At 53.6% G+C, this 274,564-nt stretch overlaps 17 protein-coding genes, 1 long non-coding RNA gene and 1 other non-coding gene across 75 annotated transcripts; 7 read left to right on the forward strand and 12 right to left on the reverse strand.

Annotated features, from left to right (window-relative positions):
- The first annotated feature begins 1,346 nt into the window (after nt 1-1,346).
- On the forward strand, nt 1,347-39,935 carry LOC120762893 (zinc finger protein 501-like). The gene is made up of 4 exons (XM_040085759.2): nt 1,347-1,470; nt 4,598-4,676; nt 4,862-6,032; nt 39,052-39,935. The coding sequence occupies exons 2-4, from the start codon at nt 4,655-4,657 to the stop codon at nt 39,068-39,070; spliced, it is 1,212 nt and encodes a 403-aa protein (XP_039941693.2). The 5' UTR covers nt 1,347-1,470; nt 4,598-4,654; the 3' UTR covers nt 39,071-39,935.
- Nucleotides 39,936-58,529: 18,594 nt separating this feature from the next.
- On the reverse strand, nt 58,530-72,672 carry LOC120762814 (copine-5-like). 17 transcript variants are annotated; one of them, XM_058423464.1, is made up of 21 exons: nt 72,548-72,672; nt 71,236-71,276; nt 70,613-70,659; nt 69,225-69,328; nt 68,918-68,957; nt 68,758-68,834; nt 67,799-67,858; nt 67,651-67,714; nt 67,308-67,411; nt 67,006-67,110; nt 65,979-66,020; nt 65,596-65,671; nt 64,798-64,851; nt 64,659-64,720; nt 63,870-63,933; nt 62,999-63,166; nt 62,087-62,214; nt 61,917-61,937; nt 61,166-61,223; nt 60,862-60,935; nt 58,530-58,648 (listed from the first exon to the last, which is right to left on the reverse strand). In XM_058423464.1, exons 1-21 carry the CDS (start codon nt 72,625-72,627, stop codon nt 58,585-58,587), a joined length of 1,533 nt encoding a protein of 510 aa, XP_058279447.1. In that variant the 5' UTR covers nt 72,628-72,672; the 3' UTR covers nt 58,530-58,584. The 17 variants fall into 17 exon arrangements, 16 of the variants coding, with proteins under 16 accessions (XP_058279447.1, XP_039941543.2, XP_039941537.2 ...); XM_040085609.2 differs by lacking the exon at nt 58,530-58,648 and adding an exon at nt 58,655-59,374 and having other exon boundaries at nt 62,999-63,180; nt 63,870-63,916; XM_040085603.2 differs by lacking the exon at nt 58,530-58,648 and adding an exon at nt 58,655-59,374 and having other exon boundaries at nt 61,917-62,019; nt 62,999-63,180; nt 63,870-63,916.
- Nucleotides 72,673-74,267: 1,595 nt separating this feature from the next.
- On the reverse strand, nt 74,268-77,116 carry PPIL1 (peptidylprolyl isomerase like 1). Of its 2 annotated transcripts, XM_040085525.2 has the most exons (5): nt 77,001-77,081; nt 75,881-75,947; nt 75,641-75,795; nt 75,493-75,561; nt 74,268-74,551 (listed from the first exon to the last, which is right to left on the reverse strand). In XM_040085525.2, coding segments are annotated over exons 2-5 (447 nt in total). In that variant the 5' UTR covers nt 75,883-75,947; nt 77,001-77,081; the 3' UTR covers nt 74,268-74,330. The 2 variants fall into 2 exon arrangements, with proteins under 2 accessions (XP_039941459.1, XP_039941458.1); XM_040085524.2 differs by lacking the exon at nt 75,881-75,947 and having other exon boundaries at nt 77,001-77,116.
- Nucleotides 77,117-77,286: 170 nt separating this feature from the next.
- On the forward strand, nt 77,287-80,677 carry PSRC1 (proline and serine rich coiled-coil 1). 3 transcript variants are annotated; one of them, XM_040085443.1, is made up of 7 exons: nt 77,287-77,346; nt 78,598-78,635; nt 78,720-78,777; nt 79,204-79,555; nt 79,731-79,887; nt 79,968-80,138; nt 80,226-80,677. In XM_040085443.1, exons 2-7 carry the CDS (start codon nt 78,620-78,622, stop codon nt 80,333-80,335), a joined length of 864 nt encoding a protein of 287 aa, XP_039941377.1. In that variant the 5' UTR covers nt 77,287-77,346; nt 78,598-78,619; the 3' UTR covers nt 80,336-80,677. The 3 variants fall into 3 exon arrangements, with proteins under 3 accessions (XP_039941377.1, XP_039941378.1, XP_039941379.1); XM_040085444.1 differs by having other exon boundaries at nt 77,294-77,341; XM_040085445.1 differs by lacking the exon at nt 77,287-77,346 and adding an exon at nt 77,386-77,440.
- A 174-nt stretch (nt 80,678-80,851) lies between these two features.
- On the reverse strand, nt 80,852-111,523 carry CELSR2 (cadherin EGF LAG seven-pass G-type receptor 2). Of its 3 annotated transcripts, XM_040085439.2 has the most exons (35): nt 107,791-111,523; nt 105,166-105,813; nt 104,472-104,694; nt 103,891-104,006; nt 103,393-103,481; nt 102,600-102,757; nt 101,991-102,154; nt 100,946-101,071; nt 100,326-100,492; nt 99,490-99,675; nt 99,271-99,384; nt 97,466-97,640; nt 96,491-96,632; nt 96,009-96,129; nt 95,677-95,860; nt 94,796-94,897; nt 93,938-94,032; nt 93,649-93,858; nt 92,808-92,991; nt 91,714-91,857; nt 90,999-91,215; nt 90,445-90,630; nt 89,488-89,614; nt 88,272-88,472; nt 87,597-87,771; nt 86,464-86,576; nt 86,316-86,392; nt 85,359-85,485; nt 84,724-84,840; nt 84,511-84,641; nt 83,930-84,018; nt 83,696-83,839; nt 82,939-83,145; nt 82,640-82,865; nt 80,852-81,451 (listed from the first exon to the last, which is right to left on the reverse strand). In XM_040085439.2, exons 1-35 carry the CDS (start codon nt 111,521-111,523, stop codon nt 81,424-81,426), a joined length of 9,246 nt encoding a protein of 3,081 aa, XP_039941373.1. In that variant the 3' UTR covers nt 80,852-81,423. The 3 variants fall into 3 exon arrangements, with proteins under 3 accessions (XP_039941373.1, XP_039941375.1, XP_039941374.1); XM_040085441.2 differs by having other exon boundaries at nt 83,696-84,018; nt 87,597-87,738; nt 107,791-111,239; XM_040085440.2 differs by having other exon boundaries at nt 80,852-81,229; nt 83,696-84,018; nt 107,791-111,239.
- Nucleotides 111,524-112,843: 1,320 nt separating this feature from the next.
- SARS1 (seryl-tRNA synthetase 1) lies at nt 112,844-120,729 on the reverse strand. Its single transcript, XM_040085805.1, is given in 12 exon segments — nt 112,844-113,205; nt 113,207-113,292; nt 113,368-113,497; nt 113,584-113,741; nt 114,617-114,746; nt 115,471-115,692; nt 116,423-116,578; nt 116,865-117,008; nt 117,463-117,621; nt 118,152-118,232; nt 118,398-118,468; nt 120,541-120,729. Coding segments are annotated over 12 exon segments (1,542 nt in total). The 5' UTR covers nt 120,677-120,729; the 3' UTR covers nt 112,844-113,136.
- A 798-nt stretch (nt 120,730-121,527) lies between these two features.
- ELAPOR1 (endosome-lysosome associated apoptosis and autophagy regulator 1) lies at nt 121,528-133,953 on the reverse strand. Its single transcript, XM_040085709.1, is given in 24 exon segments — nt 121,528-121,854; nt 122,117-122,282; nt 122,364-122,542; nt 122,610-122,748; nt 123,304-123,405; nt 123,481-123,577; nt 124,220-124,385; nt 125,173-125,346; nt 125,911-126,165; nt 126,267-126,404; nt 126,480-126,585; nt 126,675-126,765; nt 126,848-126,976; nt 127,576-127,753; nt 127,826-127,914; nt 128,241-128,306; nt 128,309-128,336; nt 128,339-128,394; nt 128,472-128,577; nt 128,810-128,890; nt 129,423-129,570; nt 130,624-130,816; nt 131,695-131,815; nt 133,803-133,953. Coding segments are annotated over 24 exon segments (2,976 nt in total). The 5' UTR covers nt 133,902-133,953; the 3' UTR covers nt 121,528-121,785.
- Nucleotides 133,954-136,028: 2,075 nt separating this feature from the next.
- On the reverse strand, nt 136,029-136,338 carry LOC120762987 (small Cajal body-specific RNA 2). The gene has a single exon (XR_005704003.1). It is a non-coding gene; the product is annotated as a small Cajal body-specific RNA 2 (non-coding RNA).
- A 419-nt stretch (nt 136,339-136,757) lies between these two features.
- TMEM167B (transmembrane protein 167B) lies at nt 136,758-138,589 on the reverse strand. Of its 3 annotated transcripts, XR_005703972.1 has the most exons (4): nt 138,407-138,491; nt 137,767-137,898; nt 137,250-137,429; nt 136,758-137,141 (listed from the first exon to the last, which is right to left on the reverse strand). XR_005703972.1 is itself a non-coding variant. In XM_040085572.1 (3 exons), the coding sequence occupies exons 1-3, from the start codon at nt 138,489-138,491 to the stop codon at nt 137,347-137,349; spliced, it is 225 nt and encodes a 74-aa protein (XP_039941506.1). In that variant the 5' UTR covers nt 138,492-138,589; the 3' UTR covers nt 136,758-137,346. The 3 variants fall into 3 exon arrangements, 2 of the variants coding, with proteins under 2 accessions (XP_039941506.1, XP_039941505.1); XM_040085572.1 differs by having other exon boundaries at nt 136,758-137,429; nt 138,482-138,589; XM_040085571.1 differs by having other exon boundaries at nt 136,758-137,429.
- A 5,849-nt stretch (nt 138,590-144,438) lies between these two features.
- Nucleotides 144,439-151,165, forward strand: INAVA (innate immunity activator). The gene is made up of 7 exons (XM_058423516.1): nt 144,439-144,484; nt 145,169-145,314; nt 145,393-145,512; nt 146,112-146,316; nt 147,662-148,061; nt 148,889-149,453; nt 150,597-151,165. The coding sequence occupies exons 1-7, from the start codon at nt 144,439-144,441 to the stop codon at nt 150,687-150,689; spliced, it is 1,575 nt and encodes a 524-aa protein (XP_058279499.1). The 3' UTR covers nt 150,690-151,165.
- Nucleotides 151,166-151,825: 660 nt separating this feature from the next.
- SHISA4 (shisa family member 4) lies at nt 151,826-156,074 on the forward strand. The gene is made up of 5 exons (XM_040085530.1): nt 151,826-151,969; nt 152,954-153,125; nt 154,240-154,373; nt 155,399-155,581; nt 155,672-156,074. The coding sequence occupies exons 1-5, from the start codon at nt 151,897-151,899 to the stop codon at nt 155,716-155,718; spliced, it is 609 nt and encodes a 202-aa protein (XP_039941464.1). The 5' UTR covers nt 151,826-151,896; the 3' UTR covers nt 155,719-156,074.
- A 560-nt stretch (nt 156,075-156,634) lies between these two features.
- LOC120762886 (myb-related transcription factor, partner of profilin-like) lies at nt 156,635-159,626 on the reverse strand. The gene is made up of 2 exons (XM_040085743.2): nt 159,164-159,626; nt 156,635-157,289 (listed from the first exon to the last, which is right to left on the reverse strand). Exons 1-2 carry the CDS (start codon nt 159,624-159,626, stop codon nt 156,775-156,777), a joined length of 978 nt encoding a protein of 325 aa, XP_039941677.1. The 3' UTR covers nt 156,635-156,774.
- A 1,218-nt stretch (nt 159,627-160,844) lies between these two features.
- Nucleotides 160,845-186,367, reverse strand: LMOD1 (leiomodin 1). Of its 3 annotated transcripts, none has more exons than XM_040085742.2 (4): nt 186,200-186,367; nt 179,667-179,848; nt 162,793-164,379; nt 160,945-161,690 (listed from the first exon to the last, which is right to left on the reverse strand). In XM_040085742.2, the coding sequence occupies exons 2-4, from the start codon at nt 179,841-179,843 to the stop codon at nt 161,664-161,666; spliced, it is 1,791 nt and encodes a 596-aa protein (XP_039941676.1). In that variant the 5' UTR covers nt 179,844-179,848; nt 186,200-186,367; the 3' UTR covers nt 160,945-161,663. The 3 variants fall into 3 exon arrangements, with proteins under 3 accessions (XP_039941674.1, XP_039941676.1, XP_039941675.1); XM_040085741.2 differs by lacking the exon at nt 186,200-186,367 and adding an exon at nt 180,499-182,512; XM_040085740.2 differs by lacking the exon at nt 186,200-186,367 and having other exon boundaries at nt 160,845-161,690; nt 179,667-182,512.
- Nucleotides 186,368-186,453: 86 nt separating this feature from the next.
- On the forward strand, nt 186,454-196,383 carry TIMM17A (translocase of inner mitochondrial membrane 17A). The gene is made up of 6 exons (XM_040085419.2): nt 186,454-186,547; nt 190,929-191,028; nt 192,463-192,526; nt 193,290-193,418; nt 193,963-194,073; nt 196,049-196,383. The coding sequence occupies exons 1-6, from the start codon at nt 186,522-186,524 to the stop codon at nt 196,117-196,119; spliced, it is 501 nt and encodes a 166-aa protein (XP_039941353.1). The 5' UTR covers nt 186,454-186,521; the 3' UTR covers nt 196,120-196,383.
- An 875-nt stretch (nt 196,384-197,258) lies between these two features.
- Nucleotides 197,259-203,749, reverse strand: ADIPOR1 (adiponectin receptor 1). The gene is made up of 7 exons (XM_040085417.1): nt 203,538-203,749; nt 202,797-202,913; nt 201,945-202,116; nt 200,810-200,996; nt 199,670-199,857; nt 198,303-198,496; nt 197,259-198,009 (listed from the first exon to the last, which is right to left on the reverse strand). Exons 1-7 carry the CDS (start codon nt 203,685-203,687, stop codon nt 197,881-197,883), a joined length of 1,137 nt encoding a protein of 378 aa, XP_039941351.1. The 5' UTR covers nt 203,688-203,749; the 3' UTR covers nt 197,259-197,880.
- A 546-nt stretch (nt 203,750-204,295) lies between these two features.
- On the reverse strand, nt 204,296-214,788 carry UBE2T (ubiquitin conjugating enzyme E2 T). 21 transcript variants are annotated; one of them, XM_040085855.2, is made up of 8 exons: nt 214,681-214,788; nt 213,510-213,685; nt 212,952-213,021; nt 212,156-212,261; nt 211,427-211,525; nt 210,978-211,058; nt 208,074-208,201; nt 204,296-206,791 (listed from the first exon to the last, which is right to left on the reverse strand). In XM_040085855.2, the coding sequence occupies exons 2-8, from the start codon at nt 213,643-213,645 to the stop codon at nt 206,668-206,670; spliced, it is 744 nt and encodes a 247-aa protein (XP_039941789.1). In that variant the 5' UTR covers nt 213,646-213,685; nt 214,681-214,788; the 3' UTR covers nt 204,296-206,667. The 21 variants fall into 21 exon arrangements, with proteins under 21 accessions (XP_039941789.1, XP_039941792.1, XP_039941800.1 ...); XM_040085858.2 differs by having other exon boundaries at nt 213,510-213,657; nt 214,681-214,768; XM_040085866.2 differs by having other exon boundaries at nt 213,540-213,657; nt 214,681-214,757.
- A 769-nt stretch (nt 214,789-215,557) lies between these two features.
- LOC120762876 (cryptochrome-1-like) lies at nt 215,558-229,987 on the forward strand. Of its 8 annotated transcripts, XM_058423476.1 has the most exons (13): nt 215,558-215,569; nt 215,681-215,862; nt 216,847-216,971; nt 219,510-219,970; nt 220,885-221,001; nt 223,021-223,168; nt 223,419-223,559; nt 224,680-224,850; nt 225,381-225,521; nt 225,974-226,125; nt 227,223-227,320; nt 227,783-227,893; nt 229,555-229,987. In XM_058423476.1, exons 4-13 carry the CDS (start codon nt 219,558-219,560, stop codon nt 229,644-229,646), a joined length of 1,584 nt encoding a protein of 527 aa, XP_058279459.1. In that variant the 5' UTR covers nt 215,558-215,569; nt 215,681-215,862; nt 216,847-216,971; nt 219,510-219,557; the 3' UTR covers nt 229,647-229,987. The 8 variants fall into 8 exon arrangements, with proteins under 8 accessions (XP_058279459.1, XP_039941661.1, XP_039941662.1 ...); XM_040085727.1 differs by lacking the exon at nt 215,558-215,569 and having other exon boundaries at nt 215,628-215,862; XM_040085728.2 differs by lacking the exon at nt 215,558-215,569 and having other exon boundaries at nt 215,628-215,862; nt 216,850-216,971.
- Nucleotides 229,988-249,503: 19,516 nt separating this feature from the next.
- Nucleotides 249,504-251,720, reverse strand: LOC120762890 (uncharacterized). 2 transcript variants are annotated; one of them, XR_005703988.2, is made up of 3 exons: nt 251,536-251,720; nt 251,178-251,265; nt 249,504-249,998 (listed from the first exon to the last, which is right to left on the reverse strand). It is a non-coding gene; the product is annotated as an uncharacterized LOC120762890 (long non-coding RNA). The 2 variants fall into 2 exon arrangements; XR_005703987.2 differs by having other exon boundaries at nt 251,512-251,720.
- Nucleotides 251,721-251,867: 147 nt separating this feature from the next.
- On the forward strand, nt 251,868-263,630 carry LRIF1 (ligand dependent nuclear receptor interacting factor 1). Of its 4 annotated transcripts, none has more exons than XM_040085824.2 (5): nt 251,902-251,937; nt 255,539-255,603; nt 257,677-259,192; nt 260,591-260,866; nt 262,439-263,630. In XM_040085824.2, exons 3-5 carry the CDS (start codon nt 257,690-257,692, stop codon nt 262,904-262,906), a joined length of 2,247 nt encoding a protein of 748 aa, XP_039941758.1. In that variant the 5' UTR covers nt 251,902-251,937; nt 255,539-255,603; nt 257,677-257,689; the 3' UTR covers nt 262,907-263,630. The 4 variants fall into 4 exon arrangements, with proteins under 4 accessions (XP_039941755.1, XP_039941756.1, XP_039941758.1 ...); XM_040085823.2 differs by having other exon boundaries at nt 251,932-251,986; XM_040085821.1 differs by lacking the exon at nt 255,539-255,603 and having other exon boundaries at nt 251,868-251,937.
- Nucleotides 263,631-274,564: the final 10,934 nt, after the last annotated feature.

Consider the following 274,564-nt stretch of genomic DNA (forward strand, 5'->3'; position numbering starts at 1 on the left):
CGTGGCCCCGGCAGAGCTCGGAGCGCCCGGCCCGGGAAGCCCAACCCCCACCGCGGGGGGACCCGCATCCCCTCGCCCCCCAACGGGGCTCTGCCGACACCGGGACACCCCAAAAACACCTCCCGGGGACGCCCCGATGTCCCCCCGAGGGGCATCTGCGGCTCAGCTTTGGAGCCCTGCAAGCTCCAAACATCCCCCCCAAAAAACCCCAAACCCAGGGATCCCCGGGATATTTGGGGCGAGCTCCCCCTCCCCGAGCACCTGCGGATCCAGGTGGGATCCCAGCACTACAAGGGTGTTTTTTCCTCCCCATTTTAATTTTGGGGTTTTCTCTACCATCTCGGCTTTAAGCCCACCCACCCCCCTCCTTTTCGGATCCCACAATTATTCGCCTTAAAAAGGCAACACCACTTCCCTTCGTTTCTGCAGCGGAGCCCAGAAATAGCCCTGGCACATTCAAAAAACTCCCGAAGATCGCAGAACCCCATACAGACCCCCAAAGCCTCTCGGGACATCAAAATTCCCACAGGACCTCCCAAAATCCCCGAGAACCCCTGGAGAAGGTTTATACCCGGCAAGGGGCCCCCATCTCTGTCATCGGCAGGTATCACAAAACAGCCTTGGGTTCCCCTGGGATCGCCTAATCCCCCCCCATTGGGACCCCTGAAAACTCCCCTCGGGAACCCCCGAAAATCCACCGTGACCCAAAAACCAACAGGATCCACAAAACCTCCCCGGGAACCTCTCACAGATGTTTATAGCCAGCACGCGGTCGCCATCGCCATCATCGGCAGCACCCGGGACGCCCAAACCCTCCTGGTACCCCCAAACCCCCTCCAGGGCTCCGCTGTCGAATCAACGGGAGTGGTGTTGCCCTTTTAAGGGGAGCTCTAGTGAGACACCTCCCCCTCAACAGCGGGGCCTCTTAAAGCGGCGATGCTAGAGAGAATCCCAAAATCCAACTTGGGGGGCAAAACATCCCCCACAGGGGCTTGGAATGGGGGGGGTCTCCCTAAAAATGTCACTTAAAGCCGTCATGATCACCCTTAAAAGGGGCTTGTGGGGTTGCGGCCCCACAAACACCCTAAAATGGGGAGGAAAAAACAACCCTGTAGTGGTGGGATCCCACCTGGATCCCCCCTGGATGGCTGCAGCCATGGCGCTGCTCCCACGCACTCCCAGTATGATCCCAGTATGATCCCAGTACAGCCCAGTCGCTCCCACTGCTGGCATCCCCCCTCACCCCTCTCTGCATTCCAACCCGTCCCGGCTCCATCCCCGCTGCTCCCGCGGGCTGCGAGGGGTTCAGGGAACGGGGGAGGAGGAGGAGGGAGGGAGGAAGAGGCGGAGCGGCAGCAGGAAGCAGCAGGAAGAAGGGAAGAGGAGTGGAGGGAGCGAACGGCTCCAGCGCTCCCTGAAGCCGCAGAACCCCGGGACCATCGTCGCCCATCCCGCAGGTGCCCAGGAAGGGTGAGCTCGCCCCAAATATCCCGGGGGGTGGTCCCTGGGTTTGGGGGTTTTTTGGGGGGGAGTATTTGGAGCTTGCAGGCCTCCAAAGCCGAGCCGCAGATGCTCCTCGGGGGGACATCGGGGGGTCCCCGGGAGGTGTTTTTGGGGTGTCCCGGTGGCGGTGTCGACAGAGCCCCGTTGGGGGGCGGGGGGATGCGGGTCCCCCCGCGGTGGGGGTTGGGCTTCCTGGGCTGGGCCCTCCGAGCTCTGCCGGGGCCACGTGGGGAGCGTGGGACCGGCGGGACAGGCGGGGGGACACCGCGTTTGGGGGTCCCCAGGAGAGCCGTGGCTTCCTTGAGCAGGACCGCAGAGAAAGGAGAGCCCCAAAGTGGGGACCCCGAGAGGGGGAATCCCTGTGATTGGCAGGACCGCGGCGGGGTGTGCTGGGGCTGGAGGAGCGGAATGGCCGCGAAAGGGGTTCGGGGGTCCCGGTGCTGGAAATGGCTGCTCCCAGTATGAGCCCAGTGTCGTCGTCGTCGTCGTCCCCGCCCCCCCCCATGTGGTTCCAGTTTTCTCAGCACTCCCAGTATGAGCCCAGTCAGTCCTAATATGATCCTGGTCATTTCCCCTTACTCCCTGTAGGATCCTTGATGCTCCCAGTATGAGCCCAATCACTGCCAGTCATTCCCTATTATGATGCCATTTGCCCCCAGCACGGTCCCAGTTGCTCCCACTTCCATTCAGTGTGTTCCCAGTTCTCCCAGTTGCCCCTAGCATAGTCCCAGTCACACCAGTATGATCCCAGTTGCCCTGAACATTCTCACAGTCATTGCCAGGCACTCCCAGTTACCTCAGTGTGGTTCAGTTGCCCCCAGTTTTATCCCAGTCACTGCCAGTACATCCCAGTTATCAGCAGCACGCATCCTGTCATTCCCGGTTGTTCCTAGTTCCTTCCAGTGCCTTCACGGTAGTCTTTCAGTATGGGTCTGGTAGCTCCTAGTAACCCCCAGTCAGGGTCCGTTGACACCTTTTATAATCCCAATATGATACCAGTCACTTGCAGTCTAATTCCAGTCACAGTCACTTCCAGTATGATGCCAGTGGCCCCCCAGGGTGATTCCAGTTGCTCCCTGTCAGTACCAGTATGACCCCAGCAGCCTCCAGTATGATCCTCATGAATCCCAATCTCTCCCAGCATGCTCCCAGTCACCCCCAGCATGCTCCCAGTCACCACAGTTTTTTCCAGTTGCTTTCAGTGTGGTTGCAGTTGCTCACAACCACTCCCAGTCAATCCCAGTATGAGTCCAGTCATCGTCAGTCTCACCCAGCATGGATCCAGCTGCTCTCACTGTGATTCCAGCATGATCCTAGTTGCTGCCGGAATAGTTCCAGTTATTCCCGGTTCCCCCCAGTATGATCCCTGTTGTCTGTAGAATATTCACAGTTTCTCTTAGCATGTTTCCACTCACTCCAAGTTATCCCCATCATGGTCCCAGCTGTTCCCAGTGTGGTTCCAGTACCCCCAGTATGGTTACAAACACTCCTAGTATATCCCAGTTACGCCAGTAAGGTTCTGGTTAGCTCAAAAAAATTGCTATCTTTCCCTTTTACTCCCAGTTGTCTCCAGCATGATCCCAATTTCTGGCAGTTGGCCAAAGTGTGGTCCCAGTTGCTCCCAGTATGATCCCAGTTTCCCCAGTGCGGTCTCAGTCCTCTCAGCATGGCTACCTTCCAGTTGATCCCAGCTGCTCCCAATGTGTGCACATTTTCCTGTCAACACGGGCCCAGTAGCTCCCAGTAACTGCCTGTCAGGATCCATTCACACCTGCTGTAATCTCAGTGGCTCCCAGGATGATCCCAGTAGGACCCAGTCACCTCCAGTTTCATTCCAGTCACCCCGAGTATGACCCAAACGCTTCCAGATACTCCCAGTATTATTCCAGTCATGCCCAGAGTGACTCCCTGTCACTCCCAGTATGGTCTTGGTTGCTCCCAGTCACCTCCAGCATGGTTCCAGTCACAGCTAGCACCTTTCCAGTCACTCCCAGTCTGGTTCCAGTAGGATCCCACTAACATGGGCACAGCTGCTCCCATTATCATCCAGTGTGGTTCCAGTTGCTCCCATTTACCCCCATTGTGGTTTCAGTCTTTCCCAGTGTATCCCGGTTGCTCCCAGCATGTTCCCAGTCACTCCCAGTTGCACTGAGTTGATTCCAGTCTGATGCCAGTTGCTCACAGCCACTCCCAGTCACCCTCAATGCAGTCCCAGTTGCTCCAAGTATGATTGTGTATCATCCCAATGTCCCCAAGCATCACCCAGCATCTCCCATGGTGATCCCACTAGGATCCCAGTTGCCCCCAGCATGGGGTCCCATTTCTCCCCAGCATGGTCCCAGATGTTCCCAATGTGGTTCCAGTCCCCCCATTATGGTCACAGACACTCCCCAGAATATACCAGTTGCTCTCAGCGTGTTCACAGCCATTCCCAGACAGTCCCACTAAGGCTCCAGTCAGCTCAGTACAAACCAGTCACTCCCAGCTATGCCACTCCTGGGATCCCCCACCCCCCTCTGCGTTCCCCCCAGCCCAAATCTGCTGAGAGGAGCCCCAAGGGCTGGAAGTCCCCACCAAGGGTCCCCAGCAAGGCTGGAGGAGCAGGGCCCTGTATCGCTTTGGAGCCCACGGTGGGGAGCCCAGAGAGGGGGGAGCGCTGCAATTGGCGGGACCCTCAACAGCCTGGAGAAGGGCAGCGAGGGACTCCTTTGCGCCCCTGCACCCTGAAGCAGAGAATAAGGGGGGAAGGGACCCTGGGACCCCCAAATCCCCAGCATCCCTCAGTGGGCAGGTGAAAAAGGGGGAAACTTTGTATTCCTGGGACTTCCAGCAGCCTGGGCAGGGCGGTGACCAAATAGATGCAGGACCCCAGTACGAATGTGACCCCCAGCAGCTGGGATAGGGGGAAACCCCTAAAGACCAAAGGGGGAAGGCCAGAGACAGAGAATTCCTGGGAGGCATTTTCAGGGCTGAATCCTGGTGTTTTTGGAGGTTCATATGGATGCCAGAAGCCTGGTGACTTCTAGAGATGGACTTGTGCAGGAGGAACCCCATAACTCCATGTGCCCATACATAGTATTTTTCCCCAAACCAGGATTTCTCATTCCTAAACCTTGGCTGGATTGTGGAGGAGGCTGCCAGAAAGAGGAAAATGCCCCAGGACAGCCAGGCAGGTGAGGAGGAAGTCAGTGCCCCTTTCCCCTTCTTTCCTGCTCCATCTCCCATCCCAGCACGGCCCCCAGCTGCAGGGCAACCCCACTCCCGACGCCATCCTGCCATGGATGCATTGGGGGATCTCCTTCCCCTTCCCTCTGGCATGGAGGCAAATCCCATCCCCTCCTTGTCCTTCCTCCCCCAGACAAGGAGCTGAGGATGGAGACCAGGGAAGACAAATCCCCACAGCATAACCTTATTGAAGAGGTTGTTTTGAGCGGCTTCATGGTACAGGAATCCAATGGGGAGAAAAAGCCTTGGAGATTCCCCCCGAGGAGGGGCTCTAAACCCATCCCAGGGTGCTCTGAGGAGGAAAGATCCACCCTGTGCCGGGAAGGTGGACAGAGATTGAGCCAGTGCTCCGAGCTGGTGGTGCCTGAGCAGCTTCATGATGGGGAGAAGCCTCACAAGTGCTTGGAGTGTGGGAAGAGCTTCAGCTGGAATCACCTCCTGATCAGCCACCAGAGGACCCACACCGGGGAGAGGCCCTACGAGTGTTCCAAGTGTAGGAAGAGGTTTCGGATCAGCTCCAATCTCCTGTTACATCAGCGGATTCACACAGAGGAGAAGCCCTTCCAATGCCCCGACTGCAGGAAGGGCTTCGACCGCAACTCTGCCCTCATCAAGCACCGGCGCATCCACACTGGGGAGAGGCCCTACAAGTGTGGGAAATGTGGGATGAGCTTCAGCCAGAGTTCCAACCTGATCCGCCACCAGAGGATCCACACCAGGGAGCGGCCCTACGAGTGTGAGCAATGTGGGAAGAGCTTCAGCCACAGCTCCAGCCTGATCCGCCACCAGAACATCCACGCTGAGGAAAGGCCATACAAGTGTGGGGAATGTGGGAAGGGCTTCAACCAGAAGTCCCAATTGATCGTCCACCAAATGATCCACACTGGGGAGAGGCCCTACGAGTGTCCCCAGTGTGGGAAGAGGTTTCAGACCAGCTCCACTCTCCTTCTGCACCAGTGGATTCACACGGATGAGAGGCCCTTCCACTGCTCCGAGTGCGGGAAGGGCTTCAAGCACAACTCCACCCTCATCAGGCACCTGCGCATTCACACTGGGGAAAGGCCGTACGAGTGTCCTGAGTGTGGGAAAAGGTTTCAGACCAGCTCAGTTCTCCTCGTGCACGAGCGGATTCACACAGAGGAGAGGCCCTTCCGCTGCCCCGACTGCGGGAAGGGCTTCAAGCACAACTTCATCCTCATCTCCCACCAGCGCATCCACACTGGGGAAAGGCCGTATGAGTGTCCCCAGTGTGGGAAGAGCTTCTCCAGGGCCTCTACGTTGACCCAACACCAACAGAGGCATCGGTAAGGGAAGCCCTGTGAGTGCCCTGACTGCTGGAACAGCTTCATGTGCTGCTCCAGCTTCATCCTGCATCACAGGACCCACACTGGGAAGAGCCCTGGTGACACACAATCCCCAGTATCCTCGTTGGGTAGTGGCTGGTCCTTTTATTTTGCCTCTAATTCTTTTGATTCATCTTCATCCTTTCAAAACACACAAAATTGGGTTAAAAACCAACAAAATCATCAAAGGCATCTAAAACCTCATTTTTTACTTGTGTTTTGGGGGATTCTGGAATTCAGGGAGATACTTGGTAGGATATGGGGGATTTGGGGCGTATCCCTTGTAGTTGTCTCCATTTCTTGCACTCAGAAAGATGAACGGGTTTGATCTGCCACCTCAAAACCACTCAATGCCACTGAAAACTACTCAGTCCCATCCCAAAATTACTCAAATCCTCAGCCCCTCAGTGTGGAATGGGATTGGAAGGGGATTGGGTGAAGTGGGATGCAGATCAGGAGGGCTGAGGTGAGCATTGAGTGGGGCAGGATGGGTGGGATGGGGATTGGGAGGGGTGGAATGGGGGAAATAGGATTTGGGAAGGGGGTCTTGATGTCCAGGAGAGGTGCATTGGGTTTGGGTGGGGATTGGGAGGGTATGGTGAAATCTGCAATGAGACAGCCAAAGGTTTGGGATGGTGAAGGGAGGGGGAACCCATTCTTGAGTGAGTTTTTGGGTATTCCACATTCTTGAAGGGATTTTGGTGCAACCCAGGTTTCTGAGGTGGTTTTGGGATGGTCACTGCCCCAGCCACTGCAACCTCTGGTCCAGCCCCAAAGTGGGTGCCAAGCCCCTGGCACCCTGAAAACCGCACCTGTGAGAGGGGCCAGAGCAGGTGACACGGGTGTGACACTGACACGTCCCACGGCCCCAGAGCTCACAGCAGTTCAGATGACGCTGAATCCAAGGCCCTGAGTTGTGGATCTCTCTCTCTTCTCCTGACTTCCTTTTCTGAAAATCTGGATAACTTGAAGTTGCAGTGTTTAGAGTTTTCTGAGTCAGTGCTTTGTGAAGTGCCTTACCATAATTCCAGGTTTAAGATAAGTTATAAGCAAAGTTAAATACTATTCCTCTGGGAATGGTTAAGTCATAGTTTGTAAGTTCGGATAAATACTGTCAAGTGCTGTTCTTTTGCTAAATTGTGAAGTTGAAGGTGTAAGTTAAGGTTCGGGTATAAGTCGATTCCTGTTAAGTTGGAGCTCTGTGACGCTTTTAGGCTGTGTTCCTTTTATCCTTGCCCTCACTGTCCTCTTGTCACACACACACCCCAAGACAGTCCTCGGTTTGTTTCTGGTTTGATTGCTGGATTTTGTTTGGTTATGTTGTTGCTTTCCTTCCTTGCTGTGCCTGAAGTGTCCAGTCAGGGACAGAGTGACTCTTGCAAGGAACTTTGTCAAGCCTCACCACCTGTGTTCCTAACTGGTGATTTTTGTCAAATATGCTAATCTGCTGTATTTGTAGAACTGTATTCACCCTTCGGGGGGCTGGGCGTTTTGTGGACATTTTCCATATCTGCCCCTTGCAGGCCTCCAATAAAGATCAGCCTTTCTCTTACCTCCTCTATAATATTATCTCCAAGGGTGTTACTTTATTTCTGGGTTCTTGAAGGCATTAACACAACCCGGCCTCATGGCACCCAGGGGAGCACTGTGACACAAGGACATCTTGGGGAACCAAGTGTCAACTGCAAACACATCAGGGCCTCATGGAAGCCAGGTGCCACATAGTGCCAGGGCACGTGGAGCTCAGTGTCCACTGTGACACAGCACAGCCCCATGGAACTCAGCAGAGCATTGTGACAACAGGGAATCTCATGGATGCAAGGCTCTACTTGGGCAAAGTGGGGGCTCCTAGGACACAAAGCCTTTTCCACGTGTCTCCCTCGCCTGGCTGTGGTGTCCTTGTTTGTCAGCAGTGGTTTATTTGCCCACCTGAAGCCCCCCTCCATCTCCTCCCCATCCCTGGATCTGGCCCTGTCAGTTCTGTACTCGGTGGTGCCTCCAGCCCTGAACCCCCTCATCTACAGACTGAGGAATAAGGAACTCGTGGAGTCCATGAGGAAACTGCTGGCTAGATTTCAGAAGCAAAAGCCTGCCTCTTTTCTTCTGCAGAACCTTCTGAATATAACTTATTTCAACCTCAGTATTTGTGTCCTTTTTTTCCATTTTTGCATTTTTTTAATAAATTCCTAATGTTATGTTTTCCACAAACGAATATCACTACTCACAATATTTCTGCATGAGTATCTGCCATTATTCAGTATCTCAATGACTTTCAAAAGCTTTGTTCCCTATGCATCTGAATAAAATAATGATCTTTTACAGATGTGAAGGAAAGAGGCTCCCAGCAGAGCGAGCACAGACAGGGACAATAGCCCTGGCTCTTTCCACATCCGCTCTTCCCAGCTCCACACTCCTCTTCCCAGCCCTTCTGTGGGTGCAAGGCTGGAGTGCTCGGGCAGTTTAGTCACTGTCCTGCTGCATGTCCGTGCTGTGACCATCCTCCTCAGCAAGGGCCTCAAAAAGCAAAGGCCACATGTGTAAGGACAGAAATAACAACTGAGATCAATTCTCTACTTCCCCTCAGCAGACAATGTCCAGCCACCTCCTGGCAGGAAAGGATGGAGTACATGTACTTTGTGCTTGGTATGAGAAATGTCTCAATAAAAGACATCCACAGCCCTCACTGCCACCCCCATCCCCCTTCTTTCCCCTCTGTTTTATTGCTGACCATGATGTCACAAGGACTGGGAGCTCCCTTGGGTCAGTCCAGCCCAGCTGTCCCCTCCCTGTGCCCTCAGGAACACTTTCCCACCCCCAGCCCATTGGATGGGGGGTGTCAGACATGCCCTGGGCAGAGAGCAGGGCAGGGCTGGCCATGTCAGGGCAGAGCCAGGGGTGCAGCAAGATGGGAGTGTGCAGCAGCTGTGGGACAGGGCAGAACAAGCTGTGCTGGACATGGCCAAGGACCCTGGCAAGGCTGGCTGTGCCCAGGAGAAGCCAGGCGGTCTTGGTGTCTTGGGGCACAGCAGCCTCTGTGCCACCAAGGGCTCTGAGGAGGCGCCTTGTCCTGAGGCCCTGGGGCCTCCTGGCACAGCCCCAGCAAGGCTGGGCACTGTCAGCCCCTTGTGCTGCCCTCAGCATCCCCCTCACAGCCCAGTGGCCTCAGGGATCTGCTGGAAGGAGTCCCTGGGGAGCCTTGGTCAGCAATGGCCCTGGGGGGCTCCTTAATGCTCCCAGGGACTGCAGGTTCTTCAAAGGACTTCGGATTTTGCTTTTGCCTTGGATTTCTGAGCGGTTTGTGCAATCATGGCCTCCAATTATCTGCTCTAAGAGTTCCTTGAAAGCTTTGCATTGACACTCAGTGGGGCTCATTAATACTCTGAGATACTCAAGGTGTTTAAGGTACTTTGGAATTTCCTTCCCTCACTGAGTTTCTGAGAGGTTTTTGCACAATCCTGGCCTCCAATTCTCTCCTCCAAGGAGTCCATGAAGAGCCCATGTTTGGGATGGACACATTAATTCTCCCAGACACTTTGGGTTTTTCTTCTCACTTTCACTCCTGGAAAGGTTTGTGCAATCTCCTCTCAGGCCCTGAGGTTCCAGGGCTCAACACCAAATGCACCATGGGGCTCGTTAGCATCAAACAAGTCTTGAGAAACCATGGCTTTGCCTTGATTTCCCTCTGGCCTCGTGCAGTGCATTAGGAAGGTTTTCTGCTACAATTATGGAGAAATATTTCAAAAGGTTTTTGGAAATATGTATTCCTTTTTTAAAAGATTTTAATTTTTAAAAGTATTTAATTACTTTTCTTATTACAAAAGAGGTGATTGCAGCATTCAGTGATTCATATTGATCCAGAGTCTGTCCTCAGGAGGTCTGGCCGGCTTAGAGAAGCTGTGCCTTGAGGTCTGACCCAGTGTGGACAACCTTGCTCCACACCACCCAGCCCCATCCAATCTCTCCTCACTCACCTGGGACCTGCTTTTCTTGAAGACCTGGCTGCACTTACCAAAGGATTTTCTTGTTTTATTTTTGAAGCACTCTAAAACTCCTGAGTTTCCACATTTAAAACAAACACCCTCCTCAAGTGCGTGCTAGGCCCAAGCTGCTGCCAAGAGTGCTGCAGCCCTGCCCTGGGCCAGGAGTGAGGGTGCATCATCATCCCAACCTGGGCTGGGCCATTGCAAGGGGCTGTGGCCATGGACACTACACTGACCCCACTGCTGGGTTTGGGTGCCACAGCAACCCTCATCAGTTCAAGTTTCCTTGGAAAGCGCCCCAAAGACCCATTTCTGCAGCCAGGTTCCGTGGCCACTTGCATACAGAGCCGTTGCTGTCCTGGGCTGCCACGGCAACCCTGAGGACAAAGCGGTGCCGGGGCTGTTCCAGGTACAATTGCACTGACACTCATTGATGCCCTCAGGTGCCACAGCAGCGGCCACAGGGACCTGTTCCTTGGTTTGGTGCTGTGGCAGCCAAGGCCTGGAGCCGCTGTGATGGTTGGGTGCCATGGAAACCTGCCCTGGGTCCCTTGCTCAGTGTTGGTGTCATTGCCCAGAGCCAGAGGGGATCCCTTGCTGGGGGCTTGTGCCATGGCCGCCTGCCCTGTGCCGCGCTGGCTGCTCAGGTGCCAGGGAACCAGCAGCAAATGCCACTGCCAGGGCCAAAGGCCAGCTCAGCCAGACAGAAAGGGGCAGTGCTGGGCACTGCTTCCATGGCAGCCCTCACTGGGACACCACACCTGGGTCACCTGTCATGGCAATTGCCATGGAAACCCAGCTGATTGGAAATGCAATGGTGGACAAAGGTTTTAGTGGGGCCTGTCACAATAGGACAGAGGGTGATGGTTTTAAACTAAAGGAAGGGAGGTTCAGATAAGGGGAGATAGGGAGGAAATTTTTGATGATGAGGTTGGTGATACACCAGGAGAGGTTCCCGGGGAGGTGGTCAATGCCCCATCCCTGGAAACACTCAAGTCCAGCTGGGACAGGGCTCTGAACAACCTGATCTGGTCAAAGATGTCCCTGCTCATGGCAGGGGTTTGGATGATATGAGCACTGCAGAGCTCTTCCCATCCAAACCATTCCAGGACTGCATGGGGAGAAGGGGCTGTGCATTGGACTCCATCCACTCCCTTGACTCTGTTGGATTCCAGGGCATTCCTTTGGCTGCCCTGGAGGGTCAGGGATCTGGACAGGGGGGTCTGGGACCCCAGCCCAGAGCTCAGAGAGACACTGGCTTTGATCTCAGTCCATGGGAAAGGCTTCCTGCACTGTGAGAGGGTTTGCAGGCCACAAGAGTGTGAAAGATTGTAGTTTAGCTTATCACAGGGTGAAAAACCAGTAACATTAGGTTTCTAGCATTGAAGTGAATGGGGGCAAGATGGAGAATTTGGGGCATTGTCTCCTACTGCTTCTTTCTTCTTCTCTCACTCCATTTCGGCAGTGACGTTGGCACAAAGTAGTTTAATGGGGATTGGGTCAAAGTAGAAATGACCTGTTTAGTGTAAGTGATAGGTATTGGCAATTAATGGTAAATAAAGAATACGTAGCAAATAGTATAAAAGATAACGACAGCCCAGTTCGGGAGGAGTCGACAGATGTCCAGGCAGCTGCAAACATCTTTGTTGGGCACTGAGAAAATTGTAAGATAAGAAAAATAAACGAAGCATGCAACCTTGAAAAATCAGAACTTGAAGACTCCATCTCTTTCATCCATTTGGCACAGAGCTTTGCAGAGGGCAAAAAGACTCTAAAACCACCTGAATGTCAGGGAACAAGCCCACGATATGACTCATTGTCTCTGCTGGACCCCACATCCAGCAGCCAAACCTAGCCCCTTCTCTGGCCTTTCCCTGCCCTGCCCCAGGGGCTGACAGAGCCAGGGTGGCACAGGTGACCTTTAGGCTTTGCAGGGCTCAGGCACAGTGGCTGTGACAGAGTCAGGGCTGAGGTCACACTCTGTGGGCTGGGGCAGAGCCCAGCCAGAAATGAGCCCTGGAGCAGCAGCTCTGCAGTGGTGGCCACCAGGCCGCCTTGCCAAGGGAGGCTTCTGGCCACGGCCTGGAAGCAGCTGCTGCTGCCAAGGTGCCTTTGGTGCCTCAGGCTCTCCCTGGCACAGCTCCCAGCACGGCACTCTGCACTTGTGCCCAAGGCCTTCACTGTGTTGGGGCTGGCCTGGGGCTTTTCCTGCAGTGGGATCTGCCCTGGTCCTGGCACAGGAAAGGCAGTTCCTGCTGGAGCAGGAGGCTCTGCCTGGAATGGGCTCAAACAACTCCAGCAAGGCCCTGTTTACTTCAAAATTGCTTCCTAGAGCCCTATATTCTATAATTGTTATAGCTCCTATACTGTGGAGTAAATAACTCTTTTTAAAATTTACTCTGTGAGGTGAATAAATCTTTCTGTCCAATCCTGATCAGAATCAACCACAGCTGTATTTATATAAATATATCTGGTATATTCTATTGTTAATCCTGTGGGACAAATTGCATACGGTTCAATTCTACCTGTCCAATCTTTTACACATAATCTTTTGACAAAGTCTGGGACTAGGATGGGATCCAGCCACTCCCAGTCTCCTCTCTTAGATGGAATTTTAAAAGTCTAGGCATCCTGGAGGAGTTTGAGGATTCATAGTGGCTTTTGGGTGTCATTTCTCAGCCTCACAACTCACCAGGAGTTTCTCCAATGAATAAATAAAGCTTTTGCCTGAAGCTCCCACTCTGCCCATGACAGGAACCCCTGAGAGTGTCTGGGACATCCCAGCTCTTTGGCAGCCAGGGGATTCCTGGGATGTCACCATGGAACCCCATGAGTGCCTGTGACAGACCGGTGCCTTTGCAGCCCAAGATCCCTTGGGATGACACAATGGAATGGCTGTGACTGCCTCTGACCACAGGGCTCTTGACCATCCCCAGGAACCCCTGGGAGGTCTCCATGGAGCCCCTGTGTCTGCCTGTGACATTCCTGCTCTGGAACATCCTGGAAAGTCCCGATAGAACCCCTCTGAGGGCCTGTGACAGCTCAGTTCCTTAGCAGGTAAAAATCACCAGCCCCCTGTTGCTATGGTCAGTTTCCATGGCAACCATCACCAGCCCCCTGTTGCTATGGTCGGTCCCTTGGCAGCTCCATGCAGACCCCATGCCAGGGGTGGTTCCATGGACACCAGCTCAGGCCTGGAGCCAGAGTCCATTGCCATGGCAACCATTTGCGGTCCCATTCCCAGGGCCATGGGATCCTGGAAGCACGGAATTGGCTGAGTTGGGAGGGACCCATCAGGATCCTCGAGTCCAACTCCTGGCCCTGCACAGGACACCCCAACAATCCCAGCCTGGGCCTGGCAGCGGTGTCCAAACGCTGCTGGACCTCCAAGAGCCCTGGAGCTGTGGCCCTTCCCTGGGAGCCTGTTCAGTGCCCGAGCAGTCTCTGGGGGAAAAACCCTTTCCTCAGATCCAACCTAAACCTGCCCCGACTCAGCTCCAGCCCTTCACTCCAGTCCTGTTCCTGGGCACCAGAGTGAAGAGGTTCCCACAGCCCCCAGCCAGGGACCCGCTCCCAAGGCTGTTGCCAGGGCAACCAGGGCTGGGACCAGCTGGGGTGCTCGGTTTCCACAGGTCGGGGTTTAGGAATGGGATTCCCCAGTTTTGTGCTCCCGCTAAAACTGTGTCAGTGCTCGCTACCCTCCAGCCTCCCATGGAAAGTACAAAAGGCAAAGATCCCAGGGCTGGGACAAGAACAATTTACTGGGAACAGCATCAAGATAAGGAACAACTAGGAACAGAAACAATATTGCCAACAGACGGGATAAGACAAACAATGTACAGGGGAAACTACAACAACACCGACTGGTTCTTCCCAGCCACGTATTTCCTCCTGCTGGGAAAGGACATCCTTGTTCTTGGGGAAGAGAGAGAGTCCCTTTCCTGCTCCTGGCAATGACCTGAGATGGGATCAAATACAATGACGGGGCTATGGCCAGACCCTCACATTCTTCAGTCCCACCTCAAAACATTGCCAGGGGATGGGAAAGGGACAGGTGACTTCTCAGCATGGATCACAGGAAATGTGGGTCGCCAGGGCTCTTCCCAGTGTGGGTCCACCAATGAGGGATGGAGTTAGAGCAGCGCATGAAGCTCTTCTCACAGTCGGGGGGCACTTGCAGGGCTTCCCTTACTGGTGCCTCCATTGGTGTCTGGTCAAGTTACAGATCTGGGTGAAGCTCTTCCCACACTGGGGACACTTGTAGGGCCTCTCCCCAGTGTGGATGCGCTGGTGGGTGATGAGGTGGGAGTTTTGCTTGAAGCCCTTCCTGCAGTCAGGGCAGCAGAAGGGCCTCTCCTCTCTGTGAATCCCCTTGTGCACGAGGAGATTTGAACTGGTCTGAAACCTCTTCCCACACTCAGGACACTCATAGTGTCTCTCCCCAGAGTGGATCATCTGGTGCTGGACAGTGGTGAGGCTCTGGCTGAAGCTCTGTCCACCTTCCTGGCACACAGTTGGTCTTTCCTCCTTGGTGCATGCTGGGATGGGTTTGTAGTCCTTCCTCCTGCAGGATCTCCGGCGCTGTTTCTCCCTGTTGGATTCCTGTACCATGGAGCTGCTCAAAACAGCCTCTTCCAGAAGGTTCTGCTGTGGGGATTTGTCCTCCCTGGTCTCCATCTTCAGCTCCTTCTCTGGGGGAAGAAGGACGAGGAGGGGATGGAATTTGCCTCCATGCCAGAGGGAAGGGGAAGGAGATCCCCCAATGTATCCCTGGCAGGATGGCATCGGCAGCGGGGTTGTCCTGCAGCCAGGGCCATGCTCAGCTGGGAGATGGAGCAGGAGAGAGGGGGAAAGGGGCACAGACTTCCTCCTCACCTGCCTGGCTGTTCTGGGGCATCCTCCTTTTCCTTGCAGCCTTCTCCTCCATCTGGCCAAGGTTTGGGAATGTGAGATCCTGGTTTGGGGAAAAATTCAATGTATGGGCACATTGGGTTAGGGGATCCCTCCTGCCCAAGTCCATCTCTAGAAGTCACCAGGCATCTGATGCCCACAGAAACCTCCAAAACATCAACATTCAATCCACCAAAATATACTAATAACCAAGATTCAGCAAAAACACCCAACCATGAGTTTCCAGTCTCTGCTATCTTCACTTTGGGGTCCTAGATACCTCCCATGTCTGGGTTGCTGCGGATCAAGTTTGTATTGGTGTTCCCCCTCTCTGGGCTGCTGTGGCTTCTGGGAATCCAGGAGTTTCCCCTTCTCTGGGCTCACCACTTTGGCATCACAGGCGTCCCAGGGGTCAGCACTGTCTGGAGTGCCTCTTTCAGGGGCATGGGGTATCCATGGGTCCCCCCTGTCCATGCTCCCAACATGTCCAGGCTACTGGAACACCCCCAGCTCTTGTACTGCCTATTTCTGCTCCCCCCATTCCCGGGTTTCCCTCCCAGCCCTGCTGGTACCGGGCGATCCCCAGGTGCCTCTGGGCTGACAATGCAGCCCCTGACCCAGGCAGAGCCAGCCCCAGCACGGGGAGACCCTGCATCCTCCACTCCCTCGGCAGCCGCGCCCAGCCCCGGGCACAGGGCTCCGTCAGCCCCTGCCGCCCCCTCCCCAGGGGCTTCAAACACATGGGGGCAGCTCACAGAAAAAACATTCCCACCATCCCCCCCAAAAAACACTAAAATCCCAATCAGCCATCACCCCCCCCACCACAAAAAAAAACCACGAAAAAATAAACCAAAACACAAAACCAGAAACCAACCACTTCCACCCTGCCCTCAGGCAGCTTCCCAGGGACCCCAACCCTGCAGGAACACCCCCAGATTGGGACAAAAAGCTGCTCCTCTGGAGGCACTTGGAACACCCACCTGCGGCCCAGCCCTGGCACACGGCTCCCGGCAGCTGCCCCGCTGGCGCAGGCAGGGCTTTGGAGCAGGGAGGATCTGTGGGACCCCCTGGGCTCTGCCCCCTCCCAGTCCGTGCCCACCCCGGGGCTGACCTTCATCCCGGGCTCTCTCGCTGTGCCCGACTCCTGCACAGTCCCCGCTCTCAGTTCCTTGGCCCCCTGGGCTCTCTTCTGGCGGTCAGAGAACACCCAGTAATGGAACCTTGCCATTAAAAGGAATGATTTTGGTGCTCCCTATCAAGGCCAGAACTGAAACTTTGCTCCTTTTGCCTCAGTGCAGAGACCATCCAGGGCATTTTCTGCACAGAGTTTCAGCCCCCAGTGTTTGCTGAAGGCACTCTCTGCAAAAGTCACGCTGCCAGGGCCCTGTCCTTGCTGTCACCTGCTGTGGCTGGGCATGAACAGAGCTCCTGCACTTGCATTTCCAGCTGTGCAACCAAAGCTGAGGCATCTGGAGCTGCCTGAATGCAAAAACTGGAATATGAGTCTCTCTCAAGGGGGAAATTCTCCATCCTGTGTCAGCCCGTGGCAATGCTGCCATTCCCTGCTGCTGCTGGGGCACTTGAGGGTCTGGCTGAGCAGGAAAGGTGACCCTGAGCCAGGAGCTTTCCTTGGCTGCAGCAAAGCCTTGGCACCAAGGTCTTTTTTTGGGTGGTAGGAATTTTTTGTTCTGTACAGGGTTTTTTTGTTTATTCCTTTCTTTGGGTCTTTTTTGTTTTTTTTAACTAAATCTCCCTGGCACTTCTGGGCGGAGTTCTGTAACTCTATCTGACACTTGACTGTGGCACTGTGGAGGTGGCCAAGGTGACCTTCCCCGAGCTGTGTGCACAGGAACGCACATCAGCTTAGGTTGGGGGTGCTCAGTGCCCGGTCAGTTTTGCTGACTGGGTATGGCTCTGGACACATCCCTTGGAGTGTCTGCAGGCAGGGAACGTTGGAGCTGTCACCACTGTGGTGTCACAGAGAGGGGAACGCTGGGGCTGTCCCACTCCTGCCCCAGCACCAAGAGCTCTGCCAGCGCCTGGAGGAGACACAAAGGCTGAGCCAAAGGGTGAGAATTGCAGAAGGGGCTGAGCTGGGAGGAAGGCAGCGGGATCATGGAGTCCAGGTGTAGAGGAATTTCTAGAAGAGCAAGGCCACAATCCTGTGATGGAAGGTTTGAACAATCCTTGCTATCAGGGTATGGTATAAGGCCTTGTATTGTTCTTATGCTGCTTTTGCGCTGTGGGAATTATCAAGAAAGTAGCAAATATAACAACTTATAAGTCTTTCTCATGGGTGCTTTCTCACGAATACTGGAAGTCATGTTACAACTTGCTGTCCTTTCTCGTGGATGCTGAAGAGAAATGCTGATCACAAGACAGGGCAAAAACTGACCATGCAGCCAAGAGACGTGGACCAATGGACAGTCATTTAGAGTGTCGGAACATAAGTTTTTAACCAATCAGCTACTGTTTAGCAGTGCCTGCTTTAGCCTCTAATTCACATAAATATTGGCCTTTTAGAACAATAAAGGGAGATCAAACCTAATCACATTGATGTCCGTTTGATACTCGGCTCCTTTCTTGCTACATCCAGGCCCTGGTCCTGCACAGACAGCCCACCAGTGGCAGCCTGGGCATCCCCGGGAGCGGTGTCCTAAGGCTCCTGGAGCTGCAGCAGTATCAGGGCTGTGATCATTCCCGGGGGAGCCTGGTCAGTGCCCCAGCCCCCTCTGGGCGTAGAAGCTTTTGCTGATCTCCAGCCCAACCCTGCCCTGGCCTAGCTCCAGCTGTTCCCTCAGGTCTTGTCCCTGCTCACCTAGGCAGAGATCAGAGCTTGCTCAGAGAAGCCGCGTCTGCCCCTGGATGCCTGGAAGTATCAGAGGCCAGGTTGGATGGGGCTTGGAGTAGCCTGGGATAGTGGAAGGTGTCCCTGCCCTTGGCAGGGGGTGGAAAGAGATGAACTTTAAGATCTCTTCCAAGCCAAGCCATTCTGTGATGCTGTGATATTGGGAGAGATGCTGAAGATCTGCCTCAGCTTTATCCCACCAAATGTCTGGACCCAGCAGCCATGGGTGAGGTCATCTCCTCCTCCCTCTCCCTGTGGCCGTAACTCACCCAACAGCAGCAACTGAATAATGTCTCTCATGGGCCAGTGAGTGCCAGAAAGGAATGTTGCTCCTTGGGGAAACACAATGTACTTGGACTTCAGCAGAGCATTGAAATGGGCCCCCTTGAGCACCTCAGCGCCAGTGAAATCTCCTCTTACTGGACTCAGCCCATGAGATCTCCCAGAGCAGCTGCAGAGGAGTCACTGTCAGGAGGAGGGACATTTGTCAAAGTTTTATGTAGATCAAAACAAGCTCTGGCAGCATTGCACATTTTTGTTTGTCACTGGGAAATAAATACAATGTCCCCATGTCACAATGCCAGTCCCCCCAGGGTTCCTGTGTTTGGTTTTGTCCCCTGCTATGGAGACACAGGAGCTCTCTCAGCTGGACAGGGTGTCAGGAATCCCTTCCTGAGCTTGACACCCTTGGAGAGGGTGAACAAGGAGGTTCCTTGCTGCAGGAGCAAGTGTGGGTTTTGGAAACAGGCCAGACCTGGAGAAGGTTCCTTCTACAACCCCTCAGCACCTGGCAGTCCCACGTCTTTATTTGTGTGACTCTCTTGTCAGGGCAGGGAGAGGGGACAGAGGAGCCTCCTTTGAGCAGGGAGAGGAGGCAGAGAGACACCAAAAGCAGGAGTGCCAAAGGGATCTGGGTAGATCTGGATCTAATGGCTGCATTAGGGGTGCAATTCCTAAATCCAGTTTGGGAGAGTCATGGTTGTGTTGCTGTGTAACCTCTGAGGTATCTGATGGTGGGAGATGCTCAAGTTTGTCCTGTTTGCATCCCCAGTTCCTGCAGAGCTGGTGTTAAACAGTGCCAGGCACTCCTGGGCACTGACCCTGGCATGGCTCAGGGTTCAGGCTTCCTCCATCAATTGCACTTCAGAGGTTCAATCTAGTGGAAGGGTTTTAGTGGGTCAGGACACAATCCAGAGAATTGGAGGATGGTTTTATGTTGGTAATTCTGGGAATGGGTTTCTCAGGAAGGATGCTGGATACCAGGGATTTATCCCCTCCTTTCTCAGAAGAGTTTGAGTTCCTCGTGTTAGTGCTGTTCCACAGCTTCCACCATCCTTTCATTCCCACTTCCCCAGCTTCCCAGTGTCCTTTCTGAGGGGGAAGAAAGGAATGTCGATGGTGCCACCACTTGGCTGCCTCGGACTCCAGCTGGTCCTAGTGTTCCAGCATGTCCAGCACAGCCACTCTCAGTGGGGATGGGACTTGGCTCAGGCCCCCACAGTCCTGTCAGTGGCCACTCCCCACTGGGCTCACGCTCTGGCCATGTGGGGCTGTTGAAGGGTCAGTGGGTCTGGCTGAGCACTCCCAGCTCTCCAGTTCCTGACTCATCCCAGGGATGGGGTCCCGCAGTCCTGGTCAGTGCCCTGTTGCCAACGGGGCCCTGTTTTGGGGTGGCCATCAGTACCTGCTGTTCCTCCAGCCTCAGCAGGCCCACAGCAGAAGGGTCCTCTGGGAGCCCAGGCAAGGGATTCAGCTGTGGAATTCCCTCTGTCTCCACAGCAGCTCTCCCAAAAGTCCTTTGGGCTCCCTGAAATACTGTCTTCTGAGGTGATCCATGCCAGGGAGTCCCGGGGCCTCTGGGCCAGTCCCAGTGGGTGTTTTTGCCATTCCCAGTCGTGGTCACTTCAGCTTCTAATGTGCTTAGGCCTGAGTTGCCGGCCTCAGTCAGAGCTGACTTACAAGACGAGCCCTGGGTGTTATGTGACTAACACCATCAGTTTTATGAAGCTAAAAATAGATGACTGAGGTGCTTATGCCAGCTGCTTAACATCAAAACGGATGCTTTAGAAAGTTTCACATAATCTCATGAAGTTATCTGCAAGAAATGTGTAATTTTAGAGAAATTTCCCAACTGGCATGAATAGTGGCTTGTAGGATATTTTAGGGAAATCCTCCAAGCAAAGGACTGGTGTCTGGTACAGTCCTGGCCTCTCCTGGTCAGGGAAAGGGCCGTGAAATCCAGAAGTTTATGTACTAAAAATATAATCAAGTCACTTTGACTTGTTGATTTGGACCTATAAAAGCTGCACCCACTTTCAGAGCATATTCAGAGACCTCATCTATGGGTGGATGCACCATGTAGGATTTTCCCAATTGCTTGGAAGGGTTCTCCAGGTCCTGGCTGTGAAATGGGACTTCCCAGTGACTGCAGGCTCCGGATGATGGTGGAGTATTGAGGCAATTGGTGATGGATCTTTCTCAATCCCTGTCCTTTCTCTCTATAATAACGATTAGGGGCATTACCTTGCTTCTTTTTGCTTGTTGCTAAAGCAAAGCATGTAGTTTTACTGACTGCATAGTTTTACTTTTGTGTTGCCTTAATACTCACAGTAGAATAAGACCATTCTTTCCATCAGTTTCTGTGTTCTTTAAATCACCCCTGTCAGTTGGCAGAACAGGTATCGGAGCCTGATGAAAGCAAGGCTCTGCTGTGATCTAGCTGGGCCGCATGGAATGCAGATGGCCACTGTCAGTTGATGAAACTCCTGGAAGCAAGGTTCAGATGTGACAAAGGCTTGTGCACCATGGAACCCAAGAGACCCTCATGGAACCAAGGCTGCAGTGAGTTACAGAGGGACCCCATGGAAGCCAGGAGAGCATTGTGAGGCTGTGGAACAATATGGCACCAAGGTTCCACTGGGTCTTGACAGAACCCCATGGAAGTGAATCATCCCAAACCGGGCCAAAAGACACCTCCGAGTCAAAATCCTAGAAGTGGGCATTTGCTTTATTCAGTGCGCCGGGTGCACGGGGATATCTCCTCCCAACAGCGCACACACAGGCACACAGCAGATTACAATATATGGTTATACTTCATGCAGATTTGTAGTTTTCCTTAGAAAAGGTGTAGGCATGCAAACTGTTTCTTAGAACACATTATTATCATTAGCATAGACGAGGTGCAGGCGCAGCACCCTGGTGGTGGCACTGAAGAAGGCTCCATGTCCTCCTCTGTGGTCCCCTGATGAAGGCTGGACATCACTGCTGTGCCCTTTTCACCTTTCCCCTTTAGGCATGCACAGTCTCTTGTTAGCCATTCCAGCAACTTCCTCACTGGTTTTAGCAAGCTCTGTCCTTCATTTCCACAAGATTTGTTCCCTATTTCTTGACAAGTTTCATGTGTCTTGAGCTTGTGGTTAACATTTGCTAGCTTCCATATGTATCTTATTTTTCCCAAGGATGCCCAGGCACAGTGCTTTTAATCCTTTCACAAGCAAGGACTGGAGAGCCACTCCTGGACACTGGGAATTCCTGCAGGTGCACCCACTTTTGCAGACAATGAGGCTCCAACCTCGCTGGGAGAGGGCCCAGCTTTTACTCAGTTAAACAAACAAGCTGACATCACTTCTAGTGTGGGAACATCTGGTTTCATTCTCCATTTGGTTTTTCCCAAAGCCTGGCCAGGGCTCAAGGAGGAACCAAGTGAGTTGACTTTGATCCTACAGCCCCAAACAAAGCCTGATTGGGCCTGGTTTCCAAATACAGAAAGGTAAATCCATGTTTTGCCAATGAACACATACAGAGATCATATTGCTAACAATGCTTTGTTAATGAGCGGATACAAATACAAATTTGGTTGGAAGGTTCATCTAGAGGTCAGCTGTCTTGGTTTGAAAAGACAGTTGTCTGCTAAGGAGAGGCAGGCCTCTCTAGGAAATGAGGAATTCAAATCCTTCCCTCCGTGTTATTATAATTTGGACGATTAAAAAAAACTTTTCAGTCAGAGCTATGGGGAAAAGGAATAACAGTCCTTCACTAGTAAATATAACAGGACAGACTAAAAACAACAGCAATTATAATAATAGTAAAACAGAACCAAGAACCCCGAGGGCAAACGGTGGAAACTCCGGCGCTGATGGCTGGAAGCCGGGCGCGGTGGACTGTCCTCCGCAGGCAGGGGGGTGTCCTGGCAGGCAAAGTTGGCAGTGCCGGAGAAGCCACAGCAGCTGGACCCGGGCTGACGCAAAATCCAGCAGGGCAGCAAAGAAAACTCCGAATTCCTGGGCGCTCCAACAGATGGTAGAATTCCCAGGACCAGACTCCTCCATTAACTGTGGACTCCAGGCAGCCAGCAGTCGCCCGATCCGTGCTCCCCTGAAGACTGAGAGCCGTGAGACCACCACCCTCAGCTCTCCGGGAGCTTTCTCCCTCCCCCAAAACTAAGTGATCAGCTTCTTTTGTCCAGATTAAGCACTCTCTAACTATCAGTATTTAGTCTCCTAGCAGCTTGTGAGGGGGGGCAAAATTCTACAGGAAACTTAACCCTCAACATCAGCTTTGGCTCAGGACCTGTTGTTCAGGCCTCAGTACTTCAATCAGTGCTTTGACCTACAGATGAGCTACAACCTTCATAACAATTCTTTTGGTAACAGAGTTTAGATTTAGGTATTATGCATAAAACCATCATCTCTTGTTCTTCAATTTTGCGCTCTTCAAGTTCATTACTCAGAGCTATAATTTGCATTCCTTTTAAAGCATGGCTTATTTGTTGCTGTTCTCTGTTCTTTATCAAACATCCCTTTTTTCTTGAGACTGTGTCTCTTTTTAGAAGAGTCTCAGTACTCCATTTCCCAGCACAAAGTGTCACAGCAAGTCTAACACGGAATCATAACACACCAAATTATCACATTGCAATGATTACAGTGACTGCCACAAATGCATTTTGCAGCAGCCTGCAATTTGGAAGCCAATCCCACCATGAAGAATTTTCTTCTTTCTGCCTCTCTTCTCCTGCTCTTTCTGTTGAGGTAATTCCTGATTGTTGGACTTCAAACCCAACACTGATTCCTGCAGCATTCCTGTCCTAGAATAGCACAGGTTCCTCCTTGGCCAGCAAGCAGAAAATCCAAGGCCATGCAGTTCTGCAGAGCCCCCATTCGTGTTTGTTAGAGTTCAGAGAATGTGCTAGTGGATATTTTAATAGCACCTCCTTTTACTTCTTCTAATAATGGATTTAGCTCATTAATGTAAACTCCACAGACAAGGCAGTGCACATGGGGCACTGAGTGAACCAGAATCTTTGGCTTTCTGACACCAAAGGCACTCTTTCGAGGGGAAATGTCCTCTTGGCCCCAACTCTTCTTTGTGGCTGCTGCCAAAGTGCCCTCAAGAGAGGCATCAATATTGCCTGGAAACAGGACCCAAACCATCCTTTAGGAATCTGTTTATGGGCAATCTCCACACACCCAGCAGCTCCCATTCCCAGTACCAAAGGTCTGATTTCCTATTTCCCACTGTGGGTTGATGATGGAGCCAGGGCTTCTCCCTGTGCTGCTGCTGTGTCGCTGGTGCGTTTGGGCCAGAGGAGTTTCACAGTGGCCCTGCAGCTGGGAGTGGTGTGACGCTGACACTGACCAGCTGCAGCACTTTGAGTTCTATGGACACTGTGAGTGATGGTAAATGTCATAGTTTTAATTTTAAACCGGGCGGAAACACTAATTAATGTAGTGGTTTCACATTTACTAAATTTTGGTCTTGGTACTTACTTTTTTTGTGGGAGAGAGACTAGGAGAAAAACAAAGAACGCTGAACTTTAAAATTAACAAATAGTTTATTAACATACACTAAAAGAATAGAAAAAAAGAAAGTTGGAAAAAAACTAAAATGGAATGAAACTTCAAAAACACTTTTCCTTCCCTTTACAAACTGTTCACTTTCTTACAAAACAACATAAAGAGACAAAACTTGTAATTTTCAGTCAGTTTCACCTATCTGACAATAGTCTTTCATTAATTCATCAGGGGAAGAGTATCTTTTTGAGTCATGGATCTCACTGATAACTTAGAATAGTTCTCTTGTGGGTTTTAAACTGTCACAAAAACAACCGCCTGGAGAAAACCTGCTTTTGTGACCTTCCCAGGAGCAGTTTCCCAAGCTGCTTATGGGTCATGGGTCTTAGACTTTTGCATACTGGGGTGTCACCTTTTAAAGATGAGTAAGTCCAAAGCAAAGGATTCTTCATCTCAAGGTACAGAGATATCTTCTCACTTCTTCACTGGCACAGGGGCTTCTCATCTTTATCTCTGTTTAAGCATCTTATAGGATATCACTTAGTTCATCACAAACACCTTTGCTTAAATATACACACAAATTAAAACAATCATCTCCCCAAATGCATAACTTTCCTATGATTTAAAGGAATCACTTAAATATAGAGTTCATTTCCATGGCTCAAGTAAGAATAGAACAACTAACTCTTCAACTCTCTGTCCTAATAGGCTTTTCACTCTTGCTTTACTGGCTTCATCCTGTTGTTCTTTATGTTCACTCTGTCTTTCTTTACTCTCTCAGAGGAGGGCTAAGCTCTGGAAGCTTCATGTTGCTAAGAAAGAGTTAAATCTGCTCGGAGTCTTTGTCTCTTTCTCTGTAGCTCGTGGTGTTAGATGTTCAAGGCCGCGCTGATGAGGGAGGAAGAACTTACAGAAACATTAGAGATTAGAGCACTGAGGCAGTCCAGAATTTAAAAAAAAAAGAGCAGGATCATAAATGCCTTCTCAGCCCACCCCTCGGTGTAAATTGGGGTGGTCTCGGCCCAAATGGTGCCCATAGCTCTTATTAGGGCCTCGCAGAGATTTTATCCCTGCACCAAAGAAGTCTGAAGAAAGTAGCTGTTAAAAACCAGCAACCTCTCCTTTCCCCCCCTTTCACTCGGGAGCTGATGGAATCCGGCCAGGCCTCAGGCCAGCTCCCCCCCAAAAAGGGGGGAGCAGCAGGCCTAGCTCGATGTTACCTGTCTCTCTCTGGCTAAAGGAAGAAGAAAAAGGACCTACCTACAGGAAATTCATGGGGTTTTATATGGTACTTCCCAAAGCCACAGCTAAAAATTCCAGTGGTCAGAATAGATGTTCTAACTAACTAACTAACTAACTAACTAACTAACTAACTCTCTGATAGGTCCCTGTCTCATCTAAAACAATTCCCAGGTCCTGACCTGGAAAAGTATTTTAGATTTTTCTATAACTAAAAAACCAAACTGTACTAACCCATGACAGTAAAGCACAGAAATCCTTTCACATTGTGGCCTCTAACTAAGGGTTTGGTTCCTCCTGAAGGGAAATCCTAGTGAATCCTGTAAAGCTGCTAATTGTATTCCCGTGCTCCACAGCAGAGTTGTCTGTAACTCTCCCTGCACTGGCTCCCTCATGAGTCAGAGCCCATTGACAGAGTTCTTGGCAATCCTTAGGGTGGGTCCTCCAAGGGCAACCCATTCCTCCCAACATTAGTTGAGAACATACCCAGCAATTAGTTACATTGTGTATTTTGGCTACTTTGATCCTTACATTCTCATAAGAATTTTCGTGACTATTCTCTTGGTGAAACTTGAGGTGTTTCTGGCAAACAAAGATTCTGGCTGACTAACAAGATACAACTTAAGCAGCACTTTAGTGACAAGATTGCTCATTCTTTTTCCTCAATCTCATTCAGGTTAGGAACAATTATTCTGTTGTCCATGGAGCTGGCACCTTTTTAATTCCAGAATAACGCCCATAAGGTCCTTTGCTGTTCAGCTTTCCCGTGGTGTCTGTGGGTAGCAAGGCTTGGTGGGGTCCTCTCCCCTTCGGCTGGAGAGGTTCCAGGTCCCTGTCCCTGGCACGTACCCAGGGTCCTGGCTGGAATTGGTGTGGAAGTCACTCGGTGTCACATCAGCCTTCACATGGAGCCCCGTGGATCAGAGCATTTTCCAAAGAGGCTGCTGGGGCAAACACGGAGCTTTGGTTTGGCAGGATCTGTAAAACGATATCCCACAGCAACTTGTTCTGGCATGGAACACTTGGCTGCAGGGACATATTCCCACCGTTCCTGCCCAGGTTTCAAGATTCAAACAGCATTGTCCTTCACCAGAGCTGTTCCTTCAGCTGGCTTGTGCGGACCATTTGGCCTCTGCACCCACACTCTGGCTCTGTTATTAGGACTGCTGGATTTAAACCCTCTATCTCTACAAACAGTGCGGATTGGAGGTGGATCTCCTTCTTTCACAATTGTTTTTAAAACTGACAATATCTATATTTGTGCTACCCTGACATGGGGTTGAATAATCCAATCTTTTTCTATATTGTTTAACAGATTAACTTCTCCTTGATAATTTGCATCAATTCCTCCTCCCATGATATGAACATTTTCAAGGCCAAGCTGCAGGAGCAGTGATCAAACTGAAGTGTCCTAGAGGAATCAGAATTCCTATTCCTGTATTGATAATTCTCATTTGCTTCTGATTTGTCTTAATTAATTCTAATGCATGAAGGTCCAGCCCTGCAGCCTCTAGGGTGGCCCTGTCAGGGGCCATCACACCCAGAACAATTTCGCCGGAAGTCCAAGTCTCACTGTCCATGGTTGTATTTGCAAACTAGGTGCAGGCATGCACATCTAGGGGTTTCCATTTCCCCAGTGGGCCCATTGTTAAGGGTATGGAGCACATCTGGGAGATGGGTTCTCCACTGGGACAGGTTCCCAGCTCCTCATTTTTTCAACTGTTCTTTTAACAACCCCTTCACCCGTTCAATCAATCCTGCAGCTTGTAGATAGTCAGGTACATGAAAAACTCACCAGTCTCATTTGCTGTATTTTTCACTGTAACAAAGCATTCTGCATCACAGTATCAGAAAACCCTATAAAAACAGCCAATTTAATCCCTTCCTCCTTTATTCCTTGTATACAATTTGCAAAGTTTACCACTGACATTTGGGTCTTGTTCTTTTCTGTCAGGTATTTAGTATTACAGAGAGTAGCCCAAGCTAAAAAATTAGTATTGTCAGCATTATTTCACATTGTTGATTTTTAATTATATATATAAATGTATATTATTCAGTTGTGTTATATTATATATCTATTATTATTATTATTCATATTAATATCATTATCATTATTTAACTTGCACAAATGAACCTGAGCTGAAGATTTAAAACTTCCTCTGTCATTCCATGTGGGACATTCCAAAACCAATTCTTCCTTTTGTGGCGCTGTTTCCAATGTGCTATTAACAAAATCCATCCTCATCTTCCCAAACCCACAAGTTCTTTTCCTTTTTCCATATGCAACTTTTGGATGCATTTTCACACATCCAGCAGTTCAGCCTCTTTTAACCGACTGCTCCACTGCTCTCACGGTGCTCTGACCTCAGCCCATTCCAGAGCCAGTGAGCTCTAGGGAAGGGCTTCCCATCCAGGAATTTCAGACTTGACTGGTTCCTCACATTTACATTTAAAAAGTGACATTTTGTTGTGATCTGGCCAGACTATGCCAGTGTTGTTTTACCAGTGGGCAGGGTCAGAACCAAAGACACTGACACCAGCTGAAGGAATCAGTGTCATTTAGTACAGTTCAAAGCAGCAAAGGAGAACAAAAGGAGCCGTTCAGCAATGCACCCAACCATCACTACCAAAGATTGCCTGCAGTGATTAAGAAAGATCCATCATCAGTTACCCTCAGACTTTCCCATCACCCACATCCACACATCAGCTGGGGGAAGCTGTCACAGCCAAGGGCTGGAGAGCCACTCCTGGACACTGGGAATTCCTGCAGGTGCCTCCAGCTACAGGTGAGGCTCCAGCTTGGCTGTGAGAGGGCCCAGCTTTGATAGTGCTGAATAAACAGACAACACTTCTAATGTGGGAACATCTGGTTTCATTCTCCTCTTGGGTTCCTCCCAAAGCCTGGCCAGGGCCCAAGGAGGAACCAAGGGAGGTGACTTTGACCATACAGCTCCAGACAAGGCCAGATGTCAGATTTCATGGCCTTGTCTGGCTTCTAAACACAGGAAGGTCAATACATGTCTCACTAATCAGTGGATACATTGATCACAGTGCTAATGACCATGCTTATTTCACTAATGAGCAGATACAAAGATAACCTTTGGTTGGAAGGTTGATGCAGAGGTCACCTTTGGCTCAGGGCCTGCTGTTCAGGCCTCACTCAGGCCTCTTGTCCAGGCCTGGGATGAGCAGGGACATCTTTCACCAGATCAGGTTGTTCAGAGCCCTGTCCCAGCTGGACTTGAATATTTCCAGGGATGGGGCATTGACCTCCTGCAGCCCCCCACATCCCCCATGGCCATGGAACCTGGCTGCAGAAATGAGTCCTTGGGGTGCTTTCCAAGGAAACTTGAACAGATGAGGGATCCAAACCGAGCAGTGGGGTCAGTGCAGTGTCCATGGCCACAGCCCCTTGCAATGGCCCAGTGCAGGTTTGGGAGGATGATCCACCTTCACTCCTGGCCCAGGGCAGGGCTGCAGTGCTCTTGGTGGCACCTTGGGCTTGGCCCACACTTGAGGAGGGTGTCTGTTTTCACTGGGGAAACTCAGGAGTTTTAGATTGCTAAAAAAAAGGAAGAAAACCCCCTCTTTTGATTGTCTGCAGCCAGTTCTCTGAGCAAAGCAGGTCCCAGGTCACTGAAAGGAGACAGGAAGGGGCTGGGGAATGTGGATCAAGGTTGTCCACATTGGGTCACACCTCAAGGCACAGCTTCTCTGACCAGGCCAGATCTCCTTAGGAGGGACCCTGGATCAGTATCAGTCACTGAATTCTGTACTCACCTCTGCTCTAAAGAGAAAAATTCACCCTTTAAAATAGGAATGCATATTTCTTAGGAGCTCTTTGAAATATTTCTCTGTAATTCTAGGAAAAAAGACTTTCTAATGAACTGCACCAGACCAGAGGGAATCAAGGCACAGCCATGGTTTGTCAGGAATTGCTTTCTCCAAATGAGCCCCATGGTGCATTTGGTGCTGAGCCTTGAACCTCAGGGCCTGGGAAGAGATTGCACAAACCTTTCCAGCAGTGAAAGTCAGAGGAAAAACCCAAAGTGTCTCAAAGCAGTAATGGGTCCCACTAAGGTCCATCCTGAACACAAGGACTCCTCATAGACTCCTTGGAGGAGAGAACTAGAGGCCAGAATTGCACAAACCTCTCAGACTCAGTGTCAAAAATAAGTTCCTTAATAAACTTTGAGTACTCTGAAGTAATAATGAGCATCACTGAGTCTTTATACTGACCAAGAATCCCAAGGGACTCATTAATGTAGATAACTGGGGCCATGATTGCACAAACCTCTCACAGAGTCAGTTTTAAAAGAGAAACACCAAGTACCTTAAAATTACTGAAGTATCTTGAGGCATTAATGAGCCCCACTGAGTGTTACTACTGACAAAGCCTCTCAAGGGGCTAATTAAAACAGGTAATTGGAGGCTATCATTTCACAAACCTCTCAGAGACTCCAAGGCAAGAGCAAAATCCGAAGTCCTTTGAAGAACCTGCAGTCCCTAGGAGCATTAAGGAGCCCCCCAGGGCCATTGCTGACCAAGGCTCCCCAGGGACTCCTTCCAGCAGATCCTTGAGGCCACTGGGCTGTGAGGGGGATGCTGAGGGCAGCACAAGGGGCTGACAGTGCCCAGCCTTGCTGGGGCTGTGCCAGGAGGCCCCAGGGCCTCAGGACAAGGTGCCTCCTCAGAGCCCTTGGTGGTACAGAGGCTGCTGTGGCCCAGGGCACCAAGACTTGGCTTCTCTTTGTCCCCACCTGTCATCACTGCCTCCAGTTCTCTGCTCTGGCTGGGGCCTGGGGACACTTTCTCTGTCTTGTCCCTCAGTGGGACCCGTTAAATCTTCAAGAAATTTCGGAGTTGGATTCTGACTTGGAATACTTGAGAGGTTTCTTCAGCTCCCTGTCAGGGACTGATGTTCAGGGCCTCAGCACAAAGCCCGAGAGGGTCATTAAAGTCCTTGTGCTGTGTCTGTGCTGCTGAGCTGGGCCGGGCTCCTGGCACAGAGGCAGCTCTTGGCAAGGGCAGCGCTACAGAGAGACAGCTCTGCCCAGGAGCAGCTCCTGAGCACAGCCCAGCAGGGCTGGGGCACTGCCTGCAGCCACCCCGGGCACAGTACATGGGCACAGAGGGGTGAAACTCAGCCTGGGCTGGCAGCACAGAGCAGAGCTCACTGAGGGCTCACTAGAGGAGAAATCCTCACAGGGTTGGGAACAGTCACTCTCTCGCTGGGGGAAGATAAGCTGCAGCTCCTGCAGCTGGCACATACCACAGCTTTGGGGCCCTTCCAGGAGGACTCTCCGAGGTGCTGCAGGGCAGGGCTGTGGCCCTAGGGCAGGCCTGGGTGTCCCTGCTGCAGCAGCCGAGGCACAGCCCAGGGCAGCTCCCTGTTGCCCGGCTCTGCTGCAGGGCTGAGCAGCCGGGGCTGCAGCCAGGGGTGCCCAGGGCTGTACTGCAGAACAGGGTCCTGCAGCCCAGGGCACTGTGCTGGGCCAGGGACTCTGCTGCCTGCCAGGGACAGCTCTCAGCCGGCCCGGGGAGCTGCTGCCAGCGCTGGGGAGAAGCTGTGGGGGGAAGGAGCCGCCCTGAGCAGGGCAGGTGCTGCTGCTGCTGAGAGGTGCTCTGTGGGGCAGGGCTGCTCCCAGCTCCAGACCAGCCTGGGCACAGCTCCGGAGGACACTTGCCAAAGGAAGGTAAGCCTGGGATTGCTGTAAGGATCAGGAGCTTTCCTGAGAGTGTTTCTATTTCCTGGTTGGAGAAGGATGGGAAAGTTCAGGTGATGACAAAAAGATTTTTGCTTTTAATACATTTTTCATATATTCATAGCTCTGTTAACTATTATTATATAGTTATAAATCTATAATCCTTAATTAACTTTATCCAACTACTATTACATACTTAGATAAGTATAATCCTTAATTAAAGGTAGTATGTTTCCTACCCTTTCTCTTAGATTTTGGAAGAATAAGCTTCTAAATAAATTCCTGAAATACTGTATAGTCTTAGTATCAGGAAGAGAACCTACAGGATGAACATTTCAGTTTTTAACCACAGGGTGATCAGTCATAAAAGAAGCAGGGCAAAGAAGCCCATGGTCCTATTCAAATGGATTTACCCACGGCTGTGTAACTGGGACAACTGAATCTCCTATTGGATGTTCCTGTAAAATATACTAATTAATAAATCTTAATAAATTCTTGCAATCTAGGGCCGGGTGTGCCACTCCCCTGATATTGTCACTGTCATCTGGTGCTCTCAGGGAGGCTCTGGCATTTGCATCAGCTGAGTCAGGCACTGCCCTTGGGATTGCTGCCAGGCAGCTGTGTCCATGGGAATGGGGTGTCCAAGCTTGCCTGTGACCTGTGGGGCTGTGGGCAAAGCAGTCCGTGGGAAAGGGGAAGGAGCTGAGCCCCCTCCCTGACATGCCCAAAATCACCAGAATTTGACCCCAAATCCCCAAATTTGCCCAAAATCTCCAGAATTTGACCCAAAATCCTCAAATTTATCCAAAATAGCCAGAATTTGACCCTGTAGTGGTTTCACGTTCACTAAATTTTGGTCTTGGTACTTACTCTTTCTGTGGGAGAGAGACTAGGAGAAAAACAAAGCAGGCTCAACCTTAAAATTAACAAATAGTTTATTAACATACACTAAAAGAATAGAAAAAAAGAAAGCTGAAAGAAAAACTTAAAACGGAATGAAACTTCAAAAAACACTCTCCCCTCCCCTTACAAACTGTTCACTTTCTTACAAAACAACATAAAGAGACAAAACTTGTAATTTTCAGTCAGTTTCACTATCTGACAATAGTCTTTTATCAATTCATTAGGGGAAGAGTATCTTTTTGAGTCATGGATCCCACTGACAACTTAGAACAGTTCTCTTGTGGGTTTTAAACTGTCACAAAAACAACCGCCTGGAGAAAACCTGCTTTTGTGACTTTCCCAGGAGCAGTTTCCCAAGCTGCTTATGGGTCATGGGTCTTAGACTTTTGCATACTGGGGTGTCACCTTTTAAAGATGAGTAAGTCCAAAGCAAAGGATTCTTCATCTCAAGGTACAGAGATATCTTCTCACTTCTTCACTGGCACAGGGGCTTCTCATCTTTATCTCTGTTTAAGCATCTTATAGGATTAATATTACTTAGTCCATCACAAACACCTTTGCTCAAATTCACACACAAATTAAAACAATCATCTCCCCAAATGCATATCTTTCCCATGATTTAAAGGAATGATTTAAATATAGAGTTCATTTCCATGGCTCAAGTAAGAATGGGACAACCAACTCTTCAACCCTCTGTCCTAACAGTCTTTTCACTCTTGCTCTACTGACCTCATGCAGTTGGTCTTTATGTTCACCCTGTCCTTTCTTACTCTCTCAGAGAAGGGCTAAGCTCTGGAAGCTTCATGTTGCTAAGAAACAGTTAAATCTGCTTAGAGTCTTTGCCTCTCTCTCTGTAGCTTGTGGTACTAGATGTTCAAGGCCGTGCTGGTGAGGGAGGAAAACTTACAGAAACATCAGAGATTGGAACACTCAAGCAGTCCGAAATCACAAAAAAAACCCAGGCAGGATCATAAATGCCTTCTCAGCCCACCCCTCGGTGTAAATCAGGGTGGCCTCGGCCCAAATGTTGCCCATAGCTCTTATCAGGGCCTAGCAGAGATCTCTTCTTGCTCTAGGGAGGTCTGAAGAAAGTAGCTGTTACAAAACAACCTCTCCTTCCCTCCATGAAAGAGTCTGCCTGAAATTCCCCTCATTTGCCTCATGATCGTCATAAGGATCCTGAGGACCCCACTGCAGTTCTGGCCTGCTCGAGGTGGATGCTTGCCAATAGTCCAGAGGTGCATTTTCCTGTGTCACCACACCACGGTACAGAGGCTTTGAGCAGTGTAATGGCAGTTCTGTACCTGAAGATTGCACCTGCTTCATGGTCCCTGCTTCACAATAGCCTATGAATTTCCCCACCTTTTGGCCAAGTGGACTTTCTGGAATAACTTTGGTGGTCCCCCATGAAAAATCCTTCATCTGCTTCACAACCACCGTGACAGAGAGAGATCAAAGTCCCCTTCCAAGGACTGAGATTAAGACCTCTGTACAAAGCCCCTCTCAAGGACTGAGACATGAGACTCCAACAACCCTAATATGGGGGGGTTGGGGCTGACTTGACCAAAGTGAGATGTTTGCCTGCAGGTGTGGTCGTTGGACCAAGACTAAAATGGCTCTCGCTTACTGCTAAGAACATGGACTACCTGTTCCCCTGCAGTGGCTTCAATAGACTTACCTGTGATTGAGGGCTATAATAAAAACCCCTGAGTTAACCAGCGAGAGAGAGACTCTCCCTGACGTGACAGGCAGATCCATCAACTGGACCACGAGGACTTAGTCTCCACGTTTGGTAGCTATATCTCTCTGTTTCTCTCTCTCTTTCTCTATCTCTTTCTCTCACTCTTAATCTTGCTATGAAATTTCTATGGTCAATCAATAAAAGGTGCATTTGTTTTAATGCTGAAATCCCCTCTGTGTTGTGTTTTGCACTCTGAGATCAGTAAACAAACCATCACAACCCCTGCTTGTACGAGCGGATCGTGACATTAAATTGGCATCACGGACAGGATTCTGATATACAGAGGGGTTTGCAGGGTTGTGTGTAGTCTGTAATAGGGGAAGGATGTTTCGCTCCAGCCGCACCTAGCCTGTCATTCCCGAAAGGGTTGAACAGAGCTAGAAAGCAAGGGGGGGCGACTCGAATTTCCCGCAAAGTGCACACACCTAGGTGATAAGCACCCTCATACTCAATTGAGGGTTCTGTCTTCAGAATTTCACAAAAGATTTCTTAGTGCAAAAAAGGGGAAACTGTTTTTGTGTTTGTGTGTCTCTGGACTGTCTGGGAAGGAAGGGACAACCTGAAGAAACTAAGCAGGGCCTCCCAGGCAGATTTTGTCTCTTCACCCACTCAGGGAAGCAAAGGGAGACACAGCCGAGCTGTGTGTGTGCGTAACTGTTACCTCCCTGTCATGGTTTTCTGATCCCTTCATAAAATGACTGTAAATCTTAGTGCAAAAAACAAAGCTGCATTTTATGCATTACTTGCTAAACACAATGCCAAGCCTTCTCCGGGAGGAGAAGAGTGGACACAATGTAATTGGTTTAATTTGGAAAATTATATTGATAGAGTATGTTCTTTACAACATGGAACAAGATTTAAACCGGGCAAAAACAAAAGTATCCTCTGCTCAGTTTTGGGAGTTTGTCTTTCAGCAGCTGTAGAAAGTCGCTTTAAGGGAAGAAGTGAGGAAAAAGCTATAATAGACTCCCTTCAAAACCTAGTTGAAATTTTGCAAAAACAATTTGTGCTGGCTTGAAGGCAGAACCAGCGAGAGACTCCAAGTCAGAAAAAACAATTTAATAGGAGAGAAAACAGAGGTAAAATAAAATAAAACACATGCAATAGTACAAAAGATCACTGACAGAGTCAGAATACAATCTGAAACCGTGGTGGTAGTGAGACATAAACTTTAGAGAATTAAGGATTTTTAGAGGGGTTAAGATTTTAGTTAGAGATAAGCTTTTCTGAAATTAATTAAAGTAGGCTTTGCTGAAATTAAAAGTTAGTAATTAACTAAGAGAAATTGGGTTTGGGATCACTCTTCCATATTAGAATATCTGATTACTTGTCAACTTTGATTGGTTAGCTGTGTTTATAATGAAGACTATTTAAACTGATGAATAGCTTTTAGGAACATAAGACAATTGTAGGCCTCCTCTGCCCAGAAACTCATTGAACAATCATGAAGACATGAAGTGGGAGTCCTACCAAAGGTTCATTTATCACATTTGCATTGAAAAGGTAGAAAGGTCAGTGCGAGGAAGACTTCTTTACTTCCTCATTTTGGGGACCCCTCCCCATGGAAAGGACCACCGACCCATTTCAAGGAAAAAACTATGCATGCTTAATGGCTTTTGAGCTAATTACTGTACTAAGTGGGGAATGGGATGTACCAGGGTTATGAATATGCATTTGTGTTTTGGGTATTCAATACTTTTGTAAATAAAAGGACTCTGTAATCACCTGTAAATTGCAGTGTGAATTTGGGAGCTATCCCACACACTGTCCGGCGCCATAATAAACATACACTTTCTAACTTTAAACTGTTAGAGAGTTTGTGTCCATCACAGTTGGGTATCGATACTAGATCAATACCCTATTTTTCTTTAATAAGTCAGTAGCAGTCCAGATGAAGTGGTCTTGTTGAAGCAGTGTTCCTGCAGAAAGGTCTGGTAGCTCTTGTCCTCTGGGAATCCAGTGGGTAAGGCTGCCTGTGCTGTCCCAAATGCCAGATTATATCCAGGTGGGAATGCTTGGCTCCTCCCCCTGGGCAGAGCATCTCACAATGGGCTGATATCATTCCATGAGTCTTGCAATGGGTCCTTGATTGCCCATTAAACAGAGATAGCTCCTGGAGGGAGTTATCTATGAGTCATGCAGCAGGGCATTGATGGGCCATTAACACAAGATAGTCTGGAGGGAGGGGGCAAGGGAAACACTGCCCAACTTCGTTTCAACATCTCATGTAGATGGTGATAGAATACCTACCTTGGGCACATCTTACATTGTAACCTAGGACACAATTAAATGAAGAAAAGAATGAGATCTATGCACTGAGAGCTGCCCTTAGAGAAGAACATGTTAAAAACTCCTATAATATTGATTCCTCTATGGAAACAGAGGAGAAGGAAACTCCTCACATTAAACAAATATATCCCCATAAGGAACTTGAAGCAGTCAAAAACTGCAGGGAAATCTGCTGTCCTCACTTGAGACCCTTGGTTAAAACAGAATATAATTATATAAATGATGAAGATTTCGACAGCGCTACTGAATTGGCTAAGCTAAAAAAGGAATACAGCCGCCTCCCACAAGAATAGGAGACAGAGTATGTCTTCCAAGTGTCCCTCACTGGTGGAACTGAACATGAGGCCAGTGGATATCGGGGACATGGAGTTTTCTTAACAACAGGAAATAAACATATTCTGTGGTCCCTAACGCAGTTTGCAGCTTATTGGGCAGGGGGGCTTAGCCCCTTGGAAAGGGGTGATCCTTTGGCTATAACTGGTGGCCCTGACCAACTGCTAGAAAACATTCACAAAGCTGCCTGCTTGCAAATGACACATCAAAGAAAATTAATTTCTGGCTATGAATCACCAAAGCAATTACCTGTGCAGCTGGAACTGATGACCCCTTTGATTCGGGGGCTTCAAGAATCACTCAAACCTACAGCAATTTCTTCACAAAAAACCATGATGACTTTAGGTCTCATAGAAAGGCTGGATAGATTCCTTGGAAACCCAAGCAACCAAACTGGATTTACTGATCCTGGGTTTACTCCATATTCAATCCCCTCTCAGCTGCCAGTTTCTCAATCTGATTCATCTGACGGTGATCACAAAGTTTGGACTGGGAGTCAGCTTGCAGCAGATCTCATTAATTCCCGTAGAAAGTATGGACCTGTAAAAACCCCGGAGGACATTTCCACTAGGCTTTCCCAAGGGTACAAACATTCCCTCACCCTGGCTCAGGAGTTAGAAAATATATCCATAGCTGACAATGTAGCTGTCTATAAATACATTGATGATATCCTTGTGGGAGGAGATGAAATAGAAGAAGTGGGAGATGTCCAACAGAAAATAATCTCTCACTTAGAAAGTCTTGATTTGCAGGTTACCTCAGAGAAAATTCAAAGACCTACTCAGGAAGTGAAGTTTTTGGGAATTTGGTGGAAGGGAGCTATGACATGTATTCCACCGGATACCCTAACCTCTTTAGATCAGATTAAAATGCCTGAATCCAGGAAAGATCTCCAGCAAGCTCTAGGACTATTAGTGTTCTGGAGAAAACACATTCCAGATTTCTCAATAATTGCTAGGCCCCTTTATGACTTGCTGAGGAAAGGGGTGAAATGGGATTGGACCCCTGCTCAGGAAGAAGCAATGCACTTGCTGTTTTTTGAAGTAACAGCTCATCAAGCCCTGGGCCCTATTCACCCTACAGACCCTTTCCAGGTAGAATGGGGATTTGCCTCCTCAGGGCTATCCGTACACATATGGCAGCAAGGTCCTGAGGGTCTGATGAGATCTGCTGGTTTTTATTCCTGTGATTTCAAAGATGCTGAAAAAAGATATACTACCTGGGAAAAAGGATTGTTTGTGGTTAGCTTAGCTCACATAGAAGTGGGGAAGGCTGCACAACAACCAGTTGTCTTGGGAGGACCTTCTGAAGTTATTAAAACAGTCACTACTGGGACCTCCCCACCTGACGGGGTGGCCCAGGGGGCCTCAGTAAGAAAGTGGTATGCTCAGATTGAACATTACTGTAACATCTCAATAACTGAAGAAGCTATGAAAGGTGTGAATGATAGATGGGCGGTAAATGGGTGTCCCAAAATCACTGCTTTTTGCCCTACAGCTCCAAGCATAATTCCCTCACCACAGGGACCTGATGATCCTAAGAATCCTGCACATTACCCTGGACAACCTGCTCTGGTGGACCTCCCTACTGTAGGGGAAGTACCCCTAGTGCTGAAAACTCCTTTGAATAATTATGCATGGATAGTCTTTGATGCTCTAACGAAAGAGCATCGGATAAATTACACGCTGGACAATTCCATCATTCTAATTTTCTGCCTCTTTGTGGCAGATTTTGTTGTGTTTACTTTTCACAGGAGAATTCCGAGGACATTAAGATCATCTAAACCATGATAAAACTAGTGATACTTTTCTGCATCCTACCACAACCCATGGCCAAAACCTAGCTGAGTTTGAAATTTAAGTACTAATTAATAAATTAGTTGCCAACTAGAGATGACCAAATTACAACCACTGCAGTTGTCCTTATTGGCTTTGGGAACATATCAGTGGTTATTATCAAACATATTATGTAAATGATCACAAATTGGTAATTAATGCACTCAGTGCTACACAAAACAATGGTTTTTTGGCCCTCAGCTGTATCCAGCTTCAATTGTGGATGCAGTCAGTTGCTGTCTCTCTTATAAGAGAAGGTGAAGAAGGCACTCTTCTTACTGAAATTTGGAAAATAATTTGGGACAATGCCACTGATTTTGAAAGAGAATTCCAATCCTGATGGAACTTAGTGAACTTTACTTACAGTCCCATTACAAACATAGCCACAGCTTTTGTGTTAACCATACATAATGCCTCAGTACATTTGATATTCCCTATCATTGCATTAAGATTGAATCATGATGGAGCTCTTCTCTATCCTCCTGAGAATAGAGAATGGGCCCATCAAATTAGTGAGAAATGGCAAACTGTTAATTTCAATTATAGATCAAGACATTAGTCTGGACACAGAACAAAACATCTGTCATTTTGAAATTCATCCTAATGAGACTCCTGAAACAGTCCTTATATATATAGGTAATGCTTTAGAACTATTTGTGATATGGTATTTGTAGAAAACATAGTTGTGGATACCAAAAATCATTTAAAATTTTGTGCTTGAAATTTTACTAAAATTACAGGTTGTGATTTTTTCTTATAAAGCTCCAGTTACCTCTCATTACCTTTTGCAATCGAATTATACATTGATTCACAAACTATCACCTACTCCCATTGGAATGAACCTTACTTTGGTAAAGCAATTGTTGCTTCATCAGGATTTAATAGAAATTTTGGAAAAGATCAAGAAAGACAGACAGAAAACTCTGGTAACTGTTCATCATAATGTAAAAGAAATACATTGTGTTATAGAAAGGGTAAGAAAAGATGTCGCGCATAGTGGTGGGATACACTTTTTGGATGGTCACCTACCACCACAAGTGCCTTGAACAAATTGTGTCCTCCCATCACTGTCCTTTTGATTTTAGTTTTAATTGGTTTTGTTTTACCAGCAATTTTATTCATTATGAACTGGAGAATGATGAAACGGTTAACACGGTTGACGTCCATAATTAATGCTCATAACCTGGCAGATGTCCTCTCCCCTATGGACATCCCCAAGGCTATTGACACAAGGCGATTATAAAATTTGAATGTATGTTTTGAAGGATTTTATCTTGTAATCTTGTAAAAATTACTTTTTATTATTTGTGATTTGTTTGATAATCTGAATTAATATTATATTTGTTTATTGTTTTCTTTTCCTTTTATACTTTTCCTTTTCCTTCTTTTTCTCCCTCTCTTTCTCACCATACTGCCTCTGTTTTTCAGAATATACTACCAACGTTGACGAGTCCTGAAGGCTTCACAATGCCACTATGGAACCCTGCTGAAGATCTCTTGAAGACAATCGCGAGTCACGGGGTGGTGTAAGAGTCGGTCTGAAGTTCCCCTCATTTGCCTCACGATCATCATAAGGACCCCGAGGATCCCACTGGAGTTCTGGCCTGCTCGAGGTGAATGCTCACCAATCGTCTGCAGGTGCATTTTCCTGTGTCACCATGTCATGGTACACTGGCTTTGAGCAGTGTAATGGCAATTCTGTACCTGAAGATTACACCTGCTTCACGACAATAGCTGATGAATTTCCCCACCTCTTGGCCAAGTGGACTTTGTGGGGTAACTTTGGTGGTCCCCCACGGAAAATCCTTCATCTGCTTCACAACCACTGTGACAGACTAATATTGAAGCCCCCTCCCAAGGACTGAGATTGAGACCTTTATATGAAGACCCTTTCAAGGACTGAGACATGAGACCCCTACAACCCTAATACAGCGTTAGCGGCGGGGGGGGTTGGGGCTGACTTGACCGAAGTGAGATGTTTGCCTGCAGGTGTGGTTGTTGGACCAAGAAGACAATGGCTCTCACTTACTGCTGAAAACATGGACTACCTGCTCCCCCTTGGTAGCTTCAATAAATTTACCTGTTCCCCCCGCGATTGAGGACTATGATAAAAACCCCTGAGTTAACTAGAGATTTTGAGAGACTCTCCCTGACATGACAGGCGGACCCATTGACCAGACCACGAGGACTTCGTCTCCCCATTTGATAGCTATATCCCCCCTTTCCTCTCTCTTTTTCTCTATCTCTTTCTCTCACTCTTAATCCTCTATTTGCTATGGTCAATCAATAAAATGTGCATTTGTTTCCATTAATACTGAAATCCACTCTGTGTTGTGTTTTGCACTCTGAGATCAGTAAACGAACCATCACGACCCCCTCTTGTATAAGCAGATCGTGACACTTGTGCAACCTGTCATGTGGGGCTCCATACGGCTGCTTTCCAATTCCGGTTCATCCCTACAACGTGGCAGGAACCAACAGTAAAAAGAGCATAGCGTGTTTCTTCTGCTGGCAGTTGGGTGCACGGTGGAGCTTCTTCAACACATGTCACTTGCTCCTGTTTCTCTTCATCTGTGAGACCAAAGTTTTCACCTTCCGACCAGTTCGCAATTATCTTCAAAATCCCAGGGCGATTTGGGTTTCCAATACGGGTGCGCTGAGTGATGAGGGCAATCCATTTGCTCCATGTAGCGTCGGTGGCGTGATGGGTAGAGGGAACCTTTCCTTTAAACATCCACCCCAGCACTGGTAGTCAAGGTGCCAGCAGGAGTTGTGCTTCTGTGCCAATCACCTCTGAGGTAGCTTGAACTCCTTCATAGGTGGCCAAGATTTCCTTCTCTGTTGGAGTGTAGTTGGCTTTGGATCCTCTGTAACTTTTACTCCAGAATCCCAGTGGTCGGACCCCGAGTCTCCCCAGGCACCTTCTGCCAAAGGTTCCAGGACAGGCCATTGTTCTCGGCTGCTGAGTAGAGCACGTTCTTCACCTCTGGTCCCATCCTGACTGGCCCAAGGGCTACTGCATGAGCGATCTCCTGCTTGATCTGGGCAAAGGCTTGTTGCTGTTCAGGGCCCCAGTGGAAATTGTTCTTCATGCAGGTGACCAGGTAGACAGGGCTCACAATTTCGCTGTACTCAGGAATGTGCATCCTCCAGAAACCTATGGCACCTAGGAAAGCTTGTGTTTCCTTCTTGCTGGTTGGTGGGGACATTGCCGTGATCTTATTGATGACCTCAGTGGGGATCTGATGCCATCCATCTTTCCACTTTACTCCCAGGAACTGGATCTCTCAGGCAGGTCCCTTAACTTCCCTCTGCTTGATGGCAAAACTGGCTTCAAGGGAATCTGGATGATCTTCTCTCTTTTTTCAAACACTTCCATTGCTGTGTTCTCCCACACAATGATGTCATCGATATACTGTAGGTGTTCTGGAGCCTCACCCTTTTCCAGTACAGCCTGGATCAGTCCATGGCAGATGGTGGGGCTGTGTTTCCACCCCTGGGGCAGTCGGTTCCAGGTGTACTGCACTTCCCCCCAGGTGAAAGCAAACTGAGGCCTGCATTCTGCAGCCAGAGGAATGGAGAAAAAGGCATTAGCAATGTCAATTGTGGCGTACCATTTCGCTGCCTTGGACTCCAGCTCGTACTGGAGTTCCAGCATGTCCGGCACAGCAGCGCTCAATGGTGGAGTCACTTCGTTCAAGGCACGGTAGTCCACAGTCAGTCTCCATTCTCCGTCAGACTTGCGCACAGGCCAGATGGGGCTGTTGAAGGGTGAATGAGTTTTGCTGACCACCCCTTGGCTCTCCAGCTCATGGATCATCTTGTGGACGGGGATCGTGGCATCTCGATTTGTCCGATACTGTTGGCGGTGCACCATCGAGGTGGTAACTGGACCTTGTTGCTCTTCTACCTTTAGGAGTCCTACTGCAGATGGGTTCTCCAACAGTCCAGGCAATCTACTCAATTTCTTAATGCCCTCTGCTTCCACAGCAGCTATTCCAAAATCCCACCTGAGTCCCAGCAGCCGGGAAAGTTGAATGGTACTATGGCCTGCTTAAAACCACCTTGAAGGCAATGGGTGGGGGGACTTTAGAGAACAGGGAGATTAATTTAGCAAAGGCCACCTGGTTAGTGAACACTCGAGGTTCCTGGTTCTGTTTATTATTATTGCTGTAGTTGTTGTTGTTTGTTTTTCTTGTTAGATTTACTAGTAAAGAACTGTTATTCCTTTCCCCATACCTCTGCCTGAAAAAGCCCCTTTAATTTTCTAAATTATAGTAGCTTGGAGGGAGGGAATTGTAATTCCCCATTCCTAGAGAGGCCCCGCCCCTCCCTTGCAGATACCTGTCTTCCATACTGAGACAGAATTGGCTGAGCTGTAAAGAGCGACAATCTTCATGTTGTAGAGAGAACGCTTTGCTCTGATTTCCATATTTGTGCTTCTGCTTCAGTTTGCTCGGTTCACAAGCCTTGTTCATTTCCACTTGTTCCAGCAAGCAAACAGGCTACTGCAGCAACTTTCCTGCTACTTACAGTACGGAAAGAGATGCAAGTAATCCAGTATATGTTTTCCATGTCTGTGGAAGCAAGAGCATAGACGCTGATAGGAAGTTGCTCTATTTCCATGGCTGAGCTGTAAAGAGTGACAAGCATTGTTTTTACAGAGAGAACTCTGAGCTTGGCTCTTGGTTTGTGTGCTGTGCTGGTCAGTTTGCTTGGTTCACAAGCTTTGTTCATTTTCCCTTGTTCCAGCAAGCAAACAGGCCACTGCAGCAACTTTCCTGCTACTTCCAGTATTGGAGGAGATGGAGGAAGTCCAGTGTGAGTTTTCCATGTCTTCAGTAAGCAAGAGCATGGGCGTTTGTCACCCTGGTTTTTCTGAGTTTTTTTAAAGCCTTGTGATTATTCATAAGATGGAGTCGGATTCTTTAGCTTCTGCACGATATTAGGAGCAGTTTTCGCTTTTCTCACACATGGGAACATAAACCTTTTGTTTTTCATTCCCTGTCCTTTGTTTACATATTTCTAACCCAAAAACAATTGTAACTGACAGCTGTTCTGGCCACTGGGCTGAGAGGTGATAACCCCAGAAGCCAATCCACAACCAGACCCACAAATCTATAAAAAGTAAGAAATAAACAGGCAGAGGACTCGGCCTTGGGCTCTCTCGGAGGAGCAACTCTGCCCTGTAAATCTCTTGTCTCCGTGTGATTGCTTTGCGTGACGTGGCCACAGGCGCTGATAACTAGTTACCCTATATCCAAGGCAGAGCTGTTAAAGAGCGACAAGCTTTGTTTTGCAGAGAGAACTCTGCGCTCACCACTTGGTTTCTGTGCTGTGCTTGTCGGTTATCTCAGTGGGCAAGCCTTGTTTGTTTTCACTTTTTCCAGCAAGCAAACATGATACCAAAGCAACTTTTCTGCCCTTTCCAGCACTGGATTAGATTCTGATCCAGTGTTTGTCCTCCATGTCTTCAGGAGCTAAAGCAAAACATTGTTCTTTGCTACTTTTGCATCTCAGATATGCCATGAACTAAAAGCTCTTTTTTTCAGAAAGGATACTGCTTTGCCAGTCTGAAGCAGAAAGCTGTGGAGGGGCTGGCATCTCTGCAGATGTTGGAAAGGAGTCGCGGGAGACGAGCCTCAAGATATCATGATCAGCAAGTCTCAGTTTATTAAAGTTGATCACAGGTTTTTTATACATGCATTAATTAGCTCATACATATTGCAAAAGCAAAGCTCATGATTGGGTTGTCTAATATTGTCGCAATTACCCCTTTGTGGTTAACCTTGCAGTTAGCACATTCACAACTACCCCTTTGTGGTTAGCCTTGCAGTTAGCACATTGTCTACACTTCTCTATCTTTCTGCATACCAGGCAGTTTCAAGATCCTGTTTTTTTGCAAAAACAACAGCTGCAAGGACATACTGACCTTGCCTTTAGTCACGTATCCCTCAGATATTAACCAATCTCATAGTGTCATGTCCTTTGCTGCGCAGCCATTCCTCTGATAAACTCTCCACACTTCCCCCATTTTCTTCTTGCACAAGGAGGTGAGATTGCCACATTTTTTGCATTGCTTGAGTAGCTATGCCTTGAATGCAGTTGATTATACAAGGTAATAAAAGCAAAGCTAAAATGACTACACATATGATCATCAAGCCATACTTTATCAGATCCCTTAACCATGCTCCTATCCCCAAGCCCTTTAGCCAGCCGTCAAGTCCTAGGCCTTCTTCCATCTTTAGCTGCTGCGTCAATTGACTTAGAGTTTGTAGTTGCTTATGTATTGACTTAGAATGGTCTGACAAGTTCATGCAGCACATCCCTTCAAATTCTTCACAACCGTGTCCTTGTGCCAACAACAAAAAGTCTATTGCAGCTCTATTTTGTAATGTAGCGTGCCTTATAGAATCAACATCAAGCAATAGATCACTTATAGCTTTTGACGTGGCGTTAGTCTGCTTTGCTAGCCAACAGCCCAATTTATTAAGCTGTGCTAAGGCTCCTGCAGAGGCAACGCCGGGAGCTAAAAATGAGGCTGCAATAATAGCTTCTGGTGACCAAAACTTTACATTATCGTCACACTTGCTGTCGAAAGTGTGTACAGATCGTTTCAAACGATTCACATAATGGCGCCTGGTCATGTTTAAAATCATCGATGTATTGGGTGTCAATAATGACAGTCTTCCAAGTGAACATGGGCCTCCTCGTATTTTTGAGGGGATGCCTGACCAGGCTCGATCGCCACAAATTAAAAATGTTCCACTTGGCAATTGTAATGGGTGATTAGTAGACCGGGAAATATTGTTGGAAGCATATTGGCACCAATTACTAGCGTTTCTATAAACTACAAGGCTAGAGTTTACAACTATCGCAGATCCATTTATGTGCTGCTGTACACTTGACCAATTGAAAAATACACAGCTATCCATCTGTACAGACCCTAAGAGTTCTAGTTCTTGGGGCTCAGCTGGGGCAATAGGCAAAAAGGGCACCCAGGTATCCCAGTTGTTGGTTGTGGCATTTAAATTGCTGTTATTGCATGTAGGGATGTGGTTGGGGCAAGGCCATACGTCTGCTGGCAGTCCCACCAAACAAGTGGAGAAGGGATTACCAGGGGATGACAGGGCAAGGCAAATGGATTCTTGTCCTGTAAGATTAGCCATGGTAACCCATATGTTAGTCTTGGGTTGTGGTGGGGTGTATGCGGCCACGTTTGCTACGAGGCTGATGACAAGCAAACCTGCGGCAGTGATGCTCCCACTCATGTGGTGCCACTTGCCACGTAATGGGTATCCAGATACCATTTCTGCAATGGCAATCTAAAATTTTTGATCTTTTATCACCTAAAATCTTTTCTGCTAAGTGTTGTACCCTCCACGCTAAGTCTCTTAGCTGTAAGTCTTCAAGGTTTTCAATTCTGTTGATGCTTTCCTCAAAGCTTTGTCCTGTAATATCTGTTAATGCTTGATAGGGCGTCTTTTGGCACCACTTAAAGTCACAACTGTGACACCACAATCCACTAAACATCTGCTGAAACATCCACCACTGTTTTTTACAACCCCCACAATAGAACTTTACCCACGCATTATAATCATAGCTAAAACAAGCTAAGCAAGCCTTTTGCTGATGGCACAAAAAGTTCCTGTGTAAATCTGGTAGGAGACACTCCTCTACTTCTTGCTCTGATTCAACTAAAAATGTGATGCCGAATTCCTCTTCAACTTCTTTCAGTATCGATGATAGCAGTTTCTGCAGGCGAAACTTCCTCCTCTGTTCTGGACTGTTCATCAAGAACTGCTGGTTGTGTCCACCTCGCTGGTACCCACAGTGTCCCTGTAGGTGTAGAAACACATAAGTAACCTCTGCCCCAATAAATTACTTTAGCTGGACCTTGCCAAATTCCTGTTTTTGGATCTCTGTATTTGACAACAACTTCTGGCCCTGATCCTGTCTCTGGAGCAAAATGAGAGATTACAGCTGGCATTCCTCTGTCTCCAAAAATGCATAGGTGGTTGAGCACAAATAAGCACTTCAACAGTCTATCTTGTACACTAACAATATCTGTATATTTATCTAAGTACTGTTTGAGAGTGCCATTTGCCCTTTCTACTACGGCTTGTCCTGTGGGTGAATTGGGGATTCCTGTAGTATGAACAATATTCCAAAATTGCATAAAACAGGCTATGCGTGTACTACAATAGGCTGGACCATTGTCAGTTTTGACTTTCTGAGGGATTCCCATGACAGCAATACAGCTATTAAGATGCTTTTCTACATGTTTGGCCTGTTCACCAGTTTGGGCAGTAGCCCATATGTAATGGCTATAAGTATCAATGGTCACATGAACATATTTTAAACGACCAAAACTAGGTACATGGGTAACATCCATTTGCCAGATTTCATTGCCGTGTAGGCCCCTTGGGTTTACTCTGGCTCCAAGGCCTACACCTTTATTATGATGACTACATACTGGGCAGGCATTGATTATGGCCCTAGCTTCTTCTAAGGGAATCTGGAATTCCTTAGACAGGCCCTTGGCATTTTGGTGAAAAATGGTATGACTTTCCCATGCTAATAATTGTCGGGGAAGCGCGGATTGGTGTGCAAATGAGACTAATTTATCAGCTTTGGCATTGCCTTCTCCTAATCCTTCATTCCACTTATGGCTGCGGACATGGATGACTGCATATGGTTCAGTCCTGTTTCTTAATGCACGTTTTAGCTGAAGGAAAAGTTCATAAAGTCGTTGGTTCTGCACTTCTTTGATGGCAGCATCTTCAATTCTTGACACTACTCCTACAACATAAAGCGAGTCAGACACCACATTCAATGGTTCAAGCAAGTTGGTCACGGCCCAAATGACCGCCAAGAGCTCTAGAGTCTGCAGATTGTCCTCAGGTGTCGCCTCTAGCGTTTGTTGGTACCACTGTTCTCCTTGCTTCCAAACTACTGCTGCTTTTCTTAGCCGTCGTCCCACATCTATGAAGGCTGTGATGGCATTTGGAATAGGTTTTTCTTCTCGAAGAGGTTTCTGGATCCAACTCCATCCTCCTATCCATTGCAAATGTTTTGGCATAAGAGGACCAGTATTAACTGTTGCTCCAGATAACAGCAATGCTTCAGCCAGGGCTGTAGAATTTAACAAATACCAGTCCAATGTAGCTTTTTCTATGGGCAGGTTGATGTCTGGTGGTTCCAGTCCACTGATTTCTAAAATTCGCATGCGCCCTTTCTTAATCAAAAGTGCCAAATTTTCAATTTTTGAAGTTATTGTTTTTCTTTGTTGTAACAGAGGCGATACCCATTCTAAGACTGCCGTCTCCCCCGTTTTCTTTTTCTGCTGGGTGATAGCTCCTAATAAATGCTCCTCAGTGTTCCAAATTGTAAAATGTAGGGGTAGGTCAGGATCAATTCTTGTGACAAATCCTGTAGAAATACAATGCATAATTTTCTGAAGTGCATTTTTCTGAGTTTGGGTAAGGTGGACAGGGGTACAAGGGTCAGTGCCTTTTAATAGCGGACATAGCTCATCTAGCAGAACATTAGGGATGCCGGTGATGGGTTTCAGCCATTGGAGGTCACCTAAAAGTTTTTGGGCCTCATGTAGTGTAGTTATTGATGTTTGTATGGACAACTTCTGAGGCACAATTTTCTGTTCTGTGATCGTCCATCCTAAATACTTCCAGGGGGTCGATGTTTGGATTTTATCTGGAGCTATTACTAAAGAAGAGTCTGCTAAAACTTTTGTAACTTCTTCTATTTGCAGCTTTGTAAAGGGTTCTTCCTGAGCAAGAAAGATATCATCCATGTAATGGTAAATGATGGTGGTGGGCATCTTTCGTCGTAATGGTTGTAACGCAGCATCCACATACAGTTGACAAAGTGTGGGGGAGTTGCGCATCCCTTGTGGCAAAACAGTCCACTCAAACCTTTTGTCGGGTTCCCCACGATTGAGGGCAGGTAGCGTAAATGCAAATCGCTTGGTATCATCAGGATGCAAAGCAATGGTGAAAAAACAGTCCTTTAGGTCTATAATGAGGATGGGCCAGTCTCTTGGCAACATGGCTGGGTTAGGCAGTCCAGGTTGAAGTGCTCCCATGGGTTCCATCTGATTATTTACCACTCTGAGGTCATGTAATAATCGATATTTGCCAGATTTTTTCTTGATTACAAAGATTGGAGTGTTCCAAGGGCTGGTGGAAAGCTTGACATGTCCCTGCTTGTACTGCTCATTAACTAGCAACTGTGCCTACTCTAAACTTTCCCGTTTTAAAGGCCATTGCTTAACCACTACAGGTTCGTTTGTAATCCAGGTAAGTGGCAATGGGAAAGTCCAAGCAATGGCCATCACTGTAAAGGGTGGTCGTTGGTAAGGACGAGGCCTAACTGAGCTAAAACATCATGACCAATTAAGCAATGAACAGTAGGTGGTAATGGCGTTATAGAGAACACTGTTGATGCTTGTTTTCCTTCAATCTCAACAGTCAGTACTGGCGTGCGATTTGCTAGCGTCATTCCTCCAATGCCAGTGACAGTAGTTGCTGCGGGCTGTACAGGCCAAGTCGAAGGCCAGCGTGCAGGATCAATTACACTTGAGTCTGCGCCTGTGTCTAGGAGTCCTTTAAGTGTGATACTTCGCCCTTGATAGGCTAAGCGACAGGACTTTTTGGGTCAAGTGTTGAGGTCTATGGTAAGCAGGGTCAGACCCCCAGTTGATCCAAATCCTTCTGTTCCCCTAGGATTTTGCGTAAGTGGTGTTAGACCCTTAGTCATTTGTGGCAACGGGATTAATTGGGCTAATCTTTGACCTTTGGGTATCTTCACAGGGAGATACAGGGTGTGGGCTATGATCATGATTTTGCCGTGACAGTCAGCGTCAATAACTCCTGGCTCAACATATAAACCTAGGGTAGTGGCGGATGAGTGACCGACAATTAGGCCCCCCACCGATTGTCCATTTATAAGCAGAGGGCCAAAAAGTCCAGTCGGGATCTTATGTGGGTGAGCAGTCAGGAGATCAACGTCTATTGAGGCTGCCAAGTCCAGGCCGAGGCTCCCGTGGGTTGCTGGTTGGAGTTGTTGGGGGGTCCTGCCACCGCAGCTGCCATTTGTGTCCCCGCGCGGCCGCTGCTGTTCGCGCTCTTCCATGAGTTTCCCTGCTTCCCTCGGCAAGCAATGGAGTTGTGCGTATTAGATCGACATTTCCCGCACCACACTCCTGTCGCTCCACATTCTCGACGGATATGACCAACATTTCCACATCGGTAGCACTTCATTCGAGTGTTTCCAGCGGTGTTTGAGCGAGGGTGCGTGGCTGCCGCTTGGAGGGGACCAAGGGCTGCCATGACCTGATTCTGGGAGCCAATAGCCTGTTCTTTCAAACCCTCCCCTATCTTCTGTAGAGCATTAACTAAAAACACTTGAGACCCAATCGGCATAGAAGCGGCCTTGTCTAACAAATCTTGCACTCTCCAGTCCCCTGGGATGGAGTTGATCAACGTTCGAGTATTAGAATTGCCATTTTGTAAAATACATTGTTTAAGCAGAGCATCTTGCATGTGGTCTGGCACTCCCGCCTTGGATAATGCTTCCATAACCTTATCAACAAATGTACCAAGGGGCTCTTCCCTACCTTGTTTGATTCCCATATAGATGGGGACTCTGCCTGGAGCTTTTATTTTATCCATAGCTCTTTTGGCTATTTGGGCTGCTTCTCTAATCTTTTCTGGTCCTAGCGCTGCTTGGTGTTCCACCCGCATAAAATTCCCTTGCCCCATAAGTTCCTCAATGGTAAGTCTTGCTAAGGGGTCTCCTTGGGCTCTCGGAAGGTTTGCGCTTAAGGCGGCTTCCTCTCTCCACTGTGCTTCAAATAGTAGCCGTTGATGTGGGGTATAAATCAATTTCGCAATGCCTTTTATATCACTTGGCAATAGCGTCTGAGCATTGAACATATAATCAAACATCTGCTTAACTGGTTCACTAGTAAGTCCGTAATTCTCCACAGTAGCACGTAACTGTGCTAGCATTTTCCAATCTAAGTTTTGTACCTGTGCATTATGGCTCCCCTGTGCATTAGGAGTGAATATTACAGGAAACGCAAGAGTCTCCTGAGCCGCCGTGAGGAGGTCAGCATCCCCTTTTTCCATGCCTTGGCGAGCGAGTGCTGTCCATATCTCGCGTCTCTCCCTAGCCATGGCCTCCGCGAGGTCAGATTCTGCCCCAGGGACAGGGACACGTATCCCTCAGATATTAACCAATCTCATAGTGTCATGTCCTTTGCTGCGCAGCCATTCCTCTGATAAACTCTCCACATGCAGGGAGGGTAAAAGAGAGCGGAGGAAGGATGTGGAGGACAAGTCCGGTTAGAGGAGGTGCTTCTTGAGCTTTAGCCAGAGAAACTGCAGGCTCGTGAGAGACCTTCAGGTAAACTTCCAGACACCCCTTCATAACAGTGCTCAGTACAAGGACTGTTGCCCTGTTAAACATGCCCTGGCTGTAGTTGAGTGCTGTAGACACTGTAGGAGGTATCAGTCTCTTCTTTCAGTTTGTGTGCCCTTGCTTTATTTGTTTGCTTGGTGCAGACGTAAATTTTGTTCTCTCTTTTCCCAGCAAGCAAAGATGCTAGTGCACCATTTTTTCTGCCTTTTCCAGCAATGGATGAGATTTTGATACAGTCTTTGTTTTCCATGTCCACAGCAGTAAGAGCAACTTCATTGCTGGCTTTAGCTACTTTTCCATGTGAGAGCTGTCAAGAACTAAAAGCTCCGTTATATTGAGAGAACACTGCTTTGCCGCACAGAAGCAGAAAGCCAGGGAGGGGCTGGAGTGTGTTCAGGGAAAGTACAAGGGAGTGAGGGAAGGATGTGGAGAAGAAGCCTGGTGAGAGGAGGTGCTGAGGGAGCTTTAGCCAGAAAAACTGCAGACTTATGAGCGACCTTCCAGCAGACTTCCAGAAACCCCTCTAGAACAGTTCTCAGCACAAGGGCTATTTCCCTGCCAAATAAGCCTGCACTGCACCCGACTGCTCTAGACATTGCAGGAGGTTACAGACACTAGCTTCTTTCAGTTTTTGTGCTTGTGTTTGGTTGGTTTGGTGCAGAAGCCCGATTCATTGTCTCTTTTCCCAGCAAGCCTTTTCCAGCACTGGATGAGATTCTAATACAGTTGTAGAGTTCCCCATTGCCACTGCTGTGGTGTCACAGAGAGGGGAAATCTGGGGCTGCCAGCACTCTCATGTCACAGAACACTGGCGCTGCCCCGCTCCTACCCTGCCCACAACAGCTCTGTCAGTGGACACAAATGCTGAGCCAAAGTGTGAGAATTGCAGAAGGGGCTCAGCTGGGAAGGACCCAGAGGGATCATCGAGTCCAGGCAATCACAGCCTGGGCATTCCAGGGAGCAGTGTCCAAAGGTTCCTGGAGCTGCGGCAGTCTCAGGGCTGTGACCATTCCTTGGGAAGCCTGGTCAGTGGCTGAGCCCCCTGTAGGGGAAGAAGCTTTTGCTGGTCTCCAGCCCAGAGCTGGCCTGGCCCAGCACCAGCTGTTCCTTTGGGTGCTGTCCCTGCTCCCCCTGGAGCAGAGGTTGGATCTGCCCAATGCTGGCCCTCAGAAAGAGCTGCAATCCCCGGGGAGCTCTGTGCTCCGTCTGCTGGGCTGCGGCCGAAGTGAGTGAGTGCCTGCAGAGCCCTAGGGAAAGGTCCTGCCCTTGGTTCGGTGTTGTAATGCATCAATTGGGTTTATATTTCATTGGATTTGTAATGTTTTTTCTATGTATCATGTGATCTGTCTTTGCCCAGCAGTGTCCATCCCCCACGCTGAAATTTAACCCAGTCCTGTTCCCCTCCTGCTTCTCCTTGAGTGGGTGGTGCCTCTGGGCCCTGCCCCCCTGGGGAAAAAACCACGACACGGGAGGGGCCAGCTCTCTCTGGCCATCCGGACAGTCCACCTAAGCAGGGCAAGACTTGAGAATGAAAGCTGTAAAATCCCACCTGGTGCCAGAGAGCGGACTCTCACTTTTGCCATCGGCGGTCGTCTAGTCTTGTGGGGAAAGCTACAACTGGCATCCAATGTGGGGCTCAAAGCCACAAAAGGTTCCCAAAAAGCTGGAAGAACCACTTGGGGAGCACGTAGCCGAGGAATCCCACGCAGAGACAGACCCGTCAGGCTTGGCGTTTGCTGTGGAGTCTCTGAAACACAGGATTCTACAGGCCAGGGCTACAGTTCTCTCCCCTGGACTCAAAAAACCCATCAGAGTGCTGCAAAGAAGCCCCCCCAAATGGCAAGCTGCCCCAGAGAGTGACCATGTGTTCGTGGAAAACTGATCCTGGGGACCGAGACTGGAAGCGCTTTTTGCACCAAAAAGGGTCAGTCTCAGGCAAAAGGAGTGATTGAGAAAGAAAGGAAAGGAATGCTGGAATTTTGGTGAGTACCACTTTTGGTTTTCTAAGGGAAAATCTTTTTCAGGGGCAATGTTCCTCAGGAAAAAGGGGCTTTTTTTTCTTTTTTGGGGAAGATTTTGCTTTCAGAGTGAACCTTCAAAGTGCTTTAATAGAACGCTTCTTTCGGCAGCCGGGGGGGGTGGAAAAGGAAACTGTTTCCCCTTTTGGCTTTTTTTTTCTTTCAGTTTCTCAGTCACAATAAAGAGGACACAGAAACTCAAAATCTGAGCCAAAAATGGGTGCTAGGCTGTCTGTGCCTCACAAAAGAGTCTATTATTACATTTTATATACCGTGGGTGATGGCAAGACCCATTATTCAAAGAAACAGCTGAAAAAATTAACTCTCTGGTTGTTTTCTCCATTTCCACATTTATCATTACAGCAAATAAGCTCCCCAGAATTTTGGGAGGCTATAACAAAAAAAATAGTTGAATCTGGCTCCTCTAATAATAAAGAAGATGCAACTTTTGCTTTTTATAGCTTAAAAATTAAGTTTGCATTGCAAAAGCAAAATAAAAAGGAAAAAAAAAAGCCAGTTCTTTGTGACGTTTCCCCAGCTTGTACCATTGCAGGCAGCCCAAGTGCTCAAACCTCCCATCTTAGTGGTCCCCAGGTGGGGGGGGGGGCGTCACAAGATGGAGGGAATTCCTTTGTCCAAAATGGCCAAGGCCATGTGCTCCCGAGCCATGAGGGGTCTCTCCCTTTGTCTGTCCCTCCTTCCCGCAATTCCTTCTTCTCCCCAGACACCTCCTTCCCTTCAGTGCCGCCCCGGCACTGCCCTCTCCTCTGACTCTGCCCCCTACCCTCAAACCTCTGCCTTCCAACTCCGCCCCGTGTGGCTCAAGCCTCCAGCCCCCTCCCTGCCCCTGGTTCCCACGGGTTCCCCGCCCACAGTCCCGGTTCTCACGCCCTGGAGGGAGGGGGGAGCAGGGAACCCGGAAGCAACCCCAGCTTTTCTGCCACCCCTTTCACATACCAACAATCAAAAAGAGGGAGTGCTGTCCACAGTAATTGGGACCCCTTCCCCAACAAGCGATTCAGGGTTTATGCAAAGCTCAGGCCAAATTTCAATATGAAAGAGAATACTTTTGCAACCATTTAAAAGTAAATTTAGCAAGAAATACTACAGTTCCCTTTGACCTCCAAAAAGATTTGTTTCCGGAGCTTTGGCAAAATCCTGAAATGGCTGTTGATAAGAAGAATCTGCCAATTCAATTAGCAACCCAGCCCGGTAAGTCTTTCCAACCTTACAGTAAAATAAAGCAGCTTCCATCAGAACCTTTAGTAACATTTGTGGAGTGATTAACAGGAGCTATCGAGTTACAGGTTAAGAATGAAGAAGCTCAGGAACAGGTCCTGGAGGAGATGGCTCTGGCCGATGCAGACAAACAGTGCAAGGCAGCTATCCTCAGCCTGTCTATAGAACCGGCTCCAGCTTTAGATGACGCCGTCCAGGTGTGGGCCAGGAAGATCCCCTTCATAAAAGCTCATCAAAACCACAGTTGCAGAGTCAAGCCGCCACAAAAAGTTGCCCTGCAGACACCGTGCTTCCTGTACCTGTGCCACGGCCACCGCCCAAGAGAGGAACGTGTCTCCTGTGCGATCAGGCTGGACTGTAGTGGTGTGAGAGTTGTTTTATTAAGTTATTTTTGTAAGATTTTTGAGTTATTTTTGTAATGGTTTAGTCCACTGTATACCCCTGTGTTCTGTACTGGTTTTCCCCCTTTTGAGTTAGGTATATAAGCAGACATTTTCTGTCAGTCATTCCTTCCCTGCACCTGTCCCTGTCAATTCCCCCCTCTCCTCGTGGTTGCCCTGTCTGTCACTTCGAGACCCTTCCCTGGATTCTGGAAAGATCCAGGAGAGGTGTCCAGTGGTAGGCTGGTGCCCGGGGAATCCCCTCCTACCCTCCTGTGCTTTGTTAATGGTTCAAAGGTTGACACCCCTGTTACCACCCCCGTGTTCCTTGGTTGGCTGACCTGTTGTCAGCCCTCGCCCGGTTATAAGTGGCTGTCAGGCTTTGATCTCTGTTCTCTCTGGGCAGCAGCGGTCTGAGGTGGAGCTCCTTGACGGAGTCCCCTTAATAAACTACCTTCTACCCTGCCTGAAGAGAGACGACTCTTTTTCCGTCGCCGCTGTCGCAATTCCATCAGGTCCACTCGCTGGTGTGGGGAACCAAGAGCCCACCGGGAGGAGGTTACTCGCCCTGCATGTAACCCCGACCGATCCTCGTAGTAGCAGTGCAGAACTGAGCTAGTCTGTATGCCTGGAGGCGTGTGAGGACACTGCTATACTGGACATTGGGCATCTCGGTGCCCTTTAAAGAAGCAATTTCTGGACTTTGGGGACAATGGGGGGCGGGAGGTCTCAAAGGTCCAAAGGGAATTTTTCAAAAAAACTAGAAAATGTAAATGTTAAATGAAATAATCCTGCTTTAACCAGTTCTGCCATTCAGCAAAAGTCACCGAATGTGATAGTAAAGGATCCAGCAACCAGAGAAACAAAAAGTCCTCATGATGAGGTCACCTGGGGTCGTGGGTATGCCTATGTGTCCACTTCCCCTAGTCTCAAGTGGGTGAAATCTTTCATCCCTAAACCTGCAAAACCACCTGCAGAGGGCCCACAAGTGGCCAGTGCTGCCTGGAGGAGGAGGAAGCGCCCAACCTTCTCCTTCTAATTATCGTTAGTCCTTAACAGTGTTTTTCTGAAGAGTTTGCACTAAAAGTCATTTTTCTTTTGCAACTTTAAAGGTACTCAAGGTCCGAACTCTGAGCATCTCCCACAAACCTTCTTAATTTAATAAGAAAAGGGGAAAAGTTGTAATGCATTAATTGGGTTTATATTTCATCAGATTTGTACTGTTTTTTCTATCCATCCTTGCCCAGCGGTGCCCACCCCCCACACTGAAATGGAACCTAACTCTGTTCCCCTGCCACTTCTCCCTTATTGGGTGGTGCCTCCGGGCCCTGCCCCCTGGAGAAAAAGCCCCGACGGGGGAGGGTCCAGCTCTCTCTGGCATTGGCGAGTCATTGGGAAAGGTCTCCAGCAAAGCAGGCAGGACTTGAGAATAAAAGCTGTAAAATCCCACCTGGTGCCAGAGAGCCAGACTCTTACTTTTGCCATTGGCAGCCATCTAGTCTCATGGAGAAAACTACAGTTCAGGGCTGTGCCAGGGCCACGGGGAGAAAATCAACTTGCAGCTTCTGCCCCACAGCAGGGAGGAGCAGCAATTGCTGGCTAAGAGGGACCCTTGCCAAGGGCCTGCAGGGAGAGGACCCAGGGAACAGCTTTGCACTGCTCGGGGGCAGAGTGAGATTGGATGTGGGGATGGAATTGTACCCTGGGAGGGCAGTTGAGCCATGGCACAGGTCGGCCCAAGAAGCTGTGGCTGCCCCTGAATCCCTTGAAGTTTCCAAGGCCTGGTTGGATGGGGCTTCCTGCCCAGGAGCGGTGGGATGGGATGGGATGGGATGGGATGGGATGGGATGGGATGGGATGGGATGGGATGGGATGGGATGGGATGGGGTGGGATGGGGTGGGGTGGGGTGGGGTGGGGTGGGGTTGGATGGAGTGAGGTGGTATAGGGTGGGGATGGACCAGGGGGGGTGGGATGAAGTTTGTGAGGGGTAGGAATTGGAAGGGGAGATGGGGTGGATTGGGCTTTTGGAGTGGGGCACTAGAGGGATGGACAGGAGGGGGCACTTTTGGGGATGCCCCTGCTGCTTTTAGCCATTTTGGGTCCTAGAAGTGTCTTCTGGGAGGTTTCAGTTAAATTGGGAAGGTAAAGGTCCCAAGGTGTGGAGGGCTGAGGTGAAGTGCCAAGGATTTGGTGAGGGTGAGAACACTACGTAGAAGGAAGGCAGGAAGGCAGGAAGGAAGAAGTCTAGATCTGGTCCTTACCAGCACCTTGAGCCTGAAATCTTGTATTGGTACTGCCAACAAGATAGAGAAATTTCCCAGTGCCACCACCGGCACCACCTAGATCTGGTAATTTGCTGGTGCCAGGAGTCCAGAGCCAGCAAATTTCCAGTGCCCGCACTGTCCAGGTGTGGCGTTTGCTGGCACTGGTACCACCCCGACCTGACAATTTCCTGCTGCTAGGGCACTGAGGTTGTCTGTCTGAGCAGGAATGTTGACCATGAGCCAGGCAATTTCCATGGCTGCAGCAAAGCCTTGGCATGCAAAGACCTTTCCGGCGCTGTGCCCGTGGCCAGGAGGGATTGTGCCACAGGAGCTGACCCTAAATTTCTTCTCCCAGGCAGCTTTAGGACATGGAACATGGATAAGCCAGAGCTGACTCTTAGCTTTCTGGAGTCTTCCAGAGGAATCCTGTGTGTGAAACAGCCTGGGAGCACAGTTTAATTGCTAGCTGGGGGTAATAACCCAAGCTTTTTTTCCACAATGATTCTAAAGAGGTGAGTGTTTGGAGGAGGCCAAATGGATAAATGTGGAGGGACCCCGGTGTGTGACAATTCCACCTCCCCTCAGGACTTCCTGGAGTAGCAGCCTCCAGAGATGTCTTGCTGGACCCACCCCCGCTCCTCCCCCCCGACACACACAGACACACACACACAGACACACACAGTGGGTCCTCCCAAACAGGGAAAGACCTTCCCAAACAGTCAGGTACCCCTCCAAACTGACTTCCCCCAACCCCAGACAAGGTGGGCCCCTCCCAAACAGTCAAGGACCCTCTCCCTATTTTTCTGCCCTGGGACATACATGCAGGGTTTCATCTGCCCCTCCTCCCCTTTATTTGGAGTATTTTATTTCCAGGAGCAATGCTTGACACACCCCACCCCCAGCAAACGATGACACCCCTGCTCTCAGCCATGTTATGGGGGGTCTCAGGGGCTTTTTGCCCACCTGTTCCTCTCCACAGCAACATGAGGCCTGCTCACGCTGCCTGATCTGAGGGAGGCTTCCCGTATTTTGGTGTGCCAGTTTGGGTCTGTGTCCCCCAGGATCTATGCTGCTTTCCCCCGGGGCTGACCTTGGCCAAGGGAAATGCAGCAATAAAGAATGGAATCTTGAAGCGATTTGGGGATCTGGAGGGCCCCCACAGCTTGAAGGGGTGCAGGAAGGGGGGGGGGCGGTGAGAGCAGCCACCCCAACATGGGGTCTCCCCCCTAGTACCCGCCAACAGGTTTGGTCTCAGCACTGGTGCAGTTCCCTTACACTGGAAAGCCAGTTCTTTTAGGGGGGGAGACAGGGGCCTAAAACACCCACCACCTCCCAGCCAGGGGGGAGAAGGTTTTTCATCGCCCCCGTTGGAGTGCAGGGGCTTTGTGATGCCCAAACTGAGGGATGGGCATTTTGTGACCTCACCCAGCTGGGACGTTGTCCTAGGGTAACTTTATGACGCTTGTATCCCCAATCGTCTGTTCTGTTTGTGCTGTATATTGAGTCCTGTGCCTTTAAGACTGGTTCTAAGAGCAAGGAGAAGCGAGGAGTTTGTTTTTTAAGAAAACTGCCTGACTCCTCCACATTCTTCTGCGGACAGCGTGTTCGGCGGAGGCTTGGAGAGACTGCAGGACAGAGATCTTTTTTCTTTTTTGCTTTTAGTTAGTTTCAGCTAGCTAGGGCAGAGAAGTTCCCTGGACTGTTTTTTTTCCCTTTTTCTTGGAACTGTTTAAACGCAGGTCCCAAACCAGGACATACGTGGGGTGTCTAGGACCCCCTCGATTTGGGTGCAGGGGTTTTATAGCCCCTGCCCTCCGCCAAGTTGGAGTGTAGGCACTTTGTGACCCACCCCCCCCAATTGGGATGGGGGGCTTTATGAGACCCCACAGACACAGTTGGGGGGTGCTTTTTTACCCTATGAAAGTGGAGTGTGAGGGCTTTGTGACCCCCCCTAACTGGGGTGTGGATACTTTGTGACGCCCCCAGTGGGATGTGGGGTCTCTGTGGGCCCCCCCCCCCCCCAACTTCCCAGGGCCCCCTTCAAGCAGTTTTGGGGGGTGGGGGGGCAGAGTCCTGTAAAAAGCCCAACTCTCCCCTGCCCCATGTGGTTTCTGCAGATTCGCAGTTTTGGGGGTCACACAGTGGGGAGGTGTCACACAGTGGGGAGGTGTCACACAGTGGGGAGGTGTCACACAGTGGAGGGGGGTCACAGACAGCTGGTGGGGGCTCAGAGCTGAGGGGGATGCCAAAGCCTGGGGGCGTTACACTGTGTGGGGGCATCACAGGCAGGGGATATCAGACATGGGGGCTGTCCCACACCTGGGGGGTGTCAGAGCTGGGGGGAGGATCACACACAGCCAGGGAGGTCACATATTTGAGGGGGTTCACACAGTGTGTGTGGGGGGTCAGACAACTGGGGAGGGGTCAGAGCTGGGGTGTCACAGCTGGGGGGAGAGCACAGGTTGAGGTGGTGACACAGCGGGAGGGGCTCACAGCTTGGAGGGGACAGAGCTGGGGGGGTCAGAGCTGGAGAGGGAGAGTCACACAGCTGAGCAGGGGAGTTGTCACAGTCTCAGGAGGTGTCACACAGCTGGAGAGGGTCATACACGGGGGAGTTACACAAACAGCCAGGGTAGGGCCCCTCTTAGGGGAAATGCGGGGGCGTCCCAGGGGAGGGAACTGTAATTAAAGACACAATAATTTATTGCAATTTAAGGCAACTCAACAGAAACCCACATGCAACACGGCAAGGGGGAACACAAAAAACACTGGCAACCCGCACTGGGATCAGCCCAGGAAATTAGGGGGGAACCATGGATTTGGGGAGGCTGGTGAGGTGAGGAGGAGTCATGCATCACCTGAGGGGGACACTCCACATTTGGTGGAGGCTCCTGAGCACCCCAGTTTTTTGTTCAGAAGGGTGAAGACCCCCTGCCCCTTTTTTGTGGGGGCAAGACAGTCCTCGATGGGTATAGGGGGGAGTGCCATCGCCAAGAATGTTTAGGCATCACCATCCCAATCCCCTTGGGAAACCCAAAGGCTGGTTTATGGGTGTGGTGGTGGGAACCCGGATTGAGGAGGGAACCCCAGATCAGGGGATGACCCCAAGGTTGTGGAAGGGAGGAGAGGGACCCCCGGTCCCAGGTTCCTGGCAGAGTATGGCTGCCTTTGGTCCCTGGATAGAGGGTTCTGGGGTAGGATGAGGGGATGTGGTGTGTTGGGGGCAAGCAGTCAGGGTGGGGGGGTTTCAGGAGACATGGGAGGGATGGGGGCAGGTTTTATGCCCCGTGCCTTCATGTAAGAGAGGAGCTGGTCAGGAATCTCAGCTAGGACTTCCCGTGCCAGCCCTGCCATGCTCAGCCCTGCGCCAGGACCCCCCGACATGTAGTCACGAAATGGAACAAACTGGGAGGGCACAGGGAGGCAGAGCGGTTGAGGGGTCCAGGGCCGGTAGCCCCTGGAACTGTGTGCCCCACGCACAGCAGCTCCAGTGACCCCTCCCCATTCCTGATGTCCCAGGTACATACTAAGACCCAGTGCCTCCCCATATCCTGGTACTCCCCCCCCCTCCCCCCAATGTCCTAATGTACTCCCACATCCCAGTGTTCCCCATTTCCCAGTACACCCCTCTTCACGTCCCAGGGCATCCCCGCATCCACGTGCATCCCAAGTCCCAACACCCCTCTATATCCCAGTGCCTCTCATTTCCCACAGCCTCCACACCCAGTGCCCCTTCCTATTTCCCAGTACACCCCCATGTCCCACTGCCCCCCCACATCCAGGTCCATAATGTTGCCCCAGTGCCCCCTTCATTTAACAGCACACCCTCCTCATGTCCCAGTGCCCCCCACATCTGAGTGCCCCCCTCATTTCCTAGTGCAACCCCCTTCCCCAATACCTTCCCCCTTCATGTCCCAGTGCTCCCCACATCCAGGTACATCCCATATCCCAGTGCCCCTCTCCAATGTCCCAATGTTCCCCCATGTCCCAGTGCTTCCTAATGTCCCAGGCTCCCCCCCCCCCCCCCCCCCCCACGCAGGAACATCCTAAGTCTCCTTGCACCCCTTTTTCACAGCACAGCCTCCCCCAAATGTCTTAGTACATCCTCTCTTCATGTCACAGTACAGGCCCTCCATGTCCCAGTGCCCCCACATCCCAGTGCCCCCCATTTCCCAGTACCAATCCTGCTTCATGCCAAAGTGCCCCCCATATCCTAATAAACCCCCATGTCCTACTGCACCTCCATTCCACGGTACATCCCAAATCTCAGTACACCCACTTTTCCCAGTGAAGGTCCCCACCATGTACCCAGTGCACCCAATGCCCCAGTGTTTCCCCCCACTGTGATACATTCCAAGCCCCAGTGCACTCCTTTTTCCCAGTGCATCCTTACATGTCATAGTGCACAGCTTCTATGTCCCAGCACATCCCCGACATTCCAACCACCCCCCATTTCCCAGTAAACCTCCTTTCATGCCCTATTGTCCTCTTCCTGTCTCGGTGCCCCGCATATCCTAATACACTCCCATGTGCCCTCATTCCAAGGTACATCCGAAGTCCCAGGGTACCCTGTTTTCCCAATGAAGCCCCCTCACCATGTCCCAGTGCACCCCCAAATCCCAATGCATCCCTCCATCCAGGTGCATCCCAAACCCATTGCATCTCCTTGTCCAAGTGCATCCCACTCATGTCCCAGTGCACCCCCAAATGCTAGTGCACCCCCAAATGCCAGTGCTGCCCCACATCCCAGTCCACATTATCCCTACACACCAGTCCCACCCAGTGCACCCCAGGAGTGATGGCGCTGATTTGAAGTCCCCAGGGAATCCCCCACCACCTTGCTGGTTGGGCTGGAAGGGGGTCCCCAAATCGCGCATTGGTGAGGTCGGTACCTGGACGATATCACGCTCAGCCACTTTCCCACGGGAAGAGATGCGGATGTCGTCCCCATCCAGCTCCACCATGGCTGGGGACGATGTGGGGAGGAGGTCAGCAGCACCCCAGGACCCCCCACCCCAGGGTGGGATCCCATTATGTCCCTCTCAACCTCACACCCAGAACCCCCAAGCCCCCTCACTGGGGTAATGCTGAGCCCATTCATATGCTGACACATTCAGCTCATAGTTCCACTGGCCAAGGGACCCCCCCCCTGATCCCCCAGCCTTCCCCTAGCTCCCCCCTGCCCCCATATCGTACCATCAAACTCTGCCTGGCCAACTCCCACGATGATGATGGACATGGGCAATTTGGCAGCCTGAGGGAGCCAGGGGGTGAAGGGAGTCCCATGAAATTTAATGATGCTGCCACCCCCCCGGCCCCTTCCCCACAGCACCCAGGGGTGCCAACACCCCCTCCCCCAAGGATTCCAGTCCCTCACCACCCCCCATCACCCAAGGGTCTCAGACCTCCCCACTGGCACTGGGGGGTTCCAGGAACTTCCCAGCCCCCTTGCAGCACCCAGGGGTTCCAGACACCCATACATCGCAAACCCTGGGGGTGACAGCCCCTTCTCAACCCCAGGGGTCCAAGCTCTTTCCCACCTCTCAAAGGTCCCAGTCCCTCCTCACTGCCTCCAGCACCCAGGGGTCCACAACCCCACCCCAGCACCCAGGGCTAGCAACCCCTTCCTCACCCCTCCAGCATGCAAGGGTCCCAACCCACCTCCTCCCTCTCAGCTTCAGGGTCCCAGCTCCTCCTTACCCACATCATCATCCAAAGAGTCCCAGCCACCCCCAAACCCTCAGAACCCAGGGGTTCAAGCCCCTTCCCACCCCCTAAGGGTTCTAGCACCTCCTCAACCCCCAGCACCCAAGGGTCCCCAACCTTTCCTATCCCCCCCAAGGGTCCCAATCCCTCCCCCACTGCCATCACCCAAGGGTCCCAGGTTCCCTGCCCCCAGCACCCAGGGTTTCCACTACCCACCCCAGTGCCACCACAAGGGTCTCACATTGACAATGGCCTCCTTGGTCTGGGCCATGTCGGAGATGACACCATCGGTAATGATGAGGAGGACAAAGTACTGGGACCCATCCAGCACTGTGGCCGCTGAGCTGGGGGGACCCTGCATGACGCCAGGGGGCACAGGGACCACACCCCGGGGCATGAGGCCCCTCTTACCGGGCAACATGGTTGACAACAGGGGCAAAGTTGGTGGGGCCGTAGAGCTGGACACGGCGCAGGCTGCACTGATATGCCTCCAGCACCCCGGTGATGCCACAGCATGCCGGGTTTGATGCATCCCCGTTCTGTCACAGGGACACCAGGACCATGGTGACACTATGGCCCCCACCCATGGATAGGGTGACACCAAAGACCCCACCCACAGACAAGGATGGCTTGTGGTCCCCCCTAACAAGGATGATACCACCATGTCCACAATGTGGTGACAAGGGAGACACCAACATGTTCCCAACTCAGTGTCAAGGATGACACTGCCATGGCCTCAACCCAGTGACAAAATGTTGATGCCACTATGTTCCCAATCCAAGACAGGGATGACACCACCACATCCCCAGTGACAAGGAAAATGCCACCACATCCCCAACCCAGTGGCAAGAATGATACCACCACGTCCCCAACACAGTGAGAATGGGTGACAAGGACATCATATGTCCAGCACAGTGACAAAGACCACACCACCATATCCTGAATCTGGTGATGAGAATGATGCTACTATGTCTCCAACCTGGTGACACTGCCATGACCCCAGACCAGTCACAAAATGATGATGCCACTATGTTCCCAGCCCAAGGATAAGGATGACACCACCACACCCCCAATCCAGATCCAACACCATGTATACAACTCGGTATACAAGATCTAGGATGAGACTACCTGGTGACAACACGAAACCCCTTCCTAATATGGTGATGAGGATGACACTGCCATGGCCCCAGACCAGTGATGAGGATGACACCACTCAAGCACAAGGATGATATTTCCATGTGACAGATGATCCCACCATGTTCCCAACTGGGTGACAAGGACACCACCCTTCATCTGCAGTCCTGTCCTGCCTTGGCCCCTCACCAGTGGGAACTCGTGAGACACGTGCCCATCCGGCGGGACCTTGGCACCAAAGCCAAGGGCTGGGAACATCTTGTCACTGTCGTAGTCCTGGATGATGTCCCCCACGGCCCGCAGTGCCAGGCTGTAGGCATTCAGCTGGAAGGGGCTCAGGTAGTGCAGGGACGTGGGCTGTGAGGGGTTCCCTGCATGGGCATGGGACTCAGCACCCCCACAGGCCCCCCAGCACTGTCATAATACCTCCAGCACCCCCAAAACACCCCCAGCATCCCCATAACTATGGCACCACTATGGCGTCAACCCAGTGGCAAGGATGATGTCATCCATAAGACAGTGACCAGGACAAGGATAATCCATCATGTCTCCAAGCACCACCACATTCCCCAACCCAGTGACAAGGGTGATATCACCATATTCCCAACTTGGTGACAAGGGTGATGCCACCACATCCCCTACCTGGTGACAGCTGATGACAAGGATGACACCACCATGGAACCAACACAGTGACAAGGATGACATTACCATGTCCCCAACACAGTGACAAGAATGACTACACTCTGTCCCAAATTCAATGACAATGACAGTGATGATCGCACCTAATCCCCAACCAAGTGGCAGCTCGTGACAAGTATGACACCACCGCAGTACCAACGCAGTGGCAAAAATAACACCGCCATGACCTCAAACCCATGACAAGGACAATGCCATCATGACCCCAATGACAAGGGAGTGACAAGGGAGACAGGACCATGTCCCCAACAAGGATCACAACATCATGTCCCCAAACTGGTGACAAGGATGACACCACCATGTCACCAAACTTGTTACAACTGCCCCAAATAAATCCACCTGGGGGGACACAGCCCCTGCTCACCATTGGATGCCGTGAAGTCGATGGCCACTGTGAAGTTGAGTTGGGTCCTGGGGGGTAGAGTGGCCTTGGGGTGACACAGGGGGTCACCTGCATGTTTGGGGTAGGGATACCCCTGGGGCCACAAGTTGGACTGGGTGCACCTATCCCTGAATTCAGAGCAACTCCAAGTGTACCTACACTGAGGTGTCACCTAAGGAGGAAGCTGGGGGTGCTGGGAACCCACAAATTACCAATTTGGGGTGCTGGGCAGCCCCTGCCCATGAGGGAGCATCTGGGTGCGGGTGCTGAGGACCCCCAGTGGAGAAGATGGGGGTAGTGGGGACCCTCTTCCCCCAAAGGAGCAGCTGTGGGTGTTTGGGACCCCAAAGGGAGTTGCTGGAAGTACTGGAGACTTCCAGAAGGAGCAATTGTAGGTTCTGGGGACTACAAATGAAGCCGCTGTAGGTGATGGGGACAGCCTGCCCCCCAAGGAGGCATCTGGGTGGGGGTGCTGAGACCCCCAATGGAAGAGCTAGGTGTGCTGAGGACCCCCAATGGAGCAACTGGGAGTGTTGGAGATCCCACAGGGAAGAGTTGGAAAGAGCAGGAACCCCATCTCCCATCTCTAAGGGAGCAACAGTAGGTACTGGGGAGCCCCCTGCTAGTGAAATAGATGCCGGGGGTGTTGGGGATTCCCTGCCCTCGAGGGAGCAGCTCAGGGTGCTGGGTACCCCCAAGGAAGGAACTGGGGGTGTTTGGAACCATCAAAACTGCAGCTGGAGGTGCTGGGGCCCTCCCATCCCTGCTCACCCGCCCCTGATGTAGTCCAGGAAGGTGTGCTCAGCCTCCACAGCAAAGGACAGCAGTGTCACCTGTGAGAACATGCGACTCAGGGGAGGAAGTGCCCACACCCCCTGCGTTCCCCTCCTCTGCACATCCCCATCCTCACTGTCCCGGAGTTCAGGTACTTCTTCTTCTTCATCTTCTTCCGGGGATTCACCACCTGCAGGCATCGGAGGGAAAGGAAGGGGGATGCTTCTCACAGGGACCGGAGGCCCCAGAGAGCAGTGTAAGGGACTGTCACATCCTGGGAGACAAGGGGGCACAGAATATGCCAGGGGACAGCAGTGGGAGCACTGTGCTGAGGTGCAGAGCATAGGAGCATAGAGTGGGCTGTGACACCCAGGGGTGCATGTGGGGACCCTGGGGACTGTAGTGCAGCTGGAGACCCATGGCAGGGGCTGGGGATGCTCAAGGGAGCAGCTGTAGGTGCTGCACCCCAGGGTGCAGCATGGGGACCACAACACCCCAGGGGTGCAGTGTGGGGATCCCAACACCCCGGGCTGTAGCACAGGGAATCCTGGGGACTGTAAACCTCTGTGGCTGCAGCATGAGCACCCTGGGCACCATGACATCTCAGAGTGCAGGAGGGGGACCCTTGGGTATATGACACACCAGGGTGCAGTGTTGGGAGGGACCCTGGGGACCATAAGACCCCAAGATTGCATCATGGGGACCCTGGGGGATGTTGAACCCACACAGGGACCCTGGCACCCAGAGATGCAGCAGAGAGAGGGACCCTGGGGACCGTAACACCCAAGGAGTGCAGTGTTAGGACCCCACAGCCAACACACAGGGGTGCAGCACAGGGACCCTGGGAACCGTAACCCCTGGGGGCGCAGCAGTGGGACCGTGATCCCCAGGGGGGGTTGCAGGACCCCCCACCTATGTACCCCTCCCCCCTCACCTCATACACATTGAAGTGGCTCTGGCCTCGCGCGAGCTCCCGATAGCTGGTGGTGAACTCCCCAATGAAGTCGTGGCTGCAAGGCCAGTGATTCTCCATGAGCCAGGTTAGGGAGGTTCCCATTACTTGGGGGGATCCCCATCACTCAGGGGTATGAGGATGAGGGCTTTCCCATTGCCCAGAAAGTTTCCCATCAGCCAGGGAACCCCAAATAGCCTGGGGAATTCCCATTACTCAGGTGGTCCCCATCACCTGGGGGGGTTCCATCTCCTTGGGGATGCAGGGGTGGGGCATTCCCCATCACATGGGGGGGGCCTGTCACTCGGGGGGCGCAAGCCCAGGGTGGGGGGGGGGGGCAGTCCCCAGGACCTCATACAGCTCACCTGCCATCACGGTCCCAGTCATATACCTCCACCTTGATGGCTCTGCAAAGCAGGGAGGGGTCACCGGCACCCCCTGACACCCCCAAATCCCACCTTCCCCTCTCCCCCAAGCACCCGCCACCCCCTGCTCCCTGTGGGATTTGTTTTGACGCCTCTGTGGGCTTTTTCCTGCTTTCTTCTTTTCCTCGTTGGGATATTTTTATCCATCGTTGCCACAGCAACATCCAACATGGGGCCAAAGCAGCGTGAGGAGCTGTTTGCCAGGACAGCAGCTGGTGATACTTGTTTAGGATAGTGTGGGGAGGGATGGCTCGGTGACAGCTGTGATGCCCATTGCCCAGATGGGTTAACTGAGGCAAAAGCAGGCAACACTGCAGGGGCAGGGGGGTCAGTGCTACTGGTACCACAGAGACAGGGGAAGGGATTCTGAGGATCTCAGAGAACCACAGAGAAGATGGAAGGTCTGCAGGGGGTTCTGAGGTACCACAGAAATGAGGAAGGAGATGCAGGGGTCTTTGGGACCACAGAGATGTGGGGAAGGAAGTAAAGAGGGTCCTGGGGTACCACAGACACAGGGGAAGGGATTCTGAGGGACCACAGATGGGAAGGAGGCCCTGGGGCACCACAGACACGAAGTGAGGGGAGTTCTGGGAGTCTAGACGTACGACAGAGATGGGGACATAGGGTACAGGGGTTCCTGGAAGACCTAGGAGATGGGGGAAGAAAGGACAAGGGGGTCCTGGATGCCCACAGAGATGGGCAGACAGGGGGAAGGGGGTCCTGGAGGACCAGAGAGACAGCGGACGGGGCTGCACAGCATCCGGGGGCACCGTGGATGGGGGGAAAGGGGGTTCAGAGCTTCTCAGAGGATCACAGAGATGAGAGTGCAGGATGTTCCCAGGTATGACAGAGATGGGGGAAGGGGGTTCAGAGGTCCTAGTGGACCCTAGAGATGGGAGGAAGAGCAAGAAGGAGGTCTTTGGGGCCAAAGAAGGGGTGCAGGGGGTCCCAGTCCCCTGGCACTGACCGGTCATGGTCCCCATTGCAGAGGGCACGGACAGGAATGGCAAAGGCTGCCCAGATGGGGTTCAGTGTATTCCGCACCACTTCCGTCTTGTGGCAGATGGTGAAACTGCGGGGAGGACAAGGGGGGGGGACAAGGGGGTCACTCTCCCATCCCAACACTCCCCCAGTCTGTCACCCCCATAGTGCTGTGAGGATTTCTGGACACCCCCGCCAATGCCAGTCCATGGGGGTGTCCTGTGCTAGGGTTGAGCCCTTCCATAAGGTGTGGGAGGGTCACTGCAGTTTTCAGGGGGGTATGCTCACGTCCCGTCTTCATTGCTGCGGTAGAAGACCATGAAGGGGTCAGATTTTCCAAAGAAATCCTTCTTATCCAGCTTGGTGGCAGAGAACTGAAGTGTGGCCACGTCCTGGGGGGTGGAATTGGGGCGGGAGGGGGGGGGTCATCCACCCATCACCCTCCTCAGGGATGGGATCCTGCCGGGTGGCTGCTCCATGAGGGAAGGAGAGATCCAGGAGAGGAGAGACACAGCATGGGGATAGACAGCCCTTACCCTCATCTTTGGGGTGCGGGCTAGTGTGTCTCAGCCACCCTCAATATTGCGGGGTCCCCAAGCTATGCCCCCTCCCCTGCCCTGCCGCGGCTCACCCGGCAGTTTCCCAACTCTTCAGCGAGGAGTATGATGGTGCCACACTTCTTCCCTGGAACGCCACTGCCGGGATGGGATGTGAGCATGGTAGGGGCTCACATGGTGTCCTGGGGGTGTACCCCACACACTGAGCACCCCAGAACTTACCCACTGGAGGAGGCTGGGGAGGGTCTCCTGCCCCGGGGGTGCATGGTGGCTGTCCCCATCCTGCAGGGACACACACAGAAGGGTGATGAAGGGGATTCCCCACCAAGAAAAAAAAAACCACTCCCAAAAAGAGGAAGTGTACAAAAAAAAAAAAAAAAACCCAGCCCCCCCCAGTTCCAGCACCCTAAAAAAAAAGCCATTTCTCCCCTCAAAAAAGCCAGTCCCCAAAAGATATTCAGCCCCCCAAAAGGTCAATCCCCACAAAACAAACTGCCCCCCAGAAAGCCAACCCCAAAATCATTAGGCCCCTCCTAAAGCCAAAAAGCCAGATCCCTTAAAAGCCAGATCCCCCAAACCCACATTCCCTCCAAAAGCCACCACCCCAAGAAAAGGCCAGACTCATCAAACCCCACGAAAAAGCTAGACCTCAAAAAATGTCTTTCCTGCTGAAAAATGTCTTTCCTGCTGAAAACCTGCCTTCCCCCCCCCACAAAAAAAAAGCAAGACCTCCAAAATACTACTGTTGGTTCTGACGTCTGAGTCCATCTTGGGCACACTGAAAGGGACCCAGGGAAACATGGGGACACGGGGGCTGGGGGGGCTCATGTCAGGGACTTGTCTGGGGAGGGTACTTTGGGACCACTGGGGACACTGGGGCTGAGGGGGGCTACCATCAGGGGTTTCTCCAGTGCGGGGCATGTGGACCCTGGGGACTTTGGGGACACTGGACCACAGTGGAGGCTCACACAAGACATTTCTCTAGGGGGAGGACTTGGGGACACCAGGGCTGAGAGGGTTCACGTCAGGGGCTTCTCTAGGAGGAAGATGGGCACACTGGGGGCACTGGGCACACTGGGGCACAAGAAGGGCTCACATCAGGGGCTTCACTGGGGTAGGACATGGGGACATGGGGACACTGGGGACATAGGGACACTGGGGCAAAGCAGTGGAGGACTCACATCAGAGGCTTCTCCAGGCGGCTGCCGGCTGAGCCCACGATCTCCCCCAGGGTGCAGAATGCCTGGCCCAAGAAATCCTGCAGGATTGGGAACATCAGGTGTCACCAAGGAGATGCCCATCCCAGGGAGACCAGGGGAGCAGGGATGATCTTGCACTCACATGCTTGGAGAGGTCCGGGCTCTTGGAGTCCACATCATACCTGGGGACAGAGGGGACAGGTGGGCATAGAATGGGAAGGGGGGCCTTAGATGGGACAGGGATGGGGACTGGGATGGGATGGGATGGGATGAGATGGGACGGGATGGGACAGGGATGTGAACAAGGGTGGTGATTGTCCAGGAATGGACACGGAACAGGGATGGGGACAAGGACACTCTGGGGGGCTGTGCCAGGGTGGCCAGGGGGTGACCTTGTGGGACAGGGGGGTGACCTGGGGGGTGACATTGGGGCCACAGGGGCCACTCACAGGTCAAACCGCAGGTTCTGCCGCTCCTCAAAGCAGTAATCAAGGACAAACTTGTGCAGAAAGTCAGGATTCAGGGAATTGTCGATGACCTCAGTCCGGCCAAACTGGTGGATACGGGGACAGCAGGGATAATGGGGCGACAGGAAAACATGGGGTGAGGACAGGGACATGGAGACACAGAGACATGGGGATATGGTGGTGTGGACACAGGGACATGGGGTCATACAGATGCTGAGTCATGGAGGCATAGGGATGGGAACATGAGAACATGGGACATGGGAACACGAGAACATGAGCATGGGGAATGGGGATACAGGCATATGAGGACACAGACATAGGGACATGGGCATATGGGAATGTGGTGATGTGGACACAGGGATATGGGGACATGGAGACGCAGAGACATGGGGGCATAGGGATGGAGACACGAGGACATGAGGACATGGAAACACAGGGATATATGTGACCACAGGACAGGAAAACAGGAGCATGGGAATGAGGGTGGGGGCAGGGGGATGGGGGGCAGTGGGACATGAGAATGTGGACACGGGGACATACAGCTATGGGGACACAGTGACATGGAGACATAGGCACATGAGAATATGTGGACATGGGGTTGAGGACTTGGGAACATGAGGATATGGGGACACAGCAACATGGAGACACAGGGACATGAGAACACGCTGACATGAGATGGGGGACATGGGGATACATGTGGGCGGAGGAAACGGGGCAAAGGCAGGCAGCGGGCCCGGGCGGGGCACATGTGGGGACATGCGTGGGAAAGGGGTGGGCAGGGGCGGTGCAAGCCCAGGTGCCGCTTTGTGCCACGAGTCCACCCCCATGCCCCTCCACACCCCCTCACTCCTTGCCCTGCAATTAACACCCTGTTAAATACAAGGGGAGGGGCCTGGCTGTATGCCAACAGCTGATTGGCTGGCTGCCCGGCACCTCGACATGCTCTCCAGATCCCCAGGATGCTGGTTGGCTAATTGCTCTGCCCCCTGGCATTGATTGGATGGTTGCTGCATCCCAGAATGCTCATTGTCCAGGTGCTGCACCCGAAGACACTGATTGCTCACTGGTGACTGGCCAACTGGTTGGCACCCCAACACACTGATTGGCCAGCTGGCCAACACCCCAACATGCTGATAGGCCAGAATCTTACATGCTGCTTGGCTGGGCTGGCTGTTATTATGCCTGACATGCTGATTGGCCATCTGGTTGGCACACTAACTTGCTGATTGGTCATTGCCACAATATGCTGATGATCGGTTAGCCAGCTAGCACCCCAACATCCTGAATGGCCAACTGAGGGCACCCAAACGTGCCAACTGGCCAGCTGTGCACAGCCCAACATGCTGCCCCCCACCAATTGGGTCACTTACCTCCCGCCATTGGTTGCTGCCAGGGCACTGCGTGTACAGCACACAGACTGCAGGGGGAGGCATCAGGGGGGCAGGCACCCCCAGAGACCCACCAAAACACCTCAGAGACTCCCCCAACCCCGCAAGAGCCCCTAAGACCCCCCCACACACCTCCAAAACACCTCAGAGGCTCCCCAAATTCCCCAGAGACCTCCAAAACCCATAAACACAACCCAAAATCCCCAGAGACCCCCAACACTCCCCAGAGCTCCCAACACCCCCAGAACCCTCCAAAATGTCCTTGAGACCCCCAAAACCTCATAGAACTACAACAATCCCAGAGACCTCCAAAAACACCTGAGACCCCAAAAACCCTCCGAGACCACAACACTCCTCAGAGATACTGACACTCCCAGAGACCCTCCAAAACCCCCAGATACCCACAAAATACCTCAGAGAACCCCCTAACCCCCCAGAGACCCCCCAAGCCCCCAGAGATCTCAACATATCCTGAGCCCACAACACCTTCCAAAGACTCCAAAACCCCCCAAAACCCCAAGACCCCAGAGACAACTCAAAACACTTAGGAGCCAAAACATCCCCAGAGACCCTAAAACACACCCCATCCCGTCTGCCCCACTCACCTGGGTCTGACTTGGAGAAGGTGTCTCTGTCCAGGAGCTGCCTGGGGGGGCAGGGGGGAGTGAGTGTGCATGCATGTGTGTGAGTTTGTGTGCGTGTGAGCACCTGGCTGTGCCTGTGACTGTGTGTACCCCTTACGCAGTCAGATGCGCCCCAGAACATATGCTGAGGTGCACAGCCACGTCGGGTTGTGCCCAGTTGTGTGAGAAGGCAGGGTGTGCACACCCAGGTGTGCCCCAGGACATGGACTGGAGTGCAAAGCATGTCTGACACATGTTGGGGGGGGGCACATGCTGGGAGTCTCAACCATGTGTCAGCGTGCACAGCAGGGTGTTAGTGAGCACAGCCAGGTATTGGTGAGCATGCTTGGGTGTTGGGGTGCACTGCCAGATGTGCCCTACAAAACATGTTGGGGTGCATAGACACATCTGCACAGAGTGCACAGCATGACATGTTAGAGTGCCATGTGTCAGGGTCACAACTATATGTCAGGACACCAAAGAACGACCTCAGGTTGCAGAGGGAGGGTGCAGGGGGCTATAGGGCAGGCAGGGGACACGGGATACAGATGATGCAGCGCGGCCCAGGGATTAAGGAGTTTCAGGGTGGGCAAAGGATACAGGGGGTGCAGGGGGTACAGGGTCCAATCTGACCCCTCCTGCATCCCCAGAATCCCTGAAACCTGACCTCCCTGCACCTCCAGTCCCAGAGACCCCCAAATGCCCTCCCATGCCTCCCACTCCCCTCAGTGCCCTGCACCCTCAGCACCCTTGGCTCACCCAGTGCCCGTCCATCCCCATACCCAACATTCCCCGTGCTCCCCATGCTCCTCAACACCTCCCAGCACATTCCAATGTCTCCCAGTTAATCCCAGTGCCTCCTAAGGCGTTTCAGTGCTTCCAGCGCCAGCTGCCTTGCTACCCAGTGCCTCTCTGTGACTCCCAGTGCTCTACAATGCCGACTACTCTCCGCTCCCTAGTGCCTCCCGGTACCTTCCAGGGCATCTCAGTGCATTCCAGTACATCCCAGCCATTCACACTATCAACTGCTCCCACTCTCCCGTGCATTCCAGCGTCTCCCACTGCATCCCAGGGGATCCCAGTGCATCATAGTGCACCTAGCACCCTTCGACGCCGCTCCCCAGTGCAACCCAGTGCATCCCAGCACCCTCCAACGGCAGCTACTCCCACACCACAGTGCAACCCAGTGCCTCCCAGCACCTTCCAACGCCAGCTGCCGCTGCTCCCCCAGGGCCTCCCAGCGCCTTCCCGCGCCCCCGCCGCCCGGTGCCGGCTCCCGCCGCGGCCTCACTACCTGCAGGACACCGTGAGCTCCACGCGAGTGGCCGGGACGGGAGCGGGACCAGCCCGTTCTGGGGAGCCCAGGCCCGCCATGTCCCGGGCTCCGTCGCTGCCTCGACACGGGCACTGCGATCGCGATCGGCTCCGCCCCGGGACCGCCCTTGGCACCGCCCGGGGCTCCTGGCACCGGCCCCGGCCGCGCACCGAGGGACTGCCCCGGGGTCTTTTTCTGGACCGCCAGCGGGGAGAACGAGACGGGCTCGGGACCGCCCCTGGCATCGCCCCCAGATCTCCGGGTCAGCCTCCGGGATCGCGCCCTGGGCCGCCTCCTCTTCCCCGGTACCTCCACAGACTACCCTCAGGATCCTCCCGAAATTTTCGGGATCATCCCTAGATTCCTGGGATCTACCCGCGCACTGCCTCCGGGCCTGCTTCCAAATGCCCAGTATCTCCCGGGACCGGGGGACCGCTCCGGCTCCGCCTCAGTATCGCCCCCAGATCTCCGGGATGACCCCTGCATCATCTTCAGAGCTGCCTCCATAGCCCGGTTCCCCCTGGAAGCCTGATACTGTCCCCGGGATCCGCTCCCAGATTCCCGGGATCGCGCCGGGATCAAGGCCAAATCCCTAGAACCTCCCCTGACCACCGGCGCCTCCTCCGTATCGCCCGCAGGGCCGTCTCCTCATTCCCGATACTGGAGCCCTGGTACTGTCCCCCGGATAGCTCTAAGATCCCCGGCATCACATCCAGATCCCCGGCATCACCCTCAGACGTCCCCCACATCACCCCCAGTGCAGCCTCCCCATCCCCAGTGTTCCCCGGACGCGGGTACCAAGGATCAGCCCCGGGATCGCCCCGAGACCACTGCTACTACCCTGGGATTGCCCCCGAGGCTGTCTCCAGATGCTGGTACACCACGGACCATTGGTATTGCCCACTGGATCACCCCCAGACCAGACCCCCGGTGCTCCCTCCCCGGTAGCCTCAACACCCTTCCAACACTCCTAGTGCACTCCCCCACCCCGTGCCATGCTGACACTCTCGATACCACCCACACCCTAGGATGAGCCCCCAGTCCTCCTAGTTCTCTCTTAATCAGAACCTTCCCAGTATTCCCATAGCCCTTTGCAGACAGAGAGTCCCATAGTCCTCTGCCATCCCCCCAGTGGCTCCCAGTATCACACCCAGCCATCCCCCCAGTGGCTCCCAGTATCACACCCACACCATTCCTGGTAACAGCCAGCAGCTCCCAGTACTGTCTCAGATCCTGCCCTTGGAGCCAGGGGGGTGACACTGCGAGCCAGGGGGGACACCCATTACTGGGGGGTTACCCAGTGCCAGGGGGAAGCCCAGTGCATACTGGCATGTGGTCTGCACTGTCCCCCGTGCTCTGTGGGGACCCCATTCTCAGGAGACAGCACCATACCCCCTCCTTTCCACCCAAAGCTCAGTGATCCAGTGGGTTCATGGTGGAAGGACACTCTAGGGGGTGCCAGCGAACTTTGAGGACACAAAGACACAACACAGTAGGGGTAAATTTGGGTCTCTGACAAGCATTTTGTACCCCCAGGAACTGGGGTCACTGGCAACTCCATGTCCCCAGGGAGAGACACCCACCCCGCCAACAGCACCCACAACCCCCTTTTGGGCGGGCTCACAACCTCCCAGGTCTCCACCATGCCAAAGACACCTCCCCCACCTCCCCCTAAAACCACCACTCTGCAGGGGGCCCACCACATCCAACCTCTTTTATTATAAATGAGCAGTACAATTTGGAGGGAGGCCACCCCGCACCCCTACCCCGAGGGATATGCCTTGATGACCTTGACATCATCAAGGGGTCGGTCCTGGGAGTTGGTCTCCACCATGGCTAGGCGCCCCAGCACCCCCATTCCCTGGCACACCCTCCCGAAAATGCTGTGCTTCCCATCCAGCCACTGTGCCGGGCCCAGTGTCAGGAAAAATTGGCTTCCATTGGTGTCCGGCCCTGCATTGGCCATTGCCAGGATCCCAGCACCTGTGAGACATGGGGACATGTCACCTCATGGATGCGGATATAGGGGAGATGCCACCCCAAAACCAAGGTTCCCCCACGATCACAGACGTGTCATCCCATGGGGGATGGCATCTCATGGATAAGATCCTGGTATCATGGGAAACATGTCACCCAAAGATTTGGATCCTGGAGGGCGTCATCCCATGGTAGCAATCCTTAGGACATGTCACTCCATGGCCAGGCTCTTGGGAAACCTGTCACCCGATGGAGGGGTCTTAGTGGTCATAAGTAACAACTTGCTCCCATTGGTGTCCAGCCTCATACCGGCCATCACTAGGATCCTAGTGCCTGCAGGACAGGGGCCAACAGTCCTGGCACCCTGAGGAACATGCCATCCTATGGCCAGAGTCTTGGGGGCATGCCACCCCATGGATGGGGTTTCAGGGACATGTCATCCCGTGGCTGAGGTCCTGGTATCATGGGAAAAATGTCATCCAATGGAGAGGTCTTAGGGGGATATGAGGAAGAATTGGCTCCTGTTGGTGTCCAGCCCCATATTGGGCATTGCCAGGATCCTGGTGTCTGTGGGACACAGGGATATGTCCCACCAGGAATGGGGAAACAGAGGACAGGGCATCCCATGGCAAAGCCCCTGGGGCTGATGTCACTCCATGGATGGGGTTTTGGGGGACACAGAGGACTTGTCACCCTATAGACAGGATCTGGGGGACAGGGAGACATGCCACATCAGACTCCTGGAGTCTGGAGACTCACATGACCAGCCCCCTTGAGACATGCCACCCCATGACTGGAGTCCTGGGAGTCATGTCACCCCATGAATAAGGACACAGGGGACATCCCATTCCACAGGTGTGTTCTCAGGGGTCCTTCCCCCTTATAGGTGGGCTCCTTGGGTCCCTAGGACGCCCCTCCAGTGTCCTCCCAGTGTTGGCCCTGCTCACCAGTGAACTTCAGGTCAGGGTGCAGCTCGTCCTCAAACTGTTTCCCGTAGATGGAGGCACCACCACGGCCTGCAGGGGGATTTGGTGGTCAGCAGGAACCCCTAAAACCAGGGAGGGTCCCAGGGAGATTTCAGAGGCCTGCACTCACCGGTACCCGTGGGATCCCCTCCCTGAACCATGAAGTCCTTGATGATGCGGTGGAACTTGGTGCCATTGTAGTACCCACGACGGCTCAGCTCAGCAAAGTTCTTGCAGGTGCGGGGGGCATGTTGCCAGTACAGCTCCAGCATGAGTGGGCCCATCCTGGGATGTGAACACAGGGAATGGTAATGGGGAACAGTAACGGGAATGGGAAAAAGAAATGGAGTCAAGCCAAAGTGATACCCACATCCCCAGCTTCAGACCAAAGCCAATGGCTGTGTTGTCAGTGCAGCTCCAGCACCAGCAGGCTCATTCTGGGAATGGGAACAGCAGGAATGGGAATGGGAACATTACCAGGAATGGGAACTGGAGACAGGGTAATCACACTGTGACTCCCACACCCAATTTCAGACCAAAGCTAGGGGCTTTGTCTGCTAGTACAGCTCCAGCACGGGAGGGCCCATTCTGGGAATGGGAAAACCAGGAACAGGAACAACACTGGGAATGGGGAACAGCACCAGGAATGGAAACAGGAGATGGGATCACCTTGCTGTGAACTCCTCCACCTACAGAGTGAATTCTTGCAGCTGCAGGGCAGGGTCATCCCACTGTGACCTCCAACCCCAGTTTCAGACCAAAGTCAGGGGGCTGTGCTGTTAGTACAGCTCCAGCACCAGCAGGCCCATTAAGGGAATGGGAAATGTGAATACCGGGAAGGGGAACGGAACAGGAAGGGTACCAGGAAACACCTCAGCGTGACCACCCAGCCCTCTCCCTCCCCACCCCCCCCCATCCCCTAGGGTCAGTCAGGGACAGGGAACACAGGGGTGAGAGGGGATGGGGGGCAGTGGGGGCTGCAGGTACTGGGGGAAAATGCGACCCCAGGAGGACATGGATGGCTCTTGGTACCAGGGGAAACAACCAGGACTGCCTCGTTCTGTGTGGTACCGGGAGACACTGGGGCTAATGGGACACCACGGGGTCACTGGGATCGGCCTGGTACCGAGGGGCTTGGGAGTTAGGAACACCATGGGGGTCACTGGGGGCGGGGACCAGGGACTCTCTAGTACTGGGACAGAAACTAGTACTACTTGTTACTGAGGGATAACGGAGCTGTCCCGTTCCGGAGACACTGGGAACTTCTTAGCACCTGTGGAGTTCAGGGTCTGCCCGGTACCGGGGTCTCACGGACACCGGGGACCCGTACCGGGAGGGTCGGACCGTACCGGTGTGCCTCGTACCGGGAGGACTGGGGACTCAGGAACACCGGGGTGGGAGGGAGAGGACACCGATTTACCCCCAGTGCCGTGGAAGGGGGAGGGAGTAGGGTGCCGGTACCGGTACCGGGGAGAGGCCCCGCCCCTTACGTGGTCTCCATGGAAACGGTGGGCGGCTGCCAGGAGTCGGGGGGAACGGCAGCCATGCTGCGGCGGCACCGGTGGCGGAAGGACCATCAGGCGCCGCGCTTACGGGCCACGCCCCCAGCCGGTGAGGGGCGGGGCGCGGGGAGGGGGAGAGCCAACCAGTGAGGCGGAAGTCGAGGATACAGGCCAATCAGAGTGGAGGCTTAAAGTAAGCGGACCAATCGGAACGCGGGGCGGGCGCGCCGATATTGAGCCGCAAGGGGAGGGGAAATTCAAACGACGCCACGCCCCTTTTCGCTGGGCCACGCCTTCTCGGCGCGCGCGACGAGCGGGAGCCGGGGGCGGTGAGGTGGGGGGCGGAAAAGGGGGGAACAAAGGGCAGACCGGGACCCCCGAGTAGAGGGGCAGCCTGCGGGGAGATCGGGGAGGCCGTGGAGCGCGGGGTAAATCAGCCCATGCGGAGATGGGGTGACGTGGGATCGGGGTGAGGGGCTGGGACCCCCTGGTAGGAGCTGAGGACCCCCAGGGCTGGGGCTGTGAGGCCTGAACCCCTGGTGGGGGCTGGGACTTACTCAGTGTGGGCCTGGGGTCACCAAGGAATTGGGGTGCGGGGCCGGGACTTGTCGGTGGGGCTGGAACCCTCTTAGTCTGGAGCTGGGACCCCCAATGTGGAACTGGGGTCTCCCGGGCTGGGGGTGCGTGGTTGGGGGATTCCTCAGGTGTGGAGGAGGGATCCCCCATTATGGGGCTGGGACCCCTCAGTGTGGGGCTGGGAGGCCCAGGAGTGGGAATAGGACACCCATGATCGGGGTTTGGGGCTGAGACCCTCCACGTGGGAGCTGGGAGGCCTAGGAATGTGGATGGGATGGGGATGTGGGACTGGGACCCCTCAGTGTGGGGCTGGGGTCCCCGAGGGATTGGGGTGAAGGGCTTGGACCCCTAGGTACAGGAATGGGGTCCCCTAGTGTGGGACTGGGACCCCCTGAGGATCAGGATGTGGGGTTGGGGGTCCCATGGGATCGGGGAGGGGGGGGGGGCTGGGAGTCCCCCGGGATCAGGATGTGGAGCTGGGGCCCCAGGCTGTGGGGCTGTGACCCCATCGGGATCAAAATGTGGGGCTGGGGATCTCCCGGGCTCGGGGTATGGGTGTGGGGCTGGGTGGGACCCTCTGGGTATGGAACGGGAGTTCCCCTGGGTCGGTTGCTGCGACCTCCCAGCAGGGTTGTACCCCCTTAATGTTGGCCTGGGGTCCCCCGATAGTGGCTGGGAACCACCACTGTGGCACTAGGGGCTCACAGAGATCAGGGTGCAGGGGTGGGACCTCCCATTGTGGCACTGAGGACACCCGGGCTGGGGGTGCTGGGCTGTGGGTTCCCTGGGTGGGGGTTGCCGGTGTCATCCTCGCCTACTGGTGCCGGCAGAGCCGTCCTTGTCCCCATCCTGGTGGCAGCAAGCCTGGCGGCGCCTGGCACCGGCCGTGTCACCCGCGCGCTGACCGGTGCCACCGGGCCCCCGCAGGGGGTTGGGGACATGGGGTGCGGGTAGGGGCACGGGTGGGGGAACCCGATGGGGTTGGTGGTAACCCCCCCAGCTCCCGCAGGTGGCCCTGGTGCCTTGAGGCGATGGCCGAGGACCGAGGTACGGCAGCACCACCGCTGCGTGTCCCCCATGTTTCCCCCACGGGGTAGGGGAGGCCGAGATTCACCCCCAGTGTCCCCCCAGATGTTCGATTTGTCACCGAGGAGAGTTTCGACTTTGGTGTGCTATCCCCATCTGACAGGTACGGGGGAGTAGTAGGAACAGGACACCCCGTGGATGGGAACAGGGGGGACAGGGCATCTTATAGTTGAGGACATGGGGAATAAGATGGGACATGGAGGACAGGAGGAGATGGTATCTCATTGTCAATGTCCTAGTGGATGTGTCACCCCATGGATGGGGTTGTGAGGGATGTGGCAACTCATAGTTGGGGTCCTAAAGGCCATGAGGGACATCGCACCCCAAAGATGGGGCCTTAGGGGATATGTCACCCCATGAACAGGGTCTTGGGGGTCCTGTGGACAAGCCCCCCTCATGGATGTTGTTCTGGGGGATGTGTCACCCAATGAATGGGGTCCTGGATGGCATGGGGAGGGCTCCTGCCACTTCTTGGCAGTGGCGTTGGGGACTGACATCACCTTTTCCCCTTCCCCCACCGCATCCGCAGCCAGGAGGAAGAGGAGGATGAGGATAGGCCAGGCGGGGGGTGCTGGCACGGGCACAGCAACGGGCGCTGGAGTCCCCTGCACGGCGCCCATCTGGAAGAGATGGTGCGGGAAGCCACGCGCCTGGCGGCACAGTTGGAGGGATGTCACCTGCCCCCTCCCGCCCCCGGAGACCCCCCGGGACCCGCCACCACATGCCCTGGCACGCCCCGCAGCCCCCGCCGGCAGACCTTCGTGGTGAAGGACAGCCCCGTGCGGGCGCTCCTGCCCACTGTGGATTCGCAGGGACCTGCCTCCATCCCCCACCTCCCAACCAAGCCCCGGGGGGCATCTGCTGCCACCAGTGTCCCCAAGGTAGGTGAGACCTACGGGTAGGAGTCCCAGTGTAGCTGATCACCCAGCTGGGCTGAACACCCAGATTACCCCTCAAACCCATCCTAGACGGGGGCAGTGAGTGCCCCCGTGTCCAGCCCTGTGGGTGGGGGGCACTCACTGAGTGATGTTCCCATGTCCCCCCCTCTATTTTCAGGCACCCCCCAGCCGTAATTCCACAGCAGCAGCGAAGGGACCCTCTGGGGGCAGGGCGCTGCCCCCCACCCGCGCTGGTCTGCCCCGGCCATGCCCTCCCCAGGGGCAGGGGGCTGGTGCCCGGGGCAGGTCAGAGCCCCCCCGGGGGGGGACAGCAGGTAGTGATGACAAGGGGATGGGGAGACCATGGCCATGGGGGTTCCTGGGCTGTACCCCAATGCCCCCCCTCTCTCCCCAGGCCAGCCTAAGGTGAGGGGGAGCACAGTCCCCTGCCCCTCCTCCACCCGCCAGCTCCACGCCAGGACCACCACCACTCCTGTCCCCTCTGGCTGTTCCCCGGCACCCCCTGCCCTCCCCAAGGTGTCCCCTCGGACTCCAGCAGTGGGTGGGAGGACCCCCACCTCCAGAGGTAAGGATGTAGTGGAGTTGGGGTTGGTGCAGGGGATGCACCCTCCCCAGTGCCTCAGTTTCCCTATGGGTTCTCTCCCCTCTGCAGGTGCAGCACGAGCAGCCCCCCCATCTGCTGCCTCGGGGTGCAAACCAGGACCCCCCCCCGCCCGTCTGCGGCCCACCCGTAAGACGGCGGTGAGCAGCACCCCGAGGTGACACCCCCAAACCACCCCACACCCACCCAGAGGCCCTGGTGGCACCCGGACCCCCCGTAGGTACCAGCTGAGGTACCTAGTCTGGGGCGGGCAGAGCCAAGGCCACCGCAGGGATGAGCTGAGGCATGCACTGGGTTTTGGAAGGAGGCAGGCAGCGCCAGGGGCCCCCGGGAGCAGCCAAGGCACCCGTTGAGTTGTCAGGTTGCAGACCAGAGCTGGAACCCCCAGGGATGAGCTGAGGTTGGGGTGGCAGAGCCAGGGGTCTCCCCAGGGATGAACTGAGGCACTCATTGGGTTTTGCTTTAATTACAAACAGTCCCGTCAGTAGTAGGAAACCTCCCATGTTCCCCAGTATCCAGGGGTCCCTCACCCTGCCCCAACACCCATCCCTGGGTTCCCCCACCTGAGCCTCACCCCTGGGCGGGGGCGTGCCAGACATCCCTGTAACCCCCAACTGATCCCCCCCCCTCCACATGCCCCCAACTGGGGGAGTTGGCACCATGGGACAGGTGGCATCTTCAGGGGGGTTGGCACCTTGGGGGGCAAGGGGGGTGTGCACAAGGGGAGAAGTTGGTTATAAATTCCTTTTTTTGTATTTTCATGTGTTTTTTAAATAAGACACTCTACTGGGCAAAGGGGCTAGGGGTGATCATGGTGGGGGCAACAGGGGCACCCTGTGCTGCCCCCCCAAGGTGCCAATCCCTGCAAGGATACAATGTGCACTGGGGGGGGAGCTTGTGGCTCCCTGCCCCCCTCCTGATGTCCTCCCAGTCCTTGTGCCCCACCGATCGTGGTGTGTCCCCCCTGTCCCCCCGGTGCCCTCCCTGTCCTGGTGTCCCTGGCACAGTGGGTGGGCTGCCTGCTGGGTCCCCATTAGATCGAGGTCTCGTCGCTCCTGGTGGGGCGGGGAATGGACAGACGCAGAGGGGGTGGATACAAAGTGGGGGGTGGGGGTAATAAAAAACAAGACAGATGCATGATGGGGGAGGTGGGTGCCAGGGTGCCTTCTGTGCCCCCCAGCACCCAGTGCCCATCTGTGGGTGGAGATGGAGGGGTAGGGGTTGGGGGGAGGCCCCCAGCCCCCTTGGGTTAATGGAGAAAATTAAAAAACAGAAATCTGGGGGGTAGAGGGGGAGAGAAGAGTAGGGTTAGTGCTGCCATGCCAGCTCTGCCCTGGGCATCTGTGGGTGGTCAGGGGGTACCCAGTGGGCACCCCAGCACCCAGTGAGCACCCCAACACCCAGTGGGCACCCAGTGGTCAATAGGCACATTTGGAGAGTCAATGGCCACCCAACATGCATTCCAACACCCAATGGGCACTGTTAGACCCATGGGACACCTAGTGGTAAATGGACACTCATGAACAGTTAACATGCACCCAATGACTGCTGTTAGGCTTGATGGGCCTTCAGTGGACACCCCAACACTCAATGGGTGACTGAATGGTCAGTGAGCACCCAACAGGTGCAGTTAAACTTGATGGGCACCTAGTATGCACCCAGAGGTCATTAGGCACCCAGTGGACAGTCATTAGGCACCAAATGGATTCACAATGTTCAATGGATGCACAATTGACATCCAATGGGTGCAGTTAGACCTGATGAACACCCAGTGAGTATTCAGTGGGCATCCAATGAGTATTCAGTGGGTATCCCAACACACAGTGGGCATCTAGTGGACACCAAACAGCCACTCTAGCGCCCCATGGGCACCCAGGATTCCAAGAGGAATCCTGGCACCCAGTGGTCACCTGTTGGTTATCCTGCCACCCTATGGACACCTAACAAACAACTTTATACCTGGTGGGCACCCAATGGGCATCCTGGTACCCAAGGAGTGCCCAAAGGGACTGCTGGGACCCGATAAGCACTTGAGAAGGAACCATGGCATCTGATGGGCATCCAAAGTGCACCTGTTGAGCACCCTGGCACCCAGTAGACACCCAAAAGAAGCCAGGGAACCTGATGGATGCCCGACAAGTAATGTTGCCCCGTGGGTGTCCAGTCAGTATTGTGGCACCTGATGGGTAGCCAACAAGCAGTGATGGACCCAGTGGGTGCCCAGTGGATACCTGAGAGAAACCCTGTCACCAAATGAGAGTGCAACGGGACTGTTGGCTCCCTGGTACGTAGCCATCCATGCACCTGATAGGCACCCAAAGGGTACCAAACAAGCAAGTGTTTGACTGCTTGTCCATCCAACAGGAACCCTGGCCACCCACCCCAAGGGCACCCTCAAAACCAATGGGAACCCTGGTACCCTAAGAACTCCCAGTGAATATCCCTCGGATGTGGTGGGCACTCACTCAGAGCCAGAAGAGTCCTCGTCAGCAGTGCCTGTGCGGATGCTCATGGCAATGGGGGTGAGGCCGCTGAGCTGCTCCTGGAGGCTCTGCCGAGGCCGGGGGACTGGGAGGGCCCCCCCATCACTGCCTGAGGAGGCAGCCGTGCAAGCGGGAGGCGGTGGGGGCAGCCCAGGGTGCTGAGCACTGCCCTGCTCACTGATGGGGGGCAGGCACTTCTTCAGGATCCCTGCAGGGTCAGCATCACTCATGGGTGGGGAGGCCAGATTTGGAGGGCCCACCCCTGCCATGGCAACCCATACCTTTGTGGGGGTGGGGCAAGGGCAACAGCAGGGGGTCCCTGGGGAGTGCCTCGCCGTTGGGCTGGGGAGGGTTGCTCCAGGAGTGTCCCTGGCTCCCGGCTGGCTGCACTCTCAGCCCCTCGCTACCTCCTGGTCCCTCGCTCTCGCTTGCTGTCGTCACAAACTCCCCTGGCCAGTATGGGCACCCCGGGGACACCAGGGGGTCACCTGTGAGGAAGGAAGGAAGGAAGTAAGGGACCCTTCCCCCACCGTCCTCACTGGGTGCCCCCATCAGCACATAGTCAGTGTGAGGGATGCACCCACACCTATTGTGTCTGTTCCATCCACATCCCAGTCTGGACAAAGGGTGATCCTTCCCCCACTGGGTGCCCCATCAGCACCTCTGGCTCCATGAGGGACCCCTAGATAGCGAGGGGGGTGTCCCCCATCATCACTCCAGACTGGACAAGGGACCCTATCCTCCATATCCACTATACATCTCTTATCAGAACACCGGGCTGGACAAGGGATCCCTTGTCCACTGTGTGCCCCCTGCATCAGAACCCTGCCAAGATGAGTCTCCCTCCCAGCCAAATCCATTCAATGGCCCCATCACCTCTCCAGACTGGTCAAGGGACCCTTACCCCCACCAGGTGCTCCTCATCAGCATCTTAGATGAGGCAAGGGACTTCCCCCAGCCCATTGGGTGCATCCTCATCAGCACCCACCCAGGTCGAAGGTTCCCCCATCTCCACGGGGTGCCCCCTGGGGGTGTTACCAGGGCCAGGGGGACCTGGGGGAGCCCCAGGCAGGGTGTCCCAGCTGCGGGGGGCCTCGTCCTCGCTGTTGGAGGAATGTGTGGAGCCGTAAGAGCCACTTGGGTCATCCAGGGACAGGTCACTGTCTGAGTCCGTGTCGTGCTCTAGGGGGTCACGGGTCAGGGGGTGCCCAGAGACACCTCCTGCCCCCTGGGCCAAGGCTGGGCACACTTGCCCTATGGGTGATGCTGTACCCTCGGGCTGGTCCTGAGTGTCAAGGAAGAGCCCTCTGGGCTCAGGCACCATCACTGGCCCCGGGCTGCCTGCCAGCCCTGAATCCTCCCTGTGGGAACACAATACTCATCAGCACCCGATCCCCATTCATGAACACCTACCACCCACTGTCACCCACTGACACCAACCCACTGACACAATATCCACCTACTAACACCCAACACCCACCGACACCCCAATATCCACTGACACCCACCACCCTGATATCCATCAACCTGACACCTACTCCTGCCACCCCCTTACCCTGCCACCCCCTCAACCCCCCACCCTGCCACCGTCCCGCCACCCTGCCACCTCACCACTTCATCTGCATGCCACCCTGCTACTATACTTTCATGCAACCATGCCATTTCCATCCAAACACCCTCACAACCATGTCACCCCACCATCCTGCCATCCCAGTACTCCCATGCCATGCCATGCCATGCCATGCCACCACCCCAGCACCCTGCTATCCCATCAGCCCATCTTGCCATCCCAGTGCCACACCAGCCCAGAACCCCACAAAAACCCATGCCCCAGCCCCTGCTGTGCCCAGTACCGCCGCATGAAGGGGATGTAGCTGTGGTGGCTCTTGCCCGAGCGTGTGGTGCTGTGCAGGGACCCTGAGGACCCACCATCTGGGGAGGGGTACAGCCGCCCTGCCACATATGTGCTGTCCCTGCCATAGGCCTGCCAAGGGCACAGAGATGTCACAGCCATGGCACAGGCTGCCCTTCACTACATGACACCTCCCATGTCCCCCAGCACTCACAGGGGTCAGGGTGGCCTTGGTGGCCAGCGGTGGGTGGTGGCAGCGGGCGCAGCTCAGGCGGAGGCTCCTCCGCACCTCCTTGCTCAGCACCACACAGGACAGGAAGATGAGGGGGCCCTGGGCAGAGAGGGGGCAGGGTGGACAAGGAAGGGTGGTACCGCCTGGGAGGATCCCAGCAGCATCCCGGACAGGTCAAGGGGTCACCATCCAGATTGGGTGCATCCCACTGGCACTTCAAAGAGAATGAGGTTCCCCCCCATACCCACCAGGTGCTCCCCACGGATATTTCAGACAGCGTGAGAGACCCCCATACATACTGGCTGCCTGCCCTGGGCACCATGGAGTGGTTGAGGTGCCCCCATACATACTGGGTACCTCCCATTAGTGCCCTGGATATGGCAAAGGACCCCTCTGTGCCCACTGGGTGCCCCACAAATAGGTGTGTGACTCTGGAGGTACCAAGGGTGTGAGCTTCACAGGGCTCTGGGGTTTCTGAGAGTCCCAGGGGTGGTGGTCACTGGGGATCCCAGAGGTGGAGGCTTTGGGGTTCTGGAGTCCTGGGCGGTGGCTCTGGAGGTCCCAGGGATGTGTGTTTTGGGGGTCCAGGGGTAGGGTCTCAGGTGGTCCCCACTGACCTGGAGGCAGTTGGAGGCAGCGAACAGGTAGTGACAGAGCAACATGTCACTGTTGACTGAGAGCAGAGCCAGAAGCCAGGCCAGGCTGGGCATGGCCAGTAGGACTGCAGCTGTGCGCACCCCAGACCTGGGCACCCCAATGGCACCCCAGTGTCATCTCAATGACATTTCATGTCATAGCCCTCTGTACTTCTGCCCCCTGGGGTTGCCCCAGCTCCTCATGGCCCCATTTCCCAGCAGATGCCCCAACCACCCACTCTGCCATCCTTGGGTGCTCCAGCCCCCTGAGCTCCTCTGTTCCCCATGGGCCCAGCCTAACCCCAGCCCCCTGTGCCCTTGCCACCAATGCCCTTCTGCCTCCCCATGGGTGCTCCATGCCCCCCTGCCCCCCTAGATGCCCCAATCTCCCCTGACGCCCCCAGACCCTGATGAGGCTCTACCCTTGATGCCCCCCTGCCCTCCACAGGTGCCCCAATCTCCTGTACCCCCTGCCCTCAACAGGTGCCCCAGACCTCTATATCCCCCTACCCACCATGGGTGTCCAGGTCCCTCCTGTGCCCTCCTGCCCTCCACAGTTGCCCCAACCTCCCATGATCCCATGCCCCCCATTGTCTCCAGCCCCCTGTACCCCCCTGCTCTCCATGCCCCTCTGCCTCCCCATGGCTGCCCTGTGCCTCCCTGCCCCTACATATGTTCCAGTCTCCCTGTTCCCTCCTACCCCTCATAGGCAGCCCAGTGCCCTCCTGCCCCCCATGGAGGCCCCAGTCCATCCTATGCCTCGCTGCCTTCTGCAGGTTCCCCAAAAGGCCAGCCCCCCATGGGTGCCCCCTAGCCTCTATAGGTGCTCCAACCCTCTGTGCCCATCATGGGTGCCCCAACCTCCCATGCCCTCCTTGCGCAACTCCATCCCCACTGTGTCCCCTGCCCCCCATGGGTGACCCCGCCCGGGTGACTCACGCTGAGCCCTTTTTCTGGAAGCCCTGGGGAGTAGCACAGGTGGCCCTGGCCGCCAGCACCAGGAACAAGATGCCGACCTGGGGGTGCAGGGAGTGAGCAGGGTGATAGGGGGTCCCCTGCCCTCCCCAGCCCCTAGCCCTGTACACACAGCGAGGGCAGCAGCACAGGGCCCAGCCAGGCTCCACACCAGGCTGTCATGCAGGGCCAGCCAGCAGAAGTCAGGGTTCCCATAGCCCTCGGGATCCAGCCCCACAGCCAGCCCTGCAAAGGAGAGAATAGGGGTGGGGCCAATTCAGTGGGCACGGCTATCAGAGGAGACAGGGGGCTAAGGTGGGAGGTGCAGGCTTAAACAGGGTGAAGATGTGGCAGGATGGGGCATGGAATGGTTCATGGATGGCACAGGGCTGGCAAGAAGGTGCTGCCCTCAGGGCTGTGTCTACACTGGGTAGAGGCAGCGCTATGCAAATGAGGTATGTCTAAGTGCTTGGCATGTGGCAGTGTTGATGAGAGCAGGGATATGGCACTGGGGGCTTGTCTAACAGGTTATTACAGGTCCATTCTCTTGGGGTGGGGTTATGCAGATGATGGCGGGGCTAAGATCTGGGGGGAGTATCTGACTACGATTCATGGTGGGCTATGGTCCTGGGGGCATATTGAAGAGGATGGGAAAGATGTTCTTGGGGTGGAGATATGATAGATGAGGGTGGGGCTAAACTCCTATGGTGGGGATAAAATGCTGGGCCAGGGTTTTACGCTTTGGGAGGGGGCTATGACCCTGGGGAGGTATCTGAAAGTTTGGGGGCAGAGCTATGATGGATGAGGGTTATGTCAGAGCTCCCCCAAGGGCCTGTCTAAAATCTTGGGGATTGGGTTTGACTTATGAGGGCAGTACTATGACTCTGGCTGTGTGTCTAAAACCACCAAGGTGGGGCTATGGTGTTTAAGGGTGGAGCTAAACTCTTGGAGTGGGGCTGGTCTGCATTGGGCATGACGATCCTGTTGGAGGCAGGGTTATGTCCACACGTGTGACTGTGCTGATAAAGATGCATTTTGGGGTGGGCCTATATTCTGGGGGTGGGGTTCTATATTCTGGGGGTGGGGTTACACATGGAAATAGGACCCCACCACACATCAAATTGATTGGCGGAGAGGAATTCAGGCCGTAGGGCCATAGCCCAGAAGGGGGTAGCCACCAGAAGGTGTTGACTCAGGTGGAGGTGGGTAGCTGGTGGTCCAGGGAGTGAGGTCAGAATGAGAGCAGGGTTTCACAGCAGGGCTCACCAGTGATGAAGGCAGGCAGTCCCCAGCCCAGCACATGGTAGAAGCGCATAGGACCACGGTCGACATGACGGGATTCACTGCGGCGCCGGTAGAGGTGCAGCGCCTCCAGTAGCGCCCAGCCTACTGCACTCAGGTACAGGAACTGCAGCAGGATGGCCACCACCGTGCACGCCAGCTGCACACGCCCCGTCACTGCTAGCGCACAGCCCCATCCACTGGCCGTGCCTACAGCTCTGCCCATCCAGCTGTACGCACAACCCCTCAAGCTCCACCCCCTTTGAGAGGTCATTCCTCTGCTGAGGTCACACTCCCCTGAAAGGTCCCACTCCTTTTACAGGCCTCACCCCTTCAGTGCCCCACCCTCTTGAGAGCCAACCCCTTTGATAAGATCTACCCCTTAGAGAGCCTCACCTGTTTATCAGCCCCACTGCTTTGGAAGCCCCACCCCTTTATACAAACGCCACCCCTTGGACAGACCCCACCGATTATTGTCCTCATGTCTTTTAGATGCCACCCCTTAGGCCCCGCCCACCATGGCCTGCCCACTCCTTAGCCCCACCCATTTCAGCCCCACCAACCCAAACACTTCAAAGGCAGCAGATCTCCAGACCCAACCAGCTCTTTCCAATGACCCCCATTCCTTCCCTCCTTTCTCAGCCCCCTTTTCCCACACACCGGAACATCGGCCTGGTTGATGCCAAGCAGGAAGACAAGCTGTGCAAGGAGCAGGGCAGCTGAGCCATGCCGGCGAATGCTGTGGCGATTGGAGTGCAGCCGACTCAGGGTCCCTAAGGACACGACCACCAGCGCCAGGCCCGCCAGCCCCACGCCCAGTGAGCCGTAGGTGAGCGCTGCCAGCGGCAACACCTCCCCATTCTGCAGCACCAGGATAGGCATATGTCAGGCATGTGCTCAGTGGGCATGTCCCCCCCAGATATCCCCATCAACAGAGACATAACAAAGCAATCAGTCCCTGGGCCTGGGAAGTCCTGCCCACAATGCCCCAATAGAAAGCCCTGCTCACATTATTCAGCCCTACCCCTGGTGACCCCACCCTATGAAATCCCCCATCACAGCCCTTCAACCATGCCTCTTAAAACCCCACCCACATTGTGTAGCTCCACCCTTTTAAACCTCTCCCATACCATTAAGCCCCAGCCCTCAAAATCCCATATCCCTCAGCCCTGCCCCTTTCAACCCCACCTACTGTACTCCACCCTGCCCCCTGAAACCACACCCACAGCACTCACCACGCCTCTCTACACTCCACCCACAGTTTTTCAACCACACCCTAGGAAACCCTGCCCACATTATTTAGCCACAGCCCCTGAAAACATGCCTGCATCAATCAGCCACACCTCTTGTAACCCCACCCACATCAGCTCTACCTCTTGGAGACCCACAGGCCCAGACTACTCAGTGGCATCCACTGGAATCCTGCTCATCCTGACTGGACCCGCCCCCGGGGGAGCTCTGACAGATCTGACACAGCCCTGCCCATCCTATTTACCTCTGCCCCAAGGGAGCCCCACTCATTGGATTTAGCAGTACCCCTTGGATTTAGCACCACCCCACTTAAGGCCCCATACTTTTCTCAGCCCCACCTTCATGAGCACTCACTCCTCCACCCTGCCCCTGCCCCACTATGCCCTGCCCATTCTGCCAAGCCCCTCCCATCCTGTCCCTCCTTTTATCAAAAGCCCCACCCCTATGCCTGGCACCACCTCGTGCTCTATTTCTGTATGTCTCTCCATCCACCCCCATGTCCCCACTAGGGCCCTCACCCTGAGTCACTCCATGCCCCAGGGTCATTGTGTGCCTCCACATCCCCTGTGTCACATCAGTCCCCCTCTGTCCCCATGCACCCCTCCGTGTCCCCCTATGTCCCCACCTCTCGGCGGGAGATGTCCATGAGGACGGCAAAGCTGGTCAGATGGTGGCACTTGCACCTGACGTGACTCTGGTTGCGGAAGGCGACTTCGCAGCCTCGTGCCGACCAGCCACCTACACTGCCCGCCCTGGGTAGCACCACAAGGTGACACAAGTCGGGAAACCCACCGGGGACAAACACACACACACACACACTGGAGACACCCACCAGGAGCACCCACTGGGAACATCTACCCCCACCCAGGTACATGCATTTGACCCAGGACACCCATCCAAGGGATCAAACACTTTGATACCCACCAGGGACATGCATGGGGGACATCCACTGGCATCACCCTCGCAGAGGGGTGCACACCCACCCACTGGGACATCCATCCACAGAGAAGAGGCAACCACTGCCACTTGGGGACACTCACCCACCAGGGACACTTACCCGGGAACACTCCTCCATTTGGGAACAGCCCCCCATCCTATCCCTGACACACACCAGGGTCGGAGCTGTCCCCTCATGTCCTGTTCCCATGTTACCCATGACCCGCAGGGACACTGGGGCATCCATCCTGCCCTGTCCCCTCAAGATGTCCTCTGTCCCCTTAAAGTGTCCCTATGTCCCCTGTCACCTCAAGGTGTTCCTATCCCTGTTACTATGTCCCCTGTCTCCATGGGATGTCCCCATCCTGTGTCCCCTGTCCCCTCTGAAGTGTCCCCATCTCCCTGGGGTGTCCCCATTTCCATGGCCTCTCTCCCCGCAGGGTGTTCCCTGGGATAACCCCTGATCCCCTGGGTGTCCTTATCCCCAGGTCCCCTGTCTCTGTGTGGAGATCCCTTGTCCCTCTGGAGTGTTCCCATCTTCCCCAAGGTGTTCCCATCCCCAATCCCATGTTTCTAACCGCCGGTACGTCCCTGTACCCCCAGGGTGTCCCTGTCACCCCTGGGGTGTCCTCTGTCCCACCCTCACCGCAAAGAGTGATTCCAGAAGACACAGATGGGCTTGGAGCGCTCCTGGGTCTCCAACAGCCGGAACTGGAGGGTGACAGGCTTGACCAGTGCCCGGGGGGTCCCTGTGCCCCCCACGCCATCTGTGCCCCCCGTGTGCACGCTGATGCTCAGCACCGGTGTGTTGATGACGGGGCGCTTGGGCACCCTGGGAGGCACCGGGGTCAGGGAGCCCACTCAAGGCACCCCAAAACCCACCTTAGTGCCAGAGAGTGCCCTTGCACCACACAGACACTGTGAGGGCACCCCTTTCTCCCCTGTGCCCCCTTTTTTGGGCACCCCATGGGCACCATCCTTGGACATCCCTTGAGCCACCTCCCCAACCCTCTGCCCCCCATCCTCAGGCACTCTGTGCCCCCCAACCTTGGGCACCCCATGTGTCCCCTTTCCCAACCCTCCCCTGGGATACCTCCGGACACCCTTGTCCCCATCTCCCTATACCCCCCAGAAGCCTGGCTTTGCCCTGACACCCCATGTGCCACACCCAGCCCCCCAACTCCCCATCCCCAGTGGCACCGGAGGCTGCGCTTGTCGGTGTCGAAGTGCTGGGGCAGGAGACCGGCCAGGGTGCGGTAGATGATGATGCTGGCGATGGCCTGGCCCTCACCCAGGGATGGATGGCGCTTGTGCCGGGTCACCACAGTCATCCCTGCCTCCTCCTCTTCGCCTGCTTCATTCTCCTCCTCCTGCCCACCTGTGCCCTGTAGTGCCTGCCCATGTCCAGTTGAGGGGCCTGGGGGCCATGGGCAGGGAGTAGCATGGTGCTCTAAGACCTCATTGGGGTTACCATGGCCACTGCTGGGTCCCCAGCACTGCCAGTCCCATGACCACAAGGTTCCTCCCACACTTCCAGCTCCACAGGTCCCTATGTCCACACTTGTGTCCCCAACCCTGCCCACCACCATGGCCATACCAGGATCCCTGATGCCACCCTGGGGTCCCTGGTCCTTGCATCCTTACCAGGGTCCCCAGCCATGCCAGTCCCACCCTGGGGTCCCAAACCTGCCAGCCTCAAGGCCACACTGCGGTCCCCATGGTGGCACTGGGATTCCTAACCCTGTCAGCCCATGGGCATTCTGGGGTTCCCCCATTCCTGTCAGCCCCCAGCCAGGGTCCGCAGCTGTACCATGTCCCCATGGCCAAATGGGGGACACCCCCAAGCCCTGCCAGCCCCATGGATGCAAGCTGGTCTCCAGCCCTGCCCCCTGTCCCCCCTATGCCCTGGACTCACGCCTGTCCTCGGGGGGCTGGAAGATGCTGTCAGGCAGGATGACGGTTGTCTCCAGGTCTGGGAGTTTCTCCCCCCGCAGTGCCTCATACCGTGGCAGGTGAGCACCCGCAAAGTTGCTCTTGTCCAGCCGCACCACCGACACCACTGTGGCACCATGTCACGCATGGCATGGCATGGCATGGCATGGCATGGCATGGCGTGGCATGGCACCCACCAACCCTGAGGCACACAGACCCCAGCACCCACCGACCCCAGCATTCACTAATCCCAAGGCACATCAAGCCTGGCACAAACCAACCCCAGCACCCACCGACCCTGGGACACACCCACCCCAGCACTCACCAACCCAGGCACCCATGAAACACAGAGCCATGGATCCCAGGCATGCAGACCCCAGGACCACAGATCCCAGCACCCAGCAACCCTGTGGCACACTGACCCCAGCACCCACTGAGCCCAGCACCCATTGACCCTGACATCCAACAACCCCTGAACAATGAATCCATTCACAGACACCAGCAGCCACCAACACTCAGGCACATGGACCCCAGCACCCACTGACCCCAGGGGCCATGGATCCTGACATCCATTGACCACAGCACCCACCAACCCCGGGACGCACAGAGTACAGCACCCTCTGTACCCAGCACCCACTGACCCCAGACACACAGACCACAGCCCATGTCCCCAGGAACACACACATGCCTCTAGACACACCCACATTCCCCAGGACACATTTCCCAGCCACACAAATGTCCATGTCCCCAGCACATTTTCCCAGGTACACATCACACATACATGCATGCTCCCAGCACACGTGTCCTTGTGCACACACATCCCCTGCTCACATGTCCTTGTGCACACACGTACTCCAGGTATATACACACCTGTGTTCCCAAACACGTGTCCATGTCCCCAACACACACACATCCCCTGAGCACACACATGTCCATGTCCCCAGCACATACATCCTCCAGGCACATCCATGCCCATGTCCCCAGCACCACACCAAGGACACACATGTTCCTATCATGCCTGTGTTCCCAAGCAGATACACCCCTCACAGCCCTCCAGCCATGCATGTCCCCACTGACCAATATTAGGGGTGACAATGGTGAAGGGGCTGAGGTAAATCTGGGGCATATTCCACGCCAAGGCTCGTGCATACTCCTCGAAGTGCTGCAGCAGCTGGGCCGTGCCACCCTCTGTCTGCTGGATCAGCTCCCAGTGCCGCTTGTTCCCCATGTCCAGCAGTGCACTGCCCACTCGCAGCAAGTTCTGGGGGCAAGGAAGCGGTAGTGGCACTGGAAGCTGGCACTCTAGGGTCTGGGCAGGGGGTCCCTAACCTCCCCTGCAGGAATCTATGGCTGGGGCACTCTGGCACCGACAGTGGGGAATGGGGGGTGCTGTACCCCCACAAAGTTGGGGGTGCACCCTGAGCCACACCAACATGCGTTGCTCAGGGATGCCCACTGCCCTGGCATCAGACCTCCTACATCAACATTCCTCTCTTGGTGGGTGCCCATCACCCTGGTGCATGGGCTTCCTCACCAATACCCTTCCCAGGTGAGTGCCATCTATCCTGGCAGCCAGGTTCCTGCACCAACACCTTCAGTCTCCCTATGCAGGTGCCCATCACCTCAGTGTTTGACCTTCCACCCCAATACTACCCTCCCCACAAGGGTCCCCATAACTCCAACCTCTTTTCCTTCACCCTCAATCTCCCTCCCCAGTGCCCATAACCCAGGTTTTCTGCTTTCCTGTCCCAATATCCCTCCCCACAAGGGTGCCCATCACTCTGGTGTGTGGAATCCTGCACCCACATCCCTCCCCATGGGGGTGCTCATCATCCCATCCTCTTTTCTGCTTCGCCCATTTCCCCTCCGTGCATGTCCCCCTCCGGGCATGTCCCCATCCCTGTGACCTCATGCCCACCTCAGTGAAGTGCACGTCCTGGGTGGCAGCGAGGTGGAAGCCACGCTGGCGGCTCTCATGGTGCAGCAGGGCCCCTGCCAGCCGGTATGCCAGGTGCACATCACTGCCGAAGTACCCGCGGGCCTCGTGCATTGCTTCACGCAGCGCCAGCACAACACGCCGCGACTGCCCTGCGTCCCACTGTGACTCATTGCCCACCAGCTGCTCCGCCTTAGTGGGGACACATACAGAGTCAGGGGAGCCCCAGTGGCACTGCCGCATGGTTGTTGCTGGTGTTCCCCCGGCTCACCCAGGGGCGAAGGGCAGCAAAGGCCAGTGCGCTGCAGTTGAAGAGGTTGGGGGGCAGCCAGCCCTTGTGCTCGTCACAGTGGCGCAGTGCTGTGCCTGTGGGATGGGGACACTGAGTGCACCATGGGGACAGTGCAGCAGCCTTACCTCACAGCATGCCAGCAGTGCCCAGTGTCACACTCCTGCTCCACCCTTACGGTGACACCAGAGTGGTGCCCCCAGCCTTGTCCCTGTGGTGCCATGCCCTGTCCCAGCTGTGCCACCACAATGTCACACTCCTGTGCCACCCCACAGTGACACCACCGTGACAGCCACCAGTCCTGTCCCAGTGACACTACCAGTGTCACACTCTCTGCAGTGACACCACAGTGGCAGCCCCAGCCTCATCTCAACAAGTCCAAACTCGTGTCACCCTCACTCCATCTTGGTAGTACCCAGGTGTCACCACCCCTAACCCATCCCATCAGTGCCACCACAGTGTCACTTCCCTGTACCAACCCAATAACACCACTACAGTATCATCCCCTGCCCTGTCCCAGTGATGCCCCATGGTTCCACCCCACCCCAGCTCCATCCAGCTGGTGCCACCATCATGACACACCCCAGCCCTGTCTCACTGGTGTCAACATCCCATCCCAGCAGTGCCACCACCATATCAACACCCTGAAGTGACACCATGCTGTCCTCTCTCCTCACCGTGTCTCAGTGCAATCATGGTGTCACCTCCCTGTACCACCCAAACGATGCCACCGTGGTGTCAACCCCTCTCAGCCCCATCCCCCACCAATGTGTCACCTCCAGGCCCATTCTGGCAGTGTGCCCAGTGACACCCCCGCCCTGTTCCCATGTCTCCACATACCAATGGAGCCCTTGGGGCAGGGGGCTGCAGCTGGCAGCCCAAACCGAGTGCGAGGCCACCAGATGCCAGCCTCGATGGCCCGGGGACAGCTGTCATAGTTCACTGCGGGACACAACAGGGCATCAAAATGGAGGACACAATGTGACAGTAAGGTGGCAGTGGCATCTGGTCACTGGAACCAGGTGACACAGGCTAACAGCAGGGTGACAGCAGTGTCAGAGCAGGATGACAAAAGGGTAACACAAGGGTGAAAGTAGGGTGACATAGTGGCACAGAGTGATAGCAGTGTGACAGCAGTGTGACACAGGGTGACAGTGGGGTGACACAAGGTGTCAATGGGATTACACCAACAACCAAGGTGTTGGCAGAATTCAGCAGCCAGGGTGACAGCAAGGTGACAGCAGATGACACAAAGTGACAATACAGTGATGCAGAGTAGCACAGGGTGACAGCACGACAACAGTAGCACCCAGTCACTGGTACTCGGAGTGACACAGGGTTGCAACAGGGCAGAGCAGGGTGACACAGGGTGACACAGGGTGATACAAGGGTGACAATGGCACTCGCTGGCACCCAAGGTGACAGCTGTGGCAGAGCAGAAGGACATCAGGATGGCACAGGATGGTGTAGGGAAACACAGGATGACAGAAGGATGACACCAGTGTGACACAGAGTGACAGTGGGGTGACACAAGGTGACACAATGTGACAATGGGGTCAGCAGGGTGACAGCAGAGTGACAGTAGTAGCCAGTCATGGCACTCAGGGTGACATAGGATGACACAAGGTGACACAAGGTGACAGAAAGTAACAAAGGGTGACAGCAGGGTGACGGTGGGCACTCAGGGTAGCACAGGGTGACACAAATTGGTAGTGCCCCACCTTCGCAGCCACTGGCTGTCACCTCAGCAAAGGGGTTGTCACAGCGGTCACAGTGGCGGCCGATGACACCAGCTTTGCAGGGACACTGTCCAGTGTTGGCATCGCAGCGGCGTGACAGTGAGCCAGTGGGGTAACACTCACAGGGGTGGCATGTGTCCCCTCCTGGCGGGCGGTAGTGGTTGTCCTGTGGGGACAGAGGGTCACTGCAGGCATGGGGATGGGGTGACAGGGGGCTGACAGGGGGTGCCAGGGAGGTGGCAGGGGGCAACAGAGGGGTGACAGGAAGATGGCAAGTGTTGGCAGGGGAGGTGACAAGGGCTGGCATGTCTCACCTTGCAGCGACACTCGCCCGTAGTCTTGTTGCAGTCTGGGTCGAAGCCATGGGTGACATCACAGCTGCAGGGGCCGCACGTGGGGTGTCCCCACCACCCCCGTGGGCATGGCTGCGCCTCGCTGGGGACACTGGAGCTGGCACTTGGGCACCATGCCAGGATACCCCCACAATGCCACTTGTACACTCACAGTGCCACCTGTGCCCCCTGCACCCCCACTGTGCCACTTCTACACCCACAATACCACTTTCATCCACAGTGACCCCTGCATACTCACCACAGCTCTTGCACAGCCACTGTGCCCTTTCCATGCTCCCCCTGCCTTTTGTACACCCATCACAGCTCTTGCATGTGCACTATGCCCCTGCACACTCACCCTGCCTCATATGCCCACACTCCTCTCACCCCCTACCCGCAGCATCCCTCTTCTCCTGGGTGCTCTGTGCCCCCCTGGCAAACACATGTGCCCCAGTGTCACCAACCGGTACTGGCAGAGGGTCCCAAAGGTGCCCGGGGGACAGTGACAGGCATAGCCAGGGGCCATGCCTGGGCGGCGAGTACAGGTACCCGGAGGCTCGCAGGGGTCCAGGGCACAGGCACTGACACAGCTGTCACCGAAGTATCCTGGGCACAGGACAGGGTTGGGGACAATAGGGGTCAGTGATGGGGCACAGGGATGGGGGTGAGGGGCAGTGTGGGGTGACAGTGATAAGGAGTGGCAGTGACAAGGAAGGGTGCAAGTGCCCTGGGGACAGTGAGAGTGAGGAACAGTGGCAGTGCTCAGGGAACAGGGATGAGGGTAGGCAGTACCTGGAGACAAGGCTGGCAGTGCCCAGGGAGGGGGGCAGTGCCTTAGGAACACTGACAGGGGTGGCAGTGCCCAGGTGCCAGTGACAGGAGGGTAGCACTGCCCTGGTGGCAGGGATGGAGTGATGGTGCCCAGAAAGGACAGTGTTGTTGGGGCAATATGTCACAAGGTGGCAGTGCTGGGGACGGCAGTGTCTCAGGGTTGTCAGGAGATGCTGGGAGGGTCTCCACTCATGGGGGTGGCGGGGGCGTGTCACAGGGGTGGCAGTATCTCAGGGGCTGTTGGGATTTGTCGGGGGGGGGTCTCTGCTCACCAGGGTAGCAGTATGGGGTGTCACAGGGGTGTCTCACTGGTGTCAGTGTCTCACAGAGGTGTCAGGAGATGTCAGGAATTGTCAGGGTGTCTCCATTCAAAGATGTAGAAATGAGGGGTGCCACAGATGTGTCACAGGGGTGTCAGCATCTTAGGGGCCTCAGGCTGTATCAGGAGAGTGTCGGGGAGTGTTAGGAGGCTTCTGGGGGGTCTCAGGGTGTCCCTGTTCACTGGGGTGGCAGAGGGGAATGTCACAGCGGTGTCAGTGTCCAGGGCTATTGGGGGATGTCTGGGGTGTGTTGAGGGGGTGTCGAAGGTCTGGGCGGTCCCTGCTCACCTGGGTGGCAGCGGCATGAGAAACTGTCCCAATCGTCACTGCAGTAGCTGTGGGGGGGGCAGGGCCCCGAGTCGCAGGGATCGGGCAGGGCACAGCCCTCCTCCATGTTCACCTGCACCGCCTGTGCCAGGCTCAGGGCACCCGCAGTCACCACAGGGTCCCCAATACGCAGGCCCTGCAGGGTCACCCATCAATGTCCTCATTGAAACCCACCCCCAAGCCACCCTGGACCCCTCAATACACTCCACTCCATGCCTCAGTTTCTCTCACCATTCCTCCAAGACCCCACAAGAACTCCCTGCATGGTGTCACTATCACTGTGATCTCACCACCACATGGGACCCACCATGTCACCCCAAAACCCCCTGCCCAACTGTCATCCCTACCTCAGTGTCCCTTGCCACAACACAGGACAGCCCAGGACAACCTGGACTCTTGCAGTGTCACCCCCTTCTCAGTTTCCCCCACCACACCGGACCCACTGTGCCACCCTGAACTCCCTGCATCCTGTAACCTGTCATTGTGCCTCAGCACCAAATTCAGCACCAAACTCAGCACCACATGGTGACACCCCAGTGTCACCAGCAGTGACCCCTCATTAACCTGGGACACCCCCCACCCCAAATTCCCTGTGTGGGGTCACCTGTCAGTGACCCCAATGATGCCCCAGCCACCATGACCCCTCCCGCCCCAGTGCCATGCCCAGCCTCAGTATTCCTGTCTACCACCCCTGGGTGGGATGACCTTTTGCATCATCCCATTCAGTCTGTCCCACAACATGTGACACCCTGAACCTCACACCAGGACCTGCTGTGTCACGCCAGTCCCCCTCCCCAGTCACATCACCTCTTGGTGCTTCAGCAGCCCCAATACCAGCTGGTACCCCCTGTACCACCCATGACCTCCCCAGTCACACCCATATCCCCACGGCACAGTCCCCATCCTGCCCAGGCCCTGGGGTGATATCCCTCTGCCTGTCACTATCCTGGCATGTCACTATGCCCATGAATACCCAGTGCATCCCCAATGTCCCCCTGCCCACACAGTCTACGTCTCCTTGCCCTGTGCCAACTCCCTGTAACCACATCCTTGCGCCCTTCTCCATCCTTCCCATGTCCCCAAGTCCTATGCTATGCCTCCACTGCATGCCCCCAAACCCCGTGACAGGTCCCTGTGCCTCCCACCCATTCTGCCCATGTACCCACTTTTCTGTCAGGTTCCCAAACCCCATGCCCCATCCCTATACCCATGTCCCAATATCCCTGTGCTGCCCTTCATCATGCCCACATCCCACTCCCCATGCCATGTCCCCAAGCCCTGTGCCCATGTCCCTGTGCTCCCTCCAATTGTGTCCATACCCCCAACCCCTGTGCGCATGTCCCAGTGTCCCTGTGTACTCCTTTATCACACCCATGTCCCCAAGCCCTGTGCCTGACTTCATTGTTCCCTGTCCCCAACCTGTCCTACATTGTCAAGCCCTGGGCCCATGTCCCCAAGCCCTGGGCCAGGTCCCCAAGCACTGTACCCATGCTCCTGTGCCCCTCTTCATTGTGCCCATGTCCTCATCCCCAAGGCAAGGCCCTGCTTCATTGTGCACTGTCCTCACCCTGTGCCACATCCCCAACATCTGTGCCCACATCCCTGTGCCCATTTCCCCAAGCCCCATGCCATGTCCCTGTGTCCATGTGCTGTCCTCCCATTGTGACCATGTGCCTTACTCCCTCTTCCACTTCCCCAAGCCCACCCTCCACACCTACACCTGCCACCACATGCTCCCCACACCCTCCAAGTCTGTGCCTCCGTACCTGCAGGCACCCCTGGAACCCCTCCTCCACGGTGCCACTGTCCCCCAGCAGCCCCCCGAGGCTCAGTGTTCGCAGTCGCAGTCCCTGCAGCTCTCCAGAGACATCGTCCACCACCTGGGGGACACAGGGACTCCTGTGGGTGCCTTGGGGAACCACAGGGAGTGCCACAGTGGCACCCAGAGATCATCGGAGTGGACGTGTGCCTCAGTCTCCCCCTACCTGGTGACGGCCATAGTCGAGGGTGAGTAGGAGGAGGATGGTGGAGGGGTTGCGCCTGGGGCCTTCCCGCAGCTCCAGCTCCACGTGGTGCCAGGCACCATCATTGACTTTGGCCTGGGGCAGACGCAGGGTAGCCAAACGGGCCCCCCCTTGCCAGGCACCAGCCTCCACCTGCCCCTCGCTCAGCTGTAAGGGGTAGACACATCAAGGACCCCAAAAACCTCGTGAGCACCAGGCACTGCCCACCAGGAAATACAATTTCCCCTGAGACAATAACACAACCCCCGGGTAATGCCCCCTCACAGGGTAGCACCCCTTTGCACTGTTCCGCCCCCCAGCAACACAACCCCCACAGCAATACCTCCAATGCCAACAGACCCCCCCCCTCCAGGGCAATACTCCTCTGGCACTTCTCTGAGGTTAACTCCCCTATTCCAATCCCTCAAGCGACTACTTCCCCGTGGCCATATCTAGCCCCCAGGCAATGCCTCCTATTCCAATGACACCCCTGGGGCAATGACCCCCCCAGTGTAACAAACCTTGTGCCAACAACTCCCCAATGCCAATAACACCAATAACTCCCCCCACCCTCAATGCAATAACCCCTGGCACTGCCCCAGTGCCAACCCCCTTATACTCCCGCTCAGGTCAATACCCTCCAAGGGCAATGCCCCCTATGCCAATGACACCAAGAACAATACCTCCTGTGGCAATGACCCCTACCCAAATCAATAACCACCCCCCTCCAGCAACCACCCTCCCTCCCTGGCACTTTCCTCAGGAAAACTGCCCTATTCGACTCCCCCATGCCCTCCCCATACCTCCCCCGTGCCCACCTGCAGGATGAGGGTTAGACGAGCTCCGGCCCCCGCCCGCAGCAGAACCCCGCGGGGGTGGCGGGTGCGGAACATGATGCGGACTGGCCAGGGCAGGGAGAGGGGCAGCGCCAGCCCGTTCCACGCCACGCGGCTGCTGCCCACGAACCGCTGCGGGCCCGCCATCTCTGTGGGGCATGCATGTGGGACAGGAGGCAACTCCCACGGACTCCCCCAAGCCCACCCCAGGGACCCTCGCGCCGTGAGGCGGCCACGTGCCCCCTGATACAGACCACCCACACACCCAACCACGGACTCCCCACACCCCATCCAGGACCCCCCACAGCCTCTCACATACCCACTCTCAGATCCCCAGCAACCACCGGGGGACCCCATGCACATCCCACAGATGCCAACACACCCTCCCACAGATCTGCTGCACACAGCCACACATCCCCTGTACTCCCTCACTAACCCACAACTACTCCACAGACCCCCAAACACATGCAAGGATGCCCCTCACCCCCTTCCCACACCCCTCACACCCACCCAGTAGCCCTCCCCATGTCTCCCACAGACCAACAACAAGCCTGTGGACCCCACACAGCTCCACCACACTGTCCCCCCAGGTCCCCCAGTACCCTCCTGGCAGGTTTTGCCCCCAAAGCCCAGCGGGCAGCGGCAGCTGAATCCCCCCCACTCATGCACGCAGGTGCCACCGTTGTGGCATGTATTGGTGTCACACAGGGTCTTCTTGGGGGGACAACCTGGAAGGGGGCACAGGGGTCGCATGACACACATGACCTGGGATTCCTGGCCCCATGGGACACAGACAACCACACATCCTTGAACCCTTATCCAACCCCACAATCCTTGTACCCCTTGACCCCCCACCCCACACACCAACCCCACCCCAAAGGGGACACAACCCTATCTAGTCCCCCAGCCCTGGCATCTCCCCACCCCCAGGGGACACAGCCTTGTCTGTGCCACCCACTCCAGCTCGATGGCCCTGGCAGCCCCTCAGCCCCCACCCCACAATCAGGGGACAGAGAATGCCCTACCACCATGTCCCTGGACCCCCATCCAGCCCCATGAGCCTGGCACCCTCTCCCCACACCCATGGGACACAGCACTGCCAGACCTGGGCCCCCAGCCAGTACCCAAGCCCCAGCAACCCCTAGTCTGTATCCCATACCCTGGGGGCACAGCCCCATGGCCCTGGCAACCCTGAACTCAAACCTACATCCTCTGACTTCCTCTCCCACATCTAGGGGGCATAGAACTCCCACCCCAGCCCGTTCAGTGGATCTCTCTGCAGCCCCATGGCCCTGGTACTCCCTCACCCCCTCCCCACACTCAGGAGGCACAGCTCTGCCCTGTGTCCCCTGGACCCCCATCCAGCCCCATAACCCTCACACCCCCTCCCCACATCCAGGGGCCAGTGCCTCATGGCCCTGGTACCCCTGAACCCACACCTGCACCCCCTAACTTCCCATCCCACACCCAGGGGGAACAGCATCCCCCATGCCCCCTGGACTCCCATCCATCCCTCCAGCCCTGGAACCCCTTCCCATCATTCAGGGGACACAGCCCCACTGCTCAGGTACCCCTCAACCCTACACCCCATCTCCTTCTGCTCGAAGGAGCACAGCCCCCCCAGCCCCTCCCAGTCCCGGAGCCCACCAGGCAGGGTGCCGTTGTTAGCAATGAAGGCTGCCATGTCCACAGGGCGCTGGTCAATGTGCAGGTGCCGCATGCACCCCACAAAGTGCCGGCTGCGGATTGGGAAACTCTCGGGCAGCGTTGGGACCCCCCCCAGAAGCAGTGGCCCCGTCAGGTCCAGTGATCTGCAGAGCCCACCATCACCTCGGGGATTCAAGAGGCCCCCGAGGACCCCACAACCCATGGGGTCCCCAAGGGAACCCCAAAGGGACACACAGCCACCTCCCATCCCACGTGAGTCACAAGGGAGCCCCAAAGAACACCCACGCACTCCAAAACCTATGGGGACCTGAGGGGCCACCCAAGGGGTTTTCACCCATAGGGAACTCAACAGACCCCCAAGGGACTCCCCACCCCCCCAATGCATTGAGATCCCAAGAGAACCCCCCCCAACCAATGGGGACCTCCAGTGACCCCCCCCCATCCATAGGGATCCATGACCCCCACAAGGGATCTCTACCAGTGAGGGCTCCAGACGTACCTCACCCATAGGGACTGTTCACCTCCAAGGGACCCCTCTATGTGTACCCCAAGGAACCCCCACCCATGGGACCCCCAGGCCCCCCTCACTTCTTGCTGCCAGTCTGGGTGCCCTGGGCAGCACAGGAGTAGTTGCCGAGGAGGGGCCCAAAGCGCAGGGCCATGGCTGTATCACAGTCGTCCACAGTCACCACAGCCACCTTCTGCTCTGAGGGGCCCTGTGGGACCCCTGAGTGCCCCACAACCGGCTGGAGGGCCCCATATCAGGTGGGGAGGTCCGGGACCCCCATCCTGCAGCCTTTGTCCTGCTCCTCATCCTCCCACTTCCCTCTGGCCCTTCAACCCTCATCGTGTTCCCATGCCCCTCCAGCCCACCAGCTCTGCACCCTTCAGACACCCCCAACATTCCCTTCCATCCCTTCAGCCCCTTTAAACCCCTCAATGGTTCCCTTCATCCCCCCCAGGTCCCCATCCCTTTGACCTCCTCTTCCTCCATCCCCCCATCCCAATTCCTTGGGGGTCCCCACAGGTGAGGAAGGGAGGTGGAGTTCCTTGGGGCCCAATGGGTGAGGGAGCAGGTGAGGGTCCCTTGGGGTTCTCATGGCTGGGGGCAGCTCTTGAGAGTCCCTCGGAGTCCCACAGATCTCCTCTCTACTCTCCTCATCCCTCCAAAACCCCCTTCCCCTCCACTCCTTCCTCTTCCTCCACCTCCCATCTCCCATCCCTTGGGATCCCCATGGGTGGGGACATCCCTTAGGGGTCCTTTAGGTGCCCCAAACCCTCTACCTGATCCCCCACAACTCTCCACTCCCCCACCCATCCCTTCCATCTTCCCTTCACTCCCCACCCACTGTGCCCCCCCCCATGCTCCCCGTTCCCCCACCTTGTTATAGTAGTGCAGCTGCACCCGGTGCCACTGCCCATCGCTGACACCTCCTGGCACGAAGGGTGACACCGTGGTGGTGGTCTCACCTGTGGGCACAGCATCAGGGCAACACAGCTGGACGCAAGGAGGGGTAGCGGTCCCAGGGATGGGATGCCGAGGATGCAGTGCCAGGGATGCCATGTTGGGGACATGATGCAGGGGATACAGTGCTAGCAATGGGATGTCCGAGATGCAGTGCCAGGGATGCAGTGTCAGGGATGAGAGGGTGGGGATGCAGAGTCAGGCAGTGCCAAGAATTGGCAGGCCAGGGATGCAGTGAGGAATGCAGTGAGATATGCAACGAGAGATGCAGTGCTGGGAATGGGATGCCCAGGATGCAGTGCCAGGCAGTGTCAGGATGGGATGTCTGGGATAAAGTGAGGGATTCAGTGAAGAATACAGTGCCCACGAGGGTGCTAGGGTGAGGTGCCAGGGTGTGGCAGGGGCAGTGTGTACCTGCTGAGAAGGTGAGCTGCAGCTGCTCATCCACAATCTCCAGTGCCACAAAGTCATGCCGCTCGTTGAAGCGCCCGTTGTACAGCAGGAGTCCGTCCCGCTCCTGTGTGGCAAACCTGGGGAACACAAGTGCCAGGAGTGCCTCAATACCCCACCGTGCCTCCCTGGCACTCCCCAACACCCCCTGACCCTGCTGTGCCCCTGAGGCCCACCCCTCATGCCCTGCCCCGTGACCTTGTACCCACTGTGAGATGCTGGCACCCATCAGCCCCTGCCCCCACAAGGTGCCCCCCACCCCACTGCCCCCCATGCCAAGTGGTAACCCACACCCTTTGTGCCCTCAGGGTGGCCATAACCCCACACTCAATCACCCCACAGCCGATCTGATGCCTTTGAGACACCCACCACCCCACACCCACCCACCCACCCACCCACCCAGTGCCCACAAGACATCCATCACCTCACACCCCAACACCTCTTCTCACACCAACGGGGCAACCATCACCATCTACCCCACACCCCATGTAATACCCACAGGGGCACATATCACCCCCCACCTCCCCAGATTCCTCCAGGCTCACGTGAGGCCAAGGGTGAAGTGGAAGCGCTGGCGGAGCCCACGAAAAGTGATGAAGGAGCGCGGGGGGAAGCTGCGGGTGCTCATGGTGCAGAAGGGCTTCTCATAGTGCCCGGGGGGGCATTGGCACCGGAATCCCCCCACCAGTAGGTTCAGGCAGGTGCCCCCATTCCGGCAGACCCCCGGGGTGCAGCGCCCACCCCGGGAACTCAGCTCACAGTGCTCCCCTGTGTGACATCCAGAACACCAAAACTGGGGTGAGGAGTCCCATGTCCCCCCACACCTCCCCATTAAACCCAGAGTGCCCTGCCCAGGAGCTCAGCTTGCAGGACTCCCCTGTGATACCCCGATGCCACCAGCATCCCAAAAATGGGGGGTGGGGATCCCCTCTCCCTCCCCCTCTCCCTCCACCTGAGCATCTTTATCCCCAGCTCTATCACCATGGCAACCACCTCCCATTGCCTTGGAAACCCAGAGACACCTCCTCCTCTCACATACCCTCCTCCACCTGGCTAGCACCCCTTAATAAGGGGTCGTGTGGGGGCTGGAGTCCCAGGGTGGGGTAGGGGGTGTGGTCCCAGTGCCACCAGTCTACTGGCGGAGGGAGGGAGGCGGGGAGGGAGAGAGGGCTGAAAAAGAGCTCGATGAGGAAAGATGAGGATGGACACTATGAGGACGGGCTGGCCAGCGGCTCTAACCAGTGAAGTCTTCGTGGCACTCGCAGGTGTATCCGCCCTCACGGCTCTGGCACCGCCCGTTGCTGCCGCAGGGGCTGGAGTAGCAGAGGTCGATCTCGGTCTCACAGTAGTCGCCGGTGAAGCCAGGCGGGCAGCGGCAGCGCAGGCCCGTGACAGGGTGGATGGGGCGAAAAAGGATGGTGTCGGAGGCCAGGAAGGGCGCGGAGCTGTCGAACTGCAGGACGGAGACGCAGCGCATGTAGTTCTCACAGGGCTCGCGCAGACACACGTTGTCATCAAAGGGCAGGACGCGCTGGGCCGTGGTGGCCGCCAGGAGCGACCGGTTAAGGTAAAGCCGCTCCTGCAGCTCCTCCGACGAGAAGAACCGCGACGCGCCCGGCACCGCTGCCGGCAGCAGTGCTGAGAGGCTGACATTGAGGATCCGTGCTGGCCCCACATCTGTGTCTGTCTGGATGTTGAAGAGGACGACGTGGTGGCGGGGGGTGGCCAGGACAGCCGCCACCCCCTCCAGGAAGCGGCTGAGCAGGGGGGACAAGAAGCGCTCCTGGGACATGTCAGCCAAACGCAGGGTGATGCTGTTGCTGAGCATCTCATCCGTGATCACTGTTACCCGCAGCGTGCACTGCGCTGTTGCGCTGTGAACGCCATCTGCGGACAAAGGGGGGACACAGGAGGGGGTCAGTGACAGCAATGGACAACTCTGGGAAAGGATGGTGGGATGATAATAGTGCTGGATATGGGGCAACCAACTGAACCAGCTGTTGTTGGATGGGGACAGTGCTGTGGGGGCTTGATCTACTTGGCCACCATAAAATGGGGACAGTGCTGGCCAGGAAACACCTAGCCTATGCAGGCACTGTGGAATGGGGGCAATACTGGCTATGAGGTGGCCATCCCACTTGACCAGCATGGAATGGGGACAGTCAGGCTATGGGGGACCTTTCCTGCTCAGCCACCAAGGAATGAAGACAGTGATGGTTATGGGGCTGGTGCTGTTTTGGGGGTGCCAATCCCACCTGGCCATCACAGAGTAGGGACACCGGGATGGGACGGTGTTGGCAATGGGACTGGAACTTGTTACCAGGCTCCTGTCCCATCTGGCCACTACTGAATGGGGACAGTGCTGGTTATGGGGCTTGTGCTGGTTGTGGGTGCCCATTCCCCTTGGTGGCCATGGAATGGGGATAGTGTGGTCCATGGGGTGCCCATTCTGCTTTGACACTGTGGGGTGGGGGGCATCTGAATGGGTTTGGTGGTTGGTTATGAAGCTGGTGCTGGTTTCTGGGGCTGGTGCTCTTTCTGGGGCTGGTAATGGTTATGGGGTTGGTGTTGCTTGTAGAGCCAGTGCTGGTGGGGGAGCAAAATCTCTGCTGAACACTGGGGCACCCACCTTTCTCCTCCTCCTCTTTTTCCTCCCCCTGACTGAGGGCAGCAGGACGCAGGACAGATGGGGAGCAGGCAGACAGATGGATGAAGGGAGCATGGGGACAGGTGGGGGGACAAGCAGGCAGAAGGGAGTGCTGCAGGGAGTGGCAGGGGCCAGGGCTGCTCAATGGCCCATGGCCAGTGACTGCTGGCCAGTGACCGGCAGGGGAAAGGTTGCCATGGCCACAGCAAAGAGGGCCCAGCTATGGCTGGACCTTTTGTTTCCTTCCCACCTGCCCCTGCACTTGGGATAGGGGGGAACTCCCTGCCCCCACCCTTTGTGTCCTAGGCCCCCTGCTTTGTGTGGCCAGAGCAGGGACCCCAGTCAGGGGAAGCTGAAGGGCGATGGGAGCCATGTGGCTGGGGGCAATAGACATCAGGCATGGCCTGTGGCCCAGTTTCCCCCTGACCTGGGGGTGACCAAGGAGATGTTCCCCCACCTTGGGGTGACCCCCATCTCCAAGAAGCACCTCCTAGACACCCTACCACCCAAACAGTGCTGACAACTGATGGCATAATGCCCCTTATCTTGTGATGCCCCCCCACACTGGGTTTGGGGGCCTCTCAGTGGAGGTCAGGGTGCCCCCTCCAAATACACACACCAGGCCCTGTGTCTCCTGCCCTGAATTCATCAAATGGAGTCCCCTGGAAACACAAACATTGCGGTGCCAGGACTCCCCCAATACTACACTGCACCCTGAGCCTTCCCAGATTCACCTATCTGATCCCCCATAACAAGCCCCCAAGGGTACCAAGACCCCGGTGGCCCACACCAGCCTCTCCTCCCCCAATACATGCAGTGGGTCCTGCCCCATCCTGCTCAGTGACATAATGAGAAGTGCCAGAACCACCTCTATACAGCTCAGGGGGGGTAGGAAAAGCAAAGAGGATGCTAGGGATCCCGATGGCCTCCAGCTTGGATGTCTGGGGTGTGATGGAGGCACAGCATCCCATTATCTCCCCTCCCCTAGATCTCGAGGGTGGAGGCAACCAGAACAGGGTGGTAGAACTCCAAAACACCTCAGAGGGGTGGTGGGACCCCGCAATACATCATCCCTTCTGAGCTGGAGAGTGGGGGCAGATAAAACAGGGTCATGAGACCCCATAACATCTCGCCTCTATGCAAAAATAGATGTCAATGTAGCCACAAACCTCACGCGCCTTCCCGCACACAGTGCCCTCCATGAGTGGGAATCTTACCAAAGACAGATACCCTCATGATGGCCTCAAGTGGGCGGTTGCTGTCCAGGGCCGGGCTGAGGTGCAGGTCTCCACTGTGCGGATCCAGCAGCACGAGGTTGAGCTCATTGCCCTGTTCAAATGCATAAGTGAGGTGGTCAGAAACATCAGGGTCATGGGCAGGGATGCGGCCAATGACGCCCCCAGGGAAGCTGCCAGAGCGGTTGGTGATGTAGTTGTTGAAGAGGATCTCAAAGTTCTTAAGCTGAGGGCTGTTGTCATTAGTGTCACACAGGCGCACATGGATGGTGGCCCGACTGACCAGTGGTGCCGAGGTTGCCTGGACCACCATGATGTATTCGGCCTTGGTCTCATAGTCCAGGTCAGCCAGGGCGGTGAGCTCTCCAGAGAAGATATCCAGCTGGAAGACTTCGGGGATGTTGCCCTCCACAATCTGGTACATGATCTGGGCATTGGTGCCCTCATCGGGATCGGTGGCAGTGATCCGGGCCACCACCAGCCCAATGGGACTGTTCTCCTCCACAAAGATGTCAAACTCGTCCCGCTCGAACACAGGTGGGTTGTCATTGACATCCAACACTGTCACCTGGATCTCCACTGGTGTCCTCCGGGCTGGGACCCCCTTATCCACAGCAAATGCCCTCAGGGAATACAGCGGCACATTTTCCCGGTCCAGGCGGCGCAAGGTGCGGACAATGCCCGAGGTGGACTCAATGATGAAGTCGCCATCACCATCAACACCCCCTTGGAAGGTGTAGAAGACCCTGCCATTGAGCCCGGAATCACGGTCAGTTGCAGAGACCTGGAGGACGCTGGTGAAGGTGGGGACATCCTCGTAGATGGATCCCTGGTAGGAATGACTGAGGAACTGAGGTGCATTGTCATTGACATCACTCACCAGGATCTCCAGGTAAGTTGTGTCGGATTTCTGTGGGATACCATTGTCCTGAGCCGTGATGGCCAAGGTATAGGACACCTGGTCCTCATAATCCAGCTCCATCTGAGTAGTGACAGCACCAGTCTCAGCGGCAATGCTGAACTGGGGGATGCTGTCCTCCATCAGGTAGGTGATGCGGGCATTCTCCCCTGTGTCCTCGTCTGTGGCACTGATGACCACCACTGTTGTGCCCACTGGCCGATCCTCATTGATGTTGACAGTGTAATGGGAGCTCTGGAAGACGGGGCGGTGGGTGTTGGCATCGGTGACATTGACAACCACCTGGGCAGTGTCCTGGCGGGTGCCATCAGAGGCAGCAATGGTGAGCAGGTACTGCCGCTCCAGCTTATAGTCCAGGGGCAGGGCAAGGGAGATGAGCCCACCACCGCTCTGGCTGGTGATGGAGAACCGGTTGCGGGTATTGCCACTGGAGATCTGGTATGTGATGATGCTGTTAGCATCACGGTCAACAGCAGAGACAGTCAGGACACTGCTGCCCACTGCTGCGTCCTCGTTCAGGCGGGCACTGTACTCCCGCTGGGTGAACTCAGGGCTGTTGTCATTGACATCCAGGATGGTGACACTGACGCTGGCCACGGAGGCCTTTGGGGGGGTGCCCTGGTCCTGCGCCTCCACCCTGAAACTGTAGAAGTCAACCACCTCCCGGTCCAGCTCAGAGGCCACCAGGATCCACCCAGTGCTGTTGTTGATGGCAAAGGGGAAGCCAGTGCCAGTTTCCAGCAGGCTGTAAACTAACCGGCTGTTGTCACCTGAATCAGCATCAATGGCTTGTACATGGATGACGGAGTAGCCTATGGGGACATTCTCCAGCACGGTGGCCTGGAACGGCGTGCTGACAAAGATGGGTGCATTGTCATTGACATCCAACACCTGGATGGTAACCAAACCACTGATGTTGGAGAGAGGTGGGCGGCCACCATCCTGAGCCCGGATCCGCAGGGTGAACTCCTTGGTGACCTCGTAGTCCAGGGGTGTAACGACATCCAACATGCCTGTCTGCGCATCAATGTAGAAGTGCCCACGGGTGTTGCCACTGACAATGCTGTAGTGCACCAGTGCATTGCTGCCTTTGTCACGGTCGGTGGCCGTCACCTGCAGAACCGCTGCATTGGGCACCACATCCTCAGGGACCTGTGCCATATAACGCCGCTCGCTGAACTGCGGCGCATTGTCATTGTCATCCTCCACAGCGATGCGGACAGTGGCTGTGGCACTGCGGGGACTGGGATCCTGGCCTTGGTCTGTGGCCTCCACTAACAGCTCGAAGGCATCCACCACTTCCCGGTCCACAGGGCCACGGGTACGGATGACGCCTGAGCGGGAATCGATCTCAAAGACCTCATTGGCATCACCGGTATTGAGGAGGCGGTAGAGGATGTTGGCATTGGGACCAGTGTCGCCATCAGTGGCCCGCACTGTAAGTACCTCATAGCCCACCTCCAGATTCTCTCGCACGCTCTCCCGGTATTCTGGCTGCTCAAAGACTGGGTCGTGGTCATTGGCATCACTCACCATCACCGTCAGCGTGGCCATGGCACTGCGCCGGGGTGTCCCATGGTCCACTGCTGTCACACGGAACACATGAGTGCTCTTGCTCTCACGGTCCAGCGGTGCAGTGGTGCTAATGGCACCAGTGACAGGGTCCACCGTGAAGAGGGCATCAGAGCGGCTGTCGAAGAGTGCAGCCATGGCATAGTGCAGCTGGCCTGCCTCCCCCTCATCAAGGTCCTGTGCTGTCACTTGTGTCACTGATGTTCCTGCTGGCTGGTTCTCCTCCACTGTGGCCTGGTAGCTGGAGGGCTGGAACTGCGGTGCTGTGTTGGGGCTGCGGCGGGGGCGGAGGTGAAGTATAGGGGGCCTGGGGAGCACTGTGGTCTGGGACTCCCCAACATCCCCAGTGTCCACTGCATCCCTAGTGCCACTGGTCTCCCTAGGGATGTTAGCGTTCCCAGCATGTCCAGTGCTCACAGCGTTCCTGGTGTCGCTAGGGACTTTTCCAGTCTCCCCATTATGTTCAGTATCTCTCGTGCTCCCAGCATCTATGGAGACTCTCCCAGTCTCCCCAGTGAGTTCAGAATTCCTGGTGCCCCTGGGGACTGCAGTGCTCCCAGTGCATCGAACACCCTGAGTGCTCAGCACATTCCCAGGGCTCCCAGTGTCCGTGGGGATGCTGGTGTCCCCGGTGTGTCCAGTATTACTGGCGCTCCTGGTACCCCTGAGGACATGGGTGCTCCCAGTGTCTCCAGTTCCTCCAGTAACCCTGGCGCCTCTGCTATCCTGGGTGCCTCCAGGGTCCCTGGCGCTTCCAACGCCCCCAGTGCCTCCAGCATCCCTAGTGCCTCCAGGCTTCCAGGTGTCTCCAACATTCACGGTGCCTCCAGTGTCCCCGATACCTGGAGACCCCGTAACGCCGCCGCCACTGTCCCCACTGGAAGAGCCGGTGCCTGGTGCGGTCCCATCGCCGCCGCCCGCGGCCGGTGCGGGCCCAGCGCTGTCGCCGCTGTCCCCGGTGCTCGACGGGGGCCGCGCACCGCCGCTGTCCCCGGTGCCGCCGCGGAGCTGGAGTGGCGCCGGGAGCGTGCTGGACGGACGGGTGTGGGTGCCGGTGCCGACGACGGTGCCGAAGCCCGTGCCGATGCCGGTGGGGGTGCCGGAGCCGATGCCGGTGGCAATGGTGGCGGCCGGTCCCGGTGCGGGAAGCAGCAGCAACACCAGCAACACCAGCAACGGCGGCAGCGGCGGGAGCGCGGCCCGGCGGGTGGGCAGAGGCCCCATGGCCGCTACCCCCCCGGTGCCCCCGGTGCCCCCGGTGCCGGTGCTGGTGCCCGCAGCGATCCGCGCCACCGCCTGCGCCCCGCCCTCGCCCGCGCGCGCCCGCCGGGGCGGAGCCGCCAATTCATCGGCCCGGCCGCGCTTAAAGGAGCCGCCGCCGCCGCCCCCGGCACCTGCCGGCGGCACCCGCAACCGCAGCGGCAGCGCGGGCGCGCTGCGAGCAGGTTGCGCGCATTCGTGTGAGGCGCACATGTGCGCCCTGCGCGCACACGTACACGCACACAGGTGAAGGGTCTTGGACGCACCTGTGCACTGCAGGCATGCGTGTTGCACGCGCAGGAACACGCACGTCGCACACGCGGGGCAGACAGGCACCAGCGAGCACATATGACATGGGAACCACGTATGTGACACACGCTGCACATAGGAAACCCACACGCAGCACACACGTGTGAGACAGAGCATGTGTGTGACACAGCACGGAGATCATGTGTGTAAACACACAGCATGTGTGGCACATGCAGCACTCACGGCCCCCAAGCCCTCGTGTCCCCACCGCCGGCCGTGACTCCACACGTGGGAGTCCGTGTCCCCTCACTCCGTAGCTCCCCGCCCGATCCCCGGGCTCGTCCCACCGCACCGGGACCGGGGGCACTAGAACAGACTGGGAGCAACTGCACCAGGGTGAGAGGGACTGGGGATGTTGAGGGCGCCGGGACAGACTGGGAGGGACTGGAGAAGCTAGAGAGGGACGGATCCCCGCGGTCCCTAGGTGCTGGCCGCCCCTCCCCCCCCCGCCCCAAGCCGGCGCCGGTCCCAGGGCGTGGGTGCAGGCAGGCGGCGCGAAGTCGGCCCCCGCCACGGCGGAACGGGTCCGACGGGTACCGGGGACGCCGGGGCGGCGCTTGGAGCGCCGGAACCCCCCCACCTCCGCCGGGGGCTCCGGTGACTCACTGGGCCGCTCCCCGCCGGTTCCACCCGACTCCACGGCCAAGGCGGCGGTTGCCCACGCACACGCAGCAGGGCGCAGGCAGGGCTCCCCGCATTGGGGGATGGAAGGGGGCAACCCTCCCATTCGTCACCCCGCCCCGGAGGAGGTGGCGGGCAGCAGCTGAGGCTGAGGCTGTGGGCCTTCGGCCCCACTTTGCATCACAAAGGGGCTTTGTCTGGGGCTTTGTGTGGGGTCGGCAGGAGGGAAAGAGAACGAGGAGAAGGGAGTGCGGGGGAGGAGGGGAAGGGAACGAACGGTGGTGTGCAAGGGAGATACGTCCCCAGGCTGGACCCCCCCCCCTCCCCTCCTCGGAACCCCCCCAAGAACACAGCTCAGCAGCTCTTGGCTTTATTTCAGATGGAGGAGGGACATGTTATGCGGGCACAGCGGTCCCCAACACCACTCAGCGAGAGGGGGACACATGGGGGATCCCAGACCCACTCAGCAGGGTAGGGGGGGACATATAGGAACAGGGGCAGCGCCCTAACAGTGTCAGTTCTTTGTGGGGTGGAGACAGACAGTGACTCCCCTCCGAGGCAAAGACCACGGTGAAGGGCACAGCCTGGCGATGAAGGTGAGATGACTCAGGAGGCCCCCAAAGTCCTTGGAGTGCAGGGAGACACCCTCAGACCTCCATGTTCTTCATCTGCTCCTCCAGCACCTGGTCCCGTCCCCCCCCTGCCTTCTTCTTGCCCCCCCCCTTCCTGCTGCTTCTTCTGCTTCTTGGAGAGCTCCTGCTCAATGGGTGCCGGCTTGACAAACGGAATCAGCTCCCGCAGGTCTGGGGGAACAAGGGACCCCTGTCACCACACCCAGCCAAGGAGCAGGGCACGGGGAGGGCACAGGGGGATGTTACCTGGGGGCATGAAGTTCTGGAGCTTCTCAGGGATGCGGATGCCCTCAGGAGTCTGGTGGTTCTCCAGGATGGCACAGATGGTGCGGGTGGTAGCACACATGGTGGCATTCAGCATATGCACAAACTCCACCTGTGGCAGGAGGACACAGGGGATGTGTGTGACATGGGGAAAACAAAGAACACACAAAGAACCCCCCCCATGCCCACTAGCCTCACCTTGTCCATCATCTTCTTGGTCTGGCCATAGCGGATGCGCAGGCGCCGGGCCTGGTAGTCGGTGCAGTTGGAACAGGAGACAAGCTCACGGAAAGCGCCAGAGCCAGGGAACCAGGCCTCCAGATCCAGCTTTTTGCTAGCTGCATGGTTCAGGGAGCCTGGAGGGGGGACAGTGCTTAGTGGAGGGTCCCACTGCCCTTTGCCTATCCTGGGGCAGAGTGTAGGGTGAAGCCTCCGAAGTCACTTCCGCAGCTTGGTGCCGATCCAACATGGATTCCTGCTCTGCCACAGTGATGTGGGGTTACCTCTCAGCCATGGAAATGTGGGGTCCCCACTTGGCCACAGGGTCAACAAGCCACAAGTTGTTTGGTCATGGGGATCTGAGGGTGTGGGAGACCTGCCTGGACACCGATGGGGAACTCCTGCTCAGCCAAAGAACATCGGGTTCCTGCTGTGCCATGGGGATATGGGGGTCCCACTTGGTCACAGGAATGTGGGGGTCCCTCTCAGCCATGTGGATGTGAGAGTCCCACTCAGCTATGGGAACATGGGGCTCTCTCTCAGCCACATGGACATGGGCTTCCCACTTGACTGTGGGGAAATGGGATTAGGCCATGAGGATCTGGGATTCCTCCTTGGCCACAGGGATGAGGGATTCCTGCTCAACTGTGGGGATGTGGGGTTCCCACTCAGCTGTGGGAGTGTCAGGTTCTCACTCTACCAAAGGGATAAAGGGGTCCCACTCAGACACAGGGAGCTTTTAAATGAGATCTTTTTCCTGTAAGCATTTCCAGGAGGAGCTGGGACACTCCAACTGTTCTTCTGGAAGGGACAGCAGGAGCAATCCATCACAGCAGTGCCCACACCCGCTGCCACCAACCCAGGGCAAGGCGGAGGATTCCACAGAAAACAAAATGTCCCCTTCTCTTCCTCTTCAGTGTGGGGACACCAGTGGGCCAGAGACAGGAAACTGCCATGCTGGGAAGAAGATCAGGGACCTCCTCGACCCCCCCCATTACACAGAAGCCCCTACCTGAGACAATGTTGACGATGTGGTAGGGAATCCCAAGGGACTGGTAGAATTCCTCAGCTGTGGTCATCATCTCCTCAAATATCTCCCAGGATTTGTTGTCGTGGGGGGAGGAGTAGACAAACTGCTCAATCTGCAGAAGGAATTCCACAGTGACATCAGGTACAGCTCCAATTCCCACTGGAACCCCACAGTGACACCTAGTGACACCCTAAATTCCAACTGAAAACCTGCGGTGACACTGGGTATAGCCCAAATTCACATCAGAAACCCAGAGTGACACCTGGAACCCTTTGAGTCACTGCTGGAACATCATGGTGACATCCCAAATTCCCATCAGAATACCAGTTACACCTGGTACATTCTGAATTGCCACTGGAACATTGCAGTGACATTGGGTACACCCTGAATTCCCATTGGGAACATTGCTGTTGACACCAGGTACACCCCAAATTTCCATCAGGTTCACGCCAGATTCCCACGAGGTTCACCCCATGGTGACCTCCTGTACATTCTGAATTCCTGCTGGAACCCCACAGTGACACCAGGTACACCCTGAATTCCCACTGGAACACCACAGTGATACGGGGTATACACCCCAGCTTCCTGGTGGGAACACCACAGTGATACGGGGTATACACCCCAGCTTCCTGCTGGAACACCACGGTGACAATGGGTACACCCTGAACTCCTGCTGGGTACACTGCAGTGGCACCAGCTACACCATGAATTCCCACCAGGACACACTGAATTCCTACTGGAACCCTACAGTGATGCGGGGTACACTCTGAATTCCCACTGGGACCCCACAGCAACCCTCAGTACACCCCGAATTCCTGCCAGAACCACTCCTTCACCTTCTCGAACTGGTGGACACGGAAGATGCCACGGGTGTCCCGGCCATGGGATCCCACCTCCTGACGGAAGCAGGTGCTGAGCCCCGCGTACTTGAGGGGCAGATCCTCAGGCCGCAGCCACTCATCGCGGTGCAGGGCAGCAATAGGCTGCTCTGATGTGGCGATCAGGTACTTCTCATCGATGGAACTGTCCTCTGCCCGCTCGCTGCCCTTCCCGATCACCTGCAGGGGACATGAGCCACCAGCCCTCTTCTAGCTGCTCCTGCACCTCCAGGGACCAGCAGCGAGTTTTTCCAGGGCCGGATGGTTTGGGAATTCATCACAGGAGGAGTAGTTTGTTGGTCCTTCAAAAGGGCTGATGGCAGGGACAAGTCACCTTTATTACCCGTGGAGATGGACCCCAGAGATGAGCCACCTCCTTGTCACGTTATCACCATCACAAGCCACCTCCTTGTCACCTTTGTCACCCATGGACCCCAGAGCATGTCACCTCCTTGTCACTGCACTGCCATCATGTGTCATCTGTACAAATGGACCCCAAAGATGAGCCACCTCCTTCTCACCTCATCACCATCATGTGGCACCCATAAACATGGACCCCAAAGATAAGTCACATCCTTGTCACCACGTCACCAATGGAGATGGACTCCAGAGACTACCTGTCTCCTTGTCATCTCATGGCCATCACGGTGTGTCACCCGTGGAGATGGACAGTGTCACCACAAACTGTTTCCCATGGAGGTGGACTCCCAAGACAAGACACCTCCCTGTCACATCATCACCATCACAACGTGGAGATGGATCCCAAGGAGAGGGTAAGGAACCACTGCTACCATTGCTGCCGCCACCACAGCCTTGCCAGAGCAGAGGGGACCCCACTGCCTCCCTCCCCACAGCCCCACGGGGGTGGCTTGCTCCCAAGTCCAGTCCGAAATCTGGAGCAATCCCTTACCTTGTAAAGCTCCTCGTCAAACTGGCTGAGCTGGGCCACCTCCTGCATCACCTCCTTGCGCATGAAGAAGGGGGTGTACACCGGGGTGTACCCCCGGGCACGGAGGCTCTGCAGTGCGTACTGGATCAGTGCCTGCTCCAGGAACACCAGTGGGCCCTGGGAACAAGGGTCACACTGCCTGTCATACACACACCCCGCTGGGCTGCTCCTCCTTGTTCAGAAGGCCCAGGAGACATGGAGCCCACAGAGCTGCAATGGCTGCCAGGCTCAGCGCCACCCCAGACTGCAGCTGGAACAGATTCTGATGAACCACTGTGATCAGTGTCCAACCTACACCCCCACCATGGAGGCTCCCATCATCCATCCCAGGGGAGGAGAACCCAAGGCCCCATCCCTCCTCATTCCTCTCTGAAACCGATCGTTCTGGGGTCACAGCTCTCACCTTAAGGAAGTAGCCACGGCTGCCAGCCACGACGGCGCCCTTTTCCCCCTCATAGCCATCCACCATCACCACCAGATCCACATGGGAATATTTCTTCCTGCAACTGCAGTCACCCCACACACGCTCCACCTTGTTGTCCACATCCTGCAGGAACCCGGAGAAAAAGAGGAACGGGAGCCTATCACCTCCTCAGTGCCCTGGCACACTGTGACATTAGTCCCTGAACCACACTGAGCCCATTTTGGGAGCTCAAACTCCAGACTGTAGCTTATTGTGCAGCCACTTGGCAGTGAGCCTGGCCCAGTTGTACTCCTCCCAGCAAAATATTCCTGCAGGATGAATGGAGGCAGCAGAGGGAGACCCCGTCCCCACCGCAGGAAGCGCCTTTCCCATGAATTCCCCCAACAATGGTGTGCCCAGTGTTGTCTGAGCTGTTCTTTATCTGATCCCAGTGGGAAATGCCAGCCTGTCATGCAGATTTCCCTCACCCACCCACCCAGCCAACCACCCAGCCTGGCTTGGAGGATCCCCCCCTGGGGGCCCCCTGCTTCCTACTGTGCTCCACTGACCCAGCCCCACCTCCCTTCCCGTGTCTCACCTCGTCGTTGCTAATGGGCACAGAGGGGTGGAGGAGGTTCCCGATCTCCCGGAGGCTCTCAAAACGTTCAGCCTCCAGCCGCAGGCGCTCAGAGTCGCACTCCAGAATGGCCTCATCAATGAGCAGCCGAACTTTCTTTATCTGGGACACCTGGAGATGCTGCAGAGAGACCTCTGGATGAGGTAGGGGAGGGAGAAGACCACCAGGAAGAAAGGCCTGCTCACCCAGCACAAGGAATACTGGGCCCAGCATGGTGAATTCTGGACCCTCCACAGATTCTGGAGTCCCTGGGCTGGACACACTCAAGAACAGCCTGAAGGGACAAAGAGGCAACAGGCTAGGCTCTGGAAGGCCTGAGCTGCTCCCATGGCAGCCAGCACTGCACTCATTAACCAGGGTGACTACCAAACTGGGATCAAAGCAGGCAGGGAGGGATATACTGAGGACATGGAAGGACTGAGGCTACTCAAATTCCCAGGGATGAGTCCTTGACTGACACAGAGCGATGCTGGGGAGATCAAGGACACCAAGGACGAGTCAATTATTGATGGTGTGAGACTGGGAGATTGAGGATCCTCCCACCTGAGGCATCAGGCCCCCCTCATTTGGTGAGCACTTTCAGGCCATCAGTTTGGGAAAAGCTCTGGACAAACTGTAGGCACAGTGGAGGGAGTTGGGTTCTCACTCACCCCCAGGACATCAGCCGTGAGTTCATCCAGGTTCTGTGCACTCTCTGGTACCGATTCATCTGTCCCTACTGGTTCCTTTTTCTGCAGCAGGAGGAAAAAGGAACCCCGGGAGAGTTAAAGAGTAAAATTCCAGGGGGAAAACATCCCTCAGAGACACAAGGGAGAGGCTAGAGGGCTGGGAGAAGGAGAGATGTCACCAGTTGGTGATGTCCCACCATGAGGTGACCCAGGGCACTCATGCCCCACCTTCATCTTGTCCCCAATGGTTTTGCTGCACAGGTTCTTCAGCTTGTTCAGGTTGTCGGCACGAAACCTGCCTGGAAAGAAAGGCAGTGGCTGTCACCTGGAGTGGGAGAAGGGCTGGGGCCCCCATTTGGTGCAGAGAGGTGATATGGAGTCCCCACAGGAGCAGCAGTGGGGGTGGCAGCTCCAGGAATACCCACAGGCACTAGGCCTGGGGTTTCTGGGAGAACTGAGGTTGACCATGTGGAACAGAGTTTCAGGGAGTAGGGATGTCATTGGAAAACACCTGGAGTGACATTGCACTGGGACCCCCAAGCCGGGCTGGAAACCTCCATGACGTGCTGGGATGACACTGGGATGGGACATCCCAACTCTAAGATGAGGACTCCACAGTGCGATTCCCTATGCTGGGCTGGAACCCCAACACTGGGATAGGACCTCCACACTGGGACCCCCATGAGAGGATGGGATCTACCACATTGGGCTGGAACTCTCAGGCTGGGCTGGGAACCATGCACTGGAATGGGATTCCCCATCCCATGCTAGGATCCCCCACATTGGGCTGCGACCCCCATGCTGGACTGGGAACCCACCCTGCCAAGATGGGAATCCCTCCACCAGGATGGGACCCCCCCACATCAGCACAGGACCTCCATACTGCACTGGGACACCCCCCCCAGTTCTGAGGGCTAGGGACTCTCATGCTGGGCTGGGACCCCCACACCAGGTTGAGACCTGCCCATACTGCACTGGGACCCTCATGCTAGGATAAGATCCCCCCCTCCACAGGCTCAGAGCTCCCCCATGCTGGGATTGCTAAGGGATGAGCAGATCCTGGGATCTGAGGCCACAATGATGAGATTCAGGGAGTGTTGGATGAGGGGAGCATGGATGTTCCCCTTTCATGACCCCATGGCTGGGAAGGGCAGAGCCCAGGACCTGGGGCAGCTCAAACTGGGGACCCAGCGCCGAGAACGAGCCACCCCATCAGTGGGAGAGATCAGTCCCCAGGGGATCCAGAGCCAGGGAACACGAAACAGGGCACAGCACGGGCTCCACGGCACCGGCGCCGCGGGATTGCATCAGCCAGCGCATCCCGCCGACCTGCGTCACCCTGTCACCTCCTGTAGCCACCCGCCATTCTCCAGCACCGCATCCCGGGGACACAGAGCCCGCGGGAAAGGCTGGGAAGCTGGTGATCCCGTAGGATGAAACGCTCTGGGATAACATGCGGGCACGGCTGGAGCCGGGGACTCCCGGGCAAGACCCAACCAGGACATCAAGGCGAACGCATGAAAGGGGAGCCCCGAGCTCCGCTTTCATCCCGCAGCAGTAGAATGCTGCGGTGCCCTGAGAACGGCGGGGTTTGGGAGCACCCACTCCTCCCGCCGCCCTCCAACTCCTCTGCACAACCGGCACGCTCTGACGGATCCCTCCGCTCCATATCCTGCCGGGAGCTACGGGGAGGTGGCTGCTGCCCCCCAAGCCGTGCAGGTGTGGATGCACCCCAAATCTGGGAGTGGCACTGTCTAGGATCCCCGCCGCTCAGCTGCATCCTGCGGCAGTGCAGGGAGCAGATTCCTGGGGATCGCAACGGGACGGGATCCATGCGCGGGCTAAGGGGAACCAGCGATTTGCCCCTCAGCCTGGGAGGAGGGAAGGCGGTTCTAATGGGACAATTTCTCCCATCTCAACCCCTGGGATTAGAGGCGAGGGGGATCCACCCAGGGACAAGCCCTCGGTCTCTGCTGCGATCTACCCACAGGATCCAGTCCCAGAGGGCAATGATCCACCGAGGTTATCCCCGAGGGCTGCGGAGGAATCACCGAACAGCTGGGGAGGGTGGGAAAGAGCTTCCCTAAAGGTCACCCCATCTCGGCGAGGAGGTTCGCGGATTGGTGTGGAAGCCGGCTCCAGGTCCTCGGGAGGAAGGGAGAGCGGGAGAGAGGGACCCCTAGGGCATCCCCCATCCCCAGGGAGAGGCGATGGCGGGGGGAGTCCCTTCACCTGCGGACCGGTCACCAGGCTGACGGGGTGGGGAAGGCACCGGGAGGGGAAGACATGCCCACGTGTGACAAGGGGGTGACAAGCCCTCGGGGGTCCCCCAGCCCGAAGGTTCCCTCCCACTCCACCCAACCCCACGTACACCTCCGCCAGGCGCCGTCCGCTCGCACCAGCGCATCCACCAGCGCGGGGTCCTTGAAGCGCTTGCGCTGCATGTCCCGCACCATGGCGGGGTCTCCGCCCTTGTCGGCGCGGAACAGGTCCAGATCCAGCACCATGACCGGCGATGGCGGCGGCGTCACCGGGCACACAGGCGGGGACAGCTGCTCCGCGCGCATGCGCGGGAAGAGGCGTGGCCGCGGTGATGCTAGGGGGGCGCAGCAGCGCCCCTTGGTGGTTGGAGGTGGCGCAGCAGGACGGGAGGAGGGGCAAGGGAAGTACGGGAGCGATGTGGAGGGGCCGGGGGGCCCGAGCACCCCTGACCCCCACCAAGAGGGGTTCCAGCGGGTCTGGAGGCCCAGGCAGGGCAGGAGGGCTGGGGTATCGGGAAGGTATGAGAAAGTTTGGGGAGGATACAGGGGGGTCTGGAGGGGTCCAAGCGGTCCAAGCATCCTTGAGCCCCCCCACCAGAGGGGTCTCCACGGTTCTGCCCTCGCACCCCGAGCATCCCTGGGGTTCCTCAGTCACATCCCAGGGATACTGGTGGGTTCTGGGCGTCTCCTAACTCTGCACCCCAGTTGTTCACAGGGGTCCCAAGGGCCGCCTCACGCCCCTCTACAGCACCCCATGACTGCGGCTGTCCATGGCACCACATGTCACCCCACTGTCCTCTCCTTGGGGATTCCGGAGGGCTCCTGGTGTCTCCACGGACCTGGGGGACCCTATACCCCCCTTCCACCATGAGGGGGTGTGCAGATGGAAGTCAAAATTCCACTGCTCCCCCCACGTGTGCACCCCTACCCCACTCCTAGGCACCCACTCCCACACGTGTGACACCCTGTGCACACCCCCACCCTCTCCCTCCACCTATTTTGGGTGCCCACGCTCAGCTCCCCGCACCCCCTATGCGTGTCCCCCCGCCCCCGTGTGCCCACACACATGGAGCCCTTATACAAACTCCACTCCTATATTTGGCATTTTTGCGTGCTCATGATGGGGGGGACACGGGGGGTGGGCAAGGGTGGGGACACACGTACAAAAGCCATAACAAAGCTCCGGTCCGAAGCGGGTCCCTAAGGCCACGTTGTGGGGCACTGGGAGGGGTTAGGCTGTGGGCACCCTCCCCTTCCCTTCACAGCTGCCCAGGGGTAGGGTGTCCATGGGTGCCCCTCTGCCCCATCACAGCTTCCGGGAGGGCTGGGGGATGCAAGGGTGCCCCCATGTCCTCTTACAGCTCCCGATCGGTGCTGCTGGATGAGGTCTTGAGTGGAACTGAGTCGAATCCATCCGGCATTCGCTGTGGGATGGGGAAATTGAGCCCTGGAGCCCTCCTATAGTGGGGAAACTGAGGCCCGGTACCCTCCTGTGGTGGGGAAACTGAGGCCCAGAGCTGCCTGGGGTGGGCAGCTGAGGCACAGAGCCCCTCTTGGAGTGGGGAAACTGAGGCCTGGAGTCCCCCGGGGTGGGGAACTGAGGCACGGACTATCCTCAAATCCCACCCCCACCATGCCTTGTCTGGTGGCTAGTCTAGGGTTGTTTCCATCCCCCCCACCCCTCACCTTGGCCGTCAGGGCTTTAAGTTTTCCAAAAAGTGACATTTCGGTCGCAAAGAGCAGCTCATCCTCTGTATCCTCCCCTTCCATGATGGCACAGCTGTCGGGTGATGTCGCCTCACTCTCCCGGGCTGCTGTGTCCATCACCAGCTTGGAATATTTGTATTCCAACCTGGGAATGCAAGCGGTGCTATCACCCCCCCCGTGACAGCACTAGCCCCCGTGTCCCCAAATCCCACCATCAATTGCTCACTTTTGAGTCTTTTTCCAGAAATAGGCAGTAAGCGTGGCCAGCAAGACAGCCACGCACGTTCCAGTGGAAATTCCAACTTTTAGCCAAAAATCCATACTCCGGCATGCCTGGATCACCTGCGGTGGCAGGGCATCCCCACCATGGCACAGCCGGGGCTCCCGCCACACGTAGGTGGTTTTCTGGTGAGGGGAAAAGGGGTTCAGGGGCTGCAGGAGCCACAGCCCAGCCTGGGGCACAGGGCAGTACCTGAATGCCGCCAATACAGGCGCTGACGATGGGGCGGTGGTGGTGGTGGTAGTGGGAGCTGGAGCAGTGGGGACATCCCTCGGCCGTCACCCACAGGAAATGGAAGGTGCAGCCGTCGCAGGTGCCCTCGGGGCATTTGCTGGGGAGGGACAAAAAGGGGGGGCTCGGGTGGTGGTGACACCCCAAAGTGGGGAGTACAGCCAAGGAGACACCCCAGGGTCAAGACACCATGACAGTGGTATCCCCAAAGTGAAGCACCCTGAAGAATTATCTACCCATGACAGCAGGAGACCTTGGGGGTCCCCAAACCTCCCCCAGGGTTTCCATTGTTTCACTGCCAACCGGAGGACATGCAGGGGACCAGTGACACAGCCAGGAGGACACCTCAGGGTGAGAGACTCTGACACCCATGTCAGTGTCATCCCCAAAGCAAAGCACCTCATGACACACCCACCATGACAGCAAGAGATGTTTGGGTCACTTTGTGAGTCCCCTGAACAGCCCTTGGTGTCCCCAGTGTCTCATCCTCCCCACCTGGGAACAGGCAGGGTGACACCTCAGAGTAAAGGACACTGACACTAGTGACAGTGGTGTCTCCAAAGCAGAGTACACCAGGGATGTGCCCAACCCTGACAGCAGGAGATGCTTGGGTCACCCAAAACCTGCTTTGGGGTCCCCAGTGTCCCCTCCCCACCTGGGGACAGCTAGGGTGCCGGTGCCAGGGCGCAGCGGGTCACAGCGCAGGCGGATGGTGGTGGCCCGGCCACTGCTGCAGGGCTGTGTCATGTCGTTGGACCTGCCAGGGGACATGGGGGGTCAGGAGGACAGTGGGGGCACTGTGTGGGCATCACCCTCTGTCACCTGCTTGCACCTGAAGAAGAAGATGATGTCAGGCAGGTCAGGGTGGCTGGGGGGAAAGAGCTCTGGGGGAGACACGATGCTGTCCAGCACGGAGCTGGTGGTAACACCTGTGGGGAGAGAGGTGTGTCCCCAGTTCCACTGGGATATGTTCAAGTCCCAGTGTCCTGGTGCCACCAGAGTGTTCCAGTCCTCCTAGGGTGTCCCAGTGCCACCAGGATGTCCCAATCCCAACAGGGTGTCCCAGTGTCAGTGTCCCAGTCCCACCAGGGTGTCTCAAGTCACACCACGGTGTCCCAGTCCCACTGAGGAGTCCCAGTCCCATGGGGGTGTCACAGTACCACCAGTGTGTACTGTAGCATCCTAGTCCCACCAGGGTGTATTTCAGCGTAATGGGTGTATTTCCCATTGGGGTGTCCCTGTGCCACCAAGGTATCCCAGTGCTGCTGAAATGTCCTAGTGCCAGTGTCCCAATCCCACTAGGGATTATCCCACTCCCAGTGCCACTGGGGTGTCCCAGTCCCACCAGGGTGTCTGAGTCCCACTGGGGCATTGCAGTGCCAGTGGAGTAGGCTACTCCCTGTCCCACCCATGTGACCCAGTGCCACTGGGATGTCCTGATCCTTGTCCTGCCAGGGTGTCCCAGTCTCAACAAGGTGAGCCACTCTCAGTGCCACAAGGGAGTCCCAATCCTACAGGGGTGTTCCAGTGCCCCAGGGTGCCCCCCCTCCTCCTCCCCCCTCCCCGCTTACCCAGCAGGTGGTCACCCAGGCTGACAGGCTGAGAAGACACAGCTGCATGGGCACCAGTGATGTCAGGAGGCACCAGGATGGCCTGGCACACATAAGAGGTGACCACATGGGCAGGGCTCCCCCGACCTGCTGTCACAATGTCAGCACACGAGGCCATCTTCCTGCCCTGCAGGGACACACATGACAGGCGTGTGGGCTGGGAATGTGTGTACAAGGAACTGGCATTTGTGTGTGCAGGGCCATAGGTGTGCAGGTGTGGCTGCACAAGTGTTCACATGTGTCTGCACAGCTGTGCAAATGAGTGTGATTGTGCACATGTGACCGAACAAGTGCATGTGTGTGTGTGCAGGTGTGACTGCATGTGCAAATGTATTTCCACACCTGCGTGTGTGAATGCGTGTTTGCATGACTATGAGCACATGTGCCCATGTCTGCCCACCTGCATGCCCCTGTGCCATCCATGTGCCCAGGTGTGTGCCTGTGGTCGCCCATCCACATGCCCATGTGTGCATGCGTGTTCCTGAGCTCTCCTGCCCATATGTGCCCAAGTGTGCCCACCTGTGTTCCTGTGCCCACCCTCCTGAGTGCCCACCCATATGCCTATGTTTGCACTCATGTGCCCAGGCCCACACACTTGCATGCCCACCTGTGTGCCCGTGTTTGTACTCATGTGCCTGTGAGCGCACACATACTCCCATGTGTGTTTATGTTTGCACTTGTATACCCGTGACCACCCACCCATGAGCCCATACATGCATGTGTGTTCCTGTACCCTCCTGCGTATGCCCTTTTGTGTTCTTAATGTCTGCATGCATGTTTCCATGGCCTCCTGCCCATGTGTGCCTATTCTCCTGAGTGCCCGCCCATGTGCCCATGTTTACACCTTTGTGCCTGTACTCACTCCCTGGGTGTGTTCTCATGTGTGCACATGTGTTTGCCCACACGGTTCTCACCTGGTGCCCACAGAGGCTAAGGCGGAAGTGGTGGCTGTAGCGCAGCCCTTTGGGGGTGAAGTTGGGCCTAGTGTCCACCCCGGCACCCATGCCCAGCGACGGGAACTCAAAGCGCAGTACCTGGCCTGGCAGTGGCAGTGCCAGGCTGCAGTTGTTGTAGCATAGCGATCGCAGCTGGGAACAGGGACAGGGAGCTCAGGGACAGCCAGGCCACCCACTGGGGACACCCTTGTGGGGACTGTGGAGAGCTGACACCACTCCTCAGAGATGGCAGGGCCATGGTGGCGCCCACCAGGGTCACCCACTGCCACCCACCATTGTCAGATACTGTCAGACATCTGGCATGGCTGGGAGGGGCTGGTGTCATCTCACTCACTACAGCTGGGGGCTTGACATTACCCACCCAGGATTAGACACTGTCACCTGCCTTATCACCTACCCAGGATGGCCAGAGGGCTGGTGCCACCTCCCTGGAGATGGCCAGGGAGGGTAGGCATCACCCACCCAGGGTCAGACACTGTCACCTACACTGCCACCCATCCTGTCACCCACCCAGAATGGCTGTAAGGGGCTGGTGTCACCTCCATGGGGACACAGTGTCATGCAGTCAGGTGCTGGCCAGTGCCACCATCTGGGACATCTGGGTGTGGGGGAGGCTGGTGTCCCGTCTCTGGGGCACATTGACATCACTCAAGGGGACACTTAGGGACATTTGGACCCCCTGCCACCCCCAGTCACCTGGTTGCTGAGTGTGCCAGGGCCACAGGGGTGGCAGGTCGGTGTCCCGTCGGAGGGGTGACCCCGTAGGTAGGTGCCAGGTGGGCAGGGCTGGCAGGTGCCTGAGCTGGGGTCCACAGCACTGCCAGGGGAACACGGGGCACAGGATCCAGTGGGCTGGGGGGCACAGCGGCGGCAGAAGGAGGCCACCCCCCCCTGCACGTTGGTGACATTGACGCTGTAGAGCTTGGCCACATCACTGGTGAACCGCCGGCCCTGGCACCGAGAGCACCATCACCATTTGCCCCCGCCCCCCACCAGACCCCCCAAAGTGGGAGCCCTCCAGCCCTCCCAAAGCAGGGCCCCCTATCCCTCACCGCCTCATGGTAGGGGGTGCGCTGGAAGGCCCAGGTAAAGCTCATGGTCGCGTTCTTCTCCACCAGATAAGTGTAGGATTGTTTCCCTGTGGAGCCTGTCCACGTTTCTACCGGAGTGTTAGTGTGCGAGTTGATACCCTGTGGGGACAGGGGGATGGTGGCACCAACCAAATTCACTGTGTCCCCCCCAAACTGCTGTGTCTCCCCACTCACCACCATAAAGTAGAGCTCACAGCCAACGCTGCACAGCATCTCGAAAACGAAGGTGATCCTGGCCACTTCCCTGCTCTCTGTGTCCTCCAGCACTAGGCTTGGAGGGCTGGGGACAGCATGGGACGCTGCTAGCTCTGCCCCATGGCTGTGTCCCCCTGCTCCCTGGGGACACCCTGGTGGTGGTCCCCACCTCACCTGAAGCCAGGGACCACCAGCGTGAGGATCATGAAGTCACTGTCAGAGGCTCCGGCTGCTGTGTAAATGTAGTCCCCAGCTACCTCCCAGCCTGCAGGGATGCAGTGATGCTCAGAGGAGTCCCTGGCAGTCCCCCAGCAGGGGACAGGGAAGGGACAGCCCTCTGCCACTACCTGCAATGCCCTTGTACTCGAAGTTGATGCCGCTGAGCACGGTGGTCTCCATGTTGGGGGGCAGTACGTTCCACCACTTGTACTCCAAGCCCAGTGCTGGCTCAGTGCCCTCTGGGCAGCTGAGGCACGCTGTGGACAGTAGGCAACAGCCCTACACAGGGGTGGCACCTACCTCCCCCTCTGTCAGCTTGAGGTGCCCTGCTTACCCTCTGAGGCCAGTGATGGGGACAAGAGAGGACAGCCCCCCACTAGGGTGGTACCACATTCCCCTCCCTGCAGCTTGGGATACCCTGGTAACCACCTCTTGGGGACAATGATGGTGACAGGAAAGGACAGCTCTATACTGACGTGGCACCCACCTTCCCTTGGCAGCTGCAGGGATCCCAATTACTTCTTGGGGACAACAACTGGGATGTTCTTGGGGACAATAACTGGGACACAAAGGGACAGCCCGCCACCAGGGTGGTACCGCCTTTCACTCTGTCAGCTTGGGTTGCTGTGTTCACCACTTAGGAACAATGATGGGACAACCCTGCACTGAAGTGGCACTCACCTCCCCCTGGCAGCCCCAGGGACCCCAGTTACTCCTTGGGGACAGTAATAGGGATGTCCTTATTGAAGCCATGGTGACAGGAGGGGACAACCCTGCACTGGAGTGGCACCCACCTTCCCCTGGCAGCTCAGGCTGCCCCAGTCACACTTTGGGGACAGTGATGGGGCTGCCTTACCAGAGCCATTGGAATAGAAGCCATAAGGACAGGGCTGGCAGGTGCTGCTGTTGCCTTTGGCAAAGCCAGGGTTGCAGGGGGGGCAGCGCATCTTGACCCCTGAGGGTGGCAGCTGAGCTGCCTGTGGCAGCTCCTCACTGCAGATCTTGGGCTCTGCCCACTTGTACATCAGCTGGGTCTGCCGGGGGAGCAGGTGAGGTGGGGGGACACCGGGGGACAGGGGGGCCACCCCAGGGAGTCCCCACATTACCTCTCCATTAGCGTCGCAGGCCGTGTGGGTGTAGAAGAAATCCTTGTCCGTGCAGGGGGGGCGTAGCTTGCAGGACCCTGAGCCAGGCTCTGCCGAGGGGGGACACAGCAGGTGAGCCGGCACAGCCCAGGGACCCCAGCACAGTTCCCAGCCAAGGAGCAGTGGGTTCTCCCTATTCCCAACATCATCTCTCCCTCCCCCAGGGCCACTCTTGCAGCACAGAGTGTGGGGACAAAGGGACCCCTAAGGGTGTCCCCCCTCACCAGCATAGGTGTCGGATTTGTAAGGGGCCCCAACACTGTCCCCACCAGGGGATGTCAGGTCACCCTGCTCCTCACATCACCCCTCCCTTACCCAGGGTCATAGACTAGAGGGACAGCTCTGGGAGGGAGGAGCCCCGGGTGTCCCCTCTCACCGGCGTAGGTGTTCAGTGGTCGCCAGGGCTGGCAGGCAGTGGCCCCTTTGCCGGAGAAGGTGTCGGTGGACAGGGCTGGCAGGTGGTTGAGCCGGCCAGCTGGGGGCGAAGGTGCCGGGCTTGCAAGGGAAGCACTCGGAAGTGAAGGCCACCCCTGGGAGCAGGAGGGGGCTCAGGTAGCGGGGAGGGGGGTGCGCGACCCCCGAGACCCCCCTTCCTGCTCCCACCCACCTGTGATGCCGATATTCCTCACCAGCACCGGTTTAGGCACCTTGGACCACACGGAGAAGGCAGTGGTCCGCCAGTACAGCACGTTGTTCCCGCGGCTCAGCTCCACCTAGGACAGGGATACCACGGGATTGGGTGATCCCACTGCCAGGGATGGGTTTGGCACATGGCTGCCGAGGAGGGGGCTGGCACTAGTGGCAGGGGGCATGTGGCACCCCATCTGTCACCACCCACTGCCCCCTCCTCAGCCTCGTGGAGCATCTTCTTCCCACGGAAGGAACAAGAGATGCCGGGGCAGCACCGAGGGACCCCCCCGGTGTCACCTCCCACCGGACACTCACGCTGTGGAATTTCCAGCCCTTCTCTGTCGTACGCATCCAGCGGGATTCCTCCACCGTGAGCTGGCACTGGTCGTTCTGCACCTGCAGGAAGAGTGTCAGGCACCCCATCTTCACAGGGACACCGCATGCCCCCAGGAACACCCCCCCATGCTTCCAGGGACCCTCCCATATTCCTACCAACCCCTCCTCATATCTCCATATGCCACTGCCATGTCCCATGAGGCTCTCCTCATGTCACCAGGGTCCACTCTCATGCCCCCAGGGACCCCTCCATGTCTGCAAGGACCTCCACAATGTCCCCAGGGACCCCTCCCATATACCCAGGTTCACCTTCCCCATGTCCCCAGAGATCCCAGTCACATCACCAGAGATCCCCTCAGGGACTCCTCCCATGTCCCTAAGGACAAATGTATATATAAATACCTTTGAGGAGTCCCCACTCAGGTCAAAAGGGACCTCTCCCATGTGCCTAGGGACCACTTCATGCCATCTAGGACACCCTCCTATATCCCAATGGACCCCTCCATGTTCCAAGAGACCCCTCCCAAGCCCCCCAAGGACCCTCCCATGTCCCCAGGGACCCAAACCCTCCACCCCTGCCCCCATCACCCACAAAGAATTCGAAGACGATGCTGCTGTCAGGGTAGATGTACTCAAAGGTGACAGTCCCCGACTGCTTGAGGCTCACAGCATACATGAGGGTGGCTGTGCACTCATCCGTGTTGGAGGCCACGTAGTCCCCCAGAGGCACCCACGTTGACCTGGGGCAAGTGACATGGCCCCAGGGATCCTGTCACCACTCCCAACCCCGCAGCAGGCAGGAACAGGGATTGTAGGGACAGCTGGGAGGTCCCCAGGAAGCAAGGGGGAAACAGGGGGCACAAGGGCTTGGGGACATGGCAAAGTGTGGAGGCTGGACACATATCTCTGGGGAGAATGGGAGAATCCCCTGGCCTGCTGAGAGCCATGTGGACTGTAAGAAGAGAGTGGGGTCCCCCTGTTCTGGGAATGTGGCTGGATGAGGAACATGCTGCTGGGAGTAGGGAATGGCTGAGAGGGGCATCAATGGGGCAGTGCAGTGGTGCCAGTAGAACTGAGGGTATAGTGGTTGTTGGTACAGCTGGAGGGTTTCATGGTTGTTGGTACAATCAGGAGAGTTCAGAGGCTGCCAGTACATCTTGGGAGGGCTCAGTGGTGTGGTTACAACCAAGAGGGTTTGGTGGCTGTCAGTCTATCTGGGGTGGTTTCATATTTGCTGGTACAATTGGGAGGGCTCAACAGCTGCTGGTACAACTGGGAGGGTTCAGAGGCTGTGGTAACACCAGGAGGGTTTGGTGGCTGCTGGTACAACCAGCTGGTGGGAGGCTTAATGGCTGTGAAACAAATGGGAAGGTCTGGTGGCTGCCAGCAAAACCAAAAGAGCTCAGAGGTTGCTAGTGAGGATCAAAGGGCTGTGGTGGTAAATAAAGGCTGGTGGCACAGAGATGTAGAGACCCTGAGTGCTGTGAGACACCCCCACATGTGCTGTGGGGACCTGCATGGGTACTGTGTCTCTGAGGAATGTTGATGTGGGGGTCCCGTGGGGTTGGGGTCCTTGCCACTTCTGAAGGGGGTGATGCTGCTTTGTGTTCCCTTGCTGTGACCAGGATGCCCCTATAATGCCCTGCTGGTGTCACCTTCCAGGGCAGGATGATGGAAGAGTGTCAGGGCAACTGGGTGCTAGGGATGCACAGGGATGTCACAACCATCCTGCTCGCTGTGCCCCACACCCAGTCCTGACATGCCAGGTGCCCATGTGTGACACAATGACTCACGCTGTGCAGTTCTCTGCTGCATCGCCAAAGCTGTCATCCACCTCCAGGTTGGTGGCCACGTTGGCGAAGCCATGGGGCACCTCATCCCACTCATCGAAGCGGACACCGGTGCCCAGTGAGTAGGTGCCCGCAGCGCAGGGTCGGCATGTCTGTGTCTGCATCTCCAGGAACTCACCCGCTTTGCAGGAGAATGCTGCGAATGGAGAGAGGAGCACAGGGTGGGGAGGGTCACCCCCAATCCCCCTGGTGCTGCTACAGCCTCATCACCCTCAGCTTTACATTTCCAAGTGCCCCCATCAGGTGGAGGTGCTGGGATCCCCCATTCTTACCATTCCACAAAGGCAACCCCCCCATCCATGACTTTTGGTACCTGATGCCCAGCTCTGCCCAATCAAGGCAGGATGTAACCTTCTGCCATGGAGCTGGGCACCCCTAAGGTTTGGGGGCATGTTTGGGATTCCCATCCTGGTGAGCTTGTGAGGGGGATTCTTACCTTGCTCATCCCATCCTGGTGCATGTGTGTGATGAGGAGATTTCCATCCAATGTGTGTGGTGGGATTCCCATGGCTCTCATTCAATTTGGTGACTGTGTGTATGATTCCCATCCCATCCTCGTGCATGCGTGTGTGATTTCCACCCCTCTAATTCCATTCTAGTGCCTGTGTGTGTGGGATTCCCATCCCATCCTATCCATGTGTGCATATGATTCCCATCGATCTCATCCCACCCCAACCGGTATGTGTGTGGTTCCCATCCCTCTCATCTCATCCCATCCCATCCCACACTATTCTGGTGTGATGTGTGATTTCCATTCCTCTCATCCCATCCCAGGGAATCTGTGTGTATGTGATCCCTACTGCATCCCATCCCGGTGTTTGTAGCTCTTCTGCCATCCCATCCCGGGGGGTTCCATCCCACTGACCCCATTCCATCCTACTGTTGCTGCCTACACTGCAGGTGACAATGGCTTTGCTTATCTCCCTGCTCTCTCCCTCCCCTCACCCTCATTTCCCATCCCTGACATTCCCACCCCCCAACCTGACCCCATCCCATTCCTGGTCAGAATCTCACAACACTCAGTGCCCCTGACAGGGTCGGGCAGGCCAGTGCACAGTCCAGGCGTGTGTGGTACAGCCACCCTCCAGCGCGAGCCCGAGCTGTCACATGCTGTGTACTCGTAGTGGTACTCGGACTGCAGGAGACAGAGAGGGAACATGGAAGCGGAGCTGCACCCCGAGACCTCCTGGGCTGCCCCGTACCTTGAGCTCCCTGAGAGGGGCTGCTCCCTGGGCCCAGGTGGGCCTTGAAGGGATGGTTTTGAGTTAAGATGTGGCAATGTCCTGCAGTGTCCAGGGCCTGGTGAGGGGGCCTGGGAGGGTGCTCAGGGTTGGGGGGATACTGGGGAAGGGGGGAGTTCAGTATGGAGGGATGCTGGGAAATGGGGATGCTTGGGTGGGGAGATGACCTGGCTGGAATCACGAGGATCCTCGGAGCAGCAACAGCCCTGCACCCCTCCTTTGTGTGGTGGTGAACTCCTGCACCCCCCCCCCCCCCCCCAAATGTTCCTGGGAGCACATGGCACTGCCACACCCCTTGGTGTGCCTTGGCATGGCTGTGACACACTTTGCTCATCCAACAGCCGTGGCACAACCTGGGTACAGCCTGGGAGCACCCCAGGCATAGTGGGGGAGAGCAGGGGGGACTAGGGGGAACTGAAAAGTGCTGGGGACAGCCAGGGCACCATGACCCCACCATCCTGCCAGCTGTGCCAAGGTGAGATTGGCTTAAGGCTGGCGATGTGATGCCAGGGACAGACAGCGTGGGCAGGGTGAAGGCCACATCTGGTGATGGTATTGGGGTTTAGGGTACAGGGGGAATTCCCCACCCACCCACCGCAGCTCTGGGGCGTTAGAGCCAGTGCTGTAGCTTCATGCTCCCAGCAGCTGCTGGAGCGTGGCAGGTTGATGAGAAAACGACTGCTTTGATGTTCCCGTCAGCTGGAAAGCAGCAATGGGGCGGGGGGGGGGGGGGGGGGGAAGCAGAAAGAGGGGGATGGGGAGGTGTGGTGGTGAAAGAGGGATTGGAGAGGTAAACGGGGGGGGGAGAAGGAAAAGTGGGGACAGAGAGATGCCTGCAGCACTGCCTGCCCATGTACAGGCAGCATGGAGCGCCCCCAGCCCTGGAATGAGGAGACATAGGAAGGTCCCCACCACCCTGGGGTACCCAGAGGGTCACCCCAATTTTCAGCAGCCCCAAACTACCACATTGCTCTCAGTCACGAGGGATTCCCTTGGGGAGAGGGTATTTTTTTCTCTCTTCCCTAAACTTTTCCAGGTTTTTATTAAATCTCCATAAATCGACCTAATTCAGCCCCAGGTTGGCTCTGGGGATGGAGAGCACCCCAAACTGCCACTGTCACTCTGCTCCAGCCAGGGGGAGAGAGAACAGTTGTCCCCAGTGAAAGACAGGGGACACCCCCTCTGGGGGACTGATCACTCCTGGGGCAAGTGCCAGCCCCAGTCTATTGTTTCCAGCTTCGGATCACGGAACACGGACAGAAATAATTGGATCACAGCAACAACAAAAAAATCCTTGGCCCAGATTAAAAGCAGCTGTAGGTCTGAGGAGGGGGAGGAAAATGGGGGGGAGGGGGGACAGGACAAACAACCCAGGGAGAGTATTAGAGGGTTCATCACTGTCCCCAGGGTGGACTGATCCTGTGACAGTTTTTCTTCACAGGATACTTTGGCCACCGTGTGCTCGGCTGGGAATGGCACGTGGCCATTGGGATTGTTCCCCCTGCTCTTTGTCACCCCCAGCAGCACTCAGGAAGACCCCAATGTGTCTGAGGGGTAGGTACTTGGGGACAATAATGAGGTGACGCCTGTTGCAGCCCCCCCAAGGAGACCCTCGGGGAATAGCCAAGCCCCTGGGAGCAAAGCCCCCTCTCCGGGCCCCCAGGAGATCGGCCAGTCCCTTCCCGCTATAGGAGACAACCCACCCCCGGTGCCACTGGGATCCCCGACCCCTCCCTGTCCCCTCCATCCCATAGGGAGCGGCCTCTCCGTGCTCCGGGACTCCGTTTCATCTCCGGGGTGTGCGTGGGGAATTTGGGGGTGGTGGTCGTGATATCTTACCGGCTGCCCCCCGCCCCCCCCCACCGTTCCCGGTGCCGGTACCTCCTTGCAGACATGTAGCTGCTCCCCGGTGCGTCCGGGTGACACGGTGACAGCCAGACACAGCGCCAGCAGCATCCACCCGGCTCCGGTACCGGCCATGGCGGCGGCAACGGCGGCGGCAACGGCGGCAGCTCGGCCGGTGCGAGCACCGGAGCCGCGGCCCCGCCCCCGCCAACGGCCCGGCCTCCGCGCACCTGCCGCCACCTGCCCCCGCTCCTGGGAACGGCACCGGGAACGGAACCCCCGCGAACGGGAACAGAACCCCTGGGAACAGTACGGGGCATTGTCCCCGAGAACAGGCAGTGGATCCTGAATAGAACCCTCTGGAACAACAGCTGGCATCGCCTTCAGGAACGCTTGCCGTGAGAATGGCACCAGGAATGGGCATCGAGAATGTTATTTATGGGAATAGCACCATGCATCAGTATCGGGAATAGGGACATGGGAATGGAAGTCCCCAGAACGGCACGCCCAAGGTTACACCCGGGAATGGAACCTGGAACAGGACACCGGGAATGGTATCCCGGGATTGGTGCTGGGCATCTGCACTGGGAGTGCTATCCATGAGAACGGCACCAGGAACCCCATCATCTTTGGGAGTGTATCCCCAAAAATGGGACCGGGAATGCAATCCCTCAGAATGGAATTTGGAATGTTATTCCAGAAACAGCACCACAGGGCATCATGCCCCTGGGAACAGACCCTCCTCCTGCCCCCCCGGCGCTGGGGGAGGACCGGGACACAGCGAGGGGGTGTCATAAGACCCCGCATCCCAGAGCCACATTCAACCCACCAGGGACTGTGTCCCACCCATGTGTCCCCAGGCACATCCTCACAGAGCCCGGCCAGCTACACTGGCTGGACAGGGGACACATATGGCTGCATACTCTGGACGTGAGGGACACAGGAATATCAGGGACACTGAGTACAGAGCTGTACAGGGACACAGGAGGATGGGAGACACAGGACAAGGGGAATACAGGGGATATGGGAGAACGGGGGACACAGGAACACAGCTGATATAGGGCTACAGGGAGATGGGGAACACAGGGGGACACAAAGTGTTGGAACCCTGGACACTGGGAATTTTAGACTCTCTATGCTAACAGGCACTGACCCCCAAGAAAACACTGCATTTTACCTGAAGAGTACAGGCAATATGGGAACACAAGGGACATGGAGAACACAGCTGACATGGTGATACAAGAAAATGGGGAACATGGGCATATGGGGGCCACAGTCACAAGAGAATTTGGGGAACAGAGTTGCTAAGGCAACACAGACGTTGCAACTCTGGTGGCACAGGGTGACCCTGTGCGTTTGGGGACACTCATAACACTTGTTCATCTGTGGCACCATGTGGGACACAGATCATGTCTATCCCCATAGCAGCAATGGGACAACCCCACGCCTACTGTGCCACAGCAGGAGACAGTGGCATGCTGTGGCCATGGCCCAAAACATCTGCAGTGTCACCTTGGCAGATGAAGCCTGCCAGGCACCAATAAGCAGGTGACCCCCTCTTAGGGTCCCCACAGCAGGGCCACCGCAGCTGCTTCTCCCCAGTAATGCCAGAATCACTGCTGTCCCCTCATCACCACCACTGCTCTGTCACCACCACAGCCATTCCCTTTTCACCTCTGTGGCTGTCCTTTTAAGCCCATGCTTTTGTCACCACTGTAGCCATCCCTTGGTCACCCACCCTACTGTCCCCTTGTCGCAACCACAGCCATCCTCTTGCTACCACCACAGCTGTCCTCCCGTTATCACCATGGCTATCCTCTCATTAACAGCACAACTGTACTTGTCTCCACCGTGGCTGTCCCCTGGTTACCATCACAGCTTTTTCAGCACTATGGCTGTCCTTCTTGTTACCACGGTCATCCCCCAGTCATCACCGTGGTTTTCTCCTCGTGCCCATCCTCTTGTCACCACCATGGCTATCTACATCACCACACACCCCCAATAAAACACAGAGGGGCTCGTGGTGCATCCCCACACAGCTGCAGGGCCCGGTGAACGACTCCCAGCACGGCACGGAGTGTGCAGGGCCCCACGAGGCCGCCACAGACCCCTGCAAAGACCGCACAAAGCCTGGCGCAGGGTCCACTTCCCGCCTCGACACACGGCCGTGCGCTGGATGCGCCGGGATGAAGCCGGGGCGTTTCATCTCCCGTCGCTGTCGGGGCCGGGTCGGCGCCGGTCCCGGGGCTGCAGACGTGGGCGCGGGTCAGAATCGCAGGGCGCTCAGCGGCCGTGGCCTCGCCTATCTGATCGACTCATCCCGCCCGGCCCAGCCGCACAGCGCCCGGAGGCTTCGCGGCGCTTTCTTCTCACCTCGGCCCGGCGGGGCCCGGCCGATCGAATAAGATCAACGTGTAGGGGAGGCAGGGTGGCTGGCGCCACACACACACACACACACACACGCCACACACGCCACACACGCCACACACGCCACACACGCACACGCTCCCGCACACGCTCCCGCACGCAGCCACCACTGCAAGCACCCACTTCCGATCCTGCCCCTTATATACCGTCCCGGGGGGAGCACGACGGGAAGCTGGCGCGGCGCTCTAGCGCCCCCCGGCGACCCGGAGGACCGCCCTGCACCACGGCTCTCGGGCGCACACACCGCACAGCGATGTGCGCGCAGGCGGGGCCACACACACTCACCTGTGGGAGGGTACAGCCCCCCGTGCCCCTCACTGAGGGGCTACATCGCTCCCGGCCCCAGCGAGTTACACGAACCGGGCCAGGAGGCTCCACTCAGCAGCCCCCCCATCTTATTTGCACAAATCCTCCCCACCGCAGGACCCCCATAACTATGGGAATCCACCACCCCATAGAAGCCAGCCTCCAAGGACTTCCTCACACACACCTACTGGGACTCTCAACCTGCACCCCAGGATGCCCAAGCAGGGCACCAATTCCACAGGACCCCCAGGCCAGCAATGCCACAGAGGAACCCCCACTTTATTTGCATGTGGTGGTCCAGTATTTACAATCCAGAGGGGTCACCAACCTCCTACTGCAGGACACCCCCCTGAGGACCCCCCCCACTGCAGGGGCATAGGAAGATCCCACGGATGGAGGAAGGGCTGCCTGGCCCCCACAGCCTGTCACGGTTCCACCAGGCATCAAGGGAAGGGGCTAACTGGGCAAAGCTGGGTCCCCCAGTCCTGGGGGTCCGTTCATCCACTTCTCTACAGAATTCACGGGAAATCCTTTTCCAGCAGTCTAAAGGTGCCCTGTTGCCCCAACAGTTGCCCTTGGTGGGCTCAAGGAGGGTGACGGGCCATGATGGTCCCTGCGGTCCCACATGCAGGATCCAGGTTGCTGCAAAGGGTGGTTCAGGGTCAGTACTGGGGTCTCCAGGGTCGGTACCAGGATCTCCAGGATCAGTAGTGGGGTCCCTGGTTTGTACTGGGACACTGGGGCCAGTACCAGGGTCTCTGGTCCATACTGGGGTCTTCGGAATCAGTCACCGGATTTCTAGTCTGTCCTAGGGCGTCTCTCAGGTCACCAGCAGGTCCCCATGTGATCACTTTCCCACGAGGACATAGAGAGCCATGAGTATACAGGACACGGACACAGCCACGTGCAGGCGGGTCCCAATCACAGCAGCTGCAGGTGGGACAGGGTGGGGTGAGGACCCGTGTCCCCATGCCAGATCCATCCCGAATCCCCATGAGCCCATCCCAGACCCCATGCTCCCACCCCAAACCCCAATGTTCTCATTCCCAATATCTGTGTCCCCCTCCCAAACCCCAAAAACCCCATCCCAGATCTCTGTGTCCCCATCCCAAAACCCAGTGTCCCCATCCTGGACCCAATGCTCCTGTCCCAGACCTGACCCCAGCGATCCTAGCATCCCCATCCTGTACCCCAGTGTTCCAAGTGCCCCCATCCCAGTGTTCCCAGCACCCCTGCACCACACCCCAGTGCCCCCAGTGCCCCTCACCCTTGTGGCAGACTCCCCAGATCCCCCTGCGCTCAGACAGGAGCAAGGTGCGCAGTCGGGGCACCTTCCGCAGGTACGCACAAGTGCAAACCAGTAGCAGCCCAAACACGAGGAGCCCGTCCAGGGAGTAAACTGCAGGGAGAAAGGTTGGGAGAGAGTCAAGGGGCACCTCGGCCCCTGCCTAACCCCACTTCCAAAGGGACCCCCACACTCCGTGAGAACAACCTGCCATCTCTGCCCCTATGAGGGGATGCAGACTTCCCAGGATGGCCCTGAAAAGGGACACAGACTTCCCAGCATCGCCACCGAGGGCACTCAGAAATCCCAGCACCCCGCCCCCAAAGGGACACAGTCTCCCAGCCGCCTCCCAAAAGCTCCTCCCAGTACCTCCCCCACATCAACCCCCCTCTCCCCCGCCGCCCGCCGATAGCAGGGTGCTCCCGCCACAGTGCCCCATCAGGTATCCCACCCCCGCCTTCGGAACCCCCAAAACCCCCCGTTCCCCCCTCCCTCCGTTGGTCTTTGAGGCCCCGGACCCACCCGGACTCCCCGGGCCTTCCATTCCCCAGTTCCCACCACCAGTCATGGCGGCCCCTGGACCCTCCCGTCCGCCCACTACCCCTCGTTCCCCCACTCCCACCATTGGTTGTGCCGGCCCCCGGTTCTCCCCAGGCCCCTCTCGGTTCCCCTTGATCCCCAGGCCCCCCGCTCCCACCGTTGGTCATGGCGCCCTCAGACCCCGCCGGATCCCCGCGGCGCCAACGCGACAGCGGAAGCGGGCAACAGGCGCGGGCAGACGAGCGCCGATCCGCCTGACGCGGATCCCGAGGAGCAGGTAGCCTCAATCAAGCGCCTATTGGGGGAGGTGCGTGTGCAGCACCAGTATGGCCGAAGTGCCGGGCCCGCTGTGGCCGTAAACCCGAGCGCTGCTGTCTCCCGGTCCATCCAGGAGCTGCCTGTGCGCTCAACCGCGTGTGACCAGTCCCCATCTCAGTCACGCCGTGACCCTTCAGTATTCCCGGTGCCCCCCCCACCGCCGCCCCGAGTCCTCCCAGTAACTCCCCAGCGCACCTAGTCCCCATTCCAGTCCTCCCCGTAACCCGCCAGTACTCCCAGTAATCCCCAGTAACTCCCGAATGCAAAGAGACCGCAGTCACTCCCGAGTTCCCCAGTAACTCACAATCTCCCCATAACCCTCCAGTGCCCAGTGTTCATTCAAGGCCCCAGTAAGCCCCAGTCCTCCCAGTACCTCCGTGCAACCAGTCTCCATGGCAGTTACCCAGTAATCCACCACTACTCCCAGTAACCCTCAGTCCTCCCGGTGTCCCAGTACCACCCAAGTGCAACCGGTTCTTCATTTCAGCCCTCAGTGAGTTCCAGTCCTTCCAGTAACCCCCCCCCAGTGCAATCTGACCCCCAGGTTCCCCTGTAACTCCCAGTCTAACCCTAAGGCCCCCTGTCCAGGCACCCAGTCCCCATCCCAGCTCTTCCTGTAACTGCCAGTCCTCCCCAATGACCCCAGGTCCCCCAATAAACCCCAGTGACTCCTGTATCCCAGTCCTCCCCAGTAACATCATGTGCCACCCAATCCCCATCCTAGTATCCCCCATAAGCCTCCCAATTGACCCCCAGTGCACTCAGTAACTCACTGCACTTCCCATAACACGCAGTGCATCCAGTCCCCTGCCCAGTTTCTCCAGTAACCCTCAGCTCCCAGAGTAACCCACATAATCCAGTGGTCCCAGTGCACCCAACACCAGTGTTCCCAGTGCTCACAGCAATCCCCAGGGCCCCCAGTGTTCGCAGTGCCCACCAGTAGTCCCCATGGTCCCTGTGTTTCCAGCGCCCCCAGCAGACTCCAGCACCCCAAGTTGTCCCAGTCTTCCCAGTGACCCCAGTGTTCCCAGTGCCTCCAGTGGCCCCAATGTCCCCACAGTGGTCCTGGTGCCCCCAGCAATCCCCAGTGCTCCCAGGGCCCCCAGCAAACCTAAGGCTCCCAGTGTTCCCCGTGCCCAGAGCAGTCCAGTGCTCCCAGCAAACCCCATGCTCCCCAGTGATCTCAATGTCACCAGTGCTCCCAGTGCCCTCAGTCAACCTAGTGCTCCCCAAGTTAGTCTGGTGCTTCCAGTGTTCCCTGTGCCCCCAGCAGATTCCAGTGTCTATCCTCTGTTAAGCCTGAGGACCCTTGCACTCCTTAGGTTCCGAAGCTAACGTGGAGAATACCCATTCTCCTCCTGCTCCCTTGCACCCACAGCCACCATGGCCAGCTGCAGCTCCCGGTGGGGAGTTGATTTGGTCCCCACTAGTGACAACTTGTCCAGGGTGATGACAAAGCCTTGAGGAGCAGCACAGTGCTGGGTGAGTGAGGAGAATGGGGATGGGGATGGGGCGTGATGGATACACCAAGGACAATGGGGATGCCAGGGGTGATGGAGACAAGGAGAACAGGAACATGGATGTTATGGGGACTACGAAGTGGTGGGAATCCCAAGGGTGATGGGAACCTGGGATCCCCAGGTACAATGAGGAACACAGGTGTTGCGTTGTACTCTGTGTTATTTATTTTCATATTGTATTTTATGTTATCTATTTTTGTTGTAATAGTTTGTTCTGCACTCCCCTGTTCTCCTAAGAAATGTTATGTTCTAAGGTTTGTCCCTGCCCCTCTTCCCTGTCAATCCTCCCATATTTCTCCCAGTCCCCTCCTACGGGCCCTGCCTGTCATTCCATTGTTCCTCCAGCTTCTAGAGAGTTCGGGTAAGGACATGGAGTGACAGGGCAGGAGCCAAGGAAGTTCCTCCCTTTATGTTCTCACTGGTTTCTTTAAATATCCCTCCAACCCTGTTCCACTCCCACCTTGTCCCTCACTGGATGTTGGTTTGTCTCCTCCCTTAGTTCCCTCCCCTATATTTAATCCTGGAGCTCGTCACCCCTGCGGCTCAGCTGGAGCAGCTTCTCTGAGGTTTGGATGTCCCCGGGTGGGACTGAATAAACACCTTGGACTTTGCCCTCCAACTGAGCCCAACTCCTTCCTCCACCATCGGTGTGGTCCCTCCCGTGATAAGGGGAAAACCCCCTTAGCTGCTCCTCTGGTTCCCAAACTCCAGAGGCGTGTTCCCTGTCTGATCGCAGTGTTGAGCTAGCTTGGGTGGAAGGAGCAGCTGCTCCGAGGAGGACACTGCAACACACAGGGATAATGGGGATGCTGAAAGCAAGAGACTCCAAAGAGTAATGAGGATCCTGAGGGAAGATTAACACGCCAGGGGTGATGGGGATCCCAGGGATAATGAGGACTTGAACGTTATGGGGACATCCAGTACAATGGTGAGACCTCAACCGCAGGGGTGTTGGGAACCCCAGGAGTGAGGGGGACAAAGGGACAACAGGACACCAGGGGTGATGGGGACCTTGCAGTGAGGGAGACCACAGAGACAACAGGGATCCTGAAAGTGACAGGGACCCCAAGAAGTAATGAGGACCTTGAGGGATTGTGAACACCCCGTGGGGGGGCGATTGAAACCTGTACATCCCCACAGGAGGATCCTGCCCCAGCACAGGGCCGAGCTCCTGCAGGTGCTAGAGAACTGGTGGCTGAGGCAGGGAGGAGCTGGAGGGGACCCCATCTGACAAGGAGCAGCAGCTGAGGGAGCACCACTGGAGACTTAAAGAGGTCTGTGATGTCCCTTTGTCCTTGTCTGTCGTCCCAGCCTCCGTTCCTATATCCAGGCCAGCTCTCCTGCCTTCACCTCACAATCATCCATCCATTTATCCACTCATGTATCCATACATATGAACATATATCCATCCATCATCCATCTGTGAACCCCTGAATCCATCCCCCCATCCAGCCTCCATACATCCATGTATCTATGTATCCGTGTATCCGTGTATCCATCCATCCATCCATCCATCCATCCATCCATCCATCCATCCATCCATCCATCCATCCTTCCATCCATCCATTTATCCATCTCTCCATTCATGTGTCATTGTATGCTCCATCCATCCCTCCACCATTCTTCCCTCCTGTGTCCATCCCTACATCCATCCATGCATCCATTCTCCATCCATCCATCCATCCATCCATCCATCCATCCATCCATCCATCCATCCATCCATCCAGCTATGTAGGCATGTCCTTCCCTGGGGACAGCCAAGTGCTGATTGGGCTGTTGGGGCATTTGTGCTGAGTAATGTCCAGGGAACTTGAGGACTGGCCAAAGGAAGCTGGACAGGTTGGACATGGGTCAAGGGATTGCCAGCAGTGACCAGATCATGGTGACAGTTGAGGGAATACCCTCTCTGGGTCAGGAGACAGCTGGGTCATGGGGAGGGCAGGGGGAATCCCAACCAGACCCCATGGTTGCCCCTCCTGCAGCACGAGCAGGAGGTCGCTGGGCCAGAGCCAGACCCTCGTCCTGAGTTCCTACAGGTGTGGGACAGCCTGCAGAAGATAAAGCTGGCAGAGGCAGGTGCCCGGCAGACATGAGCCAAAGCCAACCCAGCAGAGCTCCCTGAGCCCGCTGGCACACACTGGGCTGCCCCCATCCCCAGCACATCCCAGCACTGGGAATAACACCTGGCGCTGCCATTCTGAGTGAGCTTGTGTTTTGGGGTGAGTACTGGAGCCTTGGTGTCCCCATGCTGGTGACAACCAGGGTGCTAGGGCTGGAATGAGCTGGTAACACCAGGGCAGTGCCAGGGGTGATATAGGGGATTCAAGCAATACTCTCCCTCTGCCTGGCTCCATGAAGCAGGAAAGAACCAAAGTCTTTTATCTGGTTTTCTTGATGGAAATGGGTGACAGGGATGGGGTGGCATTGCCTTGGGCTGATGGTGCATGGTGGGGATGGAGGGTGGTCATAGTGGCCACTGCTTCATTTTGCTGGTGGTGCCATCAGCCCAGCTGCAGTTGGTGTCCATCCAAGGCCTTCAGCCATCCCCTGATAGCACAGAGCTTTCCTCACTCCTTCAGTCTCCTTTCTCCTCTGTCTTCTCCTGGTGTTTTTTTCCCATTTCCACAGTTAAATGTGTTTCACCTCTGCCCTTTCCACCTGCAGCTGGAGTCCACTGGGAGGGAAAAAGAGACACTGGTTTGGATAGGTCTCACACCAACAGCCCCAGGCTGACAGCACCACCCTGGGCACTGAGACAGGGTTGTTCGGGGGAATCTGCATCTCCCCTCCCACTGCTCCCTGCACTCCTTGCCTGCTCCCTGCCTGCTCCCTGCATCCCCTGCCTGCTCCCTGCATCCCCTGCCTGCACCATGCCTTCTCACCCCATCCTGCTTAGCCCCATCCTATGGGGATGAATCTCTTCCCCACCCTGCCAGGTGCAGCAATGTAGGATGTGCCCAGTTCACTCCAATCCAGCTCAGAGGGGCCACAGTGGCTGCAGCATGATCAGCTCATGGCCCGGGAGAGCCTCAGCACCATCCTGGCACAATGATGGCACCATCCTGGCACTGTCCTGGCACCTGCTGTGCATGGCCAGGGCAAGGATGGGGACAGTGGTCCTTATGCTTGGCCCATGCCTACATGCCATTAGGGATAGAGCCTCCAGCAAGCACTGTCCTAGGCTGTGCTGTGCTGCGGTGCCACCCCACACCAAGCTGCGCCACCTCCTGCTGTTATGTGCCAGCCATGCTGTGACACATCTATACCATACCATGCTATGCCATGTCATATCACACAGGTCCATGCCATGCCATGCCATGCCATGCCATGCCATGCCATGCCATGCCATGCCATGCCATGCCATGCCATGCCATGCCATGCCATGCCATGCCATGCCATGCCATGCCATGCCATGCCACACTGTGCATTCCCATGTCACCCACCCCACACCATACAGTTCCATGCAGTGCTATTGCATACCATTCCATGCCACACCACACAGTGCTGTACAGTGTCATTCCAATCCATGCAGTGTCGTACGGTGCAGCCGCTGGGGGCCGTCCAGTGGGGCGGGGCGGGGACTGGGGCAGGTGTTGCTCACCCTGCTCCTCCCTCCGCTCAAGCCCAGACCCGTCCGTGCCCCGGCGCAGCACAGCCGGCAGCGGCGGCGGGCGGCTCAGGTAAGGGATTCTCCTACCCCGCCGGGATTCCCGGGACCTCCGCCCTACCTCTGGCCGCCCAGTGCGTCGTGGAGCGGGATGGGGAAACTGAGGCACGGCCAGGCAACGGCGCTGGAAAGGCGGTGTCAATCCCTTTCCCCCGCCCCTCTGCCCCCCTTTCACTCCTTCCCCAAGAGTTTGGGGGGCTTGGGGTGCTGGGAACCCCCTTTTCCCAGGCTGGCGGTCGCTCCCACCCCAGGATCCGCCGCCAGCTCAGACGGAAAAGAGGAAAACTGGGAGAGGTGCCCAGCGAAACCAGCTGAGGCGGGAGCGAAGGGCCCCCCGGCCTCGCCCCTCACCGCACCCCGACTACCTTTGACCCCTTCGAGGGTGTCACCCTCCCCCCGCCTCGCGCTGTCCGCACCCTTTATTTATGGTACGACCTACAAGAAGGCAAAGCAAACAGCCTCGCCTCTCCCCCGCCGCCGTCGCGGCACGCCCGGAGCGACATGAGGGATTTTGGGGGTGCAGGACGGGGGGCACCTATGGGTGCAGCCCGGTTGGGGGCGTGGGGACGAGCTGTGTCCCCGCTGTTGCCCGCAGGGTCCCGGCGCGGCATGGGGGAGGCAAGTGACGTGGACAGCAGGATCATGCTGCACTCGGGTGAGAAGGGGGCTTGGGGGTGAGGGAGGTTTTGGGGTGCCCCCGTCGCCCATGGGTGGTCTGATGGACGCGCCCCTTCTTCCCAGGCAGAGAACGGAGCACTTCGGTGCCTGAGGGCACGCTGGGGACACATGAGCTGCCTCAGAAAGCTTTGAGGGACGGAAGGGGTGGAGGAATGGAGGCTTCCCCTGCGTTTGGGGAGGCACCCCACGTGTAGTGGAGGGTGCTCTGGACAGGATTTGACTCAGACGGGTTTGGCTTGGGATGGCTGAGTCAGACTGAAACCTTCCTCCTGTGCCCCCCCCCCCCCCCCAGAAGGGACGTCACACGTGTTCGGGGGGGCTGGAGCACCCATGGTGCTGCTGGGGGAATTTAATGCATGCCCTGGGGGATTTAATGCATACTATGGGTGCTGCTGGGGGAGGGGTTCCTGCATACCCTGGGGGAGTTGGAACAACAATGAGTACTGCTGGGTGGGGGAAACAGGTATTCCAGGGGAGTCAGTACGCCCACGGATGCTGCTGAGGGAGAAGGGAGGCCTAGCTGCTTTGGGGCAGCTGGAGTACCCATGGGTGCTGCTGGGAGGGTCATGGCTGCTTTTTCCCCCCCTGCGATGGAGGGAAGCCAAGGCAGGAAGGCTGTGGGTTGGTGGAGGGTGGTACCTGCGTGTTCCCATCCCTCCAGATGTCTGTGTGGCTGATCCAGGCACTGGCTGCCCGGTGTCCCCATCGAAGGAGCGGGTGCAGGCGGGACGGCGGCAGCAGCAGGCGCTGGAGGCCCGGCTTGATGGCTGCATCCAGGAGCTGCGGCAGCTGTGCCTGCGTGAGGCGGTGAGCAGGGCATGAGGACCCCCTGCCCACCCTCACATTTCACCATGGCTCTGCTCAGTGTCCTCGTGCCGTCTTCAGGAGCTGACGGGGACCCTGCCCCGCGAGTACCCTCTGAAAGCCGGTGAGAAGCCCCCCAAGGTCCGTCGCAGGATCGGGGCTGCGTTCAAGCTGGATGAGATCGTCATTCTGCGTGGGGTGGTGAGGCAGTTCCTGGGGTGCAAAGGTGGTGGACAACCATCCCCTCCCTTCCCCTCCCCTCCCCTGCTGAGGCTGCCTGAGGGTCACCTGGAAATGTTGCCATCCCCATCCCATGGTTGGTGGTTGGGTGCCAAGTGCTGTAGGTGGGAGGGGCAGGGGGTGTTTTCAAGCATGATGGGTGGTGTTGGGGTGCTGAGATGCCCCAGTGAAGGGAGATGTTTGGGTTCTGAATGCAATATTTGGTGTTGGGGTGCCCAGGAGATGGGACAAGGCAGGGTTCCAAGGATGATGGGTGGTGTTGGGGTGTTGAGTTAATGGGGTTATCATGGGGTCCTAAACATAATGTGTGGAATTGGCATGCCAAGGTGGTGGGTGTGGGGGGTCCTAGGTGTATTGGGGTGCCAGAATTATTAGAGGAGGTGGGTTCCAAATGTTATGGATGGTGTTGGGTTCCAAGAGTGGTGTTGGGTGTTGGGGTCCCAGACGAGATGCTGGGAGGGGTTAGGATCCCAAGTGCTGTGGGTGGTGTTGGGGTGTTAAGCACGATGGGGGGCTTGGGGGTGTTGAGGTGTGTTTCTGAGCATGTCCCCCGCATCCAGGACCCTCTGGAACGGGAGCGGGCGCTGCAGCTGCAGATTGCCGAGGCCTCCCGCCAGCTCTGCCACGAGGAGAACATTGGCCGGCAGGTGCGGAAGAGGCGGCAGACCGCGGCGCTTCGGGAGGAGCAGAAGCTGCGGGACCTGGAGCAGGTCCTGAGCCAGCGACGGCTCTTGGCAGAGCAGTGGGACACCAGTACTGCCGAGGGTGAGCCCCCTGAGCCCCCCAGATGATGGGGGGATGCTGGAGAGCAGGGAGGCAGAATGGGGTGCTGCTTGGTTGGGTGTCCCTGAGAAATGCACCTGAATTCCTCATTCCCTTTGAACACACCCCACTGGATGCAGCCCAGTCCTTCATCCCAAGTGCATGCGCTCTTCTGGATGCACCGCAATATGCCATCCACAGTGCCTGCATGCCAGTTCCCTTCCCTGGTGAATACACCCCCTGGATGCACCCCAACTTTCCATCCCCTGTGAATACAACCCAGTTCTGTGCCCCCACAAAATGCCCCCCAGCATACCACTCCTGGTGAATGCACCCCAATTCCCTATCCCTGCTGAATATACCCCTTGGATGCTCCCTGGAAGGCCATCCCTGTACATGCACCTCAATATGCCCTCACTGGTAATGCATCCTATTCAAGGTACCCCAATACTTCATCTCTTGTGGCTGTACCCTTGTGAGTGCACCCCAAAACTTTGTCTCCAATGCATGCACCCCAACACACCATCCCTTGTGCATGTACCCCCTTAAACACACCCCAAAACTTTCTCCACAGTGCATGCAACCTGATAAACCATTCTCACTGAATCCACCCCAGTACTTCACCTCCATTGATTGAACCCCCTTGAATATCACCCTTGCCGCTTGCATCCCATAGCTAAACCAAATCACCCATCCTCAGCACCTGCACCCAAAGGGGGGCAGGATGTGGCCCAGCTGCCATGTCCCCATCCCGATGGCAGCCATCCAAGCATGTGCACATTTTCTCTGTTCCTGTCCCCTCCAGGGACCAGGGCTGTGGTGGTGGTGTCTCCTTCCCTGTTGGTGCCCCCAACCTGCCCATCCCGGGCAGGCTGGGAACTGCACGCAGCTTGGTAGAGCCGGCCTGGCCGGTACCACTGCCGTCCCAGAGCGTGTTGGGACAGGTGGCGTGGGAGAAGGGAGCGGAGGCCCGCGGGGACGTGCTGGGTGGTGGTGGGGCCGTGGGAGCGCTTTGGCACCCAGAGGCGGCCCTGGCTCTGTTCTCACAGGGCCCTGCCCCACGGAGTTCAATGCCTCCGATGAGAGCTCCATGTCTGACACCAGCCTGTTGGAGGAGGGTTAGGGGGCTGTGGGGACCAGGGAGTAGCCCTGGTGTGTTCCCTCTATCCCTACTCTTCCTGTGTCCCCCCCATCCCGTTCCACTGCTATAGTCCCCTCCATGCCATTGCCCTGTGTGTCCCTTCCATCCCAACCACCCACATCTCCCCTCCGTGTCAACAGCCACCTGTTCCCTCCATCCCACCCCTCTCTGTATCCCCTCTATCCCAACCCTCTATCTCTCCTGCAGAGGACACACAGCCACCAGGACCTGCCACCCCACGGAAGTCCCCATCTACCAAGGACCCCAGTGAGGAGGAGGAGGAGTCGGGGCTTCTGATGCCCGCCCCCAATCCCTGGCAGAAGACCAGCCTGGACAGACCCTATGAGAGGGCCAAAAATCCCATCATCGACCCTGAGGATGGGGAAAACCAGAGCTCCCAATGCTGTCTTGGGTCCCTGATGGCTTCCCCTGCCAGCTCTTTGGGCCCCAGCAGCCCTGACTCCGCAGGCTCCCCAGTGTCCAGGACAGGGGACCCTCCCTACCGGTTTGTCCCCATGCGGACCCTGGTGCTGTGCCGGCAGGCGGGTTCCAGTGCTCCCAGCACCCCAGAGCCATCAGGACGGCAGGGACAGACCCAGTCTCTGAGGTATGTCCTGAGCTTGGGGAGGATAGACAAGGGCTTCTGCAAGGGAGGATGGAGATAACCCCATGGAGAGGGGCATGGAGATATTCCCATGTGAAGGAATGGAGCACGATCCATGGGAAGGAGGATGGGAATAACCCTGTGAAGATGATAGAGATCAGCTCATGGGGAGGATGTTGGAAATAATCCCATAGGAAGGATGGAGATAGTTCCACTGGCAGTGAGATGGAGCTAACCCTGTGGGAAGGAGGAAGGGAGAAATCCTGTGGGAGAGGATGAAGAGAGCCTCGTGGAGGTGATGGAACCTCCTCTCCATGGGGAGGAGGATGGAGATAATCCCATGGAGAAGATAATGGAGCCCCACATCAAGGGAAGTGTGGACCAAATTCTATGGGGAGGACAGACATAATACCATGGGGAGGGGATGGAACCAGCCCCATGGAGATGATGAAGCTCAATCATTTGGGAGGATGGACACAATATTATGGGAAGGAGGGAGATAATCCCAGAGACAGGATGAAGGTGAAAACCCTGTGGGGAGGATGGACAGAAATCTATTGGGAGGAGGTTGGAGATAATCCCATGGAGACGATGGAAGTAACCCTATGGAGATGATGGAGGTCAGCCACATGGGGAAGATGAACTAATCCTTTGGGAGGGGGCTGGAGACTGCCCCACAGGGAAGCTGGAGCTAATCCCATGGGAAGAGGCTGGATGTCTCCCCATGGGGTGGCTGCACCCCACACCCATGGGTGCATTTCTCTCAGGGATTGCCCTGGCTTTGGGGTGAGGGGAAGGGTCCTCCTGCAGCCACAGTGTCTTGCCTGCAGGGTGGACCCATGCTGGCAGCCAGCTGAGCCACGGGGACGCAGCACCACACCCCGCCGGCGCCCCACCTACTACACAGTCACTGTGCCCACCTCCTGCATCCTGACTCCCGGCCCTGTGTGCTGCTCTGGCTCCGATGACAGCATCTCTGACCTCTCCAGCGTCTCCCACACCACCTCACCGGGCAGCAGCAGCCCTAACGTGTCCTTTGCAGTTCCGTTGCCCCTTGCTGAGCCTGGTTACCCTCGGGGTGCCCTCCAGCTTCTGCCACCTGCTGCTCCCCTGACTTTCCTGTATGAGCAGGATCTGGCCCCGCTGCGGTACCAGCGCCTGGTGCCCTCACGTAGCCGCATTGTGCGCACGCCCTCGCTCAAAGACTATGCACCCGCTGGGGCCCGTGGGCTCTCCAAGGCTGCCGTCACTGAGGAGCTCAAGTCGTGGCATCAACGCGCCCGGCTGAGGGGTGCCCGGCCCCACTCCCTTGACCGGCAAGGGGCTCTCCTGAGACCCCATGGTGGGATTACCAGGGACATGCCCGTTCCTCATGGAGTCCTCTCACTGGTTCAGGTAGGACATGGGGTCTGGCTGGGAGTGGTCGTGTGGGAGAAGGGGGACCCCCCTGGGTGCTGTCCTGCAGGTGACATGAGTTATGACCCTGAGGTAGTGTAAGGATACATGATTTTGGTGGGGTCTCATGAGGATTTCTAGAGCAGGAGTGAAGTCCTGAGGGGGTCCAAGGAATCCTATGAGGGCTGTTGGGACATGACTGGGATCCCAGAAGGGACCCTGGGGCAGAACCATGGTCTCAGGAGGGTCCTGAGGAGAGGATCAAGGTCCTTTAAGATCCTCTGGGGCAGGATCAGGACCTTCTGAGGGTCATCTGAGCAGGTCCAAGGTCCCATACATTGAGTCTGGAGGGTCCCTGATGGTCCCTGGGGTAGGACCAGGGTCCTGAGTGGGTCTCCATAGGAAGATTAGGGCCCTGAGGGAATCACAGGGGAAGAATTCAGGTCCCAGAGGGGTCCCTGGGGCAGGACTGGGTTCCTGAGGAGGTCCAATGGCCAGGACCAGGGTCTTCTGTTCTTAGGAACAGAAGTAAGGTCTTTAAGGTCCTTCAGGGCAGGATGAGGACCTGATGAGGGTGCCGTGGGCAGGTTTGGAGTCCCATGTGGATCCCAGGAGCAGAACCAGGAGGCCCTGGGGCAGGACGGGTCCCATGTGAGTCCCTGGGGCAGGGTCTTAAGGGGGGTCTCTGGAGCAGCATTGGGGGTTCCATGTAGGTCCCTAGTTTCTCTTGAAGATCCTAAGGGCAAGACAGGACCCTATGGGTGTTCCTGTGGCAGAACTGGGATCCCACGGGAAGGACCAGGACTTCAAAGGGGTCCCTAGGGCAGGATCCATGAGGGTCCCGCCTGTCACACCCAGGTTCCCACAAGCAAGACTCATTTGGGTCCCTGAGGCAGCACTGGGGTGCCCTTGAACAGGGAAGGATCCCTGTAGACATGTCAGTGGCTAGCTCCCCCTCTCCACCTGGGAGTCTCACTGCGACAAATGCACGCATGGCATGGCTGGGACACATGCCAGGCAAGTGGGGACCTGTGGCCATGGCCCCACAACTCCCCCAGCCCAACTCTCGTGCCAGGATGTGCCCCCAGTGGTGCCCCCAGATAAGGGGGGGTGCCAACACCCACAGGGTCTTTGTCCCCCTAGGGTCCCCCGGTGCAGGTGCTGCGACGCTCAGCAGGCAGCGTGCCCATCCAGGTCTATATGTCCGAAAACAGCGAGATTGTCACACAAGTGTGAGTGCCCACACCCCCACCCAGGGGCGGGGACACATTCTGGCTGGCCCAGGGATGGCGCGGACATCTCATGCCTCCCCACCCGGTGTGGGGGCTGGAGAGGGAGCCACAACGGGGTGGCAGGGGCTGGCCCCCACCGTGTTCCCTCACTGGCACTGCTGACAGGGACACTGTGACCCCAGTGCTTACGGTGACCTTGGTGTCACCACGACCGTGAATTTGAAGTTCTGGTCTCTAATAAAGGTGGTTTTTGGGATACGTCATTCTCAGGATGTGTCACCTCCATGTCCCCTCGGAGGTCCCGCAGTCCTGGGTCCAGTTGTCATTGACAGGATGGGATCCACAGATTTGGGGTCTGGCTATGCTTGCGGCAGTAATGGGGTGATCCTAGTGCCAAGACGGTTCCCCAGATCCAGCTGTGCACCCCTGCCACCCAGCGACCCAGGCTGGGAAGGGAGCCAGGAGTAGAAGGGAAGGATGGAATGGAGGTGAGGGATGCAGGGTTTGGGTGCAGGAGGGTGGGCAGGAAGTGTGCAGGGAAGGGTGCAAGGATGGGTGAAGGGATGGGGTGCAGGGGGAGGGAAATAAGGTGTTAAGGGAAAGGATGGGGTTGGAGGAAAGGTGCTGTGGACCAAAGTGATGGGGTGCAGGGCAGGCAAATGAGTGCAGTGGTGCTGGGAGGGGAAATGATGGGGAGCAGGGGATGGGGAAGGGGTTGGATGAAGGGGATGGGGTGCGTGGAAGGTGCGGGGAGCTGTGCCAGGAGGAGCAAAAGGATGGGGGTGCAGGAAGAGGCGAAATAAGGGTTGCCGGAGGGGTATAGTGGTGAGGGGACAGTGCGAGAGAAGCCACCCCGATCCCCGCATCCCGCCCGCCCCTGCCAGTGCCCGGGGCCGGCGGCGCCGCTCCTCCCGGTGGGGGCGGGCGGGGGCCGGTGGCTGCGGTGTGAGGCGGCGCCGGGGGGGGGGCGGGAGAGGGGGGGACACCGGGCAGCAACCGAGCGCCGCGGGGCTGCGGCGTCACTGCGGGCCTGCGCCGGCCCCGCACCGGGCGGCACCGGGAGACACCGGCAGCGAGGAAGCGGCCCCGCGGCACCGGCACCAGGCGGCAGCAGCACCGGCCACGGGAGCGGCCCCGGTCCCGGTGCCGCCGCGCAGCCGCCGCCCCTGTCCTGGGCAGCGCTGAGCGGGGACACCGGGCCCGGCCCCGGGATGGGGCCCGGCAGCCCCGGGAGCGGATGGCCCCTGGCTGGAACCCTGCTGGTGGCCGTGGCCGCCTCGATGGGTAAGAGATATACGGGGACCGGCGAGGGCCGAGGGATCCGGTGTCACCCTGCGACTGGACACGGTGCCACCAGCCGTGACATGGGGATCCTGCTGTGTGGGACTTGGTGCCACCAGCCGTGACTGTGAGTCGTGCCACACACGGCCCCTTTGACTGGGGGTTGCTTGCAAGTGTCCCCCTGGGCACTGTGTCTACCTCCACCCCCACAACCCACCTTCCATTTTCCGCTTTCGGGGTGTCCCCAGTAGCCGCTGACCCCCGGGAACAGCAGGCACGGAGCTGGTGGCTAACCGAGCCGGGATGCCCGGCCCCGGGGAATTTGGGGGCTTTCCATTCACGAACCCTGCACGAAACTGTGCCTCAGTTTCCCCACTTGTCCCTGAGCTGCCGTAGTCCCATTTTGGGGTGTGTGAATGTGAGACTCCCACAAAGCCCATTTCCGTGACTCCCCACCCGTGCGTGCCCCGGCGCCTCCGGCCGCCCCCGGGCCTCGGCCTGCGGCTATTTCTGGGAAGACAGGTGGCTCTGGACAGAAATAGAGCGGGAAGTGCCACTGGAACACACGGAAGGGGAGGAAGCTGGGGGCATCTGGAGGGGTCAGAGGGCTGGGTGGGATGGAGGGCGGTCTGCAAGGGTGTGGGTCTGGATGGAGCAGGGGGTACCTAGGGGCAGAGTTTGGAAGGAAGTGGGGGGGCATAGAGCAAGGTATGGGATTACACAGGGGCAGGATGGAGCAGGGTAATGGAGGATGTGGGGCTGGGTATGAGGGACAGGGGGAAGGAAAGGAGCAGGGTGTTTGGGGGAGTATAGGGGCACACTTTGGGGGTCCATGGGGCAGAGTCGACCAGGGTACAAGGGAATAGGATACAGTGGGGTATGGTCTGTGCTCATGTGGGGGATGAAGGGCATGGGGTGCTGCTGATGCCACCAAGGGTCATGATGGCCAGGTTCTCCAAGGCCCTGATGATGGGCGGCTGTCCACAGTGGCCGGGGGCGAAGACTGCCTGTGGTACGTGGACAGAAACGGGTCATGGCACCCTGGCTTCGACTGTGAGTTCCTTACCTTCTGCTGCGGCACATGCCACCAGCGGTACTGCTGCCAAGACCCTCTGCGCCTGCTCACCGAGCGCCAGCAGCGCCACTGCCTTGCCTTCAGGTGCCACAGCCAGGGCTGATGGGGCTGGGGGCTCCCCTGGGTGGGCTGGGTGCTAGGACTGGGTGCTGATGATGGGCAGTTGTACTGGATGCTGGTCATTGTGTGCTATGCACTGGGCAGTGGTGCAGTGGTGCTGGACACTGGTATTGGGTGCTGAACAGTGGTATCTGGGCCCTTGTAGTGAGTACTGGGCATTGGGTGCTGGGTGCTGGGTGCTGTGCACTAATATTGGGTGCTGGATACTGGTATTGGGTGCTGGATGCTGGGCACTGGTGATGGATACTGCACTGGTATTGTGTGCTGGGCAGTGAGTTCTGGGCATTCAGCAGTGGTGCTGAGCACTGCTACTGGGCACTCGTATGGAATTCTGGGTGCTGTGCACTGGTATTGGGTGCTGGGCACTGGTACTGGATGCTGGCCAGTGGTACTGGGGGTTGGAAGTTGGTACTGAGCAGTGGCACCAGGTGCTGGGTGCTCTGCGCTGGTACTTTGTGGGGGCACTGAGTGTTTGGTACTGGACACTGTTACTGGATGCTGAATGCAGGTGTTGTGCACTGATTCTGAGCACTGGGGAGTAGTCCTGGGTTGCCAATCTGTTGGCTCTGGGTGCTAGCCACTAATACTGGGTGCTGGGCATTGAGTGTTGGGTACTAGGCACCAGCCAGTGGTGCTGGGTGTTGGATACTGGTACTGGGCATTGGTGCTTTGCAGTTGGTGCTGGGTGCAGTTGGTACTGAGTGCTGAGCTCTTGGCATTGGTACTGAGTGCTGGTATTGGGTTCTGGGCACTGGATGCTGTACACTGATACTGGGCACTGCACATCGTGGGATGGATGCTGCGCACTGGTTACTGCTACTGGATGCTGGTCACTGGGCAGTGGGCATTGCTACTGGGTGGGCAATGCTACTGGGTGGGCAATGCTGCCGGGTGCTGGGCAGTGGTCACTGGTACTGGGTGCTGATAGCAGTGCTGGACAGTGTCACTGGACATTGGTTCTGGGCAGTGGACAGTGTCACTGGGTGCTGGGCACTGGGCAATATCAGTGGGTGCTGGCTGGGGGTGTGTGCCCTGGGTGCACCCCAGGCCCTGCTCCCCACATCCGGGGGTCCCACAGCCCCAAGACCATCGCGGGTATCGCCTCAGCCGTGGTGCTGTTCATCGCCATCGTCACCACCATCGTCTGCTGCTTCATGTGTTCCTGCTGCTACTTGTACCAGCGCCGGCAGCACCCGCGCACCCCCCTGCAAGGTGCGGAGCTCGGGGGGGAGGGATGGGGGTGCTGGAGGAGGGGGTGCAGGAAGCTTCTGTAGGAAAAGGGGGTGGAGCGGGGTTGAGGGGGCCTAGTGGAGTTTGGGGGGAAAGGGGGTCTGGTGGAGGGCTGTAGGGAGGGGGGATGCAGGGATGGGGGTGTGCAGGAGGAGGGGATTGAGAGTCTCCTGCAGGTAAGGATGTGCGGGGTTAAGGGGACTTGGGAGAATGGGAGGGTGCAGGAATGGGGAATGCATGGATGGGGGCTGCAGGAGGAGGCTCGGCCCGTGATGGTGCTGTAGGTACAGGGTGGGGGATTGGGAGAACCTGGCCTGTGGGAATCCGTGTGTGTGTGGGCTATTGGGATGGGAGGTGCAAGAGGGTCCTGTAGGAAGAGAGTGGATGGGTTTGGGAAGAGGCAAATAGGGGGGGCCTGGAAGAATGCAGGGGGAAATCGGAGTGTGTGAACTGGGCAGCAGGGATGGGGGTGCTGCAGGAGGGTTCATGAGGCACAGGATGGTGGGATTTTGAGGGGGCCTCAAGGAAGGCAGAGAGGCCTGGAGGTGGAGAGGGGGAAGTTGCGGGGATGGGGGTTTGCAGGGTGAAGTGGTCTGGGGTGGGGCTGGAGATGTGCAGGTGAGTTGGGGTGCAAGGTAGAAGCTGAAAGGATGAGAGGGAGCAGAAGAGTCCTGTAGGTGTGGGGTGGGGGGATGGTGGGGGAGGCAAGGAGAAGGGGGGCTGTGGGAATGCAGGGGGGATTGGGAGGGTGGGGGGGTGGACTGCAGGGATGGAGGCAGGGTAGGATACAGGGACTGGGGAGCAGGAGAGGTCCTGAGGTATAGGGTGGAGGAGTTGGGGCGGGGGGAGGTGGTGGGACCTGAAGGGATGCGGGGGGAAAATTGGGCACTGGAGTGGGGCTGTAGATAACAACCCGGCACCTGCCACCCAGAGGGCCACTGCCACCCTTAGGCACCATCCATGTCCCCATGCCGGGGTGCCACGGACCTGCCCAATCTCTCCCGCAGGCCTGGAAATCCCCCTGTCCAGCTACACTCCTGCAGCTCCCCCAGCTCCCTTCCCTGTGGATCCCAAAGCTGGCCCTATGCCGCCCCAGCCTGGCTTCACCCCCATGGCCATGTACCCCCCGCCAGACCCTGCTGCCCACTACCCCATGTACCCTTCCGGCCCCCCTGTCTACAACCCCGCAGGTGAGCATTGGTGGGGGGAAGGGGGACCCTCCCTATTCCCCAGGGGACCCAGTGGCCTGGTGACAGACACCCCATCTGCTCCCCACACAGCACCACCACCCTACGTCCCGGCACAGCCCAGCTATCCCGGAGCATAAGCCCCCACGGGGACCCCTGCACCTGCCGCCGGCCAGCGGGGCCAGGCTGGGGACCCCTGGGACCTCCCTGGCGCTTGGGGGCTGCCCCAGCTGGTGCTGGATCGGGCTCTTCCCGGCCATCCTGGGGTGATCTGGTGCCAGCAGAACAGGGCGGCCCTTGTGCCGCACACTGGGCCCTTTGTGGGTGCCTACTCCCCCGGCTCTGGGTGCCAGCAGCCCTGAGTACCCGCGGGGGGGGTCCCTTTGGGGGGGTCCCCCGAGGGCCGTGCACTGCTGTCTCCCTGCACGCCCACCCCTGGATTCACCTCCTCCTCTTCCCCCCCAGGGTTGGCATTAAACCACGTCTTGTGCCCACAGCCTTGTGTTGTCTCAGTGACTTTGATGGGGAAGGAAGGGGGGGCAACGCCCCCAGCCCCTTCCCATGAACTGTAAGGTGGGGGAACATGAATTCCACTCTATCCCTTCTGCTCCCGAGACTTCTCCATCTCAAAATTATGTTGGGGTGGGTAATTTCCCACTCAATCAGCCTCTTGGATGAGCCAGCCAGGAATGCTGCCACTCATCCAGCTTCCCTCACTCAAAACTGGGGTGTCAAACCACTCCTGGAATATTTCAGATGAGAAAACAGCAAATTCAGTGCTGGGATTGGGACTGTGGGCGCATGAACAATTCCTCTATCCACGCTCCCTCCCCTGGACAGGAATAAGAGGGGGAGGGTGGGTGGGTGGTGTGTCACCCTGGTGGTTGGTCCCGGTGGGATTCAGCCCCCCAGCATCGCTGCCTAAATTTGGGACCAGAGTCCATCAGCCCAGGAGAAAAGCCAGGCAAAGCCGCTCAGAACGACAAACCTGTGTCCCATCTCCTGGGCCCCTGCATCCCATCACCTCGAAAAACCCTCTGAGGTGCCCAGGGTTGGGGGAGCCATGGAGGGTGCAGCTCCGAGTTTTATTGAAGTGAGATGAAAAGAAATAATAATAAAAATAGTAATAAAAGCGGCGAGGTGGGTTCCAGGGAGGGGGGTAGGGGTGTGTGTACACAGCCAGCTGCGTGTGGGGCTCAGGATTTGGGGACCCCCCGCTCCCGGAGGTAGAGGTCACGGATTTCGGCCAGGCTGTGACTGAGCGTGCCCAGGGCTTGGGCAATGCCGCGCAGCACCACCGTGGTCTCCCGACGGCTCTCGGCGTATTCCTGGCGGAACGCCCGCATCTCCTGCACCAGCCGCTCATTGGACTGCACGAGGCTGAGCTGGGGGCACTTGGGGGTCCCGTCCAGCCCCACCTCTCCTGCGCCGCAGTGACTGAGCTGCTCGGCCTCCTGCTCCAACAGCAGACTCGGGAAGTCGGAGCCCAGCGGCTCTTGCTGCCCGCTTAGGTCGCCGAGGGAGAGTTCAGAGGGTGTGGGGCACGGGGGGCTCCGGCTCCAGCCCTCGCACAGCTCACTGGGCGGGCAGATTCCGGTGCGGGGCACCCGGCAGTCTGAGCCGCGGCCGGGAATGCCGTCGGCAGCGGGGCCGTGGAAGGGCTCAGTCTTCACCTCCACAGGCTCCTCCTTCACCGGCTCCTCCTTGACACCTGTGGGACAGACGGGGAGCACACGGCAGCTGCAGGGATCTCCCATGTTCCTCAGTGCCCCATGGACCAAGTGACAGTCCCTGTTGTCTCCATCCCCATGCTCCCACATACCCTCTCCTGCACCCGTTCCCGGTTCTATCTATAACATATCTCCATAGTCCTGTGTCCCTTGTCCTCCTCCTGTTCCCAGTACTCCCATACCCTTGTCCTGAATGTGGTGTCCCCATGTGCCTGCATGGTCCTGGTATCCCCAGGTCCTTGTCCTAGTCCACACGTATCCCTGTCCTGAATGTGGTGCCTCTACGTCCCTGTTCAGTCCTGGTACCACCATGCCCTAGTTCTCATCCCACTAACCCCCATGACCCTGCTCTGGTCCCAATAGTGGCATGTTACTTGTTTTTGTCCTGCCCCATGTCACTGTCTCAATCCCACCACATCTTTGCCCTGTTCCCAGCCCCTTCTTACCCCTGTCCAGGTCCTACTACCCCCTGCCTTTTGTCCCTGTCCTAATCCCAGTCACCCATATCCTTGTCCTGATCCTGGTACCCTTCGGTCCTGGTCCAGGTGGCCTGTTATTCTCCCTGCCTCCTAGGTCCCTGTCCTAGTCCTCCCACTTCCCTGTCACCTGTCCCAACACTCCATGTTCTATCCCTTTGCCCTGATTATGTTCCCTCTGTGTTCCTGCCCCACTGTTGCTGCTTCAGTCCCTCCATGCATCTGTACTGGTGCCAGTGTCCTGGTTCCGGTTTTTCCCATATCTTGATCCCAGTCCTTTCACATCCCTGCCCTGTTTCCCTGGATCTGTGTCCCAGTTCCTCCATGTATCTCTCCCAGGCCTAGTGAAGCCTTAGGATGCCCCCATATCCCTCATGTACCTGTCCCAATCCTCCATGTCCCTGCCATTATCCCCAGTATCCATGTTCCAGTCCCCCATGGCATGGTCCCACTGTCCCTGTCCTGGCCTTAATCTCCTGGGTCCCTGTCCTGATCCCTCTACACACCTGTCTTGTTCCCAGTTTCTTGCTCCTCATCCCCTGCTCTTGGTCCTGATCTCCTGTGTCCCTGTCCCAGAGCTATGGTTCTGTCCCAGTCCCCTGTGTCAAGGTTACTCCATGTCCCTGTCCCAATTCCCCATGTCCTGGTCCTGATGCCTGTGTTCTGGTTCTCCAGGTGCTGATCCAGATCCCCTGAGTCCCCAGCTCTCCATATGCACCTGCCCCTCTATCCTGGTCTGGTTGTGTCCCTTTTCTGATCCCCCACACCGTGGTCCTGGTGTCCTGTGTCCCTGCATGCGCCTGTCCTGGTCCCAGCAACCTGTTTCAGTCTCAGTTCTCTTGCATTCCAGTCCCAGTCCCCCATGTCTGTTTCCTGGACCCCCACATCCTTGTCACAGTATCTCCAGGTCACTATCATGGTCTCCTGTATCCTGATCCACTCACATCCTGGTCCTGGTCCACTGTGTCCCCATTCTTCCCATCCTCTTCCAATCCCAGTGGCCCTGTGTCTGTGTGCTGGTTTCCTATGTCCGTGTCCTGGTGGTCCCACATGTCCTGGTCCTTGTCTCTCTCGACCCATTTCCTCCATGCATCTGTCCTGGTCCCAGTGTCCCCATTTACCTGTTGCTTGTTCCCACTTCCTAAACCCATGTCTCCATATCCCATTCCACCTCATCCGTGGCCCCTTTTTGGCCCCCCATGTCCCATCCCGGTCCCCCAGCAAGTGCCTGCCCTGGTCTCCCACGTCCATGTCCCGGTTCTTCACGTCCCTATCCCACCATACACCTGTTTCAGCGTCTGTGTGCCCGTGCCCCCACATCCCGGTCCCAGCATCCCCGTGTCCCTGCCCCGTCCACCCGCCGCTGCCCGCACACGCACCGCGCTGTGCCGACCCCTCGGCGCTGCGCATCGGAGTGTCGGTGCCGGCGGCGCCGCGAGGACCCCAGGCGGGGGCGGGCCCCGGGCCGGGCTCGGCCGCGCCGTTCCCGTTGCTCCCGTTATTGCCGGTGTTCCCGTTCCTGGCGGCAGCTCTGCCAGCCGGGCCCTGCCGCTCCAGCCGGTGCCGGCTGATCTTGTCCCCGGCGCGGCGGCGTAGCCCCCGCCAGCGGTTCTTCACCTCGCCGATGTCGCGCTGGTGGCGGCCGGCGGCGTTCACCTTGTGCGTGATCCGCCACCAGATCTTCTGCTTCTCGTAGGCGTTCACGGTACCGGCGGCGGCGCCAAACAGCAGCGGCTCGTACCGGAGCACCTCGCTCATCAGCACCTCCAGCTCCTGCAGCGTGAAGTTCGGCTTCCGCTTCAGCAGCCCCCTCCGCGCCCCGCCACCGCCCGCCGCCGCCATGCTCCCCGCCGCCGCCGCCGCCTCATGCCGCCGCCCCGCCGCCCATCGCCGCCGCCGTGTGCCCTGCGCCGGTTCCCCGGTACCGAGCGGGGGGAGCGGAGCCAGACACCCTCGATAGCTCCCGTCGGGCGCTGCCGCTACGGGGGCCGGGACGGAGCGGCCGGGCCGGGGCTGCACCGCCCCCGCTGCCGGCACTGCCGCGCTCCGCTCCGCCCCCGGTGCGTTAACGGCGCCCCCTGCCGGCTGCCACCACCCCCCCGCGCCCGCTCCCCGGGAGCTGCGCTGCCCCGGGCCGCCCTGGTTTGAGGGCGACACCGCCGGTGTGCGGGTGACGCCCCTGGTGCTCTGACCCCGCGGCCGCTCGGATGGCCGGTGTGGGATGTCCCAATGGCCCCGCGCTGTCCGGTTGGGGTCCCGCGTTACCAGGGGCCGCCCCAAGGGGGTGTGCAAGGGGTCAAGGGGGCGTGAGGACCCCCCGGTATCGATACTGCTCCTCCCGCTGGGGCCATGGCACTGCGCGGCTGCAGAAATGCCCCCCGAAACGGCATTTCACTGGCACCGGGAACCTCCCCTCAGCCACGCGCGTGGGTGTTCCGGGACAGGGGGAGCCTCCCAGGGGACACCTGGGTGCTGCTGCACCCCCAAAACGGCCCTAGCCCCGTGGTGCCAGGGCTGAGAGCAGTACTGAGTGACCCCAAGGGTTTGGGGTGACCCTGGGGCGACCCCGGGGGCTGGGGTGCCCAGTTTTGGGGTCACCCCGGGGTTTTAGGGTGACCCTGAGGCACTTAGTTATCGATTACTTTGGGATTAGGGGTGACCCTAGATGGCCAGTTCTGGGTGGACTCAAAGGGTTTGAGATGACTGTGGAGTGGTCCAGGGGTGCCCAGTTCTGGGACACTCCAGCGTTTTGGGGTGTCTGCATGACTGGGTACCCAGTTGTCCATGTCCAGCAGCAGCAAGGTGCCTCATTTGGGGGGGATTTGGGTGTCCCATATGAGGGGTCCTGGGTGCCCCATTTTGGGAGGATTCTGGATGGGTGGGTGACCAGGGACACCCAGGATGGGGTGTTCAGGCGGTCCCGGGGTGCCCAGTTCAGGGTGGGCTGTGGGTGTGGGAGAAGGAAGAGCTGCTCCTGGCTGAGGTTTCTGAGTCCATTCCCAGACACCCCCTGTGCCCCAGTCTGGGGTCTGGGGGTGTGGAGCTGTCCAGAGGCACGGGAAGCATTGGGTGAGCTTTATTGCTGATGCAGTGGCCACTGTCATACAAATCGTAATCAAGGTGTCACAACAGGAAGGATGGGGGGGGGGGTGGGGGGGTGGTGGGTATGACCCCAAAACCTACTGCCCCCCTTGAGACGGTGCTTTCCCTGCTCTCTCTGAGGCAGATTTCATTTCCATGCTCTGAGGGTTCTGGGGGTCTCCCTGCAGTGCTGTGAGTGCATACAAGATGCCCCAAGCTCCTGGCCCAAGCCTGGATCCCCATGTCCCACCACTTTCATGCCCCCTCTCTCCCCAGCTGCTCCCTTTGCCAAACCTCCCATTCCTCCTGATGCCAAGCCTGAACCCCCAACTCTGCAACCACTGCTGTGCCTGAATCCCAAAACTCTGCTGGCCGCCCAGACACCTTGTGGTGATGTGACGATGGTCTGGGAGTCCCCTGCTCCCCCCTAAGGCTGGGGGTGCTCCTGCTCACCCCAGGCTGGACCCTGGGTAGAGGGTGCCAAACCCCTTTCTTATGCTCTGATGGGGGATTTCTGTAAGATCAGCTCTGCAGACCCCTGCTCTATTCTTGGCATCTTCAGCGGGGCACGGTGCTGGTAGAAGAGCGAGCTTGAAGGCTTCACAACCATCAAAAAATAAATACAACATCCTCCGTCATGTCCTGCTGGGCCCGGCCCGTTCTCCGTGTCCCAGAGAGATCCCTGATCCTTGCCGCTGGTCACTGCAGGTTCCAAAGGGTTTGTCATGGAAACAGTCATGAGAAAAGTCAGTGTCTGGGGGTCTGCCATGGGCTGCAGGGGAAAAATCCTCCCGCTCCCTACTGCAGCAGCTTCGGCAACTCCACCTGCAGGAAAAGACACCCCCGTTACTGGGAGAGCAAAGGGAGGGGGTGCAGGAATGTCCCTGACATGGTGCAGGGACATCCAGGCAGGGTGAGATGGGATACTGGAGAGAAACTCCTCCCTGTGAAGGTGGTGAAACCCTGGCACAGGGTGCCCAGGGAAGCTGTGGCTGCCCCATCCCTGGAAGTGTTCAAGGCTGGGATGGACAGGGCTCGGAGCAACCTGGGATAGTGGAAGGTGTCCCTGCCCATAGCAGGAAAGAGATGACCTCTAAGGTCTCTTCCAACCCAAACCATTCAATGACCTCTTTCTCTTGGCCAGGCTGGCTGTCCCCACACTCCAGCCCATAGACAGCTCAGCATGGACACAAACCACCCAGAGTGTGTGAGAGATTTCAAGGCTCTGTGCTGACACCTGCATTAGGCCCTTTTGTTCCAGCATAGTTATTACTGTGTGGGGTGCATACACGACAATGTTTTGCCCAAGGGTGTATTTATGGGCCTCCTGTATTAGGAGGACAGTTGCTGCCACAGCTTCCACAGGCCACCCTTGGCTAAAATAGTTTAGCTGTTTTGAGAACTAGGCCACACCTCTCCACTGGTCCCCAAGGTGCTGTGTCAGTACCCCCAGAGCAACATTCAGTCGTTCATATGTAAAGAGTTCAAAAGGCTTAGTCAAGTCTGGCAGCCCCAGAGCAGATGAAGCCACCAGCTATCCTGAGCCACCTTCCACCCCAGGGGCATGGGCTCAGCCATAACAAGAAAATATCAAGAGCCCAGTGAGTTATAAGTTATGGATGGCTGCTTCTTTGTGTCCCAAACCCTGGATCCTAGTGGATCTGCCCAACACATGAGCTCTGCCAAGGGATAGATCTGCACCTGTCATGCTCTCTGCCAAGGGATGGACCTGCTGACCCCATCTGCTCTGCAGGTGTAGTATTAGAGGATGGATCTTCTTTCCCCATGTGCTTGGCAAAGGGATGGATCTGCCCCTGTGCAGGGGTTGGGAGCAGGGACAGAGAAGGACACTGCCAGAGGGAAAATGGCTATGACCTCAGCCCCCAGCCCCACCCTGTGCATGGGCCCCACCTAGCCCTGCACTTGCCTTCTTGAGCTGTTTGAGGTTGCTGGAGCGAATGGCTGCCAGGAGCTGGTCCCGAGAGTTCTTCTCCTGGACTGGCAGCACCCGGTCTCCCAACTTCCTCTGTGTGGCTGGCGAGAGCGAGTTCTTCAGGTTCTCATTGATCATCAGTGGTGGGGCAAGTGGAGGAGGAGGTGGGGGTGGCATGGTGGGTGCCCCCCCTTTCTTGGGAGAACTTTTGGGGGAAGCCTTAGGGGATGGCTGTGGGGATGCTTTGGGGGACCCCTTCGGCAGCACTCCAGGCTTGGGCACCTCCAGGAGGTCTTTCTTCTCCCCCCGTTCCTGTGCCAGTTTCTGCTCCTGGAGGCGTTTCTGCCTCTGCCTGTCCATGTTTCTGCTCAGCAGGTTGGTGACGGTCATACGTGGCCCAGCCAGCTCGAAGTGGTAGCCTAGCTTCAGGAGCGTGGTGTTCTCCTTCAGGAGCTTGGCAATCTCCATCTCTGTCTTTCCCCCACAGATGTGCCGCTGGTTGTGGAAACGTAGCTCTGTCAGTGTGTTGTTCTGCAATAGTGCCCTGAAAATGGCCAGGATGCCCTTGCCTGTGATGTGGTTGGAGTCCAAGTTGATGCTTGTCAGCACCTTGTTGGACTTGAGCATTATGGCAATGGCGAAGGCCACGTGATCGTCAGCACGGGTGTTAGCCAGAGCGAACACCTTGACCACAGTGTTGAACTCCAGGGCCTCAGTGAAGCGCACCAGGGTCTCATTGTTGATGCAGTCAGAGTTGTTCACGTTGACCTCAGTCACCTCAGCATCGTTGTTCTTCACCTTCTCAATGAGCTCATCAAAGATGCTGGAGGCTTCATCGTCCTTGGCTTGATTGGCGGAGCTGCTGGAGGAAGGCTTGGAAGGGCTGCTCCCGGCTCCTGTCTTGGCCTCCTGTTTCTCCTCCACCTTTTCTGCCTTTTCTGCTTCTGCCTGGGATTTATCCTTTTCATCTGCCTTGGATTTTTTCTCAGCTGAAGCCTTTTCCTCTTCTTTTTTATCATTTTCTTTCTTACCTTCCCCTCTTATGTATTTTTCTGCCTGTTTCTTTGATTCTGAACTCTTCTCCTCCTTTTTGTCCTTCCCTGTGTCCTTTGATGCTGAATCTTTTTCTTGCTTTTTTTCCTTCTCTGTCTTCTCCTTTGCTGCTGAGACCTTCTCTTCTTCCTTTTTATCCTTTTCTGTACCCTTCTTTTTAAAATATGAGCTGTTCTCTTCCTCCTTTTTATCCTTCCCTGCATCTTTCTTCAATTCTGAGCTCTTCTCTTCCTCCTTTTTGTCCTTCCTTGTGTCCTCCCTCAACACTGAACCTTTCTCTTCCTCCTTCTTGTCCTTACCCATCAGCTTTTTCTCCATGGCCTTGACTTTATCGTTCATAGCTTTGTTCTCTTTGGTCTTTGTCTCAGTCTCAGCTTTACCTTTCAGGTCTGTTTTCTGAACACTTTCTTCCTTTTTAGAGTCTTTCCCCACTTTAGCATCTTGTTTCTGGGCCCGGTCTTTGGAAGGAGATTCCTTTCCTTTTTCATCTTGATTTTTGTCTCCCTTATTCTTGCTCAACCTGCTTTCCTAGGGAGAGAAAAACACCTGGGAATTACAGAAACAGGTGCCTCTGACCTGCAGACTTGTCACCCCAGTCTCACTGTCATTGACCTCTGTCACATGGGAACATCCTGCAGCCTGCAGATGGCCTTTGGAAGAGGAATGTTTGGCCCAGCTGAGGTTTCAGCTCCAGGGAAGGCTTCAGTGCCTTGAATGTAGGCAAAGCCTGCAAGACCCAGGCGTGATGAGGTCCTGCTGCAGTTCTCCAAGGCAGCTCTGCTCTCCTTCTGCCTCCAGCCCCCTCCCAAAGGGCTCTGAAGGTCTGCAGGATACTCTCTCTAACAGGCCATAAACTAACAAGCTCTAGGAGACACCTTCTCTCATATCCCCTATAAGTTATCATTTTTAAATAATTTTTCTAACTAGGAATGGAGGTAGTGCCTGTCTCCCTGTGAGCCCCAGGTGCTTTCCCACCTTTCCTAAATGTTTTCCAGCTGCATGCTTGGTAACTTTTCAGTCTGTAGCCCAACACTCTCCACAGTGTCCTGGATTTGTGTGCAAGCAGGGGAGCGTCCACAGCAGTGTCCCCAGTGACACTGCTGACCCAGCAGTCACTCCAACCCTGGGCTCTGCAAAACCATTCTCCTTTCAACAGCAGTTTGCAGTTTTGATCAGAAAAATGAGGAAATGGGAGCATGGTATTTATTGCTTCTTAAAGCATGTGGTTCTCCCAGCACATCTGCTTCCAGTGTCCAAAAACATCATAAGAGGGAAGGGCTTAACTTGGAGAGTCTGGGGGAAGGTCAGAAGGAAGTTTTGGTCATTTTTACAAGCACCTGACCCTTGCTCTTGGTACAGCCTGTCCTGGGCATTGCTGCTGGCCACAGCCAGCTCCCACAGCTTGGGGACACAGCCAGTGCCTCATTACAGCCTTCAGCCAAGGCTGATAGGCTGGGAGGGGTTTCTATCAGCATTGGTACAACCTTTGATACGGTTCCCATCCTTCTCTCTAAACTGCCAGAGGGCAGAGTTAGGTGGGATATTGAGAAGAAATTCCTCCCTGTGAGGGTGGCGAGGCCCTGGCACAGGTTGCCCAGAGAAGCTGTGGCTGCCCCATCCATGGGAATGTCCTAGCGCTTGGAGTGTCCCAGCTGGCCAGGGCTTGGAGCAACCTGAGATACTGGAAGGTGTCCCTGACCATGGCAGGAGGTGGAATGGGATGAGCTTTAATGTTCCTTCCAACCCAAAATAGTCTGGGACTCCAAGACATGAAACACATCTTTTCCCAAGGGAGAGGAGCCAATGCTTCAGGTGGCTGAAGGTGAACTTGACACTGGGACCAAGTTTGCTGCACAGTGGAGGATTGTACCATAAATTTCACATCAAGGTTTGGTGATTTAAATGCCCTTCTCCCTCCTCCATGGCTAGGGAAGACACAGGACCTCACCACTGGCCTGGCCCATCATCTTTCCTGGGGGGATTTTAGGACTTCAGGGAAAGGAGGAAGGAATGTGCCTCTGGGAGATGCAACTGTGATGCCTTTATAATCTCCCTGGAACCTCTCACGATTAGGACAGCACTGTGGCTTCATCCAGTGCCTGGAACCCCCAAATCTGAATCCTGACACCCCGGTCCTGCAGTCAGGCTGGCCTCCTCCTCTTCATCCTGGGGCTCCACAGTGTCCATGCTGGGGCAGCATGAGGCTGAGCTTTCCCCACACAGTACTGGCAGTCCTCAGGGACAGATTTTTGTGTAAAGAACTGGCTGTGCATGGGCAGCCCTGGAGACTGTTCGTACCTGGTATATAAACAGATGCCATTTGGGACAAGAGAGCTGTTTATTTAGTTAAGAGATTTCTTGGCTTCCTGGCACAAGGCTGAAGAGGGACAGGAAGGCTCATGCCAGACCCCTACAGAGCCTGGCCTGGAATCCACACTGGCCTCCTACTGCTGCTATCCCAGGGACCAGGGATGGGGCTCCCAGAGGTGTCCTGAGTGCTGCAGGGAGCAGGTGATGTCACCTCCTCTGGCAGTGAGCCAAGGGTCCTTCTCACCAAGCTGTGGCCTGTTCCCAGGACTAGGATGGTGCACTGATGCTCAGTGACATCCTGAAGCACCTCTGTGGAGAAGGAGCCCTGGCAGGAGCACTGTGGGATCAGGACACTGATATTACCCTGCCAGTACCCAGTAGGGCCTCTCCAAGGTGCTTGGTAGTGCCCAGATTGCAGGTTCCTGTGAGAAGGGACATTTATCCTCCTAAGGGCTCTGTGACCCTTTGGTGACCACAGGCTGAGCACCCCTCAAGTCAGAGCCAGCTGCCTCATCTCCACACCAACTGCTCCAAAAATCTTTGTCCTTCCCAGCCCAAGCTCACCCAGCCTAACACTGGGGAGCTCTGAGTCTCCCCTGAGCACCCTGGCCACATGCAAGACCAAGAAGAGCAAAGGCTTTGGCCAGGGATGAGCATATCTTGGAGAAAGGGAGAAAAACTCTGGTGAGAATGACCAGCAACTCCTCCCATGCTTGGAGAAGGTGATGGTTTACTCCAAGCAAATTAAACTAGAGGAAAATTAAATCCATGGAAAATCTCTGCCTGGGAAAGCTGCTGCAGCACATGCCAGAAATGTCTTGTTATCTGGTGAAAGCTTCCATGGATGTGTGTCCACTTGCTGTGGTGTGGGGCAGGTTTGGGGAAGGAGAAACCTGGAGCCAGAGAATGGGATGTGGGAAAAGGTGGGGGAAAAGGAATCAGGAGAAAGGGGGCTGGGAGAAGGCAGGGAAAAGAAGCTGGGGCAAAGGGAGCCAGTTGTGGCCTCAGGCATGGGAGCAAGGGAACACAACAGATATGCAGTGACCATCATAAGTGTTTCTGCCACTGTGGGTAGTGCTTGTGGGATCATTTGCATCCAGCAAATTTAGGATGCATCAGAAGGATCCCATCTAAGAGTTGCAGGTTACTGGAAGAAGTGCTGGATGGTTGCAGGGGGTGAGAGGGGTTCAAGCTGCTTCATCTCCTGCAAAGCTGCCTTGGGAGAGCCTTTGCCAAGCACCCAGCTCCAGCGGCAGCAGAGGGGGAGGAATCAGGAGGAAAAATGTTCAGGCAAGAAACTAGACCTGTGTTTCTAAACCCAAGGGTCACTCTGTCCCACCTCCATCCCTTGCTGGAGCCTGGGGACATCTCCAAAGCAGGTCTACTCTGGGCCCTGCCTGAGGCCACATATGTGCCCAGGAGGGAACATGTCCTTGTTCCCTCCTGCCTTTCCACCATCCCTGGGCTCTTGGTGTGTCCCACTGGCCCAGCCCATGCTGCAGGTGCCAGTCTCAAGTGTCACCAGCCCAGCACTGGTGATATTGCCAAAGTCCTTACCTCCAGGCTGGAAGTGCAGCTGGAAGTAGTGATTTATGGCAGAGCTGTGTGGCAGGGGTGGAGGAGAGAGAAAAGCACCATTCCCCTGCTCTGGAACCCCTGGCTGTCCCCGTGGCCACCAGCACAGCTTCTCCTGCAGCCCAGGGCTAGCTGTCCCCTCTTCATGGCCATCCTGAGTCCTGCCTGCTCACTCCTCTCTGCCCACTGGCATATTTACCTTGGGTACCTGGAAACCAGTGCTCCTACACCCCCTCTGTGTCATTCCCTCTGTCACAAGCACATTTATTAGGGGAATATTTTTACACAGCATGTCAGACCTTTAAAAATAAGCCTAATGAAAACAGCCTGGTAGTTGGTTGATTAATCACCAGTGTTTTGATGAACTGAAATGCCTTCTTGTTTCCTCTAAATAGACTAAAATGAGCATTGCCATGGCTTGTTAGCATTTGTAACCCTCAAACCCACTCAGATGTTGCCTTAAAAGGCAAAGGAGACTGGGAACTTCTTGCCTGGAATCCAAGCACTCACTCCAGCCTGAGCAAGGGATGGGACTGGGGATAGTACTGGGGATGGGGAGCTGGAGATGGAGTGAGGGTCTCACTTCCTGCCCTGAAAGCCTCACAGCTCATTTTGGGGTAGAAAATTGCTAGTAGTTAATGGTAGTTATTGATCTGGCTGCTTGTTCAGCAGGCAAAATGTGGGCACAGTCATCCTGTTGTGCCCAGAGCAGATTTGGAAGGGAAAGGGGAACATGGAGAGGGAGAGGGAGAGGGAGAGGGAGAGGGAGAGGGAGAGGGAGAGGGAGAGGAGAGGAGAGGAGAGGAGAGGAGAGGAGAGGAGAGGAGAGGAGAGGAGAGGAGAGGAGAGGAGAGGAGAGGAGAGGAGAGGTGTTACCCAGGGATTCACAAATCCTGTACCCAGGGTGAGGGACGGGGCACTTGGTAGCCCAGCAACTGCTGTTACATCAGTCCCTGGCAGAGGGGACACAAGGAAATACGTTTGCAGAAGTTTAGTCTTTGGAAGGGGCCAGCTTTCCCCAGCCTGCAGTTATTTTCAGAGGTGTATCCTGGGAAGAGTCTCTCATGGTCCCACCACAGCAGCCAAAGAACAAGAGGTGAGGATAGAATCTTGGGAGCATGAGCAGCTCCGTGCTGGCTCCAGGCAGGAGTACCCCACGGGGGTTCAAGGAGGGCTTGGCTGAAAGGAGGAAGCCAGAAGGCCTTCAAGATCAGGAGGGCATGGAGCTTCTGGAGTCCAGAGGAGGCCACACAGAAGGTCTGAGGGCTGGAGCAACTCTGATCTAAAGACAGACTGGGAGAGCTGGGGGTGCCCAGCCTGGAGAAGTGAAGGCTCTGAGGAGATCTTAGAGCCTCTTCCAGTACCTAAAGGGACCCCAAGAAAGTTGAAGAGAGTTGGGACAAGGGCCTGGAGAAAGGGACAAAGGGCAACGGCTTCCCACTGACAAAGAGCAGGGTTAGATGGGATATTGGAAGGGAATTCCTCCCTGTGAGGATAGTGAGGCACAGGCCCAGGTTGCCCAGAGTAGCTGTGGCTGTCCCATCCATGGAAATGTCAGGTTGGATGGGGCTTGGAGCAACCTGGGGCATGGGAAGTGCCCATGGCAGGGCTGGAATGGGATGATCTTTAAGGTCCCTTCCCACCCAAACCATTCCATGATTCCTGAGTCCAGGAGGCTCCTCACTGAGGGTGACTGCTGGGGACATGAGTCATGCTGGTCCCCATGAGGAAAGGGGCGTGTCAGCAAAAGATCTCAGGCCAAACCTGCACTTGCAGCTCCCGTGAAATTGGCTCCAGGAACAGTGAACTCAACCAGCCATGACACTGGCTCGGTTTCTAATGTCACCTGCAGCTGTAGGGGCCTCTGGAAGTTGAGGGTGAGACATTATCCTGTGATGATATGAGAACCTCAGGAGCACAACAGGGGAAGCCTGAGCCAGGACTGGGTCTATCCCAATCACCTGTACTGCTGGGAAATCCAGGCTAAGCTCCAGGGTGGCTGATGGTAGTTTCTGCACGTGCACTGGAGCCTACCATGACCCTCCTCTGGGGACCCACTACCTCCCTCCTTTCCAGCAGCTTTCCTGACATGGCCATGCTGGCTATCTGGCACATGGATTTGGCCACCAACAAAGACTGTTCTCCTAGAACCATGTTCCTGCAAAGCAACCACAACTCCTCCAGAGCTGAAGACTAGGGAATAACACCCAGGCTGAGGGGTTGTTCCTCTACCCCAGCTTGTGCTGGGATAATAAATTCCTGCTGCAGCCTATGGGACATTTTCCAGTTCATTTCTTGCAATGGCATGGCTTAGACAACACAAGCACAACTCCATTGGTTCCACACAAATCCTGAGTGGGTTTTGGAGGTGGAAAAATGGGGAAGTGGGGAAGTCCAGGGATGAGGGGAGACCTCTGAGACACAGACAGACAATTCACCAAAATCTCTTGGTCAGCTGCGGGGGTCCCAGACCAGACTGGTGGGGGAAGGAAACTGGGTTGAGTTACTTGAAGGAGCAGGTTTAGGGGTAATTATGAATCCATGACTAACAAGCCAATCTGCTTTCACTGCCTGGAGGGTTTCAGTCTGTCCTACACATGCTGCCAAGCCCTGTAAAGTCTCCAGAGCCACCACAAGACTCTGGAATTCAATCCACAGCTCTAACTTTGGGTATCACCCTCTGGAGACACCTGCCTACCCGCCAGACTCTGAGGTTCCCTCTGTCCCATCTGCCTATCCCAAATCCCAGCCAAAGCCCATGAGTGGGTCACCAGCGTGCCTCCACCCCTCAGTGTGACCCTGGGGCTGAGGAGGCTGAGCATGAGCCCTGTGAGAGCTCCCCAGGGACAGGGATGTCCTCTGAGACTGTCCCACTGCATGGAGAGGCCGTTGAGGTGGCTGGGGGCAAAGGCAGAGGGGTTGCAGGTTGTTTGATGTTCCTGGTATTTGGGTATCTGCTCCTGGAGAGGGTTGCTAGAGTCAAGCGAAACCACAACAAACTGCCCAAGCTCTTTTCTTCCATTCCTCAGCCAGTTTCTGGCTCTGTGTACCACAGCCCTGAGAGATGTAAGCAACTCCCTGCCCTGTCCTGCCTCACATATTATCCTCTCATTTTAATGAGTAACTCAGCTCTTCCCCTCCCCTTCTGCCCAGACCTCTCTGATCCCAAATATCACTGTGTCTTTGCATGTCTCAGGCCAATATGTTTTAAAAGTCCCCTTTCTGAAATGCAGAGCTGCTCTCCAGAGACTAGGCAGCTTCTCCTCCTGATTTGTATTTTTTTTTTCCCTGAATTAAGGCTGATGAATGTTTTAACTTGGTTTCCTTCAACAGAAGAGCTCCAGCCCTTCCATGGAGACATACAGCCATTTTCCAGAAAGCTGTAAAGCCACTGAACACTCTGCAAATGGAAACTTTTTCTCCTCTAACAAAATCATGTTTTAGAAGGCTAGGATTTTCTCTTCTATTTCCTACATTCCCGGCCCTTCTCCTGGCACTGCCATGGCTGCACTGGATATTTCTAAGATGAGACCTTCAACCTGGTAGTTTGGGATTAAAAAGGGCAGGGAATGCCAGCAGTTAACACCACCAGCACCTCTGGGCTTGATTTCTGCCCAGTGCACTTTACGGGAAGCCCACAAAAAGCATTCATCAGATTTCTAAGAACAGGAGAAGCCTAGCGAGTCTGAATCCTATTCATCAGATTTCTAAGAACAGGAGAAGCCTAGCGAGTCTGAATCCTATCTCCATCCTCTGTGTCATAAAGGCTGGACACTCAAGGAGCAGGACACTGCTCCCAGCTTCCTGGAAACACACAAATACACCTCCAGGCCCCTTGCTGGTGCAGGTATCCAATGGATCCCATTCAGCAGCCCATGGGACAATCACAGACACCCCTTGACAGAGGGCAAGATGATTCCAGGTCCTTGAAGCAGGTGAGATGACCCAAGCTCCATGTGCCTCCTTGGAAAATCAAACCAGTTTTGCTGGTCTTTGGTTGGCTGGTCATTCCCTTAAACAGTCTGTGGGAAACAGGAGCACCAGCTCCTCAGGCTCTGGCACCACTTGGGAGCTGCACCCCAGGACAGAGCACTCAGTGGGCATAGAGGTGGGCACGCCAAGGGTCACCATCTCTGGTTCTTGGGAACTGGAGAATTCCCTGTAAGGAACCAAATAGCAAATCACTCTCCTTGGCAGAGGCTGCCACAGCTGTGCAGCTGCTCATTCCCGTGCCAGGCATGCCCAACATATGCCATGGTGTCCCTGTCAGGAAGAGGGAGCCCTTGGAGCCTTCAGGAGCATGCAGCACAAGTCCTGACCCAAATACTGTGTGTAAGCCCTGGGCTGCTCAACACATGGTCAATGGGCTGCACAGGACACCTCTAAGACCTGGGCTGGCACTTCTCCAGTTGTGTTTCAGGAAATCACAGAATAATGGAATCACCATGGTTGGAAAAGCCCTCTAAGGTCATCAAGTCCAACCATTCCCCCAGCTCAGTCATGTTCACCACTAACCCATGCCCACAAGAGCCACATCCATACAGCTCTTAAATCTCTCCAGGGACAGTGACTCCATCTCTGCCCTGGACAGCCTATGCCAGTGCTTTACAATCCTTTCCATGCAGGAAATATCCAGTATCCAACCTGAACCTCCCCCGGCACAGTTTGAGGCCATTTCTTCTCGTCCTCTCCATTGTTCCCTGCAAGCAGAGCCTCATCCCCACGTGGCTGCTTTCTCTTGTCAGAGAGTTGTAGAGAGCCAGAAGGTCCCCCCTGGATCTCCTTTTTTCCAGGCTGAGTGCCCTCAGCTCCTTCAGCCACTCCTGCACCTCCAGACTCTTCCTCAGCTCTGTTCCCTTCTTTGCATATGCTCCAGGCCCTCAATGACTTTCTTGTCCTGAGCAGCCCAAAATTGTTTCCAGGATTGAAGGTGTGATGCCAGCAGTGCCATCACAGGCATTGCCCTGGTTCTGCTGCCACACCACGGCTGGGACAGGCTCTTGTTTCCACAACTCCAATTCCTTTCTGTTTTCATCCCTGTTTGCTCCACATTCTGGGCAGAGGAATGGACAGAGCAGGACTCTTGATCTTCCACAGTGTGTCTGTCCCCCGCCATCCTGCCAGCCACACCTTGGCTTCAAAACATATGCCCTGACACTGAGATCCTCTTGCTCCATCCCGCCATGATTCCCACACAGCAAAGGGTGGGATGGAGCAATATAACCGGTTAATCCCAGAGTCCTGCTGGGAGCTGAGTCACTGAGATGGTTTTAGCACATAAGTGATGTCATAGTGCTGCGAAAGAGAGGGATACATAATGGACCCAGCTCTTCTCCTCCTCCATACCCATTTATCAGCTCAACATAAACACATATTAAACCTCCTGGGCAGCTCAACCCATATAAGCTAAACACTCCAAACACTTCCATAGATTTATCTGCATCCCTGTTGTGCTTTATATAAATATAGAACTCAGATTTTTACTATTTTTTCCCCCAATTGACTAGAAATTCACGGGTTTTTTCCCTGCTTGTGTCCTTAGATGGACCGTGGATCTCCTAGACTTTTGTGTGCCTTTGGTGGGAGCTCTGCATCACTGGGAACACTTTGTGCTGTGGCTTGCCCTGGTCACAAAAGGAAAAAAGGAAAGCAAAGCTTCTGCCCCCAAAGGCATCATAAAAACACCAATCCAGCTCTGAAGGTCTTTCTCACACCATGTTTTTAGGAATGCAGATCAAAGATGCCTGTTTTCTCGCTTCACATTTTTCAGCTGTTCTCCACTCTGTGGATCCTTCTGGGAGCTGCCATAAGATTGTTCTTGCTTCTGTGTTTACCTTGGAGGGTCATTTTATCATCTGCTTCAGGTAACAGCTCCCGCTTCTGCTGCTTATCCCTCTTGTGACAGGGTTGTGACTTTTTCAGAAACTCAGAACGAAACACCAGAGCACAGACAGCAGTTTTCATTTCTGAGCAGTAAAAGGGATCTCCTGGACTTCAGAGAATTACAGAATCAATTTGGTTGGAGAAGACCTCTGAGACAGGTCTGACCTGTGACCCCCCACCTTGTAACCCAACCCAGAACATGAGAGTGCCACATCCAGGCATTCCTTGGACACCTCCAGGAAAGGAGACTCCACCACTGCCCCAGGCAGTCCTGTCCAATAGATGACCACCCTTTCCATGGAGAAATTGTTTGTGATGTCCAACCTGAACCTCCCCTGGTGCAGCTTGAGATCATTTCCTCTTGTCCTGTCCCTTGCTCTCTGGGAGCAGAGCCCGACCCCCACCTGGCTGCTTCCACCTGTCAGGGAGCTGGAGAGTGACTAGTGCAGCTGGAGGGACCATCTGTGGCCTCCTTTAAGGACAAAATAGGAACATCTCAATACATTTGGTTTCTTTCCAAATGTGTAACTAGTTTGGATATCCCTGGCTATCATCCATGGAGGAACGCAAAGCCCAGGAAGCTGCCAGCTCTATTCCCCTCTGTGTGCTGGTGGAAGTACCCACAGCTTTGCCCACTGCCCATGGGTCAGAAGCCTCTGGAGAAGCCTCTGGATGGGTGTCCCAGTGTCACCCACCCCTTTCACCTGTCTTGGAGGTCAGAAGCTCTTCAGAACAATATATTCTGTTCCATTCTCTCCTGTGAAAGGGATGAAGCCCTGGCACAGGGTGCCCAGAGAAGCTGTGACTGTCCCATGCCTGGAAGTGCCCAAGGCCAGGTTGGACAGTGCTTGGAGCATCTTGGGATGGAGCAGGGTATCCCTGCCCATGGTAGGGCTGACTGGAATGGGATGAGCTTCGATGTCTCTTCCCACCCAAAACAGTCTGGGATTCTGATATTCTTTGGACTTGATGATCTTAGTGGTCTTTTCCAATCATAAAGATTCTCTGATTAGGTAAAAGAGACCAGGTCAGGACATGGCTAAAAGAAAGGCAAGAGCTGGGAATTAGTGCAGACTCTTGGAAGGGAGGAGGAACTCCTGGCAGTCAAAGAACTGGCTGATAAACAGAAGAGCAGAGTTTCAGTACACATGTTAGGCACAAACTGGGAAGATGTTCAAGGAATGATATAACCCCTGCTATACCCTTGTTTTCAAATTTCCTTGAGTCTGAACCAGTGAGTTAAATAAGGAGCTTGTTTTTCCTCCAGATATTTTCAGGAAAAGATGATAAACTTTGAGCATTAATAAGAAATTTAAATCCTGGGTTGCTTGCCCATGGTATTGAAGAAGGGCTCACTGTTGAGGATCTCCACTTTCCATGGAAGGAAATCAAGTGACTGGATTAAAGATCACCCGGCAGCAAGTTCCAAGCCTGAGAGAGCTAGAAAGGAAGGCAGGACTTTTTACAAGACCTTACCAATGTCCAAGGTCTTGTGAAAAGAAATCCTTCTCCATGGCAATAGGACTTGCTGTTCTCTGGACCAGCTCATACAGACCCCATCTCCTCACACAGCTCAGCTCTCAAAGAAACCCATCCCACAGGGACAGCTGCACAGAGCCTCTGTGCCCTGGCACACGCAGCTTTTCCTCTTCTGGACAGAAATACCAGGCATGATACAATGATTTCAAGTGACAGCAAGTCAGTTGTGCCCCAAGTAACTCATGGAATCCTAGACTGGTCTAGGCGGAAAGGGACCTTAAAGATCATTCTGTTCGACCTCCTGCCATGGGCAGAGACACCTTCCACTATCCCAGGTTGCTCTAAGCCCTGTCCAACCTGGCCTTGAACACTTCTGGGCATGGGGCAGCCACAACTTCTCTGGGCAACCTGGGCCAGGGCCTCACCACCCCCCAGGGAAGAATGTCTTCCCAATATCCCATCGATTCCTGCCCTCTGGCAGTTTAATACCACAGCACCAACTTCACAGCATATTTCTAACTGGAATTTCTCTCATTATGTCATTGGCTGTGACAGTAAAGAGCCATGAGTTAATAGAAATCATATTTTTGTTTATCTACTCATGAATATTCATTTAATTCCAGCTCCTGTGACACATGGACCTTGTTGAGTACAACCAGAGAGGGGCACTAGCCCAAGCTCCATCCTTGAGCTGGGTTATACTTCCATTTATTAGCAAGACAAAATTAAGACTAATTTATTACTGCACCACCAAGATGGGAATTTGGCTGCCCAGTGTGGAAAGGCTGGGGCAAAGCTCACATCTATTTTGGGCTGTTTATAATCTGCTTCCTAGTTACCCAAGTTTGCCCTTTTCATCACTAAGAAGATGTGTTATTTTGTAGTTAACAATATTTCTAAATATACCCACTTCTCCCAATATTTAGGTGGAAATGGAGGTGCCTGGAGCCAGTCCAAGAACAGGGCAATGACTGCAAGAACAGTGAGATAGGCAGAAACTCAGCCTTTCCCTTCAAAATACCTTATTTTGCACTTCGGAGGAATTCCTGCTAACACACAACATCCCACAATAGATATTCCCATTAGAAGGCATGGAAGAACAGCAGGGAAGACATAAGAAGGACATGGAACTTCTGAAGCAAGTCCAGAGAAGGCCACAGATATGGCCTGAGGGCTGGAGCTCCTCTGATCTGAAGGCAGACTGGGAGAGCTGGGGGTGTTCAGCCTGGAGAAGAGAAGGCTCCAAGGAGATCTTAGGCCTGAAAGGGGCTCCAACAGAGCTGGAGAGAGACTTGGGACAAGGGCCTGGACTGACAGGCAGGACAAGGGGGAAAAGCTTCCCACTGCTGGAGGACAGGGTTAGATGGGATAGTGGAAGAAATTCTCTCCTGTGAGGGTGCTGAGGACCTGGCACAGATTGCCCAGAGAAGTTGTGACTGCCCCATCCCTGGAAGTGTCCAAGGCCAGGCTGGATGGGGCTTGGAGCAACCTGGGATAGTGGAAGGTGTCCCTGCACATGGCAGGGCTGGAATAGGATGATCTTTATGGTCCATTCCTAAACCATTCCATGATTCCAAGAACTATGGACAGACAAACTGTAGCCCAAGGACAAGAATCTGTCCTCCTGTCCCTCCCTACTGAAGAGACATCACAGACACAGTGCCTGGCATTCCTAATTTAAGGCATTGAGAGAAACCTTTGCAAGCCAGAAGCAGATGTGTGATTGGGGCAGGGAGTGGGGTGGGGGGGGTGGGGGAGGCGGTGGGGGTGTGGAGAAGCCCAGGCACAAGGTCAGGGAAGGAATGGGAGGTAATTCCAGTGGGAATTACCTGTGAACATCTGGAAGATCTTATCCTGTGTCTGTGATGTCTCTTCAGGAGATCTCTTTAGAGCCTTCACCTCTCCAGGCTGGACATCCCCAGCTCTCCCCGTCTGTCTCCAGATCAGAGGAGTTCCAGTCTTCAGAGCATCTCTGTGACCTCGTCTGGATTTGCTTCAGAATACTGGGAGCTGTTGATGGAGAGGGTCTGGGATGGAAATGCATTGGGTGATGTCTGCACACCCTGGGTGAATGCCAACCCTGTGGGAGTGCAGCCACCATGCCTGTGGCTGGCACAACATGAAATCTGCTGACACATGAGAGGGATTTGTCATTGGAGACCTCAGAGCTCTGAGCAGCTGAGAGAGAGCTCAGCACCTGCCTGGGGTGCTCTGGATGGCTCCATGTTTTCATTCCATCCTGCAGCAAAACATAGCTCTGGGGCTTCTTCAGACAGACAGGACCATCGGCTTCCTGCACTGTTTTTTCTGACTGTTCTTGTGGTCTGATCATCCCATCCCACCCCATCCCACCCCATCCCACCCCATCCCACCCCATCCCACCCCATCCCATCCTCGGGTCCCACGGAAGAGCACAGCCCTACTTCACCATCAGCATGATCTGATTTGCCAGCATTGCAAACTGGCATTTTCTAGCTACTAATCCCAGATCCTAACAACAGCAGGGAGGAAGGGGTGTAGGATATACTTTTTTTCTTGGCCTCCAGGGACTGAAATAGAAGAAGAAAGTCGGTTCTGCACTATCCACTTACTGCAATGCAATTGAACTGGGACACTTTCACTGACAAACTTGGCCTGTCACCAATTTCCTTTGTCTTCCATGGCCTGAAGCTCCTGAACTCAGAGAGCAGCAGGAGCTTTTCCAGGACCCCTGTGCCGTGCTCCCCTCCAGCCAGAGCCCTACACCCTTTCCCAGGTGTCTCTCCTCCCCAGGCCATCCCTGTCCACATCCCAAGTCCTCTCCCACTGCACACACACTCTCAGGCATTTCCAAACAACATTATGCTTAACCGGGCAATTTCCCTGGTCTCTTTTTAACAAAACTCACAAATTTCCTCCCTTCCTCCTGGTCATAGACATTTCCCTATACCAGGTCCCAGTCAACCCCTCATGTTCCAACAGTTAATACTTAAACAGCAACACAAGTGATGTCAAATCCAAATGTCCCCCCACCTGAAAAAGCTGATTTTACAGTGTCACCTCTTGGGATCACCTGCAAAACAGTGGTCACTGGCATGTCTGGTCCCACACAACAGCATTTCCCTCTCCAGGCAGGTTTGTCCTGCAGCACCTGCACTTCCCCACCACAGGGAAATTTTCTGCTGGTGAGGAAATCAAGGCAGAGCCTCTGTGGTGAAAGGCGCAGCATTCACTGTCCCCCAGCCCATGCCAAGCACCACATATAGAAGGTGAAAGCTGTTCCTTATCCTCAGAGCCAGAGGGAGCTCACAGGCTACCCAGGACAGGGGTGTAGAGGAACAATTTAACCCCTTGTTCAGCTCTCCAAAATCAACCTTCAGTTATTTCTCCTATACGTGCAGTTTTCATTCCCAATCCTCCCAATATTTAGAAGGGAATAAGGATGCCTAGGCCACAGTCAGGAGAGGACCCTCCTATATAAACTCCATAAATAACCAGAAAAAGAAACTTCCAAGTGCTCTGGGGTAGTTACAGATTGACTACCCATCTGGAAGACGCAGGGTACAGCTGGGTGACTTGGAATAGATCTGGAATCAGAACCAGAGCAGAGGGGCAGCCACATAATACTTGGGTCTGCTTGTGCTGCTGACACTCCCCAGCCCTGCCCCAGCACAGCAGATGTGACATGAAACCAGCCTGTGACTACATGGTTCAACTGCTGAAGAGTCACTATCTTTCACTTTCTGGCTCAGTCTGCCGTGAAAAACTAGGGAAACCAGATACTTCCCAGGCTTCCACGCACAAAGCACATACCAAATATTCTAAGTAGGACTGGCTCCCACTAAGGCACAATACAAAAAGAGAAGGACTGACATGAAGCTCTCGAGCTCCGAGCAAACTCCTAAAGGATTTTCCAGGTGCAGAGAGTGAGATAAATATACCCAAATCAAAGTAAAAGAAGGAATTTTAAGTGAACAATAAATACAAAACAAATGCCATAGGGTAAAACCTGCTTCTTGATGTGATTTCCACAAAGCAGCAACCATTCCACAAGAACCAGAGACTGTTTAATCTTTTGCATAAGAAGAACTGAAAGGATCTTTCACAGACTAGAGATCTCCAAAGGAGGGAAAAACCCCCAAAACCCAAAAAACAAACAAACAACAACCTCCCCAACCAAATCAAACCAAATCAAACAAACAAACAAACCAAACCACAAAACCCCACACAGCCCGTGGGATCGCTGTCACTGCACCGGTCCCTCCAGCAGCCTCCTGGGAATCCCAGCTCCACTCCCAGCCCTGCCCAGAGATGTTAGAGCAGGGGCACGGAGAAAATCCCTGGCACCAGCACAGATTTTGACTTTGCTATTAACACCGGAATTTTATGGGGCACCCTGTTCCCTCCCGGAGTGCCTGGACCAGCATCGTAGTCTCTCCGGAACATCTATTCCTCCTCAGCAAGCGCACGCCTTTCTCGGGTTTTGTGTTTTCCATCTCATCTCTCACTCAGCCCGGGGTGGGGTGGAGGGAGGTGTGTTTGAGGTGTGTTCCCACCTTTCCCGCAGCAGCAGAGGGGATGTGACTTACGTCTATCGAGTGTTCCCGCTGCAGGAGCCTCCTGGTGTCCTTGTCGTGGTGGTTGAGCGCCGTGTCACAGTTTTTTGGGCCAGGTGAGGAGTTTTCTGATTGGTTTGTCTGACTGCGTTCCACAGGGATGCTCCCATCCGCATCCACCACATCCAGCTCCTTTTCCAGCTCCTCCATCTCCTCTGGAGACAAAGTAGACAATAAATTGTCTATATCTGGATCTTCACTAACTTGTCGCCGGTATTTGGCCACTTTGGACATCTTGGCTCGCTGGCGAGACACGGTGGCGGTTGTGTGGTACCCAAAGTAAGAGAAAAAAAAAGAAGCCGAAGCTCCAAGGCTGCTTCCCGAGCGGCAGCAGCTGCTGAAGTGTTAAATCTCAACAGCTCTCCAGCCGGGGATACGGCGGTAATCCAGAGGGGACACCCCTCGGTCCAAGAGTTGGCCAATAACAGGGTCCAGTAGCGGTTCGGCCGCTGGGAAGCCAATGGAGCCCGGCGGGAGGCGGGGAATGGTGCTATCAGAGAAGCCTGAAACCCGAGGACATTCCAGGGAACCATGCAGAGCTACATGACCAAATTTAGTCCGAAGCATTTCGCCTTTTAAAGGCAATGGGCCAACCCAGTGAGAAAACAGGGAAAAATGCACCGGCCGGCAGGCCGGGAGTGGGAGGTAGAGGAGGCAGCCCCAGCCTGTGCCATGGCGACCGGGGGTCTACTAAAGTGGGCAGCGTGGCTACGAAGGGATGCGGGGGGCCGCTGCTGTGACAGTGACAGCTCCTGGTTAAAATCGGCAAGGAAGCACCCGCTTCAGAAGAAGTTTTCCTCTTTACCCCGCTGCAGTGTGGGATCGGTGCCGTCAGACGCGCTCAGCCCTCGGGAAAGAGCTGGAGGTGGTGGTGTTGAGGCAGACTGGTTTCCACCGGAGAGATGGAGGCGGCATGTAGCGAATGCTCCCAGCTCTGCAGACCTGTCCCCTTGGGGACTCTCAGAGCTCCTACCGACCCTCAGACCCTGAGGGGCTGTTCCTGCAGCTGCTCTTCCTCACACATCCCCACTTCCCCTCACCAAGCCCCAAAGACATCCCTTCTTCTGCACAGATGGAAATCCTAGTCTCCCCTTCTCCTGGTCCACACAGTGCCCTAAGCCTGGGCTTTGGCTGGCAGCACCAACTTTCCATTTCCCTAATTCATACTGAAGCTTTACTGGCACATGGGAGTTCTCCCACAGGGACAGGAGACAGGCTTTTCTCTCCAAGTTTCCACGCAGATTTACCCCATGTCCAGCATTTTGTATCCATTTGTTATCCTGCCTGCTTCCTCCTGGTTTTCTTCATCCTTTATCATCCTTCTAATATTTACTGCTTTCTCCCAGGCCTCTCTCTGCTTACCCAAGCAAGAAGCCCTTTGGTGTTTTTTTGACAAAACAAGCTCCCCTAGGATTTTCCTCACACTAATCACCTCCTCCACCTGCCTTCCTGGCCAGATCCCACCCTGCACACAGGCACAGGGTGCTCCAGGTCAGTCTCCTAGTGCTGTGTTTAACAAACTAGACATTCCCATCCTGACAGGAAATGTACTTTCTTGGTGCATTCCAGATTTTCCTTTATCTCCAGTGCTGCAGTGCCCAGGTCCTGCTCATATCCTTCCTATGATTCACCAGCACAACTGAGATTTTTTCCAGACTGTAGAAGAAACCATTAGGTTTAGTTTCCAAGTGCACAAACTTAAACATTGCTGTGGTGGATTCCACCCCCATCATTTCTGTTTCCCTGATCCTGCAACCCTGGTCTTGGTGCTCACTGGCACTGGGAGGGACACAGCCATTCTCTTCCCCAGCTGGCCTCAGACACAGAATCATTGAATGATTTTGGCTGGAAAGGATCTTATAGCTCACCACGTTTCATCCCCTGCCATGGCAGAGACATCTTCTACTGTCCCAGGTTGCTCCAAGCCCCATCAAGCCTGGCCTTGGACACTTCCAGGGATCCAGGTGCAGTCATAGGTTCTCTGGGCAACCTGTAGCAGGGCCTCACCACCCTTGCAGGGAACAGTTTCCTCCCACTATCCCATCTAACCCTGCCCTCTGGCAGTGGGAAACCATTCTCCCTTGTCCTGTCACTCCAGTTCCTAGCGAAAAGTTCCTTTCCATCTTCCTTGACTCTCCTTCCCCAGCACTGCCACAGTTGTGACAGTGCTGAGGGCAATAGAAACCACAGTGAATTTAGCCTTTGGTGTCTGTTTGGTGCCATTTTGCCTGAAGAAGCCAAATAAATCTCTTGTTTGTTCCACCTTAATGCAGCCCTAGATCTCTCTAAGTTCCTGTCTGGTCACTTTTCAGGATACAAGGCTGAAAATGTTTTAACACTGTGTGCTTTGGAAGAGAAATTTGAGTTACACAATCTGGAGGTGGAAGAAATTAACTGACAGGAGGGTGTCAGGCTTTTTGCCCAGGGAACAAGAGACAGGACAAAAGGAAATGGCCTCAAGTTGCACCAGCAGAGGTTTAGGTTGGATATTGGGAAAATTTCTTCCCTGAAAGGATTGCTCAGTCCTGGCACAGGTGCCCAGGGCAGTGGTGGAGTCCCCATCCCTGGAGGAATTTACTGGGTTAGTTGTAGTTCCGGGACAGTAGTTGGACTTGATGATCTCAGAAGGCTTTACCAACCTATACAAGTCCATAATGCTATCCCTATAAATGTCCAACTCTGCAGTATTTCTACGGTATTGTTGTGCTCAGTCATCAAGTGCCTATAAGAGGTGAGCAACAAACTGGAAGTTCATTTCCCAACTGGAAAGCGCACAACACAAAGGTAGCGAGGAATCACATCTTTGTGTCTGCTTCTTCTTGGAACAATCCAAGCATTCCTAGGTGTGCCACCCCTAGCTCCAGGGACAGCACATGTAGACAGCCCTAGGGACAATCTGCAGCGCTAAGCCAGAGAAAGAATCCTTCTACCTAAAAGGGAAATCTGGAGTTTTCACTGTCTGTCTTTCCTTTGTAGTAAATTGTTGCAAACTTTCCCATGTTGTAAATTGGTTTTCAATACGATAAAATCTCAATTTTGTCATTCCCGAACCTTGATTCTTGTGATGAGAAGTACCACATAGCAAATTCCCTAAGAAGCTGTGAATGTGGCCTGGGAGACTCCAAATTTCTCCTGAAGTATCACCCATCCTTTACTGATCCAGGAGTCCACAACTGTTGCGCACTCCTCCCCTGCACTGCAGAGCCAGGCAGAGGTAGCACAGAGCATAATTCTGTGGGAAAATATTCCCACATTAACAGAAAATCTGGGAGAGAAGCAGGGGGCATCCCAAACTTGTCATGGTTTAGAGTGGGTAGTCTCACTGCAATTTATCTTGGCCATCACACAGCCCTTTTTAATTGGGATATTGGCACAGTTCTGTTAGACCATACTCCACAGGGTTCTTGGGCTTGTAGAAAGAAAACAGTAGAAAAAAAATTTGTGTTTTCACCACAGAATAAGAGAAGCACTGGATATGTCTGCACTAATTGGCCCTTCATGGGCCAGCAACTGGGACTGGGGATGTGTTTGGGGACGCTTGGGCCATGCTCTGGAGCTGGTTCCAGCCACGACAATGTGAAATAGTGAAGTACAGAATCCCAGAATTGTTGGGGTTGGAAGGGACCTCTGGAGATCATTGAGTCTGACCCCCTTGCTTGGGTTGGGTCACCTGGTGACACAGGAACACTTTCAGGTGGGTTTTGAGTATCTCCAGAGAAGGAGACTTCACACCCTCCCTGGGCAGCTGTTCCAGTGCTCTGCCCTCCTCCACACAAATTCTTCCTCCTGTTGAGGTGGAACTTATTGGTGTTTAGTTTATGGCCATTGTTTCTCATCCTGTCATTGGGCACCACTGAAAAATCTGGCACTATTCTATGACACCCCTCGGAGATATTTGTCTGGATTGATGGTATCTCCTCTCAGTGTTCTCTGGACTAACCAGGCCTAGTTCTTGCAGTCTCTCCTCATCAGGGAGATGGTCCAGGCCCTGTGTGGTTCAGAGCAGTGGGATGTGGTGTGGCTTGGCACACGGGAGCTCTTGGCAGCTCTGAATCCATCAGTCCTGGATTTATTTGGATCCCATCTCCACAGCAAACAACACCTCAAGGGCACTAATGAGAATTTCCAAACCACTGGCTTTGAAGCACCATAACAAACCATTAGAGAGGAGAGACAGAGGCAGATTAAGCAGCTTTTTCGGGAATATTTACAAACTCTGGCACAGATGAGAAAGCCTTCCGTGCCCCCACCTCACTCATCGCAATCTGGGACCAACCATCTGCCTTTATTCTTCCCTATTAGCTGATAAAGGACAGCTGAACTTTGGATGGATTCCTCTAGCCTGTTTTCTTTCCCTTTCCTTCAGAGCCTGCAGGAGGAGAGGTTGAAAACTGATCTTTTATAATTTTCTAAGTTGTTCTCTGAGGAGTTACATTTCCCTGCCTAGCCACAACAGGTGGTGGGTGTCTTGTGGCCAGTGAGAGAAATCACTTCTCTCCCAAACCCAATGCATCTTTATCCAAAACCTCCTCTCCAGACACATGCTCACACAACAGCAAGAGTGGAGAAGATTACGTATTTTGGGAAACTAACCAAATCCTGGCTGTGGGGAAACTCAGTAATCCCAGAAAGCCCTTTGATATGTCCCCTGAGCCTGCCCAACGGTGCCACCAGGTACCTTGGGTGATGCTGAAGCTCCCACACCTCATCGACCCACCATGTTTCACCAGCTCTCCCACAGCTTGTGAAAGGTGGGACCAGAATGAGCATTTGGCCTGATGTAATTAACCTACCATTAGGGGTAAGGATAAGGGCTATAGCAAAGAACTGCCACCCTGGGAAGGGTCGGATCAGTCACAAAATAATGGAATTGTTGGGTTTGAAAAAGTTCTCTAAGCTCCCCCAGCACTGCCAGGGCCACCACTAACCCATGTCCCTAAGTGCCACAACCATATGTTTTTTTAACTCTCCAGGGATGGTGATTACACCACGGCCCTGGGCAGCTGTGCCAGGGTCTGACCAACCTTTCCAGGAAGAAATTTTCCCCAGTATCCAAAGTGAACCTTCCCTGGCCCAACTTAAGGCCATTTGCTCTTGTCCTGTTCCTTGTTCCATGGCAGCAGAGCTGATGCCTGATACCTCTCCCCCTCTCCTCTCTGCCCCAGCTACACCCTCCTGTCAGGGAGTCTTGAAGAGTGAGCAGGTCCCTCCTGAGCCTCCTCTTCTCCAGGCTGAGCCCCTCAGCTGCTGCTGGTGCTTCAGCCCCTCAATCACCTTCCTGAACTGAGGGGCCCAGAACTGACCCCGGGATTGAAGGTGTTGTCTCACCACTGCCCTGCACAGGAGGATGAAGTCACAGCAGTGCCAGAGGACACAGGAGTGGGGAGAGCTGCTCTAGTGGCTGAGAGAAGCCAAGATTTCCTACTTTCCTCATCTCCCCTTCTTGGCCAAAGCAGAAGCCAGAATACCACCTCCTGGGCATCTCCAAAACTGCATGACCTCCACTCCCCTACCTTAAATGAGGCCAAACACACCTGTTTGTGAAACCCTGGACATCTTTTAAAGCCTCAAAACCAAACACAACAGGTGGAGCATTCTAGCTCCTTCATGGTGCTTCAGCCCATTATTTATTAAAACAATTATGTCCTTGGAGAACAACCTGTTTTGCATTCAGTTTTTGCTGTCAAATGATTTGCTGTGTTACAGGAGAACAGTGTATACTGTTAAATTAGGAGTAGAAAAGAATAAGCAATTTACAACTTAGAGTTGTAAACCACTGGGTAGTGCAAGGCTCCAGGGTAGAAAAGGAGGCTGAGTGGCGACCTTCTCGCTCTCCACAGCTCCCTGACAGGAGGGTGGAGCCTGGTGGGGGTAGAGCTCAGGTTCCAGGAACAGGTGATGGGACTAGAGGGAACACCCACATCTTGTGCTGAGAGCTTTGCAAGCTGCCCAGGAATCTTCTGCCAGAACAGACACTGTTCTCTGGATTCCAGCTCTGCCTGTCCAGGGAACTGATCTGGTGATAGGGACATCAAGTCCCAGCTACATGCAGAACCACAGGAGCGTCCCCTGGGACACGTGAGGTCAGCCCAGCCCACGCAGCATGCATTCTGGCATGAGCCCAGAATGAGACGGGCTTGGACCCTGATGTTCTAGGCCACGTTGGACAGACTTGGAGCAATTTGGTCTAGTGGAAGATGTCCCTGCCCATGGTAGGGGGTGGAATGAGATGAGCTTTAAGGTCCCCTCATCCCCAAACCACTCCATGATTCCATGAAATCTGGAGTAGAGTGGTTTGTCCTTGGAGAAACTTGCACAGGTACTGTTCCTAAAAAAGCTGGAGAGGGACTTTCGACAAAGGTCTGGAGTGACAGGACAAAGGGCTTCCCACTGACATCCCATCTAACAAAGGGTTAGATGTTAGGTATTGGAAAGGAATTCCTCTCTCTGTGAAGATGGTGATGCCCTGGCCCAGGTTGCCCAGAGAAGCTATGGCTGGCCTTTACCTGGAAATGTCCAAGGTGAGGTTGGCCAGGGCTTGGAGCACCCTGGAATAGTGGAAGGTTTCCTTGCCCATAGCGGGAGCGTGGCACTGGATGGAATTTAAGGTCCGTTCCACCCAACGGATCCGTCGCTCTGGGATTTCTCCCCTCACGGCTCGGCGACGCCCCCACCATCACTGCGCCTGTCAATCAGCGCTGGGGCGGGGCCTGAATTTACGCACGCGCAAACACGTCCGCGCTCCGCACTCGTCCCGCCCTCCACTACCATTGGCCGCCATGGGGCCGTCAGCCAATCGTGTGCGGGGAAGTGGTGGGGCTGGGCAAGATGGAGGAGTACGCTCGCGAGCCCTGGTGAGGGGAGCGGGAGCGGGAGCGGGAGCGGGACCGGGACCGGGACCGGGACCGGGAGCGGGAGCGGGAGCGGGAGCGGGACCGGGAGCGGGACCGGGACCCGCGAGCGCCGGAAAGGGGCAGGAGAGCAGTGCGGGCGCGCTCCGGGGCCGATCCCCGTCGGGGGGGCGGGGTTGACCTTGGTGAGGCCCCTGAGGGAGGTGGCGGCGGCCGTGCCGCGGGGCCCGCTCGGGGCCTGGGCAGCCAAACCCCGCCGCTCCCGAGCCCCGCGGGGCCTCCCAGAGCGGCGAGGAGCCGGCGGGGCCCCCCGACCTGCGCCGCTCATGCGCCTTTGGGGGCGGCGGGCGCTGCACTGACGGTCCCACGTTGGGTCCTTCAGCACCCGCTTATTCGCAGCCCTGCTTGGGTCCCTCATCCTCAGCTTCCCTTCCAGCCTTCCTTTATCCTTAGTGCCTTCTATCGGCCTCCCTATACTCAATTCCCCCTTATCCTCAGCTCCTCACATTCTCTGTCCCTTCCTCATTCACAGGCTCCCCCGCTCCGCTCCCCTTCTCATCCTCAGTCCTTTCGTCGTTCTCAGATCATCCATTCTCAATCCCCCCTCATTCTCAGCTCGCCTCATGTTTCCCCCTGATGTACAGCCCCTCCAATCCTCATTCCCCGTTCATCCTCCGCCACTGTCTCAGTGCCCCTATCCTCAGGCCTTCATCTCATTCAAAGCCTCCCTCACGCTCAGCTTCCCCCATGCCCCACTCAGCTTTTTCTCCTTAATTCTTTCTCAGTTCTCTCCCTCAGCCTCCCCCACCCCATCCTCAGCCTCCCCCCTCAGCCTTCTCTTACCCTTAATTCATTCTCAACCTCCCCTCAGCACCCAAGTCCTTGCTCCTCCTCCCCCCAGGCTCCCCTCATACCCCCAGTGGCCCTGCCCTTCCCTAGCCCAACCCCCCTTGCCCCCTCCACGCCAAGCTGGCGGCATCTGAATTCTGTCACGGTTCAGCATATCTTTGTAGACCTACACAGCCACACTGGCTGCAAGTCAAAGGTTGGATTTGTAGTAATAAAAGGAGTAAATGCAAGCTCGGGTGCAGGGTTGGTGAATCATGGTCAGTTTCTCATCATGGAGAGGGACTTGGGACAAGGGCCTGGAGTCACAGGCAGGACAGGGGGGAATGGCTTCTCACTGCCAGAGAGCAGGGTTAGATGGGATAGTAGGAAAAAATTCTTCCATATGTGGTGGGGCCTTGGCCTAGGTTGCCCAGAGAAGCTGTGGCTGCCCCATCTGGGGCAGGGGATGGAATGGGATGGGCTTTAAAGTCTCTTCCACCCCAAAGCATCCTGAGATTCTGCTGACATTTGCAGACAGAGGCCTGTGACTGCTCATGAGGCTTTTCCCAATCTTTGCAAGTTGCTCTGCTGACGTGTTAAATTTGTCCATAAACAATACCCCTGCCTTTTTACAGCATAAAGTCTGGGACATGAGCAAAGTAAATAATATTTATTTATAGATTGCTGTGGGCTCCTGGTAATCCCGGAGTCACAGAGGTTGGAAAAGACATCTCAGACCATTGACTCCAACCTGTGACCCATTGTCAGCTTGTGAACCTCACCTTGTCAACTAGACCAAAGCACTGAGTGACATCCAGTCATTCCTTGAACACCTCCTGGGATGGGGATTCCACAAACTCCCTGGGCAGCCCCTTCCAATGCCTGATGGTTGTTTCTGTGGAGAAATTCCTCCTGATATCATCCTGACCCTCCCCAGGCACAGCTTGAAGCTGTGTCCTTAATGCTGTGCAATACAGATGTTTTGCTGCCAAGCCATGTGGGGCCGTTGGTGTCCCCCATTGTTCTGGCCCCTTTGTTGCTGGTCACCTTGTGGTCCCCCTGTTATCCAGCCCCCAGGAGCTGCTATCTTTGGGTCGGTCCAGTTCCCTATGAGCCACTGACAGAGAAAAGGCCCCTTTGTTCATTTAAAGTGTGGTGGCATTTGATTTGAGTGGTTATCAAGCTGTCAGGAGAGCTGCAGGGTGCTGTGGGGCTTAGAGGAAGGACTCACCCCTCTCCCAGGCAGCCAGAGCTGGTGTGTGGCTGTCGCAGAGCCCTGGGAAAAGTGAAGTCTTGCCCTCTGCTCTCCTCATCTTTGAGCAATCTTTGGTGCCATCAGAAGCAGGAACCTGGCCTTATCCACATGTCATTTTCCTATCGTCAGGGCTTCCCTCAGAGTCAGGGAAACAATTAACGGTAATGTTACCCTTGTAGATAAGTGTCAGATTAACGATGAAATAATTTCTTCTCCTCCAGTTCTTTATGAGGTCAAGCAGTGCCAGGGCTGGGGTATTTTGTGTCAGCTCTGAGGGAGTTTGGAGGAGCTGACACACAGGCTGGCTGTGCTGGGATCAAAGATGTTCTCTCATTTAAAAGCTGCTCAGAAAAGCTTGGAGAGTAGTTTAAAAGGAAAATTAGGAACCCCGAAGTTAAGGGCTAATGAGGTTAAAGAAGGAAGCATTCTGTGATTGGGGTCTCATTAACAAGGCTTCAGGAAAAAACAGCCATCATTTCTAACTTGGAATTCCTTGGCTTTGTGGATGAGGGAAGCTCACTTTACATAATCCATTTAGATTTCCAAAAAGCCTTTTAATGAGATCACTCTTAGAGAGTTAACGAAGGGAGAGAGCTGGGATGTTTTATTCATAACAGAGGGGATAAAAATCTGCACAGGAGATGTGAGAAAAAAGCAACAAAATATCCCTGAAAAAAAGGATGTGAGTTGCTTTTCATCTTGACATCTTGGACAAGAGTGTGCCTAGAACCTTTTCCTGATACTGGGGAGAGTGGAAGGAAAATAAACAGTTGTAATGTTGAATGCAGTTAGGGCTGAGGGGTTGTAATGAGGTGAGACCAAGTGCAGGCAGGGCAGACAAACAGGAGGTGTTGAAGGATGAAATAAATATACTGCATCCTGAGGCCATGTGGGTTTGAGGCCTGGATGTAGCTGTCACTGGGAACACTCAGTGGTGACACTTGGGTGAGGTCCTGGTGCCTTGGGAACAACCCAGTCATCCAAGGTACAAAAGCAAATCCAACATTGAGTTGTTCACACAGGAGTTCCCTTGGGCAGGGGGCAGGGCTGGCTGTGGAGGTGGAGGTTTGGAAGTAGGTTGTGAACACGGAGCCTGGGAGAACACTCAGGGGGAGGGGCTGCAAGCCGGAGATACTTTCTTCAGGAAGAAAACACCTTGTGGCAAAGCCTGCAGCACTGTGAGGTGGGTTTGTCACCCCTCACTAGAGGAGGGCTGTAAGGTGGGGAAGTGGCAGGTCAGGGATGATGTCCTCATGTGCGGGAGCTGGAAGCTGTAGGGGATCCTCAGGAACAGAAACATGGCATTCTGAGTGAAACTGGAAGTGCTCATCAATGCTCCTGCCTGACAAACACAGAGCTTGCCATGGTGCTCAGATTTGTGACCTGCATGCTGTTGTAGGCTGATTTTTGCATTTTCTGATTATTGGCAGTATAAGGAATTAAATCACCTGAGTGCTTGGCTGGAAGATCTCGATACAAGATGAAAGAAACCAAACAACTTCGTTATTTTATGCTCTGAAATTACCCACAGTGACTACTGAAGTTAATGGCATCTTACAGCTCACCTAATTTAGGAGTTTGGTTTAGGGTTGCAAGGCTTCAGTTCTTGGCAGAGGTTCTGAACCCCAAATTAAGGCTCCCCTGGCAGGTACTCACAGTCTGTGCTGCAGTAAGGTGCTTCTGTGTCAGTTTTTCCTGGCTGCTCTGTGGTGTTGGAGCAGGAATTGTGGGTGCTATACCTCAGGGGATCTCTTGTTTTGTTTGAGTGGACTTCAAAGATCCAGGACGCACCAGGAAAAACCTTTCCATTTCAGCAAGGATGACTTTGAAGTCTCACTTAAATAAGCAGAACTAATGAAAAGGGTGAGTGATTCAAGAAAACATGTTTTGTGCCAGCTGGGATCCGAGACTCATGGAATTTGCTACCTGAGATCTCTGTAGGTCAAGGGAAGAATGAGATCAGGGAATTTAAAGCTATTTACACTATGTTAGTAGGGCAGAGCTGGAATTCTGCAGGAATTTTCCACGATGGAAGTATGTCTCTGCCTTGTGTGAGGAGTTCAGGCATTTCCGTATATTTGATACTTCCCACTCCAAGAAAGTGGGCCAGGAGACTGGCAAAAGTTGAGTTTGTTTTTCTGTAATATTCTTGGGGTTTTTGTTGCTGTCTGCTTGGAGTAAAGCCACCAGGCTCGATCTTCACCCCAGTTGTACCAGTGCCGAAGTGCTGGATCCATCCCACTCACTCACACGGTTTAACAGGATGGGATTTAATATTTTCATCTCTATTTTTCTTTCCAGTCCCTGGAGGATAGTGGATGACTGTGGAGGGGCCTTCACCATGGGGGCCATAGGAGGGGGCATTTTCCAGGCTATCAAAGGCTTCCGAAATTCTCCAGTGGTAAGTCAAATCCTCTGAAGGTGCATTGATTGCAGTCTTGCCTCCACTGTCCTACTCCAGGGAGTGTGGCAGTGAAGGCGAAGGAGAAGAAATCCCAATGCAGGGAGCAGGGCTGATTAAAGACTTGTACATTGTTAATCCAGACCATGAGAATCTGTCCTGGCTCAAGATCTGTGGGAATTCATCTTTTGGGATAAAATTGCTACTTCTGATGGCTGCAGTGGGACACTGGTAGCTTGTTCCTCCCTAACTAGTGAACATTTCCCTCAGGATGGGGAAGTGCAGCAGGAAAGATCCGTCTTGGCTGATTTCCTGCCTGTGGTTCTGTCTGCATGGAGGGGCAGGAAGCCTGGGCTCTCCTTCCTCTCCTGGCCTTTCCCTTTCTTTTAAAATATGTAACGACTCAAAGAAAGAATCTTTTTCGCATTCAGATTTATATTAAAGGGTATAATTTTCTTTAATCAATATCTTGTTTAATCACTGCCCTTTTTATTAACTTGATTTTTTAATGCTCAGGTTTGGTTTCAGTGTAGGAGGGAGTAAACATGGAAGTGAAGTTTTGCTGATGCAAGTCAGTTTTCACTTTCGAGATAGCTGCTGCAAAAGTATGTCTATAAACCCATTGCAGAGACATTTGATAAATTAAGATCCAAATGCTGTGTGAAGATTTTTTTAAAAAATTCTCTGACTTCATATATAAGGTGGTTTTTATATTACACTGACAATAAGCTGTTGGTTTGAGGTGGGTTTAATAACTTCATTAAACTTAAGTTTAATAAGTAACTGTTTCCAAACTAGTCAGATCCTGCAGACACTTCACTTGAAGAGGACTATGTGCTTAATTAGTTTCTTAATTTTGCTTAAGACTTGCTAAATATACCTATCCCCACTTCTGAGTGATTGTAACAAAAATAAAACTCGGTGGATATTCTTTAAACTGTGTTAAAGTGTGGAAAAGCATGTAATTGTTCTGTAGGCTCCTGGGTGATGTGTTGAATATTGACTCTGAAAGGCTCAGCATGACCTTACTTTTCTTGGCTACAAAGACACCTATGATTCCACCTGCAGGAGTGACTAAACATAGGGCAGCTAGTGGGATTGCCCATCAGATAGGAAGAAAAGATGATACATGTGAAAAATCACTGCTTATCCTGCTGAAATGTTATTTAATGCCTCCTTCAGTCCCACTGGGCCGCTCAGACTGTGAATGCAAAATGTTTCCTGGCTGGTGACTGTAACTCCCATCTGTATCTGACAGGAATATTGTATGGCAGTGATAAATAGTGAAATAGGTGTAAAGGACACTTTGTCTCAGCTCCTCACAGCTACTGAGGGGGCTCAGAAGTCTGTTGGGCCTGTGGCAGATTTTTGCAATATAGACTCAGCTTGGCTGTAAGATTTTGGTTTTGTTTTAACTGAATTCTCTTATTTTAGGGTGTAAATCACCGTCTGCGGGGCAGTTTGACAGCCATTAAAACCAGAGCTCCACAACTAGGAGGTAATAAATTTTGGGGTTTTGTTGCACAGAATTGATTGTTTTTAGATTAGAGAGTTTGGGAGTGGAACATGGTGCAGCTGCATTGACACCTGAGCCGAGTCTCAGCAGGCTTGTTGGCCCAAGCAATGGGTAAATACAGTTCTGATATATCCAAAATGAGTTTGACTGGGGAAGAAACATTCTGTGTTCCTGGAGTGGTAAGCCGGTGGTAATGACTGATCATATCTTAAACAGCAGAGCTCCCTGGAGACCCCTCATGGTGTGGAGGGAGTTAAGATAAAACTAACTGATTACAAGAAGTGATCCAGCTTGGATCAAAAGTAGAACTTGGGGGTATCCATCCATGTGCTGTAGGATGCCGGGCTCCTGAGGCCGCAGGAGCAGGGTTGGATGAGGTGTGAGGTGTGATATGACTCTGCATCATTGTCTGTGAGGAGATATGTTAAAAAAGAATAAATCTGGAAGTTCCCTTAGCTAATCTGACTTTGTTAAGATGAAAGTTGGGTTATAATCAAAGTGTGATAAATTTTCTGTAGTTAATTGTAGATGAGTGAGACAATATATAAAATGGGGGGCAAGGGGAATGATGACATGTCAAGTTGGAAATTTTCCTGTATTGATTTGAACCTGTATTTGGCTCTTTATGAGTTTGAATTTCAAACTTCATGTCTGAAAGAGAGCACAGTAACACCACAGCATGTGTTGTGCAGCACAGCTGGCTTCTCTGCTCTCTCCAAAGTGGCTTTGGTTTGATTTGAAACAGGGAGCTTTGCTGTCTGGGGAGGTCTCTTCTCCATGATTGACTGCAGTATGGTCAGAATGAGAGGGAAGGAAGATCCCTGGAATTCCATCACAAGTGGAGCCCTGACTGGAGCCATTTTAGCTGCAAGAAGTAAGAAACTGGGGATATCAGTAGAAAATCTCCTATTCTCTAAATGTACAGTCCTCACTGTTATAGCAAGGCAACAGTCTGTGACACCCAAATTGTAATTTGCTGTCTCAGATGCTGAAAAATAATATGAAACTTTTCTCCTGTGCTTAGGAAAGTAATAATCACGCTCCCAAATGTTTTTGGTGTTCCTTGAAGGGAGAGCGGGGGGAATTGCCCAGTAATTATAATTTAATGCCATTTAATGGACACAAAATTACTGCTCTGAGTCTGCCTTAGGAGACATTAAGGCAGGAAGAGGGTGCTGAGGCCCTGACACAGGTTACACAGAGCAGCTGTGGCTGTCCCATCCCTGGAAGTGTCCAAGGCCAGGTTGAATGGGGCTTGAAGCAACCTGGGATAGTGGAAGGTGTCCCTGCACATGGCAGGGGGTGGAACAAAATGATCTTTACAGATCTTGGTCCTTTCCAGCCCAAACCATCCTGGGATTCAATAGATTCTAATGTACCAAAGAAATTAAGTGTTGGTTTGTGTTTTCCATTTCCAGATGGCCCTGTTGCCATGGTCGGATCTGCCGCGATGGGAGGAATTCTCCTGGCCCTGATCGAAGGAGCTGGAATTCTGCTGACAAGATTTGCCTCCACACAGTTCCCAAATGGTAAGGAGCCAGGAGAGGATGTGTTACAAGGATTCGCTTTGCTGATGTGCTCCTGGCAGTCATCTTCTTATCCTAGAGTGAATCTGCACTGTCCTGCCAGCTCCTGAGGTTGTGGAAAACCAAGGAGGAGCTGCAGGTGCTGATGATGTGAGATTATCACCAGCTGCTTCCCACTGGGAAACTGGAGGTGGCATGGTTGAGAGCAGGGATGTCCCTGCTGTCCCTGGCTTCTGCCACACACCTGGCACGTGGTGGCAGAAGGGTTTTACGCGGGGGTGGGACACAATGGTTTGAGGAGATGGCAGGCAGCAACTTGTGGTAAAGAGGGGTGGTTCTGGCAGGCCATGGTCTGTGCGGGGAACCCCGGGGTAAATGAGAGGGTGAAGATCTGGCAGGTACACATACACGATTTCCAAGAGGAGTGGTGGTGGTGATTCTCTTCTAAACTGCTTCAATATCTACATCCCTTTTTCTTTCTCAAGTAAAATGCAAGCAGAGGTCTCACTGAGTCAGAAACTTGTGTGAATGCTTCCTGTGGAAAATCCTAAATACCTCTGTCACAGAATCCCAGACTGGTTTAGGGTGGCAGGGACCTCAAAGCCCATCTCATTTTACCTTCCACTATCCCAGGTTGCTCCAAGCCCTAGCCAGCCTGGCCTTGGACACTGCCAGGGATCCAACGGGCAGCCACAGCTTCTCTGGGCAACCTGTGCCAGGGCCTCACCACATTCACAGGGAAGAATTCTGTCGCAATATCCCATCTAACCCTGCCCTCTGTGAGTGGGAAGCCATTTCCCCCTGTCCTGTGATGCCAGGCCCTTGTCCCAAGTCCCTCTCCAGCTCTCTTGGAGTCCCTTTAGGCACTGGAAGGGTCTCTAAGGTCTCCTCAGAGCATTCTGCTCTCCAGGCTTAACATTGCTGGCTCTTCCAGCCTTTCCTCATAGGAGAAATGTTCCACCTTATTTTGGGAAGAACACAAACCACTAGTGCAGGATGAGTAGCAGGGCACTAATTCCCAAATGAATCCTCTCCGGAGTTTGTTCACCAATATTCTTCATCCAGCCTAAATGATGACAATTTCTGTTCTTTAAAGATGCTTGAAAATTAATCGGCCTTGGAGAAAGTGTATCATCTGTCCATGACAATTAATTCTGTCCCACCACAGCTGTGTTGCTCCCTCCAGCAGCAGGGATCAAGAAGATGACTCCACACTTGCAAGTCACCATGGTTACACCTTTCCAGAGGGGCCAAGGTCACCTCAAAGGCATTAATGTGCAAGTTTCCAGTTCCTTCAGATGACTGGAACAGTTTCCCTCTCCCTGCTCTGGTCCATCTCCCCATTAAAAAACCTTGTCTAGTGCAAGGTGTCCCTGCCCATGGCAAGGGGTGGAGCAAGATGAACTTTAAGGTCCCTTCCAACCCAAATCATTCCACAGTTCCATGATTTTATGAAACTTGGAGAGAAGTAGTTTGTCTTTGAAGCAGCTTGCACAGCGTACTTTTCCTAAAAGAGAGCTGAAGAGGGACTTTGGACAAGATCCTGGAGTGCCAGGACAAGGGGGGAATGGCTTCCTACTGCCAGAAGACAGGGTAAGAGGATACTGGGAAGAAATTCTTACCTATGAGGGTGGTGAGGTTCTGCCTCAGGTGGCCCAGAGAAGCTGTGGCTGCCCCTGGATCCCAGGCAGTGTCCAAGGCCAGGTTGGATAGGACTTGGGAGCAGCCTGGGATAGTGGAAGGTGTCTGTGCCTCTGGCGGGGGGTAGAATTGAATAAACTTTAAGGTCTCTTCTAACCCAAACCAGTCTGTGATTCTATGCAACTTTTGAAACATTTTATGAAACCAAAACAATTGCAGGATTTATGATTAATTTAAAGAAGGATTTATATAAACAAACCAGCTGTGAATTCTGTTAATAGGAAGAAATCTCCTGTATTTTGGTGTTTATTTGCCTTTTTCCCTGTTCCTGCTCCAGGCCCACAGTTGTCAGAGGATCCATCCCAGCTCCAGCCACCCCCGTTCAGCGATTACCGACAGTACCAATGATGGTCTCTGGCCGCCTCCTCCTCCTCTTCCTCCTCTTTCTTTTCCTTCCCTGTTCCTGAGCAGTCCCACCTGGAGGATGCGGAGGGGGTTTGTACTTACACCAGTGGTTGTCCCTTACACACCATGCCAGGAGGACCTGCAGCATTTCTCAATGTCAAACTGCTCAGGAGAACTTTTAGAAAAGAAAATCTATTTATTCCTGATGTATTCCATTGCTGTAATGTTAACACGTCTGGTAGAATACACGGAGGTTTGAGACAAGGACCGAACAGAGTCTTGTCATCCTTTGGACACAGGCTGGAGTGAAAGTCTTGGTCTCCTCTGGGATGTCCCACCTGCAGTGAACACAGCTGGAATGTAGCCTCTTTCCTGTCGGGTTTAGGTTATGGGGCTGGAGGAGGAAGCATTGCACCTGCTGCCAGCACAGCCTCCAGCTTTTCATCTTGCATCCTGGCCTGAGCAGTTACCACATCTCTGTGGTTTTGTCCTTAAACTCCAGGTGTGGAAGCCCTTTCCCTCTTGCCAGCAGTATAAAATCACATCCAGTGAGGTTTTCTGTTGTAATTAGTTATTAAACTCATTGACGCTATTGCTTGCTGGCAGTTCCTGATACAGTATCTAGCCTAGGGGATTTCCAAGGCTGGCCCACATCCAAGCAGCTCAGCAAAAGGATGCCTCCACCTCTGGGGGATGGCAGGGGCAGGTGGGACTGGGGCTGCAGGGCCTCTGGCCCCACTCTTTGACCCATAGGTCAGGCAATGGCCTTCAGCTGCCTGAGCTGCGCTTTACTTTGCTGGCCTCTGCCCCTCCAAACCTGACAGTTACTGACCCCTGTGGACTAGGAGAAACTTCTGACTGGGGCATGGTCCTGCACTGCCCCCACCCTAGCCAGGCTGCAATGCCTCTCCTGCCCTGCTGAGCCCCAAGGGAAGTCACAGCCCCAGAGCTGTCACCAGCCCGGGCTGGGTTTCCTGCCCTGTCATCACAACAGCCCATTTTCCTGTTCTACTCCAGCCCAGTCCAGTCCAGAGTCCACTGCAGCTGGAGGGATCCCACTGTCCCAGGGCACTCCTGCCCCACTCCTGGGGTGCCCAGAGCCCTCTCTTCCCCCACCCCAAAAACAGACATGGACTCAGTGGTGACACTGAACTACTGACCTTTTTATTTCAAACAGCTACAGCAGCTCTACATTCCCGACAACACTGTCCTTCCTCCCTACTCCCGACAGTGAGGGAGCTGAGGACTGCGGTGGCAGCGCATTGTCTTAAAGCTTAGTATTAAATATTAAATATTCTTTCATTTATGTTTACATTACTTTGTCAAGGAAAACAGAACAAAACAAAAAAGACAATTAAAACTTTTAAATTACATGAGTGTGTGCCTGCTCCTGGGGCTGCCCCAGCCAGGCATTGCTGTAGGGGATATGCAAAACTCCTAGTGTGTGAGGAGCGGGGTGTGCTTGGCTGTGCGGGAGCAGAGTTGTTCCCTGTGCTGTTGGAGCAGCAGGTGATCCCGGTGCAGCTGAAACACTGTTTGGAGGAGTCGGGAACACCCCTGCAGCCCCAGCACAGTGTGTGGGGAAGGGGGTGAGGATTTGGTCAACAACTTTGCTAAAGGATTTTTCCATTTCTTTTGTTGTTGTTTCTTTAAAAAAAAATCCAACAAACCAACAACCCCAAACAGTTTTGAGTCTTCCTTTGATTTTAGCAAAGACAAGAGTTTAAAAAGCACTTAGGAAGCTTGTACTAAAACCAGGTGCTCTCAGAGGAGAGAGTCGTCTGTGCACCCCCCTTCCAGGCCATAGCGGAATTCCTGCAGGTTGGACACCCCATAGAAGTGGACAAAGGCTGCAGCCACCACCAGCACGTGGAAGATCTGATGAGACTGGAACTGCAGGGAAGCAAAAAATCTTTTAGACCAGACCAAAGGAGACAGTAATATCGTCAACCCCTCTTCCTCTTTTTCCTCATTACACCAGGACTGCCCTCTGTTCCATGGTTCTGTTGTACCCAGCAGCAATTCCCACCCTGTACTTTGCCATGCCCACATAGAACCTGTTCAATGTCTGCCTGCCAGCATGTGCTGAGGCACAGTTGGACACCCCCAGCCTCCAGCCCCTCAATATCTCCCGCCACCTCGACCCCAGAGCTGCCCCCACACAACCTGTTCGCTCCCACACTCACCCAGATGTCGAACTTGCCCGGGAAGAAGCGCTCAGGGATGCGGGCAGCGTAGAGCCCAGCGCCCGTAATGTACATCACAGCCATGAGGAAGAACCAGCCCATCTGCCCCACCGTGGTGGCCTTCACAAAGCCCTCGGCAATGGTGAAGTGCATGGTGGGCACAACCCCGCTCAGTCCCAGCCCCAGGAACACGCCTGTGGCCCAGAGAGGAGGTCAGGGAAGAGCTCGGTGGGGAGGGGGAGCTACTCCTCCCACCAACTCCCCTTGATCCCTCATCCTGTGCTAGGGAAGTAGCTTTTCTGCACTGAATTCATAGAATTCAGGACCCATAAGGATCATTGTGTCCAACTCTTGGCCCCCCAAACAATCCCACCCTGTGCTTGAAAGTGTCCAAATACTCCTTACACTTCTCCAATCCTCACGGCACTCATCCTTCACAAAATAAGGGACCCACAGCTCCACATTCCAGGCAAACCACCCCTGTGCTTGCTGGGTAGAACCCACCCAGTGTTTCTTACACAGGGCTGCAGCAGCTCCCGCTCCTAGCTATGGGAATGGACTTTTTGGAAGGTGCCAGCCCTTTGGATCACACCAGGAAGACAGCCACCCCTTCCAGGAAAGCAATTTCTTACAGCTCCTGAGGAAGGAGCTCAGCAGCAGCTGCAATAATCAACTCTGGCCTCTGATGAGTTGGCAGAGAACAAGGGGCACCATGCTGACTGGCCTGGAGAGGCTCTGGGCGGCACCCGGCTGGATCCTGCTTGTGCTGGGGGCACAGGATGCAGTGGGGAGGAGCCATGAGGGTGTGAGTCCTGCCTGTCCCCTGCCCTCATCTGAGGGCTTTCAGGTGGCTTCTGTCTCAGCATGGTCTTTCCTCACTCATGTAGCCAGGACAGTGCTCTGAGAGACATTTGCTTCAGGACCCCTGGGAATTGGGGAGGGAAGTGTTTCCTTGTGCTCACTGAGGCTGATGGAACCTGCTGTGGGGGTAAATTGGGGTGTGGGGGTGGAGGCAGCCCCCCACTCCACCCCCAGAAAGGCAGGGACCAGCCAGTGTGTCCCTAGCAGGGAAGAGCTGAGGAATGCTTTCCTCCTCTGCCCCAGCTGCTGGTTCCTGCTGCTGAACCGCTTCCCGGAGCAGGCAGAAAAGGCACAGCCCCAGCCCGCTCAGGGCTATCTCTAAACTCCAAACCTCAGGCTCTGCTCAGGAGATGAATCCCCAGCACAGCAAGGGAAGGCAGGAGGCCACTCCCTGCAGTGCTGTGCTGTGCTGCTGGGGGGCATGAATCCTGTAGGTGCCCAGAGCTTCTCCCAAATGGGACCTGCCCAAAGTGTCTCCCAGGACTCGGGGAGGAGGGAGCTCCTACCTGCTCTGGTCTGCCTGTGCTTGGGGGTGGCAAATCGGTCCCACTGTGCCACAATGATGGCAGAGATACCCAAGACACAGACGATGGAGAGGTAGATGAGTCTTGGCTGTGGGGAGCAGTAGAAGGAGTAGTAGAGCCACGGGACAAAGCTCCCCATGATCAGCAGTGCAATTCCTGAATAATCCAACCTGCAGCCAGGGTGCAATGACAACAGAGCCACAGGTGAGCCCCACAATCCACCCTCCAGCCTGCAGCTGAATGGAGTCACTGGGCAGGAGGGGGTGTGCTGGGCTCCCATAACAGCACGTACAACAGGAGAAAGGGTCTTGGAACAGTGGGAATGCTGGGGAGGGGCAAGAGGAGGCTGGAGCTCAAACCACCAGGAATAAATCCCTGTGCACATGGATCTGTGATCCTCCACTCATCTCACCACCGAAACACAGCCCCTGCACTGCTCCCACTGCCTTCCCAGGAACACAAGAGCATTCCTGCTGGATTTGTTCTGGAGACAGGGGATCTCTGGAGGCTGTGCAAAGGGGATTCCCAGCAAGCAGCGCCCAAATAAAGGCCTTTAACAGCCATGTGGGTGCAGAATGGCCCTTGAGAGCCTCACTGCGAAGGCGGACAGGAGCCTGACTCTTGGAGCAGCCCAGGAAGAGGCACGAACCACTGACTAACCTTCCCACTCTGCTGGGAATCCTGTTTGTGTTCCTTCTTTCCATTTGGTTTCAGCTCAAACTGGATTCAAAACAGAAGTTTTTAAAAGCACCCAGTAAACTGGGACCTGCCAAACTGGCGATGGCCCCCAGCTGCCCAGTGAGAGCCAGACCCCTCCTCGATTCACTGTTACAAGAGGCACAGAGCCTGTTCCCTTGGGAGGCAGGGTCCTGCTCCCTTGGGAGCTGCAGGCTCCCAGGATCCTTATCATGCACCTGAGGCCCCTGACCTGGCACATTTAAGGTGCTCAGGCAGAACCCTCCAGAACCCTGCTGTGCTTCCCCTCAGTTCCATGCTGGATTGGGCTGATGCTCCCTTCCCCCAGATATAAAACATTCGGGAACACAGTGCTTTCCAAGAGGAAGTGCTGCAAGAACCCAAAACCTCCCAGGAGACCACAAAACCACACTCATGCTGACTCACTTCGAGAAAGTCCGCGAGACCTTCTCCGAGTGACAGTAGACAGTGTGGAAAAGCCAGGAGAAGCTGAGGCACAGCACTGCTCCCAGGAAGAACATCCCAAACACCACCTTCTCTTGGAGAGGAGCCATAAAGTACATGTTTGGCCGCAGCATGGTCAGGATCCCCAGGCAGAGGAATAGAACAAAGCCTGCAGGAACACACAGAGAGGGAAGTCAGGGGGACAGTGGGGGACCTCGGCAGAGCCAGAATAAGAACAGCCCTGGCCATGCTCTGGGAGGTCCTAGATGTATCCAAAGGGTGCTCAGTAACCACCAGTGGGTCCTTGGCTGAGGCCTTTGTTAGTGCAAATGAGAAGGGATGGAGTCAGGGGAAGGGACAGGCGCAGGGAAAAGAGCTGCTCGGCTGCTATATTTCACCAGGTCATGGAATCAGACTAGCTTAGGTGGGAAGGGACATTAAAGCTCACCATGTTCTACCCCCTGCCATGGGCAGGGACACCTTCTGCTGTCCCAGGCTGCTCCAAGCCCCATCCAACCTGGCCGTGGACACTTCCAGGCATGGGGCAGCCACAGCTTCTCTGGGCACCCTTTGCCACGGCTTCACCACCTTCACAGGGGAGAATTTCTTCCACTATCCCATCTAACCCTGCTCTCTGGCAGTGGAAGCCATCCTCCCTTGTCCTGTGACTCCCAGCCCTTGTCCAAAGTCCCTCTCCAGCTCTCTTGGAGCCCCTCTAGGCACTGGAAGGGGCTCTGAGGTCTCCCTAGAGCCTTCTCTTCTCCAAGCTAAGTATTCCCAGCATTCCCAGCCTGGCTCCAAAGCAGAAGAGCTCCAGCCCTCAGAGCATCTCTGTGGCCTGCTCTGGACTCATCTAAGAGGATCATCCTCTGAGGCTTCCCTGTTTTGCCCAGGACACATTTGCCCGTCCCACTCCTGCAGTGGTTGAGCCCAGCCCTGATCCCTCTCTCCCAAGGGGCTCCAGGAGCTCCAGACACTCTATGTCTGATCGTCCTGCACGCGCAAGATCTGCACAGGAAGCCCTGGGCATGGAGAGGCCCCAGGACCGAGCCCGTTCTGACCCTGATGTGGGGTCTGAGCCCCTCCAGCCCCAGGGCTCCCCCTTCCCTGCAGTCACCCAGCAGGTGTGTCCAGATGTTGCCTGTCTCAGTGTGTATCCGGAAGATGCTCCGGAAGCAGGCACGGAAGGAGGGCATGGGGGGCCGGTGTCCATGCAGGAGGTAATCGTTATCCTTGAGCCAGTCAGGCAGGACGTCGTATGGGATCACGCGCCAGCGGCCTTCCCACACCTGCAACACACCAGGGGGATCAGGGCAGTCCAGAGCCCCAAATCCACGGGGAACAGCCCAGCCCTGGGATGCTCCTTGGGGAGAGGAAGTTTGGCTTCTCTGACAACAGGTGTCCTGTGGGACCCTGTAAGCAACCCACCCACATCCTGTACTTTGCTCCCCATAACCCTTCAGTAAATGATTCCCAGTCCCCCCAGGGAGTGATTTTACCCCCACCTCAGTTCCCACAAGGATTGACTCCCAGCTTCCCCAGAACGAATTGATTCCAGAACCCCCCAGGGAGTCAGGAGCAATTAATACCCTCAGCTTTAACCCTTCCACACACTGTCCCCTGTGGTGGGAATTCCCATTTGATCAGGGAAGCAACACAGGAGCTACAGTGACTGTGGGCACTGGCTGACACCCCGGCTGGCGCTCATGGTCCCAGGCCCCACCCAGGCCCACAAGAACACTGGGATTGGGGATTGCTCCCAGGTCCTCACCCACCCTGGCTGCGCCAACCCCCATCGTGGCCATCGCCTTCCCACATCGTTCCCCGGGGCTCTGATGGGAGTAGATCAGCAGAGCTGGTGCCAGCTGCAGCCACATGGAGCTTTATCCGGACACATCCTGCCACCCCAAACCCTAGGACTGGGGAATCTGTTCCAAAAACAAGACCAGATCGCCACAGGCTCCAGTACCTTGTACACGAATTCTTCCATCTTCTCCATGGCATGGTGAGCCTGCAGGGGCAGGGTCAGCACCCGCACCACCTCCTCCTCCTCCTCGCGGGCTGCCGGGCATGGTGGGTCCTCAGCCTGCAGGGAGAAGAGCCAGGAGAGAATCGTTCCAGCCTCCGGGAGAGGAATCATCCCTGCCCTCCTGAGAGTACCTGGGGCTTCATCCCTCCAAAGGGACAGGCAAGACCCGGCAGTCACCCTCGTTTATGCAACACGCTGCTGCCTGACCCATCCTGGGCAGGCTAATCCCAGATTTATCCGGTCGAAATGCGGGATTACCACCAGCGATTTTCATCCCTACAACCAAGGCTGGAATGGCCGCTTGGGAGACCCCAGCTGGCCCACCCGAGCAGAGGCCGCTCTGAGCTGGGAAAGCTCTGGGTCCCGGCTCCAGTCCCACTCTCCTCAGCCAGGAAAGGGTTCGGGAAGATGATTCCCTGCCCTGTGGAAATGCTGAGGCACTGGAAACACCCTGGGAACACCCGACACAGACACAGCGATCCCGGCTCCAAGCCTACTCGGCAGGACCAGAGTTCGGGCAGGCTCAGAACACGGACCCGAGGAACACGGAACACGGAGCCGTACTCCTTCGGCTATTAATGGGATAACAGGCAGATTCCCGGGATAATCCGCAGGGACGGAGCGAGGAGACTGAGTTAGGCTCCGCATCCCCTCCCGCCTGGGGGTCCCGGAGGGTCTCACGCTGGCCGCGCCGGTGGGTCCTTGGTCCCCCTTCTCCTCTAGGAGCGGCCCCAGCTCGGCGAGCTCCAGGTGCGCCCGTTCCCGCTCCCGGTCCCGGCCGGCGGCCGCCAGCCCGCTGCCCGCCCCGGCGGGGGCCTTGCGGGACGCCATCGGGGCGGCTGGTGCGTGCGGCTCGGAGGCAGCCGGTGAAGGTCCCTCCGCGTCCTTCTGCCGCCGCGCTGGGGGGGAAGGAGAAGAAACACAGAGTTACTGGGACCAGAGGGACTGGGGCAGGGCTCTCCCCGGTGCGCTGGAAGCAGCGGCCCCGCCCGTCCCAGGCGGCGCCCAGACCCCCGCTCCCCTGCCCGTCCCTCACCGGCCACTACATCCCGCGGGCGGCGGCGGCGGCAGCACCGGAAGCAACTCTGAGGGAATGGGAACGCGCAGCCCCGCTTCCGGCCTCGGTGCCACGCCCCCACGGGCCCCCCCTGGCAAGAGGGCTCTATGATTGGTAGAAATCGCTGTCTGTCTCTCTTTGCTCCCGCCCCGCTAGCCACCGCCCTCTGCAATTGGCCGGGCCGCCCCCCTGGGTGCCGGCGGAAGGCGCTCTGGCCGCGCCGCGCAGCTTTGTGTCTGCGCGCTCGGCTGCCCCCTGCTGGCACCCCGGGACAGCGCCCCCGAGGGCCCCTGGGGCTGCGGTGACACTGACACCGTCATCAAGTTGAGTTATCTGCCCCCAGGATGAATTCTCTCAGCTTTTACAAACGTAGCTGTCGTAATTCAGCTTGTCCAACAGAAGATGCTTTAATGAAGAAAAGAACTTTGGGTTTCAAGCACTGAGCAAAGTCACATCACCAAAAGAAAAATGCATTAGGCAGGCAAAGAATATGCTTTAGATTGGCTGGTTCATGTAAATTTTACTGTATTTAACCTTTTACCTCTCGGTGTGCTTGGTTTTGGAAACGTCCTCTTTATACTTGGTGCAGAATAAATAATGTTTCCTTTCTAACGTGACTCTGTGTTCAGAGAGCTCCTAAAGTGGTTAACAAGAGATGACAGACCCTGTCGTCCATCTAGGATGCCCCTCTGTACCCAAAAGCCAATAGCCCCTGCAGCACCACTTGCCTGCCCATGTGTCTCCTGCGTGGCCAGTGAGGGCTTCCCCAACCGGCCACAGCAATAATCAATGGCCGAGGTCACTCCCGGCCTGGTGGGGCGGCTCATCTTTCCCTACCCACAGGATTAATTTCCTTGGCTGACAAGAGCTGGAGACTCCCAGCCGCCAGCAGCACAGTGGTGGATCCTGTTCCCCATCAATCATTCATGGCCCCGCCGCTGGAAGGGATTTCTTGGGGGCTGCTGGAGTAGGAAGGGGGGAGGGATTTTCCAACCTCTGTGATGTTATATAGGCGCTGGCAGCACCAGGGAAGGTTGGAGGTACCTGGGTCACCCACCACCCCGCAGGGTAAGTGGTGTGGGGGCTAAAGGGAACACAAGATTTAGAGAGGACATGGGTTTGTAGGGGATGTAAGATTTGAGGGGGACACAAGATTTGGAGGGGACGCGGGATTTGGAGGGGACACGGGGTTTGGACAGGACACAGGACTGGGGACATGGGATATGAAGGGGACATGTGGTTGGGAGCGGACATGGATTTGGAGAGGACACAGGTTTGGGGCTTTTTGAGGTGTCATGCGAGATGGTCGGGATAGAAAATGATCTGGGAATTTTGGGAGTCTGCATCCATGGGGTCCAGGACAAGACAGGGCTGGCTGTGGCCAGGGCTCTGCTCTCCCCTCCACAGGGACAAACACTGCTGTGTCCCCCCTCCCAGTGTCCCCATGGGTGTTTTGACCTGCATGAAGTATCTGATGTTCGTCTTCAACGTGCTGGTGTTTGTGAGTCCTTCTGGGCCCCGTGGGGTGCAGGGGTGGAGGGAACCTGTGCCTGGGGAGCGACAACTCCAGCTGGCTCAGGGGTGGGTGACACCAGTCCCAGGGAGGGAACCAAAGGTTGAAGCATCCCCCAAGGGGTGACATTTGTGTCTGGCTCGGGGTGGGTGAACCCATCCCCAGGAAGGGGCCCAAGCCTTGGACATCCCCATAGCACATGATCATCTCCTGCACTCCCCTGCAGGCTGGGGGGACATGCCTGGCAGGCATGGGAGTCTGGGTGGCCGTGGACCCAGCCGGTTTCCAGGACATCGTGGCTGCCAGGGCTGTGCTGAGCGCAGGTGCATGGCTGCTGCTGGCCGTGGGCATTGCCCTGTCCCTGCTGGGCTTCCTGGGCTGCTGCGGGGCCCTGCGCCGGAGTCGCCCTCTCCTACTTCTGGTGAGGGAGGAAAGATGAGTGGGAAGGGGCTGCAGGGTGTGGACAGGAGGCACTGGGGGCAGGAGTCAAGAGCTGGAGGGGGGTGGGGAATGCAGGTATTCCTAGAGGAGCTGGTATTCCTCATCCTCAGCATGTCCTGCCATCCACTCCCCATCTTGTGAGTTTCAATTTAGAGCCCAGAGGATTTTTAAAGCCACCAAGTAGGGTCAATTCTCTCTGAAGCCACTGGCTTGTCCCAGATGGCATTTCCAAGATGACTCCACTGCTGGTGAGGGGCAGAAATGCCTATTTGAGCACCAAGACCCCCATTTCTTCAGCATCCCCAGTCGCTAGCAGACAGTGCTTGTTTTTTAACCCCTGCCTTGCAGCCACAGTGGTCAGAGATGTGGCATCTGTCCCCAGGAGCTGTTCATTCCTGGTCTCAGAGACACAGAGCACAGGCAGGGCTGGTGCAGAGGAGGGCAGGGATAATGTGAGCAAACTGCCTGTGGGATCAGGCTAGTCTCTGACTCCTTCACCTGCTGCCTTCCAGTTCTTCATCCTCGTCAGCCTTGTCTTCCTCATGCAGCTTGTTGGGGCCATTCTCTTCCTGGTGCACTGGAAACAGGTACTGGCACCATCCCCTCTGTCACACCATGGTGATGGCTCAGTTCACCAGGCAACTGGGGCTGGTGTAGGGACAACCCCTCACCTCTGTCATCAGTGCCACAACACAAACCACAAAGCAGATGGGGAGGATCCACTGGGTGCCCAATTCCCCTCAAAAGGAGCTGGTGCTGAGCAGAGTGAGAGAGGAACAGTCCCAGCTCTGGCACCAATTTCACAGGTCCAGCCTGAGCACTTCCTGTCTGAGTTGCAGAGGAACTACGGTGGGGACGAGAGTGCTGAGATCTTCTCCACAGCCTGGAACACCTTCATGGTCACGGTGAGCAGCTGGGAGGTTCCTGGGGGACACAGAGGATCAACCAAAGGTGACCACGCTGATAGTGTTTCCCTTCTGTTCCAGTTCTCATGTTGTGGTGTTTTAGGACCTGAAGACTTTGGGAACGGCTCCCGCTTCCAGGAGCTGCACCCAGGGATGCCATGGCCACAGGCATGCTGTGCCCGGGATGGGCTTCTGCAGGCGGGAGAGCTCCTGGGCTGGGAGCAGTGCCAGGATAGAAGCCCTGGCTACATCCACGAGCAGGTACAGCACAACTCTGCTGTGTCTGTGCCCCTGTCCCAACCTCAGCCCTTCCCAGGCTTATGGAGCAGAGCATAAGGAACAGAAGCCAGGGAAATTGCCTCCCTGTGGTTCCACAGCCCAGTGGCTCCCAAAGTCCTCAGCTCATCCTGCCCCACAAGGGACCCCCCATCCCTGTGTAACCCAGTCCCCCTCTGGGCTCCCTGTGGCCATGGGGAACACGAGAGAGCCCCTCCCTCCGCTCTCTGCCCCAGGGCTGCTTCTCTACCTTCGGCAGGACCCTGCAGAGGTACATCTCCCTCCCTGGGACCTGCAGCTTAGCTGTGCTGGGCATTGAGGTAATGAGGGGGACCGGGGACAGGGCAGGCAGTGTCCAATCTTTGTAGCTTTGTAGGGGGGGTTGCTCAGTGGGGAGGGAGAGCACAAAGGGGCTCAGGTCTGTCTCGGGGTACAGAGCCTGCTCTCTGCGGCAGATGGGACAGATGAAGGAACAAGGGAGGGTTTGTGTTACTTCCCCTGGGTCTCCTCACCCTGGTGTCCCTGTGCAGCAAGGGACAGCTGGCCCAGGCCCCTCAAGGGGTACAGTGATGGCCCCAGGCCAGGGATCCTCCAGCCCCTTTCTCCTTCCAACCACAGCCTGGCCTGGCTTGGCCCTGCCATGGGGCTGACCCTCTCCCACTTCCATCATTCCAGATCTTTGCCATGTTCTTCGCCTTCTGCCTTTACTACAACTTCGACTAAGTGGGACAGGGACACGCCAGGGGCTTTGGAAGCAGCCGAGGACACGGCCTTTCCTCACCCAGCAGAGATCAGCTCATCACTGAGCTTCATTGCTTCCCAGGCATTGTGAACCTTGCTGAGTCCTGTCTCTGCTCCAGAGATGGGCTTGCCTCACTCTTTTGGGAGCAGGGACAGGACATGAGTTAAATTTCCAGCAGGGAACCTGCAGAGCAAGAGGCCAAGCACCTGACTTGCTCCTACTGCAATCTGCTGCCAGCCCTCATCTTTGGGTCTGTGGAAGCACCAAGAATTGTCCTCCTTACCCCATCCTCTCACACTCTTCACGCTGCACATCACATTCCACTCTTCCACATCCATCCTCCCAGATCTCTAGGAATCCTTTGGGCTCTTCCTCACCAGCCGTGAGCTGGTTCTTGGCACTGGCCACCTCCTGGAATCACAACAGAGCCAAGACACCATCCAGGTTATCCTAAATGGTCCAACTGGAACTCAACAGACTGCTCTGGAGAGTTGTAAGACTTGAGTTTAATGACTTAGCCCTTGAGGTTACAAGGAAAACCAACCCTTTCCTGGGAAAGGATTCCACAAGCTGTCTGCTGCTCAGCTCCTGCTCTCAGTTGATTGTGAAAATAGAAACTGAACTACTTGGTGCTGTTCCCATGTCTCTGAAAGTTGGTAACTGGAAGCTGAAGCAGTGGTTCCAGTTTTCCTTTTGTCATGGTTTGACGCTGGCCAAATGCCAGGCACAAAAGTCTTTTGCTTAACCTCTGCTGATACAGTTGGGCAGAGGAGAGGGAAAAAACCAAAGGGGTCATGAGTTGAAATGAGGACCGGGAGAAAAAAACACTAAGGGCAAAACAAGTTCAAATTTAAAGGTATAAAGTAAATATGGTATCAACCGAGTCAGAAAAGGAGAATGAGAAGTAAAATAAGCCTTTAAAACACCTATTTTCTCCCCCAGCCCCTCTGTCTTTCCTACCATCAGTGCAGGGAGACAGGGTATGGGGGTTCTGGTCAGTTTGTCACTTGAGATCTTCTGTTTGCTCAGAGAGTGGAGTCTTTTATCTTGCTGTGCCATGAAGTCACTCCCACAGGCAAAGAGTCTTGCCAAAACTGCTGTGGTGTGGGTCACTCGTCCATGGGTGTGTAGTCCTTTAAGGACAGGCTGCTCTAGTTTGGAAGTAAGGACCCTTCTCCTCTCTCTCTGTTCGGGTCTCCCCCTAGATTACAGCTTTCTCTGGCATACACCCGCATGAGCCCTTTTCTCACAGGCTGTAAGTGAATTTCTGCATCCCCTGTGGACTTCATGCATTACAGGGGGACGGTTTGTTTCACCATGATCCTCACCCTGGCTTGCAGAGAAACCTTGGCTCCAACCTCCTCCCTCACTGACCTTGGTGCTGCCATGTTTTTTTCCTCTCACATGTCCTCTTCCTCCTCTTCTCTGACTAGAAGAAAAACTACTGGTTGTAGGTACTCTTGCCAACAAATCCCACTAATTCTTGCAAGATCCTGCAGCGCTGAGAAGTTGATCTTGCCTAGGTTCCACATCAGGGAACCACTTACCCTGGTCCTGTCGCTGGCCAGGTGGCCCCATTGCCATTGAGTGGACAGTGGCCAGTGTAGCACTGGTGCCATTTAACACCCCTCCTCACGTGGGGCACCGGGAAGGGGAGACACTGCCCCCGCCCTTCTGCCTGCAGTGGTTGGCTAGGGGTGGCCAGGCAGGCAAGGCTTGCTGCGGGCCACACCAGCACAGCAGTGCCTCCCCACCCCCAGGGGAAAACTGCCCCTGCACTCTTTTGATTTTCTTCTTAAATATGTCATCACAGAGGCCAACGTCTCTAACCGGGCCAGCAACATGTCCATCTTCAGAGCCATCAGAGATCGGCCCTGTCAGACATAGTGGAAGCTTCTAGCAGCTTCTCACAGAAGCTACTCCTGCTGCCTTCCCCCGCAACCAAAACCCAGGCTGTGCCACATCAACACACCTTTCAAATATTCCAAAACCTCCACTCAACAAAACGGAAAAACAGATAAAAATTAAAGCTTTATATTTTATTAATATAATGGAACATTTTGCAAAAAAATAGCACCCCAAGGAAACAGAAACCCAAAGGTGGTGCAGCCCTTTAAAGGCAGACTCTTTGCTAGTACCCGTGTGAGGGGAAGAGGACAAAACCCTCTCAGGAATCTGGGCGGGATTTCTTCTCCCTCCTACTGATGTTAACCCCTTTCCTTTTCTGCATGGTTGATTCACTGCTGGTACTTGTTTCACTTTGGATGATTTTCTCGTCCAAAGGCTTGGAAGCCTGTGATGACCCAAGAAATAAAAGAGCTGTGAATAACTTAATTTTACAGCCATTGGAATGCCCTGTGCTCCACCAAGGTGAGAGCCGACCGTACTCTGGCTCTTACTCAGTGAGCCTTTGTTATTCTGCTCTCACTGCTGCGATTTTTAGGAAGGGGGATGACAGGAGAGCAGTAGAAGGGGGAGAGCAGTAGAAGACGTGTTGAGTCGCTCCAGGGCTCTGTGTGCTGTTGCAGGAATGGCTTCACTCTGTGCCCTTCTGACAACCACAGTTAACTTGGAAATGCATTCAGAGATGCAGCAGAGAGCATGGCTCCCACAGGGAAGATATTCCTATCCCAAAAAGGGTGTTTGCTACCCAAATCAGATGCAGCAAGGGAAGGCACCAAGGGAAGGGAGAACGCCCAAAGGTAACTGATTTTTGGGCAGAGGTTTTGATCTGCTTAAGTGTGATTTCATTTCTAAAAGACTCATTGGTGAGATGACAGAGAGGAAAGGAGGCAGGAAGAGAGGAACGATGATGGGAGGAAGGCTGAACTCCACCAGGGAGCAGAGAGACCAGTCAGTAAATGGATGAGCAGGTGGAGAACTGGCACAGGTAGGCATCAGGCACAGGAGGACAGGGAACAGTGCTGAGAGAGAACAGGGCTGCAGGATCACTAACGGTTTTTCCATCTGTCCCTCCTCCTTGAGCAGCATGGCAGTTATTTGTGAATGAGTATATTTAACTAGGAGAGAATGTAATGAGCTTAAAATAATATAATGAAATTAAATAAAGACTCAAACCACAGAGCAGAAGGGGAAGAAGAACAAAGCAACTGTGAAAAGAAAACTGAGACAGAAGGACTGTAGACCAAGAGGGAGCTACACCAAGTGAGCAGAGCATAGTCCTTACCTTCAACTGCCCTGCGTATTTCTTGGTCCACTCCCTGGCGTTGAGCAGGAACAGCTGCTTGTTGTACTTGTACTCCGAGGACTAAATGGGAAAAGCAAGACAAAGACAGAGATTTGATTGAATAGAGAAGCTGGGACCGAGTCTGGCTTTAGGACTCCTAAACCAGACTAAAACCGCAACAAGCATAAAGTGTAATTCATTTAGTTTGCTTGAAGAACTCATGCTACCATTTGCACTGAAGATAATGGCTTGAAGACAAGACCTTGACCATCTCTTCTGGCCTCAGCTGCCTCAGGGAAGCCCAGGGATGCCCCAGCTGATCCAGGTCAGGCCGTGCTCCTAGTGTGCCAATCCAGAGTGTGTGGAGTGGAATTTGAGTCTAAATCCAGCCCCCCACTCCCTCCCCACCTGTGCCCACGGCCAGGAGAAAGGAAGAGGAGCTCACGTACAATATCGGCCATGAGAGGGTCATCAGGGTTAGGCTCTGCCATCAGCAGCTGGATGGAAGTCAGCAGAGTGGAGATGTTCAGGGAAGGCCTCCATGCACCCTGTAAGGAAACAGGACGAGAGCAGCAGGTCAAAGAGAGAAGCCAGCACACGGCAGCCCAGAGACACCTCAGAGGCCACTGCACTTCAACCCAGCCTGCCCACAGCTGCCTTGGGATTTCCAGCACTTAATGCCCCATGGAAAACACCAGACCCACTCTCAATTACAAGGCTCCAAGGAAGCCCAACTAACAACCAGGGCAGTGGTCATGGCTCCAAGACTGCCAGAGCTCAAGAAGGATTTGGACAAAGCGCCCAGGCACACGGTGGGACTTTGGGCTTGTCCTGTGCAAATCCAGGTCTTGGCCCTGATGATCCTTGTGTGTCCCTTCCAACTCAGGAAATTCCATGATTCTATGGGCTGTATCCTGCACATCTCTGCTGTGTTGGGGCAACTCATTTTCACACCTAATACCTTTTGACTCCAATCTTTAAAGCCTTGGAAACTTATATGGAACAAAAAACATCATGTGCTGGCCTCTAACAAAGGAGATGCCACTCAAAACTTAATTGTCTGCTCCCTGTAAATAAATCAGGAGCAAACAGACATTCAATCAGGCTTTTACAAGAAGAAGATAAGGAGTTCATTATCCTACCCAGGCTCACTTAGCAACACCCAAGCACTGTCTTACCTTTGGGGGTAACTTTAGAACATCCAGGCAAATCCTTCCAGCAGAGTCAATGTTGGGATGGTAGATGGGGGTCAGGAAGCGAATCTTTGGTGGCTCAAACGGGTACCTGAAGGGAAAAGCATGAAGAAACAAAAGTTATTGTTGTATCTATCGGCCCAGTTGTTTTGTCACCCAAGCAATGACATAATTTCCTCCTCCTAGCCCACATGACACCCTGCCCCACAAATCCTCAGAGGTAGTGCTCTGCCTTTGCTGCTTCCAGCTGTGTCCAATTTCCCTAGACAGTCTTCTACAAGGGAACAACAAAAGAAACTTTGTACTGATGAACAAGCTCCTTCCTGAAAACTTTGAGAGAGTATGATGAGGCAAAAATCTTATCATTGCACTTTTAGGTTTTTAATCACACATCTTTGACGTTCGATGCAAAATAAGTGTATCAGCTACTAGAAAACTTGCATTCCTTAAAAAGAGGGTCTCAGTTCCTTGTTGAGAAGATAAAGGAAAGACTCACATGTTAGCATTTACAGCAAATACCTTACATCAGTTTACTCATATTTAAAGCACCAACTACTTAATCAGAATCAGCCTAGTTTGGGTTGGAAGGGGCCTTAAAGCGCATTTTGCTCCACCCCCTTCCATTATCCCAGGATGCTCCAAGCCCTGTCCAACCTGGCCTTAGAAACTTCCAGGGATGGGGCAGCCACGCTTCTCTGGACAATCTGGGCCAGGGCCTCTCCACCCTCACAGGGGAGAATTCCTTCTTAATTAATCTAGCTAGATCCTATTGCCCACTTACCTTTCAGGAACTATGATTTCCAGGTTGAATATTCCTTTCTCATATGGTGTATCCACACCTCCTATAATTTCTTTAGGAGCAAGATGAAAATACAAGAATTGCATTCAAAATCAGAGTTACAGAATGGTTTGGGTTGGAAGGGACCTTCAAGGTCATCTCGTTCTCCAGCAGTCCCCATGTACCTCCCACAGTTACAGAGCTGCTCAGGTGACAGAATCATAGAATGTTAAGGGTTGGGAGGGACCTTAAAGACCATCCAGTTCCAGGAACCCCTTCCACTATATCAGGTTACTCCAAGCCTCATCTAACCTGGACACTCCCAGGCACAGGGCAGCTACAGCTTCTCTGGGCAGCCTCTGCCAGGGCCTCACAGGGGAGAATCCAGGAATAAAAAATATCATCTTATGTAAGACCAGTTCCACCCCCCAGCAACTGAAACTAAGGGCAGACCAGCCAAGGCACAGGCCAAGCTATGTTTAAAGGAAACTAAAATCCAACACTTCCACATAGCCTATAAAGCCCAAAGCATGCAGACCTAGCAGCAAACAGAAGTCCAACCTTGCCTTTGGGAGTTCCCAAGGTACGTACGTGCCCGCAGGTTGTCGAGCTGTCCATTCTGCCAGCAAGTGATGCCTGGAGGTGGCTCTGTAGCCAGGAGCGAGAGCTCCCTTGTCAGCCGTGATGCTCTCTGCATGGTGGTAGAGCTCTGAAACGAAATTCTATTCCTGACAAACCTGGATTTTCAAAAACAGTACTTTGAGAACTTTTTTTGGCTGAGAATATGGATTTTGAGCTGTTATCCTGATGTGATAACAAAGTGACAGAGAGGCTGACCCAGTTTCTGGAGCTGCTCTTGCACCCAGCTGGAGGAGGGGCATGAGATATAATCTATCCCATCCCCTCAGTCTCCAGATGATTCTAAGAAACCCTGGGGTTTAACAAGCCCTAATGTACTGGGAGGCCATGACCAGGCTCCAAACCCCTTATGCAACTGTAACATCTGCTCTAAGACCACCTGTGTCCCTTTGTGGTTAAGGTACCCACTGCCCTGCTGGGGCCACCCATCAGTCCCCCTTCCTACCCAAAGGTCCCATCTCCCCCTTCCTGTGCAGGAGGAAACCCAAAAGCTGCTTCAGAGATAGGCCACTCCCTACTACAGCAATGCCCCTGACACTCCCAAAGCAGGAGTCTACTCTGCCCACCCCTAGTCCCCAAGGACAAGGACATGGGGACACCCACCAGTCCACCCCAAGAGGAACTTGGTTCGATAACCCACCACAGCTCTAACCACTCCCCCTGAGGATGGCGGACACTCCCCTAGGCCTAACTGCCCCTTCCAGGGATTATCTTTCCCTCAGGCACCATTAACAGGACACAGACTCCCCGGCCCGAGCACTCCTCAGTTTCACTGCACTCCTAGCCTGACTATCCCCACTGAAGAAGCGTTTCACCACCCACCCCCATCAGCCTATTTATTTACCCCTCAGTCTAATTACCCCAGCACACGGAAAAGAGCTACACCCCCACTCCCCAGGGACGGGAACCGCCACCCATAGCCTCACCCCTACAGAAGCCCTCACACAATCCCTTCGGAACGGCTTCCAGCCTCTCTGCTTACTAATTACCTCCTCACTTTAATTAACGCTCCCCCTTCAACGACCAAACCCCGGGCTCCCGCCGCCCAGACCCTTGAGGCGGCGCGCGGCGGGGGCCGGACGTCCGCTATCACCTGGCAACGGGCGGACGCCTGTCAGGAAGCCCCGCCCCCTGGCAGCCCCTTGGGTGCTGATTGGGCTGGCCAGGGCGCAGGGCCTCAGCCTCGCCCCCGCAATTGAATTGGGGCGCTGCCATTGAGCGGGCGCTGACATTGAGCGAGCGCTGCGGGCGGGAACTCAAGCCCCGCCCCTCTTTAAAATGAGTGGGGCTGGTGGGGAGCGGAGTGTGTGGCCTGAGGCTGTGGTGGGGAGCGGGGGGTGTGGCCTGAGGCTGTGGTGGGGAGCGGGGGGTGTGGGGAGCGGGGAGTATGGACTGAGGCTGTGGTGGGAGCGGGGGTGTGGCCTGAGGCTGTGGTGGGAGCGGGGGTGTGGGGAGCGGGGAGTATGGACTGAGGCTGTGGTGGGAGCGGGGGTGTGGCCTGAGGCTGTGGTGGGAGCGGGGGTGTGGGCAGCGGGGAGTATGGACTGAGGCTGTGGTGGGGAGCGGGGGGGTGCGGCCTGAGGCTGTGGTGGGAGCGGGGGTGTGGCCTGAGGCTGTGCTGGGAGTGGGGGTGTGGCCTGAGGCTGTGCTGGGTGTGGGGGTGTGGCCTGAGGCTGTGGTGGGAGCGGGGGTGTGGGGAGCGGGGAGTATGGACTGAGGCTGTGGTGGGAGCGGGGGTGTGGCCTGAGGCTGTGGTGGGAGCGGGGGTGTGGGCAGCGGGGAGTATGGACTGAGGCTGTGGTGGGGAGCGGGGGGTGCGGCCTGAGGCTGTGGTGGGAGCGGGGGTGTGGCCTGAGGCTGTGCTGGGAGTGGGGGTGTGGCCTGAGGCTGTGCTGGGAGTGGGGGTGTGGCCTGAGGCTGTGCTGGGTGTGGGGGTGTGGCCTGAGGCTGTGCTGGGAGCGGGGGTGTGGCCTGAGGCTGTGGTGGGAGCGGGGGTGTGGCCTGAGGGTGTGATGGGAGCGGGGGGTGTGGCCTGAGGCCGTGGTGGGGAGGCGGGAGCGGGACAGGAGCCGCTCTGGGATCCCCGGCTCTAGGATGCTCCAGCCCTGGGAACCTCCCACCCTGAACTGCGTTAAAGCTCCGCCGACCGCGGGCAGGGCCCCGCTGGGAGCGGTCCTTACATAACTCACCCGTCGCGGTCGGCGTTGTGTAACCAGCCCCGTGGGGCGAGGAACCGGCGCCACGCTTGCCGGCACCACGGGCCGTGGGGAAGGAGGTAAAGGCGGGCTTAGGGAGGCCCCCAGGGAGGAGGTGGGAGGCGAGGCTGGCCCGTTCGCGCCAGCTGCTGCGGAGCTGCCTTCCCCCGTTCCCTCCTCGCCACTTCCCCGCCTGCCTGAGGGGCCCGGGCAGGAGGTCCTGGAGCCTCTGCCCGTCTCCTCCACCTTCCCTCCGCCCCGTCCCCCATGGGTGGAGACTCCCGGTGGTGGTTCTCGACTTGCTGCAGGAGAAGCCCCAACCAAGCCCCTGCACTTGGATGGGTTTGGGACTTATTTCCTTCTCTGACCCAATATGCCATTTTCTTGCATCAAAGCTGTATCCAGTACCGTATTTATCACCTAAAGTATTCAAACAGAGGAAAGAACCTAGAGGCTGGAGTCAGGTTGCCTCAGGTATGGAGAATGGGATTATGGAACGAAATTAAGGCAAAAAAAAAATTCATTCCTTAGATCCCAATTTAGAATTGTTCTCAAGCCTGTCAAATCACGACAACATTAAACAACTTACTGGTGATAATTATTCCACTTCCCAAGCCCAGACTGTGGTTTCAGAGGGTAGGTGTGAGGCTGCTCTCTCCAAGTGTCTGACACCTGTGTCTGTCTGTTTCACTGTTGCTTCTGAAGCAGCCAGGATATAGTCAAGGAGCATTTGACAATGGAGAGTGCCCCCACAGAAGAAAACTTAAAAATTTCTCTTCCCAGTTCCTAGGGCTTGGTCTGTCCTGCCTCATCTGGCTCTGCCAGCTCCAAGGGCCAATAGGACCAGGGAGGAGCTGCCTGCAATCCTCCTCCTGCTCTCTTGGGAGTTAAGACAAAAGCTTGAGTAGCTTAGACTGTCTTTGATGCAGAAAACCACCTCAGTACATGTATTCGTGGTATTTAGGGGTGTTTAAACCTGGGCAACTCTTTCTGGATGCCTGTAGGAACAGGACCAGGACAATGGGTGTTGGATAGCACCGCTGACAGCCCTTGCATCCCTCCAGCAGATTCCTGCCTCTGGAGAGAAATGCTCAGCAGCAGGAGGGCTACGATCAGTGATTGTGTGAACTCCTCTTTTTGGAGTTACATGTTGTAAAGACCCCGGAGTGTCAGCTGTGCAGCCCTCAAGGTAAGGCCTGGTTTTCCCTTCTTTCTGTCTTGGTGTACCTGTCCCAAAGTGCAGGGATGAATCAAGTATGAGGTGTATTTTCTGCCTGCCTGGTTGATTTTTGAGGAACAGATGTGATCTGGATGTGGCAGGGAGGCTGTCCATCATTGCTGGGTGAACAGACTTGAGTTACTGGCTCACGAAGGGGTGGAAGAGTGACAGTAGATAAATCCCAACATGGAGTCAATGACAGCACCTGCTCTGCCTTCTCTAGCATCCAAAAGCATGTTTCCTTTCCACGTGACAGGACAGGAGTGTCTGAGAGCGCAGTTCCTTTCTGACACGACCCATGGCCTGCACAAGTGATCCTTCTCCCCATTCCTTCCCTCCCAGTGGGGGATCTGAGCTCCTCACCCAGCTTTGACACCTTTTTGGCTCTAGGCTTCCTCCCTTCTCAGTGAGCTTCAGCCCCTGCTTCTCCCAGCCTCTTTTAATAAAATCTTTGTCCCCCTAGCTCTGATTCCTCCAGTCCCCTTTAGCGGGATCCCCAGAGCTGCTCCTGACCCAGACCCTACAGCCCAGTCAGACCCTGGCCTGGGCCCCCCCGCCCTGTGCCTAGTCCCTGTTGTGGTGTGATCCTGCTCCCCACTGCTCCTCTGCAGGGATGCCATCACTGGAAGGGATGGGATGAGGTGGGATGGGTCCCAGCCTGGGGACTTATCCCATGGGCTGTGTGAGGCACTGCGCTCAGAGCACTCCCAGTTGTGTGAGACCAAGGGCACAGGGTGAGTGTGATCCCACAGGCATCATGAGGCTGCAGGGCCCTGGGTTTGGGGTGACCCTCCAGACCATGTGGGGCCACAGGGCTGGGGACAGCCCCAAAGGCTGCGGGGGCCATGGAGCCCCTGACTGGAGCAGTCCCTCAGTAAGGATAGGTGATGCATAGGGTGCAGGAGACTCTTCCAGCACACTTTGCATGGTTTAGTACCCAAAAATGCCAGCTGGGTGCTCCCCTGAGCAGCAGGAGTCACCTGGTTTTTCCGGTTCTCCCAGGAAGTGGGTGCAGGGTGGTGCCGAGCTGGGCCGCAGGGCAGAACACCCCACACTTGTGAGTTTGGGGCCTTACTGGGGGGTTGTAACAAAGTAGGTCTGTCTAGGTGCTACTGGTGCATGTGTTTGAGAACAGAGCAAATCAGATTTATGGAAAAGCTGCTAAAGCCCCTGGCTTTAGCGGGGACAAGGGCTGAGTTGCCTGGTGCAGCCATGGGTGAGGGGGTGAGTGGAGCTGTTTGGCTGGAAGAGCTGAGTTGGATTCGGAATTGTTGTTTGGTTCCTTGCTAATCGCTAATGTCTTAATTCTCCCCTGGGAATAAGGCTTGAAATTAGCAGCAGGTGGGGACCCACCTGGGAGGTGGGCATTGAACTTTCCCAAATTTACAAGGGAAAGCAAGTTTAGGAGGTGCAGCTGGGTTTGGAGCAGACACAAGGTGGCAGCTGGGGCTCCTCCTTTGCTTCCTGGCATCTGCTGAGTCCATCGTCCTGAGCAGGGCAGCCAGAGCTTGGGAGCTGCTTCCCAAACTGTACCCTGAACCACTTGAGCCTAAGACCTAGGGTCAGCACTCCTGCCAACCCTCTGAACTCAGCTGAAGTGGTTCAAAGGGAAAAAATGTATGAATCAAGAGGAGTTTTGTGTCAGTATCACACCCAGCTCTGCTCTGGAGGCAAGCTGGGAGAGCTGGGGATGTCCAGCCTAGTGAAGAAAAGGGGAGACCTCAGAGCCCCTTCCAGGGCCTAAAGGGGCTCCAAGAGAGCTAGAGAGGGACTTTGTACAAGGAGGAATGGCTTCAAACTGCTGGAGGGCATGGTGAGATGGGATATTGGAAGAAATTGTTTCCTGTGAGGGTGCTGAGGCCCTGGCCCAGGTTGCCCAGAGAAGCTGTGGCTGCCCCATGTCTGGAAGTGTCCAAAGCCAGGTTGGCTGGGGCTTGGAGCAACCTGGGATAGTGGAAGGTGTCCCTACCCATGGCAGGGGGTGGAACTGGATGGGTTTTAATGTTTCTTCCAACCCAAACCAGTCTGGGATTCTGTGAAATCCATAAATTTAGATGTCTCCTACTAAAATCACCTGACAGAAGGAGTATTGTACCAGGTCTCTGATGAGCTGATTGCTCCTGTGGCCCTCCTTGAAATCAGCTGATGGCTTCCAGAGGGTTTGCTGACAGTCACATCTGTGGGGTTAAAAGGTGTTTGTCTACTAAATGGAGCTCTGGCAGCTCCATCTGTTTTGATTCCTTCCTTCTGGTGAGTGTTATTGGGATGTAATTTCATTGAGAGATTTAATTTAAGGATTTGAGTGACTCATTTGAAGCAGAGACCATTTTTTGTGGAGCTGGATGGTGATCCTGCTGCTGAACAGTGGGGCTAGAGGAGAGGTTTGGTCTTGTTCCTGCATTTCTCTCTCATGAAAACTTATCAAACAAGAAGTTTGTGGTTAAAAACTAATGAGGATTTTTTTTTGGAGCTCTCTTTCTAATTGTTAATTGACCTTGCTCTTTATAGGGATTTGATATTCTGAAAGCCAAGGGCTGCCTTCCTCCTGTAGCCAGGATGCTGCATCGCACCATTCACCTTTTCCGGAAGGAGCTCCGGCTCCACGACAACCCAGTGCTGCTGGCTGCCCTGGAGTCCTCAGAAGCCCTGTACCCCGTGTACATCCTGGACAGAGCATTCCTGACCTCCTCCATGCACATTGGGACCCTGCGCTGGCACTTCCTACTCCAGTCTCTTGAGGATCTCCACAAAAACTTGGCCCAGCTGGGCTCCTGCTTGCTGGTTATTCAAGGGGAGTATGAGAGTGTTCTTAGGGATCACATCCAGAAGTGGAATATCACGCAAGTGACACTGGATGCAGAGATGGAGCCATTTTACAAGGAGATGGAGGCCAACATCCAGCGCCTGGGGGCAGAGCTGGGCTTTGAGGTGCTCTCCCTGGTGGGCCACAGCCTGTATGATACCCAGAGGTATGTGACTGCCCTCAGCCCGCTAGGGTTTTCAGGGAGGTCACTTTAGAAGAGAAAAGGCCAAGTGTCTTGGTTTTTTTCCTTTGGAGAAAATTGGACTGTCTGAGGTGAATACGGTGCTGTTTGCTGGAGAAACTTTGTGTGTTGCTCTCTTGGAAGGAATAGAAGAGATTGTACACAGGTTTTAGGATATCAGCCAAAAGAGCTGGTTAACTTCTTCCTTTTGGGCAGTTTAATTCACCTAAAAACTTACTCTTAAACAGAGTGGAAGAATTTCTCTAACACATTTAGTAGGACTTGTAAAAGTTCTATTAAATACGGTAAAGAGTTTTTGGTGTCAGATTTTTTCAAAATGTTTCAAATCAACTTTCACTCATGTCTGAATACACTTGTATCCAAGCTGTTACTCAGTGCTGAATGACAGAAGATATTAAAATTACTAAGAAGGAAAGCAGTAATAACTAAACCAGCCCTAAAACTCCAGTTGTGCAAAACCCCTAAATTATGTAAGTGAATGGATGTGTGTAACATGCTGTCTTGAATTCAGGCTGTTTGCACAGGTGACAGTTATTTAGAGAGAACAGCTATTTACTGCCCTGAACCTGTTTTTTGTGACACCAGAGGCGTCCTGCACCCTGTGATGTGTGTTCTGGCTGTGTATGGCTGTGCAGGTGAAGCCATGGCTGGAATCCTGATCCCAATTTTGTTGTCTTAAGTCCTGAGAAACTGCTTTTGGGATAGATGTACATTCACCCAGGGGAGTTTTACTTGTAAAATCTTGTATTTCCACATTCAGTTGCACTAATGGAGTCGTTATAGCCTGTGATGTCACCTTCCTGTCCACTGCAAGTTCTAGCTTTTTCCTTGGTTTCTGTTGTGCGAAAAGAGATCTTGTTTTTGTGGGTTTTTTTAAGGATTTTGGACCTAAATGGTGGGAGTCCCCCATTAACTTACAAGAGGTTCCTTCACATTTTGTCTCTGCTTGGTGACCCTGAGGAACCTGTCCGAAACCTCACAGCAGAAGACTTCCAGTAAGTACCAGCCAGGGAGTGGGAATTGCTGATCATCTTTCTCTGCCAAAAAGAAGAGCCAGGGCCAAATGATAATGAGGAATTTTAAATGTTTTCTTGTTTTATTTCTGTGCTTGGAGGGTTATTGATTCTCTATACAGGGGATGTGACTCTTGTTGGGAGGGGACAGCAGATGGTGGAATGGTCTGATACTCATCTCTTGATATTTGTGCAGCAGATTTTTCTACCATGTGGGACACCTCACAAAGTAATGTTTGGATTCAATGATTTAAAGGTCTTTTCCAACCGTAATGATTCTGTATTCCATGAAGGTCTTAAGCTTTTGCAAGGCACCTTGAAAAAAGCTTTTAAGAGATGTCAAACTCCTACAGAGGAAAGCCTGGGCAATTTACTCAAAGGCATGCTCTATGTTCCTCTCAAGACTTTGGACAGGAATTGGATGAACCACTATAGTTTGTTTTATGCAGGAAGTTCAGTGGAATAATCCTAGTGTTCCCTTCTGGCTTTAAGTCTCTCCTCCACTCTGCTATGTGTGAAAGAGGGACTGAGCTTGTGTCTCCCAGGACTTGAGAAGAAGTTCAGACTCAAGGAGGTCTTTTGTTTAGCTCTGCATGAGGATAGGTCAGTGATCCCAAGGGAGGTAAGACTGGGGCAGGAGAAAGCTGGAATAGGACTGCAGGTACTTGGGATTCAATATCAGGTGTCTCCTGCATAGCCTCAGCTAAGTGCTACCAACCCAGGCTTGGATCCTCCCATCTTGGGGGAGTCCTGTTAATTCCTGAACATTGTCCTCAGACAGTCTGATGACAAGAGTCATGTAAGTACTGGGATATATAAGTTCCTATGTTTTTTTCTAGCACTGTTTTCTTCCCCTTTCTTGCCTAATTTTTTTGTTTGGACTTATAAAATTAATGCTGATGAGAGATAAGTGGTTCACATGCTTCCCAGCAGGCCTGAGCTATATCAGTGCTCTGAGAGTTGCACTGGCCCCTCCTCTGTAGGTGTCTGCAGCAGGGCTGAGCACAGGTTTGTCCAGGTAAGTACCAAGATCTGTTGATGTCTAAGTTCATTCATGGGTTGTGAGAAATCTCTGTGCCACCAGCACTTCCTTGGGCCTCTTCATCTGTATTTTACAGGGGGGAAGAAAAACCAAACTGATGCTCTTCCAGCCATATGGGGAGCAGGGGCCTTGGGAAGCCTCAGCAACTGAGGCTGAGGAGATGTGGGGGGTTGCTCAGGGGTGTGGGCCTGGGAAGTCCCCACCTTGGTTAGGAAAGAGCAGCCGAGGTTGCCCAGGAAGCTGATCTGCCTCCTTCCCTATGAAACTGAAAGAGAGAAGGTTTGGATTACATGCTGGGACAACATTCTTCCCTTTGAGGGTGCTGAGGCCCTGGCACAGGTTGCCCAGAGAAGCTGTGGTTGCCCCATCCCTGAAAGTGTCCAAAGCCAGGTTGGCCAGGGCTTGTAGCAACCTGGGATAGTGGAAGGTGTCCCTGCCCATGGCAGAAGGTGGAGTGAAATGGGCTTTAACGTCCCTTCCAATCCAAACCACTCTTGGATTCTGTGAAACCTCTCCAGAGCAACTTCGCAGGGGCACAGGAGCTGGAGCAGCCTTTGGAGACAGCACCATAATTTGGTTTAGGGTCTGAGGAGGCTCTTAGTTCTCTCCTAGGGATGAATGTGACAGCTGGGAGCAGCTGGAGAGGAGCTGTCTCTAAACCTTGTGTAGGGCATGGGAACTAAAAGGGGTCGGAGCTGTGGCTGCAGCTGACTGCTCTGAGCACTGTAACACGTTACAACTGTTCCTCTTGCCCCAATTCAGGCTAGAATTCCCTGGAGCAATTGCAGGATGAACTCTTCTTCCCCAGGAGAGTACAGCCTGGATTTCTCTGTGTGCTTTCATTCCCTGTGCTCTGGTTGGACTGTGATAGAGGAGGCTTGGTGTGTGCCATGGACAGGGGCTGCCTCTTTCTCCTGGGTCCTGCTGCTCCTCTCAAAGAGTTTTCTCTCTCACCTCAGGAGATGTAGGGCCCCTGACTCGGGTCTAGCTGAGCGTTACAGGGTGCCTCTTCCTGTGGATTTGAAGATTTCCCCAGAGAGCCTTTCCCCTTGGCGAGGAGGGGAGACCGAGGGGCTGCAGCGCCTGGAGCGACACTTAACTGACCAGGTCAGTCCTCATGGAACACAGGGTGGTGGCTCCTGGTGGGCTGAGATCAGTGCCCAGCTTGGCTTGGAGACGGGTGGCAGCTTGGGTTTGGATTTTGTTACCTTGTTTCTGGGAAGCGGGAGTGTCTTCCAGGCACGATATCAAACAAGCCCCTGTGATAGTGAAGCCAGTTCTCAGAGCTTTCCTCTGTTTATTACTGGACATATGTCATCTTGTGCTGTCTGAGTCCAAATTTCTGTTTTCATTTCAGGGCTGGGTGGCAAGTTTTACTAAACCAAGGACAATCCCAAACTCACTGCTTCCAAGCACCACAGGCCTGAGCCCATATTTCAGTATGGGCTGTCTGTCAGTTCGGACATTTTTTTATAGGTTATCAAACATTTATGCTCAGGTAAGAACATAATCAGTCCTAGGTAAGCAAATTCAAAACTGTGACATGTGGCATGGGAGGCAGGATTTAACACTCAGATCGTCTTGGTGGAGACCTGGTATATCAAAAAATGCTGCCTTGTAAATGTCTTCTCACAGTGTCCCATGAAGTCTGTGGAGTGGCTTCATGTTGTGTGAAACACCTGTGAATGTCTGCAGCTCTTCCCAATTAAGTTTTAGAAACAGGATATTAATATTCTGAATTCATATTTTCATCAGGAACTGTAGTGACAGGATAAGGGGGAATGGCTTCAAACTGAAAGAGAGCAGCTTGGGATTAAATGTTGGGAAGAAATTCTTCCCTGTGAGGATGATGAGGCCCTGGCCCAGGTTGCCCAGAGAAGTTGTGGCTGCCCTATGCCCGGAAGTGTTCAAGGCCAGGTTGGCCAGGGCTTGGAGCAACCTGGGATAGTGGAAGGTATCCCTGCCCATGGTAGAGCGTGGAGTGAACAGGGCTTTAAGGTCCATTCCAGCCCAAATCGCAGTTCTATGAATAGGGAGCAATCAGACCTGGGATCAGCATGGAAGCCCAGGATAACCTTCCTAAAATTCAAGAATTTTATTTGTCTGTCTGGTGGTTAAGGGAAGTTTTTGATTGGTTTATGCCATTTTGTTTCGGGAAATCAACTGGTTTTGTCTTAGATGTGTTTAGTTGTAGCCGAAACAAAGACCACTTTCTGAAATCTTGTTTGATTCTTAAGAAAAAGTGGTCTTGAAACCCAAGAAAACCAAGGTCCTCCTTTACCTCTGTCTTAAGATTATCTTTTGAGACATGGTTGAGCCACCTGAATTCAGTTAACATGTTAATAAACACATGCTTAGTGTAAGAAATCCCAGTGTGACACTGTTTTGGAAGGTAGATGGAGAATGTTTGATGTAACACTGAGGTCTGGCAGTTTGGCTTTGCTTTGGGCCAGACAGCATTGCCTCAGATCTTTGATTTCCTTGACTTGAACACTACAGTGCCTGGAAACCAGTATTGTAGTCAGATTAATCTTTATTTTATAAGCCTGGCAGTCACAAAATGAGTGAGGCTGCAATGATATTTATGAACTGAAGCTGTCACCTTGTGTCTTTCGCAGGCAAAGCACCACTCTCTGCCACCAGTGTCGCTCCAAGGGCAGCTGTTGTGGAGGGAATTCTTCTATACAGTAGCATCAGCAACCCCCAACTTCACCCAGATGGCTGGGAACCCCATCTGCCTCCAGATCTGTTGGTACAAGGATGCAGAGAAGCTCCACAAATGGAAAACGGTAATGAGGTGTATTGCCACAGCAGCTGCGTTGGAGCTTGGAGCTTTCCCCTTCCCTTGATCGATCCCTGCTGGCGGTTTGAGGGGTCTAACGGTGGTGTGTATTTGGGCTGTGAGAGCTGGCAATGTTCAGCCTGGAGAAGAGAAGGCTCTAAGGATACCTAAGAGCCCCTTCCAGTTCCTAAAGGGGCTCCAGGAGAGCTGGAGAGGGACTTTGGAAAAGGGATGGAGTCACAGGATAAGGGGGAATGGCTTCAAACTGACAGAGGGCAGGGTTAGATGGGATGTTGGGACAGAATTCTTCCCTGTGAGAGTGATGAGGTCCTGGCCTGGGTTGCCCAGAGAAGCTGTGACTGTCCCATGCCTGGAAGTGTCCAAGGCCAGGTTGGTTGGGGCTTGGAGCAACCTGGGATAGTGGAAGGTGTCTCTGCCCATGGCAGGGGGTAGAATGGGCTTTAAAATCCTTTCCCACCCAAACCATCTCTGAAAGCAGTGTATGAGTGGAGAGCTGATGTTCCTGTTCTGCTGCAGGCACAGACAGGGTTCCCATGGATTGATGCCATTATGACCCAGCTGCGCCAGGAAGGTTGGATCCATCACCTGGCTCGGCATGCTGTCGCCTGCTTCCTGACACGGGGGCACCTTTGGATCAGCTGGGAAGAGGGAATGAAGGTTCACTGCTGGCTTTTATTTTCCTCTTCTGCCTGGCCCTGAGAAACCCTTGCACAGCCTGAATCTAACAGTGGAGGGTTCTGCAGAGCAGAGTTTAGTTCTGCCCCTTCCTGTGGATCTCAGGGTTTATGGAATCTATTTGTCACTCAGTGCAGTGGTGAGAGATCATTCCCTTCCCCAAATCCTCATGATTTTTGAATAACAAGAATACTGGTGGAGACATGCTCAGTTTGTAGCAGGTCCTAAACCCAGAGTTTTTGGGTTGCTCTGTCTTCCTTCTGTCTGTGGAGAGCATTCTTGGTGTGCCTATGAGAAGGCAGCCCAGGCCCCACAGTGCTGTGCTTCCCAGCAGCAAATCCCCACCCTTCACCTCCCAGCCTGGTTTTGTCTAGTTTTTGCAACGCAGCCATTTCAGGAGTTTGTCTCTCTCTCTTCCCATCCCTGATATGCAGGTGTTTGAAGAGCTGCTTTTAGATGCTGACTACAGCATCAATGCTGGGAACTGGATGTGGCTGTCAGCCAGTGCCTTCTTCCACCAGTACACACGGATCTTCTGCCCTGTCCACTTCGGGAAGCGCACAGACCCCCAGGGCAACTACATCAGGTCAGGGGACACCCCACTCCACAATATCTCTGAAAGCTTCTGAAGCTCCTCTGACAGCAGGAGCTGATGAATTGGATCAGATTGAAACACATACACCTGTTAAACAGGGCTCATAGCAATGGTTTTGTTGAACACGTGAGGAAACTGAGGCATGGAGAAGCATGTCATTCCAAATGACGGCTGAACAGGGCTTGCATTCATGAGCACTTGTTGCCTCCAGCACCAGGCTGGCTCCTCTTTCTAAAGGACTTGACTAGAACTTCCCACAGCTTCCCTGCTCCAGTCTGCTCTTTGTTTCTGGCTTTTCATAGAGTTCTGGGATGTGCTTGGAAGGGACCTTAAACCTCATCCAATTCCACTCCCTGCCATGGGCAGGGACACCTTCGACTATCCTATGGTTTCTCTATCCTGGCCTTGGACAGTTCCAAGGATGGGGCAGCCACAGCTTCTCTGGACAACCTGTGCCAGGGCCTCAGCACACTCATAGGGAGGAATATCCCAATATCCCATCTAACCCTGCCATCCTTTAGTTGCACACACATAGGATTTCTTTCCACTCCTTGCTTCAGAGTCTCATTCAATTGTCTCTCCATAATGTGCTGAAGTGCTCTCTCAAAGCACTGCAGGGTTTCCTGGGCTAACTGTGTTAATATTGAGTAAACAGCTCCATTTCCACACATCTCTTCCTCCCATCCTGTGTGGATTTGGGTATTGTCAAGGTATTGTCAGCACAATACCTGTGCTGAGGAACAACGCTGCCATTCTGGAACAATTTTTTAAAATTAGTTTGTTTTTTAAATTTGTTAATGTTTAGGCTGAAATGTCAGTGAAAATGTTAAAACCATATTTAGGAGGAAATCAAAATGAAATACTGTTTAATTTACCCCATATATTCTATGCTGTGAAGTTAACTTTTGGAAGATATCACTTATGGAGGTTTAAGAATATAAACCAAATTTTTTGGTGGAGAGTGAATCAGAACTTTCCCATGGATTGTAATATCAATATTAACATGACATAGGTTGGTTTACACTTCTCTGAATGTATGAATATTTGCCTGCAGGATTGTAACCCCCCCTATTATCCCTGTTTTGTAGGAAATATTTGCCTATACTAAAGAACTTTCCCTCCAAGTACATCTACGAGCCCTGGACAGCATCTGAAGAGGAGCAGAAGCAAGCAGGATGTATCATAGGTAAATAATTCACATTTCTTATTAAGGATTGCTGCTAACTATCCAAAACAAATGTATATGAGATGGAAGCATCCCACTTAGAACTTAAGCCATTTATCTTCTAAAAATGGATGAATCCATCAACCTTCTCTCAGTTCATTCTCCATTAACATTTTTTATTGGAGTCTCATTTCACAGTACATATTTTTGCCTCAACTTTGTTCTAAAACTCTTGGATCACTCCATATTTTCGCCTTTGAATTTATCCATCTTGGATGCTTGGGTGCTTTAAATAGTATTAGAGCATCTTGTGCTTTAATTCCTGCCCTAACACATCTTTGAGGGCTCTTATGTCAAAGTGGGAGCTCTTCTCTTTGATGGAGAGGATTAGGCACTTCCGTATAAGAAAAGCCAGAAGTAACTGAAATCGAGGGAAAATGTCCTTGCTGAGTATGGTAAAGGCTCTGTTTCCACGTTGCCCAGGTCAGGATTACCCCTTCCCCATGGTGAACCACAAGGAAGCCAGTGACCACAACCTACAGCTGATGAAACAGGTCAGAGAGGAGCAGCACAGAACAGCCCAGCTCACAAGAGGTGAGAGGTGCTGCAGCACCCATGTTCCCTGTGCTGTGACACACAGGCTGTCCCCAGGAACCCAGGGCTCTTGGGGCTTGGCTTTGGGTGCTTTTCCAGGAGGCTTTTCCTTTTTGGATACCAACATCATGCGCAGCTGTTCTTTTTACTGTTAAAACCCTGTCCCAAGTGCAAGAACAAGAGTGTGAGCCTTTTCTTCCTTCCCTCTTCCCTTGGAGCATCCTCCTGCCTGCCGCAGAAATGCCTTCCCAAAACCAGATCTTCTCTACCTGCCTTGACCCCCCAGCCCCAGGCTGGCTGGGTGTATCTAAAAGGTGCAGAAATCTCTGCAGGTCTGCCCATGCCTCTTGTAAATAAGAACATTCTTGTTTGTCCTTGGTACCGTGATCTGCCCTGTGCTATAGCAGTGACTGAGATTCTCACTGAGCTCAAAGCTCTGGAGAGATGAGTTGGTCCAAGAAATTTACCTTTTGGCATGGTTTTCTGCATTACTTAATCCTATGGATAACAAACAGGCAGTTATCAGGTAAGGCTAGAACATTCAAACTCTGCTGAGCCTCAAGTAATTAGTTAAAGTAGGTCACACATATGCGTCACTTATAGCACCTGTGCTCTTAAAATCGAAATCCCAGGGCCTATGCTGAACTCAGAGGAATCCTTCATAGTAAAACATGGAATTTCAGCCTGGCTTGGGTGGGAAGGGACATTAAAGCTCATCTCATTCCACTCCCTGCCATCGGCAAGGACGCCTTCCACTATCCCAGGTTGCTCCAAGGCCTGGCCAACCTGGCTTTGGACACTTCTGGGCATGGTGCAGCCACAGCTTCTCTGGGCACCCTGGGCTGGGGCCTCACCACCCTCACAGGGAAGAATTTTGTCCCAATATCCCACCTAACTGTCCTCTGGCAGTGGAAGCCATTCTCCCTTGTCCTGTCCCTCCAGTCCCTTGTCCCACATCCCTCTCCAGCTCTCCCGGAGGCCCCTTAGGAAGGGTCTCTAAGGTCTCCTCAGAGCCTTCTCTTCTCCAGGCTGAACATTCCCAGCTCTCTCAGCCTGGCTCCATAATGGAGTTTAAGTGACAAAATACCTTTTTATTTAACAGTGGGCCACAGCAGCCTCTCTATATTATAGAAACCCAACATGCAGCAGCTGACGGGAATCTTAGCTATTCCTTCCTTCATTGTTCTGATCTGAGGGCATTAATTGTTCCAAACCCTGGAATGGATTAATGTGTCCAGGAAGTCACACGCTGGAATAGTGCAGATATAACCACTGTATGCTGGCAGTCCTTCCAGCAACCCTGTGGTACCAGGGACTAAATGTTGAGAGTTCTGCTGGAGATAGAGCCAAAATTTGGAGAGTCCCTGACTCCAAGTGTTATCACAACACAGTATGAAAACCAGCTCTTACAGGTGAGCAGATGTTGGAATCGAGTAAGGGCTAAGGAGTTGGAGGGCACTTGGAGCAATGTGGAAGGTGTCCCTGCCCATGGCACGGGGTGGAATGAAATGAGCTTTAAGGCCCCTTCCAACCTATCCACCCTGGGATTCCATGATTTCTTGTTGCCTATGAACAGAAGCATTTTTCTGATACTTTGTATCTTCACCTTACTGAAGTCAGAGAAGACTTTGCAAACTTTAATCCTTTATTTCTCACTGTAGATGATGCAGATGACCCCATGGAAATAAAGGTAAAACGTGACCATTCCGAAGAAAACACTTCAAAAAGAAAAGTGGCCCGAATGACAGAATAAACCAAAATTCCCTCAGACATCACCTGCTGTGTACCAAAAAAAGGCATGAGGGGAGAGGCAGGGGCCAGCTGAGCTGGCCAAAGCACTGTCCTCCATTCTTTGCCCTGCTAATGGTGCCTCTTGCTTGTGACCTGACCTCAGGAGATATGTTGGATCTTGAGTAGTTTTAGCGCAGTTACTTTGGATGAAATGGTTTATCTTTGAGTGGCTTCTGGACCATTTGTTGAAGCTGTTGGGTGAATGCAAGAGGTGCCTGGTTGTGTCAGGTCCTGCTGCTGCAGCATCCTTCAAATCCATGTGTTTCATGTACCTGTATAAATAGATTTTGTGACAAATACTCATCTTAATGTCAGAAGACCATATGCACAATAATGTGGTTCCACATTAGTATTAGGATTGATTTCCTTTCCTTTAGAGACTATCATGGGTTGGCACAATTTTGTTTTTTAGATATAGAGAAATGTAAAATGTTTTTCCCGGCTCTGACTGTAGTGTGGGTTGGGGGGGGGGGGGGGGGGGGGGGGGAGGACAAGGACGTATCAAAAAGCAAGCTGGGATATTGGCAGCTAAGTTGACCAATGAGAAGTGTCAGTGCGACTTTGGGAGGAACATTTAAAACTAATCTGCTGCTGACCGCTCTCTCTCTCGCTTCGGTGATCTGCCATGAGGTAACTGTAGTCGAGCTGGGCCCAGCCCGGGTCGGGCTCTGCTGCCCCTTTGGGCGGCCGGGCTTTCAGAAGCTGCTGCCTGCATGGGGAGCGGGGGTAGCCCAGGTTGGGCCCCCCATTGCCGGCTGGGCCGGGCCCGGCCTCTGAGAACTGCTGCCTGCATGGAGAGCGAGGGGAGCCCAGGTTGGGCCCCCCATTGCCGGCTGGGCCGGGCCCGGCCTCTGAGAACTGCTGCCTGCATGGAGAGCGAGGGGAGCCCAGGTTGGGCCCCCCATTGCCGGCTGGGCCGGGCCCGGCCTCTGAGAACTGCTGCCTGCATGGAGAGCGAGGGGAGCCCAGGTTGGGCCCCCCATTGCCGGCTGGGCCGGGCCCGGCCTCTGAGAACTGCTGCCTGCATGGAGAGCGAGGGGAGCCCAGGTTGGGCCCCCCATTGCCGGCTGGGCCGGGCCCGGCCTCTGAGAACTGCTGCCTGCATGGAGAGCGAGGGGAGCCCAGGTTGGGCCCCCCATTGCCGGCTGGGCCGGGCCCGGCCCGGCCTCTGAGAACTGCTGGCCGCATGCAGCGCGGGGGAGGCCCAGGCCGGGCCCCTCTGCCCTCTGGGCTGCTGGGCCCGGCCCGGCCCGGCCTCTGAGAGCTGCTGCCCACATGAGAGCAGCCCAGGTGAAGCCTTTTTACAGCTTAGTGATAGCTCCGAGCTGGACCGCCCTGGATGAGACCGAGGGGTGGAAAAAAGGACATTTACTAGCTTCTTCTACCAGCACGGCCTTGCATTTTTTTTTTCTTCAGCCCTGCAGCCCGGCGCGTTCAGGTGGCCTTTGCAAGCCTGGGCAAATTTAACCCTTTCTTACCAACACGGAACTTTTAAAGCACAATTCTTCCTCAAGAGAAAGAATAAAGGAAAAAAAAACCAAAACCAGAAGGTATGGAATAGACTCTGCATGAAGTCAGTTAGATTAGAAGTGAAAGAACTAATAATATTGGAATAGGATTGAAGAAGTGGACATTTTTAACTGTACCTTTCTAAGGTAAATTATGAAGAAATGAACTGTTCTTTGCAGCATCTTAGTATCCTTTAGGTAGAATGCTATTCTAATCAAAATTAAGGACTGATGTAATAGAGATTTATTTAGGAACTTTAAAACCCCCGCTCCTTAGTCAAAAAGGAGGTCTCAGCCTTTTGAGACAAAGATAATTTTAGAGCAGAAGAAGTATTCGTAAATAATACCCCAGATACACTGAGAAGCTCTGCGGATAGAACATCACAGTCTGCAAAAACCCTGGGCAGCAGCAGATGTGTGACATTGAGAGGACTGGACTATTTTGTCTTATAGCAAACATCTTCATAAAAAGATCTTAGAAGGACTCTTCTCCTAAAATAATGTGTAGTTATGTCTAAGTAGTGAAACCGACTTAAAATCCTAAGTTGTGTCTTTCTGTGTTGTTCAATAAGAAAGTTAATAGTTTGTAAGAGGAAAGAAGCATGTTTTAATGTATCATTCTGTTTTAGTTTTAAGTTTTTTCTTGTTTCTCAACTTTTTGTCTTTTCTCAGTCTTTTAATATATGTTAATAAAACTATTTTTGTTCATTTTTAAGCTTAAGCCTGCTTTGTTTATTTTTCTCCTAATCTCTCCCTCCCACAAAAATATTAACACTAAAACCCCTACATTAATTGATGTTTCTGCTTGGTTTTATTAAATTAAAACCATTACAGAGACAGAGACTTAGGGATGTGCAGATTATTTATTTTAAGTTCCTAGTTTTTGATCGTAGTCCCCAGTTTGGGGAGACAGAGCAGAGTGCAGCCCCTTGTACCTTGTCTGTAGTTTTAAAGTCATAATTAGGAATTATTATATGTTTTAAGGTCAATGTTGAAAATATCTCATTAAATTAGGGCTAATATACAATTTTATCACCATAATTATGTTCCTTGGATAACTAGAACTGCAGGGCAGAGATTAATTCTATCCTGTACCACATGGAAAAATTTCCCCTCCCACTGAACTGTGTTGTTGTGAAGTTTGACAATGATTAGTCAATTGTGGTTAGGGGTGGGGGGTGCAGTGGGGTTTTCTTGGCTGCAGGTAGTATTTTGGGTTTGGAAAGAAATAAAACTTATTTCTGACATGAGAAATGCAAGGGTTCTGGAGCAATCTGTTATCACAATCAATATTGGCTTTTTCTCAGAAAACCTGGTGGCACAACAGCTCCACCAGCAGTCCAAACTCCTTGGAAGCATCCCAGGATCTAGTTCAGGAGCAGCACGGGAACCACGAGCACCATCAGGAGGCCATAAATTGCAGGATCTTTCAATGCTGCTGGAGACCTGCAGGACCTGGTCAGGGCAGACCATGCAGGCAGCAGGGCAGTGAGAGGTAAGTACAAAGCTGCAAGGACCTTCCTGCTGCCCCAAGCCTGCATCAAGCTCCTGGAGATGCCCATGTTCCCTGACACTTCAGCCCTCCAGCAAACCTAATGACTTGCAAGGATGGCCAGAAGGAAAGGCCTCCTGTCTCTCCTTTATGGAAGGTGGAATTCCAAGGTGGTGCTTGTTTCTTTGGGGAGATCTGCTGTTCTGAAGCCTCCTAGCATTCCTCCCCTCTGTCATTGGGCTCCTTCCTGGGTCTGAAGGGATTTATGGCATCCTTGAAGGGATTAAACCCATCCACAAGAAGGGCTGGAAGGTGGATCTGGGAAACTCCAGGCCTATCAGCCTGACATCGGTGCCAAGTGGGATTATGGAACAAATCATCTCGGGTGCTATCACCCAGTACCTACAGGATCATACCCAGCCAGCATGGGTTTAGGAGGGGCAGGTCCTGTCTGACCACCTTGATCTTCTTTTATGATCAAGTAACCTGCCTGGTGGATGCAGGGAAGGCTGTGGATTTTTCTACCTGGGCTTTGGCAAAGCCTTTGACACTGTCTCCCATGGCATACTCCTGGATCAGCTGCAGCCCACAGCTTGGACAGAAGCACTCTTTGCTGGGTTAAGAACTGGCTGGAGACCAGGCCTGGAGAGTGATGGGGATGGTGCTTCATTCAGCTGGCAGCCAGGCACCAGTGGTGTGCCCCAGGGATCAGTGTTGGGCCCAGTCCTATTTAATCTCTTCATTGATGATCTGAACGAGGGGATTGAGTCCACCAGCAGTAAATTTGCAGATGACACCAAGCTTGATCTGCTGGGGGGTAGGAGGGCTCTGCAGAGAGACCTGGAATGGTTGGATAGATGGGCAGAATCCAATAAGATGAAGTTTAATAAGTCCAAGTGCTGAGTCCTGAGCTTTGGCCTCAATAATCCCCTGCAGCACTGTAGGCTGACAGAGTGTCTGGACAGTGCCCAGGTAGAAAGGGGACCTGGTCAATAGCTGATTGAACATGAGCCAGCAGTGTGCCCTGGGAGCCAAGAAGGCCCATGGCTCCTGGCCTGGATCAGGAATGGTGTGGCCAGCAGGAGCAGGGAGGTCATTCTTCCCCTGTACTCGGCACTGGTGAGGCCGCACCTTGACTGTTGTGTCCAGTTCTGGGCCCTCAGTTTAGGAAGGAGGTTGAGATGCTTGAACATGTCCAGAGGGCAACAAGGCCAGTGATGGGACTGGAACAAAAGCCCTGTGAAGAATGGCTGAGGGAGCTGGGGTTGTTTAGTCTGGGGAAAAGGACACTCGGGGGGAGGGCCTTATCACTCTCTAGAAATCCCTGAAAGGTGGTTGTAGCCAGATGGGGTTTGGTTTCTTCTCCTGGGTGACCAGTGACAGGATGGTCACAGCTTCAAGCTGCACCAGGGGAAATTTAGGCTAGATATTAGAAAACAGCTATTCACAGAAAGAGTGATTTGGCATTGGAATGGGCTGCCCAGGCAAGTGGTGGATTCACCGTCCCTGGAGATGTTTAAAAAAAGACTTTATGAGGCACTCAGTGCCATGGCTTAGTTGATAAGGTAATGTTAGGTCACAGGTTGGACTCAATGATCTCAAAGGTCTTTTCCAACCTAGTTTATTCTGTGATTCTGTGTCTGCAGCCTGGCCCCAGTGCAGAGGCTCCAGGAATGCAGAACTGGCTGCTGCCTCGTGTTTCAAGGCACAGTCTTTGCCTTCAAGCCCTAAAGGGGCTGATCCTGTTTCTTTGTTTCCTTGTTTCCTTGTTTCCTGTTTCTACCTTAAAGTGTTTTGTGTACTCTGAGCTTCAGTGAGTCCTGGGGATGTGTAGTACACCAGAGTTGTGGAATCCCAGACTCGTTTGGGTGGGAAGGGACATTAAAGCTCATCCAGTCCCACCCCTTGCCATGGGCAGGGACACCTTCCATTATCCCAGGTTTCTCCAAGCCTCGTCCAACCTGGCCTTGAACCCTGGAAGTGCCTCACCACCCTTTCAAGGCCTCTTTGGGACTTCTGTTGTTGCAAAGCAGTTTCATGGTCTGGTCTGTGGTTGGAAGGAGCAGGACTTTGCCTGCAAAGGAGCTGCTGTAGGAGCTGTGTTTGAGCAAGAAACAGGAAGTGCAGTTGGAGTCTGACCTCTGCTTCTGGCTGACAAAGTAGCATTGGAGAAGTTTCTGACAGAAGCAAAATCATGGAATCACAGAATCCTTGAGGTTGGAAAAGCCCTCTAAGATCACTAAGCACAAATGTTCCCCCAGCACTGCCATCTACACCACTAACCCATCCACATCCACTCACTTTTTGAACACTTTAATGAGTGGTTGCTCCATCACTGCCCCAGGCAGCCCTTGCCATGGCCTGACCACCCTTTCCAGAAAGAAATTTTTCATAATATCCAACATAAATCTCCCCTAGGGCAACTTGTAAACTCTTCAGTTTTCAGTGCTGAACTCTCTCGTCCTGTCCCTTGTTCCCTGGGAGCAGAGCCTGACCCGCCCCCCGGCGGCCCCCCTTCTGTCAGGGAGTTGTGCAGAGCCAGAAGGTCCCTCCTGAGCCTTCTTTTCTCCGTGCTGAACCCTCAGCTCCCTCATCCACTCCTGGTGCTCTAGACCCTTCCCTATCTCTGTTTCCCTTCCTTGGGACATGCTCCAGTCCCTCAAGGTCTTTCTTTGGGTGAGGGACTCAAAACTGACCCCAGGATTGGAGGTGGGGCCTCACCAATGCAATGGGACAGACACTGGTTGGTCCTGCTGGACACACTGGGGCCAGACAAACACCCCCAGGTTCTTTTCCCCAGCAGCCACTTGGAAGGAGTGAGCTGGTTTGTGACCTCATGGCCAAGAGACTTGCTCTGTAAGAATGAATTACTGTCAGAGTGTATCTGTCTCTGCATCTTTTTCTCTGCTAAGGGGATCTGACCTTGGAGGCAGCAGGATTTGATGTGGAAATGCTCAGATACTGACCCACAAAAATGCACCTGATGCAGCTCTCTGAGTTCTGGGGTGTAAAGACAAGAGATGGCCTCTTTGCTGGGCATTCCTGGCATGATTCAAAACCACTCTGGCTGGGTTTGGGTCACCTTAGGTGCTTTTATTATAGGAGGGAAATGTGTCTAATGGTGTTGATTTTGTTCAATCTTTCTTTTTTTTGACCACTCCTGTCCCTCCCTTGGCTTCCTCACCCCTCTCCAACATGCTCAAAGCTTCTGTCTATGCCAAGGTGACATTATTTCTCATTTTCCTTCCTTATGAGACTTATCTTGTAAGATTTTCATTCGGGAGTTGTGAATTAGGGCTTTAAGCGTCTTTTCTGATCTTGTTTCCTTTGGTTTGAGTCACTGTTGGCAAAAATGAGAGTGAGACATAAATTAAGTCACCTGTTGTGGGTCACTTGTGCTCCAGGGAGCCTTTCATGGAATCTTTGATGGGTTTGGGTTGTAAGGAACCTTCAAGGTCACCCTGTTCCACCCCCTGCCATTAGTCAGACACCTCCCACTAGACCAGGTTGCTCCAAGCCATATCCAGCTCAGCATTTTCATAGCTGCTTTGGTGTTTTGCCAACAGTGAAGTTGATGAGCTATCTGCCTTCCTGGCTCTTGAAGAAACTTTCTTATAACAGGGCAGAGCTCCTGGGGGGCTGCAGCTCCTCCCGAGAGCTCTGATCTCTGTTCTCTGTGACCAGGGACAGGACCCAAGGACAGGGCTGGAGCTGTGCCAGGGGAGGGTTAGGCTGGATATCAGGAAAAGGTTCTTTCCCCAGAGGTTCTTCCCTGAGAGCAAGCTTCCCAGGGAATGGTCACAGCCCCAAGGCTGCCAGAGCTCCAGGACTGTTTGGACAACACTCTCAGGGGTGCACAGGGTGGCATTGTTGGGGGGTGTGTTCAGGGCCAGGGGTTGGGCAGGATGATCCTTGTGGGTCCCTTCCACCTCAGGATATTCTGTGATTCTATTCCTCTGATTCCTTTGGCACAGGAAGGTGGCCAAAGCAGCTGCTCCCTGGACAGCTGCAGCCAGGCTCCCTCTGCATCCTGCCATGTCACACACGATGGTGACAGCAGAGCTTTTGGAGTGGCACTGACTCCACAGCACCTCTGTGTCCCATCTCAGTGTCCTTAAGAACAGGATATGCCATGATGGCTCTGCTCCCTCTGCCCCAGTTGCATCTACGCGTGACTGGCTCTTCCCTTGCTGGAAGTCCCTTTGTTCTCAGGCACTTGGTGGGATTCTTACGGTTGTCCTGTGCAGAAACAGGAATTGGACTTGACAGGTCCCTTCCAATTCAGGATATTTTGATTCTATAATTAAAAACATTCACCAGTTCAACCAATTCCACCAGTTGTGTGAAGGACTGAAATCCCAGGATGAAAACAGGAACAATTATGTAACTTTATCCCTGAGGGCTTGCTCCTGGATGTTGACAGCTGAACCTTTGCCAGGAGTGACAGCAGAGGGAAATCCCACCCCTCACCTCGATATGATCCCTCCAGGGCACAGGGTCTGCTGTGCTCTGGCCAGCCCTGGTGGTGCTGTATTTCCACTGCTGGAGCATTTGTGTCCCAACACCTCCCCTCCCACAGAGCAGGACGTCAAAGAGCCCTCCCTGGCTGGGGGTGATGCAGCAAAGACCCACCAGGGAGATGTTTGACTCTAGGCCGTGGCTGATCCTTGAACCAGAACCATCTCTCCAGGCCTCTGATGGACAATCCTTTTTGGAATAAACCTGTTCACTGTAAACCCAATGCACTGAGTCACAGCTCCAGCAGTGGCGGGTGGTGCCTCTGGTGCTGTCCTTGAGTCTTCACCAGCTGGAGAGAGGTAAGGACAACCTGCCTGTCCTCCAATCAACACTGTCTTGTTTGGGATGGATGTTTATGAGAGAAATAGCTGAGTTTTTGACTGATTGGGTTTTTCTGCATAACCAAACTGTTTTCTCAGGCTTCTGCTGATGGGAAAAGTTCTGGGTATTAATAGTTGATATAAGTTTAATACAGTTTTTTTTAATAAAATCTTCTGAGTTTTTGTATCTAAAAAATGTGCTGTCTGAGCTAAATCTAAATCCTTTCCCATATCTAAACTCCAAGACTGCAGAAATCTGTATCCTAATGTTTTTCATTGCATGGTTAAGTGAGATGTCACTTTAAAAAATGAGATTTTGAATTCCAAGTTATTTACTCCTTATTTGGTTCATTAACAGGAACAATAATGACCCTCTTCTGTGCAGTAAACACTAGTGGGAGACAGTGGAGTCAAGTCAGGGGAGCCAAGGCATGGGACTTCTGCCCACAATAAATTTTTTTCATGGTCCAAATTGTCCTGTCAAAATTGCGACTTTCTTTTTTTACTCAACTGGTTTTCCTTAATCCTGAAACTTCAAGCACAAAGATGATGGATCCTCAAATAACCCATTGGCATTTCAGTCTTGGGATGAGTTTTGATTTTTTATTCTTTGTGGCAGAGTGGAATTGGACAAAAAAATATCTTGAACAAAATAAGCACTATGACCCAGGATTTGGTGATCCTTGAATAGAATTTCAAACATTTATTTGCTTGATGTGTAGAAATCAGAAGTGGAAGGTAAAATTCTTCTCAACCTTCATGAGCTCTGGTTTTAATTAAAATAATGGGATTAACTAACCCTGGATTGGGTGGGAAGGGACATTAAAGCTCATCCAGTTCCACCCCCCTGCCATGGGCACAGATGCCTTCCACTATCCCAGGCTGCTCCAAGCCCCATCCAGTCTGGCCTTGGACACTTCCAGGGATGGGGCAGCCACAGCTGCTCTGGGCAACCTGTGCCAGGACCTCCCCACCCTCACAGGGAAGAATCTTTTCCCAATATTCCATCTAACGCTCCATCTAACCCTGCCCTCTGCCAGTTTAAAAACCCTAAATGAGGTTTTTCTATGTCTAATGCCAACTCTACCTTTCCGAGCTGCAAAACTGGCAGGGAATTTAGCCAGTCTTACTACTTTATATATACAAATTTGCTTTACGTGGTGAAGAATATGAATTCAGATGTGTCTCCAAAGAGGTGGAGCCCTGCCCTTGTAGGACTGGTATGGCTTTGTTGACTCAATCCTAATTATTGCACTGAAAACTGTAAACCTGTTTATAATTGGTATAGCACAGGTAATAGGGAATTAGGAATAGGGAGCACATGGTGAAGTCTAACTCAGCATCATTTGGTGCTTTCAAGGCTTCAGATGAATTTTGGCAGAAACTAGTTCTGAAACTCTACAGCTCATGATATATCAGTGGCACCAAGTTTGACAAGAGCAAGTATTCACAACATCCCTATTGACAGGCAGTGGATGCATCTGTCTGGCTGCTTTTCCAGCTGAAATTTCAGACCAAGGAGCCAAACAACCCTCTTGAAGACCAGACTGTACCAACATCTGACAAATCAATAGCTAATTGGCTCTGCACACAAGTCTCTGCTGATACCAGACCTCAAAGTCACACCCAAATGATGCCAAATGAACAGGCAGGAGAGGAGACAGTCAGCTGAAATATTTTTTCCCCAGAATGTTTGTTTGAAGCTTGTGGCTCGGTGGTTGGCAATTTAGAGGAAGCTGAGTTAGACCTTGCTCAACGTGTTTGAATTCAACATGAGGAAAAATTCTGACTATGAAAAAAACCTGAGAGAAATTGTTAGCTTGGCATCTCATAAATGAGGCAGGCAAAGATCGACCTCCAGAGGCTGGAGGCCTTTGCCAATTTAAAGGGAGCTTGAAAGACTTGGCAAAAATTACCCAAATCTGAAGGAATTTAAATTTTCAAGGAGACCAGCTGGTATCCTCTTGCTAAAAGGACCGGCAGTAAATACTGCTGGCAGACAGTGATCCTGGGAAATAGCAAAAACTTATTCTCAAAGATTTTACCTGTCTGTCCTGGACAGCTGACATCCAGAACATGCCAGATGCTGTATTTCCAGTTCAGTTAGACACCTAAGATTGTTCATTTTTTAGGATTAGGATCCAGGTGAGAAAATAAGGAAATAGGAGAAATAGCTTTTGACTGGGTAAAACAAGGTGCTCTGGTGAGGCACCTGGAAAGCTGTGTCCAGTTCTGGGCCCTACCTGGAAAGAGAAACATTGAGGAGCTGGAGCATGTCCAGGGGAGGGAATAGAGCTGGGGAAGGATCTGGAGCACCAGGAGCAGCTGAGGGAGCTGGGAGATGTCATAATCCATTGGTTGGTTCATTGTAAATCCTTATCCACCTGAACAAAGTCAGGGAGCACTTGTGCTTTTATTGTACAGTTGCCTCACCTCCAGCAACCAGCCAGTTGAGTCTAGAGTATAGACTCCAAAGGTGTTGGCCAATGAGCTCTCCAATATTTACAATGCACTTCCACCGGAGTGGTGGCTACAAGCCCTTAATTTTGTGCAGTTCACTTTAATGAGTCATCAACTCCCACAACAAACTCCTCGGAGGAGCTGGCTCACAAGCCATGGTACCACTACTCAATCTCCCAACTCCCACAGCAAACTTCCACAGAGAGCACACGATGGAACGTGAAAATCATGCTTTGCCCAGGCAAAGCAAGGGAGCAACTCCAGAGCACCCTGAAAACTACAGACCTGTCAGTGTCACTTCAGTGCCTGGTAAAGTTATGGAGAAGGTTACTGTGGGAAGTATGGAAAATACACCTGAAGGATGAAGCAGTCATTGGTCAGAGCCAGAACGGCTTCATGAAAGGAAGATCCTGCTTATCAAACCTGTTTTCCTGTCATGACAAGGTGACCCACTGGGTTGATCCAGGAAATCCAGTTGGTGGAATCTTTTTGGATTTCAGTAAAGCTTTCAATACTGTGTCTCCCAGGATCCTTCTGGACAAAATGTCCAGCCCATAGCTGGATAAAAACATCATGGAATGGGGTGAGGAGCTGGCTCACAGGTCAGGCACAAAGGGTGACAATGACTCAGGTGACATTAGACTGGAGTAACACCAGACTATTACTAGTAGGGTTCCACAGGTCTCCACTCTCAGCCCTGTGCTCTTCAACACCTTCATAAATGACTTGGATGCAGGACTGGAAGGGATACTGAGCAAGTTCACATATGATACAAATCTGGGAAGGAGCTGTTGACTCCCTTGAAGGCAGGGAGGCCCTGCAGAAATACCTCAACAAATCAGAGTTGGGCAATTGCCAAATGTATGAAGTTCAACAAGGGAAGGTACTGGATTCTGCGCCTGGGATGCGGCAAACCTGGATGTATGGACAGAGTGGGTAATGAGAAGGTGGAAAGCAATGCCTGGAAAGGGACCCAGGGGTCCTGGTCAATGGCCAGTTGGATCTGGGCCAGCAGTGTCCTGGCAGCCAGGAGGGACATCCCTGTCCTGGGGGGCACCAGGCCTAGCATTGATGGCTAGGCAGGGAGGGGATTGTCCCGCTCTGCTCTGGGCTGGGGCAGCCTGACCTTGAGTGCTGGGGGCAGATTTGGCCATCACAAGATAAAAAAGACATTAAGCCATTGGGGGGCATCCAAAGGAGGGAAACAAAGATGGTAAAGAGCCTTTAGTGGAAGTGTCCTGGGGCGACTTTGTGATGCTTGTATCCCCAATTGTCTGTTCTGTTTAGGCTGGATATTAAGATCTACATCTTTAAGACTGGTTCTGAGAGCAAAGAGAGGGGAAAGAAGAAGCGCGGGGTTTGTTTGCAGAAACTGCACTCCTCCACATTCTTCTGGACAGTGCTGTCTATGGACAGACAGTGAGAGAGAGCTCTCCTTTGCTTTTTAGTTAGTTTTTAGCTAGCTGAGGCAGAGAATTTCCCTGGATGGCTTTTTTCTTTTTCTTGGAGCTGTTCAGCCCTGCTCTGGACTGAAAACCCAGCAAACACCAGGAGCTCATGCCTGCAGCCCACCGGGGCCCAGGACAGCATTTTTCAGCGCCAGCAGGACTGATAAGAGCCTGAGCGAGCTGAGCTACAACCCATGGCAAGGACTTTCTCAGTTTTGCCATCTCTCTTCAGAACAGTGAGAAGTTTTATTGTTTAATATTATTCATTTTTTATGCTTGTGAACACTTTGCTTGTTGAATAAACAGTTTTTTCCACTTTTTCTCTAGGGAATTTTTTTTCCAAACCAGTTAAGGGAGGGGGCCACTTGAATTTGCTTTCTAGAGAGACCCCATTTGGAGGTTTCCTCCCAAAATTTGCCCTAAACCAGGACACATACATTAATTGGCACCCAAGTGTGGCTCAACAAAGTGGAAAAAAACCTGTACTGATTGCATTTTGGTTGTACTTATTCTGTTTGGGATAAAACAGTCATTAGCCATGTTGCTTGAATTCACAATGTTGTTTGGGGTGAAGGCCTTAAAGAGTTTCTAGTCCCTAGGCTTTTTTTCAGGTGTTAATACCTTTCTGGTCCCTAGGTTTATTTTCTTATCCAGAGATAGCTCCCTAATATGTAGTTTTTACAGTAGAGGGGCATGGATTAGAATAGCTATTGTGCTGTGCTTGGTGATAATGATTTATATAACATTTATAAAGGTACTGGAGTTTGTTCCATATATGTAAGGTTTATTTGTCCTAACCTGTGTCCCAGTTCCAGTAGCCTGTTTTGGGGATTTATTAGTAATTGCACCCAGTTCGTAAGAGGAGGAGCAGGGGATGACATTTTTCAGCCTTTCCTTCTCTTTTGAATCTGTTACATCACTTTTGGAGAATATTAAGTTCCCCCTGAGTGTTCAAGATACCATATTCCTGGTATTTAGTCTGGTAAGCAGCTTCTCTAGGATGAGGGTTGAGATGTCCAGAGGAGCTAATGAGACCCCTGACCCAGAAGTAGACCCAGGTAAGGAAGATCCTGAGTGGTGTGGAGACTGGGAGAGAATGGGCCAAACCTTGAAGGAATTTTCTGATCCCCCAGCCTGGAAATTTTCACATGAACAAATTCAGAACCCAGACGAGGTGAGGAAATAACTGGAAGAGAACTGCTACAATGACTCTAAGGGGAAAACACTCATTGCAATAAGCCGGGCCCTGGCGTATGCTTATCGCAGGCTGCTAGATACTGTAGGGCAGCAGACAGAGGCAGGGGAGCAGGGAGATAAATCAGCAGCTACCCCAGTCACTCAGGCTGCAGCCAACCCCACAGCTACTCAGGTTGTAGCTAAACCAGACAGTGAACCTTAGATAGCAGATAAACCAGATAAGGAACCTGAGCCAGCAGCTAAATCAGATAGTGAGCCTAAGCCACTGGCAGTCGCTGCAGGAAAGAAGCACACACAAAAAAAATCAATCGATCAGTGAATGACGATCCAGGGGAAGGACCCTCAAAGCCAGCTTGTGACACAAAACCAGAATTCAAAACTCCTGACACAAAATCAGAAGTCACTATTGAGTCCTTTTCTCTGAAGGACCTTCATGGTCTAAGATAGGATTACACTCAATGACCTGATGAATCTATAATTAGTTGGTTAGTCTGTCTTCGGGATGTTACAGGCGAGGCTACAATTCTGGATGGCACCAAAACAAGGCATTTGGGATCCCTGTCACATGATCCAGTTATCAACCAAGAAATGATGAGGGAGGCTCACCCTTGCAGTCTCTGGGAACGTGTCCTGGGAAGTGTGGCACAAAGATATCTGTGTGCTGACAATCTCTATGCAGCAAACCCAGTGGAAGACCATTGAATAAGGGATTCAGTGCTTGAGAGAAATGGCAGTGGCAGAGATTGTCTTCTCAGATGACCTGAGCACTAGGAACCCAGACTTGGTACCACGTACATCCATGATGTAGTAAAAACTTGTATGACTTGGGCCACAAGGATGCTCTTCTGCTTCAGCAATAATGAAGTGGGATGACACAGCAGAAACTGTTCTTGATATGGCAAAGAAGTTCCCAGCATATTCAGATGCCGTGCATGGTCCAACACATGCAAGAATTGCAGCTGTGGAAACACATCTGCAGAAATTAGAAGATAAGATGGAGGAAAATCACAAGAAACTCAGGGAAGAGATTAAAGAGGGCTTTCTCCAAGTCTCAGCAGTACAGGTCAGAGGTTTTGGTACCAAATGCAGATGTCCTCCAGATAGGGAGAGAAGGTACACACCATGAGCTTAGCTGTGGTTCTTCCTGTGTGATTGTGGAGAAAACATAAGGAGATGGGATGGAAAGTCTACTTCTGCTCTGGCACAACGAGTGCTTGAATTGAAGAACAGCAAGACTCAGAGAGGAAGTTCCACCAAAAAGAAAGCAGCTCCAGTAGCCCGTAGATGAATTCCTAGGTATGATGATGATGATATGCCCAGTCCCCTCGAAGGAACCTCCAAGACATATGCCCAGGGAAAGGATGACCAGGCTTCAAGGGGCTCTGCCTCTAGCCAGGTAGAGGCTAGGGAAAACCGTGTTTTTTGGACTGTGTGGATTCGCTGGCCTGGCACATCAGAATGACAAAAATATGAGGCCTTGGTTGATACTGGTGCGCAGTGCACATTAATCCAATCAAGACATGTGGGGGAAGAATCTGTTTCTATTGCTGGTGTGACAGGGGATCACAAGATTTTACTTTGGTGGAAGCTGATGTGAGCCCGACTGGAAATGAGTGGAAGAAAAACCCTATTGTGACTGGCCCAGAGGCCCCATGAATTTTGGGCAAAGATTACCTCCGAAGTGGGTATTTCAAAGACCCTAAGGGACTCAGGTGGGCGTTTAGGATAGTGGCTGTAGAGACAGAGGTCATCAAGCAATTGGACACCTTGCCTGGACTGTCAGTGAACCCACCTGCTGTAGGATTCCTGAAGCTAGAAGAGCAACGAGTACCAATTGCCACTTCAATAGTACAGTACAAAACAACTTGAGATGCTGTGATCCCCATCCACAAGATGATCCGTGAGCTGGAGAGCCAAGGGGTGGTCAGCAAAACCCACTCACCCTTCAACAGCCCCATCTGGCCTGTGCGCAAGCCTGACGGAGAATGGAGATTGACTGTGGACTACCGTGCCTTGAACAAAGTGACTTCACCATTGAGCGCTGCTGTGCTGGACATGCTGGAACTCCAGTACGAGCTGGAGTCCAAGGCAGAAAAATGGTATGCCACTATTGACATTGCTAACGCATTTTTCTCCATTCCTCTGGCAGCAGAATGCAGCCTCAGCTTGCTTTCACCTGGAGGGGAGTGCAGTACACCTGGAACCGACTGCCCCAGGGGTGGAAACAGCCCCACCATCTGCCATGGACTGATCCAGGCTGCACTGGAAAAGGGTTAGGCTCCGGAGCACCTACAGTATATCGATGACATCATTGTGTGGGGGAACACGGCAATGGAAGTGTTTGAGAAAGGAGAGAAGATCATCCAAATTCTCCTGGGAGCTGGTTTTGCTATCAAGAAGAGCAAAGTCAAGGGACCTTCCCGAGAGATCCAGTTCCTGGGAGTAAAGTGGCAAGATGGATGGCGGCAGATTCCCACTGAGGTCATCAATAAGATCACCGCAATGTCCCCACCAACCAGCAAGAAGGAAACACAAGCTTTCCTCAGCGCCATATGTTTCTGGAGGATGCACATTCCCGAGTACAGCCAGATTGTGAGCCCTCTCTACCTGGTCACCCGCAAGAAGAACGATTTCCACTGGGGCCCTGAACAGCAACAAGCCTTTGCCCAGATCAAGCAGGAGATCGCTCATGCAGTAGCCCTTGGCCCAGTGAGGACGGGACCAGATGTGAAGAACGTGCTCTACTCAGCAGCCGGGAGCCATGGCCTGTCCTGGAGCCTTTGGCAGAAGGTGCCTGGGGAGACTCAAGGCCGACCACTGGGATTCTGGAGCCGAAGCTACAGAGGGTCCAAAGCCAACTCCACTCCCACAGAGAAGGAAATCTTGGCTGCCTATGAAGGAGTTCAAGCTGCCTCAGAGGCGATTGGCACAGAAGCACAACTCCTGCTGACACCTTGACTACCGATGCTGGGATGGATGTTCAAGTGGATTGCTCTCATCACACAGTGCGGCCATACCAGAAAACTGAATCACCCTGGGATTTTAGAGATAATTACAAATTAACACAAAGGTGAAAATTTTGGTCTCACTGATGAAAAGGAACAAGAAGTGACATGTGCTGAAGAAGCTCCACCGTGCAACCAACTGCCAGCAGAAGAAACACGCTATGCTCTTTTCACTGACGGTTCCTGCCGCATCGTAGGGATGATCCGGAAGTGGAAAGCAGCCGTATGGAGCCCCACACGACAGGTTGCACAAGCCACTGAAGGAGAAGGTGGATCAAGCCAACTTGCTGAACTCAAAGCTGTTCAACCGGCCCTGGACATTGCTGAAAGAGAGAAATGGCCAAAGCTCTACCTCTACACTGATTTGTGGATGGTAGCCAATGCTCTGTGGGGTTGGCTGGAAAGGTGGAAAAAGGCCAATTGGCGATGTAGGGGAAAACCAATTTGGGCTGCAGATGAGTGGAAGGACATTGCCACTTGGGTAGAGAAGCTACCTGTCAAAGTCCACCATGTGGATGCCCATGTCCCCAAGAGCCGGGCTAATGAGGAGCACCGAAACAACGAGCAGGTAGATCAAGCTGCAAAGATAGAGGTGTCAAAGATAGACTTAGATTGACAACACAAGGGAGAGTTGTTTCTAGCTCGATGGACCCATGATGCTTCAGGCCATCAGGGCAGAGATGCCACCTATAAGTGTGCAGGAGACCGAGGGGTGGATCTAACCATGGACAGTATTTCTCAGGTTATCCATGACTGTGAGACGTGTGCTGCCATCAAGCAGGCCAAGCGGGCGAAGCCGCTATGGTATGGCGGGCGATGGTCCAAGTACAAGTACGGGGAAGCCTGGCAGATTGACTACATCACCCTTCCCCAAACCCGCCAAGGCAAGCGCTATGTGCTGACCATGGTGGAAGCCACCACTGGATGGCTGAAGACCTACCCTGTGCCTCACACTACTGCCCGGAACACCATCCTGGGCCTTGAAAAGCAAATCCTGTGGAGACATGGTACCCCTTAGAGGATTGAGTCTGACAATGGGACTCATTTCAAGAACAGCCTTATAAACCCCTGGGCTAGGGAACATGGCATTTAATGGGTGTACCATATTCCCTACCATGCATCATCTGCCAGGAAAGTGGAGAGATACAATGGACTGTCAAAAATCACCTTGAAAGATTGGGTGGGGAATCTTTTAAAAATTGGTATCAGCATCTAGCAAAGACCACCTGGTTAGTTATAATATCTGAAGCTCCACCAACTAAGCAGGGCTTGCCCAGTCTGAGCCCCCACATACAGCAGACAGAGATAAAGTCCCAGTGGTGCATGTCAGAGGTTCATTAGGGAAGACAGTTTGGATCAATTCTGCCTCGAATACAGAAAAACCCATCCATGGTGTTGTTTTTGCTCGGGTTGTTTTTGCACATGACGGATGATGGATAATGCAGAAAGATGGAACAACACGATGTGTACATCAGGGAGATCTGATTGTTGGGTGAGAACCATGTGTAAATATGCTTGCTGTGTAAATGTTTGCTGAATGCCACTGCCATTGTCTGACTATACCTGTATACTGTATCTATATGTATGTATGTGTTTGTAGAGTTAGAATTTATATTAATTTTGTTAATAAGCTGACAATATGGGGATAAGGGGTGGTGTCCTGTGGTGACTTTGTGATGCTTGTATCCCCAATTGTCTGTTCTTTTTAGGCTGGATATAAAGATCTACATCTTTAAGACTGGTTCTGAGAGCAAAGTGGGGGAAAGAAGCAGCATGAGGTTTGTTAACAGAAATTGCACTCACTCCTTCACATTCTGCTCCTGGACGGTGTTGTCTACAGACAGACAGTGAGAGAGAGCTCTCCTTTGCTTTTTAGTTAGTTTTTAGCTAGCTGAGGCAGAGAATTTCCCTGGATGGCTTTTTTCTTTCTTGGAACTCTTTAAACCTGCTCTGGACTGAACACCCAGCAAACACCAGGAGCTCATGCCTGCAGCCCACCAGGGCCCAGGACAGCATTTTTCAGTGCCGAAGGGACTGATAAGAGACTGAACGAGGAAAAAGAGAACCAAGGGCCTCAATCCACTTCTTTTCATAGTTAACCCAGTGCAGCCTCTTATGTTAATTAGATTTTTTTGTGCTGTTTTGTTCAAAAATGCACAGCCAACCCTTTGAGTCCTTCTTGAGAGGGGGGACTGAACATGAGTCTCTGGGAGTCAGCTCAGCTTCTTCTCTCATCACACCTTTCCTGTTGAGACAGTCACAATATCTTAGACAAATCATGCCTGTGCCTGATCCTCTGCAGAGGAGGATATAGCCAAAAAGGAAGCCCACCGGTGACCTTCTGGCTCTCCACAACTCCTTGACGGGAGGGGGCAGTTGGGGGAATCAGGCTCTGCTCCCAGGGAACAAGGGATAGGACAAGAGGAAACAGCCTCCAGCAGTGCCAGAGGAGGTTTAGTTTGGATATTGGGAAAAATTTCTTCATGGAAAGGGTGGTCAGGTCCTGGCACAGGCTGCCCAGGGCACAGGTAGAGTCACCATCCCTGGAGGTGTTCAGGGGATATACTTTAGCAGTGGCTTTGGCAGTTCTGGGTTAACAGTTGGTCCTAATGATCTTAGAGGGCTTCTCCAGCCGAAATGATTCCATGATTCATGATTCTGGGTTGTGTCTAGAATTACAGGTCTTGTAGAAAAATGGAAAGAGATTCACAAGCATGAGTTTGGGCGTAAGCAAATCCCATTGACGAGTTGCTGGCCAAGAAGTATGAGAGCTTGTAAGGGCTCCCTCGTCGGCTGAAATGGCGGTAACCTCTTGATGCAGGCCAAGGGTTGGATCAGTGCAGGATCATCTCAGAGTGGTGACGTGGACAGATTGTGACCGGTCATGGTGCCTTTGCCTGTTGTCACATGCCAGACACTGTCCTCAGCTGCCCCCATGACACCTTGCTCTGTGTAAGCACACCAGGGGTTTCATGGCAGTCTTAATTTATAAAGGAATAGTAATTCTAAAGATTATAATTTTTTAGGCGTATCAAGAACCACAAAGACCAGAGGATGGTCTTAATCTCTGTGTCTTGAGCCTCAAGATGTGCCAGCAAAGGTTCAAGTTGGACATAAGGAGGAATTTCTTCATGGAAAGGGTGGTTAGGATTAGAAGGGGCTGCCCGGGGAGGTTTGGGGTCTCCATCCCTGGAGGTGCCCAAGGAATACCTGGACATGACATGCAGTGCTCTATTCTGGCTGATAAGGTGGAGAACTTTCACAGGTTGGAGTCAATGGTCTTGGGGAGCTTTTCCAATATGAATGATTCCAGGATTTTGTGGATGACTTTATAACCCAACTCTTTGCCTTGATCATGCTGTACATGAAATAGAAGGAGGATGACTGGGTTGGGTATCAATTACACTAGTGAAGAGGAAGACCTTGGAGAGAATCAGTGGGTGGCTGCTCTCCTCCCTCCCAGCTGGGGATGCCTTCTTGGTAAGATTTTGCATACAATTATTATTACCCATGTTAGCACATCATTATTGGTATGGTTGTTGCTCATCATTGTCATCATCATTCTATTGTTGCTGGTGCATTTATCAATGGCAATTCCAAACCTGTATTTCTGTCGTTTCAATAATTCCAATGTTTGTGAATTTGTGATTATTAAAGTCCTCATTGAGTAGGACCAGACCTGTGGGGCCCAACTGGTCATGATCGGACATTCAACCCAGCCGATCCCAGCCCCTCTGAGGACCAGCTGGGACAGGGGGATTATTTTCTCCCAAATTCCCATCATCTCCATGTTACACCAATAATTGTCATGGGAAACCACCTGATGATGGAAAAATTAATTTAGTTTATTGCAAATTAAAATATACTTGGATGGTGAGAAACCAAGACAAGACTTAAACCACTTTTTTTCTCAGGCTCAACTTCACATCCCCAACTCCTCTTTCCCTCCAGCCCGGGCAGTGCAGTGGGGATGGGGAATGGGGGATGTGGTCAGTGCATAAAAACTCCCTCTGCTGCTCATCCTTCCTAGCATTTCTCCTGCTCCAATGTGGGTACTCCATGGGATGGAACTCCATGGGATGGATGTGGTTTCTTCAGACACATCCACCTTCTCCTGTATTATCCCAACACCCCATTGTTACCACAATCCGGACATTCACAAATCCAGAGAGTTTTGACTCATTCTCTTGCTTGGGGTGGAGGGGGGAAATGGGGGATCCATTGGTGGTGGAGTCACCATCCTTGGACATTTTCAAGGAGTGACTGCATGCGGCATTCAGTGGTCTTGTCCAGCTGGTGACTGGTTAAAGGTTGGACTTGATGGTCTTGGAAGTCTTTTTCAACCTTCTTCTGGGATTCTGTGATCCTGGTCATGGAGCAAGAGAGAGAGAGCAGACAGAATATGAAAGGGTCTTTCAATCAGGGAGCAGCTTCAAGATCAGTGACAAGATTCTCTCAAGCAATTTTGTAACATCTCAGAATCCCAGATTGGTTTGGATTGGGAGAGACTTTAAAGTTCATCCCGTCCCCCACCCTGCCACAGGCAGGGACACCCTCCACTATCCCAGGGTGCTCCAAGCTCATCCAACCTGGCCTATCTTCATGGATAACATGACACAGAGCACCATGTTTGGTGACTGTCAGTGTGTTTGGCTCGGGGCTGGAGAAGCAGCTGAAGCTCTGAGAAGCTGGGGTTGGGGCTGACAAGGTTCTGGTTTACTATCTGAGCCATACGGGCTCATCCCTGCCAAAGAAGGAGAATGAGCCTGACAACATAGATGGAGGGACACAACTTCCAAAGCTGTTCCTCCACATGTGGAGAACAGCCAAATGTGTCCCCAGCAATTTCTGGTTGGTGAAAGAAAAATTTTAACAGGTGATTTTGAAACTCTTCCCTTCCATGCAATAGAGAGTCTGACACTGCAAAATCATGGAATCATTGAGGTTAGAAAACCCCTCCGGGATTATCAAGTCCAACCTGTGACCAATCCCCACCTTGTCAACCTGATAAGTTTCACTAATATAATATAATATAATATAATATAATATAATATAATATAATATAATATAATATAATATAACAATATGTCATGCAATACAAGATGTATTATATATAATATTTCTATCATAGACAAACACCTTTAGTATATGTATTTATACACTTGTATACACACACATTCATGTCTATAGGTCCATGTGTTTATACAGTCTCAGACCTTTTTATCCTAATGTTACACCAGAGAGTACTTAACAATACATAACGTGATTTGTGTTGTTTTCTCTCTCTCACCATTTTATACACACACTATATATATTTATACTCTACAAATGCACACACTCCCAGGCACTCTTTCATTTCTCTATATAACTTTAAAAACACAGAATATATAACAAAATGCACAGGATATTTTATATCTGCCATGTGTTATTCAGTGTATTACTTGTACTTATATTTACTATTACATCCTACAGAGTCATGTTATTGTTTGCTGTTGGGTACTATATACTGCTATAGTAGAACATAATATATATATATATATATTACATATGTATATCTCACAGCCTCAGTCTCCTTTTATGTGCGCATGTGTCTTTGTAGTCTGTGCAAGGTCAGGTGCCCCTTTTCATAGCATCTATATAATATAATACAAAAATATATTTACTTCATGTAATCAATAATACAGATTGCATAAAATAATATAAAACATAAGAACATAATAATGATAAAATTTTATAATGTTTGATTATAAATGTAAGTATTTGACTTTTATTTCAATTTAATATTTTACCAGTTAATTATAATTATACAATTATATAATGATACTAAATGATCTATTATACTTTGTTCTTAATTTTGTATATTACATAACATATATTACCCAGAAAGCTCACTGATAACATACAATTCTTCTCACGTGTGTATGTGTTCACTCCACTCTGACAGACATCTGTCCTTGCATACATTATTTCATATATTTGCCCACGCAAATTGCCTATTTAAACACCGGCCCACACTCAGCGGTGCTGGCCCGCGGCCAGCCCGTGCCTCATCCACAGCCGAGCACGCTGCTGCCGGTGCCGGTGCCCTTTGCCGGGCGCCCCCCGGCGCCGCCCCGCCCGTTTCCGCTCGCACCGGAAGCGCCACCCGCGCGATGCCGCGCGCGGCCGCCGGGCGGCGCCACTTCCCGGAAGCGGCGTCCCGGAAGCGGCCGCTGCAGGGGCGGGGCGAGCGGAAGTGACGCGTGCGCGGAGCCGCGGCGGGGCCGCCCCGCCATGTCGCGGAGCCCTGAGCAGCGGCCGCAGTTGTGAGTACGGGCGTGCCCGGGGGTTCGGCTCGCAGGGACGCCCCGCCAGGTACGGTCCCGCCGCTCCCCGCCCTGCCGGAACCCGTGGGCGGAAACGGGAGGGCGGGGGCGGCGGCGGCCCCGGCGGGACGGGCGGGGGTCGGCGGGGAGGGCGTCGTCCTATTCGTCCCTTCCATTTCTTCGTTATCCGTTCCTTTCTCATCTCTTTCTTTTCTCTTTCTGTCCCGCCCTTCCGCCCTTCCCTTATTTCCTTTTTCCGTTCCCATCCCAGGCGGGGCGGTCTGGGGGCAGTTCCAGCCCCGCCCCACGTGCGATGCCGTCTCCGGCTCGACGCCAGTTGTGTTTTGATTGTATTTTGCTGTCGGGGGCTCTTGGTATTTGTTGTCACTGCGGCCACATCGCGGTGAGGGTGGGATGTGCTGGAGGCAGCTGGGAAACGGGGAGTGGGGACGTGAGAGGAATTGAACCTTTCACAATCATGAAATTATTTCTGTTGGAAAAGCTCTTAAAGATCAATGAATCCAACCACTCCCCCAGCACTGCCGCATTCACCACTAAACCAAGTTCCCAAGTGCCACATCCACGGATGGTGACTCCACCTCTGCCTTGGGAAGCTTTTGCCAGTGCTTGGCCACCCTTTACATGAAGAAATTTTCCTCAGTATCCAACCTGAACCTCCTCTGGTACAGCTTGAGGCTGTTTTATCTCCTGCTGTCCCTTGTTCCCTGGGAACAGAGCCCAAATCCTCCCCAGCTGCCCCCTTCTGTCAGGAGTTGTGCAGATCCAGAAGGTCCCCCCTGAGCCTTCTTTTCTCCAGGCTGAGCCCCTTTCCCAGCTCCCTCAGTCACTCCTGATGCTCCAGAGCCTTCCTCAGCCCCATTCTCTTCTCTGGACGCTCTGGGTCGGTTTCACTGATCAGGTCCCTCATTACCATCAAGCCACATAGAGGTGTCTGTGCTGGATTATCGTGCCGAGGGATTTCTCTGGGATGCCCAGCTCTCTGTGGTTCCATTTCTGCTTTACACTGGGGAGCTCAGCTGGCCCAGCAGGTCCAGCCATGGTTTGGCTCCTGATGCCTTTCCTTGTCTCTCAGGAGTTCTCACGGTGCTTTGTGTGCTCAGGGGTGAGGTTTGGGTGATTTCTGAATCCCAGGGCTGCTGTGGGATCCATGTTGGCTGTTTTTGATGGTCACAGATTTTACCAGAGGTTTTGTGGCTGGAGGAGGATCTGATCATGGATCAGGTGAGCTGTGGTTGGTAGTAGAGCACAGGGAGCATTTCCTGGCAGTTTGCATATACACAATTATCTGTACTTAGGGAATGTTCCACAGTGGATGAAAAGAGTTCCCAGAAGCAATTACTGTCAGACAGAAAGTGGATTTTCTGCCATTACTGAAAGCTTCTGGCTTAGGATAAAACCTCTGTCGTTAGAGATGGCTTGAACTGAAATTCTGGTCAGGATTCCTCCAAATTCCACATCAATTTCCTGATTTCCTTTAGATGATGATAATGATAATAATGATTATTGTATATTATCTAGATTATGTTACTATACATTTTTTATTATTATTACTATTATTATTTTATTACAGTTTTCAGATAATCCATGGAATGAATGCAGCTGTATAAAATAAATATGTCTCAACTGCAATCAATTAATTTTACTTTGTCCCTGGGTGCACGTTTCCAATTGACAATAAATTGTTATTTTGCCGCTTCCTGGATCCAACTGAACCCATTAAAATAAATTCTTTTGGTTCTCTGGAGTGGCCCGTAGTCCCTGGCTATTTATTTTCATTTGTAGATGGAAGTTGTGCTGAAAGGATCAGGGAGTGAAGGCAGATGGAAAAGTTTCTTCTGACGACTTTGCATGAAAATTGAGCTAGTTTGTCTCTTTGGTTTCCGTTGATGCATTTTTTAGTGGCACAGTGAGGATTTCTGTGGGAATCGGGTGCTGGTGGTTGCACTGCGTTTGGTAGATGAATTTGTTTGTCAGAAATAAATATTCCTATTTCCTGAAAATATTCCAAGGGTGTTTTTGTTAATGCCAGCATAAAGGTCAGAAGGTGAATATTTGAATACTCAGTATTTTGTGTTTTGTGCTGCTTACTGAGAGAAATGAACAGTGAGAGAAGTTTAGACGGTAAAACTGGGGTGTCTGGTCAAGAAGACAGGAATTCTGGTGAACTGAAGGAAATGTAGATTATTCTTTTTATTTTTCTGTCTTGAAATAAGTGAGTGAAGAAATAAATCTCCCACTTTCTTTCTGTTCACTCTGCTACCCTGCCTTCCTTCATGCCACATCTGTAGGGAGGTGTTGGCTTTGCCATGCACTGACTGTTCACTGGAAGAAATCTTCTTTTGGGGTCCAAAAAAAGAGATCTGTTTGACAGATCAAATGTGAATGTCATAGAATTTTATTTGATTGTTTCTATTGAATTTGGTAATTTCTCTGGTTAAATAAGATTTCTACCAGTCCACCTTTTTTTTTTTTTTCTTTTTTTTTCTTTTTTCCTTTCAAGAGCTTATTTCCCTCATGGCTTGTTCATGGATCTTCTTAGGCCTTTCTAAAGTATCATAACAACACAATTGTTTCTGAATATTCATATATGAGACTTGAGGAGGCTTATTCTTGCGGGGGATTGGGAAGTGAAGGAGGATGAAGAGGAGAAAGAAAACTACTTCAGTAACTACGGAAGAAATCCCTAAGGACAACCTGACAGGGTACAGATTTCCTATAGTGGTGGGGTTTTTTTATTTTTTAGAAAAAGAAATTAACACATTCTTTAACCAAATTAATGTGACCCTAAAAAGGGGATACTGAGGGAGTTTTTTTCATTCTGCTTAAGAGATTCTTAGAGATTCATTAATTCAAAGAAGCACTGACCTTGAAGACTGAGGCAAAACAACTTCTAACTCTCCATCAGTCAAAAATGTATGGGAACAGTATTTTATTCTGGTGACATGAAACTTCCTCATCATTATTTCTTTGTATCACCTGGGAAAAGCTTATGGTGTGGAAATTGTTACAATGAAGCCTTTTCAGCTTAGAGAGTTAAACACATTTGCAGTGATCCTTTCTCTCCTCCGTTGTTTGAGTAAATCTGTGGGAATTCGACTTCTCAGTATCTCGTTGGACTTTTCCTTCTCTCTTGCATATCCTTTAGCTTTTTGTCATTCTCCAAACATGTAAATACGTGATATTTTTTCAAGTTAAATAATGTTATTTCCTAGGCAATTACAATTTTGGGGCATCTTGCTCTTTTTCATGGAGAAAAAAGCTACAGTTGCCTTCTGTACTCATTAAAAGCAGAATGATCTGGAACTCAGGCAAATGAGATTCTTTACACGTGCTTTTCCCCCTCATCTACTTTTAAAGTTCCTGTTTGTAGTGTAGTCAAAACCAGTTTTTTAGTTGTCGAGCTGGAAGTAAATGGTAATTCCAGGTGGAATGAGGAGGTGAGCGCTGGAAACTGACAGAGGAAAATATTGATGCAGATCTATCTTCAGCTCATCTCTCCCTGTTTTTCTTGCTTCCTCTCCCTCTGATCTGCTCCCTGTCCTCTTGCCCAAAAGTTAGAAGTGTCCCCTTGCTTTAACAGGTGGAGGAATGAGGTTTCTTCTGCCCCTTCGTGCCAATTTGCAACCCTAGTTAGTTGGGGTACAGGTAAGTGCATGTTTCTCTGTTCAGCAGTTCCACATTGGTGGGACTTGCTGAAAAATTCCTTCTGAATTTGCCTTTACTTATTATATATAGAAGCAAATTTGAGGCTGTAGATCATGGCGTTATGAAAGAGGTGTTGAGAGATTTGAAGCACAGAGCAGATAGTGTTGTCCAGGAGCTGCTGCTGTTCTTCATTTGCATTGTCAGTAATGCTGGAAGGTTTAAAATGCTCGAAAAGTCTTTCTTCTCTGCTTTAATTATGTTCAAACACACAAATATTTCTACTTCCTCTTCATTTAAGCAGAATTGTTTTCTGTCAAATTGTTGCCTCTCAGTGCTAGTCCATCTCAGCAGTCATTTCTGATTCCAAGGCATCCATTTTGCTCCTAAGCCCTCCAGTGACAGTTTCAGTTAGGAACCATGGGATATATTGCCCATATTTTAATTTTCAGTACCTTGAAAACAAAAGTACTGCAGAATTTCCTGTCCAGTGCATTGATACCTCATGTAAAAATCTCAATTTTCGCACACTGTTATCTGAAATGAGGCATTGTACCAAAATACTAGGTGTGGGAGTTAATTCCAAGGTCGCAAGCAAGGAAGGCTCTGTTCTGCCTGATGCCTTTGTGTGTTGGGCAGACAGTAGTGGGGTGTTTGTGTCAGTCCACAGGGGAATGGGACCCCCAGCAGCAACTGCCCAACTTTGGGAGTGAAGAGCATTCCTCTGACTTCCCACTTGATGGGAAAAGGCAAAGGTTGGCTGACTCCTGAGCAGACACAGTGGTGGGGGTGAGACACAGCACTGAGCTCTCCCAGGCACTGCCCCAAGCTGAGTCAGAAGTCCGAAAAGACAGAAAAAATGCTGGTTTCAGAACTACCTGACAGAAAGCAAAACACCACACTTGGTGTCATCAGGATTGGACTGGGAACCACTCCCATGTCTGTGTTCCCGAGGTATTTTTTGATGCAGGAAGTCAGTGGGCTGGAGGTGGTGCTCTTGGTGACTTCAAGTGGAGCTGCCAGCTCTGCCTTTTAATCGCTCTAGATCTGCTGTCAGGAAACAATTTCCAGTGATTTGGTCTCTTCTTTCCAGTTAGGGCAGCTCTGTTTGGCTACACGATTCTCTGCAGTGTTTTGGGCAGTAGATTGTTCTGCTCAGAGTCCAGGGATTCTTTGCAGAAGAGCCTGCTTTGGGCAAACACCCCTGGAGTGGGGAGTTCCTTATTTTGCCATGGACTCAAAAAATCTTGGCATTTGCAGCAGTCATTTGACAAGATCTGTTTGTCTCTTGGTGAGTTCTTACCTTCACCTGCAAGAAATCTATTTTCTCTCCAGATGTCCCTGGTCCTGTTTTCATGTGTTCCTCCTTGGTTTTGAAGCCTTTTCCTTCCCAGACTTAGACTTCTGTTCTCAAAAACCTTTATAACCCAGTAGCATTTGAAGGTTTTCTATCTCTTTGAGGATGAACCACCTCTGTGGTCTGTATCTGCCTTAAGAATGGCTGGGCAGGTGCGATGGAGGCACAGGAGCCACCTCTTCCACAGGATAAACATATCCTGCTTCCAAATTCCATTGTTGTGTCTGAAGTAATTTCTGTTTCCATCTTGACATGCAACTACTCTGCCTGTATTTTCCTGAAGTGTTCCTGAAATTTATATTAATAGTACTCAGGAAGGATATAAATAGTAACAGTGAGGTGGAAAAGGGAAAAGTAAGACTTCTCTGGGAAATCGGGAGGTAGTGGTTTCATTTCATAATGAAAGGCCCCATGAGGGGAAGAAGAGGTAATGTGAGGTGTTTCCTAGGGTATTTTAACTTATTTTTAATCTGAAAAAGTTGCCATTTCTTGCTACTCTGGGATGTAGAAGTTGGATACTATTTTCAGACAGTCTGAGGTGGTCTGAAATGGAAAGCCAGGTAGGTCAGTAGGAAGCTCCTGAAGCTCAGGTATTTTCCAGGAGTTAAATTGCTTCAGCCCTGGGTGTAGAGTTCACTGTTGGTTGTGAATTAAAGTACCTATGCTCGTTCACTTACACTGCCTTTCATTTTTCTCTCTTTTCCCTTTTCTTTGTTAAGCATTGCAGGCTGTATGTACCGAGTCGTTCAGACAACGGGACCAGATGGAAAAAACCTTCTGAAATTGCTTCCTGTTTCTAAAACTTCTGGGAGCTCTGTGCCAGTAGTTCAGTCTCCAGCCATGCCAAATAATTCTAATGCAAATGTTTCTAGCCCAGTCCGTCTTACTTTTAAGACACAGCTTGGCAATACTGCTGCACCTTCATCTATTAAGATACCTATTTTTCAGCCTCCTAATCCTGGAAAGATTATTCTTACAAGGACATTAGACAAGCAGGAGAGTGCTAGGGCAGGTTCTGAAAAGGAAAGCTTGATTCCAAGTGCAGCTGCCAATGCCCAGAGCAGCTGTGCACCCATGGATGGAGTGCAGAACGTGGCCGTCACGAGCTCCTCTCACCAGAGCAGCACAACCTACATGGTGATGAACACCAAACCCCTCCCAGTGACTGTCAAGTCTCCAATGCTGCCAACCGGACACCATCTCCAGATTCCAGCTGATGCAGAAGTGAAATCTGTTCCAGCATCTCTTTTGCCACCTGCAATACAGCAAAGAATCCTGGCAGCTGCAGCCACCAATGTATCTGGAGGGGCTGACAATACAAAAACACCAACAGTGATTTATGTGTCACCTGTGAACACAGTGAAAACCTCCCAAGTCCTGCCCAAGCACTTGCAGGGCTTTTGTCCCAAATCTGCCACGGAAGTTTCAAAGACACTGATAGTGACAGCTGCCCAAAAGGGATCTGGTTCTTCTGAGCCAGTCACATCCGAGGGGCAGCAGTGCCAGCGAACTCCCATGAAATGGATCGTGCAAGAAACTGCCCCTCTCTCAGCAGCTTGTCTTATCCCTGTAAAGTCTTCAAATAATGTGGCTTCCAAGATCCTGAAAACTTTGTCAGACTCCAAGAATGTAGAAGTTAATCCTGCAAATATTTTGCCACTCTGTTCTAATGGTCCTGGTGGAAGCCAAACCAAAATCACACCTTTAAAAGATAATGCTCTGGTCATGTACAATGGGAAAGTCTATTTATTGACCAAAAGAGGCTCTGATGTTCTGTCAGCCCAGGCTGACAAACAAACGTCATCCTCTTCTGATGCTTTACTTAAAAAGGAGACACCCAGGCAAATTGATTCTACTGAAGTCAATAAAATAACCAGTAAAGTGGTGAATCTGGTGTTGTCAAAAAGCAAAGGAGTGGTGCTGTCTCAGAAAGACCCAAAACCATCTACGGTCTCCAAAAATTCATCATCACTTGGCTTAAGAAATGACTTGAAATCCACACCTGCAGCTCTGCTGACATCAAGTGCTAATCAGCAGGATCCCACTGTAATCCATAGACAGAGTTTGCCCTTCACCAAGAGCATTTCCTGCAGTGGAGTGATCCCAGTTCCAGCAGTAGGGATGCAGGAAGGTGTGTCGCAAAATGGCAAAGACATGAGTCATTCCCCAAGTGCAGCAGGGGCTGTGTTACCTCAGGCTAAGCAGGAATGTGCTGTCAGTAAAGACAGGCCAAAGGTAATAAATCATAAACATGCCACTTCACTGTCTGGTCAGTGGTTCTGTGGTCCTGGTTTTAGGTGGATACAATGGCTGTTGATGAGTTCACCCATTTTTGTAACCAGGTATCCTGGAAATGCTGCTCTAAGGTTGGTTCTAGTCAATAAATGGCCTTTTTCCCAATAATTTTGCACTGTACAGGTGAGAAATGCATAGAAGAGAAAGTGGTAGAGGAAAGGTGGCTTTTGATTTCTTCCCAAGATAAATGGCCAGCAATAACTGAACTCCAGGGAGGCTTTTCATGGTTTGGGCTCTTAGGTGTTGATGCCATATGCTCACGGCACAGCCTTAGGGTTGTAGGGGTGATGTAGGGTAGAGAAGGACAAGTTTGTGGCTTCACAAGAGGAAAATAAGTTGGAAGAGCAGAGTTTGTTCTCTAGAGAGAGCTCTGGTGTGCCACTGTCAGCTGCAGACTCTGCTTTCTCTGACAGCCATGGGCAGGAGCTGTGTTCCCTTTCTCCCTTGCCCTGGTGGGAAGGGGTTCACCTCCTTCACTCCTGGGTTCACATCAGGCAGAAGGAATGCTTGAGATCAGTAATGGCTGCATTGACATAGTCTTTTAAGATCATAATGTTGAAAATATGTTAGAAGTTGTAAGCCTCCAATCCCCAAACTCCCCGTGCAGGATGGGGGTGATGTTTTTAGTAGCTTGAAAGGCCAGGATAAATTTGTCTCCAGATAAAAAAACCATTCTGAAATTCATTTGTGTTGTCCAGGCAGAACAAAAATGTCAGATGAGTGTATTTTTGCAAATTTTGGACGTTTAATTGTTGCAACAGACTGTAAGACCTAGTTTTTTGATTGTCACCTGAAAAATGGTTGAACTATAATTTATTTTCTTCAGTGTTGCGTGATGCCAAGTGTCAGCGTTTGCCTTTGCTTTAACCTTGGTGAGAAACAGCACAGCAAGTTTGGTGTTCTTTTCCCTAAATTTGCTAACCTCTGGATTTCAGAGTAAAGACACTACCTGCTCTTCTGTTGTCTTTCTTTGGTGCTTTGAAGGGGTAGAAGAAGTGATTCTCTTGTTGCTTTTTTTTTTTCTGTGGTTGCTGTTGGCCTGGACAGTTTCTGGATATTCCACAATGTACTTGGAGTGTTAAATAACGAGTGTTAGACCTACGATAATTTGCATATAATTTATCAAAATTGGCTTATCTGTACTAAATGTTGCCTGTGTTAAACGTAGCTCTTGGGGAATGGCAGACAAAATAAATATTCACCTATCTTTCTAGTACCTATTTTTGTATATTAATATATTTTATCTTTTTTATATATTTATATAAAATATTTTATCTTTTTTTATATATTTAGAGTGAGAGAGTGATTGATGGCTCTCTCACTGTTTCTGTATTTCAGATCCAATGTGAAAAGATGGATTCACCGGGAAAGGTTATTCAGACCAAACACCAAGAGCACCCACACTGGAGACAATACGTGGAATTAAGGAAAAAGTTTGGTCTCTTTAAGGAGGAGAGAGTTTACCTTACAAGAATACCATTAAGGGCCTTCTGTGAGAATCCAGAAGAAAGGGTTTGTTCCAGTGACAGCTTGGAAAGAAAAAATGATTCTTGCAGCTCATCCTCATTGGATGTGGAAATGAGTCATCATCAGGAAAGTTTTAAAGATGAAAAGGTATCTGGGATTTTTCAGTGCTAAACACGCTCAGAAAGTAGTGTATGTTTAGTCAGTAGAAAGCTGGAGGTATTTGGAGTCTCCCACCTCTGAATTCACCAGGAGAGTCAGGAGTTGCTGGAATATCTGTGAGAATTGTTCCTACAACTTGTTTGAGATTTCTGTATGACTTGAGCACCCTCTAGGAATTTTTATCCTTGTTTTTGGGTTCTACTGGAGGAAACTTGAACAACAAATGTGTGGGAACTGACAGTGGTTAGAAATTAGATTTTAGGTTCCAGGCAGTAGCTTGAAGCCTGTGGGAAAAGCCAAGTACATAACTCTCTCACTTGGGCCTGGGAAATCATAAGGAGGAACGCAAAACAATCCTTGCAGATATCTTCTTCCTGACACCTGTTGTTTTTCCAACATCTTTACTGATAAAGATGTTTACTGAGAGGCGTTGGTCTGAAACAACCAATATTCGTTGTACCAAAATACTGCATAAAAGACCTTTCAATAAACCTTTGCTATAAGCCCTCCGAAGAAACCGGAGTTCTACATATTGTTATTTGAGCTGTCCCAAATGGTAACAATACAAATGCTTTTGAGAGGACTATACCTACTACTGTGGTGATGGTCCTTGTTGGAATAGGGACCAGACCTTGGGAGCCTGATTTATATTTAACCCTCTGTAGATGGTTACATTTGTCTAGTAGTGCAGTGGGTACAGGCAGAGGAATGGGTTTGTTAAGAGAAATTTACTTGTGGATCTGTCCAATCTTTAGAATTACAAATGTTATAAACTTTGTCATTGGTTGGGTACTTTGGGAAGAAAGAACTTCCATGTTAATGCATGGAAAGGATTTTATCCATCCAAGTATTTCTATTCAGCTACATTTTCTTCTGTGTGATTCTACTCAATCAAAGACTTTCTCAGGTTTTACTAATCTGCTAATAATTAGCAGATCTATGGCTGCTCTTAATATCGCCATTAATATTAACATTACCATTAACTTTAATCTGTCCCTTGGAAGTGTCCAAGGCCAGGTTAGATGGAGCTTGGAGCAACCTGGTCTCATGGAAGGTGTCCTTGCCCATGGCAGGGCGTTGAATGGAATGAGATTTAAGGTCTCTTGCAACTCAAAACAGGATGTGATTCCGTGATTCAAATAATAAAACATCTGGGAGGAATTTAGTCTTATAGTGGACATTACTCCTCAGATTGAGGTTTTGGAAATGCAGACATGAAGAATTCTTCTACACTGAATTTTCCCATCAAATTAGAAAATATTTCTGTTGCAATAGTGCTAACTTAAACAGCTACAGGAGGTGATGGACGTGTCCAGGAGAGGCAGGCATGCAGTGTTGACTAAGGAAGGAATTCAGTGTTTTGGAATTGTTAACTGGGAATCTTTACTGGAAAAATATCAAACACAGAAATCTGTTTGTTCCTTTGCTGAAACTTCCAGGCAGTAATTTTAAAAAGCTTGCAATAAATAACTTGTAATTTGTGCTTAGAGAATTTGATATTATAACGTAGCTGATGCTGAGTTTAACAAAACTGAATTTTGTCTGTTTCTAACTGTGCAGGTAATTGTGGGTCTGGAAGAGGATTTGACTAGGAGAAGGAAAATAAAATACTCACCTTTGTCAGACAGTGGCAAGAAGAGGAGAACTTCAATTAAATCAGCGACAGATCCCAGTTCAGAAACCACCAGCTCGAGTTCCAGTGCACTTAACAGGAGTGTTTCACCTCCACCAGGCTCACCACAGTCAGGTGTTACGACTGGCTCTGTCAGAGTGTCCCAAGGGAGGGACTCAGAGCAGGACACGTCCCCCCGGTGCAGTGACACTACCCACCCGGGGATTTCAGTTTTAGTGACATCTGAAGAGGATGCTTCCATTCTGGAAGGTTCTTTCCGAGATGATGCTTTCCCTGTGGCTCCCCCAGACCTGGATGAGACGATACGGGATGAAAAAATCAACCGACTGAAGCAGCTCCTGCGGCAGCGGGAGGCGGCTCTGGAGGAGATGCGCCGGGAAATGCAGCAGAGCTGAGGCGCCTGCCCTGGGGATGCCGACCTCATGCATCACCTCTTCAGTGACTTCAAGAGGAAATCCCTTGCCTAAATTAATATTTCTTGTAGATGGAAGAACTATATGAAGTTTAAGTGTGTGTGTGTGTGTGTATTTAGAGAACTGTAGGTTTTTGTTAAATGCCAAAAATAGGAGTCTTGGACCATCAAATTCTACTTCTAGGACATGATCCAAGAGCACAGACAAAGGGCATTTTTACCAGCATATTTCCCATATTTTGAATCGAGGGGTTTCTGTATTAGTCTTAGCAAATAAACTTTCCCTTTTCGAATTCCATGGCCTGGCTCTTAGAAACCCAATGCAAATTGCAAACCCTAGTTGTAGGTACTTTTTTGTTTGTTTTTCTCATGTGCATGAGAACTTTGTTGAATTCCTGAGAACTGTAAATTTTCAAAGGTCAACAGTTAGTGGTTAATAAATGCTATTTAAAGGATCTGGGAATTAAACTTTAGACAGTAACGATGGAGATATTTATACAAAAGCTTTTGGAGATGTAGAGAGAGGCAGGAGGAGCCATGTGACAATTGTTTGCATTCATGGCTCTCCCTGTCATTATTGTGAGCCTTTATAAGGCCACGGCCAGCTGTGCAATGTGGAAATTTGGTTGTGGGGTTGTTTTGGAAGGGTGGGGTGTATTTTTTTTTTTTAACAGAATTCTGTTAATAATAATTTCTTGAAGCTAAAAGACTTCTTTATCCCTGTGTGGTATCTTTATCAGTCCTCAGTGAGTGTCTTTTAATTTGTTGTTGTTTGAACGTGTCTCTTGCCATCTTCAGTTATGGCACCTTAGTTTGCCTTGTAGGAGGGGATGTGCCCTCAGACTGCCTTTACATCCTAATTTTTTTAGAACTTTGTGTGTATTTTCCTGTGATGCTCTGTTGTATGTGTAGGGACACCTTTCCTTGTCCTCTATTGTCCATGTCTTTGATCCTTGCAGGTTTCTTCTGCAGTTTTTCAGTTTCCCTTCCACCAATTAATAACTTTTTTTGCCAGGAGAGTTTGTCATTGTTTTGTTCTTGTCTGTTTATGTTCATATTAAACATCGCCAATCCTTGCAGAGCTCTGCTGCAGATTTGTGTTCACAAGAAGCTGTTTTTTACTGTCCTTTTGTTTTTATTCTTATTTTGTTTAATCAAATTTTCATCTGCAGGATTTTCATTTATTATCCTATGGATGCTCAGTTCATCTATAGGGTTTTGGTGGAGGATGGATGTTTCTTGGAGAGCTCAGTCCCATATTCCTTATTTATATAAGTTTTGATAGTGGGAAAAATTCCCATGGATTGGAGAGGCAGGAAAGGTTTTTACAAGGGAAGAAGAAGGAAGTTCCTGCTCTGAAGAATCACAGAATCAGAGAAGGGGTTGGGATGTCCTTCTGTTCTGCTTTCACAAAGCCTTTATTTGCTGAACATGGCCTCCTGTGGCATGGAATATCCCTTTGATCAGTTTGGGAAGACTGTCCTGGCTGTGTCTGTTCCCAGTTTCTTGTCCATCCCCAAATTCCTGTCCATACCAGACCTGCTAGGTCTCAGCGCAGCGAGAGAAAGAGAAAACCTGGATGTCATAGGAGCTCTCCTTGAAACATGGCTGTGTGATCAGCAGTCTCCTCAAAATCCCAAACATGGCATTACGTGGGGCTACCGTGAAGCACTGGCTCCATCCCACCTGAAAGGATGAAGTAAGAATTGGGAAGGAGAATGAGGCAGCCTTGTGTCATTTGTCTGGTGCTGCAATCACCTGATAGATACTCTTCCAACAGGCTTAGCTCACTTACTGTCCTCTAACAAATGTCCTTCCTCTATTTTCCAATGATCTCCAAAAAAATTATTGAAGCTGAATTCTCTTATCCTTGTTTCACTTGGGGATTCCATCATTGACATTCTACAATGCACCATCTTCTTTCTCCCAGAACCTCTTTTCCCTGACAAAGTAGTCCATTTGCCTGAGTTTTTCATGAAGATGATAAAATACTCAAAGTTGGGAGAAGAATCCTCACTGCAAAATTTTGAAGAAATAGGACCAGGATTTGGTAGAAGAAGGTGAATGGGCTATGTCTAATATAGTGATGGAAAACACCTGGTGCAATTCAGAACAAGCGTGAAACCAAGTATGGAAGAGAGAGATCTTCCTTGGAACACCATCCGTGCGAAGTTGGAGGGATCACTGAGAGCCAGGAGAAGCCTCTTCATGTGTCGATGGGGGAAGGTTGTGCCAAGAGGAGCAAAGGGCCTTCTGAGGCCAAGGACCTTGAGGCTGTTGGAACTGCTCCTCATCCAGACCATCTGCAGCACGGATTGGATTTTACTGCCCAGTTCATCCTTGAACTCCCACAATTTATGAAGAGTCTGTGACAAGAACTAGAGTTCTGGGAATGCTGGCTGTCACCTCAGGTGTGAAGGTGACTGGTGGCCATCCGTGAGTGCAGCCTGGGCTGGCAGGAAGGTGCTACACACCAGGATTGCTGTGCTCGGTACATACAAAATCCATGGATTTAGGATATTAATTACTTCAAGCAAATTCCTGGGAAGAAATCAGTGGAAGACCTTTTAGGAATTTCAGAGTCCAAAGAGCAGAGGTGGCAGTGAGTGCTGGACAACAGATCAGGAAGGAAGGATGGTGCTGAGCAAGTTGCCAACATCAGCCAAACCTGGTGCCTTGGAGTCCCTAGCCAGAACTACCCCTGTGCCTATCTCCTGTACTGGAGACCCACCACAGACCCAGAACTTCTATGTGAGGCACAAACCTTCAAAGAGCTGAGTCCCAGACATAGAATCATTGGATCATTTAGATTGGAAAAGACCCTCAAGATTATCAAGTCCGACCATAAACCTGAGGTGGCCAAGCCCAGCACTGACCCAGATCTGGCCATTGCCAGGTGCAGCCCAGGAAGCCCCCTGAGGGTGGCTTTTCGGGGGTTATACCAGGAACACCCATCAGATGAAGTTCTGGACAGACAATGGCAGTGTCATGTTCACAACACAGCTGTGTGTGTTGAGGTTAAACTCCAAGTGAGAGAGCCAGCAAGGGGAGGAGCTCCTTGCCCCCCAACAAGGAGGACCTGGTGGGGAATGAGAAGCTCATAGGTAGCCTGGACTGAGCGAACATGGAATGATGGATTCAGGATCCTGAGGGCAACAAGGAGGGCACAGTGAGCCCTGGGATTCAGGATGCCTCTTCAGGGATCTGCTTGGTTGAGTCTCATGGGATAGAGCCCTGGAGGGAAAAGGGACCCAGGAGAGGTGGTTGATGTTTAAGGATTACCTCCAAGCACAGGAGCAACATATCCCAAGCACAAGGAAGTTGGACAAAAACTCCAGGAGGCCTGTGGAGGGTGAACAAGGAGTTCCTGGACAAACTCAAGAGAGTATGGAAGCAGGGACAGGCAGCCTCAGAAGGATACTGATTGTCTGAGCAGCGAGAGATCAGGTTAGGAAACCTGCAGCCCTGGTAGGGTTAAATCTGGCCAGGGACATCAAGGGCAACAGAAAAGCTTCTATAGGTACACCGGTGATAAAAGGAAGACTGGGGAAAATGTGGGCCCTCTCCAGAAGGAAACGGAACACCTGCTTACCCAGGACATGAAGAAGGCTGAGGTTCTCAGCATTTGTGCCTCAGCCTTTGCTGGGAAGTGACCCAGTCACACCACCAGAGTTGCAGGGGCAAAGGCAGGGACTGGAAAAAGGAAGAAGCATCCACAGTAGGAGAATCACATAACCTTTAAGGCTGGAAAAGCCCTCCAAGGTCATCAAGTGAAACCTGTGTTATCGAGTCCAACCTGTGACTGATACCCACCTTGTCACTCAGCCCAGAGCACGGAGTGCTACATCCAAGCACTCCTTGGACATCTCCAGGGAGGTGTCCACCTCCATCTCCCTGGGGAGCCCCCTCCAGTACCTGACCACCTGTTCCAGGAAGGAATTCCTCCTGATGTCCAACCTGAAACTTTCCTGGTACAACTTGATGCTCTTTACTCTTGTCCTGTCCCTTGTTTCCTGGGAGCAGAGCCTGATCCCGCCTGGCTGCCCCCTGCTCTCAGGGAGTCGTGGAAAGCCAGAAGGGTCCCCCTTGAACCTCATTGTCTTGGTCTGAATGACAGGTATCTGCTAGGGAGGGATGGGGCCTCTCTAGGAATGGGGAATTCCAATTCCTTCCCTCCAAGTTATTATAATTTAGAAGATTAAAGAGGCTTTTCAGGCAGAGCTATGGGGAAAGGAATGACAGTTCTTTACTAGTAAGTATAACAAGGCAAACAAACAACAACAACTACAGCATTAATAATAAACAGAACCAGGAACTTCGAGGGTTTTCTTTCACAAAACCCGGTGCAGTCTGATACCTTGGGACTCCGAGAACACCAAGCTGGAACGGTGGAAACTCCTGGGCTGGTGGCTGGAACGGCAGGGGGAATGTCCTGGCAGGCAGGAGGGTGTCCCGGCAAAGTGAGCAGTGCTGAAGAAGCCACAACGGCCGAATGGGGCTGGCCCAGCTCCAGCAGGGCAGGCAGGGGGGCTCTGAATTTCTGGGCACTCCAGCAGATGATGGATGGTGGTAGAATTCCCAGGACTGGATCTTATGTTGACAGTGGACTCTTCCCACAGCAAGCAGCAGCCTGACCGTCCTCTCCGATGCCCAGAGCAGGAAAAAGCAGCTCAGCTCTCCCAGCCCTGTCCTTTTCCCTCCCCCAAACTTTGTGTGATCTTCCCCCTCCTGGCCACGTCTTTTTGTGTTAGTCAAGTGCCCGCCAAGTATCAGCACTTTGTTATCTAGTAACTTAGAGGAAAAATTCTTTAAGACAAAAAAGAACAATCCTAACCCTCAACACTTTCCACCCCAAATTTTTTCTCATACCAACACCTTATATTGAATTTAAACCTTTAAATTATATACATATTTACATGTGGATATGGATGCCGACACAGTCACAGTGTTCACTGTAAAACAAGGTCCCCTTGAAGTATGCATCGGGTCACTCTCTCCTTTTGCATCACCCACCATGTGCAACCAGGTCCCCGAGGGAAAACAACCCCAGGAGCGGGATTGTCTTTGCTGGAGGCAGAATTAATCCAAACAGTTTTTCCCAGCATTCCTCTCATGTGTACCACTGGAACCTTATCTCCATCTCTTGTTCTCAGGGGCTCAGGTTGAGCGGGACCTGCTCAGTTGGTGGAACCTCGAGTGTTCACTAACCAGGTGGCCTTTGCTAAATTAATCTCCCAGTTCTTGAAAGTCCCCCCACCCAGTGCCTTCAAAGTGGTTTTAAGCAGGCCATTGCACCGTTCAACGTTCCCTGCTGCTGGCGCATGATAAGGACTATGGTACACCCACTCAATGCCATGTTCTCTAGCCCAGGGGTTTATAAGGCTGTTCTTGAAATGAGTCCCGTTGTCAGACTCAATCCTCTCAGGGGTACCATGTCTCCACAGGATTTGCTTTTCAAGGCCCAGGATGGTGTTCCGGGCAGTAGCGTGAGGCACAGGGTAGGTCTTCAGCCATCCAGTGGTGGCTTCCACCATGGTCAGCACATAGCGCTTGCCTTGGCGGGTTTGGGGAAGGGGGATGTAGTCAATCTGCCAGGCTTCCCCGTACTTGTACTTGGACCATCGCCCGCCATACCATAGCGGCTTCGCCCGCTTGGCCTGCTTGATGGCAGCACACGTCTCACAGTCATGGATAACCTGAGAAATACTGTCCATGGTTAGATCCACCCCTCGGTCTCCTGCACACTTATAGGTGGCATCTCTGCCCTGATGGCCTGAGGCATCATGGGTCCATCGAGCTAGAAACAACTCTCCCTTGTGTTGCCAATCTAAGTCTATCTTTGACACCCCTATCTTTGCAGCTTGATCTACCTGCTCCTTGTTTCGGTGCTCCTCATTAGCCCGGCTCTTGGGGACATGGGCATCCACATGGTGGACTTTGACAGGTAGCTTCTCTACCCAAGTGGCAATGTCCTTCCACTCATCTGCAGCCCAAATTGGTTTTCCCCTACACCGCCAATTGGCCTTTTTCCACCTTTCCAGCCAACCCCACAGAGCATTGGCCACCATCCACAAATCAGTGTAGAGGTAGAGCTTTGGCCATTTCTCTCTTTCAGTCATGTCCAGGGCCAGTTGAACAGCTTTGAGTTCAGCAAGTTGGTTTGATCCACCTTCTCCTTCAGCGGCTTGTGCAACCTGTCGTGTGGGGCTCCATACGGCTGCTTTCCACTTCCGGAGCATCCCTACGATGCGGCAGGAACCGTCAGTGAAAAGAGCATAGTGTGTTTCTTCTGCTGGCAGTTGGTTGCACGGTGGAGCTTTTTTAGCACATGTCACTTGCTCCTGTTCCTCTTCATCTGTGAGACCAAAGTTTTCACCTTTCGACCAGTTTGCAATTATCTTCAAAATCCCAGGGCGATTTGGGGTCCAATACGGGTGCGCTGAGTGATGAGGGCAATCCATTTGCTCCACGTGGCGTCGGTGGCATGATGGGTGGAGGGAACCTTTCCTTTAAACATCCACCCCAGCACCGGTAGTCGAGGTGCCAGCAGGAGTTGTGCTTCTGTGCCAATCACCTCTGAGGCAGATTGAACTCCTTCATAGGCGGCCAAGATTTCCTTCTCTGTTGGAGTGGAGTTGGCTTCAGACCCTCTGTAGCTTCGGCTCCAGAATCCCAGTGGTCGGCCTCGAGTCTCCCCAGGCACCTTCTGCCAAAGGCTCCAGGACAGGCCATTGTTCCTGGCTGCTGAGTAGAGCGCGTTCTTCACATCTGGTCCCGTCCTCACTGGGCCAAGGGCTACTGCATGAGCGATCTCCTGCTTGATCTGGGCAAAGGCTTGTTGCTGTTCAGGGCCCCAGAGGAAATCGTTCTTCTTGCGGGTGACCAGGTAGAGAGAGCTCACAATCTGGCTGTACTCGGGAATGTGCATCCTCCAGAAACCTATGGCACCTAGGAAAGCTTGTGTCTCCTTCTTGCTGGTTGGTGGAGACATTGCGGTGATCTTATTGATGACCTCAGTGGGAATCTGCCGCCATCCATCTTGCCAATTTACTCCCAGGAACTGGATCTCTCAGGCAGGTCCCTTGACTTTGCTCTTCTTGATGGCAAAACCGGCTCCCAGGAGAATTTGGATGATCTTCTCTCCTTTCTCAAACACTTCCATTGCCGTGTTCCCCCACACAATGATGTCATCGATATACTGTAGGTGCTCCGGAGCCTAACCCTTTTCCAGTACAGCCTGGATCAGTCCATGGCAGATGGTGGGGCTGTTTCCACCCCTGGGGCAGTCGGTTCCAGGTGTACTGCACTCCCCTCCAGGTGAAAGCAAACTGAGGCCTGCATTCTGCTGCCAGAGGAATGGAGAAAAATGCATTGGCAATGTCAATAGTTGTCACCGAGACACACAAAGCAATCACACGCAGACAAGAGATTTTCGCAGAGGTTCCTCTGATCCAGCTCCCAGCTGAAAGAGCGGAGAGAAGAGACCCCTTTGTTTATTCTTTTACTTTTATACATTTGTGGGTCTAGCAGAAGATTGGCTTTTTGGGGTTTCCACCCCTCAGCCTCAGTGGCCAGACGAATTGTCAGTTACAATTGTTTTCAGGTTAGAAATATGCAAACAAAGGACAAAGAATGAAAAACAAAGGATTTGTTTATATTACTTCTGTGGGAAAGGTAGAAGAACTGCTCTAATATTCTACAGTAACTAAAAGATCTGACTCCATTTATGAAAATCAAAAGGCTAATAAAAAACTCAGAAAAACCAGGGTAACATCTCACCCTTTTAACTTTAAAAAAAGAAAAAACAGAAAAAGAAAAATGAACAAATTTACAAAGGGAATATATACAAGTTCAATCACTGTCTGTGGAGGAATCATCAGAGTGATCACTCGAGGATTCATCCACTTGGTGGCTTTCAAGTTGATCACGGCTTCCACCTTGCCTGTCAGCTGAATTCTGCCTCTGTGGTCGCAGGTCAGGACGGACACACTTTGAAGGTAGCCAGCGTGTCCCAGTGTCCGTGGACACACACGCATACCCTCGCCCCATAGCGATTAGGTCATAGGGTCCTTCCCATTGCTTGGTGACTAAATTTCGGACCCGTACCTTCGCTCGAGGCTGTTGCTCACCGTCCGAAGCCTGCAACGAGAGATGATGGTTCAAAATGACAGGATTATTTGAGTTCTGCGGCACCGTAAGGTGATTGATGGTGTACAAAGCCTTTGCCAACCGACTGTTTGGGGTTTCACCCTGCATTCCCCGTTTCTGCTTCTGAAGAACACGCTTGAGTGTACCATGATTGCGTTCTACAATCGCCTGTCCCGTCGGAGAATGAGGGATGCCAAAGTTATGTGACACACCCCATGACTGTAGGAACTGCCGTACCTGCTGCGAGGCATAAGCAGGACCATTGTCGGTTTTCACAGCAGAAGGTATGCCAAGAACAGCAAAGGCCTGCCTCCAGTGGGCAATGACATCACGGGCTTTCTCTCCTGTGTGAGCAGAAGCCCACATCGCAGATGAGAACGTGTCCACCGTGACATGCACATACTTGAGCCGGCCAAACTCGGCGACCTGGGTAACATCGGTCTGCCAAAGCTCCAAGGCCTTAAGGCCTCTGGGGTTAACCCCTGCCGGCAATGGCGCACCAAGGGCGTGACAGTCATCACATGACTCGACAATCTCACGAGCCTCAGTGGCCGTCAGTTGGAACTGCTTCTGCAGCGTATGCGCATTTTGGTGGAAAAACCCATGCGATGCCTTGGCCTGCGCGAGCACGTCAGGCTGAGGGGCCACCCACGCTGGGTTAGCCAACTTGTCAGCCCTCGCGTTACCTTCCGCTACAAATCCTGGCAAATTAGTGTGACTCCGTACATGCAGAACGTAGTATGGATGAACTCTGGCCTGAATTGCACACCACAGGGCTTTCAGTAAATCAAACAAGGCAGGGTTACTGACCTCCTTCAAAACTGAACAACTCAATCGCTGTGCGATGTCGGCAACATAGGCAGAGTCCGTGATCAAATTGAAAGGTTCCTGGGAAAATTTCTCAAATGCCATGACAGCAGCCTTTAGTTCAACCAGTTGGGCTGAGCCATCCTCATGGCCTTCCAAAACCTGCCACTCAGATCCATCCTGCCAGGTAACAATGGCTTTTCCTGTTTTCCCCGAACCGTCAGTGAAGACGGTGGGACCTTGCACTGGCTCTTGGCTACTTTTGGGTCGTAGAGAAAATTGAGTATTTTTGGCCACTTGCAATAGCTTGTGGCTAGGCAGATGATAAGTGATCTGCCCTGAAAAACCCTCGAGAGCACTTTGCAGCGAAACATTGTTCGCATAGCTCCAGTCAAATTCCTCCCTCTGAACCGGGAGTATGATCTTTGAGGGATCTGCACCCATCAATTGCAAACAGCGTTGCCGGCACTTGATTATCAAGCGCGCAATCAATTCAAACAGCGCTGTCGCCGTCTTATGCGGCTGATGAGGCAGGAAGACCCATTCCAAGACGTGCAGAGGATCAGTCCAATCATCATTCCACTGGCCGATGATACCTGTAGGATGTAAATCAGGAGTGGTGATGAACACAGTAACATCAATGGAAGGTTCAATGCGGTACACCTGGCAAGCCGAAACAGCTTGCTGAACCTCCTCCAGCACTTTTCGTGCCTCAGGGGTCAATTCACGAGGTGACTTTAAATCAGTGTCCCCTTTCAACAATTCAAATAAGGGAGACAGTTGTGCTGTGGTCAGTCCCAAGTAAGGACGTAACCAAGTGATAACACCTACCAGCTTCTGAGCATCATTCAGTGTCTTCACTGATTGCACAAATTGCACCTCCTGGTGACGGATTGTCCGTTCCAGAATTTTGACTCCCAAATATTTCCAGGGAGGTTGTTGTTGTACCTTTTCTGGAGCCACCTGCAGTCCATGTGAATGCAGAGCATTCAACAACTGAGGCTGTAGCCTCAGCAGCTCTTCCTGAGTGGGCGTAGCCACCAAAATGTCGTCCATATAATGATAGACGTGAGCATCAGGAAACCGCTTGCGAACTCCAGACAAGGCACGGGCTACATACCATTGGCATAACATTGGGGAATTCCGCATTCCTTGAGGCAAAACTCTCCATTGATACCGCTGTGCGGGCTCGGCATTATTTATTGTTGGCACCGTGAAGGCAAATTTTGGTCTGTCATCGGGATGCAGAGGGATCGTAAAAAAACAATCCTTCAGATCCACGATGAGGACCGGCCAGTCCGCAGGAAGCATGGTAGGCGATGGCATACCAGCCTGCAATGTCCCCATGCCTTCCATCACGGCATTGATCTTTCGGAGGTCTTGTAGCAACCTCCATTTCCCAGACTTCTTTTTGATACAAAAGACAGGAGTATTCCAGGGACTGGTAGATGGTTCCAAATGCCCCTGATCCAACTGCTCCTGTACAAGTTCACGAAGGGCGACTAGCTTGTCATGAGGGAGGGGCCACTGATTCTCCCAGATGGGTCTGTCCACCAGCCACCGTAAAGGAGGCGTGGGACATTCTGTGCCCTTCATCACAGTGGCCCCAATCAAAAATCCGTCCCCAGTCGCACCCCCCACGCGGCCAAAACGTCCCTCCCCCAGAGGTTCTGAGGAATCTCAGTAACATGAGGCCAAATTATGGCGGTCTGTCCCTCCGGGTTCGTGATGGCCACGGGATTCTGGCTCACGTAGCATTGCTTCGTTCCTCCTAAGCCCGAGATCGATGTCTGTGCCAGGGTCAAAGGCCACTGCGGGGGCCAAGCAGCCAGGGAGAGAATGCTCACGTCAGCCCCCGTATCTAGGAGGCCACGAAGGTGAATCTCCGATGGCGTGGCACCAACCATGGACACGGTACACAGCGTCTCAGGACGGTCTTTGGTCAGGACAGCAGTCCAGCGCACTTGAGGTGGCCCTGTAGAGCCGAAGCCACCGTCTCCCCGTGACCGGTCCTCGGTCCTGGAAACAGAAGACTTAAAAGGAACAAGTTGAGCAATTCGTGTGCCTTTTGGGATAGTCAGAGGGGGGGTGGGTGTGGAGACCATTGCATGAATCTGCCCTGAAAAATCTGCATCAATCAGTCCCAGGTGCACTATGATGCCCTGAATGGTGGCACTGGACCTCCCCATCAGGAAAGCACTCATGCCATCACCCAAGGGACCAAAGGCATCCAGGGGAACCTTGTGTATTTTGTCCGAATCAATCACGACAGACTCGGCTGTGCAGACATCAACACCTGCTGAACCGCGGGTGCTGGCTGCAAGCCTGCTGAGCAGATCTCCATTGGCTGGGGCTGAGGCAGAGACATTTGTGTCTGCACGCGTCTCACCTTCGCGCTCTGCGTTGCGTTTCCCGAATTGCCCAATGGCTGACCATTCACATGCACCGTTGCCTTACACGCATTCGCAGCGTGATTCGGCCTTCCACACCGTGCACAATAAAACAAGACAGCCGTAGGCTTCTGCGCCTTCCTCTGTTTCTTCCTGGCCTGAGCACCCCACTGCTGCTGTTGCACCCCTTGGGGAACAACCCAAGCAGGCTGCACAGCAGCAGCCACAGCCGGTTGCACGGCCGCAGGCACGGCCGGCTGGACCGCTGTAGTCACCGTCGGTTGGACAATCGTAGC

This window comes from Hirundo rustica, chromosome 24 (genome assembly GCF_015227805.2).
Source record: "Hirundo rustica isolate bHirRus1 chromosome 24, bHirRus1.pri.v3, whole genome shotgun sequence".
Taxonomy (NCBI): Eukaryota; Metazoa; Chordata; class Aves; order Passeriformes; family Hirundinidae; genus Hirundo; species Hirundo rustica.

Bases quoted from the DNA above. Each gene is read 5' to 3' on its own strand.
- LOC120762886 (XM_040085743.2), bottom strand. From the start codon at position 159,626: ATGGCGGCGGCGGGCGGTGGCGGGGCGCGGAGGGGGCTGCTGAAGCGG. The intron at 157,290-159,163 runs GTGCGTGTGCGG...TCTGTCCCACAG, and splicing joins CGAGGGGTCGGCACAGCGCG to GTGTCAAGGAGGAGCCGGTG.
- LOC120762876 (XM_040085725.1), top strand. From the start codon at position 218,621: ATGAATCAAGAGGAGTTTTGT. The intron at 218,642-219,509 runs GTCAGTATCACA...TGCTCTTTATAG, and splicing joins TGAATCAAGAGGAGTTTTGT to GGATTTGATATTCTGAAAGC. The intron at 224,851-225,380 runs GTAATGAGGTGT...GTTCTGCTGCAG, and splicing joins AGCTCCACAAATGGAAAACG to GCACAGACAGGGTTCCCATG.
- SHISA4 (XM_040085530.1), top strand. From the start codon at position 151,897: ATGGGGCCCGGCAGCCCCGGGAGCGGATGGCCCCTGGCTGGAACCCTG. The intron at 151,970-152,953 runs GTAAGAGATATA...GGCTGTCCACAG, and splicing joins GGCCGTGGCCGCCTCGATGG to TGGCCGGGGGCGAAGACTGC. The intron at 154,374-155,398 runs GTGCGGAGCTCG...TCTCTCCCGCAG, and splicing joins CCCGCGCACCCCCCTGCAAG to GCCTGGAAATCCCCCTGTCC.
- UBE2T (XM_040085855.2), bottom strand. From the start codon at position 213,645: ATGCAGAGAGCATCACGGCTGACAAGGGAGCTCTCGCTCCTGGCTACA. The intron at 211,059-211,426 runs GTACGTGAGCTC...TTTCCCATTTAG, and splicing joins ACCCTCTCATGGCCGATATT to TCCTCGGAGTACAAGTACAA. The intron at 206,792-208,073 runs GTAAGGAGGACA...TGTGTCCCCCAG, and splicing joins GAAGAGTGTGAGAGGATGGG to GAACCTCCCAGCTGCTCACC.
- TIMM17A (XM_040085419.2), top strand. From the start codon at position 186,522: ATGGAGGAGTACGCTCGCGAGCCCTG. The intron at 193,419-193,962 runs GTAAGAAACTGG...TTCCATTTCCAG, and splicing joins AGCCATTTTAGCTGCAAGAA to ATGGCCCTGTTGCCATGGTC. The intron at 194,074-196,048 runs GTAAGGAGCCAG...TTCCTGCTCCAG, and splicing joins CTCCACACAGTTCCCAAATG to GCCCACAGTTGTCAGAGGAT.
- LOC120762893 (XM_040085759.2), top strand. From the start codon at position 4,655: ATGCCCCAGGACAGCCAGGCAG. The intron at 4,677-4,861 runs GTGAGGAGGAAG...TTCCTCCCCCAG, and splicing joins GCCCCAGGACAGCCAGGCAG to ACAAGGAGCTGAGGATGGAG.
- TMEM167B (XM_040085571.1), bottom strand. From the start codon at position 138,491: ATGACCAACGGTGGGAGCGGGGGGCCTGGGGATCAAGGGGAACCGAGA. The intron at 137,899-138,406 runs GTGGGAGTGGGG...TTCTCCCTGCAG, and splicing joins GGGGGCCGGCACAACCAATG to TTTACTCCCTGGACGGGCTC. The intron at 137,430-137,766 runs GTGAGGGGCACT...TCCCACCTGCAG, and splicing joins CTGGGGAGTCTGCCACAAGG to CTGCTGTGATTGGGACCCGC.
- ADIPOR1 (XM_040085417.1), bottom strand. From the start codon at position 203,687: ATGGCGTCCCGCAAGGCCCCCGCCGGGGCGGGCAGCGGGCTGGCGGCC. The intron at 198,497-199,669 runs GTAGGAGCTCCC...TCTGGGCCACAG, and splicing joins GCACAGGCAGACCAGAGCAG to GCGTGTTCCTGGGGCTGGGA. The intron at 198,010-198,302 runs GTGAGTGTGGGA...GCTTCCCTGCAG, and splicing joins CGGGCAAGTTCGACATCTGG to TTCCAGTCTCATCAGATCTT.
- LRIF1 (XM_040085821.1), top strand. From the start codon at position 251,906: ATGTCGCGGAGCCCTGAGCAGCGGCCGCAGTT. The intron at 251,938-257,676 runs GTGAGTACGGGC...TTCTTTGTTAAG, and splicing joins CCTGAGCAGCGGCCGCAGTT to CATTGCAGGCTGTATGTACC. The intron at 260,867-262,438 runs GTATCTGGGATT...CTAACTGTGCAG, and splicing joins AAAGTTTTAAAGATGAAAAG to GTAATTGTGGGTCTGGAAGA.
- LOC120762814 (XM_058423458.1), bottom strand. From the start codon at position 72,627: ATGGCGGGCCTGGGCTCCCCAGAACGGGCTGGTCCCGCTCCCGTCCCG. The intron at 68,958-69,224 runs GTGAGTGGCCCC...CTCTGTCCCCAG, and splicing joins CAGAACCTGCGGTTTGACCT to GTATGATGTGGACTCCAAGA. The intron at 67,111-67,307 runs GTGAGCATACCC...TCCTCCCCGCAG, and splicing joins CGCAGCAATGAAGACGGGAC to TTTCACCATCTGCCACAAGA.
- INAVA (XM_058423516.1), top strand. From the start codon at position 144,439: ATGGGGGAGGCAAGTGACGTGGACAGCAGGATCATGCTGCACTCGG. The intron at 148,062-148,888 runs GTATGTCCTGAG...TCTTGCCTGCAG, and splicing joins GGACAGACCCAGTCTCTGAG to GGTGGACCCATGCTGGCAGC. The intron at 149,454-150,596 runs GTAGGACATGGG...TTGTCCCCCTAG, and splicing joins GAGTCCTCTCACTGGTTCAG to GGTCCCCCGGTGCAGGTGCT.
- LMOD1 (XM_040085740.2), bottom strand. From the start codon at position 179,927: ATGTCCAAAGTGGCCAAATACCGGCGACAAGTTAGTGAAGATCCAGAT. The intron at 164,380-179,666 runs GTAAGTCACATC...TTCTCTCCCTAG, and splicing joins AGCGGGAACACTCGATAGAC to GAAAGCAGGTTGAGCAAGAA. The intron at 161,691-162,792 runs GCAAGTGCAGGG...CTTTTCCTGCAG, and splicing joins ACCTCAAACAGCTCAAGAAG to GTGGAGTTGCCGAAGCTGCT.
- CELSR2 (XM_040085439.2), bottom strand. From the start codon at position 111,523: ATGGGGCCTCTGCCCACCCGCCGGGCCGCGCTCCCGCCGCTGCCGCCG. The intron at 97,641-99,270 runs GTACGGAGGCAC...GTGACCCTGCAG, and splicing joins GGTTCCAGGGGTGCCTGCAG to GGCCTGCGTATTGGGGACCC. The intron at 96,633-97,465 runs GTGAGCAGGGAC...TCCTGTGCCCAG, and splicing joins CTCATGCCGCTGCCACCCAG to GATACTTCGGTGACAGCTGT.
- PPIL1 (XM_040085524.2), bottom strand. From the start codon at position 77,056: ATGGCTGCCGTTCCCCCCGACTCCTGGCAGCCGCCCACCGTTTCCATG. The intron at 75,562-75,640 runs GTGAGTGCAGGC...ATCCCCCTGCAG, and splicing joins AGGGGATCCCACGGGTACCG to GCCGTGGTGGTGCCTCCATC. The intron at 74,552-75,492 runs GTGAGCAGGGCC...CATGTCTCACAG, and splicing joins CCCTGACCTGAAGTTCACTG to GTGCTGGGATCCTGGCAATG.
- PSRC1 (XM_040085443.1), top strand. The intron at 78,778-79,203 runs GTACGGGGGAGT...CCGCATCCGCAG, and splicing joins GTGCTATCCCCATCTGACAG to CCAGGAGGAAGAGGAGGATG. The intron at 79,556-79,730 runs GTAGGTGAGACC...CTCTATTTTCAG, and splicing joins CTGCCACCAGTGTCCCCAAG to GCACCCCCCAGCCGTAATTC.